The following is a 269,493-nucleotide window of genomic DNA, read 5'->3' as shown; positions in this document are numbered from 1 at the left end:
TGGAGGGAACCGTAGAAGATGAAGAGGGAAGAGAGAAGAGGAGTGGAAATGGGGACGGTTATGGGGCATCATTCGCTGAACCCTACAGAGGTCTGAAGTGCTTATGTCAGTGTCTCGGTGTTTCTGTGAGGCATAGCTGAACCACTTCACTGGAAGTCGCACATCTAGGAGCAAAAATGCAAGATGATTACAGCAACAGGGACTTTACTGCAAGACAGTAGCTCTGAAAAAGACTTGGGATCCTAATGGGTAGGTAGCGAAGCATGCACTCCCAGAGCACTGAAGAAGTCAAAAGGGATAATTTAATTAACAGCTGTATAACCTGAGGAATTTCAGGTAAGATTTCGGAGGTTGTATAATTTCCCTATTTGACACTGGTGTGACCACTAACAGCAGGTCATACCCAAGTGTGGTCTGTGTAGCACAGACGGTGTGCTGACAAACTGGATGGGTTTATGGCAAGAAATACGGGATTGCTTTCCAGAACTGCAGAAACCCTAATCGGATAGTCTTTGTGTTTAAACACAGTAACAGTGAGCAAATATTTTCATGGGAGACAAATCTCTTAATGTGGTCCTCAGTCTTGCAGAAAAAGGTATAACACACTTCAGCAGCTAGAGGTTTGGCATTCAGGAAACAATGTTAGATATCTCATTTACCTTTAGAAGTTACACTGTAGACACTGTTAAGCTGTGTTGGTCATCTAAAGCTCTTTTTAGAGCAAATAGAGAGAAAAAGGTGTGGTTTAGGGTGTGGTTTATGTGATTTATTTTAGTTTCCAATAAGATTAATCATTCTCTGGACACGAGTTCCCTTGGCTATGAAAGTGTAACAGGCTCAGGTGTAAATACTTGCATTAGAGGTATTACCTGATTAGCCAAATGAATTCCAGGTAATACTGGTTTTGAGAGAAAAAATGTTCATGGAGTTACTTCTTACTTCTCCAAAGGGAAGTGGTGCTAATAAGTGACAAAAGGTCTCTCTGCAGTGGATGAGGCTCTGGGATCCCTTCAGCCAGGTCTGTCATTGTTTTTTGGTAGTTTTTCCTTCGTAAGTGAACCTGAAGAACTCATTGTGTCTTTTAACGGGATTTATATGTGCAAATCTCCTAGAGGAGGGTGAAAAAAGAAAATCTCACAGCATGTGAAGGACGTACTTTAGCCATTGCAGGAGCAGAACCAAGACACAAAGGGGGATTTTATTTGGTAAAATTAAAAGTATTATTTTTCTTAGTTGTACCAGGGTAAGGTAGGAGGGCAAATAGTCCTGAATAAACCTCAATTCTGAAAAACATTATACTTTTGTAATCATGGAGCTATTTGTATGCCAACAGGTATGTATGTGTGTGAATATACCTAGAATCAGGGACTTAGGCTAGCTCATTTCTAGTTTACGTGAGGCCAACATTCTGCAAGTTACAGACGACTTCTAGCATTGTCCAGCTTAATGTCTTAAAGCATTAGCTGAGACTATAATACAGCCTCAAAAAAATTAGTTTTAAACGTTTATTCCTCACTATAGTGCAGGCATTTCTTAATCTTTTATCATGTTTCATATAGTTTATCACCAGACATGAATGTTATAAATATAAGCAAGTGCCATCTGGTTGTTCTAGCACCTCTCTTATCTCCCATGGAGATATTTTTAGTGCAGCAGAAATACAGAAATGTAACTACAGAAAACAGTTATTGCAAGTGATGCATGAAATAAGGTGTACTTACTATTTTTCACAAGCTTAGTTCTTTGGCAAAGCTGACTGGATGCATGAAACACCCTGAAGCATGGTGCTACATCCATTCTGTAACTAACATTTTTTCCCCATTTGGGCATCAAAGTACTCTAGTTGCTTAAATCAACTAAGCAGTTGATCCACTGACTAAAAAAGTCCATTTTTACTGTTTTATAGAACTCCACATCCTGTTGCAAACTGAGATTGTTTGGGTGACATAATCAAAATTGCTGTAAGATTCAAGTAAAGATAAAGTACAGCCCTCTAAGGTGTAACTATTAACCACACCACAGTTGGAAATGTCACATTTTATGGTAGAGAACTGACTTTCCAAGCCCCCAATCATACAAACCTAGAGCTTTTGAAAGAGTGAGCTAGCAATGAATAGTTAGCCCTCTTCTTGTAAGATCTTTTCTGCATCTGAGCCTTGTGTTGCACTTTGCCCCAGCTGCATGTAATTTGTAAAAGGACAAATAAAGATTGGAATCACATGTTGACTCAGTGAGACTCACCATCCAGTCATGTTTTCTATATCCCATTGCTACTATAGTATACTATGGGATATGCTCCTCTTGTCATTTAATTTGGTATATTCTCCTCTATTCTGTGCTATCTATATAATATAATCTTAACAAATGTGTGTGGGGTTTTTTTTCCAAACCTAGGTTATTATATTTCTTTAAGTAATAAGACAGAAATTCAAATAAGAAAATGGAAAACCATCAGGAGTGGGAGAAAGTAAACTAGAAATTGAAGTATTTTGGAAGCCCAGTGGTAGTGAGCTGTTTGTCAGTTGAAACAATAGGAATTATAGTTTTCCCTTTGGTATATTATTTTCTTAAGATTTGTGTGTGCTGTAATTCTATCCCCCATTTAGATGTATCTGTGAATTAGTTACTTCAGAAATTTACATAGTATCAGATATCCCAGAAACGACACTGAAGGCTTCTCATCTTCCGTGGACTGTAACATTATTATTATTAATTGATGGTTGAACTTTCACACGTTAAGATGTTTTTTAATCTTCCCATAACATGTCACTTGCCCTCTATTTCTCATCCACATGCGGAAGTACAAACATTTCATGCTGTGTTTTATGGACACAGTCACTGCCTGTTCAAGTTTCTGCTCAAAATTTGGAAATCGGGGAGGGAAATGATGCTACCCTTAAACTTCCTCCAGTCCCTTATATTAATATTTTTGGTCTTTTGTGTCCTCTCTGATCTATCTGCTGGTCTTTTATTTTTCTTGCCACACTGCTCCCAGTGTCTGGAACACCACTGCAGTTTATAAATGGCTTTTCAATCTTTAATCTGTTCTCAAATTTCTAAGCAAAATTGTCTGTCTAGTTTAATAGTGTTTAATTCTTCAGTTTGTGTTCTGCTGGTTTGTATTTATTTCTATAGTTAGATAATTTAGCTCTATAAGGCATGTAGTTTGTATTGTTTGTGTGACAGACCTGTAGATGAAAAGCCAGTGGAAGGTAGAGCATATTCTTTTGGGCATTAACATTATCAGCTGAAGGAGCCAATCCATACAGATTGGAAGAGACTCTAGAGAGTGTTATATTCCTACGAGCAAATTAGTGAGAGGCTAATGTAGGCCAATTCTAGTCATCATTTGAGGAAATTATGTTAATGTAAGGACTGCTTGGCCACTTGTGTCTGTGATAAACATGATTCCAGCTTAGTGATCTGCTGAAAACCTTTAGCCTATTGGCAACTTCAGAGATTTAGTTAATTAATGATTTGTTTCTGCTTTCATAAGCTGGAAAACACATGCTAGGATAGTGAAGCCACTGGCAGGACAGCCAGGTTTAGAATTAGAGGGCTCCAGGTTGGAGTGGTGCCAGCATCTCTGACCGTCAAGGTAGGACCAAAACTTCGCCAAATAGGAGTCAGCCTGTAATAGTGGCTTTCATGATGTTTAGTTAGCATTACTTTCCTATACTTCTGCGGACTTAAAATGAAACAGTTGTGAGCACAAGGGCTTGCCGGGATTCTTCTGCGTGCAGGATTGGTTTCACTTCTAGATATTGTCCAAAGTCCTGACTTTTAATGTTGCTGTCCAAGTGGAGGTTGATATACTCTTTTTGGCAATTCATGATCAGTGAGCTGTGCAATACTTCTCTTTCCTCTTGTCTGGTTGACACTGAACATTGTTGTTATTGTACTTTCTTCCACTATCCTACAATATTTCTCTCCCTTATTGTCATTATCGAACTCCTTGTATACTCTTGCAAACAGCACATGAAGTGCTCTTTCCTGTCAAATACTTGTCATTTGAATGGCAGGAATGGAGCATGTGGAGTGACCATCTATTTTTCATACCTGACATTTTGCATCAAAAGAGCTGTGTTAGTTAATCTGTTGTTTAGATGGAGTTGGCATTTGTGAAAAATCACCAGAGAATTAGCGAGGCGTTCAAGAACCAGGTTTATCCTTAATAGAGACAAGTAGACGGTAAGAAGATGAGAACTGGCATGGTGGCAATTTGCACTGATTTCCATCTGAGAACAATAACAATAATTTAAAAAAATCTCCTTTTTAAGTATTTACTTGAAAATATTAGTTTAAACACACACACACAACCTGCAGTCATCAGTTGTATTCTGAAATGCAGATATACTTGAATTGAGGTTATCTTCATCTACTGTGGACTTGGGTAAGCAATCCAGCCCCTGCAGTATGCTATGAATTTATTTTATTATAGCCTGCAACAGTATTATCGAATAATCCCAGCACAAACCCAAGCCCTGTAGTTTTGGCCACTATACATACATGTTGCAAATAGTAATTTCTTTCCCAAAGAGGCTTACAGTCTGAAAGAAAGTGCAAAATTGGGAGAGAGACAACAAGGATCATTGTTTCCACTTCGTAAATGAGAAATTGAGACACAAACAGATAAAATGATTTGCCAAGAAAAGCCTATGGCAGAGGTTCTTAGATTGATTTACCACTGCCTTTAACCATCCTATCTTCCTTCCAATGTTTTCAGAGGCTAGAAATTCATAAGATGTGCTTGCCTTTTCCACAAGGTTGAAGATGAGAAGGGAGCAGGGTACTAACAGAAACTATGTTTAATAAATAAAACTTCTTGGGAGAAGGTTGTATCAACAAAATAGTTCTTCATTGAATAGATTTGCATGGTGGTAATATGAACCAAATGGCACTTTTTCTATTAAGTACAATTCTTTAGAAGACAATAATGTAGTAACTACCGGCTGAAGCTCCTGGATGTTACCATGTTCTCTTTGATGCGTTCATGAGAGTTGTTCCATCTAAAAACTAAAATCTTGAAACAATTATATTATTAAAATGTACTTGCCCATTAAGAATATGAGTCACCTAATTTTTAAAGGTCTCCTGGAGATGTTTCGTATGTTAGGAGGATGAAAGTCTTAAAACAAAATCCAACAGCTGTTATGCTGTGAACTGTAGATACTGCTTATTCTCAGAAGTGTGAGAATAATTCTACTACATCAAAAAATAAATCTTGTAGCACATTAACTATTGCAAGCAACTACAGAGATTGATTTACTTTCAACCACTCATGTATCATATAAACACTTCTATATTAAAATGTATACTTACTGAATTTTCTGAAGGTATGATCCTTAATAGATATTTGTTACCAAGTAATACTATGACTTGGTATCTCAAGTTCCTACTGAGCACCCTCAACAATCCACACTGCAGATAATTTGAGATATTTGATTTTTTCCAAAACATGTTAATGTTCAATTTTGTAAAGTATTCTCATATTTGCTTGGAACTAAAATGAAGTCATTTTGCTTGATAAACCTTTGTAACATGTGCCAAAGAATTCTTAGAGATAAAATGGAAGTAAAACCAAGCATCACGGTTTAAATAATCTCTGAGATTTCTACAGGTTGAGTCAGATCCTCCAGTGCTGTATAATCTCTTTGCCCTCCAAGGCAGTCTGATCTGGCTGTCCCAAGATAACCACGCTGAGATAGAAGATACCTTTCAGTTCCTTATGACATAAGGACTTTATGTTATTTTTACAGTCTAATATAAAAAATGTGGCATTACTTGAAATTGAGGAACAGAACATTGGTGAAGTTTCATCTTCTAATATCCTGAGATCTTCTATCTGAGCGAAATATCTTTACCAATAATTTTCTTTTTTTTTTTTTTTTAGTTGCCCCAACAGGAGTTGTGGAGGCTGCTCTTCTGAAAATACTGCTTAGTCCAACTTCAGTACATCTTTGCATTTGAAAAACAAACCACTTAATTCCCTAAAGTGTAGGGCAGATTTTTTTTTGAAGTGATGGCAAACATCAATTATTATTGAAAATTCTATTTTCCAACCCTTTTCATACTATGCTTTTGAAAAGCACTTCACCTCACCATAGGAATATTATTGAGCTGAACTGAGAAAAAAATGTTGAAGTGTTCTTTTAAATAGAGAAAGTATTTGTTTGTCAAAATACTGCTGCATCTCTCATTCAGCAATGATTTTTTCCCCTCCTCTTTTGGGAACAGCATGGATCATTTGTCCCAAGAGACAAGCTGTACTCTCACAGAGATTCAATTTTTTCTGTTTGTGCTGTTCCTTTTTTCTATCACATATATGTATATTCCACATAACTAAGACAAGTAGGTTTCCTGCATGTTGCTCATGAGATTATCTTCAGTCTGATTCTATGAGAAGTGTTTTGCTATCCCCAGAACATTTAACAAAAGTGAAAATGTTGTGGACAATTAAACCATTTTGCTCACTAGGTTGATGTGCTGTAGCTCAGGTCATTCCTGCTGAAGAGAGATCAATGTTTACTTGGAATATACATTAAAAAAAATCTGGAGATTCAGCTTCTCTCCTAAAGCAGGGTTTGAAAAAGGCTCTTAAACTCCACAGCTACTGTTAGTAAGAAGACTTAAAATATCCATGTAATTTTGGAGAAACATTTTGTTTATTGTGAAAGCACAGTAGATTATTTGTCATTTTGAGTTATCAAAAACATGGATCATCTTCATACTTTTAGAGATAAAGCCTGCTAAAATTTGCTGTTTTCTCATGATCAGCTCAGTGATTTGTACCACAGTAGTTTACTGTTCTGAGCTGCTGCAGTGAAAGATCTGTCAGCTTTTCCATTATCACGTCCTTTTTGGAGAGGATCCTAATTCATTCATTTCAGTTCCCATCAGGATAAAACTTGGCTTATAATACATATTATTGGGAGTTTTAAATTCATTTGCATTTGGAAATGCAAAATATGTCATATTCTCACAGCTCTATTTCTAATCTGTTGCCTCTACAGCAAAAGAATTCATTAGACTGAATTTTGGAAAATAAAATATTCAGGGCTAGACTGTTCCTTTCAGCACAGCCTGGATCCATGAATGATGTGCAATCTGTGCAGCTCAAAGACATTGTGCCTTTGAGACACTCTCCTCTGGTATATTACGGTCTTGCTTCCCACTGGTCTATGCCAACAGCTCATTTTAACTCCCCCTATAAGAGGTGGTTCCTGTGCAATGTAAAGAAGAGAGAGCTCTGTCTATTCTCCTTCCCAATGAATCTGAGCGGTGAAAAATGTGATATTTACTGTTTCTGCATACTAGAATACAAGATCTAAGTAGCTGCTCGTTGGTACGAAGGCAAACCTTTTACACACCTAGCTGCTCTGATAGAGGAACACAACCCCAATGTTATCTTTCCTTTTTGAAAATGCAATTAAAAATTTTTCAGCTAGCTATATATTTTTTGTATTTGATGGTGTATGTTATAGGGATGAACAAGTAATAACACAGTGCGAAATTTCACTGAATGGATTCATTGTGGCTAAGTGAAAATTTAGAATTTGAGCCCCTTAAACATTGTTTTCAGGCACTACAGGTCTAATCCAAAGTCTCAGTGTCTTCAATGACTGCTGGTTCAAGCTTCTGTAGTCCTTCTTTTTATGTAATTTTAGCATCTCAGGCCCAGTGAGCTCAGTTCAGTCCTTCAGCAATGTTTTTTTCATGAGTTCCTTAAAATCGATATGAATGCAATGTAAATGATCTAAAACAAACGTTAATATTGTAACTCAGACTAAACCAAGATACATTATGATACCTATAACCTCATCTCTCAAGTAAACATTTCTCTTTTGAACCAGGAAAAACAATGCAGAACCAAATATTTGAGTAATGTTGAAGACATTGAGCTATTCAACCATACCAAACATGCACTACAAAATATGGCCAATTAAAAAAAAAAAAATCAATGAAAAACCTCCTCCCTTCCTATTGGTTTCATACCTACCTTTATAAAGCTTTTTCGAGAGCTGCAGAAGAACGTGTACAATCATAAGTATCTTTATTGATATTTGTTGGCAAGATCTGCTTGCAGGCCTCCCGAGTACCTATGCCTGCGGCAGAATCGCAGGGAGGGAAGTACTACTCATGGTAGAGAAAGGCTGGGTTAAGGACCACTTAGGCACGCTGAACATACACCAGTTCATTGGACAAGATGGGATGCTGGCTGGTGTCATGGAGAGGGTGCTATCTATCATCCTGGAGAGGCTGTGATGGCTGGAGGAGATTTCTGATGGCTGGAAAAATGCAAACATCACACCTGTGTTTAAAAAGGGCCATAAAGGTGATCAGGGAGGTGCAGCCTGCTCAGCCTGGCCTCAGTCTCTAGGATGATTGTGGAGCAAATCCTTCTAGAGGCCATTTCCAGGCACTTAAAGGAAAAGAATGTAATTAGGAACAACCAGCGTGGATTTGCCAGGGATAAATCATCTCTGAGCAATTTGATAGCTTTCTGTGATGAAATAGCCAGCCCTGTTAGGAACTAGGAGAGAACAATGGATGTTGTATGCATTTACTTTAATAAGCTTATGTCAAAGTCTGCCATAGCATCCTTATAGCCAAATTAGAGAGATGGATGGATTACAAGGTGGCTGGAAAACTGGCTTAATCATTAGGCTCAAAGAGTCAGTGGTTTAAAGTAGTTTAAAGTTCAGGTAGTCACTAGTGTAGCTCTTCTGAGGTTGATCCTGGGCTAACATTGTTTAATGTCTTCATTAATAGCCTGGATGATGGGGTGGAACATCCTCAGCAAGTTCATGGCTTCCACCGAACTGGGGAAACAGCTGATACACTTGAGGGCAAAGCTGCCATATAGGGGCATCTTGGAAGATTGGAGAAAGGGGCTGATGTGCTTCTTAACATACGTGTGTCTTAACTCGTAGGTGCATATACATAGACTTACCTCAGGACAGATATTATACAGGAAATGTCTACTATCTATTCTGCACTATGACTTAATTATGATGAAGTGCTTTAAGTGTAGGAACGTTATTCCTGTTTAATAGAACTATTAATCAGTGACATGGTTCAAATCTCTGAACCCCACTATGCCCTGCCTGGCACTCAAGATATGAAGCAGAACACCTACCACATAATGCATCCTAAAATGGCTGTGCTGCACCTAGGTATAGTCAGATTTGATAGACAGATTTCCAAAGAGCAGTAATGTAAATGTCTTTCCACCAACTTCAGTCATGCCAGGATTTTAATTCTAATCGTACAATCATGTCAACTGGGTACAGCCTTTGGAGAAAATAGCGCAAATTTACCTTATATCATGTTGCTCAAAAGCACAGAACAAACTTTTTCATAAAAATGCATATAATTCAGTGTTGTAGAAATGTGTAAACACTGCTACTTGCTCCCTCTTTCATCACATCAAAGCCGAATTCTTCTATTACATTGCTATAAATGTGAAATGAATGGACTTAATTGTTTCAGGTATATGTTTCTAACTGAAGCCAGAATTTGACCCATGAAGCTAGAATAATCAAACAACAAAACAGTCAGAAGACATTCAGTGATCCTTAATGTGTCAAGCAAGTGTGGCTGTTATGTGGAGAATCACAAAGAGGGCAGTAGGTCTTTCTTTTATAAAGCTTATACTCAAGTTCAGTAGGAATTGCTTGAAAGAAGTCCTGATATTGGGCATGGATGGGAGGCAAGTTTAGGTGCTCTGTTGTGGCGTTATAGCCAGCATATCCTTGTAACATGAATTTTCATTTGTTCCAAATTAACTTCTGTGACTGAAGAAGGAAACTCTGTAAGACCCTTGTTGCCAAGAAGAAATAATACTGTTTTGTGGTGAGGAAATGATTGCTTTGTATGGTTAGTTCTCTCCACCTCTTCTGAAAAAAATGGTTTATTTAATTGCAACATATAAAAGTGCTCCTTTCTATTTCAGCATACAAATATGAACTTACTATTCTGGCCTTGTTTAAACTAATCATCTTGTATACTTTTCCAGAAAGATATCTTTCTCTAACCCTATCACCAGAAAGCAATAGTGTATCAGTGTGAAAGAATTATTCCATTTTCTACATATTGAGTCTTTGAACAAAAGTAGGCTGAGTATTTTGCATTAACATAGACTTACATTATAGTAAACCTTTATCTGTAATGACAAACATCTCATCTTAGGTGTTTTCAACTAAGATTTAATCAGTTATAGCCATTTTTCCTGTGGTTGGTATTCATTAGTGGAGCTTATAATGTCTAAACTCCAGTCTGCTGAAAATAATGAAATTAGATCAATAGAGTTGCGTTTAATGGCTTGTGTTATGCAGCTCATCTGAAAGGGCTCTAAACGTACATTTTCATAAGGTCTGCATTACTCAACTCACTGACCAGAGTGTGGTGATGAGCTAATGCTGTTATTTTTAGTTCCTGCAGGTTTTATCCAAGGCATTTTGGAGATAAAGAGCTAGAAGAAATGACTGCACTGAATGGGGAAGCAGGATGCATTATGAATTACTTTTAAGTTCTGTTTTTCAGGAACGAAAGTTAGTCAGACTTGAGTAGTGTTTTAACCGCAATTTCCTCATTTTAATGACTCTTATTTATAGCCTTGGGAATATGCCTGTTTTCACATTTTCATAGACTGTGTCCATTGGCTAAAGGAGCAAAGAAATTGCACTACTGGATGAGACCTGTATGCTGTCTTGTGTCTAACCATGGCCAGCACTAAGGGAAGATGCAAAAAGCTCTACAGGAGCTAGTTGCAGGTCATATATAGATCTCAGCCTGATCCCCGATCCCTCAATTTAAGACCATAACCATGAACTTTTCTTACTTCTACCTGTTTGTTACTCATATTGACCATTATAACCCTGATATCACTGGTAGGTAGACATGGTTAGGATTACTAGGAGGTAGAACTGAAGTGCCTTTACTGTAACTCTTTTGTTCATTTCCTTTCTAAGAAAAGTAGTATCAGTATTTTCAGTCTCCCTTTGTAAAACTTCTCTCTTTTATTTCTTTCATTCTTCTCTGAATCCCCTGTAATTCTGCAGGGGTCTTCTTGAGACACTGTGTATGATCAGACGCACACCCAATGCAAAGAGAGGGCTATTTCTGTGGCTTATCTAACAGCCTTCTTACATGTTTGGTGATTTTCTCTAGCCCTTTTCTTGCACCACCTGCCAGTTTGTCTGTTTTTGTGAGAAGCGGGGTACGTGAAACGGAAGCTTACCTTTTTTCGCCTTACCATAAAAGTCACGTTTGCCTTTATTACCTTTATTAACATTGTGCTGTAAGAGTAGCCATTCATCTACTTCGGTCAGAATTCCTTAAACTTCCCCATCACCTTCTCTGGACTTCATTAATTGTAACTGTGTTTCCAAAATGTAAAACCTGTATAATTTTTAGATTGACTGCAGAGTCATAGAGCAATACCGAGTTTTGGTACAGTGCTTTGGATTCTCATATACAAGGTACCACATAGAGAAAATGGAAAATGATAATGTTATAAAAATAATTAGCTGTGTTCCATTTCTGGTTGGAGTTTTTTAATTCAGAGGAGATTGTGACTGGTCCAAAGGAAACCTGGTTTCCTAACATTGTCTTTGCTCTTGCCAGCCTTGTGTTTATAAAAACATTTGAAATTTACATGAAGAATCTGGTTGAGTGCCTCTTAATGAACCTTGTTGGCTCAGGTCCAAACTGTTTTAAATAATTAGAAAAGTAAATATGGGGCCCCACAGGATATTTTAAAAGGCACAAAGGACAGTTAGGTAACCAGCTCCCAGGACAAATCTAAGGCTCTCTGCAATTTGAGCCGTTAAAAGAGCCCCATACCTACATAACTTTACACAAGCTGAAAAATGTGGTCCATAGATACCGGCATATTTCTGCAAACTAAATCTCAAAAAACATCTAATTAAAAAAACAAAAGAGTGAAGAGAGAGCTGGATCAGTAGATTGTGTCAAGATGTAAGATTCATAATTACAGCACAGGAAATGGCAGCAGATTATGAAAGATCTTTGGCCTGAAAAGATAGAGCAAAAATCTCTAAGCAGCTGGTTAAAGAGGCCTATTAGCAAGTGCCTGAATTTCGCCAGACCTTCTGTGTTTACTTATGTCAAACATTTTCAGCTGACAAGAACAAGCGAGTGTAAGATGGCAAATTTGATTTTGCTTTTGATAAACAGTAGGAAGTGCTGGTAATTATCAGTTTGTATTTGTTAAGGTGGTACTCCGTAGCAACAGCCCAGCAAAACCAGTTTCTTTGGATATGTCTAGAAAGCAGAGCGGAGCTTACTAGAAAAGCCCGGTCTCGTGCTGGCTTGTGCTTGTGTGCAAACTCAGTATAGTGCACCAAGTTGAGAGATATTTGGTGATGTCTGACTGTGCTGTCACCCTGTAGGCACGGCCTTGCTTCCCAGCTAATAAAAGAAGACAAGTTAATACAGAGGCAGCATTTTGATAGCATCTTGATACTGCTCTGGTTCCCTTGCTACTTAGCTATGCTGCTGCCTCTGTGTTCACAGTCTTCAGACTGCATGGTGTAAATATGCCCAAAGAGTAGTTAGAATTTATACATTTATCCTCTGATTCATTAGTATGGTTGCCAACGTGATAGAAAAATATTTTATTTTCACCAGAATTGCCTATTTGATTTGATTCAATTTCTTCTATTCTGGTCTTATGTCATGTACAAATCCAAATTAAATTGCATGTGTTTGTAATAACCTGCATAGTAAGAAACCCACGTATGTTTTAGTGTCATTGAAATCAATGTCTTTCACTTCTAAGGTCCATAAATTTAGATGTGGTGAAACTGCATTGATGTTAAAATATGGCAATTAATTAACTCCTTTATTGCATTCTAATGTACAAACAGCAATTCCCTCCATGAAATCCCAATATGACTAGATTTTGAAATTATTTCTTTAAAAAGTAAACATATTTTTACCTGGTTCTTTGATTACATAAAGGGAACTGAAAAGGAAACTTGGACAAAAATTGTCTGATTTCAGGAAATGTTTAATGTAACATTGTAAAAAAAAATAATTAAAAGATCAATAAAGCATGACATGGATGGCCTTCCTTATATGACCAAAATTGTAAAGCTATTTTCAGTGAGTTGACATTTGCCATGGTATCTAAGATTTATTAATAAGGTTGTTGTAATTGTTAGCAGAATAACTGCATTGCTTGAGCACTCAGATATCCTGACAATATATGGTCTCTTCTGTGTAAACAACATGTAAATAAAATGGAAGGCAATCTCTGTCTCTAAATAATCTTAACAGGCAAGACAGAAAAAGGATAGCAGAAAATAAACAGAATTATAGTGAGAGAAAGTGACTTATTTGTGGTCCCATCATACATAAGTGAGAAGGCTGAAAATAGAAGGCAAATCTCTCGAGCCTCAGCCAGCTGAGTCTCAGTCCAGTGGCTTGTTTGTTAGTCTAATCTGTCTCTCACATACCTCTTGATCCCACCTAACTGCAATATCCACCGATCAAAATTTAACAGGTCAATTTTAAAGGCTATTTTTAATACTTGTGGTTGCACAGAAAACCTTCCAGATTCGCAGAACTGGGGTAATAAGGAGGCACTAATACACAGGCTCAAAGAAAAACACATTTTTCAGAGGTCATATGCTGACACTGATTTACTCATGACAGTATCAAGCTTCAAGTTGAGTATATGCTTACTATGTACATCTACTTTGACCATATCCTGTGTGACACGGGGTATTGCTCTGCTTGATGGTGGTGCTTGTTGGCTGACCTCAAAACTATTGTTGGGTGTGTATTGCTACATTACTTCTGCTTTATTCTAAATGAGGAAGCCGTTGAATTTCCCTCTTTTTAATGACAAACAAAGCAGTAGAAACTAGTGTTAGGCTGGACAAGGCCCAAGTAGATTTTTAGCTGGGCAGCCAAAGGGACTTGCCTCAAAATTGACCACAAATTCAGGGACTGATGCATCAATTTGGTGCAGTTGTCTGCCTAAAGATAAATAGGAATGGAAAATAAAAATAACTAGAGAACAAGGGAAACTGTGAATGTAGTCCTGGGTGGAAGTCCTATGAGAGGGAAGCTTATTTTGAGCAGATGATTAGGTGGAAATCCAGACTTGAAAATTTGTAAGCGGGAAACCCTTCATACCAGCTTCTGAGAAATTTGTGTATGTTCTTTGTATGCATTTGTTATAAAAAAGTGTGAGACCATGGAAATAATCTGAGTCATGTATTACATTTCTTTTTCAAATGGAAACGAGATGGCTTGGGTGCGTATTGACTAACATTTGAAGGTTTTTGTGGTTGAAGCAGATTAAAGGGTTTTAAAGTATGGGACCCAAAAGACACTTTCATATGAGGATAGGCCAAAAAATGATTTGGAGATCTCGGAAGAAATGACTACAATTCCCTAGATCAAATTATGGCATGACTTAAAGCAGATAAGAAAATGAAGAATCAGGAGTCTTCCATAGACACATTTTTGCTCTGTTCCTTACAGGTGCTTCCTGCGGGTTAGACTGTACTGGGGGGGTGGGGAGTGGGTTTGAAAGATCATCAGAAAAGAACATCAGAAGTAAACAGGGTTGGGTGCTGCACCCATCAGAGTGACTGACAGCATCCCTGGGAATTCAGAGTGCTGTGGAAATTGCAGCGTAGCAGGAGATAAGGAGCCTTTCAGAAACTAAATTGCACAAGGACTGGGCTTTTTTCACCCTTAGCATACAGAGTGTGTTACAGCACTTTGTCTTTATAAAGCTGTATCTTAAAAGTTATGTTCCATGCATTTTTAATAAAGGAAACACTATATTTTGTTTGCATGTTGTGACACAGCAGAGTGATCACTGGCATTACAAAGCACTACCTGTGTGATGTGGATATGCTGAATGAAAGCCTACACATCATTTCACCAGTTAGAATTAGGTATGAGGAAAATAAATGTGTTTCTCAGGTGAATGCCTTGAAAACAGGCATACATATAAACGTAAAGGAAGCATAAAGGTATTATGGACACCATTTCCCTTTTGGAGAAAAACGTCACATGTAAAATGTGACTGCCAACTCAGAGGAATTGCTGTTTAGCTTCTGCCTGCAAATACTGACATATTAATTGAATTTCTCATCAGGAAGTTGTTCCAGTCTCCTCATTCACCTAGTTATAATCCATCTGATGCAGCAGTTGCTATGGTAACAGCTGTTTCAACATTTTAACCTATATAAATATTGCTGGATATAGACTTCTTTGATAACACAGTTAACTTGTGTAACTGTTACTCCTCAGAAGAAAATTACTATTGATACTAATAATCAGATCAAACAAATTTGCAAGAATTTGCTTGCAAGCCAGGGAGAGGCTGGTTGTATAAAGCAAGGCTGACCCCTGCCGGCTCTTTCTCTCAGACACAAATGTATTTTCTGCATGCGGGACACGTCCAGCTTTATTTAAAATAGTCTTTTTAATTCTCTCTGCATCAGGAGAGTTTTGCTTTTCTAGCATCGTCCCCTATTTCTTATTTTATCCGTTTTTTCTGCAGGTTGTGAACAATTCTTCTATAGGGCTTATAGCTCATATTACAAAACATAAGCCTATCCTTAGTGAAAACACACTCAGAATTGGGGCTTCCAATTCTAACTTCCCAGGTTGCTCATTCACAAAGTTTGACATTTAGGACAAATTCAGTGGTGCAAATTGGCTAGTTAGGCATGCTGATGGACTGTCTGATTCAAGGGTGAATAAGGCTTTTTATATTCCTTTTAAAATACCCTTTGCAATTTTTTAGGCAGAGAATGAATGAATATGTAACGAATAATCTCTTCCAAGCAGAGCTTATGTCTCACTAAGTGTCATACATATGGCCAGTCCTTAAAAATACCATAAATAAATCCAGCAATAGGACACGCGTAAATCCTGTATGATGCCTATTCTCCCAACACTAGCAAGGGCACAGCAAAATCGTGGGGGAACTGCAGGTGCACTGCAGCGCTGGTAATTCCTGAAAGCATCGTGCCTGTCAGCTCTCAAGGGCAGACGGAAAGTCTCAGTGTCATGGAAAGGATTTCTCCAATGACAAGTAGTTTTGTACGTCTCCTTTGTGGGGGTATAGCATAAACTCCCTCTGTTTAGTTTGGTAGCTAATGTGAGAGAAAGAGAGCAGAGCTTTAACTGCCCTCCCTTCTGCTCCACTTTCCTTTGAAAAGTGTTCTGCTGCTGGCATTATTAACTCTGAAACTCCCTATACAGCTGTGGACTGCAAGGACTGGCTCTCCTATGCAACCGTGGAAGACGCACAAAGGTTTCCTTGTGACCACTCGTTCTTTTTGTGTCCCCACAAAAGGCCAGTCACAATGTAGTATGCTGTTAATAGCTGAAGCACAAGATGTGGTAATGTAAATGAAGCCTGAGCAGCTGAAGCTAAGGTTTGGGGGAAACTGGGGCCTAAATGACTGTGGTTTATCTTTCTTATTAAGTCACTGCCACATGACTCTTTTGGCTTAATGCCTTCATAGCATTTTATGCAGAGGCACTCCGTTCAGTTGTTTAAACACAAATTCATTATATGCCATGTATGCTCAATGTCCTTGCATGTGAATATGACTTTGTTATTATTCTGTCCTCAAGTATATATTTCACCTGCCCACGTGAATACTGAGGTATTTTGGCAAAGTGCTTCATTGTGGGGCTGTACTTCCTACTCCTTGAGCTAACATTATGCTCTTCTCGTTAGCATGTATGAAACTGCACCTTTTGGTTTAATAAGGGGTTATTAAGAATCTGCAAAATATCAATGTGGAAGCAAAGAAACTGAGCATCATTGAAGCCGTGCATGCAGTAGAAATGCAAAGAGCTCTGGCTTTTCAAAGAGAGGAGAGGCGCAGGGCCGGGGGGCAGGGAGGGGGGGGGACGGGCCTGAGAAGTGTGTGCATGCCATGAATGTCCCTTCTGTTTGTTAGCTCTGCAGTGGTGTCAAAGAAGCTCCTATCTGTGACAAGCAGACCTGACAGACAGCATTGTTCTCGCTGTTTTTATTCCTGCCTCATCTTCCATTTGAGGTTCATAGATGCCAGTGTCAGGATAAAGTAGGACTAAGTAAGTGGTCTCACGGGTCCTGCTCTTCTAGGGCTCAGGAGTCCAGGATGTGGGTACTACATGTAATTCACATTTTGCTGGCAGGGACCCTGAGATGAAAGTGAAAGGCAAGATTTTTTTGTTAGGAAGGAGGCAAGCCACTGTGAAGATTTGAACCTATTTGTAGATACAAAATATATGGCCCTCCATAGAGTTCCTAATTTGTGTACTTCTCTGTGACAGCTTGCCAAGGTGAGGGAACAGTAGTGGTACAGGCTGATGCTATGGAGGCTGTGCGAAAAGAAGGTAAGAAGAAAGTCAGTCTTGTTGGTGCTGTGCAAAAATCCCGATAAGTTCATCATCTGCCATTGCAGAACTGTACCATTTTAGGACACCTGACAACCTCACCATGTTGATTATTATTTTCTGGCAAAGAATTTCTGTTCCTTACCTGATACATACTGCTAGCCTGGATGTCTGTGACTCCTAAAGTGGAGAGCTACTGGACAGAAGCATCTGGGGTGAGGAGAACCACAGTAGGTTATTATTGTTACAAGAGTGTGAGCATGTGAGGCTAACATGCTCTTACATCACTGAAATTATAGTTCTCATTGCAAGGAATCAAATGCAGTAAGGAATAAATATGGTGGGAAGCATTTTCATCACCAGCTAAAGAAAAGGATGTCCCAATTCTCAATTTCTAGTGTAAATTGGTTTCCTAAATCCCTCAGATGCCCTTGAAAACCCCACCCCACAAGTCATCCCTGACCCCCGCCCCGCCCCCCGAGAAGAATGTCTCTTGAGGGCAATTTTCTTGAGAAAGCCTGTATATAACTAAGCGTAAAGCTGGAGGATCACTGAAGACACAGGAGCATATGGGAGTTCTCTAGTTCCAAGTTTCTGCAGCCTTTCTTCCAGTCAGGGACCCTTGAGAATTGGGCTAGAGCAGGCAGAAAGATTAACTTTGAAGAAATTCATCCAGAACTGTGTTCTGCATTAGCAGTCCATAATTAATAGTTTTGAATGCTGTATCCCAGAGCAGCTCATAGTTGCGTTTTTCCGTTTACGCCTCCATGTCAGCACACCCTGTGTTCCTTCAGAGAAGCAAATATTTTGAAGCAAGCATTACAGATGCTGATACCTTTCAGTTACTCGCAGTAAAGTAGCCATCAAGTTATTGTCTGGAGGGGTTCCTGAACTCACAGCATCACAGAGTGGCTGAGGTTGGGAGGAACCTCTGGACACTGTCTCGTCCAAGCCGCTGCTCAAAGCAGAGTCAGCTGGAGCAGGTTGCTCAGGCCGTGTCCGGTCGGTTTTAGGTATCTCCAAGGATGGAGACTTCACGACCTCTCTCTTCTAGTGTTTGACAACCCTCACCACAAAAAAAAAAAGTTTTCCTTGTGCTAAAAATGCAATTTCTTGTATTTCAGTTTGTGCCCCATTGGGGCCTTATCCTGCCACTGGGCACTACTGAGAAGAGTCTGGCTCTGTCTTCTTTACTTGCCCGTCAGGTATTTATGCATGTTGATAAGATCCCAATGAGCCATCTCTTCTCCAGGCTGAGCAGCCCCAGTTCTTGCAGTGTAAAGCAGGCAGACTGGGAATGCAGGACACCTGAAATCAGTTCTGGAACTGACAACTTTGAGCAAATCAGAGTGAAATTCTGTGTCCTGTCTCTAGAAGCACAGAAATCATGACCCAGAAGGAAGATAGGCTAAAGTAGCTTCAAGATACTTTTGTGCTCCTTGAACCTTGGATTGCCCTGGGGTCTGGTGAAAGCTCTGGCATAACCTGTTCAACTCAAACTGTGGTTCCTGTGCAGTGTCCTATGGGGATGTGAAATAGAATTGCATGAAATAGAACTGTCATGGCTGAAATAGCCGTAATGCTGTTCCTCTTGTCACCACTCCAAACTGTAGCGTGCTCCTTACACAAGAGCTTGAGAAAGGATGTTAGGCTTATTGCATCCTTTCCTAGTGCCTCTCCTAAAGAAACCTTACTCGGTGAGAGGGCTTTTTAGGGCCCCTTTAGGCCTCCACATTGCTTTTGCATGGATAAGAGTGAAGATGAGGCTTTTCTGTTTACTCCCTCTGAGTCTCAGGTGTAAGATGCCTGAGACTTGTCCCTAAATTGTGAGCTTTTTGGATTGAGTTTGGATTTTGGGTTGGGTTTGGACTTTATTCCATGCACTGGGCCTAGCAGAGAGGAGCCCAGTTTTTTCTGAGCATTCCTACCAGTGCTGTAGAGTAAATAACTAGGACAAATAATTCAAAACCACAACACCTGAATTTGTGTTAGGTTGTTTTACTTTTCGGGAGTAGAAAGGGCAGGGGGCCAGCAAATGACTCATTTTTGCTACGGTGACTTCGGGTTGTGAGGACACCTTCCAGAAATGTCACCACAGTGGCAATGTAAGTCCAGACTTCTGGAAACTTTCCCTTAAGAGCTCTCTGCTCTTGACGGGGTGGTAACGCTTCCCTCCCCACGCTCCCTGTGCCAAGCTGGAGTTGCATCTCATCGTCCTGGTAATTTTGATGCAGGTTGTCTTGACAGCTGCTGAGTTAAAGAAGTGATAAGAGAGTTACACAGTCTTTTAGCTTCTTCTCGTGGGGATACTCTTTGGTCTTTTTACCAAATGACTATTCCTTAAGTTGGTTTACTTTAAATGGAACAGCACAACACCAAAGGCCTTTAAAACTTTTGTAAAGTGGCACACTTCAGCACCTGGAGTTTGCTTGTATGAGAACAAATTAAAGAACAGTATACAGGTAGTGAGAAAGTCAGGATTTGTCCTTGACCTGGTGACAAGTCTGATCCCCTTCACTTTTTAACAATAATACAGCCACCATATTAAATGTTACACTTTCACACAGTTACTCAATATATGTCAATATTCCCATTGTTATTCAAATTGTATGTCCTACTCATGTATTCATGCAGCAGTTAAAATTGTGATAGCTGGATTATAGCAGCCTTTATCATCATAACTGAATTTTTTACCTTAATTTAACTCAAGAACTTTAATGCTCCTTAAATGTACGGTACATTGGATATAAGACAGATGATGGGATTTGAATGAGCTCGTATCTCTTGAGCTTTTCATCTCTATGCATATGCATGGGATAGAAATATGGTCTTGAGGGCAACAAAAGTTAGAAAGATAATGGAGAGTAAAAGAGTATTTGGGATTGATTTAAATATTGGGGAAGGAAAATATTTATAAATTAAAGTATCCTTGAAATCCAATGGTGTCGAAAAGACAATAAACACTAACAGCAAAAGAGAAATAATTGGTAATACAACAATTTTGGAGTTGAGATTGTGATCTTGCAGCAAATAATTTCATTCATTTGAAGTTTAATAAGAAGAAATCATTTTCTTAAGTGACACTGCAGATAGGTCTTAGTTCTCCATCTATGAAGGAATTCTCTGTCTGCCCTGAGGATGGAGGAAAAATTCAAGAGGTAAGTTAGTATCTATGTGAACTAAGACCACTTTGGATTTTTTTTTTCTTTTTTTTTAAGCCTAACAAATCCTGGACAGAATAGGAGAATCTGTAAATACTGGTAAAAATACTTCAGCTCTGCAAATCAGAGGTGACAAGTGCTGTCTCATCTCTCCATGATGATTATGAGCTACACTAAAAATGATCAAATTGTAATTATATTACCTGTCTGAAAAATTGTCAGAATTATCATACAGGAAAATAAGATTATTTTGCATCTTTCCTTGCTAAGATTTTTCACTAGCCTGTAACAATTTGGAAGGCCAACTTTACCCGTGTTCTTTCTCCTTTCTCAGATTTCATGTTTTAGCTTTTGTACCTTTAACTCTTGGGATGAAATCAAGTGACCCTCCTGCACTTTGACTAAGTCCTCGTCTCCAGTGGACAGTGACTAGACTGAGTTTAGTGACCAGATCACTTTTAATCCAAGGTAGCAATAAGAATACAGCAGTTAGAGAAAAAGGTTTTAAAACAAGTCACTTAGTCTCCCTGAAATAATGTTTCCTTTTCCTAAAGGCAGGCAGACCTACCTTCTTCAAGCCCCACCAGCCAATATCTGCTTAAAAATACCTACATATTTCTAGCTGCCTTTTCCTGGTAAAGAGATATTAACTTTTTATGTTTTCAGAATTGCTTTATCTCCTGTGTTCATGGGGGACAACTTGTGGGCTCACTGGTAGGCTGGGACAGTCCTGCCTAGGGCTGGTGAACCTCCTGTCACCCAAGTGTTTACCAAGAGGTGCCTTGTCTTACTGACTGACCGCCTTGCTTGTTGTCCAAACACCATGTTGTTTCAACCCCCCATAATCACAGTGGAAGTGTCTTGTGTTTAATGCCCATATTAAATGTGTACAAATCAGGGCAGTATTAACAGTTTTTTGCAGTGCATTGTCAATTTGGTCAATACAAGTCATTCACATAAACCAGATTTTTCTAAAAGATCAGGCTTACCCACCCCTGATTTTTTTCAAGCCATGCCCTAAGAGTCTATTTTAAAATTCAAGGAGTGAAGATGACTCCTCATTTAATTTGTCCTCTCCCAGTGAGCTAGTGTGTAGTACACAGCTGGCAGACCTATAAGCAATTGCTTCAGTGCTCTTGTTCTGATTTTTTTCAGGCTTTTCTCAGTGATATTAGGACAGTCTTGGTTTCCAGTTTATTCTTTGGGGGTTTTGTATTGAGCTCATGACCAAAGCACCAGAGTGACATGCAGTAGAGCACGGAGCAGCACAAGGAACAGCTGGTGTATGTTTGTTCTTTCACCCTCTCCTCGGGGGAAGAGTGTGCGCAGCCGAATGTTTTCCTTTGGAATTATTTTTAATACTGTGCTAATAAGAGAGAAGTGAGGGTAAAAGCAATGTGCTTGGTGTTCAGGGTATGAGTAGTGAGACTGGTTATTTTCTTGCTTACCCCAAGCATTGAACAAGCCTCCAGGAAATACCTGTCTACTTCACAGACAGGCTTTACTCTTTGTAGAGAATATGTTATGGATATTATCGCTTTGCTGCTCTAGGGAGAAAAAGCTGTCATTTGTTTTGGGTTTTTAGTAGAATAATCTGAAGGAAAGCTCAAAAAAATTTGAATTTCTCTGGGTCCAGATCCATAGATGGCTATTTTTCCAAGGAAAGTGGATATTCCTAAATACAGAGAAATGGCACTGCTATTTCAGTGAAGCCAATGACAATTAGGCTCATCTATAGTACAACCTCTGTGTCTGGAACAAGATGAAAATTGGACAGGAAGCAACTGTGAGAATTGTTCTTTTGGAAATGAACTTTGGAGCCGTTACCTATTGTCCATGGCATCCTGTTGGGCGCAGTAGAAATGAACCAGAATGAGATTACTGTCATTTTATTCTCAGATACTTCTTTCTATCAAAGGGTATTTTCTAAGCTAAACCTTGTCTTTAATCAGGCAAAATTTGATTCCATTTTCCATTTTGATTCCATATTTTATCGCTATGGCAACACAACATGAAATGGCGTTTTGGACTGTCTATCACCAACTGCTTCCCCCCTCATGTCCAGTGACCAGCCTCCGTTACGGACTCTGCACTCCCCTGAGTGCAGGGTCTGGTGTCTCCTGTTGCCTCTAGCAATACTAGCTTAGCTCTGTGAAGGAGTCTGTGATGGGTCAGAATACTACCACGGACATTTTGAAATGTTTATACTTCCACAGGTACTGGGGTACATCAAAGGACCTGTTAGTCTACAGTAACAGCACATAACACAGAGCAAATGGTCTCCAGGAACTGTGTCACTCCTCACACCATGAAGACTCCTGGCTCACAGGGTCCGGGATGTTACACTAGCTAGCTTGAGCATGAGGAACAGTCCCTCTACGGCAGCTGAGGCTTCACAGCTCAGCAGTTACCTACAGTTTTAGGCAAGACAGTGCAGTCTGAGAGAAGCCGCGCCACTGCAGACATGCTGCTGTCATTGCCAGTGATGGGCAGGTTATGCCTACCTGAGCTGTAGTCGTGCCTCTGTGTGCACTTACCCCTCAAGACTTCAGTTTTCCCAATGTCCCCTCTCGCCAGAGGAGGCTGGTGTGCACTCCGTGCGCAGCGCTGAGCCAACACAGCCTGGCCTGATTTTACTTACTTCTTAACGAATATGCTAGTAAACTGATGTTTCTATTCTAGAAGGGTAATAATGATTCTTTCGGGAGTGAAACTTTATCCGTAGCAGAATAATTACAGTGAATTATCTGGGGGTACCGTTCCAAGGCAGCAGTTCCCAGGCACTTGCTTTGAAGAATGTACCTCTGCAAATGTGAGAAGGACGATTTCTGACAATCCGCTATTGATTACAGAAAATTGTTGAGTTCTAGTTTCACCATCAAACATTTGTCTCTCTGCTGCCTTGTTTTGGAAGATGAAGCTTCACAGAAACCGAACAGTAGGTCTTATTGATATCGACTCTATTTTACCTAACAGCTCATTTACTCCCTTCCTTTCTGTCTGCCTCCTTCCCTTTCCCTTCCTTGCTGCTGCTGGCAAGCTGATTAGGCTGCTCCCTCAAGAAAAAATCATCCAAGGCCATAATAGCCATATCAGATGGAAGCTAGGATAAAACTCTCCACAGTATAGCCTTATAAGTGCCTCTCAGCTTGTCATAATGTTTCCCTGCCTGCTTTCTTTTTATTCCTCACTTTAGAGGGAGAATTCTCTCATCCTGTGTTCTATGCAAGTATTAAGTAAATTAATTAAAAGAAACTATAATGTGTGTTTCCTGAAACATGCTCTTTTATTTGCTTTTATCCCTCTTATTTATACGTTTTAGGTGCCGAATCTCAAGCTTTGTCCAAAAAACCCACATTGTATATTTCTATATCTTTCCTTTTGTAAATCCTTAACCTTCTGTTAGACTAATATATTAAAATTCTTCAGACACAGAGTAGCAATGTTCATAATCTCCAGTTCATTATCTTAATTAGATCTGTTTTATATTATCCCACAGTTTATTCTCATTACTTTAAAGGTGATCAGCCTTAGAAGGGAATGTGAGCAGAATTTAGTGAATTCTATTGTGGCAACATTTCTATGATCTGGCTTTGGATCTTTCAGGTGCAATAATGATAATGCTGCTGGTGCAGTTAATTAAAAATTGCATTTGAATGGTATGAATATTCATTTTGGAGAATGAACACAGGATTAACTCAAGGCGGGGTAAAATGTCTGCAATGGCCCAAGGATGTGAAGTGAACCTGGATCCCCATTAAAACACAAATGAATCATTAAAAATGATGGAAATTCAAAATCCTCCCACCCTGCAAACTATTAGCAAAATATTGTCTGGGTTGAGCCTGTCTCTTAAGGTGGCAACAGACATTAATGTTCATCCTTCAGTAACAAATTATACGATTTGTACTTGATGTACAGCTCTGCCCAGGAGCTAATACCTAGTGCTAAATCTTCATTAAATAATTAAGAAGGGCTACTGGCTTTTTAAAATTCTAGGGTTAAAGTACTATATCTGTAAGATCCAGGTTACTTTTAATAGCTTTCTGTGGAAGATCAAAATTGCTTTCCCAGAAAGTGATTGTGACATCCAGGTTGCTGTTGGGGAGGATACAGACAAGAAGAACTACTGAGACCTTTGATAATGAAGCTCTTTATACTGAAATCGTCTCTCTGGCAAAACCCAGGACTTTAATATTCTGGGCAAGAATGTTAAAAATGTATCTTTTCTTTGTCTTGTGAATAGCACCACTGAAAATATCAAAGTGGTGTCTGTTTTTTTCCCCAAAATTTAGTTGTTGTCATTTTTTCTGAACAAAGGAAACATGAAATAATGAACAGCTTTTTTAAAAGCTTATCTGGTACTGCAGGATGCTTAAAAAAAATGAGGCTACAAACTAGAGATAAAGCCTCTTTGGTGTAGGAACGTTATGTGAAGTTTAATGGGCATTTGCCAGAGAATATTTTGCTGGCTGTTAGCTAGTTGCCAAGGGGATTCACAGGATGCATGTTCTAGAATAAAATGCTCTGTGAATAAACTGGAGTCAGTTAAGGTAATTTACATGGTGCTTTTGACTGAAGCACTGGGGTCAGTGCTTGCTGTGCAGTCAGAGATAAGTGCACTGATGTGTGTCCTCTCCTTCCTCGCCCTGCATGTAAGTCCTTCTTATGCGAGACACTTCTAGTTTCAGGTCTGCACTAGACATCTGCCTGGGAAAGCCCAAATCCACTCATCGCTTATCCCATGCAACAGAGAATTTGGCCTTCCTTGTGCAAGAGAGAAACAGAAACGTGTCTTAGTGGTCCAAGCTGTGTCACCAAATAAAAGAAAGGAGGCTTTTCACAGTGAGAACCCCTTCCTCCTAAGTGAGGATAGATAAAAGTAGAAGGATTCTGCTGACTCCCATGTTTTCTTGCTTATGCTGAAGAGGAGATATGGTCAGCCTTTCTCTAGGGAGGATGTAGCAGGGACATGGATAGTCTTTGAGTCAGATTCTTTTTATAGTTGAGATCTCCCAGCTAAGCTGCTCCTCTCTGACCCAGTGGGGTAGGACAAGGGAGTTCTGTCCTTGGCCTTGCAGTTGTTTGCATTCAAGAGGGCATCTTTCTGCTAGTCCCATGTGGGTCATTTGGAACTGAGCTATAATTTGAAAACAGTATCATAAGAGTAAATAAAGGAAAGATTAAAAAGTAACAAAAAGCTATTATCAATATTTAACCTGATTTTTATTAGCAGCATTATTTTCTGTATATTAGGCTGAAGAAATATGATAAATAACTCAGGGTCATTGTGTCTGGATACAGCATACATAAAAGCCAAAAATCTCTTCGTTTGAATTATGGGGCACATTTAAGGTTCCTAACCATTGGTGTCTAGTGTCACTGAAGATGCTGTACGGTATGTGTGCCTGATAGGTCTAATATGGGGACCAGAGTGGATCTACCCCGTCTAGAGCTTCAACTAGTTGATTCACTCTGGATTGTCTTTGACACCTTAGTCTTCCTACAGAGAAACTATCTGGATGTCAGGACACTCAGCCCTTTCTGAAATCAGATTCCTCAAAATCTAAATACTACCAGAGAATCACTTAAGAAAATCTCTACCATAGCACATTAGTGCAAATGTATGCCACATGCAAACTCCACTGAACAGAGTAACATGAGGGCTTAATTTGGCCTGCTAATTAGACTTGAGAAGGAGATTGTGGCCAGACAGCAGCTGTGGGAGGAAAGAATGAACAAACTCAGACTTTTTGTTCATCTGGTCATGCTTTTCATCCTTGTTTAACTATCTGGCAATTATTGTGCATATGCTTGTGTTGTTCTTTAAAATTTATCCTGCAAGTGAATGCAGATAGTGAGGAACTGCTGTTTCTTTCCTCCCCCGTGGTTTCACCCCACTGTGAAGGCCAGGCTTAAGGTGATAGGGTACCTGGCCTTGCATTAGTGCCAACTGTTTTCCTTGGGCTTTCTTTGGAGGAGTAATCACATTAATTTATTCATGGAATGTCATGGTGCTCAGTTCTGAGGAGGAGCATGCGCTTGCCTTTTGTACCCTGCTTCTGTTTTGTATATTTTTGTGGAGTCCATACTCTACTGCCTGATAGTTAATCCCACTGATAGTGTGATTTAATAAGAGGAAAGAATGATACGGTTGCATCCTGCCCATTATGCCCTTAGGAAGGAGATTTTTATTTGCTGTTAGATGTCACCGATGGAGCATTTGGCTTCCTTTCATCAAGTGACAATTACAGTTTTAAGAGTACAGTACAGAGTGCCACTTTAAAGCCAAACATCTCAATTCACAAGTGAGGGAAGGATAAAGTTGTGCAGCTGGAGGATGCTATTTCTTCTCGGCAGCTGTCATTGAAAAGGCCTGTGAATGCACTAGATGTCAGGTGTCATAAATGCTCCATCCAGAGTTTGTCACATGCCTGGTAATATCATGTGAAGTGTTGGAAAGAAGTTTCTGTACACATTAAAAATCTTCTTTAGACAAACTTGCCCTGGAATTTGCTATACTGAAGTTTTAGGAAATGAGGAATTAATATAAGTGAGATCTGCAGCAAATTCTCCATGTTTTACCAGAGTCACAGAGCCTTTTTATGACACTCTGATCAAAATGTGTGACTTTGGTAGGAAAAATATCCATGACAAGTCCTCTGCCCTTGCCCCAACTCCCCAAATCCTTAGATGTACTACAAGGTGACACCTGCACCTTCTAAGGACAGATGCATGTATGCGGTGGTGGCCATGAATTCAAATGGGGAAAAAGCAGTATTCCAATATAAGACCAGACTTTACACTAGGAAGATGTTCTATTGTGTGCCCTCTGTATACTCTGCTAGGAGTTCTCAAAGTTTTCCTTATACACCTCTTTCCCTTTTCTCCCCCTTCTTCACTGGGAGCAGACTTCATCACTGGGATAGAAGAAAAGAAGAACAGCTGAAGCCACAAAGAGCATCCAGGTCTTTTCACTTGATTCGCACTCCTGTCTTCTACCAGGTGCTTGCTTGGAGGAGTGCAATGGTTGAGAGAGCTGATGTGTGGAGGTCGCTGGGAGCTCTGGCTATATGAAGGATCCCAAGTCTCAGGTGTGTGATTGGTACATTAGGTACCCCAGATTGCCTGTGCGTGGTTCCCAAGTTTGCATATAGTTTGGTCTTCAGAAAGTAGATGGGTGCTGAGCTGCACTCATTTTGCCCCTCTCTTTCTATAATGTATTCAATGTGATCTGTGCTTGACAGCCTCTGCACTATCCACATATAGGAGCACTTACTATGAGCCAGTGAAGAAAAACATTAACTTAGGAATTGTTTAGGTCTGATGCCTGGTGACAGCTGGGGCCAGGAAAGGGTGAGGTTTGAATCTTATTTAGTGATCTGTTTGGTCTTGGACTCTGGTGTTAACATGCAAGTTCTCTGTAATGTCCTGTTCCTTTTCTGTTGTCACCGGTTGGCTTTCTCTGCATATCAGTTCTGTCAACTGTTGAAATCGGAGCGTCTTTTCCTATTCCAGCTGGCAGTTGCCAAAGCTATGTGAAACAGAACTTGATATACAGAAGAACACTTTCATTTGTTGTTATGTCAAGTGAAGATGTAACACTAGAAACATAGGGGTGTTCATTGATGCAGGGGCCACCAGGCACTGAGTGCTGGAATTCTGCTCAAAGGAAGCAAGCCAGATGGGAAGAGAAGAGAAATCCCCACCTGTCAAGTGTCACATCGTTATCGGTGAGTCTAAAGAATAAGAAGTAGCATCTTCTTCGAGTCCATTAGTGCCTCTGCACAAGGAATACTTTGATAACACGTGCCTGTGGTTCATTTAATTGATTTTTAGATGAAGATAATGAAAAAGTTACATACAATGTGCCTCACTGCATCAAGTTCATACCAGATTTTATGAGGTGATGAGTACTGAGCCCCACTACACTGGTCTCCCTTCTGTGCTCATGATCATAGGAGATTTAAAGAGTTTAGAACAAGGCCAACAAGGAGAGTGAGCTATGGAAGTACCAGTAACTTCTTACTCATTTTGCATTGCAGATGGCAAGTCCGTGAATATTGTGGATGACTGGAGTAATCGTCTGCATGGAAGTTTTCTAAGGAGAACTTGTGATTTCACTTTGTATCTCAGTAGGATACAGCTGGTTCATGGTTGCACATAGAGACTTATTTTGGATATTTCCAAAGGCTGTTCTATACCTTATAAATCTTAATATAGTTGTAATGATTGATAAATACTGCATTTAGATTTGAGCATAAGATTTGTTTCGCAATTTGTATGAATGGTAAAGAAACACTGTGACCATTTGACCGCATATCTGGTCTTACAGTTTTCTGGGATACATTTGTATTGTATGTTGAGCAAAATGTGACTTTTAAGATGAAAGCATGGTTTGATTTTCGTACAAAAGTAACAATGACAGGAAGAAAGTGATACAGAAATGTCAATCTTTAGAATATAATAAGAACAGGCTACATCTGTATTATTTCCTGTGCTTAAGTTTCATTACAGTAATTTTCCCAATGAATACATTGCATAGTATGCTATTTCCTCTTCTCATTACCATCTTTGTCATGGAGAGGAGGTTATAGAATCTTAATGATTCAGTTATTTAAACCTTTTTGATAGTCTCTGAATTTTGAATGACCTCTCTGTTTCACCTCTTCCCTAAGGTTACTGAACTTGAGAATAGGAGTTGCTTTCAAATCAAATTACTCAACGAGGAAAAGGGCAAGGTAGTTCATATTGCTATTATCACAATTACAGAGATTATAGCAAGGATGAGAAAAAAAAGAAAGAAAAAGCAAAGTCTGAATCTTCACTAGCCTTCCACTACAAAGCAGAGCAAACAATGTTAATTATTGTATGTGAGTCTGATTCAAAGCTTACTGGAAATCACAGATCCCCACATACCAGTGCTAAGAGATTGTTCAGGCTTCAGACACTGTCAAATCAGGGGTAGTTCTGGATTTGGGGTAAAAAATCACAGTCCAAACCACTGATAATCACTGACACTGTGATCTTCAGAAGGTTTGCCATCTTGAAAAATGTACAAATGTGATTGGTCGTTTGCATTTGAAATATTTCAGGAATGGTAATTTATGAGACTTCTTTGTATTCAAATGAGAGGAGAAGAACAGATCCCTCTGCATTAGGATTCAAGGTGCTGGCTTGAAATGGGTTGAAATGGGCTGCAGACTGCTTGAGATCCATAGGCCCTGGGGGAAAATTGGTATGTGAAAAGTACTTAGTAAAAAACAAACATTTGTGTCAAGATGCCAAGTATGTTGCCACACGGTGTGACTGAATGGACTCTGCCAGCCAAATAACTCTCACCATTTAAAGGCATGACTGAGTAGTCTGTGATGCTTCACAGACATCTGAGATACTCAACCAAGAACATTAAATGATAAAAGCCGAGATTAAGGATTCAGTACTTTCCAGTATCATTAAGACCCTGAATGTGTTCACTGACCATTCTAAATGGTAAATACACTTCACAGGCATATGCCCTGTACGTTCTATAAAGCTTGTTTTCCTACAGTGGGCAGGGAGATTGCATGAGAGACTCATGGAAAGTGCACAAAGAACAAATATAGGCAAAGGATTTACCTGCAAAGAATTTTTAGAGTGCAGGGATACTGTATTTACTCACATTCTCCAATCTTCATCTGAATAAATAAAGTGGTGTCATGGGACATGCTGCAATACTGATAATGAGTTTTATACTCATTCACCCTGAGAAATTTCAACAGATACAGTTTGCCTATCAAATGGATTTAAAATTCTATTGTCACTGCCTTGCTTTCTGCACTGATTGCTTTTGTATTGCAGCTACATGCCTCAATAGACACTTTGATTGTCTGTATCTGCCACTTTGTTCACATGAGTCTCCCTATAATCTGTAATATGAAACCCTTCGTTTTAATACTAAAACTCAACATGTGCTCCTACAATGATTATTAACTTAGGGATATGGCAGCCAAAATGATATTTTGCTTTCTATTCTCTGGTTTTTTCTGTGTATATTGCATGGTAGGCAACAATGCACTTAGTTCAAGAGCTCAGCTTAGTGAAGGAAGCATTTCAGAAGGGGTGTTGTGGGTACAGCTGCAGACATTTTGATGGGTTTGATTACCGTGCTGCACACAGCTATAATAATAAACCTTGGCTACCCTTGGCTTAGCTATTATTTTAAGTTCATAAGATCTGAATCCTAACTTTCAGCACGAAGTATAACTGCAATTTAACAAGTCTTTTAAGCATGTAGTCTGTCTTAAACACATTACCTTAAGAATGAATGTTAAATGTTTTGCAGGACTGCAGTTTTAAGACTTGGTCTAATACACTATAGTGTGATTTTTATCAGAAGTGAATTAACCTCCCTACAAATCTGAATGTTTATTCTTTTTTTTCTTATACTATTTGAAGTTATTTCAAACAGGTTCAGCTCGGTTTCCTAAAGAAAGGAGACTAATGAAATAATTGCTGGATTAATATGTGTGCGGATACATGTGTGTTTTACTGTCCCCTTCTCTCATCTCTTTATGACCACTGAATTTCTTGGCCTATTCCAACCAGTCTGAGAGAAAAACAGTAATCTCAAAGATAAATTTCCAAACACTTTATGAAATATGTGGCTGGGTGGAGACAGAAAGAAACGTCTTCCTCTTGGCCTGAGGAGGGGCTGCAGTGTGAGCATAGTCCCGATACTCGAAAAGATACCAGAGAACCCAACTGTAGGACGCAAATCCATAGGAAATCATCTATACTGTTGCTTTTTTCTATTGTTTAATTGGATTCTAGGGATGACTACAGTTTCTTTTGGAAGGTGTTGGGGTGGTGATGGCAGGTGTTTTCCATTTAGAGACTCCTAATAAAAACAAGACTATTTGAAGTTATTTCAGTCCCGTATGAAGAAACATATCAGTAGACTGTGCCTATGATATTCTAATTTCTGGAAATAAATACTTTGCCAGGGATGAGAAGTGATAGGGACAAGGAATAAAAAGAGGCAAAGGTAAAATTGGGCTAGGAGAGTTAATTCACCGAATGAAGTCTTAGTTTTGTTTCTTGCTGTGTGGGTTTGTTACTTAGTTATTTTCATTTAAGAATTTCATAATACTTTATAAAGGTTAATTATACCTCATATCTTACACCCCAATTCTGACTTCCAACCTGTCTTCACTCTGTCAACAAGAAAACTAAAGTACAGGGAGATTAGGTAGATGACTGAAGGCTCTGCTGCAGGTCTCTGGTTATATCTCCAGAGCACAGTGCTCTGAACAAGCCTACTTGGGTACCAGAAACACCACAGTCGTTCTAATAAAATGGTCTTTCTAAGATTAAATTACCCTCAGCAAGTGACTTGAAACTGTAGCGTATATTATAGATATACCCTCAGTCAGGATGAAGATAACAATCTCTGATTCCAGTGTTTATACCTTAGGTGACATCCTGGAATGTTGCCATTTCTTTAAAAGAAGACCAAATTTCACTTTTAATCTTTCAGAGTACACTGGTTTATTGTGCTAGCCCGTGGATGTAGGCTTTTATGTACAGTATAAGAAACGTAACAGAACCCTAACTCTTTCTTTAAAGGAAGGTGATATGTAAAGAAAGAATCCCAGACACTGAATTGGAAACATAAAACAGAAACCATATATTTCACATTTTAATTCTTTTTAGGGTATGCTAGCACCACAATAACCTAATACAAATTTTAAAACTCATTAGAGCATATTGTTTATTTGTGGGCAGAAGAACCATTCACATTTCTCTTTGAGATCACTAGGTCTCCTGATTTCCATGTGCTTCTGAGCATCTAATGAAACACCAGAGAATTAAGTTTTAATATCAGACAAACATACTCATGTCCAGTAAAGCAAAATTGTACACACCAGTCCTCTTTATGGGTTCCTTTAAAGTAGGAGCTTTAAAAATTCCTAACAAGAAGACTAGAAAACAAGAAGGATATCAAAGAATCACTTAGAAGAAAGATTTTCTTTTCCAAATTCATGTAAGGAAGTGGCATTTATAATTGTTAATCCTTTATTTCCCCTCCCCCTAACTAAATTCAGTCATCTACTTAACTCACACTTCAGGATTTGCATTTGAGCTTGATGGCAATAATAAACAAGTGAGATAAATTAAATTAATATCCTTGCAGATACAATTAGTTTAATAACTTTGCCATTTCCATTCCCTTTTTATCTGCATTATCATGATTCGATAACATACTACAGTAAAACAATGCCTCAATGAACTTCTCTCTGTGCCCAGCATGGAGAGGTTAGGATTTCTAATTTTATTGCTCAGATTGTCGTATCTTGCCTTATGTAGCATCTTTTATTGCAAAAGGAAGCCAGACACTTTGATATAAAGAGGAATGACATTTCTCAGAGTTGATATGTATGTACTTCTAGGGTGGAACAGAGACCTTTTGCACAGCCACCAGCAATATCATACAACCATTAAAACAGAATGCCCAGAGAAAATGGATCGGGATGTTATAGTTTTGCTGGGATCTTGGGGCTTCCAGGACACACAGGACATGTACTCAAATGAAGATACATGAATACTCATGTATATTCAGGGGTTTTGATACTTGATACTTATACACCCTCACTGAGAGCTGCTCTGAGTATTTGGGCTTCAGGTGAATGGAATACAGATGGTCTGCAGAGGACAAATCTGCTTTTTAATGTAGGGCCACGGAGCAAGACCATGAAGCTCCTATTGCAACCATTGCCAACAAACTGCAGCCTCCATGCATCCTCTGTGCTGGAGTTACTGGATTCGAGCGAGGACAAGTCCCACACTCTTCAAGATGATCTTCTGTATTAGGTGTCACAAAGAGCTTTTCTGTGATATTTTTTATATTTCTCAGTGCAAACCAAACACTGATTATATACACATGTATATACAGAAACACTCCCTTGTTTTGGGTTTCTTTGTGGGTTTTTTTCCCCTGCATAACTGATTTCTGTCTTTCCCATCCAGTATCTGCAGGATGTGAGGACCCAACTAGGATGTCCTTCTCAGCAGAAAGGACAGGTATCTGTGGGAGTTGTGCAGTAGTAATTGTGTTGGGTCAGCAATCTATTAACGCTGGCAGTTTAAGCCACCGTGTCCATAATTGTCCTTTGTATGTTAACGGAAAAGATTAATATATACACATACAAACCTTTCAAGCCCATGTGTGGGCTGGTTAATAGTTTACCAAGTGTTATCAGCTAGCTTAGTCCTCCCACTTATCCTTGCTCCTGCTGCTGAGTGTGCCTGGAGCAATTTTTAGTGGAAGGGTTGTTCATTATATGAATAGCTAGTGCTTCAGTCCTCAGGGCCGTTCCAGGTGCAGTAGAAGGGAACAAGCCATTTGAGGGAAAGAATTTCAATCCCTCACTCCATCCCAGACTTCTACATGACCTTGGTCAAATCTTTTATACCTAGCTTTTCACGTATAATCAGGCTCAGATCTGAAACGGGACTGGCTCTGGGAGTAGAGTTGACAAATTTGAGTTAGGTGCCTAATGTATGGGGAAATCTAAGCCCCTCAAACAGGGATTCCTTTTGTTTATGCTTCCATGTCAACTGATTAGAACAGATAATTAAATCATTTTCCTCTTTGAAGGTACAGAGAAAGGATAGGGAGAGCAACAGTGCCCATCTTTTATAAAGTGGTTGAGAGATGAAAGCCTTCCATCAGGGCGTAAAAGACCTGGGTAAACAGATTTTGTAGGTGTTTATAACTTTTTGTCTTGATAAAGCATAGTAAAGGCCCAAAATAAGTGGGAAAGTAAAATTCGTATAGAAGGCTGAATACGCTGCCGTTTTCTTGTCATTAATTTCAGTAGTTTTTCCTATGAGCACAATGTCACAATTTATTACTTTTGGTGTAAATAGGCTTTTTTTATTCAGCAGTGAGAGGGAGGGGGCATACAAAACTTAGATACAAAAGCATTACTTTTTATACTAATATGATTCCAGAAACATTTGAATGTTGCCGTGCTTACACACTCTGCTGAAATAGTTCTGGTTTCATCAAGGCCCAGAAGCAGAGCTCTCCTGAGGTAGCTCTGACAGGCTATTTAACTCTGCAGAGCTCTGTGACAGCTAAAGCTAAACACATTCAGCCTTTGCAAAAGAGCTTAAGCATACCAATAATGAAAGAAACGGAAAACAAAGAAGATTTGTAGATCTAAAAAAAAATGCCATCCTTTAGGATTTTTTTAAAGGGTCATTAACATCGTGGTTAAGGTTTTTCAGGACTTCTGCATCTTTCTCTGCCAGACCCTCTTTCCTGTTTTAGGGGTTTTTTTGCTACTTTTATTACAGTGTTGCTTGTACAATCCAGTTTTAAATATCTCCTCCTCCTGTCCTTCCTCTGTGTTGTTTCTGTTCTCCATCCCTTCTTTAATTTGATGCTTGAAATTATTAAGAGTTAATGGCTCAGGCAGTGACTTCCATTATTTTGCTGAGGAGAAGCCATACAAGGCCCTGAGGACTCATTTCTGTCTCTCAGGCAGGGTGTCTTTTTGCATAAATTTATTCCATGTTGAAAATAACAGTCATAAACAGAGTTCATAAATTAATGAGAATTCATAAGTCTACTGAAAAATATTCTCCAGGCCATCACACAAGACCAAAAATTAGACTATGAAGAGTTTTCAAAACTCTCTGTAAATTAGTGATTGACCCTAGAATAAACCCCAGGAATCTCTATTACTGGCTCCCTTCAAAATCAAATACCACACTTATTTGCTAAAATAAATTCTATGAATGCATCTTGACTTTGCATGTGTTTCAAAACTTTAAGAAATAAAAATATTTGAGCTTGAGAGAAAAAATAATATAACAGAATTACATTGGACACTGAATTTCTCTTGTCCTAACAGTGTGTGGCTTAGACAAGTTACACTGTTCCCAAAAGGTAATAATTTAATATATATCCATTGCTTCACAATGTGTGATCATTCAAGGTAATACAAGTTCACAAAATGAGGAATGGCTTGATTGGTAGCTCAAATTTTTCCTGAAGAGGTTTAAAGCCATATGCTCCTCTCATTTGACCCCATGTGAACCTATTGATCTATATATAGCCTTCTTTGAGCCTCAGTGGCCTGAGAACATCAAGTGAGTCAATATGAAATTTATTTTGATTTGGATGACACTTTTTGGGGACTTAGCTAAATGAATTTCCTATGTATTTGACATGGCCTAAGAGGAAGGATATTTGGACACTCATTGTGGATCATCTAGTGCAAGGTAACTACTTACATGTTGTAACTTGATCATAGATCTGAGCTTTTTGATTTGGAAACAATCACAGACCTCACTGAAATTACTGGGAGTGACAATCACTGTCCCTTAAGGTAAATGAGAACAGCTAAGTGATAGTAGGTATTAAGCAGCAACTGACACAATGGGATTGCTACTATGAACACTGACAGCAGATCCCAGCAGCCCCAAATTTCTGGAAAGCAGTCTCAGAGCCTTAGGATCTAATGAATAGAGCAGAGAATCAGTGGCCATGAGAAAAACAAGCAGAAAGGACCAGAAAAACAGGAGACAGAGAAATATGTGTGGCATGACTGAAGGAAAGCCAAAGGGGAAAAAAGCAGCTTTTGGGGCAGAATGATTGTTAAAAAGACAGATTTAGAATGCTGAAAGAAAAAAAAAAAAAAAAGACATTCTATTGCTTGTTCCTGCTGTATCAGGGATTTATGCTTGTTCCTGGTAGAGAAAATGGGTTGTACCAGAGCAATCACAGACTGTCTCATCAATTTATTCCCCTAACGAAACAATTGAGAAAACCCCAAATATCTGGTTAACTACTTGGATAGGCAGAATAAGGATATAAAAGAGAGAACAATATTTCCAGCTGTGGAATTTGCTAGATAGGCAGTGAAGTGTGTTGTTCAGCTGAGTTTTGCATAAGAAATACATTTATGTTGCATTTCTAATGCAAATTGCCTGTATTTTACATGGACAGAATGAATCCTTGCTGGCTTGATCTTCAGCTTTTCAAATCAATAGAAAGACTCTAATGTATTTTCAATAGACTTTGGAGCAGGCCCTTCCTCCTATGCACTCAAAATGACTTACAATCAATTTATGGCAAGAATCCACTTCAGAAAGCCTGAAAACTACGAATATGCAGTTTCATGGGGAAGCTAGCATCAGTCGCCTAAAAATAGACTCAATTTCAATATACTGATCCAGATGCCCGCCTGTGAAGAATTTACTCCTTGTGCATATGCTATCTAGCTTTTAGTGGTTTGAACAAAAGAGGCAGAAGACTATGTTTAAGGAAGAGATGACAAGTGCCTCTTTCTATCAAATGTTCTCTGCACCAAAATGGAAATACTCAAGGAGTTCATTTTGATGACATGTTATTTCTTCCCCCCCCAGTAATTGTCAGGCAACTGATACCAGAATTGTTATAGAGAAATGGATCAGCCACTTACATTCATACGGATGGGTCTGTAAAGAACCTTTTTATATGGTCTATTCTAATGCAGTGGCTTCCCCCCCACCCCCCGGCTATATACCTTAGGATTTGGGAGTATTTTGCAGCTCCTGGCTGTGAAGGCACCCACCAGCAGTGTCCCAGCTCCTTGTTCAGCTAAAACTTGGAAGAAGTATCTCCCTCCTTTTGTGCCTCAGTGTCCACGCAAAAAAAATATTCACATGCCCTGGCTGGAAGGGGGGACACAGTTTACACCAAAAGGTCCGCCAGTCTGAACAATCAGGGGATGAGGAGAGAAGATGTTTTGCAGAGTTCATGTCCCCAGTAATACAGATATAGACTCCTAACACTAAATTGGGGAATAGAGCATGTATGCTAAAACCCTCAGCGTTTCTGGTATTTATAAAGAGGGGAGGACCTGAAAGAGTCAGTGAGCAGGGTGGACTGATAGAAAAAGATGGACTAGCAAATCCAAAAAGGCACAGAATATTTTGGAGTTCAAAAGTAGGATAAGAAAAGACGATTGGGAAAGGAGATGATGTATTGCTCTGAGGAGGCAGATGGGAGAGTAGAGGAAGTACAATGGGCAGTTCAGAGTAGAAAACTACCTGAAGCAGTTTGTGAATAGAAGAGGAGAAAATGGGTGAGCATGAAGGATTAGCATTCTGTCTTAGGAGCTGAAAACTTACTGTTGTGCATCTGACTCCCTGCAGTGTGAAATAAGGGACTTCGGGGAGTGCTGATTGGCATTGAGAGGGGTCATGGGAGTCTTATGTTCCAACAATGCTTTTCTTTGCTGTGTCAGTTAAAGCATGTCGTATCAAATCCTTACTATGAACAGCTGATAGGACAGCAGGAAAATTGGTAGAGATACTGATTAAAAGGTCCCTGGCAGATTTAACTATTCCATATTTAGCATTATAAGAAAATTGCAATCAACCTCATAATGCTTTGCAAAGATCCCAGCTCAGGGATGAACAGGCAAAAGGACAAAAGTCTTGGTGCACAACTAACAAGCTGTGTTAGTCCATTAATCCTTAAATAGTCATGAGACAGAGCAATGCTGGGAATCCTAACCCTGCCAAAGCAAACAGCAAAATTCTGGACAGAGTCACCCCCACCATGACTGTAAGAGAAAGCGATGAATTTCATTGTGAAGTGCTTGCCACAAGGACTTGGCACCACAAGTACTTGACCAGATTCCTTAGTATCAGTCCTCTAGGAGGAAACTCTGCCCAGCAAGGATGATGTCCAGAATGATGATGAGATTGCTGTGAAGGTACTATATACTCACTCGTATATACCTGACAGTGCAGCCAGCAAGAGAGCTGTACTCTGGAAGCTGATACAGAGACTGTTTTATCCCTTGCAAACGGTAGGAAGACGCTTCTCTCCTCCTTTTGTTTTGTTGATATAAACCCAAGATTTCCTAAAAGTATCAACCCAACAAAAATAAAGCTGAAATATACCCAGGCGTTTGTATACCACTGCAAAAACTGCCGGTGGCCTGCTGCTATAGACAGGGATTTCATTGAGTCAGTGGAGAACAGAGCCAGCACCTGGTGTGAATGCACCTGCTGGCAAGGGCTGCCTAGAATGACTTCCTTCCTTTTCTCTCCCTCTGTCTCTGTTTTTAAAACACACCCCACCATCTCCACCAACTGTTGATGAAGAATTTTCACTATTTACATCCTTGTCCCTCCAGACTGTGGGAGAGGTGCATAAGGAGATTGCTCCCAGCCCACAGACTGGGTGCTCCCTGGCATTTGCACACTCCTGCTGTAGAACTGCAACCTGCAAAGGACAGAAAATGTTGCACCAAGCTGGGGTTTTAGTGGGATTACATCAAAGTGGCAGCTTGGTCTGTGAAAGGAATAGAGACAGATAGGTAAAAAATAAGATGTTGAGGAAATAACTGTGCATTTATACAAAGTGAGGCTTATTCTGAGTATCCTTTCTTTCATCAGAATAGAAGAATTTTAACAGTGCTGTGTTTAAGTCAGCAAGAACATAACTCCTAGAAAAGAAATACATTGGAAAAAGAAGTTTTCTCCCTATTATTTTTACTCTTATTTTTACATCCTGTTTCATCCCTAAATCTGTTGCTTCTAGGCAGTGAATCCTGGCATATGCTGCCCCACAAATGCATGCTTTGATGCTGATAGTTCAGCTCTGGACTCCTCTTTTCTTCCAGACCAGATGTTCTACTTCTCCCTGGTAATGGTTAACATGGTGCTACCTCATTATACACCTCTCTCTGGAAATTATGCCAGTGCTACTTCAGCATCAGCCAAGTGCCATGTGGAATCAATGAGACAGCTGGCGCCCTCCCTGGGGATGGAGTGCTTTACCTTTTGGATTCAGGCAGTCACTGTGAGCTGAGATCCAGGATGCCGTGAATGATTTTTTGTAGACAGGTGAGAACAAAAGAGCTTTGAAAACCTACTTCAATAGAATCTGGAGACATGGGGCTCTATTGATTAAAAAAAAAATACACATACACAGTCCAGTTGCATTTTCATCTTAATTGATTTTTGTATGAGATGGAGGAGTGAATTGTGTTGAACAAAAGCGTTCATAGAAATCTTTTCTTTACATACCATTAAGTAAGTAGATTTTTGCATGCACAACAGCTGTGTTGTGTTTGCAAAAATCAAATAATTCCCTTATAAAGCTCACAAACTGTAAATTGATCTCTTTGATCTTGTCCACAACATATGCTAATCCTCAAATATCCAGGGAAGAAGGGGATGAGATAATGCAAACAAAGTAAACACCTGGTTAATAGAAAACATTTGTAAATTAGGGTTTGAGGCCAGTCCATAGTTAGTATATTTACTTTTGGAAAAACAAACAAACAAAAAAGAAAGTTAAGACTTTAGAAGGAGACTTTAAACAGGAATAATTTGGGTTTGTTCTGTGAAATCTCATTAAACTGCAAGTTGGAAAATTCTCCTGAAAATAAATGAGAATAGACTGCACTTAATTTTCTCCCTACAGTGTGTATACCTACTTTCACAGGAGGTACTTGACAAAACCCATCAAGAATAAAGCAGTCAGTTTCTACAAACACTGTATGACTAAAATAGACTGGAGGATTCTCAAGGTAATCCATAACCTTACTTATGAGATTGCCTGGCTGATTTACAGCATCTAGTTCAGACCATCCTAAGGAGCACTGTGTACATTGTACTACTTTCCTTTACCTCTGACACTGTATTTATTTAGGACTATAAGGTTAGGGACTGGTCTCTGTTGGTACTTGAAAGTCTCTCAGTCATGTTGGATGCTGCCAGAAACAAGGATTAATAATAACCATTATCCTTGCAAGGCAGATGATCCTCCAGTGTAGTAACTAGAGATGTTTCTGATGTCTCCCTCTGCCACGACTGCATGGAATAACATCTAACCGTGACCTGTCTTTGCTAAGTTTGTTGAAATCAGTGTTGACACCCAATTTTAAGCACATTCCCTTGTTTCACCTCAAGGGGTTAATTTTTCTCAGACAGCAAGTCTCCAGATCTGCAAAACTCAATGAAATAGGAATGAAAGTACAAGGTACCAATGAAAACTAGGCATCTGCCATCATTTTCATGAGGAATTGCACTGGCTGTGTGACTGCTGACAGAGATCTCTCTGTGTTTCTTTTTTTTTTTTCCCCCTTTCCTTTGGTATTCAAAGCAAGCACTAGTTTTGCTGAATAGAAAGAAATACAGCTGAGTCACATGTCTTCAAAGTGGCTGAAAATGCATTAATATGACAGCCATCCTTCACAATAGTTTTTATACATCCTGTAGAGATCATGCCTGGCAGAGAGAGCTATTTCCTTTAAAGAAAAGCACCGTGGTTGGTTTTTCTTTCCTGTCTGGATTATCTTTCAACTGCTTTTATTTTGCTTAATCAAACCCAACTTTCTCCTCTCAAAAAATGATGAAGGAAACTGAAGCCTCAAAAAATGATGATCTTAATTAATTGCATTCAAAATTTGTCAATTTCTTGTAAATACGCAGGTCATCTGTAGACCCATGGTGCTTTTTATCTCAATCCTCTTCAAAAAAAAAAATAAGGCTTAAACTTCACAACATTCCTGTGAGGCAGGTAAATCTTTTCATAAAAGGATTATTTCACCCTTTACTGAGATACAGGCACCTCCAGGGTGAAACACTGTGGTTGTTTAACTGCCTGTAGCCACACAACACAAGTGGTGAGGGGACAGGAAATGAAAACCATCCTATCCAATTTGCTTTTAAGGAGAAAACAGATAGGCAGAATGTAAGGTTCACAGCTGGGATTTCATCAGAGGCAATAATACACCTTAGAGTAAAATGGCACAGTATCTTTAGTGACTGCAAGTAGCAGGCTATTGGTTTTACACCTTATCTGGAAGACAGAACCCTCTGCAGGTCATTGCTCCTCACATCATCCTGCAATATCAACCTGAGAATTAGCGTTAGAGGGGGAAATGCAAGTTACCAAATTACCATTTTCCCTTCCTGAGAAATCTAGATATTCCTTAGAGGTTTGCTATGCAAATACCACCCGGGCATCACTGATGAGTTATGACGGTATCACAGTGCAAGGTGGCAGGATGCAGCAGATGATGTTTGAAAGTGCCATTGAGGAAAAACGCCAGAGAAAAGGTTATCTACCAAAAATGTTTATTCCTTTTCCCTGGAGTCTCAGAACCCATATCTGCCTGTTTATCTGTAGTTCTGTAGTGACTGGAAATGTTTAGATGTCTTAGGATCATTTGGATAATTCTCCACATCTGGGAATGGGCTTTTGCACTCGAGGTACCAGCTGAGGATGGAGAAATGAGAAATTACACTTTACAGCCCCGAAGAGGCCCGAAGGAGTAAGCAAAATAAAAGTAGCAGTGACGGGGACAAAAATGTATAGTTTGATCATGTGTGATTGAAATGGAAGAAACTGGAAGGAAGGAAGATGAGGACAAAGAGTAAACTCTTGCTGCATTCAGCCTGTGCTTGTCTTTTTTGAGAGTTACCGTGAAGGTGCAGCCACAGAGCAATTACTTGGTGCGGCTAAAGAGAGAAATAGCTGTGGCCATGAGCAGAGCCTGGCTCACGATGAGGGCCGGACTGGTGGTAATGGGGTGGGATGGGGCAGGACAGCAGAAACAACCAAAGAAACCCTGCCCCTATTACAGCCAAAGGTGTTTGATTTCAAGCAAATCAGGATTGCACTCAAGATGTGTTTCTGTGAAGGGAAAATGAGGAGGCAGGATATTTTATTCTTATTTGTATACTTGTATCCTTTTCTTCCACTGGATGTGTGTGTGGCTTCTTTAGCTTTGAAGTGGTTCACTTCAGCAAGTGGTTAAAGCAGTGTTTTGGACACATAAAAAGAACGATGAAACACATTTATGGAAACTATGCTTTGTATCTTTTCTTTATGAATAAGTTTGAAAGGAAACCAAGTGTCTTTTTCTGTAAACGATTCGTCGGGAACCACAACAGCTACATTCAGAGCTTGAACGACCTCTTTTTCTGCACACCTCTTCCATAAATCATGTATTTATTTCTGACTTCCCCGGACAAACCCAGGCAATCTGCTGTACTGTTTACGGGTGGCCTTCATGCCTCCCACGTCAAGTTACAGCTATTTCCAAACCTCCCCAGGACGTTCTTCTTAGGTTAGGAAGTCTGCGGGGCTGCGGGGGACCGTGGCGAGAAGATGTGTGTTGTGTCACACATGCGGCTTCTACGCATTCCCACTGAGAGGAAATGATTTTAAACAGCATAGTCTGCCTTGCTTTGTGTTGCTAGGGCATAAAGCTGTCAAATGTTCTGCAGTTTAAAGAGGACAACAGCACTGATAACTGTGGAGATTTCAAATAGATATTGATTTCTGAGTTACATAGAAAAGAGCCAGTGTTATTTATTTCCTGGTCAAAAGAAATGGGAACTGAAATACCCATTGGGTGATGAAAATAAAGACCCCTGAGGATCCAGGCACAGAGACGTTGACCAAGTCAGTCTCTGCGCTGTGGAGGAACATTCAGCGGGAAGCCATGGCAGCAGCGCCCACTGCAGCACTGTCAGCTGCCCTAACCTGGGGTCAGTCCTGCAGCAACAGAAAGTGGGGAGGGCTAGATCTGACCCCACTTCAGTGAAGCAAGCAGAGCTGGGAGAAGCGATGGCCAACTTGCCTTCCAGTGGTCAGCAGTGAAGGCCTTCACCTTGCCTACGAAGTGAGAAGCAGATGGCGATGTGCCAGGAGAAGGGGAAGAAAGGGAATGGTTCTGCTAATCTCTGCACAGGAATGAAAAGATATGTGGCCTTGAAGCAGAGACAATACCATGTTTAAAATGGTGGAGAGTCCAAGATATACAGTTTGCACAGGACTGCCAAGAGATGAAAGCTAAAGATGTGGAAAATTATGTGTGTTATCCGTCATTCAATTTCAGTATTATATACTGGAAATTAGTGATGATACAATAGGCATGGAAAGGTCTCCAGCAACTGGTAGTGTAAAAAAATTAATTTAGCTGTCTTTCCTTTTATTTCATAAATGCCAAGGTCTATCATACCATTCTCTAATAGACAGAGTACTTATTTTGGGTCCATGATCTAATGCTTGGAGGGGATACTCGAAATCCAGCAGCTGAGACAGTGAGAAAAGAGTCAGTTTGCATGAGAAACCTAAAGTGATTTCAATGGAATTTTGCAGAATAGACCAAGCTGGTGTCTCTTACAGATTAGTCAAGTGATGCCTGGACCCAGCGTGAATCAAATTTTCTCACCATTTCTTTGATGTATAGTCCCCTCTCTTTCTCTGCTTTCCTACTATGTGAGCTTCTTTATGTTCTGCTCTGTCTGGTACTTTGTTTGCTTTCTCTTTAGAGAGAGAGAGAGGAAAATGATCTGAGGACTCATTACTTTATCCCCAAGGCAACATTGGAATGAAGACAAGGGACATCATTGTTGAAAGACAGTAAAATGATGGGATGCAATGAGAAATACACTCAGGGAATGCCAGCTAATGCTCACAGCCCTCTCAAGATAGTTGTAGCACAGAGCATCTTGCATTTGTCACAACCAATCATCCTGAAATCATTATGGTACTTAACAAACAAAGAGTTTATAGCCATGCATATTTTATTATATGCTCAATGAAGAATGCAGAAAGAAGTACTGCAAAGACAAAAGAAATTTCTGATTAAGATCAATAAAAAATTTAAAAAGTTAAAATAGGACTGTGGATAACCTGAGATGTCGTTTCATATGAGTGTCACTTACTTGAGATAACTAGGACTCCCTTCTAAAATAGGTCTTTTGAAGCATGTTGACCAAATATTAGCTTATTTAGGAGTTTTATAGGTCACTTGTTGCTGCTTAGTTGTTCCCAGGTAATCACATACCTACTCAGGGAAGCCAAACAGGTGCCGTCATCAGAAGGTGTAATACGGAAGGATGCTGTGATGTGGTAGCCTGGACCCAAAGGGAGGAGACTCAGCAGGGACACACTCAGTGTGTTCAGGACAGAACATCTTACATCTATGCAAAGATAACCAAGCAGTATTTCAGATCATTTCTGAATTGGAAGCACCATGGAAAGCTAAGGGATGAAAAGAAAAGCTTAGAGGTTTCAGTCCTGTGAAGGACAGAGAGGGTCTCACCATCCTTTCAGTACAGCACAGAAATAGCTAGCTGACACAATTAATACATTCTCTAGAAGGTGCAAATACTAGTGACATTTCTGTGTTTTCTTCTTATTATTATTCAGAGCCACACTACCCAGCAGCTGCAGCTTCCAGAGAGTCCAGCTGAGGCTCAGCACTATGAACTAATCTCACTGTACCTTCAGGCATCGTTTTAGCTAGCATCTCTCATTCTTTTAGCTTAGCTAAGACAAAAGACTGTCTTCGGAGTGTGGCTCCCCTGTTTTATGTGGGCAGGAACATGCAGGCAAACTTAGACTCATGAAGAGCTACATGACTAAGTGACAGGATCTGCACACACTGAAGCACCTGCTGTTCTGGCAGCCCCTTCTGTGGGAGGAAAAAGGAGGGGGGTTGTTTTGGTCAGACTTTGCAGCTCTGTGGTATGAGTAGAGGGAGGCAAGAGAAGAGGGCAATCTGCAGGCTCTCCTAGACGGTCTGTGTATCCCCTCCCTCAGTCAACATTTCTCTTGCTGGCAGTTCCTCTCCCGTGTCCCTTCCCCACTCATCTGCCCACACAGCTGCTTGATTGAGCTTACCTACCAATGCCTCACGTTTTTACCACTGAGCTATCTAGGAGGCAATACTGCCATTTGCACAACTTTGCTTATTCCAAAGACATTTACAGTGTTTTTCTCTTACTACTTACTACTCTTTTTTACTCTTTTACTTTCTTACTCTTACTCTCTTACTGCTTACTACTCTTGCTTTTCTCTTTGATTAGAACTGAAGTGAAATTCAGGCAGACACCTCAGTAGCAGCCCCAAGATTTTGGACTACATCTGAACCCGTGCAGTCACCTGCCAGCTCCCTGAGACTTTCTTCAGTAGCCTGGCATACCTTCTTTCCATGGTTTCGCAGAATGACCGACTCCAAGCCAACATCTCTCCTCTCTGCCAGCATCATTGGAGACATACTGCACACCCAGCCACATCTTTTGCTAAACCACAAACACCCTCTCACAGGCTGGCCTACCAGTAGTAGTGGGTTGAATAACTTGTTTTCTTGGGAACATTGAACAAACTCTTGCCTGTTGATTTCTCGCAGCTCTTGATTTCTTGCAGCTCTTTCTCGATGGCTGCTTTTGCAGTGTGCTCGGATGAAAGGTAACATTTTTATAAGGGCATACAGTGGCAGACACATTCCTACTACTTACTAGTTCTTAAGAAGTTTGGTGGCAATTCCATACATGCTCTAGTCTCTTCATTCACTCTTTTTTCCCTGTTTCTCCTTGAGTAATGTCACTTTCATGCAGTCTTTCACTAGCAGCTCGTCTAGCATCAGCTGATACACAGTCGTACAGTATTTCCGTTTTCAAGAACCTGTTGCTGTACATAATAGGAATCCTTTCATCACACAGCATTCTCTTTCATCTTTGTCAGTCACTGATTCCAGTCCAGTGACCTTTTCACTTCCCTTTACAATGAGCCTGTTTACAATCGTAAACCATTGCTTGCTTTTATCTCACTTGCCTCGTCCATTTCCAATCTCTTCCCTTGCAAGGACAGTGTCACATCACATCTCATCGCTGTGTTGTTGCCTCTTTATTTGGAACTGGTCTTGTATCTCGGTTTTCTTTTCCTTTCACTCCTGCATAGTGGTACCTACAGTAGGATCACTGGGAAATTCAGAATTTTGGCACTTCTCCTCCCAGTGGAAGAAAGCACAAAGTTAGGACAAGTGAAGCTCAGCCAACATCATGCTACCGCTGCAGATTATTGTTACAGAGTTTGATCCAGTGAGATTCTTTCAAATTCTTTTGCAATGGTCTCTCAAACATGCAAGTTCAATTTTATGTAAGTGCTAAATACAGCTGTGACTTCTTACTTTTCCTTTCAGTCATAAGCTGTATGTCACACATTCTTGTGTGGCAAAAAGGAGATTTCTGATTGAAGAGCAGCTCAGCATGTTGTTCCTGTAATTAACACAGGAGAAAACTCAAATCTTGGTTCAGAAATGCTTGAATGCCTTCAAATACAGGGATGTTCTGACAGCTGGGTATCCAGTGGGAATTTTGGATTAGAAATAGATACAAATGGAGTCATTTTTCTTCAGGCCTTTGCTAATGAGGACAATGGATGAGTGAAGCAGGCAGCATATAACTCAGCCAAATGGTACACAGGTCTTTTATTTATAAGTTTGCTTATTGGCAGCAGTAAAACTTGGAGGGAACATTGCCAGCAGAGCTACACAGTGAATATTAATCTATTAATCTATTGATCTATTATTCCTCTTCTGGAAGAGGCCAAATACTACATAAATTTGAGTTGCTGCTCCACGACACTGATTTTTGCCATATTCAGACTGTTTGTCATGACATCCATTTATTTTGATGCCCACTAGGGCATCTCAGTCTGAGAGAGCAATGAAGGACCCAAGACAGAAATCCAGAAGTGGGGGACTTCCAGGTACTGGTTTGCTGCACAGTCAAAGGTGGCATCTAGAGTAGGTGTATGACTATACTACTCGTCCACTTAAATCTCTGTGTTAAACGCCGAATGGGAAATTGTTTTGCCTGAAATTAGAATGGGAGAGGTATCCCTGAAGTCTTTGTGCACGATATTATTCATTTATTTTTAACTGGGTGGCTGAGATGGGCCTCTCAGCAGGATAGATCACTATCCCAGGAGCTTATAAAAAAGCTGCTCGTTTACATAAAGCAGCATGTGAACAATTCCACTCCTGAAAGTACCTTGGCTGTGTTTGAAAATAACTGCTTCTCCCTGACAGTAAGTGTTCCTGGTTCATTCCATATATACATGTGGTGATATTATGTAGATGCCTGTATCTGAGCAAGAGCTTTACATTATCCCTTAGCTGGTGACTGCTTAACATTCGTATTGGAGAAAAAGCAAAAGGCTTTGAAGTTTGACTTTCAAAATGATTTCAGATTGGTATCTCAGGCCATTTATTTTTTTTACAAAACAACTTCTGATTTTGACCATTAAGTAATTTGGACTTTAAGGTTCGGATTTTAGTGTCTGGATGATGTATCTGGAAGCAAAGTCAGGCAAGGGGTTGCCTAGATATCATCATTTAAAATCCACAGTTAATGATTCTAGCAAGTTAGAGGACACAAGAAATGGGTTTCATTCTCTCTAACCTTAGTTGTCTGAAAAATAGGATCTAATCTATGTTGGCCCCCCTTCTTCAGCCAATGGAGGAAGATGGCATCTTCAAAATGCAATATGCTCTGACTAAAGTAGGTGCCTAATTGGTGCCAAGAAGCCAAATCAAATGTCAGAGTGCTCTAAAGTTTCATGTCTGAGTTAGGCGAGATGAATTGCCCTCTGGAGTTTCCTGCCCTGGTCCTTTGACTGTGAAGCCTAGACAGCTAGCTAAGTCTACCGGCCAAATTTTTGATGGTTACACTGAAGTGTGATGAATCCCTATCAGAAATGATAGCTATGAAAATACTGCCCAAACTAGATCTGTTTTGTGTGTTTGTCTCTCTGTACTGATAACACTATTTAAGAGCGAGGGATCAACTGAACAGTCCCTCTGAGAGTAAATGCTCCTGGTTGATGCCCGAAGTACACAGGTGGATGTGAAGAATATGAAGCATTTTGCTTTGTATTACAAGCTCAGCAAAACCTTTGGAAATTTCATCCATAACAGCATCTTTTGACATAATGATGCACCAGGTTAGTTGTTTTCAACAAGTACAAACCACAGTTTAACCTTAAGGCTGGAGCTAGTCAGAGCTTTATGTTGAATAAACTAGAGTTTGTTTTTCTCTTGAGGTTAGAGTATATTCAAGCCCTTACATTTTCCAACTTCCAATTCCCTTGCATAGCCAGACTTCTCTGCTTCAGTTATTGTTGTGAGAATGAGTTGTTTAATATTTGTGAATCTCTGTACATGCTGAATATTAAAACATATGAACACCTCACACCATTGAGAGTGAAGCACTGTGCATTATATAATTCTGTATTTAAGGTCTGTTAAAGCACTGTCATAGCACAGACATAAATACGCTGAAAACTCTGTCAGTTGTGGCTGCAGCTACATCCTGAAGGCTATATTTTTCAGGAAATTACTTCTGCAGAGTATTCCATGTTTTCCATAAATAGGTAAATAAATAAAAGCCAGATGAAACTATAGTTAGTCCAAAATGTAGATACAATTTTGTTCATAGCACATTTGCCCAGTCAGCAGGGTTCTAGAAGGATGCACAGCCTTCCTTTGGTGAGAAGACACGACAATCTGAGATATGAAAGATTCCATTTTGGGCTTACAGAGTGGTCCGTGCAGTGTCGTAAAGAGATGAAAATATTCACTACAGAAACTACAGCAGCTGGGTAGAGCAAATAGTGTGAAATCAATTTTGGTTGGGAATCTTATGTTTTACAGCACCTCAGGAAAAGATGATGTAATTTGTCCACACATGGGCTGTTTTGTAGTGAAGACTTATGCAGACACACGGTTTCAGTTATCAGCCATCTTACATAGTTGTACATGCCTATACCTGCCAGACACATCTGGTCACATACCTGCAGGGGTACAAGCTGTGACTCTGAAAACATTTAATTGTGTGCCTAATTTGAAGAGTGCTAATAGAACCATTAATGCATGATACTGCTTAAGTGAACAGAATTAAAGCAGGTGCTTAAAGGCCCTAGATTAAACAGGGATCTAAAAACTTATCTTTTCACACATAGTTGTACTAAAGAATTACATGTTCTGAGTGAGTCTGCAGAAACATTCTAGAACTGCCCACCAGCATTGCCCGCAGGGTCACAACAAACCCCACAGGGACAGCGAGCAACTTTTAGCTAGAAATCTTCAAAACCAAAGTGCTATTATCAGCCTGTCTCCTCAGATAGATTATCACTAATTTTAAAATAAATTATATTACTTTTCCAGCTCTCCGTAAATGGACTGATATGATTTTGGTTCTGGGGAGCTGAGCTGTGTGTCTGAAGACTAATCACTGCACAAAAAATTATAATACACAATTAAATTTTGAATGCAGTAATAAAATGATTAGGTTGGGTTTTGTTTGGGTTTTTTTTTTTTTCTATTTTGGAAAGCTGTTTTATTTTCATAGTGCTCTCCTCTGCTCATGTATTTCTTCTTTTTTTCTGTGCAACAGTGGCTTTTGGGATGAGGCCTGAATCTTGCTGTAGTGGATCTTCTCTTATACACTTTGCATTAGCAATTTCCTGCTTCACTGCTTCTCCCCTATGAGACAAGCTTTAAGATTTAGTGATCATATAGCAGAGTTGAATAACAGCACTTCCATTTCCTTTTACAAAAATTGGCATCTCTCTTGCCTTCAGAGAGCCTTAGTCACCCAGATACACCTAAACAACAATTGCAACAGAGAAGGGAAAAAGTGGCATCAGACTTTTAAAAAGTGGCTCTTAGGCATCTGTATTTTTAGGAATATAAGAACAAACAAGTTGATGCATTTGCATTGAAAGGGGTTTTTTCAGCCTCAGCAGTTCAGCAAAAATCACTGGGTTTTTTTACCCTCCTCTGTTGGGTAGGTGTCGTTGGTTTTTTGCAATTCTACTTTACGAGGGGAGGGACGTAGGAGAGTGGTGGTGCCCTTCATCTCTCCTGTTCTCTTCTGGTAATTCACTGCAGTTGTGTCTTTTTGCCTTTTACTTAGGTTTTAAGCATGGTGAAGCTTTTTAGGGCTCCTGGAGACTGCTGGTTCAACAGGTCTTTTCTGAGCCAGGCAGCTGCTCTTGGAGGCCTGTCCTTCTGAGGACTGGACTCGGTGATTCAAATGGTTTCTTCTAGTCATGTTTTGTGCACCTGTGATACTATAATATAAGGATGACTGGACAGATAAAAGATCTTTTTAGCCTGAAAGTCTGCCTCTGACAGTAAATACTGAAGGAAAGTATATAAGAACAAAGTTTCCCAGCTTCATGTAACCAGCAATTTAAACAGACTGACCTATAAGGGTGCAGCTGGGCTATTGTCACTATTTAGCAGCACCTGATGACTCTATCTTCCGTAAAGTTATCTCTTTTTCCGTCCTTTCAGATGTGCAACCTGCACGTCCTTTGGTCATGAGCTCCAGAATTCACTTACATCTTGACCTTCACTTGCCTTTAAAAACACTACCTTCTCAGTTCACTGGGTGAGCATTTCTTTTTGTATTGAGAGAAGGAGTGCAAAATCATTGCCTCCTTACCTTCTCCACATCATTTTGTTCCTTTGCCATTGGTTTTACTAGCAGAGGAGGTGGTTTGTAGAGGCTTTCCTTATGTGGAAGCTGTAACACAGTGGTGATCTTGTCTTTCTCTGCAGCTTTCCTACTTCTGTTAAAGCCATTTGCAGATAGAGTGAGCAGACCTGTGCACAGTCAACGATGGGGATGTAGTTACCACCTGTGAGTGATGTACTCACATTTTCTGACTTCTTTGCTCTTTATTTTTTAAAAAATGCTTAAGATCTATTTGTCTACATAATTTCCACTGACTGTTAAGCTGAACGTTCCACACACCTCTTTCCTGAGTGGAAATAGCTAGTTTAGAGCACATGTTTAAATAAGGGTCTGCCTTTTAATTTACTGACACTGAACTTCACTTTACATTTTATTACCACTTTATATGCAAGCTACTTTGTAGATTAGATCCCTTTGCGACTCTTCACTGCCATCTTCATTTTTTCCTATCCTGAATAATTCTGTATCATCATGGTGTGCAAATCTTGGCACATCACTATGATGATCCTTCCAGACCATTTGCAAATCTGTTGAGCACTGAAAATGCCTGCACGGATCCCTATGAGCCCCATGGTTAAATCCCTCCATTGTGAAAATTTTGAATTCATAGCAGGACCTCCACCATCCTCCAGGCAAGCTTAGTGTTTTTAAAGCTCTTACAGAGAGAGTTTGACAAAACTTTTTAAGAAATCCACATGCTCCTACTGCACTGCAGTATCCTTGTTTACATATTAATTGACTCTTCAAAGAAATGTAGTAGATTTATGAAGCATGACTTCCCACCACAAAAGTCAAACTGGCCCTTCTCCAACATATCATGTTTATTTCTGAGTCTATAGATTCTGTTCTTTAATATAGTTTCTAACAATTTGCCCATGATGGAAAACAGATTTCCTAAGTTCATGTTGACAACTATTTTAAAAAAATTGGCATCACACTTAACATCTCTGGCACTGAGACCAGTGTATGTTTTAAGTTACGAAATGGAGTTGGCTCTTAAGCAGTTTCATACATGAATTCCTTTAGGAGTCCCGAGTGAACGCTATTTAGTCCTGGAAACTGATTTGTTACAACTTATTTTATAATTTGTTCTGAAATCTTTTCTTCTAACATTTCAGTTTGAGACAGATGATGATATTCTTCCCCCATATAAAGCACTCTGGTGCCTGAGCCTCCCTCAGATCCTCCACCATGAACAGTAGTGGAAAAATTCATTAAACATTTTCAGCCTTATCTTCCATGAGCATTCCTTTTACATCTTGATCATATATCTGCCTGACTAACTAGCTGGCAGGCTTCCTACTTCTGAGGTGTTTAAAAAGAGTTTTTTATGAAACATTTTTATGCCTTCAGCAAATTGCTCCTAAAAATATTTTGGGCTTCCTTGTGGTTTTCTTTAAACTTGCCAGTTTTTATGGTCCTCTTCTCTTTTCCTCACTTGGATGAAACGTCTTTTTTTGTTCTTTTTACTTTTAAAATCTTTCTTCACCCTGTTGCTTACTATAACTAACTTGTGATTTTGTTCCTTTTACAGTTTTTTGATAGTTGTTGCCGGCTTACTAAGAGCCTCTAACATGACATCTTAAAACAATTTCCACACCATACAAAAATTTTTACCCTTTTGCCTGTTACATTTACATTCCTCTTCCCTAGCTTTCTCTTTTTTAGATAGTTCCCTTTTTGAAGTCAAACACAGTTCATGTTAATTCTTTCAACTCTTCTGCTCCTGTGGGCATAGTCACTGTGCATGTAATATAAGGCCCTTTTGCAAGTTGCTTTGAAGCAGGCCACTGCTTGGAGCTGAGTCAATAATGGCTTTTTCTCATGTGGGCTCCCCAAGCTGTTATGCTACGTAATCATAAGTGGGCAATGTCTACGCTGTTTTCTAAGGCAGTCCTGAGGACAGGACACAGCAGGTACCTCTGACACCCTTCTGCACAACAGCGGTTCCCCAAGACCTTTGAGCACCTCTAGGAAGGTTCTTCAAACTCTTAACAGCTCACTGACCTGGCTTTATCACACACATTATATGATCCCATCCTACCGCTGTACTGAAAGGGTCCTGCTTGATTTATCCACCAGTATCTTGCAGCAGAAGGAGGGAATGTCTGAAGTGAATGGAAATTCAGGAGCAGAAGTCTTTCCCCAGGGTATTTAGTCCAATGAGGAGAGAGTTGTCATCAAATGCCGCACATTTATTCTTTACGACTCCTTACTAAGAAGGAATCCTTGTTTTTTATTTCCCTAGCTATGGCCGTGAGCAAAGAACAGACCCTCCCAGTTAGTCCTCAAGAGCCCTGTGCTTTCAGGCCTTGTGTTTATCAAGAACGTCCCAAAGCTTTGGATGCTCCAGCTCCCAGCCCATCTCAGGATACTTTGAAACCAGGCGCTTGGCAGTTTGCTCTCAGCTGTTGGTTCTGGAGCTGGGCCTCATGTCATGGACAGGGGTATCTGCTGCCTGTGAAAGGACTGGGAAATTACAGGTACTCTGGGTGTTTGAATCACCTTGGCATGTCATCATGGAGGTGAGGCAGCTCTGCCTCCAGGGGTTGTCATGCATATAGTCCTTTCTTAACAAGAATTTATGAGTCCTCTGTGGGACAGAAGGGAGAGAGCATCCCTTCAAATAGCATGGCAGTCAGATACCCCACGCAGTGAGAGGCTCAGGTGGTGCCTTGCCAGAGCTGTGGACTTGGTGAAAAGGAATGCCATTTGTTTGGATAGAAAGAGAGAGAGGTATAACATTACAGAGGGTTGGAAAGAGTATGTGCTTTTTCACAAGCATTGACTTTCCTTCAGTTTTATTTTAAAAGTTCTCTATAGCTGTTTAGATGAATCAATGACTTCGTTCTATTTTGGTTTCGCTTTCCTTCTTACATAGATTTCAGATATTCCAAAGAGTTCCAAAAATTAACCTTTTTGCCTTTGCTGTTTTCTCAACCATGCTTTTAAGTGTATCTTTTCTCTGGCTCTGAACATGGTACTAGGGGTATTTCAGAGTACGCTTTAGTCCCCAGCCTAAAAGATTACATTTTCTCCCTTTGACATTGATACTGTCATGGTCCACAGCTACCATATCCTCTTTGATGTTGTGTAAGAAACTGTCTAGAAGCCTTCAGAGGTCCAACACTGTTACATGTGGCATACAAACCACTGGGCAGTTTTCCATGGCATCGGAAACTAGATTATCTGTGTGCCTGACAATTGAATCTTTCTGTGGTGTTATCTTCTTCACAATGTAAGCTAGATTCCTTGTCCTCTGACTGATATCTCCGTGCAAAAGAATATATGGACATCCTACGGTTCAGGGAATCCGTTTACTGGAGAAGTTCACTCCTCTTCCGATGGATGCTGCCCTGCCGTACTACTATTTAGTAGCACAGGTGCTGTTAGCCCACAGCTGAGACTGCGCTGTGATGTCTCCATGAGTATTGGTAGTGCTCTTCTGTCTCCCCAAGTTCCTTCAATTTGTCACATTTACCAGGGCCAGGAGCTTGGTTGCTGTGAGTGCACCCCATCTGCTCAGAGGGCAGATAATTGTACAGATGATACCTGTGCATTAAGTGAATCAAGTAGCTTCCGCTCTCCTTCTGATCTCATTAGATAGTTTGCTCCAAGCTTCTACAAAGGAGAGAGTTAATTAAGGGTAATTAATCTACCATTGCAGTGCCCAGCACTCAAATGGAAAACAAACAGCTACCTATTTATCATTCTCTCAGACTAGCTTTATACTGGATCCAGGTAAACATTGTTAAATCTGTGGATTTAATTCAAACCAGGAGTTTAAACTACCATGCTCAAGGATTTACTAACAAGTTCTAAAACTGTACGTCTGTTTTATCTAAGTACATTCTACCATGCTGGCAATGTTTTAAATTTAGCTGAACTTAAAAACATAATTGAACTACGCAATCCCTGCCCCACCTTAAATTTAAATGTAATGCCCCCTTAAGACATCCAAGTTCTGATGTGTACATAGATGCCTATTTAGTTAGCATGTGCTTGGCTAAGAAGAGTATTGTCATTCATCTTGAGAATGTCCTCCAGATCTGTAAAGACAAAATGAGATCTGCAAGCCTCAATTTACCTGGGGAGCTGGAGTCATCATGGCCACCTTCCTAGATTTAAACACCATTGCTGTTTAAATCAGGCTTCTGTCAGCATCTGATAGTCTCCTTAAATCTATGTGTGGATATAAAACCATGGACACATCTTATGTCCTCAAGAGGAAGATGAATCTTCTGAAAATGTGCTTCTTACAATTATGTTTTATGATCCTATTACCTTATGAGTGGTACACTACATAAGCTCAGCACCTTTGAAAACGGCATAATATATACTATCGACAGATGACACGAAACAACAGATTTGTCAGCACAGATCTGTAAGGAGTATAGGCTGAAAAGTAAAAGATGGATCTGTCAGTAGAGTAAATGGTTGATTCTCCAAAACAGGAATCCCAGTTTAAGGCCTGCTGTATAACGCTTGACTGGCACTGCATGATCATCTGAGACATAATTATCCAGGACTGATTTTGATCTTATTAGTAAATTCTGCCTTAGCAACCTGGAGATTATTTTCATACACGTGTTATTTGTGGGTTTCATGGATTTTCAGACTCACGGAAATCAAGCCACTTGATTCCCCTCGGTTTAATTTTTTATGTCCTCCAAATGTCTTTGCCATCACTGCAAGTCTTGTATAGCTGAGACTGGCAGTTTCAGAGTAGGATGTGGGGTGAGCCAGCGTGGGGAACTGGACTGTCTCATCCATGAATCACAGTTAACAGTACCAGTCTGAGTGTGAGCTGGTCTGCAGCTATTGCCAGTGTCACTGCCATTGCCGCTGACATCCCTTTGCCTCGCACGCTTTTCCTTCTCTAAGATATGCCTTTCCTGTTCAAAAAGGTTATGTCCTCTGGGACATGTGTCAACAAAATGGATCAATTTTATTTCTGGATGATGTATATCTCTTAACTTCCAGCTTCAAGAAGTCCAATTATCTGTTGGTGGAAAGTGCTTACCACCGAGGTACTGTGTATGTGTGCAAGGTGTTGTTCTTGTAGCAATATGGAAGGGCTCTGCTCAGGAACTGTGATCCCACTGCTGTGAGTGTGATGTGATAACATAGCCTCAGATTGCAGCAAGGAAAATCCTGGTAGGCTTAGGAAAACAGTCTTCACAGTGAGAGTGGTCAAGCACTGGAATAGGTGCCCACACGTGGTGATGCCTGCGTATGGTGATGCACTTGGTTACATTGTGAAATAAGAACAGTGGCTTAAACCAAAAAGTGTATCATTGGTGCTAAATTACATGGTATAGACATAGAGCAATGCTAAAGTACTTTGACCTTCCTGGGAGTCTTTCTGCATACTCCTTTGGGGCACATCCTTTGATTAACACCCAAATATTAGCACCAGGTGCCATGGGTGCAGCTTTGTACGAGCAAAAGCTGGCATTTTGTTGTGGCAGGGGCAGAAGGTTGTTCAATATATAAGATGAAAAACTGTCTTCCTGCTCTCAGTTTGTTATCTTAACTTTATGGACTGCTGCATGCATAATTGGCTGCATATGCTTGGTGAACGTGAAGTTTAATGTTGGATGTATTTTGCAGTATTATGCTAAGCCACAAGGTGGCACTGGAAGATTGTAATAATCCCGCGTAATTAAGTCTCCCCCCCCACCCCGTATCCCCCCCCCCCCGCAATCTTTGACAGAGAAAGCATGAATTTTTACATTAAATAATGTAATCCATGGCAATTGGTTATTTCTCTTTCTTCTGATTTTTGACTTCACTTCCCAGCAATTTTTAGTAAAGTTTTCTCAAGAGTAAAATGGAAATGCATCTGTGTGCAGTATAGCTATTGCAACGGCACAACAAAGTAACTCGACGAATTGACATCCCTTTGTTTTTAAACATGTATTCATTAATACTGGTGATCCTGACAGCTGTCGCTCTTTTTGCAGCCAAGTATTCATACCTCAGCAGCAACTGCATGCAAAAGTACAAATTTCATTTCCTCTGTAATTTCTTTGATATGTTGCCTGAAGCTTTCTCTTCCCTTGTAAAGTAAAGATGAAAACCTATTTCAGGTTTTCATCAAAGTTGAAAGTTCTTCCAAGATTTTTCCATTTCTAACAAAGATTTCACAATATTCCGGTCCAAAATATCTCACTTTGTTTTAATACGAAATGTAAGCTTGGGTAAGCAAAAGCAGTTAACTATTGTATTGCTGTTGCAGGTGAAATTTGACAGATTTTCACACGGTTTTACAAAGTATATAGCTCCTTCCCATATTCTCACATTTCTTTTTTATCCTCTAAATACTGAAGATATTGAAGCTGGTTCATAGTTGAGGAAAGTAACAAGATGCTGTCCATCGAGTGGGCTGATGTCTGACTGAAGATTGTCCTTTACACCTATGACTAAGACAATCCCCTCTAGATAATAAAAAAAATAAACTATTGGGGCCTTTTTAGCCCTGTAGCTAAAATTACTGTAGCTGCAATGTCAAATCCTGATCCTGAAGTGCAAGCAGCCTTGAATGGTTTTAAAGATATTCCTTGTTGGCCTTAACACCTGGCCACATGAAATCATTTACTAGATGAGGGACTTAGACAAAACCTGTCTTTAAAAATTCTTGTCATTGCAAGAGGTATCCAAACGAGACTTCTCACAAAGGCTCAACTCCACCTTGTTTGAAGGAAGTCTCAAAACTTTCATTTATCTGAAGAGGAACAGACTGGCCGCCCAAATGTATGGGTCTAAAACACGAAAGGCAGAGTTGTTTCTGAGTTGTTTCCCCATAGCTCATTTTGCCTTGTAGGAAAAATGATACTAAGTTATGTCATTATGAAAGGTAAAATATCTCCCTCACTCACGTTCTGCTACTCACTGAGCTCCTAGCAAAATCGGTGTGGTAGGTTGTTTACAAACCTGCCATGAAGTCAAAGGGATCTGAAAGGGTGCAGAGCTCCACATATCGCACTGAAGACTTGCCCAGGAGGCCATTTCTTCTTAGCTAGAGCCAGTGGCAACAGTATTTGGCATGAAGAGTCCAGTGTCTGAGCTCAGCTCTCAGGCTATTCTAACCGAGAGCATTTATCCCTTCATCAGCTGCTTTATTAAAAGAGAATAAGCTTCCTTTTGGACATCAGCAATTCCAGTCATTTACCACCTGTACTTCCCTTCCTGATGTCAGCAGAGCTCTGAGGTTCTTTATTGCAGTGCGTAAAAGCTGTAGCCCCAGCCCGGCTCCCCATGAACGGGTGAGCGTGTAGCAGAAGACCCAGCACCATTGCCTGTTGGCCTTGCTCTAACGTGCTTGGCACAAAACCCGAGGGATGGAGGGGTGTGTAGAAGAAGCTGCCCTCAGAGCCTTTGGTGTGACCACTCCAGCACCAAGGAGAGGCCAACCAGCAGTGCAGCCTGCGGTCCTGCCCTGCCTGGCTGCTACTGCAGCCGCTCTGTAGAGTGACAAGTAAATTCTGTCTTTGGGACTGTCAGCCCAGAACTGCTGTTGAGTGTATGCAACCAATACAGTATGAACGAGAAAAAATGGCAGAAGGAAAGACACTAGGAGATCTCCTTTCAGTGATAGTAACGCTGTGTCAGGGAGTTTATTCCTGCTTACAATACGGTGAATGGAGAACCGTTGACTATGCTGCTTCAGAAGGTGCAGCTACCTGGTGTCGTTTTGGCACATGTGATGTAGAGGCAGGATGTCCCACCCTGGCTGGCTTTCGGGAAGAAGTTTTGCAATTCTTCCTCATTCTTCGTGGAGTGGTCTTCTTCCCTGAACGCTCAGGGTTTGTGCAGCTTTCTGGCCCAAGCCTTGAAGAGCAATGTGCTCCCAGGGGCCCAAGAGCAGCTGCTTCGACGGTGCCCTGGGCTGTGAGCATCCTGCCTTCCTCCAGCTCTGCAGGCAGTGCAAGAAGCCTTCAGGGACTTCCCTGCTTTCTTCCTTGCCATCACACAGAAAGAAAAGACAACTGGCCTTGCAGACTCTCTCCCACATCGATTCCTACTTCAAGACAATTTAACTCTCATATTTTAGCTGTCTTGTCTAAAGCCTTCCCAGCTGACATTATATACATTGTGTTATTTTGCAATTAAAAATCAAACACATATACATAGAGATTTTAATAAAACTTTTGTTATCAAGTTTTATTATTTCAACAAGTGTTGCTGTCAGCTAATAATCCCTAGAGTGGCCATCATGAAGTATTCCAGTAATTGGATTTTAATTAAGAAATTCACTTAGTCCTACACTATTTTTGAAATCTAATTATGTCTTCAGGAAACTCACCCAAGTTGTGGTATTTTCTGGACACTGTACAGACTCAGTACAGACTCCTTCCTTTACTTTAAGTTATTTTTCTTTTCTTTTTCTCTTTTGTTTTGTTTTGTTTTGTTTTGTTTTCTCTTCTTTTCTTTTCTTTTCTTTTCTTTTCTTTTCTTTTCTTTTCTTTTCTTTTCTTTTCTTTTCTTTTCTTATCTTTTCTTTTCTTATCTTTTCTTTTCTTTTCTTTTCTTTTCTTTTCTTTTCTTTTCTTTTCTTTTCTTTTCTTTCTCTTCTCTTTTGTTTTGTTTTGTTTTGTTGTCTTGTCTTTTCTTTTCTTTTCTTTTCTTTTCTCTTTTCTTTTCTTTTCTTTTCTTTTCTTTTCTTTTCTTTTCTTTTCTTTTCTTTTCTTTTCTTTTCTTTTCTTTTCTTTTCGGTATTATTAAAACTCTTCTATTTCCTGTATTGCCACTGTAGAAAATTGTCAAGATCTAATGGATGAAATAAATGTGGAATGCAAATACGAATCTCTATTATACACATTATGTTAGAAAAGAAGCTCCCTATGCAAAGAAGGTTAGAAAGCTTTTTTACTTATTATATTTATGATCTTGAGATTTTTCCCCCGCTTGGATTTAAAGGCATTATTAATCAGAAAATTCTGTAGATAAACTTGGCTGTAAATTTTATTCATATAGACAATAATTTGTGTCTCACCTCATCTCAAGTATTTTGGGAAAAATCCTGAGTATATATGTGCACACTGAGTGTCACCTGGAATAAGTCTAGTGAAGCCTGTAGGCTTGCTCATATTTATACCACAGAAGCACTGAGTGACCCAGCCACTGCTGTTTGTACATTACCTTTTAGTTGTCTTTGATGCTGAATGTCACATCTCACTCCAACATTGTGTGAGTCCTCATGACATAGCGACATGAGAAATAATTAAGAACACCATGAATTCAAGGCATTTCTCTTGCAGTGGTTGGAATATTCCTGTATTTTTCCATATGGAATACAGAGTAACACCACTTCGTGGTATGTCTTTGACTGTAAGTAGGCAGAAATCAATGTAATAAAAATAAAAGTCTTGCAGAGATATTTTTATATTTAGAAATATGAATGGTACATACAGTCATATTCTGACCTTGAAAGAATGGAAATAAAATGTGACAAGGGACTGTAGTATTTATATTAACCATAAAAATACTCTGTTCAAACATGAAGATTTCCTTGAAACAAAAGAAATCTATTTAAAATGTGAAGAGGGGAAGGGATAAGAAGAGAAGGTCTGATGAATTAATGGTTGGCAATATGAAGAACATTTCAGTAAGATTATTTACATGAGTGATATGAGGCATCTGGCCTGTACACTCTATAGTACAAATATAGAAAAGCTGTGGAGGCCATAATCTGTCATTGTAGTGCATATGCAACTCCAGTTGAATTCAATAGTACTTCAACATGCATATAGATGAGATGGTATTTGCTTATAGCACAGGCTGATTTTTTGTTTCAAGACAGTCATTGTTAACATTTTAACATACCCTTTACAGAGATGGGGCAAAACTTCCATTGACTTTAACAGAGACAAAATTCCCAACCGAGTGTCGTGGTTTAACCCCAGCCAGCAGCTAAGCACCACGCAGCCGCTCGCTCACTCCTCCCTGGTGGGATGGGGGAGAGAATCGGAAGAGTAAAAGTGAGAAAATTCGTGGGCTGAGATAAAGACAGTTTAATAGGTAAAGCAAAAGCTGCGCGTGCAAGCAAAACAAAACAAGGAATTCATTCACCACTTCCCATCGGCAGGCAGGTGCTCAGCCATCTCCAGGAACACAGGGCTCCATCATGCGTAACGGTTACTTGGGAAGACAAACGCCATCACTCCGAATGTCCCCCCTTCCTTGTTCTTCCCCCAGCTTTATCTGCTGAGCATGAAGTCATATGGTATGGAATATCCCTTTGGTCAGTTGGGGTCAGCTGTCCCAGCTGTGTCCCCTGCCAGCTTCTTGTGCACCCCCAGCCTACTCGCTGGTGGGGTGGTGTGAGAAGCAGAAAAGGCCTTGACTCTGTGTAAGCACTGCTCAGCAACAACTAAAACATCCCTGTGTTATCAACACTGTTTTCAGCACAAATCCAAAACATAGCCCCATACTAGCTACTATGAAAAAATTAACTCTATCACAGCCAAAACCAGCACACGAAGACATTGGCTGTAACCCTGAAACACCGAGAAAAAAATCTGGTTAAGACCAGACCGAAAAATGGTGGTTAAGCTGCATTGGTTTTTCATCTTCTTAGACTGGCTTCAGCCCTTAGTACTCTGGCCCACCTTTGCTTCGTTGCTTTACTTTGTTTTTTGCAAGCAGTATTTCCAAAATAAGAAACATGGCCTGTATGAATAGTCCTGCATGGGATTCAGTTCTATTTGCTATTTTTAGTTCATACATAACTGTCCATGTTTAGGCAGGTTAGCTACATTGTGCAGTAAGTTTAGCACAGTCATTCGATATTTATCATTACAGCATTGTATTTTCTTCTAGTGCCTCAAGCAATTAAACCATGTGCCCATCTTCCATTGGAACCTGTAGCAATTATTAATCACTTGCCATTGTCTTTGAATTTTCTGCTTGTGACCCTTTCAGTTCTGCAAGCCAGGAAGCTATCTTTGCAGTAACAGGGAAGATGTCTAAAGGTTAGAACGTATTTCAAAGCTTTAAAAATTGTTCAATTGCATTTTAAAGTCTAATTGGTCTTTTTTAAAGTCCGTTAGTAAAACTGAATTTTGTGATTCTTTAAAACGCCGCTAGCTGACACTACCTTTCTGGGGACCTTATTGCTAAGATGACAAACAGCATCCAAATGGTTGAAATTAAAATTCACTTTAAAAAAATCTAATATTCCACTTAAGCTGCTGTACCAATATTGCAGAATCAGATAAAAGTCAAAAGACTGTGTCCAAAAATCCTAAATGTCAGATTTTCATAAGCATTGCATTCCCTTTGAAAAAGTATCACGTTCACTGCTGGAATACTTCGGAGCCTGCTTTTTAATTTTTTTTTTTAAGCAAAAAAGATCAATCCAGGCTCCCATATGCTTCTTGCTCCTTTCTTCTGGAGTGACAATGGAGGGAAGGAGCAGTCCAAACAGTATTTCTGGAGGAAAGCTCAGTTCCACTGTAGTTAAAGAGTTTGTCCCAGTGGCCTTTGGCTGATGACATCAGCTGAAGAGCGAAGAAACCCTCCGTGAAGCCAGTGAGACCTTGGATCAGTCCCAACCTGACAGAAAACAGGTTCATCCATCCTTAAGAACTTTGCCTCAGGAGCCTGCTGACAACTCAAGTAGATACCATACAGACTGGGCTGTTCATGGACGATCTTGCTGAATTCACAAGGGGAGGAAATTTTAGTGGGCTGAAGTAAAGAGGAGCCATGCTTGTGATTCCAACAGAGCCAGAAGTTCCTCCGCAGTGCTCCCCTAAATGAGATATAAGGATCTGAGTGAGAAAGACTGGGAGGACCTTCTTCTATTTGACCAGCTGAAGGAATAATTCTTCTCCAAGGACTACTTCCTTGTCGCCTCCAATATGAAGACATTAATGATCAGACCTTGGAGAAGCTGAATCAAGTTACACAGATCGTAGAGTTGAATTGTTCCTTCTTGAAGAGGGGATCGTTCCTTCTTGAAGAAATGATGTCTTCCTCAGGAACGTGACCCACTGAAATCTGGCAGACTTTGCGTTTGCTTTTCCTGCTCCATATTAACCTGGTAATCTCATATCTGAGGTAAGAGTAACCATGCTGGGTCTAAATATGTAACAGCTTATTGCAAAGATCAGCAGTACGCTCCGCACAGCTTACAGCAAGTTTGTTCTATGCGAAGAGAGCAACATCTGTCTATCTATCTGTCTGTCTGTCTCTAGATTAATTACTAAGTGTGGAAAAAACCCATCACTTAGGGGGAAGTAAGAGTGGAATAGATGGGAAGGAGGGAGTTGAAAGGGAAAAGTCAGCTGTGATTTTTTGTTTGTTACCCATTTGAAACAAGAAGTCCCTAGGCAGCTTTAGCCTGCACTGTAATGCAGAGGCTGTCTGGAGGGGCAGGATGACAGTATGATTCCTCACAGGCTGTATGCTTCTGTTCAAAGCTATGACGTGATCATCCCACATGTCTAGCAGAGTGATGGTGCTGGAGACATATGGAGGTGTCCATCTTCCAGGTGTTTGGAGCAGACATGGCCATGGGGGAGGCTCTGGTGCGGCTCTTTCAAAGAGTACTCATTACCTTCCCTCTCCTTTCCCCGCTCCCCTTTTACTACGGTGTTCCAAACTCAGACCCCCAAATTAAGGCAGCATTTTACAGCTTGGTACTGAAGCCTCAGATTGCAGATATTAATTACCAGGACGTGCTCTAAGGGAAGCAAGGATTTGGCAGGACAACTGAAGTCCTCTTTTTCTCTCTCATTTCCCGCTCTGTACAGCATGCTGGCATGCTTCTTGGTTCCCCTTTGGGAGGTGATAAATCTGAGTTTTGCTATCGAGGCTGGGCATCTGGTAAGGCTACCCTGTGCTGTTGGTATCCTCCCCTTTACCCTGTCCCAATGTCACACTGGTAATGATACGGTTTGGGGGATGGAAGAGGGCAGGAAAAAACGCCGTAGGACTCCTTGTAAAGAAGAAGGAAAACAAGGTCGATGAGACCTTGCCCTTTGCATGACAGCTGGCGGGATTAGCCACAGCACCGGCCAGGGATGAGCTTTCCAGCTTCACTCCGAGGGGCTGTCCAGCTACAGGTCCCTGCTTGCGGGGGAGAGGCAACCCTTTAATCCTAGAGCTTGGCTCCCGCAGCCGTCACCCAGCTCTGCTCCAAGATCCCGCCACCTCAGTGCCTGGTTGGCGGGCGCCCGCTGCCTTCACAGGCTAAGCAGCACTGTCGTTGCACGGGACACCCCTGAGGGAGGTGGAAAAACTAAAATGAAAGGAAAGAAAGAGGAAAAGGAGCTCTCCCAGGCTCCTTCCAGGCGCTGGGCAGACAGCCGGCTCCCGCGGGCTGGCGGAGAGGGAAAGCGACTGTGCCCCAGGCGGCAGCGCGGGCAGCAGGGCAGATAGCGCGGGCAGCGCCGGCACCCCGGCAGAGGCAGGCAGCAGCGCGGGCAGGGCAGGCAGCGCAGGCAGCGCAGGCAGCCCGGGCAGGGAGGCAGCGCATACAGGGCAGGCAACAAGGCAGGCAGCGCGGGCAGGGCAGGCAGGGCGGACAAGGCAGGCAGCGCGGGCAGCGCAAGGCAGCTCGCGCCGCCCGGGGAGGGCTCTGATTCATCACCCCATCTCCACCGTTCAGAGGAGAGGATGGGACGCCGCTAAACTCCCCTTTCTCCCTCCTCCCTTCCCCCCTCGCCAAGCAAGCCCCCCCCCTCCTCCCCCCTCCACTGCTCTTTCTCTCTCCCCAAGCAGTGAGGCTCGGACAGTGCTCGGCTCCAGCGCTTTATTTTAAGATGATCGGCCAAGGTCTTTGCAGATAGATTTTATCTGAAGTTAAATAGCGGGCGCTCGCCGCTCCCTCGCCAATAAGTCATTTTTAATAGAGACAAATCGCCCTGGACGCCCCGGAGCGCCGGTGCCGCCGCTCCTGCCCGCGCCCCCCGCCGAAGGCGAGCGGGCAGCCCGGGCAGCTCCCTCCTCCCGTAAGTGTCCTGCTCGGCGGAGCCGGAGCGCGGCCGTGTGCGGAGAAGGGGAGGCGAGGGGGGGGAGAGCCTGCCAGCCGCCCCGCCGCCCTGACAGTGCCTGCGCCGGATGCACAGCGGCCGCGGGACACCTCGGTGCGGAGCGCGGCGAGGAGATGCGCAGGGGCAGCGGGCTGCGCCGCGGCGCTCGGCCCCTCTAGGCTCGCCCATGGAGCGGCCCGCGGAGCCCCGGCCGCCGTCGGACCCCCCACGCCGTACGTATCCCCGCCGCGGCCCCCCCGCGGCGGCGGGGCTGTCCGCGGGGCGCGGGGGCGGAGGAGGGCTGGGGCCGGGGATGGGGGTCCGCGCCCGTCGGGGCGCCCCGGGGCGCGGTGCCGGCCTGGGGCAAGGCACGGCGCGCCTTAGGAGCGGCGGAGGGAGGTGGGCGCTTGTGGGGATACGCGGAGTCTGCTCGGGCGTCCCGGAGGCGAAGCTCTTCGCCTCGGCTTTAAGCGCCCAGGAGCATCCGGAGCCCCGATCCCAGCGTCTCCTGCCCCTTCGCCCCGCTCCGGCGCCGCTGCGCTCTCCGGCGCGCTGCCGGGGCTCCGCGGCCAACTGCCGGGCGGCTGCCGCCCGGTCCCCGCCGAGGGCGCGCAGGCAGGCAGGCAAGCAGGCAGGGCAGGGCTGGCGGTGGCACCCCCGGGCCGTCCCAGCCCACACCACGGGGCTCTCCCGCCCAGTAAAAGGACTGAGCGCCGGGGAGCGCTGCCTACAGGCGCTCTGCAGCCAGCCCGGACCGTGCGATCACTTCGCTCTGACGCTGGATTAACTCGATTTTAATCGTTTTTTGTTTCCCCCACCCCCATCCACACACCCCATCTCCTCCTTCTCTCCCGCCCCCCCCTCCCCCCCTTCCCTACACACCTCTCTTCCCCCCTTGTCTCAAGCCTAACCTTGTCTTGTGGTCATGGGGTCTATAATTTCATTTTTGTCTAGGCTGGTGAGAGCTCTGCTTGTTCTGTAAAGTGGATGTCAGGTGGATCTATGTTCTGGAAGGAACAAAGAGGCAGCGAAGGCAGCGCGGGGGAAGTTTGAGCGGCGAGGATGCAGGCTGTGTACTGGTACGCGGTCCTTCTGCTGCAGCCCACCCTCTACCTGGTGAGTGCCCCCGGCCCCTCGCACGGGTCGGGGAGGGGGGAGCTCGGCGGGGAGGAGGGCACCAGCCTGGCGGAGAACGAACAAACTCACGGCAACTACCGGCGCCCCGCAGCCAGCCCTGCCCCGTCCTCCCGGGGTCGGGCCGAGCCGAGGCGGGGAGGCGCGGGGCTCGGCCGGGAGCTCTCGGCGGGGCGCGGGGGGGCAGACCCATAACTTCTCCTCCGTGGGGAAGGGGCGCGCCGCCGGGCGAGAGCCGGGTCGGGGGCTCCCGGGCCGGGTCCCCCGGTGCCTGTGGGGGCACCGGAGCGCCGCCGCGGGGGCGGCCGCCCAGGCTGTGGGCTGGAGGCAACTTCTTGCCCTCTGCTCCCTCCTGAGGGTGGGAGCCCCTCCGGAAGGGAACCGCTCCCCCGTGTGCCGCCACGGGCGGCGCGGCACAGGCGTGCAGGCGCTCGGTGACGAGCACAGCTAGTATTTTCCGGGTGAAGTGTCATTGACTTTCGTAGCAAATCTCCTTTAAGATTACCGGTGGAACACGGGTAAACAGCGGCGTTATCTCCTTTAACACACACTTTGTTCCCTCTACGGTCGCAAGGAACAAAAACAAGGCAGGCTGCTCCTTTGCAGCCCGTACCCTCGCTGGCCTGCGATGCGTTAAGCAGGCGAACGCTTGGCGGGAGCTCGTCCCCGTGGCGGCGGGGGAGGGAAAAGCCCCTTTTCCAGGAGCGCTGCCGAGAGAAGCACCCCGGCTCCCGTGCCGGGGGAGGCGACGGCCCGGCTCCGGCTCCGGCTCCGGCTCCGGCTCCGGCTCCGGCTCCGGCTCCGGCTCCGCGGCCGCCGGGCGCTGCCTGAGCCGCCGCTCCCTGCGCTGGCGCGGCCGCGCCGCCTGGGGGCGCTGCGGGGCAGCGCGGCGCGGCTGAGCGCGGCGGAGCGCGGGGCAGCCAATCCCGAGCGGGCCCGGGCCGGGCCGGGGCCGGGGCGGGGGGGGACGGGGGGGGGGGCCGGGGCCGGGACGGGCGGGGGGGGGAGGGCAGGTCGGGCGGCGCGCTCCTCCCGCGGCCGCGCAGCGCCCAGCGCGGTCGCGCAGCGCCGGGGGTCGCGCCCGTCCCGGCCTGCGCCCGCCCGACGTGGCTCCCGCCTGGGGGCCCCTGCCCTCGCCGGGAGGTGCCACATCTGCCGCGGGCGTCTCTCCTCCCCGCGAATTTTTATGGCCGGGGGGGGGGGGGGGGGGGAAGCGGGGAGAAAAGTGCGTGGCAAATAATCTATCAAAAAGCCGGAGCGAGATCGATACGTCGTGTTAAATTTTAAATGTGTTTGCTGGCAGTTAAACTGCTCTCGACTCATTACAACAACAGTGCTGGATTTATTCTAATGCGCTGCAGTCTGAACAACAAGCGCATTAATTCTCCTTTAATTGTAAACTGGGAGCATTTGAAAACCATTCAGTGTGCAAATTATGCTGATTCAATTACCGTTTAGTTACAGACTTCATTACCTGAATGCTTTTTTTTTTTTTTTCCGAGGGCTTGGCATTGCAGAGTAAAGGAGACGATTTTCCAGTTTCCCTCGAAACAATGCGAAATATGATACAAAAAAAAAAAAAATCAGGAATAAAAGACAAGATAGGGGGAGGGGATGCGCTCTTCGGCTGGGCTGTGTCTTCTGCCGAAACACTCGGGGGGGATCCAAAGGATTTCCCTGTCTAACCCGATTCTTCTTTCTGAGTCGATACTTCCACGTTTATGCCAATCTCTCCCTATTCTCTGTATTTCGAGAGTGACTCTGAAAGTTTGCATTAGGCCATCGCGTGATAATAAACTGTTTATTAGCATCGAAGCATGAAGTTTTGATTAAAGCTTTAATGCGGTGCCACAAACCAGCAAAGTGCAGCACTTTGTTGTGCCTATCTGTGTGTGCGCGTCGCTCTGTGTGGACTAGAGCAGTTTCAATTAGGAATTAAATTTTTAGTACTCAATCTGTTAGGAAGGGTAAATGAAATGGCAGCACAACCACCTTCCTATCGAGTTTGTTAAAAAATCCTTTTTGAGAGGGGTTAATAATATAGGGGAGAGGGAAAATAGCATGTTTCCCCTCCGCCTAAACTAGGCGGTGTTCGGTGATAGTGAACAGCCGCAGCGAGGCTGGGCTGCCTCGAAGTTACTCATTTACAGACACTCGCTGGCTTGTAATTTCTCTTCACTCAGCAAACCACTGCTGGTTTGTTTTTGTTGTTTTTTTTTTTTTTTTTCCCCACCGTTAAACCTCTTCCTAATGAAATCTTGGAAAAAAAAGTGCTTCTGCTTTTCTCCCCCTTTTTAATAGAGCCATATGCCATCCAGCCTTATTGCCTGAAATTTATAGAGGTCACGGCCGACCAGAACGACTAGGAATTTTGCTGGGGTAGAGATGGTTCGCCGTATTATGTTTATTGATAAGAACATTAGTTAGCCTCTGCGAGATATGCATTTTCTCCTTGTTTTGAGCTGTGCAGTGTATTGAAAATGTTATATTTGATTTGCAGTGGAAGTACATTTCCTTCGGCCTAAACGGATAACTTCGTACTTATTTGGTAGAATTAGGAGTTAACCTTTAAAGGCTTGCAGTTATTTTCTTTCTTTACATTTAGAGAGCTGCAGAAAGTGTTCAAACAGCTGCACTCGGTCTTACTTACCACGAGACTCCACTTCACCGCTGTTCTTTCGAAAGAATCTTAGTCCTATTCTAAAGGATAATGTTTTCTTAACTAACAGTGCTGTGCTGAGCTCAAAATCGTCATTAAGGAAGCATGTAAATATTAAGAAAGAAAAAACCACGCGGAGATCGTAGAGTCTTCTAGGTTTGAGCTCTGTTTATAAGGACACCGGGGTTTTACACCATTCCCTTAATGGAAACCTTCTCGTTTAATTCCTGCCTAGTTGCCAGTGAATTTCCAGTCCGACACCACAGGACATTAAAACGCCAGGCTGTTTCTTTTCATTTCTTTCTTTTTTCCTGGGTGGAAGCAACATGCTGTAGAAGCGACTACAAAACGCGCGGGCTGCTGGCAAAGACGGCAAGGATCCTAACTAGCTATTTCTCACCGGGACAGGTCAAGCACGGCCCCAAAGGAGGAGGCAGAGCGTTTCCGTACCGGCTGCTAAGGAGACCTTTCGTGCCAGCGGGGACCGGCGGGCTGCCGGCCGGCAGCTCCCGACGGCGACGGGCGCTCGCCCCGTCCCGCCGCTCCCCGGCCGCCGGCCAGATCCTGCGCACCCCTCCGGCCAACCCAGGGCGCCGGGCGGCAAAATGCCTTGCAGATTGCAGGATTTTACCCCCAACATGTTCACAGGCTCTGCCTTCGCATGTTCTAGGGGGAACTTCCCGCAGGGTACAGGCACGGAATGATAACATGCACCCGTTTTGCTGGGATCACCCCGGCTTGAAGAGACTTCGGCTCACTACTTAGGTACTCCTTACCCGGAGTAGCGGGTACGGAACTAAAACCAGTCGGAGTTTTGCGCTGCATGCTGCTAGGGTAAGGATCCCTCCCCCTTCAGCCCCCCCCGGCTTGTCGTCTTTTCCCAGCAAAGTGTTTCTTCACCGGTGGGTTTGTAAGTTAGGATATACACCAGAGCTGACCGGCAGAGCGTTTTAACTCCGTGCAGAATTTAAGCAGCGCAAGAACAAATGGAGGGGTGATTTTTCACACACACCCACACCCACACCCACACCCCCACACCCCCACCCGACGAGGGCTGCGAGCCGGTTGTTTGGCGGGGGAGCTTCTCTGCGCGGCGCTTTGTCAGAGAAGTACAACTGCGGGGCTCCCGGGGCACCTCGTTTTACAGGGCGATGGGATTGGCAGAGGGTCTTGGAAGCAGCCTGCTAACCTCCTCCCCGGGCCGGGCTGGGATTTTAAGGTCTGTTCCACACGGTCACTGTAGTTTGGAGGCCTTCTGACAGCCAAGCGGAGCTTTCCTGCAAAAATGTTGTGAATAATAGAGGTTTGAAATTGTCCTCAGCGGTGGCACACTTGGTACGGTATTTGCTGAGGGGATAAACAGCGGGGTTAGTGGCTCCAGAGTTTGTGTACATTTAATTTCGCTCTGTGTCGCACTGTTTGCGGTCATTTCACCCCGGTTAATGAAAGCTGTGGAGAACGTGAAGAGATATCACGTGCCGGCGGAGATAAGTTGATTTCTTTTTCTTCTTTCTTTTTTTAAAGATAGTTGCTGATTGTGTCCTACTTTGTCGTGGGAGGGGAAAAAACCCTCTATAGGCAGCGAAGATAAAAGAAAACAAAAAACAAAAGAGAGAGAAAGCATTGTCCTATCATAATCACCACCCACAGTATTTCTCAGAGTCATTTGGTGCTGAAAGCATTCCGGTATTGGTTTTTTCCCCCCAAATAAGCGATTTCTTGCAATTTTCAATTTGACGTCGAAGGCGGGGGGGGGAGCGCTTGGCGCGGAGGGAGAGAAGGGGCTTTTTGTGCGAGAGAGTTTACGTAGCCTTGAGAGGATCCCGCTCCCTCTTTCTAAAGGATTTTGAGAGACGCTTTCGCGGTGGTGTAGGGGGGAATAATTACCCTTTCGGAAGGTAAGGCACGGGAATAGCAACCGGACTTGGATCTCGTGTAGGCGAAACAAACTTATCTGCCCCCTAGGTTTTTTTGTTAAGCGAAGGACGGTGCATTCTTTTCCGGGCTTCCTTCCTTCCTAACCACCAGGGACCTGTGCTAGGAGTTTAAGAAGGGGTTTCCCCGGACTGAAATTTCTTTTTCCTGGTGCTTAGTACACACTATTTTCATTTCTTAAATCGCTGGAGAAAGCAGCCTGGAACAGATTTCACCTTTTAGGGAGGCACCTGAATATAATCCAATATCCCCGCCTCTCTTTGACTAGCCAAATCTTCCAAGTCGGTACCTAGAGGTATCCATTTTAAGCTCTTTAATATTTCCCTGCATCTCTAAACCGCCATTTTAATTAACAAAAAGCCAATTTCCCAGTCGCCTTGCAAAGTGCGGTGAAGCAGGTTAAGAAACCAATTGCTCGGAATAGCCAGCACTTGGAGAAAATGAACGTGTGAGCCAGCCTTCCCTCCCTAGGACTGGCTTCCGGTCTTCCGATTGGGTTTGGGTGAAGTTATGCTGTGATTTATCAGATAGTTTAACACCCAGTTCGCTCTTCTTGTAAGTCAGCATTAAACCACCTCCTGGGTGCTTTGTAAATACAGCTTTAGCATTTTTTTCATGCAGCAGATTGACATGTTGACGATTCTGCTTTAAGGAATGTGACAATAAAGTGGAAAACCAAAGGCTGGCAAGCACTTCATCAAGGATAAAAAGGTTCTGCTATAAGGATGTCACTCAATTTATTGTGAAAGTCGAATGAATTACGTTTAATGAAAGTGCTCCCCAGATGAATATTACCAGCAATTTCCTGAGTTGGCTCTGTCAGATTGATATGAGGAAATGCCAACCCATATCAAAAAAGATCTCCAATCTCAATTACTATGCAAGCTTTCGAAGAGCTCCTTTTTATTGATATGATATATATTGGCGGGTTCTCAATGCTGTAGAAACTGCTCGCTGTTCAACAGGACAGCATATTTCCTAGTTTATTGTTTAACCCTACGTTTTTCTGGCTGTTGTTTAAACTTCTGCGCGTGCCCTTCTTTTGGAGGGGAAACCGCCTCTCATCCTCTTTCCCTTTCCGTGACCTAGAGTTGTGTGAGTTGACCAAAGTTGTGTGTCTTGGCAGAGAGCAGGGGCGATGCTCATTGCAGGAAGTTTGTTCAGCCTGGATGGACAAAGCCGAAGGTCAAGAGAAATAACTCGGCTGAGACAATGGCGTTGGATCCTCTTATTTTCAGTGTATTTCTAGGCGACAATCCACAGCACGGTAATATTTGTTACGAGTAGCAATCCTAATATTCCCGCCCTTTCTTCCTCATTCCTCTAGGGCTTCTTTGGGCAAATTAGAAATTCACTAAGCCCGCGAAGAGAGAGAAAAGCTCTTATGTCGCCTCATCTACATAAGAATTGACTTTGAGAGAGGTTTTTCTGTTCTATTTTAACTACTATGACACCGGTCGCTGCTTAGGAATACAGCTTTTTTTCCCAGAATCCATCTTGCTGGGCTTGTTTGTGATTAAAGGAGGGATTCAGTCAGCTTTCTTCTACCACTTCCCTGTTCTCTTTCACTTTCTAAATGGAAGAAGAGAGAGAGACAGTATTGAAGGACAACCGGGAGGTGCTCGGTACTCTGCAGCAGGACGGGCACATGGGCACCTTCACACGTGGAGCTGCGCTCCCTGCATGCAGCATTAAAGAGGAAGCAGAAGGAGCTTGTCCTTATCAGACGTTGGGTTAGTTTGAGTTCCCATTTTCCTGTTCGTTACTGGATCCGCGTCTAAAACTTTCTTCAGTGCACGATTAGTCCCCGTGAATTTTAATTTTTTTTTTTTTTTTTTTTTTTTAAGCGTGTTTTTTTCCCCCCTCTGTCGGAGATGCTGACCGTTTCGAGCCGCGGAAGGCTAGTGCAGGCGCTGCGGGGAGAGCGGACAAGGGCTTGCCGACGGACCGGGACAAGGCTGACTTTGAGGTGCCCTGCCCCGCGGCTGCCGCGCCGCGCCGCGCCCGGCCGCCCCGGCCCAGGGCTGGCGCTCCCCCTTCGGCCGCCCCCGGCAGCACCGGCCCCGCGCCAGCGCCGTGCAGCACCTCGGAGAGCTCCCGGGACGGACGGACGGACGGACGGGCGGGCAGGCGGGCGGGCAGCGGAGCCAGCACCGCGGACAGCGCCCGGCTCCGCACCGCCCCGCTCCCCGCCCCGGCGGGAAGCCCCGCCGGCGCCCTTCGCTGTGCGCTGCCGGGGACCACGCCGGCCCTTGGAAACTCCTCTTTCGTAGGCGCCCTGTCCCGGGCTGGTCAATGTTTCGGGCCACTGCTGCTCAGACCTCACCCGCAACCCGCTCCGGACTTGGGGTTTGGCTGCCGGCGTTAGTTTTCCTGAAGGAAGAAGTAGACGGGTGGACCAGCAGATCGATGTATTTACTGTTGCTGCTGACTGGCTTTCTTTTGATGGCGAAGCAGCTGCTGTATTTTCTGGGGAAAAACTGACCATATGTGAGTGTGGAGGGGAACAGGGAAGGCATCTTGGATTTAATAATCTAAGATCCCTGGCAGGATGGGTGTGGGGATCAGGAAGGCTGTTCTCAGGTGCTTGGATTTGTCTCATTCTATCCCAGGACCACAGCATCCTCTCCTTTTGGAGAGAGACCAGAGACACTCGAGAGCACTGGAGTCAAAATGGGCTGTGGGACATGGCTGACACCGAGACGTGAGAGCAGGGAGTGATTAATTAATAATGACACTTCCTATCCCCTGGGTCATGGCAGGAGTGGCTCTCAGACCCAGTTGATGTCATTTTTGGTGTAGTGGCACTCTGAGACACATGTAAGGGGCAGCCAGATCTTGCTCCCTCCACTTGCTTGTGTCCTGGCAGCCAGTGCTCAGGGTATCTCCCAGCTCCCTCCTTGCTTTCAAGAGGAGATAATCGCAGGCAAGTGCCTCCACCCCTGTAAATCCCTACTCACTATTGACAGAGCTGTCTTCTAGAGGTCTGCTGCCTGAAAAGCACTTGTCAATGAAACACTGACTTTTGACAAGGCAGGTGTAAGTGAATGACTGATGGAGAGTCCTTCAATAAAGGAATGTGATGGGAATTGACTGGGCTGAGAGGAAAAACAACCCACAATCCTCACCAACCCTCCAGACAAAACCATAAGCCATTTATTCCTGATCCGTATTGTCCCATGAATATCAGTAGCGATTGTGATGCTTTTGCTATACGTGAACATTTTCCAGTCCCTTTTGATTACACCATGTCCCCATGCGTGGTGCCTGGAAACTGTATTGTCTGCTTCAGAGATATTGCTTTTATCTTCCAAATGCCACCCTCATTAATGTCAGTGTCTTGCAGTCCAACTAGTGACAAATGTCTCAGAGACGTTCATCTGCCTTGCACACTGCATCCATCTCTCCAGGTGCCCTGTCTTTTCCTCTCCAAGGAGTGGTTTAGTAATATTTTCTTCCTTGCCCCCTGTGTCTGCTGCGAAATGATTTGTCCACTAGTTGGTCTCTGTCCTGTTTGTTCACGTGTTAGTTTTGCCAGTGCCCTCTGGAGTATCACCTCTCCTGTTAATCTGTTTCATCACTTTGATGACAGGTTGACCAGTGCATGGAAAGATCATCTGCTCTTTCCGCATCTGCAGATTGTTGAAGGGGGAGAAATTAGGCTTTTTTGCTTTCTGGGAGCCTACCAAATGATAGTGATACTAGTGCCCTATTTTCCTCAAATTTCATTTTCTAATCCAAACTTGATGCAAAAACTAAAGAATGAAGAACCTGGTTGTTTCTTTGTGTGTGTAGCCTGGTTGTTTCTTATTGTGGAAGCTTGTGATAGTTCTTTTTTTGCTAAATTTTTGAAAAACTGATAAGTAAAATATGCCTATGTTATTTCTTTGTATATTTCCTTAAACTTTTGTTGATAACTGGACAGGATCCCTAGGCTCAGCAGACTCCTTTTAGCAGCAGAGCTGACAGCCAAAATAATACCGGGAAAGAAGTGATCTAGTAGCCTCAGTTCTTGGAACCACCAGTAATTAAAATATTATATATGTATGTAAAAGATATATTAAAGTTCTATTATTTATTTAGAAAGAAAAGTAAAGAGTCACTTAAAATCTAACCAATACAGCATCCTCAGTTGAAAACCAGACAAGGCTACTTATGTCCCTAGTTAGAACATCTGATGCTTTGTTCCAGAAATCCCTGAACTCAGTGATGATTTCTAACAATTCCAGTAGTTTTGGATCTGGCCCTATGAGTAGAGTGCTTCTGCCTGATACTGCATACCTGTGTCAGAAATAACGTAAGTGACATTACAAATGATTAGTGACTAGCATGTCTTATGCCTTTCCCCCCCTCCTCCCCCCCCCGCCATGTCAGCCCTGCATTATGTGGGAGTTAATTTTCAGCTGGCACAGTATTACCTGCATTTGTCTTAGAGGTGCATATGAGCCACTGGGTAAAAGGAAAAAGAAAAAAAGAAGACACACTCTGGCCATATATTGAGACCACTATTGAAAACCAAAAGCTCCTATACAGCAGGTCCTATGGCCTGATCCTGCAGTGTTATATAAGATAGGATTCCTATGTAAATCAATGGTTTACTTGTGCGAGGAGGACAGATTCTGTCTCCTGTTGAAGATTAAGTAGACTATTTCTATCACCGAGAATTGCTTGTCATTATTCAGATGCCACTTCAAATTGAAAGTGTAATTGGGAGCTCTTAAAAAATTGTAACTAATGGAATTTCTGTTATGGATAGTTCAGACCACCTGTACCATAATATTTATCTGCACAGTCATTTTTATAAGCCATTCTTGATTGAACTTTAGAAAAACAATTCTTCTGCTAGGCTATTTTGTCAAGAAATGTTGTCATAGGCCTTCAGGTATATAAAACTGCTTATATAAAATTAATGGACTGCTTTTTGTATTTACAATCTCATCCATAGCATTTGAGGTCTTGCAAAAGAAGGTATGGACTTAAAATAGGAATAATATTAAAGCTGTGTCCTCATGGTTGTTGCACTGTCAATAGCAATATTGTAAAATATTGGTCTGTTTAAAATCAGAATGTTAGCTGTAATTTGACTCTAATTTAGAGTAATTTCTGTTGTCACTTTCTGCAGCTACTCTGTATTACATACAGAATTTTTTCTTAATGTTTATGTGGGGAATGTTTTGCACCTTGAGAAGATTTTGTAAGCAATATTGCTAGGTAAAACATAGCAATAATACAGTAGCTTTATGGAGGACAATTGCTGAGTGAACAGATCTTTAAAGAGCAGTGAAATAAGGAGTACAAATACAGAGATGTGATATAAAACATGTGCATTATAAATAGTACATCAAAATCTTCGCCATTAAAAAAGATGGGCTCCATCCTGCTGCCTTCATCTGTAATGGATATTACCTTAACAAGGCCCAAAATTTTATATTCCTGCTTATTTCTTCTCCCTGCTTCCAGAAACAATCCCACTTGCTTAATTGGCTTGCTTGTAGTAGATGGTAGTGTAGTAGTGTTGCAAACAGAGGTGCAAGAGTATGACTGTTTAGTAACACTACATTCTAATATCTGAATTATAAAACATTGGGATTTTGGGTAGTTACTTGCACAAAGGATATCCTTAACTTCAGGGGAGCCACTTCTGTGAGTGGTCACTTGGAGTGAGGAAGGAATGACATTGTCTGGCCCTTGATAAGACAGTGGTCTGTGTGAATCATCTCCTGTATCTTCACCTTCTTTCTACTGAATCAAATGGTGGTACCTCTTGCTGTGTACCTCCTTCCTCTGTGAGCAGCTCTGCTGGCTCTACTAGTCGTTGCAATAAGATACTATCCCACAGAATTATAAATATATCAGAAAGTAGTTTGTGTTTGCATCTTAAATGCACAGAATATTTGCTAGCTAGAGCAGAGTGTGAATCTTGGAAAAGTTATTGGGTGGATTAGCAGATTATAATGATATGTTTCAGTCTTTCAGTGTAATGCAATCCAAATTAATATGGAAATGTGTGACTAAGTACATTAGAGGAGGTGCGAGTGCTGCTTTTATTCTTCACAATTTATAGAATATTCTGAAATTGTGGGGTTGTAGCAGACACTTCAGAGTAGATGCCAATGGTTTGTAACTACTTTTTAGAAGCAAAACACAAGCTTAACTGAAGTCAGGAGACTCGCTCACATATGCTTCAGTGCTTTACTGAACTAGGACCATAAGAAAGTGGATGCAGTACCGTTTTTGCATTTCTGTTTTTAGGATATAAAATTTTCTTCTTCCATGCCAGAAAAGATCACACCTCTATACCTTTATAAATGTTACAAAGTAATATTTTTGGCAAGAACTTGCTGAATTTACCTCTGGGCTACTTAGGATCTATTACAGTATTATGCATATAACCAAGCATTACACTACCTGCCATCCCTTATCCTAAACATAATTTCTGTATTATTATTAGGTAATAATTAATTGGATAATACAATATTATAAAATATTTATTGGATAATAATGTGTAAATGTGTTTTTGAAGTATTCAGGCACCACCCCTTACTGTTTTCTAGAATTACAAAGAGATGCAAATGGTGGCGTATCTGAGAAAGCCATGTGTGGCCTGTATGCAGCATTATATCTGTGCTCTAGATTTGAAGTCTAACTGCTACTGATGTACATTTTTTGCAGACCACTGCAGACTTTTTTTCCTTTCAGAAGAAAAATGTACTTGAATGATGACCATGTAAGGCAAAAAATATACCCTTATTTATTCTTCCACAAGAAACTTGGATGTTGATTCAAGACCATTCAGACTCATGAGAACTTTGCCATTGATTTCTCTGGTTGTAAAATGGTGTCCTTAGCTTGATAAATATTTCCGTTTTTATAAGGTGGTTGGGAATGATATTTCGTTACATTTTAGCTTGAGTTGCTTTGTGTGAATTGGCTATTCAGAGCTAGCACAGGAAGGAAGAAGTAAGCATTTCTAATAAACGTGAAAGAATATGTATGTATGGCTATGTGGTATTCATAGCCTTTGGTCCGAGCAACTTAGTCTCCTGTGAAGTTAAAAAGAGCTGAGTGGGCTTTATACGCTTTCATTTCTAGAATTGTTTCTGTCATTGTGGTATGCTTTAGTAAATTTACCCCAAAGAATGTCGTCCTGTCTTTGGTCTGCCATGAGACCCTTCCTTTAGATCCAGGTCCTTTTGTTCTCTGACAGAATGGCTCAATGGCTACAATACTCCTTCACCTAGAGTAATGATTGCATGATTTGTCCCTAAATTTCTATGTTTTGTTTTATCCAAATGGCACAGTGTTAGCCATCTATGTCTGGCAAAAAAATGAATCTGTGCTGCCAGCCGTTAGAGGTGGATGATTTGCTTTAGCTCAACAGGTGGAGCTGTGACTTCGCTAGCCTGTTGATTCAGGCTAAAATTCAGCTAGCTGGACAGGTGCCTGACTCAATTTTGCTCACATATTTTACAGTCCCTAAATTTGCACCTACATTTCCATTGCTCATGGAAAGTTTTTAACCTCCTGTCCTGTAAAACACTTCAGGTAATGAGAGGCATATGTGTTCAGTATTTTCACTTAGCCCTCTTTGAGTATGGTCCATCTTGCATGATTGATTTAAGATTAATCCTGAATTCTAGGAATTTTCTGTGCCCTGCCTTCTTGTTAGGACCTCAAAGACTGTAGAAATGTTTGGAATAATCCTCTCTTCAGCATGTTTAGAGAAGGCTAGTTACAGTGGATTTATGTTACCAAATTACGTAAAAATAGCAAACCCATTGCTTGTACATCCTGTAATTCTCATTTCATAGACTGCTTGCAACTCCTATGGGCCATGGTCCACGTTGCCCTTTTTTCCTTCATTTAGCTGCAGCTGATCATGTAGTGGTTGGAGTAACGGATGAAGGATCATTCTGTGTTGGGAAAACATATCACAGAGAAACAGGGGAGTGACTTGAAATGAGTTGGGATAATAGCATAAGGATCCACCTATAAAAGTTCTTGCTCCTCAGAAGCTTTCAGTTCTCCTGTATTCTCATCCTTTTACATTCATTTTTCAACATACACCTGTGTAAACTTGTTTTGTCTGATGAATGCTTAGAGAAGGATTGTTTCCGTATGGATTTGTGCATCCCTTGGTAAGTCAGTGCTTCAAACATAATACTAGATGTTCCCTAATCACATCAGAACTGTTCCTGATACTACACTTACGGTGGCAAAGTCAATTAGGGGAACAGAGACACTACTAACTGAAGATTTCAAGTCACACCATCTCCAGTAAAGAAATAATCATTGTGATTAGATGAAGCAAAGAGCTCCCAAACAAACTCCAGACTAAAATATGCTGAAAACATTCACTGAATGCTTATGAATAAAAAAGCAGAAATCAAAATGGGAGAGGCTATTTCATGAACAGAAATATAGGGTAAATTAATCAAATAAATTGTTTGCTATTAATAATGTGACCAGCTACAGTCAGATTCCAATAAATATGCCCAGTGGGGATGGAAAATCTACCCAACTGAAATTACATTGATAAATTTATCTTAGTTTCCAATGCCTTCTGAGCATGTATTTAGGAAACAAAAGCTGTCATAAAGATAGCATGACAGAAAATGGACTCAACTATTTTTTTTAATTGAGATAGTTCTCTTTGACAATGGAAGTAATTTTCAGGTTAGTTAAGGATGTTAAATGTATCACCGCTTAGGTAAGAATTCTTAGCAGAAACGTCAGCATAAAAGTGACCTCCAATGGTTATAAAAATAAACTTGAGGTTATGCTCTTTTGTTTGTTTTCATGATAAGTAAACATGATATGGGAGCTACCTTTTTTAAAAATCACATGGTTTGACCTGTTTAGTACCTAAGGAATGTTTGCGATGGTCACCTCTACATTTGCTAAAGGACTCGTTGGGAATGGTAGGGAATGCATGTTATTAGCTCTCATGCCTGAAGAAACAGGAGGTTTATCTTTAATGAAATCTTATTGGTTCTAAAATATGAATGAGTCACTGAAGTTGCATAGAAATAAGTACAGTAATCAAAAGGCAATCCCAGTGCAAATTCCTTCTTAGAAATCAAAACAAAATCTCAAAGAAAACAGAATCTGAATAAAGATTAATCCTGTCGCAATTGCTTAGCTTTCACAGTCTTTTCTTCTTTGATGTCTATTTCTACAACAGTCTGTCTCCTCTAAGCCTGGACCTCTATTTCATTCTTAGCTACTTAAGAATCATTTACACAGCATCTGGCATTATTAGTGACTGAGTCAGTGTTACCCACAAACCTAAGAGTCTGACTTCAGTCACAGGCTTGGTTCAAGGCTGAACTCTTCACTTAGGGATTTTTTTGCTCATACAGTATTACTGCCATTGCGCACAGTAAAGAAACATTGCAAATGTCCAATGAAATGACTGTGCAGAACATTTCTCTTACATGCAATATTCTTTATTCTTCATCTTTGTTGTCTTCTATCACAGCTTCTAGCTTTAATTGGCTAACTACTTCATATTCAATTAATTCATAATTACTTCACATCAACCATGCACTGTGTTGGGTTTGTGTAGCGGGGGAGGGGCTACAGGGGTGGTTCCTGTGAGAAGCTGCTAGAAGCTTCCCCGGCTCCAAGTCAGACCCACCGCTGGCCAAGGCCAAGCCCATCAGCGACGGTGGTAGCACCTCTGTGATAGCATATTTAAGAAGGGGAAAAGACTGTGAGAGAGAGAAGGAGAGAGAAGAAGAAGGAGAGCTACAGTGAAGAGAGGAGTGGGATGTGAGAGAAACAACCACGCAGACACCGAGCTCAGTCAAGAAGGAGAGGGAGGAGGTGCGCTGGAGCAGAGATTCCCCTGCAGCATGTGGTGAGATGGCAGGCTGTCCCCCTGCAGCCCATGGAGGTTAATGGTGGAGCAGAGATTCCCCTGCAGCCCATGGAGGACGCCACGCCAGAGCAGGTGGCTGGGCCTGGAGAAGGCTGTGACTCTGTGGGAAAGCCCACACTGGAGCAGTTTGTGGAGGACTGCAGTGCGTGGAAAGGACTTGAGTTGGAGAAGCTCATGGAGGACTGGCCCTTGTGAGAGGGACCCCACACTGGAGCAGGGGAAGAGTGTGAGGAGTCCTCCCCCCACCCAAGGAGGAAGGAGCGGCAGAAACAGCGTGTCTCAAACTGACCGCAACCCCCATTCCCCGTCCCCCTGTGCCTCTGCGGGGGGAGGAGGTAGAGGAATCGGGAGCAAAGCTGAACCCAGGAAGAAGGGAGGGGTGTTTTCCCCCCAGGGGGGGAAGGTGTGTTTTTTAAGATATGGCTCTATTTCTCATCATCCTACTCTGATTTGATTGGTAACAAATTAAGTTGATTTATTTTTCCCCAAATCAAGTCTGTTTTGCCTGTGACCATAATTGGTGAGTGATCCCTCCCTGTCCTTGTCTTGACTCATGAGCCTTTTGTTGTATTTTCTCCTCCCCATCCTGCCGGGGGGGAGGAGTGATTGAGCGGCTGCGTGGTGCTTTATTGCCGGCTGGGCCTAAACCACGACATGCACTCAAGCTCTGGCCTTCTTTGGTGTGGTGATTTCAGTTCATGATAGTCTGAATATCGTCTTTGGACATTTTTCAGTGTGCATGTCGTCACTGTACAGTACCTTTTCCATGGCTGATATAAGTCAGACCATAGCAATCTTGTTTTGATCGTCCTGGGCTCAGCTGTCAGCTTCAGTCACACATTCAAGCATCCTCTTAGTCAGTTGTAAGAAGCTAACAACATGTAGCTAAGCTCTGCTCCCAGATAAATGACTGCACCTCACATTCAGCTATCACAACAGAATTAGTATCAGCTCTGATAGTTAGACTTCTGGGTTATTTTTGAGCTTAAATGCCACCACTGGAGCCTAAAATACCATAACTTTTCTAGTAATCATGCTCTTGACTCACAGAGGCACATGAAAGCAAAAAATATGGCAGTGCTGGCCATTGGGAAGTAGTTCCAGCTGGGTCTGTAACACCCTAGACTTACAAAAGATATGGTAGTGTCACAGGACTTTCCCCCTCTCCGTTTCCTTTGTCCCCCATCCATGTTTTTCTCATCAGCCCAGTGGCTGAAGCCCTTGAAATGCATTTAAGAGAATCAGTTTCTTCCTCTCCTTCAGGAAATGTGAACCCAAACCTCACAATTCTGAGGTAATTGCTTTAACCACTGCCCAGTGGAATAACCTGGGGAATTTTCTTGATTTTTGTTGTTCATTTTATTCTGCTTGGTTTAATACACTCAGGTACTCCTTCACTCAGGAAACAAGATCTCCTCGTAGGTAAGTTCTGAGACATTTGTGGTATTAAGTCTTTCTCTCTTGCTCTTTGGCCCTATGCATACGAGTTCATTCATAGTGGAAGCACTTCAGATTTTGAGAGCCCTATATCAGAAAAAAAGCTTTATTCTGATGTGAAAGAAATTCTTGAACCAGAAAGTTGAAATTATGTTGTCTTGCCAACTTTATCCATTGGGCATATTAGCAACAGTAAAATAAGGTGCCTAATTCTAGGAGCAGTTTATGCCTTGGAAATGTCAGAAAGTGTTTAAGTTAATTCCTTGTCTTCCTTTGGTTGCTTAGTTTGGACAGTTTAGTAGCTTCTGTGTATTATGCTTTCAGAAAACTTTTCCCAGCAGGGATATGTGGGTGTCTAATTCCAGGTTACGAACTCTAACAGGTCCTTGGGACACAGAGAGTGAGCACTTCATTGTAGTAATTATAGGTACCTTCTGGATCTAGCCTGAAGGATCTTCCAAAATTGCTAATACTAAGCATAAGCAGTCTTGTGCTTTCCTGTTTTCAATCTGCTTGCTGGACCTCCGTTATCTTCACAGCTACATCCAAGTCCAATTCTCGTCCTTAGATTTTAAAAAAACCCTGTCAGTCTGTCATAGCACAGTTAAATAATTACTTCTAGAAAGCTGTTTATGTGCCCAAGATCCTGAAGGCTTTTATTTTTCCCTAAGAGCGATACTCATGGTTAGCCGTGGGTGTATTTTGTTAGCTTGAAACAAGTTACCAATTTGCAGGCCGCTACCCTCACTCCCCATCCATTATTTTTAAGCTTATAATTGGCTTTGTTTAATGATTTGTATCTATCGCTCCCCATAAAAATCTATCAACAAACTACTGCATCCTCTCTTTATGTCTAGCCGCCGCTTCATCCTCTGTGTGCCAGCAGGAGCTGTCAGTAAAAGGATAGGAGAACTTGGCCCCAGCATTTTATTTTATTGGTCTAGGACATCAGGAGCAAGGATTGCAGGGGTGTTCTTGCTTGGTGCGTCTAGCTCTATGGGCTGAAGAAAGTGAACTCTGTTCTGCAGAGCTGAAACACGTATAGGTTATTCCACGCAAATAGCTCTGAGGGTTGAAGCACGTAAAAAATATTAGTGATTTTTAGCTGTAAAAGCTGAGGTGCTTCTGGGAAGAAGTAGTTAAGACTTGAGATTAAAAACACCCAACAAACTAGACTGGCTTTGAACGGGTATTTCAGGAATTGTAAAAATTATGTACCTGACAAAAAGGCCATGCCCTACCACATTTCGAAGGTTTTTCTTTCTCCAAAAAGGCAACATTAGGACTTCTCAAAGAAGAACTGTTTTTTTCAAAGTAAGGTATATTTTCCTGTAATCTTGTTCTCTAAACCATTTTGTGTTAAATTTTCCACAAAGACTAAACAAATATTGAGGCAGATACCTTGCAGGGAAAATTTTACTCCAAGTGGTTAGAGTTCAGCCAACTTACAAGCAACTGAAAAAAGCTCTTATTATGGGAAGTTTCAGGCAACCTTAATCATAGCCATTGCTACCAGAACCATCTATAATTTACAGACACATGTACCCTCCTAGGTGCTCTGTGTGAGAGTACTTTCCAAAATGGTGTTATCCTATAAATACCTTTTGCACTTTTTTTAACATTGTACTTTGGAGAAGCTCGAAGTGTTAAATAGAATGGTTAGAAGAATGCAGTTGTTGTTATTATTTATAATTTCTTTATAACTTATAAAGTATACTTTATATACACCTACGGTATAGTGGTTACAGACCAGAATTTTGGTAATAACTTTTTCATCATGAGGTGCTTAGAAAGGGCAAAGGAAATGCTGGGATGTAATGGATAGATTTTTTTTTTTCTTTTTAAATTAAGAGTGGCAGATAGCCACATTTGGTATGCATAGAATGAAAATTGCTGTTCTTTAAATACTTAAATGTGCAGATTGTATCAAACTATACATAGCTTTAATTATTTTCTAAATATACTGTTCTACAAGTATAGGTATTATAGTGTTGTTGGTCCAGAAGAATGTGATATATTTCTTTTCGAATAAGGCTTTTTCACCCTGCCATCTCTTTATGGGTAGACCTTTTTAATCTGTACAGCTGAAACATGTAGCTTGTTATAGCAGCTCAAACATAATTAGTGATCAGTTTGTGCAGAAACAGCTAAGGGACAAAAGAAACAGTCTCTCATTATTTCTTATTTCTCCATCTTAAAATAAGGAGATTTTTCAACTGGTAAATGAAAACAGATCACCAGTGCCACCAGATCTGGGTAAAATGTACTGGTAGCACGATTAAGAAAGTCTTGCTTCATTTCAGGCTACATGTGACCTTGGGAGAGCTCAGTTATGCCTTGGGACAAAAAAATTTAATGTTTCATTTTGTAGCGGTACCATCTTTCACCTTTATGTGGATTTAAAAATGTAAATAAAATTGCTTTCTGTCAATGGTATATGTGAAGGTCACAGTCATATTCACCATGAGAATTCAAACTGCCATTTGACCCGTCATTGGTTCAGTAGATAACAATGCATTCTATTCACTTCCAGTAATCTAATTTGTAAGCATTTTATAGCCCAATATTTTATGCCTAGTTGCTAAAAAGTAAGAAATAAACCTTTAAGCACTTCATTGCAGATTTATTTACAGAATAACTGTGTATCAAATACAGAAGTTTTTTAGAATGCCAGGACATCTTGTATTACAGTCTTACTTGCAAAAATGGCAAGACCGAGTACTCTAAAAGATAGGAGGAATGACTAGTAAAAGAGTTCAAGGGCTCTCTGATAGTTTTACTTTTAATTTCTATGTGCTTATCTCACGCAATTCTCTCACAGATCATCTTTGTGGCAGCTTTGGTATAAATTGTATTCTTGTAAAATTGAAAACAAACAAAAGCCACTGTGCCTGCTGTTTAGAGGTGAGGATGGATAAAATCAGTTTCAATTTAGATGGTATAGCATAAATGGGATTTTTCTAGTTTTGGCAATGCAAGACCTGGGAATAAGTGTGAGGATTGTTTGCCACAATGCAGACTACCCAAGTGCCTGTGGATTTCTCTCTGGATATCTGGAACATTTGTTGGCCAGAACTTCAGCTGGTATTAAGTCCGGATGGTTCCCTTGATCTGGCCATATGTGACTATACACACCTTCTGCTGTTGCTTCCTCTCCTGGCTAGCAGAGCAATTGTTCTGAAAGTGTGTAAGCTGTCATGCTTTGAGACAGAAACAAACCCTTAAATGTGAAATGCTAGCATGAGACTTTCCTACATGCAACTAGTCCTGTATTTGCTCAGTACAAAGAATAGATATTCCTTTCACTGGAATGTGAACATCTTATTCTTAAATATTTCTATGCTGCATTATTTAGAGCTTCCTTAGAAACACCTGATATTGGCCATAGGTAGAATCAGGACACTAGATTAGGTGAACTGATTTGGCCATTACTTTGTTTCTGTATCAAGTGGAACACACTGAATACATGTTACCATGAGATTATCTCCACCTATTTGAGAGTAACTGGTGAAAGCTAACCACTGTTAGACTTGACAAACACTTTATGGCAACAGAATTGTGATGGAAACCACTTCCCAAACTCCCCCTAGATATCCATGGGTCTCTAGCAAGGTCTGACTTGTAGTATTAAGCAAAGACACTGTGGACTAAATTTTTACAAAAATATTCTCAAGTCTTCTGTGGTGGCATTTCATATAGCTTCTTATATTAGGAACAGAAGGAGTTGTCTCTATGGCTGGTAGTGGGGAACTCAGCACCTCTCATAAAGTAGAAGAGATGTCTGTAAAGAGTTACTGTAGAGAACATGCTTGTGGCTCTTTCTTAAAATACAACTGCATAGCCAGATGCAGACAACTATGTGCTTGGTTAGCCTATCTTTTGAGCTAGGGGAACAGGAAGCATCCCTAATCCTTAACATATGTAGTTGAGTTAGGAATGACAGTATTTGAGCAAAGAAGTCCTGCCTCTTAGATGGACTATTAGTATGGGTGTAGCTGTGCACAAATGTAAATGGTTTTAGCTTGGAAATTGCTTACATACAGATAAAGAAATGCACTGTATTTAACCACACAGATACGTTCTTGGGGAGTTCTGCCCTGAACCTCAGCATAAATGAGCAAGATAAATATTGTATCTGAGACACAGGAGTAGAAGATCCATCTTCCTGAAGTTGTCTCATCCTTCCTCTTGTCAACTACTTTTCTTGATCTTTGCTTACAAAGGTATTTCTAGGTTCAATAAGGGATATGAGGGCAGTGTTTATTTGTAGTATTCACAGTAAGTCTCAGCTTGAAGGAAAATATGTGAAAGCAAGCCCATGAGTCTAAAGGAAATGGTTCTTGTGTTTATTAACCAAGAGGGAATATTTTTCAGAATGGATGTGTTAAAAAGGAGTGTCCTGTTAAGCTCAATGAGATCTAAGAATGTGTGCTGACTATAACCAAGATTACTACATGATTTGGAGAAGTAAAGCTTGTTTTGATTTTTTTTTTCTTTTGCCTTTTTATGTCAGCCCTTTGAGGAAAAGTACAAGCAGAAGAGAGCCCTAAGGGTTATAAACTGTACTCTCAACATATTATAAAAAGCAGTAAATGTGGGAAGAAAAGTATAGTAGTTGCCTATGCTAGACATAGTCTGATCTAAAGCCCATCAATGAAAGAACGGGGCATTTTTCCCACTGCCTCCAGACAAGTTTAACAAAGTCTTCCACCCAAAGATTTCAGAGCTTTGTAAAAGGTAAAAAACCACTCCCCTCTGCCCCCCCCACCCCCCCAAATCCACAAAAAACAAACAAACAAACAGATCGGAAGTGCAGGGGAGTAAAAGGTGCTACCCATTTTGGTCACCTCTAATTTTAGATGTTCAACTCCAAACACCTACATCACTTGCCTGACTGACTAACCACAAGGGCACTGGTGGTGAAGTTGGAGGTGGAAAGCAGTTCTCTGCAAGTCACACTAACCACAGTCACTCAACATAAACAGTAATGCTGGATACTGAGTGGGACATCATACTACAGCTACAGCGTCTCTGTTTGCGGCAATTGTCCTATCTGCCATAAACAAGGACATTCATATATAACTAGGAATACTTCACCAATTCAGAACAATTAATGGTGTGATAGGTCAACATGTTTAATCTTTAATTGAAGTTGCAGACCTTATGAAAAAATAAAACAGTAAGGCAGAAATAGCAGAAAAATATATTGATTTGTCAGTAATTGATTTTTTTTTTAAAAAACCAAACACCCCATGAATCCTGCTCTCATTATACCATCTCAGATTGATGTTTTGGGATATTATGTGCTTTTGCAACTAACTCATCTGTAATAAAAGCTCCAGAGCAGAGAAATATGACTCAGAAAAGGATTTAAAAGCACCAAACAAAACTGAACATCTCATGATGCCTTAGAAAGCTATTCATAGCTCATCATCATTGATAGAGGCCTAGCAGAATGGTGAACAGTCCCCCTTCTTAGTATTAGCAGAGCTGTACCATAATCTTTAGATGCCAAAAGGTTTTGCTGTGTCTGACCTAGCTTGAATAGCTGGGCTGAACTCTCTGCAAGTCTTTACACATTACTTATGTGCTTTATATATTATTTTGAAGATAATAGGAAATAAACCAAAGGCTCTTTGCACATGTGTCTATTGTATTGTTGCAAATAAATCCAGGCTGAGTTCTAGTGTTAATTATTAAATTGTTCACTACTATGATGAAGAGGAATTGCTTGATGTCACTTTTTTCTGATATGGAAACCTTGTTAGTACCAGTCAAGCAAAACACCAAAGCATGTGCTGAACTTTGAATATGCAACACAGGTTGCAGTGAGACTCTTCACATGTTTAAACATTTGCTTCCATCGTCTGCTGGATTGAGGCATCTGTCCTGCAAGAGTGTCTCTGAGTACTGTAAAAATGGACTTAAGCCTAAATTCTTGTACTACCAGTGAATTAATATTAAAATGAATTAAAATTTTCTATCTGAAAGTTTATATTGTAATACATTTCTTAATATAATACTGCATCATTTTTCTCTACTGTGAATTAAAAGATAAACGCCTGAGCAGTGCCAAAGTTCACATGACAAACCACTGCCTGAATTGCATACAACCCTTAAGGCAATAGCCTGAGGATTTAAACTAGAAAATAGAACTAACAAAGATAACTGTTTATTATTTTATATTGTGTCTTACATCTTTGTTACCTAGCTTACTAATATGTATTTGATCGATGAGGGATAACGATGATTTTGTATGGTACAGAAGCTGAGGATCTTTGTCCTTTAGCAAGGCCCACAGAAGATTTAGGTACTATCCAAAGCAAGGTTTAAGTAGGACAAACGAATGGTAAGGGGTGGGCTTTCTAGCTAGTCTTCACTTATAGTGGATACTGAGAAATAATTCAGCCCTCAGGTGCTTGGAAGTAAATAATTTATCTGGTATCAGTAAAACCACCTGTAGTACAGTTTTAATGCTAAGCCTATTGTAAATTTTAAGCTCTTGAAATAGCAGAGAAAATGGTGGAATGACCTTGTGTTACACATTGGTGAAAGCAGGAGTTCTATTTCACTTGCTTTTTGGTCAGAGTTCTGTTTGGCTATCGGTTTTCTAATGTAAACTCTGGTGCATATTATAAAATAACCCTGCTCAGTGCTGGAGAAAGCTGATTGTCCACTACTTGGTAGGAAATTATGAGGAGAGTCCTTGGTTACACCACCCAGAGTCTCATCTGAGACTCTATCTGCTGCAGGTAGAGCCTACCTCATCCCCGCAGTTGGACAAGATGTGTCTGGGGTTCTTGGTTTAGACAGAAAACATGTCTTTCTGCCTTACATGCTTTTGCTGATGACGCTGGCCAAGTATTGAGAAAATGTAGCCCAGATTTGCCTACCAGCTCTGTTGCAAGTCGTTGACATCAGACAGTTACAGTGGCTTTCGGTGGTCAGCACAACATGCGTAAGTGTGCATGGCATTACTTTGACTTCCCACAGTTACCACACAGGTTTGTGGCTGCTTCCGCTTGGTCCTGCCTCTGCTTACCTCACGTGTCAACCAGTGGAACCAGTCCTAGCTTTATTTATGCACGTACCAGTGTTGTCCATTGCCAGTCTGCACCCACACTTAAGCAAAAATCAATCATCAGGAGCTTGGCTGCACCTCCCTGCTGTGAAGCTTGCCCAGCTGCCTCCACATGGCTCCTCTTCACCTGTCCTAGGGCTCTCAGGAGTACATATACAGAGTGGTTTAATTTGGTACAATAGAGGACACTTGTGTAGGGAGTGAATACATTCCGTGTGTGCATATTTGTACAAATTCCCATATTAGTCTGTTTGCTTTAGCATAAATGCTCATGCAAAAGACAAAACGTGAGTGACACCTGGAAAGATACATGACCTACTTGATCTAGTAGTAATGGTTTCCCTTGTTATACAGAAAGTTCGTTGTGATGATGGCTGCCACATCTCTGCTTCTGTGATTATCCTGGTCTCAGTTACTCTTGCATGTTCTCTGAATCAGCATCCTGGACTATGGCTATGCATCTGGCAGCCAAAGGGACTAAAAAATCAAGATTGTAATCTGTGAAAGATTATCAAGTGTGCACATATTTGGTTTGGCCTCGCTCCTCCCCTCTTCCAGGTTCTGCTCTCTCACCCTCTCCCCTGCTTGCTCTTCTTGGATAACCATCTGTTGCTACTCTGTGTGTCCATCGCCCGTGCTTTGGGATGCCTTAGATTTATCCTCGCTTTCGTTCTTGTGTGGGGGAGGAAGAACCCTGCGCACCACTTAAGCCATCCAAATGAATCCTACCAAGGCAGGTGATTGCTGTCCTGGGAACAGGCATCTGAGAAAAGGACTGCCTGTGAAGGTGGCTCAAGCACAGGGCCAGACTTGAAATGGCTCAGGTCTTGAGTGTTGGAAGGATGTGGTGGGTGAGTGCAGAGGCTGGTAAGGAAGGCTGTATAGCTTAAAGAATGTGTTTTCATGTGCTGGTTTGTATTGGAGATTTTCCTGTTAGAAAGTGGGCTGCTTTTTTTTTTTTTTTTTATCCAGGTTAGTGTGCATGGTTGCTTGGTCAGATGGTAACCAGTTTTGATTCAGAGATCTGCCAGGGAGGACAGAGAGTAGCCTTCTATGAGTAAAGATCAATGTTTCTTTGGATCAAAATTAAGTATAAAGAGCACATACATGCACACATATAAATACATATAAATATATGTATGTGTATATGTGACAATTAAGTTGGCCTGCTTTTGTGAAAGTCCATACCAGGAGAGGATTCTTAGCATTGCCTGTCTTTGACAGAGCCTTCAGGTTAGGGCTCAGACAGCTGAGGGGTGGCTCCCCATGAAACTCGATGTTTCAAAATATTACAGGGTGCGCTAAGGACAGGGTCCTTTGTGACAAGTCCATACTTGCCTTCCAGATGAACCAAGAACACAGAAAAGCACTCAGGGTGCTGCTTCTTGAAGGAGGGCTGTCAGAATTCATTCTTTGTGAAGAGAGCAAAGTGTGGAGTGAGGTGAATGAAGGTCTTTTGTCTTGGACAACAATAAAGGTTTTTGGAGGAATAAAAATGGTGTGACTTGTTGACATGTAGCTCATCTGCTGCCTATACGACTTAGGAAAAGAACCTTGGCCTTGGTAGTATCTGTTCTCCTACTGCCTCCCTACCTCTTCATGTGGACCCAAGAAAGTTGCATCCAATGTTGTGTACTCCGTCCTGTGTGCTATATTTTTAAACCTTGGTGACCTCTGATGACTTGGGATCTTCTTAGTGGGGGAAGACTGCTCCGGTACATCGCAGCATGAAAATGATGTAAGCAGGTCATGGTGCCTGCTGGAGTGCTCTGGCCTGGGTCCTTGGGAAAACAGGTGCTTGTTTGTTACCTGGCCCTCTTGGGCTGCCAGCTACAATGTGCACATATGCCTGATGAAAGGCTGACAGCCAAGTCCAGTTGTTGGTCTCCTTTTCCTTTAGCTATAAGCTAATCAAGTGGTGAGACTCAGGCAGGGCCCGTTAAGTTGTGTGGTTGGTCCCATGATGCAGTTGTCAAAGGCAGGGAGCACTCTAGGCAGGGACTTGTGGGAGCTCGTACAGGGTGGACAGGAATGTGGATAGCTGCCTACAGGGCTGTAGTATGGGTTGCCCTTGGTGGGAGAAACTTAAGCGATTAATGTAAATGTCATTGCGATCTTTAGTTCCAAGGCTGTGGGCTACTAATTTTAGTGGATTTTGTACTGCACGACAGCCAGGGTGTCACTCCGGAATATGAAGGTAATTACGTAAAGGTAATTCATTTGCATGTGGTCCCATCGGTTGGAGGAGCTTAATGCCTATTGGAAAGCACATCTTATTATACTCCTTTTAACAGGAACCACATCGATATGCTAAACCTTATCTGTGAAATGTTTCTGTGTTTTTTGCTCAGGATTTGGCCTTTGGTTCATGGAAGCCCAATTCATTAGATAATAAATAACAACAACAACAAAAATCTCTATTTTTTAATAATCATCATCTCACAATACCTACACTTTAAGCAGAACTTGTATTTTACATTTCTACACTTTGAAAGGCTGAAAGGGCTCCATCTCACTCTTTTGAAAGTCAAAAGGAGATTGCCACTAGGCAGTAAGCATGATAGATGCATAATTTGCAGTTACATCCATTTTCTATCTATCTGATCTATTTTTCTCTCTGATATTTAAAAAGTACATGAATGGGGAGATCAGAACTACAGAGGAGTTAACACACCAGTCTAGGGTAAAGCTTTATCTGCCTACCAGGCTGCCATGGCTCACAATAAAGTGAAGCTTCTCTTCTTATGCAAACAATTTTAAAAATTTGGAAGCCTTTGTAGGCCAAGCTGTACAGGGATACAAGTATTGCCAGGCAGAAATCTTATTTTCAATCGTATGCAAGGCCTACAGTGTTAACATTCATAAGGAGTTTATGAATAGAAATCAAGAGGAAATTACCTACTCCTTATCAATAGTCACTATTTCCCCCTTCTGCCGAGAGGGTTGGGGGAGAATATTTGGTATCTTTATTATTAAAATGTCAAGTTATTTCTTTTGTAGACTCTTGGAGTGCATGTGTTGTGTTACAGCACAAGAAGTGCATGTCCTCTGTGCACAGGGAACACAATGTCTATAATACTTTTTAACGCTACCGTTATGTGGACCGTGGAACAGAAATAACCAGCATTCTCGGCTTTCTGCATATAGAAGGATTGCTCAGCTGTCCCTAGTCCTGTGGAGGAGGATCAGGAAATGAAGTACAAGGTTTGCAAAGGAGAGATTTGTAGGAACCCTATGACTGCCTACCCATAAACGCTGGCTACTCTATAATGGAAAAAGGAGAGGAAGGGCCCTGGACTCTTCCTGTCCCCTGCAGTGATCGCTGAGACAGCTTGGTAGCTAGGCCTGATTTGCCTTCAATAGTCATTTTAGAAGGGTGCAACATGCGTAGAGTAACTCATGATTTACACCAGTGGAAAGCAAAGGAGGTTTTGGCCCCTTATGCCTTCTTGAGATCATGTGTGTGCAGGATTTTCACACCACTTCTTGCCAAGGCTGGTGAATTTAGGACACCAATGAACCTATTCGTGATTTTTATGAAATAGATGTATCTGTTGGTTTTCTGTACCTTAAATTGCCTGAGGTGAGGCAATGGGCGCTGTCTTCCAGAAAAGTATGTTCTGTCTCGAGGAGATCTCTGAGCCACCAATGGTTAGATGCTGGAGGGATATTCTGGGGAAATGTCATTACAGACTTGTCTTGTTCTAATCTTCCCTAAGCACCTTTTGTTTGCTGGAGTTGAAAGTAGACCTTTTGTCTCCCCTATCTGCTTGTTCTTGTGTGCTTATGTGAGTGGTGGTGAATTTGCTTCACATAATATTAGTCTCCTCTGACTGGTGGAGGAAGGAAAATGGTTTTCTGTGCCACATCCTGAGACAGAGTACAGCTACTGAGTCTGAGTCTTCTGATGTCTGCATCCATCCCTTGAAGCAGTAACAAGTATCTGAGCTGCTGCAAGCTAAGTATAATCAACTCTTTGCAGACAATTCTCTTTTCTGCAGCTAAAATATGCTCGTGCAGGTGGATAATCTAATGCAATTTGACTATGTTTTCCAACTTAAAGGGAGCAGGTGTCTTATCTAAGAGACATCTGCCTCTACTCCTGAGATTAAATATTCTGGTTCAGCTGATAAAAAATAAAATTGGCAAGCTCTAAAAAATTAACATTTTTCTATGACAAACTTGAGCTTGAGATTGGCCACCTGAAAAATGAGAAGCTCATTGGGACTTAATTTTCATTTACCTTGTTCTTTTGCTGTTCAGTCAGCTTCCTTTCCTTAAAAATATTTAGAAAATGTGTATTACTGAATATTCACTGACTCACAAATTAAAATTAGGTACTTTATTTTCATACTGCTTCTAGTTCTGATATGATATGTTGCTCATGTAGCAGATCTGCATGGTATTTACAACCTCTGTGGGTTTCTAAAATCACTGTGGGAATTCTGAAATACACAAAGTTCCATTTAAAAAAAAATTCGTAAGATAGTATCTGTATTTCAAAGCTTGAATTGAAGTTTCAGCCTACTTTCTCTATAAAGAAGTTCCAGTGTGTAACTGTACTCATGACTCTTTCCCTGTTTTTATGTTCAGAGGATGACATATCACAGAGGAAATTCAACAAAATAGAAAATATACCTATCTAAAAAAATAATTCAAATTCATTTTTTCATACAGTGTATTACAGGTTTCTTTGAAATGTGTTTTTAAGTACATTAAAATAGATGGATCTGATTTTCTACTGTTTAACACCAACGTTGACTTATCCCTTTGTTGACCAGAACAATGATTAGAAAAACACCAGTGTATTACACTTACTTTGTATGAGCATAAATGACTATCTGAAGCCCAGAATGATAAATCAAGGTCAGTGCTTATCTTGCAAATAGAAGACTAAGGAACAGCTGGTCACCGTGATTGAGCCTAAAATGAGATTCCTCAGTCCGTGTTTAAACAGTTCAAGTTGTAAGGGGTAGTGAGAATCCAGTATCTCCCATTTTCTACAACAGATACTTATGGGTGTTTAGTGCTTTTGAAATGAAAATCATTTATCTAAGTACCTTTTAAAATCTAGGACTCTCTAGGGATGTCTAACTTTATACTCTATTTTGGTATTTTAGTACTCCTTGCAAATAAAAGATAGCCCTAGAGTCTATTTTTTTACTTTAAAAAAGAAAAAAAAAGCTTGCTTTTCATAGTATGGAATTCAAGTTGTTTCTGTATACTGTCATTTTTGAACACATCAAGAACACAAAGAATAAAAACTTTAGGTTTTGGGAATGATCTTGTCTGCATGTGGATATGGCACTTCTACATGCAGCATATATTTGCTGGAAATGATGTTGAAAATAATAAAGACAAGGAACACAACCACTGTAAAAGTGAACAGAATAAAATCTTTGGACATGATTATTTTTGCAGTATTCACAATTTATGAATATAAATATCAGTTGCAGCTATTTGATCCATTTTTACTTCCTTCACTTCTACTTATTAAAGGGAACTTTGGAAAAGTGAACAGTGTATCTGTAAAATGCTTAAGACTTGATATCAGGACATGCTGAGTGATCATAGCATTCATGTGCACAAGGGTATAGAGGTGAAAACAGAACTATACTAATGTGTATGGGAAACTGATGAAGTAAATTCACTTCCGCTTGAAGAATATCTGCATTTTCAGTGTTAGGTCCCTCAATGAATGTTGTTCCATTTTCATTGTCCCAGGTGAAGAAACTGAAGTGGAAAAGACTTTTCTCCTCTCTCTTCCTCTGTCTGTCTGTCTTTCTGTGTGTAAATGAAAAGTTATGAGAAGCAGAATATTGATTTTTACCATGTGTACAAATTATATTTTCACAAATTAAAGTAAAAACACTTCATGAAAATTATTGGAGATGTGACAAACCTATTTATACTCCATTAATTTAACTCTGTTGGGGTGAATCACAGATCGTGAGTAATAAAACACAGAATTAACTAGATTGTTCAATAGTGTAACTACATCTTTATCACCAGTGACAACAAATCGCAGTTCTGGTCTTTTCACAGGGTGTTGGAAACACAGCTGTGAATTTTGGGGCCAAATCTAGCCATTTCTTGTTGTTCACGATGAGAAGGAGACCAGTTCTCATTGCAGCAGTGGGAAGGGACAGGGAGAGGGAGTTGTAGTCTCGGGTGATCAATGGGTTTGTGAATGGGATTGTTTATAGTGAGGAAGAGCTCTAGAACGGAAGAGCAATTGATTTTTACTTGAATGTGTGGCATCCAGCTGTACATTCTAGACACCTACAGTGAAAGTGACAGACTGTTTTGAAGAGTATATTATGGTGGGCATTGCATCAGAGACCTTCTTTTCACATATCTTTGTGCTGACCTGATTGCTGAGTGAATCGATACAAGGATGTGTAAAGGAGGAGCAGAAAATATATGCGGCAAAGGACAAAACTATTTGCTGAACAAGGGCAAATGGTCGAAGGTGTTCATGGAAATAAATGTCATGATTTCCTACTTGTATAGGCTGTATCAGATCTGTGGAACCTAAGAATTACTCCCCAGCTTCTGGATTCGTGTGCATGACCTTGCCATTTCCTGAATTGTCTTGCACCAGTTTTATTCTTCCTCTTCCTCTCCATTCCTATGCTTTCACTTTCCTAGGAGAAAGAGCACATGAGCTTCAGCTGAACTTTAATCAGCTTTGGGTAGGTCCCCAACTGACTAATTGTGAACAGAGACTATATGCTGCATCCTGGAGTGCATTCATTGCAGTCTATGTATAGTCTTTGGGTGGAAGCCCTTGCTTTTCAGCTGTGTCACTAGGATGAACAACACAACTCAAGAGGAAAGGGAGGTTGTTTTAAAGCACTTCTAATCTCTTGTAGTTTTGGAAGTTGCATGTTCCCTTGACTTCCTTGTCCATCTCCACATGGTTCCCAAAAGCCATTGTTTAGTTTAGGGATGACCTTTTATCCTGGTCTTTATCCCATTCATTTCCTTTGCTGAGGCTATGAGGATAGGCTAGATGCTTTCCTTTGTGTTTCTGGAAGTTCCCCAGTTTGAGCAGTTGCCACAGGAGAAGACTGTGTTGTCTTTAGGCATGCTCTGCACTGATGGTGTGGCAAATCTGTTCAAGTACAACTAGGGATCGGGCCATATGCTAACTGTCAGACATGATTATTTTTCAGAACTATACTCACAGAAGTGAGTCCTTTGATCATATCCCAAAGGCAAGAGCAAGAGGTTCTCTCTGGTCATATTAATGTCATGCTGGTTTTCATTTATTTTTCAACCAAGTTTTTTCCTTACTATGGTGAAAATCCTCATAAATAAATCAGGGAGCATTTAACGACTCAGTATGTACTTGCTATTGAAAGTATTTGCCTTTTAATTTTAGAATGCTTTAAAACTTATTTTAGATCACTCTGTGCTGGTATTATATCAAGTGTTCCCTGTTCAACAGCTGTGGCATTTCTGCTGGTTGCTTGTCTCTGCTGAGGAGATGCCTGAAACAACACTTTCCTGGAGAATTAATTTCCATAAAGAAGATTGCTTACTCATTAATACCTTCTTCTAGGTCATGGTGTAACTCATCAGTAGATCAGAGGGGGACAACTTGTACTTTAGCTACCTGAAGTGCTGTTGACACAAAGATAGACGGTGTCTAATTTTGGGTGTTATACTGTAAGCCCCCCATGACTGAGAAGTTTCCACTTCAGAAGTTTCTCTTGTGGCAGATACAGAAGGAAAATACTTCTATCAGGGAAAACATGGTGCTGTATTTAACATTAACACATATCCTGTGATTGCCCCAAAGACATGTCACTAGCAATTTTGGATTAAAATGATCAAGTTATGAGTAATATATACCCAGTTAGTGTGCTTTCTTCATGTCAAATCTGGAAATATAGGAGAACTCTCCAACTACTTACATAAAGTCTTTTCTCTCCTTGGAAGAGAAAAGAGAAATATATAGTCTGAAGGTAGTAAAGAGTAAATAATATACCTGTACGGCTGCTGAGCAAAATAAACTCTTGGTATCTGTATTTTGAAATGGCTGCCAGCAAGTTAGTTGGAGCAAGTTCAAAATCTATACGCAGATGAAGTAGTGTGTTGTGACTGTCTAGCTAGCTTTGTTGGATAAATACAGCTGGATGAAATGTTTTCCATGTAACTCAGATGGGTGTGTGACCAAGAAGGCTTTCAGAAGATGATAAGACTCTGGGGTGGAGTGATGGATCACAGCAATATAGGCTGGATCACAGGTGTTGAGTTTTTTGGTTTTTGTGCTGGGTAAGAAAGGATTAGAACAATTACATCACCAGAAATGGCACTTCCACATGAATATGGCCCATCAAATACAGAGGGAGAATGAAACTTTAGTCTTTCAAATATCTATATGTACCTGCACATGCAGAAGTGCTATCAAAATCAATGGCATAGCATGTAGAAGGTGTATGTTCATGAATTTCTGTGAAATAAACCAACTGTAATGGGTAGCATGAGCCTCTTACAGATTAGAAATGAGTAAGACAACAATGTGTTACTGTTATGGATTTGCATTTATCTTTTTTTTCTTTTGTTTCACACATTTTCATTTGGAATTTGACTATTTTTTCCAAGGATTTTACCAGTGTTTTATATTCTGTTAGGCTAATTTATCTTATTTCTTTCTTCTCCAATTTAATTTTCTTCCTCTAAAACTCTTTCCCAAGACTTTTTCTCCTCATTTTATCTTTTTTTTGCTGCCATTTCTATCTTCGAGGTTTATTTTTTCTCTCTTTTTCCTAGTGTTCCTGTTTCACATCTATGTATTTGTCTTGGTTTTCTGCTACTGTTTAACCCTTTCCAGTCTATATCTTTTACTCCCACTTTCTCAGTCTTATGCCATTCTATTGTCTATGGCTTTTGTCCCAGGGTTCATTACAGGTGTATGGGAAATTGCAGAAAAGCAACGTACAGCAATCACTGAACACAATCAAACACACTTTTTATGAGAGTCCATATATTTCAAGAGTACAAGTAATAGATTTCTTATATTGCAGTGATGGGAAAAGGAATACAGATAGATATGGTTTGGAATTTTTATTCTGTTTAACAAAATAACTTTTTCATAATTTATAGCTGTTAGGCCATAGAAAGTGTAGTAATTGTGTACTAAAGCATCTGATAAATAGGATTAGCTTGAGCCAATTGTTCAGGTTTACAAATTGCATCAACATAAAGGAGAAAAAGACGTTTTTCAAGCTTAAGGAAGAATTGCTGATGAATCCCTTTAATGAGCTTTGAAATATACATTCTTCTGATTTGCTTTATTCTTGTGCATTTTTTGCAAGGCTGGTTAGGTGTGAACTACATCATTAGTCTTTAAGAAATGGTCAATTACTGGGAACTGCAAATTAGCTCTACCTGTCAGTGTCTCCAAAGGGAAAGCTTTGCTCATCTGCAATATGGGAAACAAGAGGGGAACCGAATGTCATGGGAATCTCTAAATCAGCTGTGACAACAAGCAAATCTGTCTTCAAAGAAGATCAAGCCAATAGCCCTTCCTGCCAGAGTGAGGAATTTAAAAGGAAAAATGGGCAAGTTCAGAAGCAGCACTGCAGGATAAGACTTCAATATTGTTAACAGGTCGAAGGAAATGAACTGGTAGGAAACAGATGAACTAGACAAACTAGAACAGCCTACCTCATAAACTTAAGCTGAACTACAGGTTGTATTCCTAAACTTTTCTCTGCCCTTTGGTTAGCCACTCTCCCAAACATCCTTCAAGGATCCATTGCCTTTGTCTTCCCTACACTGTTGCAGTGGCCCATGCAGTACAGTGGCTTTACCTCATGTTTGGTATCATCTGGAGGCAGAAACAGGAGGCACTAGGGTCTTAGCTCATTTTGGCAACCTAAAATATTCTAACAACAGAACATATCTGCATAGGGTAGGAAATATCAAGGTTTTGTCTTCTAGAGTTTTAGCTAAAGCAACTAGACTAACCCAAATAATTGTAGGTGTCTATTTCAGTTTGGGAAGAATTTCCTGAGGCTCCACTGATCCTATAGGCTAAATCTCCGTCAACCACAATGAAACTTTAGACACTTAGCTCACGTGCACAAACCTGCATGTAGCCACCTAAATTTAGCTCAATATCATCCTCATTCTGAAAGATTCTTGTGAACATTTCTTACATCACTTAATTTGGCCATTGCTGGTGTAGGAGGAATGCTTTTCTTGTTTTGTTACTGGTTCGTGATTTCCTCTAGGCTTTAAGGCAAGGTGAACAACTGGGGAGGTTTGTCTTGGGTGTGACCTCACACCACAAGAACAAGTGATGCAGTATTTCATGTCCACCTTGCTATTGCAGCTGGCAAAATCAGATAAAGCCAGTTTTCCAGCTGAAGTATACTGACTTAATTAGGTTGATTGAGCAATACCACTTCCCACTTGCTGAGGAACTGACACAGGAGAATAGCAAGATTTTCAGCAAGTCTCATCATTATTGTGGTTCCAAAATTTTTAAGAATTGGGACCTGGAGGATGTTCAGACCTTAGCCTGGAATAAATTTTCTCTTAGGAATCCTGAATTTCCTTGCTGGAAGGATGCTGGAGTAATAGAAGTTTGTTTATTTGTTTCCCCATTGAAACAAAGGCACTTTTTCATGACTGTGTCTAAGGAGATGCTGTTACTTTGAAAATCTTCTTGTATTAGTCAAATATTCAGCAAATATTCATGTTCCATACTTGGAAATTATGCTGAGGATTTTAATGAGGAGTTTGTCTTATATGACTGAAAACAGGATGTCGCTTTTGTAGGGCTGTGGAGAACGTCACGGATGAGTTTAAAAAATAACAAAATCCTGCTATTTGACACAATATGGTATGCTAGAAGAACAGCAGATTTGCACACCCCAAAAACATGAGAATGTTTCATTTCTGTACTGGATCTGATTGGGATGGAGTTAATTTTCTTCAAAGCAGCCTGTATGATGCTGTGTTTTAGATCTGTGATGAAAACAGTGTTGATAACACACCACTGTTTTAGCTATAGCTGAACAGTTCTTGCACAGTGTCAAGGCCATCTATGTTTCTCGCTCTGCACCTCAGTAAGTAGGCTGGAGGTGGGAAAAAGTTTTGGAGGAGACACAGCTGGGACAGTGGTCCCTAACTGACCAAAGGGATATTCCATACCATGTAGGAGAGACTCCATACCATATGAAGTCATGCTCAGCAATAAAACTGAAGGCTAGTGTTTCCAAAGTAGCCGTTGCTCAGAGACTAGCTGGACATTGGTCTGCTGGTGGGAGGTGGTGAGTGAATGCCTTTGCATCCCTTGATTTTTTTTTCCCCCTTCTTTTTTTTCTTCGATTAACAAACTGTCTTTATTGTGACCCATGAGGTTTTTCTTGCTTTTGCCCTTCTAATTCTGTCCTCCATCCTCTGGAGGGAGAGTGAATGACTGATTGGTTGGGGACTTAGCTACCGGATGGGGTCAACCCACCACAATTTCTCATCAGGTCATGATTGCTGATCAATATTGAATTGAATGTGAGCACTATTACCTTAATTTTCTTTTTTTTTTAAGTGCTGTTTTTTAGCTTGGTTATGCTGCAGCAGATCACTTCCTCAACCACAAGTAATGCTGAAGAGAGGGACTAGGAGCCTCAAATGCTGGAAAAACAAGATGCATCAGCTATAAGATTTGCATTTGCCTAAGAGAGGTGTCCAGCAGAGCCTCATTGTAGAATGGTCCAGGAAATGATCCACAGCATAAGCCTAGCAGCGTGCTGGAGAAATGCTGAAGTTGTATGCAGCAAACTGTGGGTGAAGTGTAGCTAATGGTATCTTTTATGAAAAAAACATGTTTCTGCCTTTTACTATTTTGATCACTAGAATTTGCGGAGATCACTGTTATTATGGTAATGGTAGTAGCCACTAATTTGTAGTCATTTCTAGAAGCTGGTTTGGCACCTCAGTAGGATTGAAAAGAGAAGGTATGTGAAGAGATGGTCTGTTTTTGCTGACAGCTTACAGAGTGAGGTGAGGCTTGGATTCAACAGGCAAACTTAAGTATCTGAAAAAACACAAGATGAGACAAAAAAGATTAATATACTCAATAATAGTCCTTTTCCTTAGGACAGAGAGGCTGGAAAGTTCCCTGAACAGTTCCTCCATGTGTGAACGAATGGTTTTATACAGGAATGCTGGGAAGTCGCTTCTTTATAGTAACCTGTCATTATGCATTTCTGAAGTGTTGGGTGTCTTTTAGCTCATCATTTTATAGCATCATGCTTACAGGCATCCCATGGCTGGTAACTTGCTGTAGGAATGAAGGGGTTAGACATCATCTTAGGGACCTTACATTTCCTAAAAGGGAAATTTGCACCACTTGTTTTGTCCTGTGACACCAATAATTTCTGTTGAATACACATGGAAAATGAGGCTAGAAAGCTAAATGTCACGGCCAAGGTCAAACAGAAAAGAATGGTAGAGCTGGGATTTAAACCCACTTCTCTCCCAGGTGTCTTAACCACAGATCTAATCTGCTATTCTTTGTCTTAAAGGTAATTTATTTTGTAAGTCAAATTCTCGGTATATTACTCCTAAGATGTAGCAGGGTAATAAAAATAATTAAGCAGATGTTCGAACCACTAAATGAGTGTAATTTTTTGTTTGAAGGCTATCCCAACATGAACTCAGATTTTAGTCTCTAGTGAAAATGTCTGATATAATGTTGGGTTTTAACATATTAACAGAGAGAAGAATATTTAGCTACCTTCAATGTATTCAGCTATTTGATTAATTGAAGGGCTCAGCAGTCAGCGGACATCTCATTAGCCAATTCACGTAGGCATGCTGTGACTATTTTGGATCATATATCCACAATTCAAATTGACGGTAAAAGTCCAATTATATATTTTCATACATTGTAGCAGTGGTGTTGTCATGTGGCTTGGGTTTTTCCTTTTATTTCATTCCCAATTACTCATTTTAATGATGTGCTCATGAATGTGAGAAACTGATGTTCTTATTTTGAGCTCTGCTTAGAGAAATTGTCAAGACAACCTTTCCCATACTGTTCTGCTCAGCTGCTGCAAAGTTGTGTACTTTGACTACATGTGCAGAGGTTATTGTGCCAGATGGTGTGGTTGTTTCTGGGATGTGAAGAACCACAGAGAGAACCCTGAAATATATCCCTTATGTCATAAAATATCACTTTAACTGGCTTTTCAGAGATGAGACTTATAGGTAAATTAAGGTGCAGAGAGCCAAATTATATCTAACACTGAATATCAAAAAGGTCGGCTGATGCATTTCCAAAGGCATTCAATTTATCTCTAGTGTTAGACTACTTTTTAGCAAAACATTCTTTACTGACATCAGTTTCTTGCTTTAGTCTATTGTTTAAAAGACAGAATGTTAATTTATCCATCAAAATAATAGTTTAAGGCTCTAAATGATGTATTTTGTTATTCATTATACATAAAGTAGAGATTATAAAATGTATTTGCTAGTACTTCAAAGTAGAGATTATAAAATGTATTTGCTAGTACTTCAAACTGGATAGAACTATACGGTTCTACTGAAGTAGTGCAAAGCTACCACAAATATAGGTTTAGTCTGAATTACATCAGGGCCAAAGCAAAGAATTAGGGAGCTGTGGCTGGTTTTCTATCTACGCTCCCTGCCCCCCCCCCAAGAAAACACATTAAAAATATAGTTGGCTTTATAATGGCTTAGCTCCTTAAACAGCCCTTGAGTTATATGAAGCAATATATGGTGCCGGAACAAAGGAGTGGGCAGGAGAGGGGACTCTTTCAAATGTAATTATCAGTTCTGTTGACTGAAATCTATTATGAATCTGACATCCTCCCACACCCCCAGTAAGAACATGCAGAGGAGGGTACAACATACTTCCATGGACAGTGAACTCTGCTAGCTGGTGTAGTTTGGAGAAATTTAGGATTCTGCAAGTCCCTTTCTGCCTAATCCGAGGGTAGCATCTGAGCTCGCTCACCTGCAGGTGAGTTCTTGGTCATCCTGAAGGGGCTTCGTGAGCCACGCACGAGATCCCTTTTCTCCATGGGTGCTTGTGTTTTACCAGGTAGCAGCTGAGCTTCAGGATACCAGTGAATTCAGTTTTGTGTAGGGACCATTCTTGCTCCAACTGACCACGAACAATGCCTGTGAATATGCAGATTCTACTTTTTTTTTTCATAGATATAAATCCCTTTTCCCAAAGGCTCTTGGAACAGCACTTAGCCATGCCTGCTTATTGGGCCCTGAGAATATCCACAACAGTTGAATGTCAGGGAGGTGGGCAATGAATCTGAGTAGGCTAAATCACAGCTCTGTGTGGCATATACATTCCTTAGATTTCAGTGAATAGCAGCTAACACCTGATGTAGACTGCAGTTCCCAGAAACTATTGTAGATCTTTGTTTAATCTACCCACTCAGTGTGTGAACTTGAGTGTTCACTTCAGCCTGTGTGTTATATGAGGAAAAAAAAGGAACAGAAAAGATTTGCCACTGACGGTAGACTTACGAGTGCAAGCTTTTTCCAATCTGTTCTGGAAATTAAAGCTTTTTTCTCCTGTGGCAGTTTGTAAGTGTGTGTAATTCAAGATCCTCACATTAGATGTTGGCAACATGGTTGCTCCTTCAATATTTTTGATGTTTCATGGTCAGCTTCTTTCATCTTCAGCGTACTTCAATTACCGACAAAACCAGCACATAAGTGCTCTGAGTAGTAAAGTTCCATTTGTAAATCCCCACACAATGAGGAGATGAACACGGGTACTGTGACCAGAGTTTAATGAGAAGCAGTAGACTGATCCCTTCACATTGATGCAGACTTTTGAAGTTCATCATTCAGTGTCTAAAACAAGCATTTTACTAACTAACTTGCTATATAGATTAAACTAAAAGGTTGTTTTGATTAACTTTTTGTCATTTGTCATTTTGTCAGGTGAGCTAAGAAAATATCATTTAAATTCTACAGATGTTTATCTTTATTAACATCTCAAAACTTACCAGAGGGTTACTTTATTTTTCTATGCCACATAATAATACCTTGCTGCTTTGAGGTGCACTGACTAGTCAGTCTTTTGTGTCTCCCCAGTATTCATTTAAGTATCATTTATTCATTGTGATTAGTAATCAGATCTGGGTAAGAGAGATAAAACAAATGTAAAAATATTCCACTGTGTCTGAATTATTTCTTGCTTTTAAGGCAGAGGAAAAGTAAAACAGGTCATCAAGAAATTAAATACATAAAGATCAGAGGTGAGATAATGAGCTCATTTGCATTGCATCAGGATTTGTTTTGAACTTCAAAACATAAGCTCATAAACCAGTCAACACTTAAATACTGCCAGCTATATGAAAGACTAAATCAAAATGGGCTGGTTTTTTCATCCTCTAACAATTATTCTCTCACTGGATGTTTTCAGTCTTTCATTTGGTGGTCTCTGAATATGAAGTTCTGTCATCTATTCTTTATTTCTTTTTTTTTTTTTTTTAAAAACCCCACAACCAGAAATAACCCCACAAGTCTACTGTAAATAGCAGTTAGCAGAGAGTGGAAGAATAGAAGAGATACTGGGCAGGAAACAGAATTGCAGTTGTTGTTCAAGAAGCTGATGCTTTAAAAATGTTTTTCTGCTGGTGCAGTTCAGGGCCTGACTTTGGGCAAATGAGACTTGTGCTACATCACAGAAAAACAGAGCTGAGGTAACTGACCCCAAATACAGTTTTCCTGCTTCTTAGAAGATATTGTGTAGGCCTTTCACAGTCATGTTTATATCTAGGCAGTTTACAGACATAATATACTATTCAGACTTCTGTGAGGGCTGAAGGAAAAGAACCTTATTTTTTCTAGATTGTGGCTTTACAGTCTGCCACAGAATGGTGGAAAATACACAGGACAGCTGTACTTGCTCTACTCCAAGAACAGACCAAAGGACAATCTGAGCCTGGGGTTAAGATAGTGGAGTGTATGTTGGCACGCATGTTAGGATGTTGACAGTAAGATTTCCATCTTTACCCTTCTATTCCTTCCCCATTTAATTTCTTTGTAGAGGATAAGATGCTTCACAATGTTTTACTGACCAGATTATTCCTCATATCCTCTGGTAAGGCTGTTGATGGGTTGTACATCTCTTAACTCGCCTTTCCCAATTACTTGGATGAAGCCTTCTTGCTCTTTTCACAACAGAGAAATTCGTATTCTGAGCAGAGCCAGGCAAGGATCTATGACTGTGTCAGGACTTTCCTTTCCTCTGTTTCCCTGAACAGCCGGCTAAGGCTGTGACAATTTTAGCCCGCTGTGATAAATGATAGCTCAGCCGGCTCATGACTATAGTGGAGGAGGGACCTTAAAGATGAAACAGGATAACCTTTCAGGGATGTACAAACTTGCTCAAATAAATAAAATCAGGAAAGGGCACCATATTTTTCCTTGTTTTTTGCAATGTCTGAATCTAACCCATGCCCTAGCTACCACATTACTGTAAAGTCATTTGATTTTCCATTATCTAGGTCATCGGTTCAAATTCGGTCCAAGATGTCACTTGGCCCAATCTTCCATAAATTAGACACGCTTGACTAGGGGTACTGTCAGATACTCAGTGACCATAAGTGGACATGCAAAATTACATCTTTGCTTTGCCAGTATAAAAATGGAGACAGAGACAAAAAATATAGAGTGATATGAGTAAAAAGCAGCTCAGGTGACTTTTTGCAGAAAGCCTAATGCAGTCTCCAGTCAGCCCCACTGATAAAGCTGCTATTCCTGCTTGTGATCTATTTTCCACTGAATATAATCAGCCAAACAAACACAAAATAATCTTGTTTGGTGCAGACTGCTGTGTTGGCACCTGAACAGCACCTAATGTGCCAGCTGCTGCTTTGTTTTGTTTTGTTTGTTTGTTTGTTTCTTGCTGTATTAATGGATTTTACATCACTTTATTATATTTTCACTGGATAATAAAAGACCATTCAGGATATGTGGGTGCCAAGGTGGTTTTGTGGAGAAATTTGGATGCATAGCATCTATTTTTGGAATAGGTGATCTTTGTATGTTTTCACTTGATTACACCTGTACAAAATGTGTGGCCTGTTTACTGCTTTGAGTGAACACTAGGGATCCACTATGGATTTTGTAAAGGTGCCTGTCCGCTATATACCACATCAGTTTACAGCAGGCACTCTGCCGAATTGCTGCCATCACTGAAGAATCATTCTATGCCTCTCTTTATCCTCTGTTCCTTTTCCCAAGAAAGCCCGATTTCAAACATGCTGAAGTTTTTAGTGATAAGGTGAAAGAATGAGGGAGGTTTGAGTTTTTAATTGTATCAGCATTTCAGATAATTTCTTTTTTTGTTTGCTTTCACCTTCTCAATGGGCTAGCTCAGGTATATCAGTACCTTCCATTCCTGGACAGTGAAAATAGTGTGAGAAAATCAAATATTACATTATTTTGACCCATAAGAGACTAATCAGAAAAAAATACTCATAAATATGAAAGCCAAGATATTTAGGGTTCTGTTAAATTTAGTTGGACAGGCTTGGTTAACAGATCATTTACTTTCCCAGGTGAAATTAGTGCTAATTTCTGAAGCAGGTAAGGGATGAATTTTAGGACTGGTAAGAATTTTTGAACAGTTGTGGAGGGAAATATCAGAGAAAATCTCAGATAGCTAAGCACTAGTTATGGCCTTTTGTGCACAAAATGACTATTATAAAATAATTCTCATAACTTTCACATATATAATAAGCATAGATCTTCACACATATTTTATCATTTACAATGTCTGTGGGGGTTTTAAAAATCATAGCATAGTAATTTAGATGGGAAAATTTGATTTATTTTGATTTTGTGTATTGCCCAGAGACCTTCCCTCAACTAATAATCAATTTCATATTTCTGATAAAAGCTTCATACAGTATTTATGGGCTTTAAAGAGTTTTAGACTGGAAGTGTTTATAAAATACTTTGGAAAAATCCTTGTTTAAAAATGTTGGAATAACAGCTGTCTATAAAAACAGTGACAGTGTTAAAACATCAGCATAACATTCAGACTATTTTTGTGTCTGGTAGCGTAAGCCATATAACTTAACCACAGCTACCCCAACCTCTCGTTCTTTACTTTTTTTTTTTTTTTAGTAAAATGCATTTCAGGAATAAAATAGACAAGTGGTTTATGGCATGTGATTAAACATGAGCAGCAATACAAATAAATATGTATAGAGCACAAAAATATAGACAAAGGTATGTCAACAGAGGCAAACAAATAGGCGTTTGAGTGCATACGCATACATGGCTTTTTGATATATCAGGATATGGAGCTTTTAAAATCATTATTACCAGTGTTTACCACTTGCTTGCTTTCCAGTCTGCATGGCTTATTGGATATTATAATTTGAAAAGATTATCTTACTAGGGTAATGAACAATAAAAAATTTGTAATTCATCCTAATAAGCTTGAATGGTAACCCACATGCCTTGGACATTTCTAGCCAGGCATAATTTATCCACATGTTTGGCTGTGAAACAGTGTGGATCTTCTTAACCGAGTCCCTGACAGATGGTTTAAGCTTTTTCAGGACTACATTTCCAATCATTTTGTCCATATTGCAAAATTGGCCTTGAAAAAGGGTAAAGAGTTGTTATGCTGCATTAACATCTCTTCTGAATTGCTTGCTGTGAAGGACATGAAAAAAGAAGGAAATCAGAAGAGGAATATTTTAAAAATACACTTTTGAAAGTTACAAATGTTAGATATGATGATGATCTTTAATTATATCCCTCATCTCAATTTGAATGTGAATGTGGTCACATTATGTGTGATAATGAAAACACAACTTGTTACCTTGTTTCATAAATGATTCAGATGGCATTCATGGTATAAGAAGTGTTAAAAGTGCTGTAATTAGAAAGACTTCCTATAGTCTTAAACCCTGCTGATGGACAGCACAATTGACTGCTATTAGATGGACAGGGATTTCTGTGGCACTTTTCAAGATTTTTGCTACTCTGAATGGAAAGGCTCAAATATCTGCACTCATTTCTGCATGAAACATGGATTGATCACACGTACTATGCCAAATTTTCATTTTCTTTTGCAGCTTCAGCTGACTGGCTTCTTCATATAAAGTGCTGTTCTTTTCTTCTTGCCACCTTTTAGTTTATGATAAAAATCAATGAAAGCTGAAGCCTTCCACAGTCATCTATAAAATGCAATTACTGTATACAACACACAGTAAAACTCCTGTGGTGTGTATGTTGAGACATAATTTATGCCACTTACCTCCAGAGAGGTATTGATCCTACTCTGTGAATATCTTACAAAAGGGCTGTTGAATGCAAGCTCAAGGAAATATGTGGTTATTGGGTCTGATCTATAATTTGATTAATAATGACCTATTTCTTGAACTCTGCTCCTTACTGCACTGTTTTCTGTGACTGAACCTTTTATCTTTGAATATTGTCCCTGCTGATCTCCTTCAGAGGCCCACCCCACCTTGCTGTCCCTCAGGCTCACTGTGGTCTCTGTGATCCACACCAAAGGAGGCGTAGGAGAAGGCTGAAATGACCTGGCAGATTTGGTTATTATTTTTTAAATGGCTGGCAATCTTTGCTAATCCTGAAAGTGGTGGTTGCCCAGCACAGCCGGCACCCATTCTGTGATGGGATCCAGTTCTTAGTTTCCTGCTGTGTATAGGAAGGAAAAGCAATTCTGAATAAATAGTCCAGCAAGGATTCTCCAAGATACAGGTCAAAAACTCCATCACGTAGTTTAGCTCATGGTTTTGAGAGCTGCAATCTAGCATATAAAATGCCAGGAAAAACCCTCAAGAATGATATAAACAGAAAATGTGTGGATTTTATGCAAAATCTTTCAGCGTTCTGGTGTTGGGTAATATCTGCACAGTGAAATCACAAGAATAAACCCCTTCTGCAGGAATAAACCTCTGTTACTCAGAGTCTCAGCACCTTGTCTCAGGTAAATTCCTCAAATAAAGAATTGTTGAATAGTGTCTCTGACCTGACAGTTTCCATTTCAAAGTTCACGTTCCTTGAGATGCTGCAAGAATGCTAGCAATTTGCTGCACTATGTGAAAAAAACATTGTGTATTCATAGAATGAGAGTTCAGGAGAGTTTAATTCGCTTTGGGCAGAGACCTGGGTAGCAGGGTAAGCTTCTCTATTATATGATTACAGTAAATAGTTCAACCTTGTTCTGACATAAATGCCCTGTTTTGGGATTTGACAGAAGTTAATTGCCTATTGTGATTGCATTGTGGTTGATGAATGCCATAGTGGGGCATGACAAAATAATATTTATTGAAAAGGAGAAAAATAGCCTGTTAAAGGAATAGTAGCAATATAATTTAGGCCCAAATTGGCCTAAACTAATTGAAAGTAGAAATACGCATAATAAGGGACACTTTCCTCTCCATCTATTCATTGGTGGGGTTTTCAACAAAGCATAAGCTTACTTCATCAGTTCTGGAAATCTAAAAGTGATGCTTGAGTAGAAACTGAATAAAAAGCAAACTAAACCGCAATAGCCTCATTACACATACAGAGGAAAGAAAAAACCTAAAAAGGCTAAGAAAATAAAACCAGAAACTGAATTTGATTTTAAAATACCTTTTGTTTTACTAATCATATTATTATGAAAACCTAGTCTCGGTGAAGTCAATACTGGTCTATTATTGCATTCCTCAGAGCAAGGATTACAGCCGTGATTTCTGCAGCCAGCACTGTTACCTGCTTGGGCTAAGTCTCATCATGGCTTCCTGTCTCAGTTTCCCCATCTATGAGATGCTTTATATCTTTGCTTGAAGATAAAAGTCAAAATTGCTTGAAAAAAATATCTGTTGAGACTATGAAGCTTGACTATGTATTTAATAAGAGATGAAAGAGTCACTGCAGTTGGAAGCAAACCAACTAGTCTAATTTCTTTGCTGATTTAATATTTTTTCTTGCAGTGTATTTTGTAAAGTTTTGTCCACTCTAGTAAGAAAAATAGCTTTTTAATATTGAGATGATGTCAATAAAAGAACTGAGTAAAGTTCCTGATACAGAGCGGTAGTCCTGTCCAAGTATGGAGTGGAAGTCCAATCTGTGCAGGGCTTTCTGGAAAGCTCTTACACCATGAGTGAGCTTGACTTTTCATTTGAAAAACAGAGAGGAAGGGTAGTGAAGTGAACATTTTTAGAACTCAGCCACTGCATTTAGGAACTAATAACAAGATTTTATCTTATAAGCTGAAGAAATCATATTTTGGAAATTGCTGAGGGAAAGGAAGCTTGGTTGAATCAAATGATCACAGATTGACCAACATCTGCCAATATGATTTAGCCATGAAAAAGGTCAAATGTTCCTGAGGCAAGTCAGGTGAGGTACTTCTAGTGAGATGGGAAATGATATTACTGGTACTTTATTTGGAAAATTATGTGCAATTCTAGTAATTCATATTCAAGGAAGAAATAAATGACTCTGGGAAATGCCAGGCTTTTTTTGGAGATGAGACTAAAAGATGGCTTGTTAAGCCTAGCAGAAAAGGGTTTTGTCTGCTCTGTATAAATACACCTGGGGTAAATACAAAGGAAGAAGGAGACAGTTTCTTGAGCTAAACAGCAACGTTGCCATAAGAATGAATGCCTTGCAATTACCCATGAGTAAATTCAGGCTAGAAGTCATCTAGCTATCAGAGAAGTGGAGTCTGGAGCATCTGGCCAGTTGGAAGAGCTGAATGAAGACCTTAATTAGTATTAAGGTGGATTTTGATCAGTTTCTGAAAGACATGATGGGATGTGGTGCCTGTAGTAGCTCATCAGGGTCCTTCTTTTTTAACTATGCCTTTTAACTCATATGAGCTAAATCTACCCACTGAAATTGATGTAATGCTGCCGACTTCAGTTTGACTGCATAGCCATATAGGCACAGCAGCACTTCATCTAAAAGGTAAATGATGCTTTGCAGAGAGAATAGGAGATTTTCAAAAAATCTTAATTACAACCGGGGCTAGTGGATTAATCTGAACTCACTCTGCTTGGTGAAGGCCTAAGAGAGGGTCAGGGAGCTATCTGTGATCTTTCTGACGCCAGAAATTCAGCTAGAATAGCCTGAAGCTAAAATCTCTCAAGAGAACATTAGATGAACCAGAGCTTGACAAAATGCAGCCATGTTCCTTCAACAATCTTTTTACTTACTATGCACACTGCTCAGGGAACGCAGGAGAGGGCATAGTGGAGACTATGCAACACTATCCTGTTTGGAGATTTCCTATTAATGGAAGAATTATCAGGCAGCTGGTTGCCTATGCCACCTTTTCAGCTTCTGGAATGAGACCAAACTAACTGTACGTGCCCAAGTATATTCTAGTTTGGTAAGCAAAAAGAAAAAGATTCTATTATTACACAGTAAATGCTGAACACCCTTTATTCACCTGACAAGTTTGCTCTGTAAGTTTTCATTCATTTGTATCTGAGTTCTGTGGTTATCAGCTGTGGCCAATGTTACCATGATAGCAAAGCATAGTTTGGTCTAGCTTGAGTGTCCCAGAAGGGATCAGACAACCCAAAGGGTGTTTATCCTCAATTTGATGGACAGCTTATCAGACTGTGCCTGGTCACTGGCACATTGTCTTGTCTGCCATTGAGATTTGATGTGTTTGATCTACAGGATCATGACACTGGGAGAATGAACCTTCACATTATTTGACCAGTGTCCAGCCAGCAAGGGGTCTTGAGCAGATAATTACAATTCCTGACTGGGAAACTAAATCTGATGGGAAGTAATGCTTTACCTACAGCATATCAAAACTTCACAGAGGCAGGGGATAGATAAATTATTGCTTTGGTCTGTCATTGTCCCTCTATTTTCCCATTGCCCGTTTCTTGACTATTATGTTGCATTCTGGCAAAAGATTTGGATGGTGGAGCTGGGAACTGCCATAGGAGACAGGGGAGCAGCCTCTGCCAGCCTGGTATCTGTCATGATTCCCCCCTGTGCAGAGGAAATCTGTAGGCAAAGGGGAATTCTTGGGGATCTTTGCATGCACTTTGCAGCTTGAAGGTACCTCAAAGAACATTAACGCTATATTTACATGCTAAATGTTACATACAGATGAAATACACAGAGAGTCTGTACTGCCCGTTTCACTGGTTGAAAGTCCTACCATGTTTCCCCATGCACGTTTTGGGAGTTAGGCTTAGGCTATAAAAGCATACTAAGGCTAATTCATTTGACATCTTGGTCTCAGACAGGACTTAGCTTTGTGACCTAGGAAGCACCTGGCACCTGCTTTGAGCATTTATTTTTTAAATTCCATAGGCTGCATATATGACGTGGAATTTAGTCCTTTACAAGATTTCTTAGTCTTTCATGATCTTTGTCTACCAAGTCCTTATTCATATTAATTTATGTCCTGTCAGTTTCCGTCTCCCATTTCAAGTGCAAAATCTGGACTTAGAGAGTTTTCTAGTGGTTTATAACAATGGGAGGTTGTGATTTTGGTCTGCATTCACATAATGGCGGTTTAGGCTAGGATGTTACTTTGATTCATCCAGGCTTAAGGTACTGACATAGTCTGTTAGTTGCTATGCATCTGCTGATGGGTGATAATTTGCCAGAATCTTAATTTTATTAGTTTGTGTGACTGTATACCAGAAATCTTCTGTGGAAACTGGATCAGAAAACAAGGCAGGTATAAAAACTCTGCCTTGTTTCTGAAGAAAAGGCTCAGCAGCACAAATACAAATTATTTGTACATCTTCCAGCCACCTTGTGGCATACAACAGTTTCCAGGTGTGTTTAGAAGAGCATTAAGCCTGTGCTTGCCTTGAGTACAAGATGCAGCCCATTGGGTTTGTTTGCAAGTGTAGCAGCTACTATGAAGCGTATTTTCTCTTATCAAGGTTGATTCAAAGGAAAGCAGCCACCAGGATGGAAAGGGAGTCCAGCAGCATACTGGTCCTGCAGTAGCCTGAAGGCTGTTGTGCCACTGGGAACAAAGCCAGGGCAGAGGCTAGAGAAAGGGCCGGTCACAGATGCAGATGCCAGTGCTCAAGAAGTATAATCTGGAACTTGACAGCTGCCAAACTAGCCCTCAGAGTGGCCAAGCTAGTTGGCTTTTTTTGGAGGAGATGACGGAAAGTGGCCAAAGGGACCAGTAATGGCAATTCTCCAACTACAGGACTAAAACCAAGCCAAGCGAGTATTGTGATTGTACTGGTGTTTTCGGAAGAAGAGGCACTGTCAGCAGAATCTTAATTCAGGCATTCCCTGTTGTTGCATCTGCAGATCTTGGAGGGCCTGAGATGAACAAAATGGAAGCTTCCCCCTGCTTTTCCTAATGCCATCCCATTCCGGGGCAATGGAAAAATAAAAAATAGACACCCCCCCTTCCCCAGATCTCATAATCCATGAAGGAAGATGGTCTTCAAATTAGCAACTGTGCCTTGACTGTTAGGCAGCTGGGCACTGGCCAGGTGGGTCACCCCCTTTAATGGAGTCCACTTGCTATTACACAGCATAAGGCAGGAGGTATTTAAAAACAAACTGCAACAGCTCAGCACCTCCCCGGAGTTTGTATTAAACACTGCTAATTCTCGCTGACCTCCCTTTGGTCTGCTGCTGTGTCCGATGCCCGCAGCTGACCTGGCAGCCTTCCATCCTGTGGCTGCAGACTGACCTCTCTCACCCACGCCGTGGGAGGTCGGGGGCAGAGGCCTCTGTCCTCAGCCTGAACACCTCTGGTAGCATGCTCAGCTAGTAAGGCTCCTGAATTATTGTGTTGCTGTCCCAAGGGGAAGGTTGACTCTGCCACCAAAACAAGCCAACCTTTCTCAAGTTCAGTCAGGTCTCTCTAAAAACCTTTGGCACAGTTAAGGGTGAGACCTCATGCTAGGAATGAGGGCAAAAAGAGATAGAAAGAGAGAGAGACAGTTTGAAGTTGAAGATATGATGTTTTTGAAGTAAGAAAAAAATCGACTGGGGAGCAGACCAGGAGAAAGATTTCATATTTGAGAAACAAATCTAGTGTGAAAGGAGATTGATTTCTCAGGGAAAGGCAATATGAAAGCTGTTACTAGAATTGACTTTTATTCTACTACGTCTGAAGAGATCCTTTCCACTTTATACACGCGGGATGGACCATGTGGCAAATTATAGAATCACATGAGAGCTGAACAGATCATATTGCTATGATCTTCATCTATCATACATCCTTTGTCAGGCAGTTCATTTTCTTACATTTCTTACAATTGAGCCATCATCTTAACATGTTAAAATCAGTGTAGAAGGGAAATGTTTCCTGTTTCTGCTCCTAAATATAGAATTTAGTCCATAGTAACCTCAACAAAGCACTGAGGATGGACAAGTTACAACCATACCTTTCTATATGCAAAAACGTCACTCCAGAGTACTTTATTTCAAATCTTGTTTTACAAAGTGAGCGGTCAGAAAGCTGAGATTCCTAATTGGTGGATCATCCACTCCCAGCCCAGGAGACAATGAAAGCTTATGTTTTTATACCTTAGCAAGCCAGGTGATTCACTGCCTAAACGTATCTGCTTCTCTCCATTGACTACAAAGGGAGTCCACTATGACGAGTTCAGTTATAGATGTTTACTTTGTAGACATCTGTAGGCAGATCAGGTAACTCGCACTCAATGGAGTCTGGGAGCCTGGAGTTGAGACCCCAAATTACTAGCATAGTCCTTTTCTTAGGGCTTGCCTACAGCTCAGTAAGTGGGAGACTCAACTACTTAGAGACTTTGTTCTCATTGCTTGAAAAAGTGGAGCGCAAATTTTCCCTGTCTGCATGTTTTACTTAGAGGGGAGCTGCACCCTGGGGTTCTTTGTTATAAAACACACGAGAGAAGCATAAGGTATTGTTAGTACAACTGTTATCACAGAATCTGATAAAACATGTCTGGAACCTATTCTTAAAAAATTCAATGGTATGGATTTTACAGTCTTTCCAGGCAATCTGTTCCGATTCTTTGCTCTCCTCATGTTAGAAAGTTTTTCTAATGCCTAATCTAAAGTTTCCACGTTCCATTATTTCTTGTTCTAATCCCTGTGGACACGGAGAGCAATTGATTCCGATTCCTCAGCAGGATACTATTGAAGTTTGTTATGACATTTCCTCTTAAGTGTTTCATTCTCCAGACTGAACAACTCTGATTTTGTTCAATCTTTACTTGCAGATCACTTTTTCCAGTCCTCTAACCCACCTTGTTGCTCTTCCTGGACTGCTGCAAGAAGTTTGCATCTCTCTTAAAGCACAGTGCCTAAAGGTGCATACAGTACGTTAGCTGCTTGCTAATTCTGGAGTATCTACAGACAAATCTTACACTTGATGCTGCCTATACAACCTGTGCAATAGTTTTTGCAGGGAGGTGAGATTGTTTATTTCTGTTCAGCTTGTGATCCCCCATAGGCCACAAACTGTCTCCTACTGACTCATTTTCCACCTTCTGTTTGTACAGTTGATTACTTCTACATAAATGTAGCACTTTCACTTGTCCTTACTGAATTGCATCCTATTGATTTCAGACCACTTCTTCAAATTGTCAGGTTCATTTTTAATAGTGAAAAATGAGGTCTCCTACCTCAGAGCCTGTCTGTGCATAGTTCAGTACAGTAACACAGGAGGCAGGGAAGAATCACAGACTTTCCTCCACTTGTATTCCTATGGGGTAGCAAGGCACAATGACTGCATCTCTGCTGGCATTAGTCCATGCTTTGGGATAAGAAGAAGTAATCATCTTTTGTTACAGTAGAGCCTGAAGGCAAGACAAGTTTATCCTACTGTTAGAAAGTGTTTTCTGATGCTTCACATCAAGTTCCTCATTCTATTACTTCTTGTCTTGGAAAAGGAGAGGGAGAAAAATTTACTCCCATTCCTCAGCAGGAGGACCCTTGTTTTAGGTACTGCATTCATACGAATCAGTAAATGATTCCTGCCCTGCTAAGTTTGTAACCTAAACAGAAGAAACCAGGTACGGAGGCAAGGGCCTTAACAGATAATGGGAAGGTGGCAAACGATAGGTTCATTTTTTGGCACTTTTTAGGGAAGGGCTTAGTCAGGTGTTGATGAGAGAAATTGAATACAAAAATGTGGGGGAAGGGTACACTGAAGTGAGGCGAAATGAAGGGGACTGAGCATGCTAAGGGTGACAGAGAGGGAATGAAGACGAAGGGAGGAGACTCTGGGAGGAGACTGTAGAAAAGAGTCAGACAAAGACAAGCCAAGGAAGTCCAACCTAATCTGTGTAACATTGTCTGTCTGTCAAGAGGTCCCCGTTTTGTCTCTGTCTAGCAACGCGTCTCTAACTGTACTCACTCTAGAATATGTCTTTAAGGCCACAAAGCAGGAGGGGAGCATGCAGAGAAATGGAAAGGAGAGATACTAGTTAGATGCGTTTTGTCAAGAGTCTCTGTGTGGAGATGAGGGTATGTGTCTCATGAGCACGGTTCGGGAAAGAGAAGAGAAGAGGTGGCACCTTTGAAGCTACATTCCACACTGAGTGACATGTCTGGCGTTGTACAGCAGACTCTTCACAAAAGAAATGCATCCTGTAGGTTGGAAGAGGATGATGACACAGCTGGATTTTTTTCCTGCTCCAGGGACACTGCCTTCAGGAACACTTGCTGTGGTGTTCTTCCACGCTACCTTTAAAGCATGCTCCTTCCAGGCACCTTTAAAACTCTCTAGCTCGGTGGCTAGAAAATTGCAGTCTATTTTCAGTTGCTGGCTAGTTCACTGTGAATTAAAATGGGATGCTCAGAAGAGTGAAATCAGAACCATTTATAATACAAGTTCTTTCTTTGTTTTTTCATTTCTTCTTCCTCCCCGCTCTCCTCCCCGACATAATTGGGGCACATTAGCTTCACTGTCTCAGTTCATTAGGTCATTTCTGAAAATCGAAAATCACAGTTTTGTGTTTATTGGTGTCTTTTTACTTGTAGGAAATCATTTGCAATGAAACTACTTCTAAATTTCCCACTGTGTAGAAGACTCCAGAGCTGCTTGCTTATACTTCATCAGAAGAACTGCTGGATATAATAGCTCTGAGTTAGGGAATGATGTTACCCAAGGACTCTAGCTTTGATAATTAAAAATGCCAGTCCCTCATGGTGTTGAAAACTCTCAGTTCTTGTGGACTGCAGAGGGTCCTCAGTTCTTTGCAACATCAGGACCTAATTGTGAAGTGATGGAGTAAGCTTTTCAGAACACGCACAAGGGCAAGTTTATTTCTGCTGCAGTATCAAAAAACAGTGCAAGAACAGATGAATGGCATCTATGGGATATCCAAGGGTAGTTTCTTTTAACTAGGTTGTACTGATGATGCTCTCTGCAGCCTATGATGTTTATAACAGCTAAGATCTGGTCTGTTTCTGTTTACATCTGACAGAAAATAAAAAGAACCGGAAAATGAAAATTTAAAATGATGACCTGTAAAGAAAAGAACTTACAGTTTGCCTGAGAGATGCTTTTATTGAATCTTTATATGGCCTTTACAGAGGAAGAAAAAATTCAGGATTATCTCTACAGGAGAAACAGTCCAGTGATTTATATGTTAGAAGATTACTGGTAAAGGGGAAATCTGTTCATTTTGCCTTTCACAACCTTTTTACCCCAGCTTCACTTCACTCTCTTCTTTCTTCTTCTCTCCCCCTCATCCCTTTTCCTGTCAATGGTATATCTTCCCTCATTTTTCCAAATTACAATTTAAAATGTCAGCCTAACCTGTGGGAATAGTAAGCCAACTTAGTCTATTTTTAATGGTGTCTTTGAGTCCAGAAGAACTTTTCTTGCGCATTTTACTGCTTGTTTAAAGATATTCCCAAACACTCACTGTGCATACGCATGAGAGGCTGTGAGATGTGATCTTGAGTAGCAAGCCTTTAGCTAGGGCTTGTAACTGGAGAAACTGAAGACTACTCTGAACTTTCAATGTGCAGAACACTTTTGCAGAATATTTGCTTTGTATTCTAAAGTCAGCCCTTGGCTTACTTCTAAGACTGACTACAGCCTGAGTAGGAACTCTGTTTGATTGCTAGATATGACTTTGAAAGTAAACACTTTCATTAGGACTTCTGTAATGGACTTGGAAATCCTTTAATCCAAAGTTTTGTTCCTGGAACGATTAGTTGCCTGTGCTCTAGCCTGAGGGAAACTGCCACAAGGGAAAATGATATGAAAAATGGATGTAAATGGAGAACTGTGCCCCTACCACTTAAAATTCAGTTCCTTGTCTGTGATGTTTTCAAAGAATACAAAATCATTTAAATATGCAAAAAAAATTTAAAATGTGCAATCAATATCAGTCATAATAAATTGGGACTTCCTAAAAGAAAGAATTTGGAAAGATAATTTGCACGTTTTGTTTGCACATTCATTGTAATTTGTTTCTTGTGGAAAATTTCAGTGTTCTCAGCAGTTCAGACTAGACCCTCTATAAGTGGTGAAATTTTTACTCCTCTAACACCAGGAGATGGAGTTGCCAGTGGGAAATGGTTGGGAAGGTGTGTGTGACAGGTATCAAGATGGTTTATTTCCTGAGATGTCAATAAAGTTCTGGCAAGACCTGGGAGACTCTTCTGGTCAGAGTCTGAACTTTTACATATGGATTTGGAAGTGGGAAGGGAAATGGGTCTTTTAGAAATTAAAATTAAATTACCAGGAAGAAGACGCACCTCTAAGCAACAGTTTCATGAAATGTATCCCAGTTTACCAACACATGCAGCACAGGGGAAGTATTCATAATCTCAGAACTGTGGTGGGACAACTGATGTAAAGACAAGGGATTTAAATCTACTCAGAACCGTAGAAAGTTTTGAAGAACAAAAAGCCTCTACAGAATGTGATGCTTCCTCTTTGCCTGACAGGGTTAAAGTGCTACCGCAGAGAACTGACAATGTTTAGGGAGATTATATAAAGCAGGAGCAGGAGCAGGCTGACAGGTGCTAAAGAGTATTCAGGTCAGACAAAGACATCTGCCAAAGACATCAGTTATACGAGATAAGGAAAATTACGGTTGAACTAGGGGAGGAACAGATGCTGCTCACAAAGGAGTATCCTGGTAAGTTAATGGTATGTCAGAACACAAAGTTAAATAAAAGAGCCAAAAAATTAAATAAAACCTATATATCTTTGTGCAGAGCTGAGAAGGCTAAGTAGGTGAACTTGATTGCTTGGCCATGTGGTAAGGAGGCTCCTGAAACATGGAGGAATGAAAGGTAAAAATAAAATATTTAAAAATCTGGCTTTGACTGTTCATAATGAGTAGATTAAGTCATCAAAAGGTTGAGTAGTGCTACACCTGAATTATTCTATATTCTCCAAGGAGGTACACTTTCTTAATACATGGAAACGCCTACAGAAATACCGGCTTTATCTCACAGATTATTACATTTATTACATTACCAGCATCCTGACCAAGCTATTTTGTATGAAAAAAAACAAAGGAGATGATAGATTGATAAGATATCAACCAGTTAAAGACCACAAAAGGGGTGACTTTGGGTATCTGGCTCTAAACTCCAAAGAATAAAGCATACTCTTTTGGTAACATATGAGACTTAGTCCAATTGGAAAGAGCTGAGATGCCAGATGTGACATTGATATAATTAAGCCTGATTTATTAAGTGACCGTGGAGTTGGGAGCACAGTATTGGAGGCTACTTTGGATAGCTCACTATAAATCTCCACAGTAATCAGCAAAGAGAAATAATATAACATGGAAGAAATAGAAAGATATAATACCATCACTTTATTAACTCTATACTCTAGCTGAAGCCATATACATATAAACGAGAAGAGGCCAATAGGTACACTGCAAAAATGGATAGAAGCATGAAGCAATTTTAATCTGAGGAAAGAGATGAAGTAATGAGTTTTAGAAAAGAAAAAAGACACAATGAAGGTATACAAGATAGTGAATATTAATAAGAAGCTAAATCTGAAGCTTCTATTTACTTTCAAAAGATTTCATCAAAAAGGGACTTTGGTTTGAAATTGAAAGCCTCTGCAATTAAAACTGATAAAAGGAAATACATTTAAAGATAATACTTAATTAATCTGTGGCATTTATGTAGACAATGCAAACATCCACAGTACATTAAATAGGAAACAACAAACAAAAAAATAATCAGAGACTTAAGCCCTCAGAAGTCAGTGTGTTTGCCAGCCTGGGGAAAAAAATCTCCTCTATGGGCAGGTTATTTTAAAAATTGCCACTTATGAATTTTGTTTTTTACTTTCTCTCATGCACTGGATGCTGTCTAGGTTATTGGAGTATCTGTGGGTCATTGGTTTTAGAAAAGAGGTGAAAAGTTAGATGCAAAAATACTCCCTGCAAAAGTTGCAGTAAGTACTTTGACTTGCCAGATGTTTTCTGAAATCTCACTTTCCAAATCTTATAGACAGAATATTTTTAAAGCGCTTCCAAACTCATATGGCAGAGCTGGCATATACTTTTTAGCATTTTCTTTACCTAAAAACAGAAAATAATTTGCTGTCCCAAAGTAAGGGACAGTAACAATAGGTACTAGTTCGTTCATATCTGTTTTCATCATTTGTATATGTGGGTGAGGGATGGAATGAAAAAAGAAAATCCTGTACGTATTTTGTGATTTCTTTGAGAAATGTGCCAACAAGAAAAAGAAAGGAAGTGATGGCTCTGAACCATCTTCCCTGAATCTGAGCATTGTTTCAGGTTTTGAGGTTGCGGTTCCTGTTAAGGATGGCTTGCTGGGCTGGCATGGTTGAAGCATACCAGTAAGAGGCAGGAAGGTGATGTGATTAGTATCTTATCTGTCTGTCCTTGAATTCCTCACTCCTGTGACCTCGTCTGCATTCACATAGACTGGCTGGGAAAGTGTGTGTTGAGGGAAAGGCAGGAGAGATTACAGCAGAAGTCCATAAGGAAGTCGATTCATTTCAAGCACAACACCAGAATGCTCTAACTACTTTGCTTTTGTGCCCCGTGATGAATTCCCTGGTAATGTCTTTTCAGATTACCTGCTGGCTATGGCTTATTTGCATATCTCTTAATGACTTTTATGGTTAAGAAAGCATTTTTAATGAGTTTTTTTTAAAGACCATGTTAATTTTCCACATCCAAAATGATATTGCCATTTTCATAGATAAAAACATATATTTTAACAACTGTTCTTTCAGATTTGGTTCACACCCTGCAAACTTACTTCAGAGAGCACACATAATGCACTTTAAAATCACATCACTGTAGGTCATCATTTGGCTCTGTGAGGATACTCAGAGGACCAGTGAAGTACAGGAGCCCATGCCCACCTCAGGTATAGCGGAGTGGCAAGGACCGGGGGCTGCTACCTGGGTGTGAACAATCTGGAGTTGGGGAAGCCTTAGTTCTTCCTCAGAGAGAATCAGTTTACAAAATGTAACTGACAGGAGATGTGTGTGGGGAGGGAGGAGAGGGGAGCAAGTAATCCACATCCTCTGAGAGCTGTCATCCCTGAGATGGAGGACGGATTAGAAAGGGAGCTGTGACTCAGGCAACACTATAGTGGAGATACAGCAGCTAAGATTTTCCCATCCACTGGGAATGAGAGGAAATTCTCAGTTAGTCCTTAGCAGAGTATTTTTCTTATGAATGCATTTTTTCAGTGCATTCTCTGAATACTTTCAATACCAATAATTACATGTCCCTGCTTGAAGAAGCTAATAATTTACTTTCACACAAGGTACTTTAAGAGGGACAACAAAACAGTGGGATGGGGAAGATCAGAGCACTAAGCTTAGGTAGATTATTCAGAGATAGCATGGACGCAGCATGGAGGAAGACTTTTTTTGCATTTACATCCATTTTATGACTGCTTTACACTGCTGAGGTAGCATAAAGAGGCCTCATGTAAATGAGTCAAACCTACATGGGTAAGTGATTAAATAGGTTTTAGCTGACACACATTCTTGTAGCAATCATGGCAGAGTAGTTTTAAAGAGTGGCTGAAATCAGTCATGATATTGGCATTGACAGCTTGGTTTGATATTGGCATGGGCAGCCTGGCTGTCAAAGGGATTTTCTCTGAACATGTTTGAGACTACCACAGCAATTCACAAAAAAACATCCTCCAAGATGGCTGATGGCTGCTCCAAAACGTTTAGCCTCATAAGGCTTCTGTTACCTTGGACGTTTTGTGGGAGAAAGTAGCAGAAGCCTGCTGAGTGTGGAAATGGGACATATTTCCAAAACATCTGTTGACATTATATATGCTGAGTAATTTAATTTCAAAATTGTCATGTTTTTCAACATAGGACATCTGTGCTGGTAGGCAGTGTCTGTGAAGTGCAAACAAAAATGGAATTAAATGTACAATAAATATGCTCAAACAAATAATACTTTTCAGTAGAGAAGCAAACATGCAGAGTAACTCCTTTATCAACTATTCCCTTTTCTCAGGGAATGCACTTTCTCTGTTCAACAGTCTAGCAACAGACCAATATATAGGTTACATGCCCCAAGCAATTCTGGGACTATAAAAGCTTTCTAGCCATGTAAAAGAAGTTTGTTATCCAAAGCCTTGCTTCTATACTCCTTGGTACTTGATCTTTGCTGAACAAGTTGAATTCATAACACCAAAATTCCCCACACATAGAGTGAGGCAGGTTTGGTACTTAGTCTGGGAGTCACGAAAGCTCATGTGCTAATCACTGGGCTAGTTAAGTTACTCAGTAGGTTATGCCAAAAAAGAGGAGTGTCACAAGCTACACTCCTCTATCAAGCCAGGAGTCAGAGCCTGGAATTGCTGTGTGCACTTCAGTATCTCTGTGACGCAAGATGTTGACCACTCATTTGCAGGATGGTACCTAATAAATAGTATAGTATTCCTATGCTGTTATGGAGACGTGAGAGCTCTCATTTGCATTATCTCTGTGGATTTTGCATACTAGGCAGTGCCTTCAACACCAGCTTTTTGGATGAAAGTACTCTGTGCGCTTTCTGTTGAAGCTGGGCTCCTGCTTTTGAGGCAAGTGCTTCAAACACTCAGCTGTTATGTAAGAAGTGAGTATCATCCACTGCCATGGCTTTTCACACAACTCAAAGCAATCTGAATGAGTTAAGTTTGGTCAGAGTATGGCCAGAAATCTAGGCTCCTCTGAGGTCTCAGACATTAGTGCATCTTTCTGAATTGTTAATAAGAGGTGACTTATCTAGGCAGCCAGCTCAGTAAAGAGAAAGGTGACTCTGGGTTTCCTCAGTAATACATCTATAATTACCAGAGAGGTTTTTCCCTGAAACCTAAGTGGGTTAGGTAGGGTTTTCCTCAATTGCTTTCCTGATTTTAGTAACTTAAATTTTACCTATGTTGTATTTTGGGTTTGAAGGAAGTCTGTCCATGTTCCATCAAAGGCCCACGTTCCATCAAAGGCCCATGTTCCAGCTATCACATAGTGCCTCAGGGAAGAGACAAGACCAGTGAGTGTGAATAGAAAGTTCTCAGAGGCCTAGGCAAAACAGACTTTTTTGCTTCAATGCTGGAGCTCTGGTTCTGCCCCATGGTTCTGCAGGAAGGAGAGGAACAGTGAATGGGGGAGAAGCGCCAGAGCATGAAGGAGGTTGAGCTACAGAGAGGATGTTGAGCTACAGAGAACTAGGTTTACTGGTCTTGCTGTCACAAGCAATTGCTGAGGTGGTGGAGCCTCTTCCACCAACGGAGAGTATTGCCCGATGTAGTCCCACTTGTCCTTCTGCAGCAGCAGCATGTAGCTTGGGTTTCCAGGGCTCTGCTGTCAATATAGTAGATAGAGAGGTAATGGCTGGTTTTGTTGGTCCTGCCAGTCTGTTGGCCTAAACAAATGCCTACTTGGCTTGTATCTAAAACAAGCCTGCCTTTGACATATAGTAAAACATTTACTGAGCTGAAAATGAAAATGCGTCCAAACTATGATTGTTTTGGAGATGAATGCTCACTCTTTACAAATATGCTTTGGAATTAGGGCCAGTTTGAAAAAAATGCTGAAGCACTTGCTTTATGACAGTTGCATTTGAGCAAAACCTTTCTTTTACCATGTGTGTGTAGTAATTCTGTTAAACTCTTACATGGAAAAAAATGGATACAATCCATTTCTTTGAAAATCTTCACAATTCCTGTTTTGACACATCTGAAACACAGGATTTCAACTTTTCACTTTGAAACAATAATTTTTGCTTAGAAATTTATCTTCACATATCAAATGTATTTAAAGTCCCATTGATGTCTATATTTAAACATTGATTCATGAAGACAATTGGAAAAAAAGTTCTGCTTGGGAAAAGATTTCAAAATTTTCCTTCCTTGTATCAATTCAGGACAACAGGAAGTTTGAAATATGTCAATATTTCCCAGGCTGGCAAATATAGCTTACTCTTCGCCTGATTTTATAGTGCAAAATTAAGCTAAAACCATTAAGTTTTGGTCCGGTAATTTAAATATTTAAGCCATTTGAAATGAAACCACAATTTAGTAAAGTGTACAGGCTACTGTGCTGGAGGAAATTGTTTGAAAAATATAAACCAAACATTTTTCACTTTCTTTCTCAATCGGCGTTGGAGATCTAAACATGGTCAAAGAACGAACCAAGCAAAAAGAGCAAGAAATCAGCCTTTAGGCTTGATCTTAACAAGTTGATTGATGCCTCATAGAGAATAAATCACATTAAATACTGAAAGTGAAGTTGATATTTTGGAACTGATTTAATCGTCTAACATTAGAAAGAGCAGGAAACATCTTTTACATTGCTTGTGCTTCATGATGTTTTAGTAATTTCTTTCCTGTCCTTTAAAGGGGTTGCATTTGAGTGGACATGCTTTTAGCTAAGCAGGATAGGTTTTGCATCCTGTTTCTTGTTGGATTTCTGTAGTTTTCACCTGCAGGTGAGTATCAAGTGACTTGGGGCTATCTCTTCTATGTCTTTTGTATCTCCTGAGTTTTGGGTGTCATTTGCCCATTTTTGTTCCAATTCAACAAGATTTAGCAGCAACAGCGATAGCCAGGTTAGTAACTTTTTAAATCGTTTTTTCCTGTTTCACCTGCTCTGACTTTATTGTAATAACTAGCAGATACTGTTTACATATATTTTTTTTCTCTTCAGTGGTTTACAATACCGCTATAATATTGCAAATAATTGGTGAGAACTTACTGGTAGTTGAACAAGACAGATGCTTGAAGTTCATTATCCTTGTACTCTTCTGCTTTTAAAACTTGATTTTATATCATAGAAATTGTCCATTTCTAATGGAATTTTCAGTGAATTTCATCACAGTCTTTATTTGGTCTCCTACAGTCATTTTGAAAATTGATACCCCTGTGTATTGAGAGATAGGGTTCACAACGTCACTTTTCTTGTCTCATGTCTTTGAAATCCTCTCTTCTCCTTCTTTCCCTTCCCTTCCCTCAGCTTTTCACTAAATCTGAGAGATGACACCTCCATCTCTAAGGCAATTAAAGCTGCTTTCGGACCTGCATGTTTGAGTCCTGATCCATATGAACACTAAATACCAAGCTCATACCTACAACTGAGGCCAATGGAAAAGGCATTAATTTGCCTGTCTTACCTGAAAGGCTCTGTCTGTTAGATAAGCTGTGAAAACTGAACATCACAGATACGTCTTCTTTCCTTCAAAACAGGGCTTCTTATAGATTCATTTACCATCTATGGAACTTACCCAGATCATGGGAATCTGGGGTTCAGACCTTTGCTTACTGTCCTTCCTCAAACATGCATCCTTCACCTCTTTATAAAGGGTCTGTTGCTGAAGTTTTGTCTTCAGTGTGTCCTGTGTTGTAGATTGGGATGCTGTTTTTATACATTGTGTTCTGAGGTGCCCAGTTTGCCTTTGCATTGTGCGGGGAGTCTGTGTTCCTTTGGACTGTGGTAGGACAGCCAAAAAAGTAGGCAGATGCTTAGACTCATGGTGGTTATTTCCTTTTGTAGACCTGAAATATTAGCAGAATATTAGCAGAAATACATGAAACAGAAGTTCTCAACTTGTGGCTTGGTCTACAGTCCCTGGGCATGGAGGCTTCCTTTCCTCCATGAAACAGCTTTTGTTTTCTGGTTTGTTTTTGGTTTTTTTTTTTTTTTTAAACTTGTCACTAGCTTATTGCTCTGTTGTAAATACAATTGCCCTCTGGAAGCAGTGGGAAACAGCTGACAAAATTTAACAGGACCTTATAACAGGGAGTATTTTACTACTTCTTAAGAGAGGGAGGCATGGTGATTTAGATACGATATGAATAGCTGAGATAAGTGATGTTTCTCATCTGAAGTATCTGCACAGCTACAAGTGTTTTGTTAACTTGTGCTATAAAGAAATCTTGCCACTAGTAGTCAGCGAAAGTTTGGCAAAAGTTATATTTACCTTGGACAGAGAGTATAAATGTCATAGAGCGTGCTTTAAGTTTGCTGTTGCCACTGCATAAAAACATTTACATTCAAGATCTGTTCTATTACCTGCAGTTAGGATCATCCTTGAAAATATATTTGTTAGCATAACTCTGTGGTGTGCTCTGTGTCAGGTTTATTGATGATGAAGAAAATGCCCTTGATATAGCATTTGTTCCAATTTGTTTAGGTATCAAATCAGTTTGGAACCTTATGTTCCAGATTTGACATAAATATATCTGCAGATATTATAGAAATGATCCTGAACTTATAGTTCCCAGGAGTTGTTTGTGATGCAGCCTATTCTACAAACAATATTTGGCTATGAAGCATAATTTATTGGGTATAGCAAAGACTTCCATGCATCTTTCATGGTGTTATGCTATTCATTGATAGTGTGAAACGTATTATTGATTGCTACAAGGTATTCTGGTAGAGTACTGTGCAAGGATTGAAGTTTACAGATTTATTATATTATCATGCAGTACATTTATTCTTGGCATAATATGTACTAATCGTATATTATTTAGAAGACAAACATTAGTTTATGACTGTGAAACAAGATATTGCTTTAGAAGAATGCATATAAATCTTTCTATGGAAGATACTAGCTATTGGTATAAAAGGGATTTCTTTTCATGCATTCTGGAGAAATGATGTTTATCAAGGATTATTAAGGTTGAAAAATCAACCCTTCGGACTGGTAGGAAATACCAGATCGTGTATATACTTCCAAAGACCTTCAGTCTTCGTAATATGTTTCAATAAACTGTGGTAGAATATGTTGATCCATTGTAGATAGTCTTCAGTTTGGAATTCCTTTATTGAGATGGCAAAATAAGACATGTTCAAAGAAAAATAATAATTCAAATTTTAAAATGGACTCACCACATATAAAAATGCTATTCAGATTGTACATATCCTGGAGTGACCTTCAGAGTTATCTCAGTGGTTACAAAAGCTGTCCATGGGTCTAGAGACCATGTCAAAATTAACAACATTCAATTTTAAAACTTTCATTGCTAACCATGTTTTCACACTTTCCCCTTACTCTTCAATAGAGAAAAAGTGAACTGTTCAGTGTAGGAAGAGGAAACTTGCTTTCTTAGATCTACTGGAAATCTACTGGAAGGAACAAGCCAATTTTGAAGACTGCTGTTGAGGAACTAAATTTACCAGCACTCTAGTCCAAAACTGCATTACACAGAGACTCTTTGCAAATTGAGTATCTTTACACCTGTGTTTTTTTACCTGTAATGCCACACTGAGACTTACTAATTTCTTTTCCAGTAATGGATGAATCAAATTTGAGTAAAAGAAAAGATCTTTGAAATGTAAAAAATATTAATGAGAAACAATTTTCAGACATATAAGTAACTGAAAAAAAGAACAGAGACCAGAACACCTTCTGTGCATGAGAATATGTGTATCTACCTATCTTCACTGCCCACCAGGATAATGAAGCAAATTAACTTCAAGTGCTGGAGGTCTTATAATATGCTCTCTAGAAATAGTGATTTATAGATAAAGTAGTAAACAAATTTCATATATACAGCAATGAGGCGCTTTCCTGTTGTGACATTTCATGGTAAGTTTGAAACTGACTTTTGCAATGATATGCTCATGAAGACCACAGCACTCTCATGCAAATATATACCCTTTATGTAACTAAAACAGTAAAACTTGCCATCTAGTATTTTAAGGATTTAGCATAAAGTGTTTTGAAGTTTCAGCATATTATTACTGGAAACTATTTTGGCTTCACAAGTTTTTCTTTAAAGCTTGTTAAAATGAAATCCTCTTTTCCTTCATGTCTAAAAATAATTATAGGTAAACTCTGATTTTCTGAAGGTTGTGACGGATGACTGAAATCCTCATAAAACCAGGGTTAGTTATAAGAAATTTCAGACTTGATTCAATTTTTGGGTACAAGGATTGCTATGAATTTTGAATACCAAAGACATTCAGGGTTTAGCTGCATTTCCTTCCTCTACATGAATAGTAGTGGTTATTCTTTATAAAGTGAAATTATTGTGGTTTGTCCAGTGGGCTTTGCTCTGACAATAACTATTATAAAGAAGACCCAGGCATTTCCATGCCCTCAGCAGGCATACAGTGCCTGAATAACAGCAAAATGTATGTGGCTTTGCTGCATGTAGTGGTTAGGCAATAGTCAACAGAAAGCTCATGCAGAGATGGAAGTGGGGGTCGTGTGTACTTAGAGCGGTACTCTTAAGGCCTCTGTTTATCATTGCAGAGGGAATGAGGGCTTTAGGGACTGGCAGAAAATGTGGTGAATGCAGATCTACCAGTTAATCTCCTGACAGTGAGTGAGTATATAGGGAGCAGTTGCTATGCAGGATTTAATCATAAGCCTCCAAAAGAGTGTAGCAGGCATGTTGAAAGCAGGCTGAAATTTTTGGAAGAATTCAGAGTCTAACAGAGGTGGTTAGAAACGATTATAAAAAGAACGACATCTGACATGTTTGCCTGACTTCTTCAGTGAATTACTGAATCAATAGATAAAGATGTGGCCATACAGGCTATTTAACTTCATTTCTGATAAGCATTTGGTGGCGTATCAGAAATAAGCTGATCTGTAATGTCACAATGTATAGCTTGCATGCTTGAGCCAAAATGAAACATCTTACATCAGAGAAGTCAGGATGAGAAAGTATAAGAAGCAAGAAATTTTGGCAAATCTGATGCAGATTATGGTAGAGTCTACATTATTATAAAGGTCATAAAGTGTACATCTATAAACACACTTTGAGAAAAATCTGATTTAAAAAATGTTTAAATATCTGGATTATCAATTTGATAGAATGAGTACGTGCAGGGTTCCAGTTATTAATGGAGTATATATGTAATGGTGATCAGGAAAAATCTGAAGTGAATACATTTTGGTGCATACATCCATGTTTAATCGATGTCTTTGATTAAGCATCAAATACTGGGTTGTGGGGAAAAACTGCAATCTTAATGAAATCAGTGGCTCCAATATTGAGCCTCGGACACAAAACTACCTGCCTGTACTGGCAAACTGTGACTGGGAAAGAATGTTGAAAACTTTTCTAAGTTTCTAAACAACTACTATATGGGCAAAACCTCTCCTTGGTCACTCAGGAACAAGGCTAACTGGTGCCCAGAGTGCAGATGAGATTTCTAGGAAGTGAAATTTTGAGTTGTAGGTTTCTCTGTGTTTGAACAGAAGCAGCAGAAATTAAAGATGACTGGAAGGTAACAAAACATGGGTCAAAAAGAATTAGGACATGACATGTAAGCTGTGCAAAAAGAAGATACAAGTAGCTTAAGCAATGCTAGGGAGGAAGGAATCAGCAATTCATGAAGAATGTTTTGAAGTCAGATATGAAAATCATCTGGTAGGGAATAAAAACTAGTCTGGAATACCAGATATGAACCATGTACTGGTCTGGAATGTTGTTCCCAATGTTGATACTGCTTTTCAGTACAGATCAAAGAGGTAAGTTAAAATCGGGTTAACACAGAGGAACTTAGAGGTTTCTTGAACATTCAGCATTTTCTGATTAAGCAAAGAAACTGGGAAAAAAAGACGACTGGGTAAGACACCATTTGGAAAATTTTCTCATGTTATTACATTTCAAGGGATTCAGCTATTGCTGCTTGAGAAATTCTGAAAGTTCTAGGAATCCCATAAAGCACATTTTGGTATCACAACTCAAATGATTTTTTGGGGACTTGATCAGTCAAGAGGAATTACAAGCTTCTGCTCAGTAGTGACATCTTTTATGCTGCTGCAGAATATAGTGCCAGAAAACATGAGTGGATTGCCTAGCTTTGTTTTTGACATGTATACCTGTTGTTTGGTGCCAGCTATTTGTGTTATCTAGGGCTCCTTGAAGTCCTGGAGAAGGAAGAGCAAGGGATTACATACATGTCCCATCAGAGAATCTAAAGCTGTTGGTGTATTAAGCATAGCCAGAAACAAACACAGATCCCCAGAGAAAACTGACCATTAATATTTATTTATACCTAAGTGTCTGTTTTTAAAATTAGCATCTGTGCATAGAAGATGAAGAAACATTTTCACAGTGGAATTTTTTTGAGCATTAGATTCTCTCTGTGCAGCAGAAAGAATACCTGTTCTTTATGTCCAAGATGTATCATGAGCCCTGTAGGTATAAATATGTCTTGTGTTCATGATGAGAGAATGGGATACTAAAGTGATGTATGAAATGCCTGAGATACTTGGAAATAAATTAAATTTAGTTCCCAGAACCAATAACCTGTGCAGTAATGCAAAAAGTAAAAGAAATCCATTTCACTAAATATTGGTACTGTGAAGATTGACTGTGAAGTGCTTTTTATAAACGTAATGCAAAATAGGAAGGCACATCAACAGCTCCTTCTGAAAGGTTGATTCCTGCTAAGGAATAAGCAGAAGCAGAATAAGTGGAAGAAGCAGAACAGAAACATTTCATTGCAGATACTTGGTTCAGTGTACGTGGACTGTGCAGATAATGCCCCAAATGGCAGAGCAAGATACTGTGCGGGAAGGAGGAGGAGTAGTGGAATTACCTCTTTGATGTTCAAGTCTTAATCTGGAATTGGGTTTGATTTGATGCTTGGAGTGGCAAGACTAAGCCTATGATTTGAGGAATTGTAAAATCTGTACTATTACTGGACTGTAATAGAAAAAGAAGCCGAACAGGTGGTTCTCCTCTCAGCTGTACATCAAAATAGTTTAATTTACATTTTGTGCGCCTTCTTATTTAAACTAGTGAGAGTTACAGGAAAACTGGGCCCTAGAAGAGGAATTTGCCATTGGTCCATTTTTGGATTTAGTTCCAGATCAGATACCTAAAAGTAAGTGTCTGCATGTCAGCTGGGAGTCTAAGTTCCCAGTATAATCAGCAGGGCTTGATTCAGTTGCTTAAACATAGTTATCTACTGCCATTTGAAACTCAGACTTCCCTGCTGCAAGTGGTTGGTCCAGAAGGGCTTGGATTTCCCATGTGTCTTATGTCACATTTACCACATTTGTGTATCTGGATAGCCAAAAGCACCAATTTTAGGCAACTGAATTGAGCCTGCAGTAAGTATGGTTACTGGACCCTAAAGATGCATCGAGCCGATTGGCGAGAAGACGCCTGGTCTCCACCACCTATTTTCACTAGCTCTCCGTTTACTACAACAGGAGCCTGGGCACCTAGTTTGCATGTAGACACTAAAAAAGTGCGTTTTAATCCCATGCTGAATCCTACCCTATGTGACTGGAACAGTACTTAGGGGCTCAGTTCAGTTGCCCACACCAAGATGCCTAGTGCCACTGGAGACACTGTAGGCATCTGTGATATCAGTGTGGCTTTGGCAGAGATGGCACAGGACCTACAGTACACCCATGCCCTTCTGGAGTGGCAGCTGGATGCAAGGCAGGCAATCCTAGGCTGTCCCAATGGCAGTAAATACCTGTTTCTAGGCAAATGAATATTGTTTTATCTGTGAAGATCAGAACAAGAGGTTAGTAAGTACCCTAAAAATGTTCTATGTTAGGGAGCTATACAATTCCCCCCTCTTTCACCTGTTCCAGAACAGAGCCAGGTTATTAGGATGCTCCAATTCTCCTTTTTAAAAGGATCAGTTTTGTTGAAAGTTTTAACTGACTTTCAGATCTATTTTTAAAGGAAGAAAATTAATATAATAATAAGAGTACTTTCTAAAGACACAGTGTTTAAGTCCATACAAAAAAGGACTCTGCAAACAATCACTATAACAGGAATCATCTCCAGATGAGGTCTGTATCCAGAACAGTGCAGGTTCAGTCAGTATCAGGGTTAAAGCTGGGTTTAGATCAGCAGCACCCACCCGCTGCAAGGGATCCAGAATCAGAATTTTTTTGGATGGTGGAGGCACTGAGAAAGCAGCTGTTCTTATGGGATTTTCTCTTCTCCTGTGCTTAAATCTTGGCAAAAACATGGTTTTACTTTAATGAGGTCCTAAACAGAAGGAGAAGTAATTCACCTCCAAGTTGGGACTTGGCTTAGGACCCTAGAGTGGGTTCAGATCTAGGCATTCAAAACTAGTCACCCTGCAATGCACTGGGATGCGGACACATTTAAAATTCTGGAGCTGGCCAGTTCCTAACTCTACATCATTTTATAACTGATTAGCATTTGTAAGTGTATTTTATAACAATAAAGGATAATGCTGAATTTTTTAAATTGATGTTGCTGATGCTGAGGTTGTAGCTTGTGATTATGACATCATTATATTCAGCAGTCAAACTTTGCTCTGTGTGTGATATAAATAGAGGAGAAGTTTGAAATTGTGTCTTAGTCAGTGCCTTAAACTGTGGTCTCATGATTATTTTGTACATGTGGTAAAATTTGCTGCCTTGCCCCAGATCATCAAAGCTCCAAGACATATGCTGAAATAAGCATTAATACTGTGTTACCTAGAATAATAAAAAAAATCAAAATTGGATCGTTATAACCTTGCATGTATTAAAAATCACAATTTTACATTTGCAATGAAGTTTCTACTGATGCCAAGATACAGTAATTTAATGCTATCAAGCTTAAGGAATGTGCAAAGTACATCCTCTTATCTCTCATTGCTAGGAGAAATGGCACTGTTCTAACATCTCAGAAGGTGATCGCAGGATATTAAGTACGCAAATTAAAAGGTGGGAGACAGGCCAAGTTGAAAAGTCTTCAGAGGTCCCTGCTGTCAGTATGCAACTTCCAGATAAAGTTGAGAGAAATGAAATCCAGTGTCTTCTGTGGATATAAATCCAAATTTCATCTGATGGCAAGTTTCTTTTATCAGGTGGCTTTAGCAGCTTTCAGACCTTGGTTCAAGGAGAACTGAAATGATCTGTAAATTATGCTGTAGCTATTATGGCTATTTATTCATATGGTAAAAAGGCAACATTATTCTGTCAGTAGATCACAGCATTCTAGAAGGAGTAGAGAAGACCTTGAAAAAGCGAATATATTTTCAGGAAGAATATTTCTCTCACTCTCCGCAATAATCAATAGGTTAATTAATGGCCTATTAAAAAAAGTACAAAGATTCTATAATATTGATTGTTTTCATAATTAAAACAAAGCAAATTCTAAATATCAACAATTTTAGTGCAAATGGCTTCATTAACATGCAGCAGAGAACATACGCCTACATTGTTGATACCATTTTTCTTGTTTAATCCATGGCAGCTACGCAAACTGGCAGCACTTAACATGATTATGTCAAGATTCACACAAGTTAGCTCACAGCCAAGGGCTGACATGTAAAGTCAATACGCCAGGGCTAATTACGTTGATGTCAAAAAGTTACCTTTCTTTGTGCATAAATGTTTCACATAGATTAAAGCATGTTTGTGTACTGTGAATTTTACCGGAAATATTGCACCGAAAGGTCAGCAATCTTTGATGCAATTTAATTACAATATTATTGATTATGCAAGCCTTGTAATCTGATACTCTGATCAAAGTCAAGTGTGGGATTTGAAAAAAAAGTATGTATTATGACTTTTAATCATCATTTCTGCTGAATGATTATGCCTGGGAGGACTAGTACAGTCGGCATGTTAACCTTTGAAATGAATGCTTCGACTACATCCATTGTACTTTGTTTTTAGTAGTTCACAAATTGAAGGCATTATCATATTCTTTTCTGTGAGATTTTGTGCGGTCCATGGCATGCACATGTAAGGAGGAACAGAGCGCCCAGAGATCCTCTTCCAGACTCCAGGTTCAAACTTTTAACATTTTGTTGTAGTAAAACAAACGTTCAGGGCTTCCAGCTCTCCCTTCTGATTTCATAATGTTCCCTTACTGCTAATGGAAGGCATATTGCTTATTTTGCAGTACTTAAACTCCTCTTTTTTATTCTCCTGTGCCACTTAATAATTTTAAAATGAGCACAGTTACTTGGTACTGCAAGTGTATGTCTTTTAGCTCCTGGGAAAAGCATGGACACAAGTGCACCAGAGGATAAACTCCTGCCTTCATTTGTCTGGTTTGCTTCAACCTTCCTCAAAATTGTACAGCTTTTTGGCTTACCTTCCCAGAGGGATCATCTCTGGGCAAGATAATCCATAACCTTTCCCTCCTTCTCTATTACCAGGATGTTTGTTAGTTTATGCAAATTATAATAGTAAGGAGAATTGATATGAAAATACATCGCATGTCCCACAAGTACCCTTCAACTTTTTCTTAATCGTATTTTCATTGTGAGGTGGAAATGCAGTTTCTGTAGGTTCATATAGTGCAAAACTGCTGATTTGTCCCCTTTTTCTTGCTGTCTGCTCCTAGTGCAGTCACAGTTCTAATTTCTTCTAGGAAAACATCTGTCAGAGGTTGGTGATATGCATACTGCCCATATCTTGTGCTTGTATTTTTTGTATACATGGTGGAAAGGGATGCATGTAACTGTCAATTGGCATGCACACCTTGAATGTATGCAAGATAACTGGTATTCTGGAAATAGAAACGGCTCTTTTTTCAGTGTAAGATTATTAAAACAGATTAATGAACTATTTTTTCTTTCCGTGACTGAGAAACCAACTTTTGATCCTGCTTTGATGGATAAATGTGTTGTGGCACAGCTGAATTCTTTAATCCCTCTTTCCTTTCCTCTCCCTCCAAATGCATTTCTTCAGTAATGACAGTTCACAGAAAAAGTCTCCAGAGGGGTATAAAATCTTGGCATCTGTATTTCTTTTTGGAAGCAAGTATTTGAAGAGCTATCCTTGTTGCCTAATGAACCAAAACCCCAAATCTTGGATTTCATTATGGTTATGATTCCTTAACCCACTAGAGTCTCTCATCAAAATGTGGTCTCATTAAGTGAAAGAGACACTGTGCGCCACTCCATTAAAATGTGCTAAGCTAACTTGTTGTCTGACGTGAGATGAAATGAAATATAATTATTTCAGATCTGTTCCTAGTGGACTGTAGCATACATCACAAGCTGGAAAAATATGTAAGCCAGTTTGGTATTCTTAGTTCTGAAGGCCCAAATCTGAATGCATATGTAAAATAATGAGTCCAGAGAGGCACGGTCTTCTTTTGGGTGAGGAAACTGAAAAGTCTGTGTCGCGGTCCAGATTCAGCCAGTGACTTCTCCTGTTGCTTTGAAAAAAAATCGCTGCAGCTTGCATTGTGCCTGGTGTTTGCACTTGAATCCAGGAGGTGAGGGAGCAAGGAACCTTTCTTCACATACGTGCCCCACTTTACAGACACTGGGCATGAGTGCAGGCTCTAATGTCTTCCACGTGAAGGGACTGTTCCTTGCTAGTGACAATTGGGAGATCTACAGAATGATTCTTGTGCTTTTGCAAATAGAAAGATCAGGTGAGCTGCAACATGCTTTGAGATAGTAAACAATGTATTTGCCCCAAGGAAGCTGTGATAAAAGTTAAAGATTGGGAAGGGGAAGAAAATACTTGCAATAGAGTGGCTGAGGTGCTTTGGGAATCTGTTATCGAGGGAAAATCCAATAAAGATCAGCTTTAAAAACAGAAAGTCAAGGCTTTGAGTATGCAATTAAGTACCTAATTTCAATGCAGAATTTCTGTAACTGTGGCATGTAAACTTAACTCATAAGTGGGCGTTCAGCTAGCTATCTACATATAAGCTCTATGAACGTATATTTGTAGTACCTGCATATGCAAATAAAACTTATTGTTCTAGACCTCTATTTCATACAAAGCAAATATGGCTTTGGATTTCTATAATGTGCTAAAACTTAAAATATTCTTCCACAATTTATTCGAACAGTTCTCTGAAAAGAAATCTTGCAAATTACTTTGTGGATTTCTAGATGCACTAACGATAATGATCGAAAGGGCATAATAGGGTGAGACTTTTATACTCAACTGCTTTCCTACCTCATCTGGGAAGGTGATATCTGAGCATCACACACAATTATTAAAATTTTCAATTGAAGTCCTCTGTAGCTGTGAAACAGTAAGTTGGTTCTATTGTCCTGTGTTATGTTGTGCATACTATCAGCATGGTAGGGAAGATCACAAGACAGCGTATGAGAAAAAATGAGAATTAGCGTGGTGTGTGGTATTAAACCATCTCCTTTGGACTGCTGCTTGTCAGAAGTCAGGAAAATAAGCTGGACCTCTTGTCAAGAGTGTTCATGTTGACCCACGCATCATATGGGTCACTGAATACTTGAATAATTCTTGAATATTTCAGCCGATTTAATTCCTCAAATGCCACTTTAAACATTGTGTACAAAGTTGATACAGCTGCATAGTGAGTTCTCTTCTTTTTTGCTCACTCCAAGAATTAATTTGACTCTTCCTGTGACTGAGAACAGTACTCCTGTTTGGCTTAAACTCAAAGATGTGCAGGAAAAAGGGCAAACTGGAGAAAGAGTAATGATTTGTAGAAAGCTACAGGAGGTCTAAATCCCAAATCCAAACGTGACATTGCTTACAATTACATAAATAGTGTTCCCATGCATTTATCCCAGCTATAACCAATAGCTAATAACAAATTATAGAGGCCCAATGTGATTTACACACAGAGGTTTCTATACAGGACTTTGTGTGAATAAAAATGACTATTATTTCTTTTTCTATCCAAAGAAAGGAATCAATCGAATTCTTGTGGAGAATATAATTTTCTTCCATTTAGTTTTAAATAGCATTAGCACAGCAATCAGATTTTGAGGTGAAAGATAAATACTTCTGGACCTGGGTCTGAAAATGTACAAAACATTAGACAATAAAGAGAACAACTCCCTTGCCTTTGTATTTCAAAGGGCATTAGCATTTTGCTGTATAGGCGGATAGCTTCTCAAACTGTTTTGCCTCTAAGTGACCTATTCCATTATTTTCAAACGGTGTTAAATGACCTCTGAATGTTTAAAAAAAAAAAGAACAGATTCAAACATTAAGATTTTATCATTATTTTAAAGACACTTTGATATCACAGTATAATAACACTACTAATTGATGATTGCTTCTGATGGCACTGTACCTTCCACAGTTGAAATTTCAGAGATTATTGTAAATGTGTAACAGGATGGAGAAAACAGTCTAGCTCTGTCAAAAGAAAAGGATATGTAATAGCATTAATCCTTAAACTACATTTGAAAATACACAGGGAGACCAGTGTCCTGTAATTATAAAAGGCAGCAGTAACGACGTGACAAAGACAACCCCATGCGGTCATCTCCAGTGCTTAGAAAAAAGGGAACCAAATAAATAAGGGCAACAATCCAATTCTCAGCGGTGGAGGAAACGTCTGCCTGTGTGTAGGTAGGCAGGGGAGGGGGCGGCGAGGGCAGGTGGGGAGAGAACCGAGGGGTGCCGCAGGTGCGTGGGTGGGGAGGATGGGTAACAAAGGGAGAGGATGGGTAAAAAAGGGAGAGGATAGGTAACAAAGGGAGAGGACGGGAAGGTCTGGGCAGGGGGGCTGACTGCAGTGGCCTCACACGCTGCGCCGCTGTAACTTTCGGGCTCTGAATGCTGCGTTGTAGACTTCATTCGTTTCATTTTGTAGACGGAAGAAAGATTTCCTTTTTAATCAGGGCATGCTGCAGAAGCCAAGATGAGATCATGGCTTCTGGTTCACGATTTTTATTTTCTAACAGAGAAGGCAATCTTGTTTCTTTCTCATACTAGGTCAGAGCACGTATACAGCACCTCACACGTCAAGTGGCTTTAATTATCCTTCTAAAAGAGAGTGATTAGAAATAAAGCAAGTAGGGTTAAATCTTTGGGCTGCTACTCAGGTTTCCCCAGTCTTTCCTTGGACAGATTCCTCTGACTGCAGTGAGAATTTGCCTGAGTAAAAAATGAATAAGAGCCTTTGGTTATAGCTTTAATTACAGAACAGAGCTACAGGAGAAATCAATGTCACATTCATTTAAATTTGCCATATTGGAGCATGCTATTGGCCTTGCTAAACCAGTGCCCCGCCTTTGTTAGTTGTGCAGATCTGAGACAATCTTGCTGATTTTTTCACTGTTTCCTTACAGGTGGATTGCTACAGTTCCAAGTAACTGCAAGATGTGGCAGCAGCTGCTGCTGTTATTGATAAATGGTGCAGCCAGTTCGACTAGGACACACTGAGGTGCCTTTGAGGTAGTGAAATAAGAGGATTTAAAGGCGAAGCCCTAGATAGACTGATGTATGAAGTACTCAGTCTGCCTGGTTGTGAATGGTTGTGTTAGGTTGATAGCTGTGCTATGATGCGTTCACAGTAATGTGTTACTGAAGGCAACACTGCAAACTTTCAAATGTGTGGGTAAACATTGTATAGCTGCATGCCTCCTCAAGCAGACCTTAGGGCAATATCTCACCTGCTTCCCTCCCATTTTGGGGAAAGAACGAGCTTTTTTCTGTTTCTCAGGGGACAGCTTGCTCCCAGTGATGTGCCTGCTTTGGTTTGTTCTCCCCTCCTTCCATCTGGCTCTTTGCTTACTGGGGAGACCTGGGTTTGCTGCTTTTGCTTTTCCTCCTACAAGTGGGGTTAAATACGAGGAAGGCTCTTTCTCCTCTGTATTGCCTCGCATACACAGAGCTGTATTGTACCATCTCACTGGAATCCTTCCTCCAACTTTCAGATTTTGTTATGGGGTCTTGCTGCCCTTTTCCTTTTCTATCACTTGCAAGTAGATGTTTTTTCCTCTGTTTTTATGGGTTTGGATCTGAGGGGAAAAAAAATCAATAAAACATTCAAATAAAAACACAGTGAAAAGGAAAGAGAGAACCACACACGGAGCCCAAGGATGTGCACTCTTTTGGTTGTAATATACTTGAAAGGCCTTTATATTTCTGTGCAAGAGGGAATGATTGCTTTTGAACGTATATGCAAGGATATTCACAAAAAATGCTTTGTGAATATCAGTGGATGAAGACTTACCTCTATAGGAGTCAATGACAGAAAAAAACTTGACAGAAAACTTTTCAGCCTACATGAGTTATGAAAATGCAGTGCAGTATAAAAACATAGTGTCACTGTCTGATTCAGAAGATAAGCAGGGAGGAAGCAACTAGCCACACTGAAAAGGCAAACATTAGGATTAACAATTAGAAAAGAAGACTGTGCCATTTTGCTAGAATACCCAACAAGCTAGTTTGTTTGCACTCGGTAAAACAAAACCTTTTGCTGATATTGTCACATTGTTTTTAGCTGACATTTTGAAGTATGCATCTATGATAAACATGTAGGGGAAATAACTTGTATTGAGATGACAGGAGATAAGATTAGATCATGAGAAATCCAGATCCCTCAGCAGAGAGACGATATTCAGAGCAGACTAAGATGCAACTAGACAGGTTGTGAAGAGATTAAGGTTTGCACGACACAAAGCTGTGAGCTGGTCGCACAGCATGATACGGGCTTATAAAGCAGGCTTTCCTCCCTCCTTCCAGGAACCTTCAAATCACTCACCCTGAAAGGAGATGACTGCTGAGAATTTAGGCAGTGTGCCTCGCATGCCTGTGAGGTGGCGGCTGACAAGTGGCGGAGTAGAGCACTGCTGTTGTAGCACACGGTGGTAGAGTGAGACCCGGTGGGCTGGAAAAAGGAAGTTACGGTAGGCTACCTAAAAACCATAAACACTCAGGATATTCTATTCTGCTGATAGAAATCCATCTGGCCTGCACACTGATTTACAGAGAGTTTGCCTTGGAGGCATGACAAAACATACTCGATCCTCCCCTTTTGCACACAGAACATAGATGTTCTGCTGAGTTGCTGGGACTGTAGCCTTCACCATGACCCATGACGCAAGGTACCAAAATGTTTGTTGTCAGTATTTCTCTATCATCCTGAATTTAAATGTCATCTAGTACTTCCCTGTTTTGTTTCTTTCAATTATGCTGCATGGACTGTTCATATAAGAGATTAAAAATAATCATCGATACTCTTTCTTTGCAGAAAAAAAGGAGTTCTACAGTCTGTACATCTGAGTTTTATACCCCATCTTTACTTGACTGAAATGTCAGATGGATGCAAAACTTGTGCAGAAGCAGTTTGATAGAGACCTGGATTTTTTATTTACTTGTTTCTCAGGTGGTAGAGATGTTTCCAACAAAAAAAAGTCCTGAGTTTCCATCACTATTTAAATCTTATTACTCAAATCCAAAATGTCTGCAAGAGAAAAGATATTGCATTCAGTTGAATTAAACATACTTCAGATAGTGAGAACCAGTAGATTATCAGATATATTTATAATCATACCAATCTCTTCTCTCTGAAATTATTAGGTTAAATTGCATTTTAAATTTAGGGTCCTTTGTTATATTTTGGTTGTCATGACTCTTCACTGCCTTCTCCAGATGTCTCAATAATTGGAAATAGAGTAGGGATTTCACATCATTCCTACAGGGGACACGGATGAAAGGATCAAGGCTGAAGGGATAACATATGAAAAAAAGCAGAAGGAATTATTATTGTCAAGTCCAACAAGCGTTCAGAGCAGGGTGTCAGAATGGATTGACTTCAATAAAAAAAAATTGCCCTAGTAGCAACTGAGTTAAATGTATGAGTAAGGACCTCAGGAATTGGACTATTGTTTGATATTTCCACGATCACTTTGCATGTCAGTCAGCATTAGTGACTGTCTGGGAAGCTGACACTGTCTGAAATAGTTTAGTTGTTAAATATTGGCAATGGTCTGATTAGCCTTGTTTTGAAGGAGCATTTGGGGTGTAGATTACTGTCTTTATCCTTGGCTTGTTGACTGCTGTGTTCTACTATTTCTCACACTTGTTGCAATACATTTGGAAGTCTGCTTTGAATATGAATACTTCGTGGTAATGTCGCCTTCCCTAACAGCTCTTCAGCATACTCCATCCTCGTTCATAACTTATTTAATGATGAATGGAAAGCATCAACAGTACTGGAGGTAGCCTGTGAATATATTTTTGTAGGTCTAACAGCGTGTTTGGGCTGCTACTGTAACTGAGAGAGTCTGAAATTATTGAAAACTCACTCTTGAAGATTGTGAGTTTCTTAACCCAAGTTAATTCTTTATGAGCTGCACACCAGGAGCGGGCAAGTCAGTAGGTGGCACAGAAAATTTTGGTTTTTATTAGTGTGAAAATGTAACTATAGGGTCTCTATGCTAGTGCAGTTGTATTCTAATAAGTGACAATGCAAAAATATTACTTTCATAAACATGCTCCCACTCTGCATGAGCTATAGATTTATTTATAATGATGACAGTAAAAGAAGGAAATCTTTCCTAATGGCAAAAGGGAGGGCTTGCAACAGGACAAGTGATATATAATTCCCTGGCACTGTGGTTTCCCTAAGCTTGAATCAGGTTTGCCAAAGTGTTAGCAGCTTACTAAGTTTCTGAACCTTGGCTGTGTATGATATCAATCCCTTTCTCTCCCCAGCACTGCAGCAATCTTTCCTTATATCAGAGGCCACATAGGACCTTGGCTTCCCAGCCTACTCTGGGTCAAGGGGTGGACCCAGGGTGCTGAGAGGTAACCGTGTCCCCCCACTAGCAGTCTTTGCAGCAGCATTTGTTGGCCTCTTCTGCCTTACACATGGCTGTTCTGTGGAGACAGCATCCACCCTTGCCTTTATTATTAGATGTAAATAATTGAATAATCTCTCTGGTTTGTAGGAGCTCTTGTGCCATCCCTCTGGCAAAGAGCTGTGTCTGGAGAGAAGGGATGTGACTGAAGCCCAGCTAACGGCTGGGTGCTACAACCGGTGCTTCAGTCTGGGGGCAATGAGGAGTGCTACAGCAAGACCAGACCTTTCACTTCAGGCTCACAGATCAAAGAACTGCAAAGGGAATTTAGCTGCACTTTTGTTGTCATATCACAATTTTTCATGGAGCTCACCATGATGGAGCACTTAAGATGCTGTCATGAAACAGAGTAGTGTGAGTAAATCCCAAATCAGTTCGTTAGCTGTGGAAACGAGAGACCTCTGCTGCCAAAGATCATTGCTGTTGAACTTTGAAGAAGCAACAGGCAATATAGTGCCCAGCCACCTAGTAACTTAACTCTGAATCATAGTACATCTGTCAGCAGCTGATTCCTATTACTGACAGGAATCAAGAAAAAATAAAAACACTGTCCATCATTAAAACACACTGTTCAGTAGACCTTCTTGTGAATCTAGCCATAAGCACCATTCCCTCCCTCGTAACAGACTTAATTACATGGGACAAAAGGTACAGTTGGATAATTAGGAGGACCATAAAATAAAGTGTTGTGTGTGCCCTCCTGTTCTTGTTTTCATGCCAGGTGGGTCAGTTCACAGATGTGAAATGTTTTTTTCAGAAGTTAGTTATAATCTGTTTCCTTTCCTTTTCTGGACATTGTCACATTCTTGTTTTAATTGATACTATTTGAACTACAGACAGGTGTTCATTAGGCAATGATACAAAACCTAAAGGGATTAGGTGCCCAAATACAAACCTGTGTCATAGAGAACGTCTCTCTTCTATGTGAGCTTAATATATCACAACTCATGTTTCACCACTGCATTGAAGAATATTTTCTGGGTAATTGATAGATGGGGAAAGAAGAGAAAGACAGCTGGAGTATTGGACAATATGTCCAAGGAGACATTTTTCTAGGGAAAGATTTAGGGAAAGAAGCATAAATCATACTTGCTATGAGTCAGATTATATAGGCACTCAGACATGCAAGTGTCCAGCTTTGACACATAACAGCAGGGTACACATATGTAAGTTGTAGTGTATTTTATAGAGGAATTTTATTTCAAAAATAAGTCTGATTTATTTTTTAAGAATCAAGCGCTTTGACAGGCTCCCTCACATCCTTTCTTTTACAGTAGTGCCATATTTTTCTGCTGATATTGCAACACTTGCACTGAATTTCTCAGCTCTTCAACACAGTTTGAAAAAGAGCTTGCAAAAAATACTGGAAGAAACAGAATAGCATGGACTCCTCTGGTTTTCCCCTTTCTCTGTATTTTTATATGTTTCTTCCATTAACACCTTTTAATCTTTTTTCTGGAGGAGGTGATGGGACTTGAATGTTCTACACAAGCCCTGGCTCAACTAAAAGGACTGTAGTGAAATAGGGACACCTATTGGGAGCCTCATGTCCTAGTCACGTTTTATATGTTGCATCCATACAGGTCAGAGCAGAAAGCCATTACCTTTTCAAATTGTGCTTTAAAGGTTCCTGTACTATTTCGAACATTGTCAGATACCACTTTGGTTTAGCTTACATAGGAGGTAGACTCTCAGTAAGGCTGCAACTTTGGATGTAATTGGTGGAGACAAAATTTCAACAGATTTCAATAGCTTTTTGGTAGTTTGTGTCTTTACCAGTTTTTTCTGCTTGTCTAGCAGGGTGACAAAACCTTCTGGATTCTGGCATGAGAAAAACATCCTTTCTTTGTCTTTGAAAGCTCAGACAAAATCTGAGGTGGGTGTCCTTGAGTAAAGCAGTATGAGAACTAAGAGGAAGCTTCGTGGGCAAATGGATTGGAATACGCTTTTCTAATTTTCTTGGCATTTCACAATACCCCAGAATGAGTGGGGATGGACCTAGGTTTCTTAGGTTAATTTTATGGAGATGCTTTAGCAAACAAAAGACACTAAAGCACCCAGCTTTCAGTTTATTATCTCCCTCCCTTCCCTGAGAAATCTGCCACTGTTATGAAAGTCACACACCTACATTTAAGATGTTATTCTGGTGTTACCTGTTTTCTCACAGCCGATGAATTCTTCTTTCATGTTTGCAACCTGCCGAATGTAGCTTAGAGATTTTAAAATGGAATCAAAAGTGACTGTTTTTTCATTGATATTTATGGTGCAGGTTTGGGGGGCAGAAAAGAAGGTAGAAAAAACATAGTGAAAAATAAGTATGCCTTTAATAGTAATTATTTTTTATAGTACAGGATGTGTTTAGCAAATAGTATATGTGAAGATGTGACTTTCATTTTTTAAAATCTAAAACTTGGATAATTTGCTACAGTTGTAGGTAGTGACTGAGAAATGCTGTCTGGAGCAGCACCAAGTGAACTGAGGTATTTAGAGAATGGAGTTGTTCTGAGGGCACTGCTGCAAGGCGAGCTTTACATACACGTATCACAGAAAATCACAATTCAGAATCTGTGATTGCTGGTTAAGTATGATGGGATAGTAAAATGGACAAAAAAAAAGAAAAAAAGGAAGAATATGTGATTGCCTGAAAGCACCATTCCTGGCTAATGGCTTGCAGTTGCTGAGGAAAGGGGAGCATGAGCATCCTACCCCAAGGGCCCTGCAAGCTGGGGCTGGAGGGAAAGACAGGGCAGAGCCCAGGTACTATGCGAGTCCTGCTCTCTACCCGAGCAAGCAGCCCAGGAGAAAGGATAGGGGTGACGAGGCACCCCTCAGTGAGCATCACAGGACACTGGGCAGCTGGCCTCTTCAGCGCGTCCCCTGGGCTGGGCCACCCTGTGTGAGAAACCTGACGGAAATGGCTGGAATGAGGTCAATCTCTCATTTTCCACATGCTCCAGTTCTATGTGGGAATTTACTTTGTTATTTTAGCTGCATCTCCAACAGAGAAGGAGGATACACTCTCACTGCTTGAACACGGGAGGTAGGAAAGGGGCTGAACACCTCTCCCCTCCATAACTCTCTGGGCACTTTTCTTAACCCCACAATGGCTGCTTTATTTCACGAACCTGTTTGCCACAGACCTATTTGTTAGTGGGGAGAGACAGCTCTCTCTTAATCTGCAAAAGCATTCACTGCTGCTCTGATAAACAGATTGCATTTCAAATGAACTTGAAACATGAGAAGATGACAGTTTGGGAAATGTAAAATTGAAATATGAATGGGTTATATGCTACTGTATGTGTGGGGGAGGGAAACGTGATAACTGAGCAGTTTAAATAGCAGGGTTCCCCTTCGTTTCTTTTTTTCCTAGTGCTTGTGGTAAATTACGGGCTTAGTACTCAGACTCCAGTGCATATTTTACCACCTTGTTTCATAAGTCTGAATACAGCATTTAGTGGGAGGACAGCCTGTAATTATGTTGTAAGTTATCAAACAAACTGCAGATGTATAAATGTGAGGGTAGGCTTAACTACTTTGTTTTGAAAGGGAACTTTAATATTAAACAAATGTGTACTTATTGGAAATGGCAGTGTTGAAAGCCTGCATTGTGAGTCTGACTTAATAAACCTAATCTTTCCCTAAAGCTCTGTATATTATGGAGAAGTAATAAGATATCTTGACTAACTTAAATATTTCCTTTCATCTTAGAAAAAGGACCCTACTCCTCAAAGTAATTAATTGTCTGATTTAAAGCATCTCATGTACATGACCAGATTTTTAATATTACCTGTACAGACACGATTGGTTGCAATAACGAGGCATGTGCATGCACAGTAGCTAGTTAGAACATGTAAATTAAATGTTTGTGTGCATTTAGAGAAAGGAAAAGTAATATTTTCTTGCATCTATTTTTAGAAATCCTCCCTGTAAGAATAAAGCTTTGACAAACAGAGCTGGATATGAACCAACCTCCACCAAAAAGTGCAACTGAACCTAGGGCAAATATTTAATATTTCTCATGAGCTGTGCTTTGTATTTCTTCACTTTTTACTGCCTTTTCTTTTCCTTTTTTCATCTAGGACAGAGCAGAAATGGGGAAATACCACATGAAATGCACAATTTTTAAAATAATTCTAATCTATCTTAAAGGATGATGTGCCCTGAACCTCATTTTTTAGTCCACTTTGGTAGACACAGAAGGTTTGGATCATTCATACACACACCAGTTGAGCACATGGATAATGGGCTCTTCTGTGAGCCAATATGAACTACTGTCAAACCTTTTCAAAGTTTTCCTGCTTTTTACTGCTAAATATGAATGGGGTGCTGGTATAGGTACTGTACAGAAAATGTGCTACGAGGATAAACGCTGTGTCAGTTGTCTCACAAAGTAGTTTAAGTGGATGAGAATGAACAGTTAGACAAAGCTGATCTCTTCTGATTACCTGAATAATGATAATAAAAAGTCCAGACATTTAAAACTTATTTGGTATGGAGAAATATGCAGTTATTGTCAGCAGGGACGAGCAAGAATCAGCATGAATTATACTGAGTTGGTGATTTGGCTTTGAAACCCAGGTCATTATTGTTCCAGTGGGTTTGTTTATTGTCAGCTATGCATATTTAAGGAGCAAGGAAGCAGAAGATAGTTGTGAAGAGAAGTTGTGAAGAGGCAGCGTATTGTTCACAGTCCTGAGGAACAGAAGAAAGGAATGAGAGAGGAGGGAGCAGGGAAATGGGATTCTTGTAATTCACGTGGCTCTCAGTGGGGAGACTGTCTAGAGACCAGGGCTGGTGGCAGATGGACACAGGGAGTCCATTCATAACTTGTACTTGAGGTATTTGCTTTCTGCTGCAGTTTGACCTTTCATCTGAATATGTCAACTCACCTGCTGTGGAACCAGGATCCAGAGCTTGCATGGTCCATAAGGCTACGGATATTTTTTGCTGGATCAGGCACTTTATACATTGTCTAGTACATAAGGCATGCCAATTGTCATTACAGCCATCTGCAATTTTTCGCAAAGGTTAATGCGTTTAAAGGAATTTTCTTTTTTTGATTAATCCATCCTACGGCAAATAATGTGACTACAATTTCTTGATGGAGCATTTCCAATGCTGTTAAAGGGCTGCGATAAACCAGGATAAAGTGCTCTCATATTTTCTTCTTTTTCTGTTAGATAATAGAGATTTACAAAGAACCCAGTTAAGCAGAGCACTAGTGCATGACTGTATTCATTGTTTACAAAAGCAAAGAGTTAAGGACTTGCCACAACAGCAACAAGTTATAGGGAGGAACAGTTGCATTGCTCAACACTTTGACTGAAAAGTAGCTCTATAAACTGACCTTTTCTCAAGAGATGAAACAACTGCTCTCAGGAGATCAGGTGACTACTTTATTCATGCTGAATTCAGCAAAAATGTATTTTAATAGACATACCTGATTGCTTTACTGATGAGACCAAGTTTCACCTTCAGTGCCTGCAGTTATGGGAGAACACTTAAGATTTGCCAACAACACCAGGAGAACTTTTCTATGAAGGTGTCAAACCTTCCCAAAAGCCTTCAAAAATTCCCTTTTCCAGTGTGTGAGAGTGATATCTCAGAGAACATACTTGAAGGCACGGTATAATGGAAAGGAAAGAGCACCTGGCCCTGTGCTGTGTGAATGTGCAGCAAGGCAAGATGTAGCAGGAATCTCAGCATGTAAGATATGATTCTGGTGTAATTTGTGAGTCAGATGCACACTATGAGTCTTTTAGGTCTCAGGCTGAATTTGCGGGGCTGAAAAGTTGGGAGAGAATAACCATTACATTCATGTTAATAAACCCAGCTGGTAGGCTTTTGATATAACAAAAGAACAAGACAGCAGAAATACTTCCATTTGAAAAACTACGTCATGTTCATTTTGTACTTAATTATGCTTATTCAGTTAGGTCCTATGTAAGTTAATAGCAAAGCTTCAACAGTTATCTACAGGCTTTGTATTGAGTCCTGGGGACCTGGTCCTGATGCTATGTGCTTTAGTGATCAAAAGTCATAAAGGTCATCTGATCAACAGGCACAGCTGGCGTGTATGTTCTTAATCTATCCCAATTGCAAGATAATGGGATTTACATTAAAACTCAAAGGAAAGTCTAAGCTAAGTGTCATTATGTTGGATTTGAGGCAGTCTTAGGGTGTGCATGTTCAGTGTTATGATGATTCAGGTGATAATTGTTAACTTTGTAAAGCTTTTGTAGCTTTTAGGTCTTAGGTCTGAGCCCTCTGCTTCAGTAAGTTTTTGTAATTGACTCAAAGGTAGATATCACACTTGTCTGGAGTCCTGTGTAAGAGTAGGTAGGTAAAGTCTGCTGCTTGTGAAAATGCGCTTGAAAACTGGAACATATGTCTAAATGTGTTACTGCTAAAAAGATCTGCTGTGCATTAATATTTGTATTCTGACAGAAAGTAGAAACCTCAGCCCTAGAAACCTTTGTGTTAAGTGCTGTTCATGAACATGGCATGAGCCAAATTTTGTTCCAATTTACCTTGTGATCAAAACACCTGGTTTAGTAGGAAAACTCTTCATTACTTTTAAAGAGAGGGCATAAAATCAGTTATACTACAAATTTTCACGATAGAGAACATTTTAATAACTTCCCTCTTTAGCACATGGAAAGTGAAAATGTCCCTTGAAATAGCTTTCCTCTTATTTTATTGGCAGCTGTGCAGTAATTTGGAAGAAGTTAAAAGTACTACTGTATCCTTTGTTTCACTAATAGCATGCATTTATTGTGCTTTTATGTTTTTATTTGAAAAATGAGGAGCAGGACTAAAGAAAGTAGGAATTAGTTTTTTGTCCAGAGTACAAATGGGGGACCAAAATGTATTGCAAACATGAATCCATCAGTGACAAACTAATTGGATCAGGATGTCTCTGAATGCATGAGACTGGCGACAGCTGCTCCATTAACATGTATTTCTAGCTATGTAGATACTGAGACACAAAAAAGGTCATTTACAATCCATGAATCCCTCAGTGGAGACAACGAAATTGCATTGATATCTTTAACCTCTTTCCCAGTAATCATGGAGATATTTCCCATATGGCCAACTTTCAGTATGAAACTTCTGGTAGTAAAAGTCATCCACGTATGCCAACAAACTCTGTAAGTAATAGGCCAATAACATGCAGATGCAATCACAGCCACCAACAGAGACAAGCTCCACTACTGCTAGTGTAATGAAGAAGAAAACTTGATGGACATATCAAATGTGTTCCTCAGAAGAACACATATTCCTTCCTGAGAGGAAGGGAAAAAGAGAGAAGGCTAATCGAATGAAGAGTTTTGGAGAGCTATTTGTACTACAGCATTAAAAGGCATTATTTATTATTACTCTATGCCACAATATCTGCAAGTAGCAGGGAAGAGAGCTGTAAGCATGAAAGTTCAATGGGGTCTGTGCTTTGTAGCATCCACCCCACTATTGTTCTGGAAAAGGCAGGGAGAGCCGATACTGCAGAAATAATTGGATAATCTGCCTCTATGGGCCAGGAGAGTCTAATTCCGCTCAGAGGTCTGCAGGGCACAGTAACCAGTGTATTGAAAAATGCTAGTGATGCACCAAATAAGCATTTTTTAAAGTCAAAAGTATATGGGGAAAGGAAAAAGATGTCAGTCACTGTGATGACTCGGCAGCTGCCCAACAACCAGTAACTAGAAATGTGTGGATCAGCATTTGAGAAAAGTTTGTGAAATGAAGTTTTATTGGCTCTTCAGAAAAATTCATCTTGCCAAAATAGTTTTCTTATTTACTTCTCTTGAGAAACTAAGTACTTCGCCTGTATCAGGTCCAAAAAAATTGAACCCATGATCTTCCACAGCTGAATGGCAATGGCTTTGAAAATTATAATGTCCCTCAGACACAGTCCTGCTCCTGTTATAACTGGTTGCTGGAAACAGCTTTCTAGTAAGAATGCTTTTCTTGCTTCTTGAACACACAATATCCTTCCACAGAGATAGATTAAATAGTCTACAGACCTCATTTTGTATTAATTCCACATAAAATTTAATTGGAATTGATAGGAAATTTGGTCTTGGTTCTACCTCTCGGAAGTCACTGAAAGCTTTGCTATCCTTTTAGTTCCTTCAGGTGCCAGAGATCTTCAAATTTAGTTCGATTTGTACATCTGTATGTACAAAATCTGAAAAGAGCTTCTGGCAGCTTTATGAAAATCCACTAGAAGGAACCTAAGATTCCCCTGAGTTTTGCAATTATGCAATACAAAGTTGTAGATTACAAAGGTCTTCTGGTACAAAGGAATTTAGGTGAAGATCTGGACAAGAAACTGGCAGAGGTGCTAAATGTTGGAAGATTGCCCAGCCTACTGATTTCTGTGTACAGTCTACGTCTTTTCTTCTCCAAGACTGCATTAAGTTCTGAAGTTTGTAAACGGTTCACAATTAGTAATCATTTGAACTCAGAGTGAACATCTTTTTCTATTTATGAAATGTTCAATAGAATGCTGTCCTGTGCTTATCTTTCCTTCATATCCTAGAATAATCAATTAAAAATGTAATCTTTACATTCTGAAAAATCCTCTGTAGGAGTTTGATATTGGTTGTGAGCCTGTTACATCTAACCGATTAGGCAATTGTAATTGATTTGGAAATTGGCATTCTGCACACATATTTGCCTGTACAACTTTGGCTCATGATGACTTACAGAAAAAAAGCATAAAAAACTAGAAGCAAAATGATTTAAAAAATCAAAAGGAAATGAATAATTTCATGTATGTCTGTCTGCATCCATCCAAACGGTTCTGCGAGACATGGGGCAAACCCAATTTCAACTTTTCAAAAATCTGAAGGGGGTCTTTGCAAAACCAGGGAGAATTGCGAACCATCTACTATTACTCAGATTGGGTGTGTCTCGAGTTTTGAATTTTCATTGGGTATAGGAAGGCCACAGCACTTAATACTTGATCAAAAACTTGATCAAATACTAATTCCCTATCTGTTTCTAGTTTTCTCCATGAACTTTTAGATGATTTGTATGATTTTCACTGAGATTTGCTTTTCTGACTCCTTTGGCTCTTTTTAAAATTCCACCTTGTACGTACCATTTTACATATCAACATGTGCTGTAGGTCCAGTTCTGTAGAGTGCTTTCAAACTGTACAAAACCCATATGATCCCCAGCACCATTCCTGAAGTCTTCAGCACCTTGTCATATTAGGGGCTTGTGGTCTGACAGGCAAGTTGTGTTTTAAAAGAAGAGAAAAGTGCCTCATAAAAACAAACACATTTGATCTTTTCGACTATTTTTAGTTTGTGTCAATCTGCTATGGCCCTGGGCAACACAGGCAAAATGCCAACTTTGGCAATCTTTTCAGACACTCTAATATGCCAAGTTCTGGCAGCAGCACATTTTTATCAGAATTGTTTTCCAGCCTCAGTAAAAGGCTTCAAATGCTGGTATGCCTGTTATGGATATGACATCCATGGAGACCACAATGATTGCAATCAAAAAGTAGCAGAGAAAATAGAAAGAGTTAGTGTCAGTTCTGATTCTCACTACCCCCTTCATCATGACAATAAATTAATATGGCTCAGCTTTTGCTCTGTTAAGCCTTTTCCATAAGAACAAGGTATTAGAATCCCAGTGCTTAACATTCACAGTGAAGTATTTCAGTGTTGCAAATGTAGTGACAGTGTAGTACGAAATGCAAAAAAGTATGTCTGTGCAATGTCATGATAAGAATATACATGCATAGAGGAGTCAAGGAATTCAAAGTGATGATTCTCACAGGAATTTTAACTTAGTCCCCTCTTACCTTGCAGAGAATTTTCTAACACTTCCTTTGGCAGCTATTTTCAGACCTACATGCAGTGTGGATGTTGCATTTGCCACAGGAATCATAACTTTGATTTGCTTGATGTTTTGGTGAGAATGAATTTCTTAACCTAATGTCACAAAATTATTATTTTAAAGGGTGCCTTTTTTTTTTTAGAGAGTGCTTTCCTTCCTTTAAAAATGTAAACACATAAAAAGCAAAAATAGTAACTTGTGATGTAGTATGATATTTTAAAGAAAATGGCATAGTGTTGGGTTTTTTTTAATAGCTAGTTGACTGTGTAATCAGTAACCTAACTACATCTGTGTTTGCATAATGGTAAGGTTTGATCAGAAGTGCTGAAAAGACAAGGAAATTGTTTTGATTATGTTACACACATTTCAGCACTTCCCAGGATGCCAGGATGCATTTTCTATGTGTTTAGTACCTAATGCAATACCCAGAGAGTTCTCGTTGACTTCACAGAACTGGATCAGTACCTGAAGCCTCGACTTTCTAGTACCTTAAGCATACTTGTAGTCCTTTTGCATTGGAGCATTAAATCAGGATTGTTATGAATGTCATGTTCCACATAGGCCCATAGATGTGGCCATGACTTCTGTTCTAGAATATGTTGTTTTTATGTGTTAATGAATTTGTTTCTTCTCTGCTACTTCCAAACTCTGTCAAGTATGAAATCTTCCCTTTTGACTATACACATACAGCATTTGAAGCTTGTCAAATAACTCTTTTTGGACTAAGCAGTATGCAAAATATGACAAGGACATTTTCTTTAAAGTACAAATGGCAGTTTTTCATGAAAAATAGCCACATTTTACGTTATTCATCATGAAAGGTGGTAAACCGTGGACTGAGAACAAAAATGAAAAAAAACCAACTCAGATGATATTTTTGCTTCAGAAAAACAAAAAAGAAGCACTCAAAATAGGATTTGGCACAAAATTGCCTCTATGCTTATATTTGCTCTTCAGTTTGCTATAAAAATATGACCTTTTCAATGTTTTCTCCTTGGGAGGAGGCTCTTATCTCCTGTTTCCTTTCCAAAGGAGATTAGCGCATTAGTACTAATGCATCCTTCCCCTAAAAGAAGCCAGCAGCAGGACCAAACATGACTTCTTCCTTCACTAATCAATATGGTGGTACCATGCTATCAGCTGGACTCAGAGAGAAACAAGTCTATTCTTTGCTCCCCAGGACAGTGGTCTCAATGAGGAAACTGAAAGATAAAAGTGGACTACAGAGCCCACACTAATACGCTGCAAGGCACAAACGCTGTCTAATTTCTCAGGTGAGGTTTGGCCACCAAATTTTTGGGAAGTGTTTCTCTAGGGCTTAGTAGACAAGAAATAACATTCTCTACTCTTAGTTCCAAGTATCAGTTGTTGTGGGACACTCTTGTTTGTCAGGGGACTTCAACAGTGAAAGATGAATGGGCCATCCGGTGATATTCTGCTTTAATGAGCTGGCTTCTCTTTCCCTGAAGGAGGATGTCTTGATCCTATACAATCATGCAAAGTGAAAGAACAGTACATCTGGAGCAACAGAATATAGGGCAAAACTATGCAGGTTTCCAACCTCCCCCCAGAATGAAGCCAAAAAGAGATAGTGAAATATTAATGCACTGGGATATACCTCTACTAAAGGTAGTGAATGTCGCAAGTAGGCGAGGCAGGTTGTTCTCATATGCTGTGCTGAGGGAGGGATAGAAAATTGTCTTTGTTAGTCTTTGCTAGTGATCTTTTGTACATTCTCAGATGTTGCGGACTGGTAGGTGACCTAATTTATGGAAACACAACACGTACGGCAATGTAGTTGAAACTGTTACACTCATTGTATACTCACTGTCTACCCTGGAAAATTAATACTTGAGTAAATTATAGAAAACAACTTAAATGTTCTGTGCAAAGATGTTTTCTCTTCGCTTTGCAGTTAGAACTGGAATCATTTGGCATTTCTCAAATCTGCTTTTAAGATGCAGATATGACTCTTGTAGTCATAATCCTTTGTCAGATATATCAACTTCAAAAATTCTGTTTGACCTTGAAGACAGAATTAGGGCATAATTAATATTCTGTGTATGCTTTTCTTTTCACATTTACAAAATTAGGTATGTAAGAAAATCTTGAAATAGGTTTTTCATAAGAAAATCTTGCAGCAAATAAAAACAGACCATAAAGGAAATAGATGCTTTGACTGTCAGAAACTTCTCATCTATAAAATACCTTTGAAGTCAACTAATGGTGAACAGAAATAAAAATAAGTTTCAGTTATCCCAGTGTAAAGCATAAGAAAGCAGGCTTTATGGAGAAATTTTCCGTAGTACTTCAGAGTGGGGACATGGGAAAGCCTTCCCCTTACAGACCAGTAAATTTTAACACAGCTTCTGCATAGCTGCCATTTTATCTCTGAAGATGCTGTTCCTGCAGTACTTCTCCATGGTTGTTTAGAGCAGACGATCTTTACTGCTCAGTCTCGCCATAGCTGACCTAACGTCTGTCCCTGCTAATCTACCTGGAGGTCTACACACATCTGTGAGCCTGAACTCTTCAATTCCTGCTTTTTACAAATTGCACTGTTGCCTCAGAGCTCTGCAACAGAAAGACAAACTAATCTGTAGTTTTCATAATTAAATATATTCCACTTCTGAAAGTAAAGCATTTTCAGTTGCTAGCATGCTGTAAATGTGGTGAGAAGAAAGTGGTGTAAGCTGAGAAACAACTTTGCCTAGAAATTTTTCAGCTTGTGGTAATGTCATACCTCAGTGAAAAAATTAAGATTAACTCTCGATGTGGCATTTGGGATAGGCTAAGGACATTAAATCTGTGTATCTCTACTGACAGTTACTACCACAGGTCGGCTGCTCTTGGGACCCTTACTAATTTTCTTCTACTACTGAAATAGCTCTGTTTGTGATCTTTGAGTTATGGTGCAGTGCAGGTTGCTGCAGAGGGCAGATATTAGTGTGAATCATAAGATGTTCTGCCTGTGTCATATTGTGTCAAATCTAAAGGTACATCTGGCTCTGTAGCATCTGCCCATATAGACAGTAACCAGATGCCTAGAAATACCTAAAACAAGCATACAGTGATGCCTTCCCAGAACACATCTTCACTCTCCAACAATTTGGAGCTCAAGGACTGCCTCTGTCAGAAGATAACAGAATGGTAGTTGTATGATACAGGGACAAAGCTAGGACAAGCGAGGTGACTGAATCTTCCTGATCGATGATGGAAATGATGATCAAATGACCAAAAGGTCTGACTCCAAAGCAAATAATTTCTTCTGCAATGAGATTTAATGTAATAAAAATCCTGAATTTCACGGTTGCTACTGTTATATATGATAAAGATAAATAGACTAACAACAGAGTCTACACAGACCTTCCTTAAGCATATTTAAAAAAATAAAGCAATCTGTTCATGAAAAAAAAAGCACAATCATTTTATGTTTAACCAATGAGTAAATTCAGTAAATGCAACACTCTAAAATTAATTGCTTATGTTTCTCTCCACTGGTTGTCTCTTAAATATATCAAGCCAACTCCCCTTTTGTATTCCATATTGACGATAGCACTACAGTTAGACTGTCATTCTGCCAACACACCGCACAGTTAGGAGAAATCTGGAATATGGAAATATCAGCTGCTGCCTTGGCTAGGAAAAAAACCTCCTCTCTGGTAAGTCCCAACTGTTGCAGACTGCTTTGTAGACTAAAATCAACACCTTCACTGTGTAATATTCCATTTAAATATTAATTAAGGTCCATCTTTACCAAAATTCTCATCTGAAGTGATATTGGCAAGTGTTATAATGCATGTTTATAAAGTTTCTGGGAAATGAGATTTTGAAAACCTTGGCACTTAAAAAGGTCTTTGCTGATGAGTACCTTTGAAGAATTAGCTTACATGCCCATGAAAAAGGAGCTGAACAAGTGAGAAGCAAGGAAATATTTGGGAATAGAGAAAGCACAAAATGTTCTCTGGTTAATTTCAATATTCTACCTTTTAATTGCTAAGATAATTAAAGGAAGGGAAACATTTTCATGTTCTTTTGCAAGGAGAAGAAGAGTTTGTTTTGGAAGATGCTGATGTTTTGCATAAATGACAAAATCCCAACACTGATGCACTGAAAGCTTTCTTGACACTGGCTTGGTGATGTTCAAGTGCGGATGTACAGGCATTCACTGATTTGAGGTGTTTTGTTTGACTTCCTTCCTGACTTAGTTCCAGCAATCTTTTCCATAGTCAAGACTTGGGATTTTGCCATCTTCAATGAAGCATGCAAAGATCTTATTGCTTGTCACACCTGTGATCCTCATTTTCCTTCAAGACCTGCAATTTTACCTGGAAAACCTGATTCCATAGCTGCGCAGAGGTTGAATGACTTACTGTGAGCCAGGGTACTTGTCCTCCCATTGCAAAGGTGATGTATGGCCCACAGGGACCTAGTAGCTTCCCCTGCTAGAAAAAGCAATAATCTCTAGCTTATAGAATACTCTTGATTGCTCTGAGTGTTGTTACTGCAGGCCGTCTAAGTTTTTCTATGAGGTGGCACTGACTGCTGAAACATCAACAAACCTTTACATGCAAACTGCTAGCATCTTCTGCCAGAAGTATTCAGAGATGGAAAATCGCTGATATTCCACAGCCTGCAGGAGCACTCAACTGCTGCCTCTTTCTGAGTCCTCATCCCTGGAAAGAAGAGCTGTTCTTATCTGATGGAATAACCCTTATTTGAAGATTTCTGAAGTTTTGAGACCATTTTGGTCTCCCCTGCACCTGTGTGATCTGGGCATTTGGCAGCAGCTCAGTTCCTCAAGGTTGGGGAATGACAATTCTAATCATTGGCTGATGTTGTAAATACGCACTTGGTCCTGGAGGATCTGCGCTTCTGCCAGAAATTACAAGCGTTAGTAGTCCCCTGGCTAGTGTAAACACTTGCAGCTACTAATTAACAGTAGCTTTTCACTTCCTTGCTCTGGGGAGAACTGAACTGCTGCTAAATAAAAGTGCTTCTTCTAAGGCAGTAGTACTATGTTCAGCTTACGCTAGTCTATGACCAGCATGAAGAAAAGGGTGGTCCTGCCCTTCCCTTCAGCCTTGCCTGCCTGTTGTGCTGGCACTAGTGAGCATGTGACTGTGTGATGGCTTGCACAGAAAACTAACCCTCCAAAAAATAGTTTTCCTTTTGGGTCAGTAAACTGATGTGACTCGTTGCATGGCTCCATTTAGTGTTAGAACTGATGAAAAGGAGGAAATCACAATCTGAGGCCATGGGAAAGGGGATCATTCTTTTTGACAGCAGGGCAATCTTGGATTGGCTTAAAACATCACAAAATGACCCCTTCAGACCTTGTGATCCCCTCTGAATCATTTCTTGTTTCTCAAGGGACACACAGCTCACAATTTTAGAGCACAGTCGGGGAAGAGAAAGGAGCAGATGTGACACGATGAAAAGGAACAATGCAAGAGTGGTTCAGCAGGCATGGGTGGTTTAATGTCTCTTTGAGAATCACTTGTAGAATTAGTGTGAACTTGAGACTACTTTAACTTCTGCAAACTTACTTCCAGCAACCTTTTAAATTAAGCTGGTGGATAAGTGACGCATGTTCCTCACTCTTTCCAGCCACTTCCAATAGTGCCATGGCTCTTGTGCTTGAATACATTCCTCTTTAACCAAAAAGTGACTTGTAGTAAGTAATTACTACAAGGTTTATTGGTGGAAAAAAGTAACTTCATTTATAGTCTATTTGTGGCAAGGCTGTGTGCTCAGAGCAGTTTGGCAGAGCAGACTGGCCCATTCTAACAGCAGGAGATTATTTTTCTAGAGGAATAATATTTCTATAATTATGGAATTTTGGCTTGGGTGTTTTTTCAGTCATTACTGGAAAGAGTTAAAGTGTCTTATCTCTTGCATTCCTCTGCAATGGCTGACTTTGTATAGAACACCTGTCATTTGCTCAGTCTTTATTGCCATTCGTATTGAAGGCAATGATGAATTGCTGTTTCAACGTCTTCATCAGATTGTGCAGATATTTTCTTTGAGCATCTACCCATTTATCCTCAAAGGACTATCTGGATGGTTTAACTGATCTAATATAGCAAAATGGCATGTGTCAATCTACTGGCCAGCCCTTTCTTAATATCTCACGCCTGTTCTCTTAATTTGGCTTTAAAGAATGCTACATCATAATGATTGAGTAATAACTACCATACCTCCTGATTGTATAGATGTATTGATTGATTCACTGTGTCTATTAGGGCCTCAAGATCTTTCACACAGTTAAGAATGCAACATGCTTCTCTATTTTTTTAAATAACTCTGTATTTACTAAGTAATTCAGGATAATTTTTGTGACTGCTGCTGCAGGCATGTCTGGTTTCATGTCACCTCTCATGGCCATTGAATTTGTGCTAATACAGTTTTCAAACTTTACCTGTCACATAGTCCTACTGTATGGCATATTTGTTGCATGCAGCTTATTTTATAGGCTTTTGCTTAACTTTTAACAGATGGGGGTCACAGTAATTCTTTTGATAGAAGCTTTGATTCTGTTTCAAGAAGTAGTAGTAAAGTCAGTATTTCATCTTTTTTATGTTTGCAAAACTGATTTTGGTGTGAAATGAAGAAGCATATATTTTAGTATCAGATCAGAATGAGGGTCTAGATGTCAATCAGGCTCAGTTAACAGGAGCTATTTTGTGGTCTTCAGAAAGTCTGTATCTGTAATAGGGGATTAATCTTATGGCTAGTAGCCAGCTGAAAGAGTTGAAACAAACGCTAAGCTGAATTTTGCATATATGTTTATGCAGTACTTCCGAAAACACGGAGTATGCACCTCTTCAGAGTAGCAGTACAAATAGCCTTTTTTTTTTTCCTCATGTATTCCCCAAACAGCCTTCCGTCTAGTTGGCTTCTGTTATCTTCTTTGTAGCTTCTATCACATTTCCCCTTCACCTAACATGCTCTCTGTACTTACTGCTGCGGCTGATATAGCCTAGTGTCCTTCCACATGAGATAAAGGCTTTTGTCTCCAGGTTATTCCTAGATGAATGGGGGAAATAGTGAACCGTAAATCAGCTTCAAAGTCTAATGAAACTATTAGACTTTTTGTCTAATCCAATACTTTGCATTTTGACTCCACAGATGGCTAAATAGTCTGGATTTATAATTTTCTGTAATTTGGTCCAATTTTGTATCCTTAGAAATCACAGCAGATTGCCCATTGCACATTTATGCGGCCATTTCTCCAATCTTTGTACTCCCATGTTCTAGTGGAGATCTCACTGAAGGTTCTCAATCCAGCTGTGCTTCTATCTTTGAAGATGGCCTGTAGCATTATTTTGCTTGGCAGCATTTTGAATTGTCCACGGCTTTGCATTTGAATATGAAGAAGTTGTGTGCAGAACGTTAGAATTTATTTTTACCCTATCCTATAATAGCAACTACAAAAAACCTGAGCAAGACAACCTTGACAAACATTACACTAAAATGCCTGTAGTTTAACAGAGTGACCTCTAATTCTTCATCCTCAATTTTGATTCAAGAAATAACTATAGCTGGAATTTTTCATCTGCAAATAATTGCAGCTACATTTTACAGCACTTAGCCTGATTACAGTTCCCACAGAGCTATGGTGAAGTGTGTGTTGCATGTAGCTCTGCTTCCATTACGGGGTCTGAGTTTATCCTGCATTTTTTCTGATCCAGCTGATTCTGAAGAATTACACTGCTCAGGCATATTTCGATGAAATGGTATGTCTTAAAAATCATATGAATTTATTGAAGCCAAAATTTTTCACAGTAATGAAAACATTTCAGTAAGCCTAATTGAGAAGATTTCTTTCCTCTAGGGTTGAACTTCTGATTAAAAACAGTGAGATAGATGGAGAGAGAGCTGAAACCCAAGAGAGCTACTATCTCATAGTGCATTAATGTGGGGAGAGTATGAAAAGGAAATGAAAATGAGTCTTCACCATATTGGTGGCTGACCACTTTACTCCTCAAGATATCAGCTCCTCTGGACGTTCTACGCTCACTTGTTTTCTTTTGTAATCTCCCCAACAGAGGAATCACCTCCCATATTTTGGAAAATCATGTGTTCCAAAAATGGTGGGGCTGAAAGAAGAAAGCTACTCTCTCCCATCTTCTACATTTTTCATCTATTTTAAAAATGAAAAACTTGGATAATGATAATAGGGAAAATACCAGTGAAATGTGCAGACATATTGGCAAGCCGAGAAGGAACTGGGAGGAAAATCAAAAGAAAATCCTGGCCATGGTTCCACACATGTTTTAATGCATCTTTCCTCTGCTGCTCAGTTTATGTAATTTAAGAACTCAAGGTTATAAAGATGACATGAGAGTCATCTAGAGTCTTGAATTAAGGAAACTGAATTAGATTTACAGAAGCTGATTTCTGTCGCTCTAAACCTCTTTTCTCTCTGAGCAGTCAATATGCTGCTAGATCAGCAGTCTCCAAAAACAGGGACAACAGTTACAGTTCATAGTACCTCCACTCTACAGCTGAAAACTGTAGCTCTATTTTGTTTCTGAAAGAACAATACTAAGTGTTTAATGGTTAAGAGTGTTTGCTGGACTACCATATTCTTTTGCTTTTTTGGAACTTCAAGTAATAATAAGTTCTTGATAAAGTTATGAATTCTAAGCTACTAAAGTTTTATTTTAATATAACACTAACAACTCTGATTAGTTGAGTATGGAACTGGAGGCGGTTTGTCAGGAAACATGAGGCTGCATTTTATGTCCTGTGGTCTGCCTGGAGGTTGTGGAATTGTGTTTGTTTTTCTTAGTATTGTTTGTGGTTGTAGGTGGTACTTTTTTTTGCTGTACATGTTCATGGCTCACATGACTTTTCAGAAGTGAGAAAGGAGAGCTTTTGCTATTAAAAATTTTGTAAGAACCTCCTTCACACTTGGCTGTGTTCATTCTTCAGTCAAATTCACTACTGTGACACCCTTACTTAAGATGGCTTCCTTGGCTGAAGATGATAGATTGAGACATTATCCTTCATTCAGCTTGTTTTTACGGACTGGAGAATGAAACCATAGTGTCACAACTTTTCCAAAATAATAACCTCTGAAAATAAATGTAATGCAGATGATACATTCCAGGCATAAAACTGTGCAGGAAACGATTAATATGAATATTCCCAAAGATCTTTTCATCCTCATATAACAATCTTTATCTCTTGCCTTCCCTTCCTAGTCAATCCAACACAGGCAATGAATACTCACAAGGTCTTTGGTGGTTGGTTTGTTATATCTAATAGAGTTCTTTTCCGCTGACTGAATTTCCTGTTGAAATTATTCAGTGCAGTGCTTTTTCTCGTCTTTTTTTTCAAACTGATGGTCACATACTGTCTTTGAAGGAGTCACCATTAAAACCTAGCATTTGCGAGCAAGTACCATGTGAATTTTACAAAATCGTCTTAATCATCTGTGATGTAGCAAGTGATAATGTGTAAGTGAGGATTTTGTTTAGAATGATGTCTTGCATGGCAGGTGCAGTGGGAATGTATACATTGCTATGGATGATACAGCCTGCTCCATCAGTCTTGTGACTGATGAGCTCTCTAAGCTCAGGGAATTTCTGATATCAGAATATTTTTATCCCTTTTTATCTTCAAAGGGACTTGAGTCTTCAGAAAATGAGAAATTTTTATGGTCTGAGGCCTGAGCAGTCATTTCTGGCATTCAGATACTGGGACACTTCTGATGCTTTGTTGTATATGAGGGCAAATATTGATATTTTATAAGGATAACTCTTTGAATACACTATTTAATTGTCCTGCAGGGTATTATGCTAGTACCCTACATTACCTTGCACCTAAGACTCTTTACAGATGTTGATTGCAAAGTAAAAAATCTGTTAGGATCTGGGTTTGAGACTACCAGATCTTAACATATGCTTAACACAGTTGCATTAGCTTTTCATGAGTGCATATCTTGGAATGGTGAATATCAACTGCAGTCCCCAGCTCTGCACTCCATAGTGTTTGAGTGTCAGTGCTTGAACTACATTTATTCTGTCTGACCTGTTTTCTTGGTGATTACTGGCTCTATTAACACTGTTTTGTGGAATTCCTTGGGATATGTGGAAACAAAAGAGCTATACAAATGTATACAAGTGTAGTATGGTGACACTGCTTATGTGTCGATTTTGGCACAACAGCATGCCAGTTGGGGGAAGGCAAAGGCTAATATTCAACAGATGGCAAAGTCCTAAACCCTATAATAATGGCTGCAGTTATTTTCATTACTGTCATTTGATGACACACACAATAGTTGGAAAAGACTTGAACTGGGTAATCACAGCAAATATACTCCAAAGGACCAGATGCACTTCAAACTATCAAAATGGTGATGGATGTTCAGGCTGAGTGCCCCTTCTGTCCATATTCCAGGTATATTTACTGCTGAGGACTAGAAGCCACATTGCTTGCTGTCATACACAGGGCTGGCATTTTTCCTTCTGTAGTAACCAGGAACAAAACATAAAAATTGGCATCTGTTGTACGCAGGGAAATTATTCTATACTGCTGGTATGTCTGTGTGCTGTTATCACATACGTAGTGACATATATTAGTTTGCAAATTTTTCAACATGAAGATCAAAACATTAAAAACCAGAAAAGGTTTGTTGTGGAAGCCTAAAGAATTTTAGAAATAGATCATAAGCTTCTCTGAATGGTCCTGATAAAAATCATACCAGTTTATGGAAAAAAAACATCAGATTATTATATCTCAAAGTTTTACAAGGTTAAAGGTATTTTTGTCCCTCTAGCTTAAGAAGCCTGTGAACTTTTTGTTATTATCCTTATAGGTGACTTCCATTTCATAATTTGAAGTTTTTTTTAATGATTTAGATTTTTATGATTTTTCTTTCTCAAATTTGAAGGATAAAATTATGATAATCTGTGCTCTGGCAGAAAAAGGCACTGCCTTTTAGGAAATTAATTAGATCATATTTGAATATTCATATTAATACTTTGCATCTGTGTAAAAATAATTCTTGTTGGTTGCCTGGAGATTTAGGAGTGACCTACTATGACCCAATTAAAAACAAAGTCCAACAAAGCAGGCCTTTTTCTGAGCTATTCATTACAGCATCTACCATCATGATACATTCACAGGCTTTGACTCAGTTTGTGTTAACAGGGGCATGCAGTGATCCCTTCACGTTTATTTTATTTTTCTAAAAAAAGAAAAATAAATTAAAATCACGTTGCTTTATTTAACAATTCTGTACAAACCTTCAAACACTGGAATATTTCGCATCTGCCATCAGTGATCTAACACAATATTAAGACAGCTCCTACTGTGACATGTTTTAAACTGTTTATTCCCTCTGCTGGGCTAACAACATAATAGGGATCAGGAAAACAGTTCTGAACATGACATTGCTAAAATCTCTGCAAAAAATTCTAGGTTAAGCCTTCTTTCTGACCCTACCTTCTGTAATTGGTGCAAAGCAGATTGAGAGAACCTGAAGAAAAAATCTTGTTAAATCAGACTGCTGTTTTGTCAGCTGATGTGGAGCTACTTATATGAGGTCCTTGGTGCAAATCCTGATGTATTCATGGCTTCTATAAAGTGGAGCATTAAAAAAAGCCATAAACAAGGGGGGAAATCCATAAATCAGCCTGAATGGGAAATTGAAATTATAACAAGACTTCTACAAATCTCCTAATAAAATGAGAGAGGTTGGTGGTTGGGGTTTTTTTTTGTTTGTTTGTTTGTTTTTGGTTTTTTTTTTTAACTCTACAGCCTTGAAAGGTATATGGAGCACATGCATATGGAAAGGATTTTCTTATTTTTGCAAGCAGGTTGTGTGTGCATACTTGCTTTGCAATATCAAGGCCACTGATATCTGTAGGAAATCACTCCCCAGTGTTTTCAGCATGTCTTAGATCGGGCTCCTTCAATTTTAAGCCCTCTGCAGAATTAAGCTGGACATCATCTGAGACCAGCCTTTCAAACTGATTTAGAGCCAATCAGGAAAGATGATATCACAGCCAAAGGTATAGGATCAGGACTCAGGAATTTAAGATTTGTTTCTGTGATTTCCCATGTACACTGGGGAAAGTAATTTTGCTTGAGATTATAGTTTTAAGTACCTGCATCAATCCAGGAGTAGCTCTGAGATGCTGTGCATTGGAAGCAGAGACCAGCTTCTCACAGTCCCTGTCCAACATCCTGCCTGCTCCTGGGGTGGACAGGGAAATTTTTTGCTGATGGGAAAATTAGGATACCTGTTGCAGAACTGAGGTACGAAGACTGAGCTAGCCCAGGTCTGAAAGGGTATTAGTGAGTGGGCTTTACCTGCTTATTTGAAGCAGTTTACTCGAGGTTATGAGGAAGGTTCTTTCTTCCTTTAAGACACTGTGGAACTCTACATTCCAAATTTCAATCTTAATAAATCTGGATGCAGTTCTACCACCTTTACGCAGTCTGGGTGGTCCCAGTGATGTTGCTCTGTGATTCTGCACTCAATGACAGAAACTAAATTGTAAGTCTGTACTGAACACAAGTCAGAGTCGAGTCATGTGTGTCTCCATCCTCCAGCTGTGCAGTAGGATAAATGACGCTCCCTTAATTTTAAAATATTCTGAAGACAAACAAATGATTGCAAACTGCTTGACTATCAAGGCACAGTGGTCTGTGTTAAATAAACAGCCAGCCAGCCAGCCAACCTGACACAGAGTAGCACAATCACAAAAACACCAGCCAACCATTTAAACAAGCCCTCCTTCCAACTTATCTGAATAGGTCTGAACCTCAGAAGTGTTGTGGGCAAAGGTTATGTGCAGATTCCATCTGAACTCTTTTTTTTCCTGGACTTAATGAGTACCTTTGAGCATTGCAGTCAAGAAAACATTCCATCTGGTGACAGCTTTTGTACAAATGAGAAAAAAGGACATTTTAAGCAAACTTCATGCTCAAATGGTAGGGTTTATTTTTGGTTTTTTTTGTTTGTTTCATACTCTGCTAGTCTTGCATCACTTTAGAAGCACAGTTTTTTATGGTACAGGTCCAATACAAATTAAAAATGGTCATTAGGCCATTAAGAATATATCTGCTACTATCAGTTATTGTCTTTGTTAAACTGAATGTTTCTGTACTACTTGGAAAGATACATAAGAATTCTGAATCTATACAAACTTTAATAATACTATTGTCATGGAAAACCTGCTGACCTTTGGTCCTAGTTTTTAATAGTTGACATAATTGCAGATTCACTTACTGTAATAGCAGACACAAAATTAAAAGCACAAGTAACTGTCATGCTGATACTGGAAACCAATGGCTGAAAGTGCAAATCTGTCTCTATCCTTTTAATTTGTGTTGTTGAATAGGATAAAAATCAGATTTATGAGCAGAGGGAGTGTGTGGGAACTACGCTAAACTGATCCAGAGGAATCAGCTTAGATTCTCAAAGGTAATTAGAAGCTCCAAGTCCTGTTTTGATGCTTGCAGACTCACTGCAATCAACAGGAGTTCAGGAGACTGGAGCACTGTTGTGGAACTGGTTAATTTGATGCAATTTGATTCTGAGCTTACTTCAAAAACTGATCAGCTGAAAACAAACTAATACTGAGGCTGTGCATAAGAACATCATCTCCCTAAGGCAAGATTAAAGTATAGAAGTCTGGGCCGTCAGACATCTTATGAAGCCAAAGGAAGTGTTGCATGAGCAGTATTATGGCCCTGCTATTTTGTGGTGGTGTTGCTTGAACTTGTTTACCAAGAACAATCCTGTACCACCCTTGCAGTGCCCATAGTCCTGGACGCTGAAAGACCTCCACTGACCTGTCTCTCCAGTCTCCATGTCCGTTTTCTTTCTTTTCCTATTTCCTTTTTTCTCCCTTTAAACTTCTTCATGTGGACATCAGTGGTGACAAAAAGTTGTGACTGAACCAAATGCTTCTTCCAGTGGCTGGATGGGGTTTCAGCACATTTATGGGGTTTCGTCTCCATATGAACTTGGGAAGTGAATGAGGTCCCCAGGTCTGTGTGTATGTAAACTGCCTCTGGAGGTATCATGAGTTGCTTTGATGGAGCTACTGGTTCTGTAGGTTTTTAGTTTTAGAACTACCCAGGGGCTTCGAATGAGATTGAGGCCACATTGTATTAGGAGCTGTGTACATAAAGAGTAAGAGGCAGTACCTGCCACACAGATCTTGAAGTCTAGACAGCATAAGGCCAAAAGGGAAAAGTCAGTTGTACAATGAAATGATGAAGGTTACACACTTCAAAGTAGCCAAGTTGGAATCAGTTTCCTAATCCCTGAAATTCAGTCCACTGCTCCACACTGCCTTGCACACCAAGAATACTCTTATATGGGATGAATGGATGTAGCTTTAGGGACCATCAGTTGCTTGATAGTCCAGGGACTGAAACAATCAGTGAAACCACATCTCTTATCCCCTGACCTGTGGTTATTGCCTGTGTGCTCACGCTTACCACAGTATATGCCAAGTAATGTGGGTTTTTAGTCCTCTGTCATTAGATTAGTATCCAATTATGGTCCCTGAGACTAATGATACCTGTGGAATAGGATAAATGAAGAACTACTTCAATTATCTTATCAATATTTTTCTCTTTTTAGCATCCTCCATAGGTTGATCTGGTTTACCATCTAAGACTATAATAGAGCTGTCTATAAAAGATAGATAACATTCTAAAATTCCAGCTAGAATTGCCATCAGTCTTTGTTACACCAAAGCCTTTTCCTTAAACCCTTATCCTAAATGAATTTTTAATTATGAAGATCAGCCAAAATTTTCATTACAGTTACAGCAGGTATACCATCATCTTAATATCAGAATAATATCTATTTCAAATTGTGGCATATAGATAGAACGGGATTTCAAACCTCCACAAAACAAATCAATAATGTGTCCTGGTTTCGGCTGGGACAGAGTTAACTCTCTTCTTAGTAGCTGGTACAGTGCTGTGTTTTGGATTTAGTGCGAGAATACTGTTGATAACACTCTGATGTTTTAGTTGTTGCTAAGTAGCGCTTCTCTTAAGCCAAGGACTTTTCAGTTTCCCATGCTCTGCCAGCAAGCAGCTGTGCAAGAAGCTGGGAGGGAGCAGAGCCAGGGCAGCTGACCCGAACTAGCCAAAGGGGTATTCCATACCATGGAACGTCATGCCCAGTATATTAACAGGGGGGAGTTGGCTGGGAGGCGCATATTGTGGCTCTGGCATCGGTCAGCGGGTGGTGAGCAATTGCATTGTGCATCACTGGATTTTTTCCTTCCCCCCTTCCTTCTTTTTTTTGTTGTATTCCTTTTCATTACTATTATTATTATTATTATGTTTCATTATTACTGTTATTAGTATTATATTTTACTTTAGTTATTAAACTGTTCTTATCTGAACCCACGAGTTTTACTTTTTTTTCCTTTCCTCCTCCCCACCCCACTGGGAGGGGAGAGGGGGAAGCGGCTGCGTGGTGCTGAGTTGCTGACTAGGGATAAACCACGACATAATGAAAGAATTTATTTATAGCATTTCCTTTTCAGTCACATTGCATGACATCATATTTGTAGAGCTGAAACTTAAGATTAATTTCTGTGTTTTTGTATTGATGCATCCCATGTTTGACATACGTAGACAAAAGATAAAACTTTTTTCCTTGTTTGCTTAGGCTATTATTTCTACTAGAAGGGAGAATTTCTACTTTTTAGCCATCTGTCTGTGGTGAGTACTGCTAAAATTCATGGGAATCTTTCCAGTGATAACTAGAGCAAGCCCTTCCTAACTAGCTGAAGTAAACAGTCTCTAGGTAAGCAAACCTCTCAAGCAGGGTGCTAAACTTCTGAAATTTCTGGCTCTTTCTTGAGAGTGGACTGTGAGGTCTCATTTAAATCTGGAAAACAAGTCATCGAATATCTGAATTTAGGCTCTCAAACTGATCCATTTGAAATAAGTGACTACTCAAAATGTGCATTTGCCTACCAAAAGTGTAGTTAAGCTATATGGTACACTACTAAAAGACAGATTAGGTAGAAATGGATGACATAGAATTACTGGAGTGTAATCACAAAGTTGTTAAATAGAAAAATGTTACTGTTAATATATCATTGTCAAATTAGGTGGTTATATAGTCATATCCTGCATAGTTCAGCTCTTATATTAATGACTTATGAGTGGAATGTAGACTTTGTATATACACAATGTCTTTAGAAATACAAAATATCTCTTTGCATCTTTATATTGTACAGAATCTGAACCTGCTCAATACTTGTTTAATTCACACTATTTAGAGAGTTTAGAGTTGTCCCACAAGGAAGCAAACAATTTGCATAAAGCGATAGGAGAGAAATAAGAACAAATTATTTCTCTGAATGGATAGATTTTAAATCCATTGTTTGAAAAGCTCTTTTATCATCAGCAGAGTGAAGGATTATTTCTTTAAGGGAAAATGGCAGTAATTAGTTATAATACCTGAGAGAACTCAATAAATATTTGCTAAATTAAGATTATTTATTATTTGTATTCTAGGACGATCTAGAAGACTCCCGTGAGATCAGAGCCCCATTGTTCTAGGAACTGTGTAAGAACAGCTGCTATCCTAAACAGCATACAGTGCAAAATAGATGGCAGGGAAGACAAGAAAGGAAACAGAATAGCAAAGAAACAAAATTAATTGCCTGAGGGCACAAAGTTAGCAGCAGAGCTAGGACTGTGATCAGGTAGGTCTCTTCAAAGCCACCCTGGAGCTTTACCTATTGGAGCAGGTACCTCCTCTTCTTATCCTGTCCCTTTTGACTTCCAACCCATCCCTCAGTGCAACAACCAACCTCTGATACCCGCAATCAAGACCTTACTCAGCTCCTCATCCTGCGGATACCTCAAGCCAAGTTTTTATAGAACATTTCTGTTTTCTGAGTATGATGTGAGGATAATCTTCATTTCCTTTGAGATGGTTCCTTTATCCACACTCACAGCTCATCCATTGTGCTTCGATAGGACACCAAGTTTGCTTTAGATTTCTTAATATTTCTCACTTCTTTTGATCACTCTTTTTACCTTCCCTCTTCTGCCAAGTTTGCCACTGTATCTTTCTGGCACCCTATTCTTCTGCAGACTGTTATCATTACCCATCTGCCCTGCTGTTCTTGATCCCGTATAAGTGCATGGTGAATTGTGAGTCAGGTGAGTTTGTTCTTTGCTGATGTTTTCCAGACAATACACTGCAGATCTTCCATTAGAAGAGTAAACTATATTGTCTGTCCTTTTTTGTCGCTGATCTTCTTCACCTTCTGAGTAGAAAATGACATGGAATAGCCAGCAAGTTAATATACCCAAGAAGGAGGCAAATCCATGTGGACACTCATGTCCTGGATAGTGTCCTCCCTGTTCTGTTTCTTATGTATGTCCCAAATCTAAAAGGAATTTCACAAATTACTGCTCCAGGCAGCTGAACTAATGAAGTGGTTTGGGGCAAAAGCAAGTGGGTGCAGAAAGCCTGCATGGGGAGCTCAGGTGAGCCTACCCAGGTGAGAGCAATGCTCTGCATGGAGTCCTTTCATCTGGTGCCGATGTCACTTAGGAGGCAGTAAAACAGGGTCGGGGGAGAAGAGTTCTGGGGACAGTGGCCCTGTCATAACATGAATCTTCTGCATTTCCTCCACCATTTCCTCTTAGTTCATACATCTATCTTTACTTCAACTATTGCTATGACAGTTGGCCTTCCTTTCTGCGTACGCTGCAATTCTAAATCCTGAGACCCTTTGATTCAGGTACCGCCTTTGTTCAGCAATGGTCTCCTGAGACCCAAGGTAGGCTGTGCTAGTGGGGAATTCTTTCTGGGAGCACCCATTGACCAAGATCTTCTCTAATCTAGATAGCAATTGAAATACCCTCTTGCCCTGTTTCGTAGAAGAGTATTCTTTCCCTTCATCTTGCCTTTAAGAATAGGTCTATGGGGGTTACTTACTTACTTAAAGCTATGCACTGATTGAGTTATGCAGCTGATACCGTCATGTTAGCCTTTTCTGTGCTGCTTCTTCAGGGTGAGTTAAAAAGCTAAGTGATGGTAGCATTAACCCTAAGGTTTGAGGGTTTTGTTTATGTTACAGTGGTGTACTGTCTCTGTAAAAAAAAAAATAGTAGTACAGATATTCCTAGACGCTGAAACAATTAAAAATTGTTTCTGTGATGAATGTTCCCTGCAACTGGCCTGTTGGGGAGTCTGGCTAGGAAAGGCATTCAGCATAAATTTCTAGGGTTTGTTCTACCAGGTAAACTGTGTATTTGCAAGTTGAAGTGTACACTGCTGTCTAGTGCCACAAACTGATAGGAATCTATTTACAATTGATTTACAATTGAGGCAGCATCCAGGAGATTATAAAATGAATTTCTCCAGCTGAAATAATGACATAAGCTGGCACTGAATGGATTTCCAAGATAAATTTCTCCTTTTTAGAGATCAAATTCTCAAGAAGAATCATAGTTTCTCTTTTGGCAAAAAACCCCGGCAACTTTAGAACTGTTGATTTGTTATGTATTAAATCTAAAGAACCATAAGTGTCATCTGTTCCTGACCCAAAATAACTTGTAACTGGTCCTGAGAGGACCAGGTCTATGACTGCATCCCTAGACCAGTGCAGAGCTGCTGCAATTCTTTGTAGGAATGGAAATACAGTCTGTCATAGTTAATTGCAAGATCAAGACCCAAATTAGGATAAACAGCATTTGAACAGACAAGAATCACAGGAAACAGGATGGGAAGTCTTATAAGCTCACAGTTATTTGTGATGATTTTCAAAATGTCTGTGTTTCAGCTGAAACTCACAGCCCAGGTAGCTTTAGTTAGATGAAGTGTATCAGCAGGACAGTGTGGGATAAATGGAGCTGCTTGTGCAAGTAGTCACCCTGAGAGAGATTCATGTATCTAAATTTAGTTGCATAGAGTCATTTTTGTTGCCTTAGGTTATCTGATATCTTGGATAGCTTAGGATATCTAAAATGACACTAGATGGCTATGTTTAAACACATAATGTATGTTGGACACTTTTGCAGTGTTTCAGATACATTTGGCAACCTTCAGTTAGCTCCATATTCCTAGTTACATAGTTCCTGAGTGAGCGTGCATTTGTATAGGCAAACTGTACATTTCAAACTCTGTGAGAGAAAGGCATCTCAGGAAAAGGACAACAACCAGGCATACAAGATATCCCATTTTCTGTCTTTTGTTTAGTGAGCATTTCCTTGAACAAGTGACTTTGTCTTGAACAAATGACTTTGAACTAAAAAGGCATAGGCTTTTATGTGCTTAAAGATATGGTTAAGTACAGTGGGATTATCAGATGTGTAGATGCTCATTTTCTTTTGCTTTCTGTATACACATCTTCTTCACACTTTAGTGCACAGATAGTTTCGAAAAATTAAAAAATTCTGGGAAGCTAGGAGCTACTTCTTTAGATGCCTCAATAGCTTGACAAACTTGGCCCATCATTCCCAGCTGTAAAAAACAAGTAAGAACACTTTGTATGTCGCAGAGGTGTTGTGAAATGAAATCCACTAAAGATTTTGGGTTCTTTACAACATGCAGCAGGGACATCCATGTTAGAATGGTAGAATATAGTTGCAATCAGTACTATATAATTATCCGTATGACCTCATCACACAGTTGTATTTGACATGCAACAAATTTAACCTCTATATCAGATTCAGGAGTAGAAAAGAGCTGTGCCCTGATAGAGTACTGCAGAGTGAAGTGCTAAATTTTATGTAGCTAACTTGAATGTGTTCCATTCCAGGATTTGAAAAGGTATTATAAATGATTAAGAATTGGGCCTTCAGCATTTTGTGGTTTCTCTTTCTTAGGATTCATGCAAGCATTTCCCTCGTGTGATAGCTTTGAAAACCTAAGCTGAATCTCACTGTCCAAACCCCTACCACTTCAGAGTGAAAACCCAGCTGAAATCTGTAAGGGGTGTGGAACTCAATCATATATGAGTTTTCCATTATTTTAGTGAAAGTCTAATAAGACCAGATTGTAAACAGTGCTCACTGGGGAATATGGAAATTATCTGGGTTTTTATTTTTTTACTCCTATGTCCTTTATGGCAGCCATAGCCATAAATTACAGCTTGTGCTCAGGGGAGTCCAGCCATTGCTCCCTTGACATACTAAACCAGTCCAAGAACCCCAGGACATCTAAATGCTGTAGTGGTCTGCAAAGCTGGCCAGGCTCATAGAGAACAGTGTGCTGTGTCATTCTCTTGTCAGTCAGAGGAGTCCTGCAAAAAGTTTGGAACTGGGAAGGAAGTTTCCTTTGAAGTTCAGCTGACACCGATGACAAGCTAAATCAAACAAAGTCTGGAGCCTTTCCAAAGCAGGTGAACCTTTCTCAATTTCTCAGTCTCCCTAAATGCAGAGCCTGTTATGTGTAGTTACCAGACCAATGATATTATTTCTTCTTGGGCGTATTTGTTTGACATCAGGTGCAATATTGCTTCAGAAACAATATTGTTTGTGCATTATACTTATTGCTTCTGGTTTACATATGCCTAGGTGTGTGTACACTGTTATGGAAGTATATTCATAAGGTATCTTCTGTTTCTGTCTCTCTGGGGAAGTCATAGCTCCAGGTGATCTGATCTTATGATGTGGAGATATGAGTAAAAAATAGGTATAAAGAAAGAATACAGAAGACAACTAAGAGGCAGTCAGAATCTAAATGTGAAGTATATAGGAGGATCTCAAAAATCAAAATGTGACAAACAGGTGGTTACTCTTCATAATTCAGCTACAATTGTCCTTAGGCACAACTAGAGTTACTACCCAAGCACAAATATTTGACAATATAGTGAAATTTCGTAGTTACGTCATAGAAACAATAGAAAGTAGTGTCATAAATATACACGTAAGAATTCTACATGTATTATAGTATCAGTTTTTTTTTTTTAAATTCAAGTGCTCAGTGTTGCCAGATGCTGTGAAAACTAGGTAGTCTTACCTAAAATTCAGATTAGACTAATAGTACAGTGATGGTGTTATTTGTTTAGGTGATCTAACAATACATCTGCATAATTTATATTGTGTTCATTTATAGACTTGGGTTACACCTTTGAATTTCTAGGCTTTGGGTAGAGGGTAACTTTTACTCTTTAAATCAAAACAAAACAAATCTTTGGATGAACATAGGGATTTTGTTTAAAGCATCAAAGTCCTTCTGTCTTAGCATCATCACTATACTCTGGCAGTTTGAACAGGTAATCTGTAAGTCACACTCCTTTTTTTGGCTTATTCAAGAATAGCTCATTTAAACAGTTTCCTGTTTCCGCTGACTTGATTCTCTCAAGAAAAACATTTAATCTTTGTTCATAAATGGCACTGTTCTTTTGCAGTTACGGTTGATTTTTGTCTATATAATACAATTTATGTTTTTAGATGTGCATTTAAAACAGTATTTCTGAAAATGTATAATTTTAAAGGAAGAGGTTTAATTGAGCAATTTCCAATTTGAATGCTGAAGGATTAGAAAAATCTTACTGCTACGCAATTGGGTTCTGATTTTTTCTTTTCCTCTTGACCCAACAAAGACTAGGTTTGTTGTACTTTATGGCATTCTGTAAGTTGATCTATACATTCAGTATTTGTTTTAAGAAAGGACTAGAAGGAGCTGAGTTTTATTCTGTTATTTCAAAAGACATCTCAATTCTTTCCTCAGCTGTAATATTCAGTTGTAATTTTCATAACACAGTAGCCAGACATTAAGGTAGGTAGAAATAGCAAATAAATAAAAGAACCGGCACAGAGATCTTTCAGTTATGACACTGTATTCAGGAAACATTTGTAAAGATCATTATGTAGCCCTAGATAAATGACACTATCTTCAGCTAATTTTTCTTGATTAAAAAGCTATTGATGATCTGTGAAAGGACATCAGGGGCAAACTTTGCCTCTTGAAGAAAATCTTGTAATAATGAAATGCTACATGATAGCCCTGATTTCTACATGTGATTGTTTTTCGAGGTCAATGACCTATTTACCCTTATTTGGCTCAGAGATGCCAGTTTGCAGCTTTCTTCCTATTAGAAGTTGTTTATTAAAAAGGAAAAAGAATAAGAAATTGTCTGTAGCAAGATATGCTAATCTCCAATAAGAGTATCAGGTGCCTCTTCTGCTGATTTTGAAATAGCAATATGACTCGTTAAATCAAAACTAGTAACAAAAGAACTCAATTTAACTGGATCTAACAACTGCCTAGAGCGATAATTACTAGATAAAGAAGAGGGGCATGAAATGGTCATTGAAAGCAAAAGGGAAGGCAAAAATGATTCAGGTAGGTAACTTTAATTAAATCAAAACAGAATAAAGACAAAGTACAGTTGCCTCTTGCATATGAATATTAAAATCAGCCATCAGCAAAGTTTTAATGTAATGAAGTACAGTATCAAGTCAAGTCTGACCATAATTCAGAAACATACCTCAAACAAGGTATGACTCCAAGGGCAGGCCATAAATAACAACCATAACAAAGGAAGCTCTAGCTCAATGAATAAACGCAACTCACTACTGAGTTTATACTCAGCCTGACTCACTATTGAAATTATACTCATGAAACTATCAATTTCAATGAAGGCCAACTGTTATAAAACTGGAATATCACTGTGATGAATCAAGCTCAGATTCTCATTTCTCCTCTTTCATCTCCTTCACATTAAAGATTCTTAGCAGTGCTTGCCATATTTTTGTACCTCCTCCTTGGTCAGCATTTTACGTGGTTATGTGATAGCAATGTAAGAATGGTTTTCCAAGAGATTTTGTGACTGGAATGTCTTCCCAGAATTATGACTGCATGCTTTGCTACTGAATTTCCTTGAGACCTAATTTTTTTTTTTTCTACCCTATATTCTCCATAAACTTCCTACGGGTTCCTACCAGACCTTTTCCACACATAGTTTTGCCTTTCATAATCTCATATTGCTGGCAAATTGCATAGGAATTTCCTATGCCATAGTCTACTTTTCAATCATATACACACTATTGTACCGCCCTAATAATTTTATTAGGCAGCTCTTTCACTGCAGTACAAAGACCGTGTTGGGAAATGCTATCACACAGTTCTTAAAAGCTATTTAAAATATGTATGCTGATCATACTACAATTTTTCTTTGTCACTGAAGCATTGAAAATGTCTGATACATAGAGATGAGATTTATGAAATATTATATATGCCTGGAAACACTTGCATTCTCCTATTGTTTGTTGCCTGGAAGGCCAAAATCTATATAAAAGTCTTAAAGCTAGGATTCTATGAATCATAACAAGTAGAGAAAGCAGACTGTCTCTTTACATTTTGTCTTCCTTTTTGAAATTAGAAATATGCCTGCTTTCTTCAGTTCCTTTAGCATTTTCACAGACCTCCATATCAAACAAATTATTGGATGAGGTCTCTAAGATTACAGCTTCTTGTTTTGAACATTTCAGCAGCAACACTGTCAACACCTGGTGCTTGTTATTCCTAAGAGTTCTGATTGCCTCTTGAATCTCTTCAAAATTTGGCTCAGCTGCCTGGAAAGTGGCCATTTGTTGTTAGCCTTTTCATTCTCTTTATGGAGCTTGTCTAAGTACTCCTACCATATTTCTGTAGTTGCATTCCTTGTAATAAAATGATTTCCATTTTTATCTTTTATCAGACTTTCTCATTATTGATATTCTTTCCTTCATGCATTGATACCCTTGTAAAATTCTTGCACAGTCTCAGCCTCCCTAAACTCAATCATCAGAAGTAAATTCTCTACAAACTATAATCCTCTGAATAGGCCCACTCTTGCCTGAGGAACAAACGTACAAATTGCCAATGCTTACCATCACACCATAGTAAGTATCTCCTCCAAAGGAACCATTGAAAGCCCTGAATCTTGTATTTGAGTTTCCCAGAATATAATACATTTCACCTAGCACACCAAATGCCCTTAGGGGAACTGGGGAGGGAAACTGGTAAAATTGAACAACAAATCTACACTTGAATGAACTCCTACAGAAAATCAATAATGGATATAAACACCCACTTTCCAGTGGGGGAATACGTCTCACAAAATAATCCTTCCCTCTCTGACCTTTCAGGCCTGATGCTCAAAGGAAAGGTATGAAATAGCTTCAAAAGAAAATTTTGGGAAGCAAAATTTCTAATGCCATTGGATACTAAAAAGCTAGTCCTTATAGCTACAGATTTCATGGAACAGTAATGGCCACCCTTTTTACACCAACTTCCCCATATTTCTTAGCTAATAGTCAGATAACAATTACCTCTGCCTCTCAGCTTATCACCTGAAGTCTTACTAAAATTCTCCTATTTCTCAGTATCAATTAACTTTTCTTTCTCAGATTTTGTAACTGGTTTTTAATATATCTGATTATTTTCAACCTGTATTTAACTTTGCAATTTGTTGCTCCTATTTCTGATCTGAAGGAGGGCTTGCATTAGCACAGTTTGGTCTTTTGTTTTTGACTTCCAGAGGCCATTTACCCCAACCTCTTTCTCATAGCAGAGCTAACTTTGAAGTTAATCAGGTTGATCAGGGCTGTGTTTAGTTCAGTGTTGTAAATGAAGATGTTACAGTCTCTCAAGCACTTGTCCCCTGTTTGGCTACTCTCATGGTGAAGAATTTTTTTTTCATGTTCAACAGGAGTTTCTCTGTGATTGTTGCTTCTTGTCTTTACACAAAATTTCCTAGAAAAGCCTGTCTCCATCCTCTCTATAGCTCCCTTTTAGGTAGTAGAAATCTGGCAATTAGGTCCTTCCTTAGACGTTTCTCCAGACTGAACCCAGTTTCTTCAGCCTCGTATGCCATATGTTTTAGCACCTTAGCCATCTTAATGGCACTCTACTGAATTGCCTCCAGTTTGCTGACATCTCTCCTGTACCAAGGGGTCCAAGAGTGGACATAGTATTCCACATGCAGTTAACTATGTATGTCCTGAAGTCATGAAGGCTACTCATATTTTTAGTAAATTTATTCTGATTCATTCTCTCCCTGAAGTTTTGTATTGTCTTTGTAGACTTGCAGCTTCTCCTTCAGCCTTTTCATATTCCTCAGTATCACACTCATTACACCGGCACACTGTCCATGTTGCATATTTGTTCGAAGTCACTCATTTACAGTCTTCAGTATGTGGATATATTTCTGGAAGCTGTACTTTTGTACTGCCCTTTATTTTTCTGATGTCTTTGCTTTTGGTATCAACACATCTGCAATTTAATATAGCAGACTCCAGAATTTTTTTCTGAATTAATACTTCACATTTGTGTGCACAATTTGGATTATCTAAAGACAATGTCTTATATGTGTACTCATATATTTTGTATTTTCTCTATTATGTCAATTTTTTTCTTACATTTCTCTTACAAGACAGTCATATGAGTTACAGTTGCCTCCCTCTAGGTTTTTGAAGTCAAGAGACAAAGATTTCTGTCTTGACTTAGTAAGTGCATGATCAGTCTAGCTGATAGTAACCCCATCTGTGCTATTCATGGAGGTTTGTGAGTAGTCATAGCAGAAAACACAATACTCTGTAAAGGCACTTTATAAAGTCTGTTCAAATTAATCTAGTTTCACTATCATGAAACATTTATATTCTTTCCCTTTCTTTTTTACTTCTTTATTTTCTGTGCTAAAACTGTAGAAATTGCAAGACGTCCTGCGGCTGTTGAAGATATTCAGAGCATTCATCATCTAATAAGCTTTATTTTTCTTCAGTGAAAGTCCATATATTGGTGAAGTCAGTACTGAGCTATCTCCTTTTAATCTTAATTGCATGTTTGTCCACTAATGGCTTCAAAGGTATTTCTGTTGGTAACATATTTAACTGTTCCCTTTTTATGTCTTGTAGTCTTTCTTCCATTGTGAATGTAGATTCCTCTGTATTTCTCTGTATCTTATCTCCAAGAAGGCTGTGACGTGTGCACAACTCTGCTTTGGTTGTGCTATAACAGTTTGGGGAACTTTTGGCTATGTAAGATCAGATGTTCCACATTTCTCATTCCTAGTCTTTTCCAAAGCTCATGGGTTTTATTCATATTATTATCTGTGTTTTTTCTGAAGCTTTTTGGGATTCTCCTTAAAATTGTGCTCTGCTGTAGATCAAAGAAGCCATTATTAAATTTCTGTTTCCCATATAAATTCTTTTAAGCCGTAGATCAAATCATTCCTAATCTTCTGTAAAAGTATTGAGCTCTTGGAGTATTGAGCTACGAACACATCTTTTGATCTGCTAAGCATGCTCAAGGCTCTTCTGTGAACTGAGTACAGTTTATCAACATTTCTCTTGAAATGTAGGCAGCAGATTGGGACAGTACGTTCTCGCAGTGCTTAGGCCATTGCCAAATATACAAGATAATATTACTAGGCTTTTCTTTGAAATTTCCTTTTCCTTGAAAATTCCTAAAGATGCCATGATGATGGGATCTTTCAGCTGATTCAGTCTCCTCTCTACCCAGTGATTCCAGGCACTGTAGTAGATGGGGTGATGTAAGATTCTGACAATTTTTTTCCATAAAATTTGTATTTTTACTTGGACTTTAGAAAATCTCTTCAGTTGCTTTTCCCCAGTTTATTAAACTGTGCCACTGGATTTGTATTGTCTAGTTATCTATAGGTTTGCTACCTATTACTTCCTTCAAAATCTGAGTAATAAAAAGCCTTTATTGGTGATGATTTATGTTACCTTGGAGGTCAGTGACAGATGTTTGTAAACAATGTGGGGCCACAAAACCTGCAAATTGCATGTATCAGGTTTAGCATAAATATCTTATCTTGGGCAATTTCTCTAAGTGGTTACATTTCTTTCTTCTCCACTTCATCCTTTATTTCTATTGCAGCAAAGCTCAGAATAAACCCTCAAAGGTAATGAGCATTTATTTTAAGTTAAGGCTACATCAGGCAGTTTGACATTTTATACCTATTTTACTTTTCCTCAACTAAATGAGCACTGGTAATGCATGTATTTTGTGTACTGGAACAGGTCATGTCCCTTTCTGTCACAGTCCACCTTGTTTTGTGATTGTGCACCCTTGGATGCATAATGGAGATATGGCCACTTGTGCATAAAGAAACATGGCTTAAATGAACTGTAAAGCTTTGTGCTTTATTGGACAGCACTTTTTGAACTTTTTTTCCCTGAGTGAATTATTCAAAAGATCTTCGTAAATGGTGCATAACTTTAAATTGGGTCCATAGACTGTAGATCAGGTCATTGATTCTCCTCCTTAACTTCATTTGTTACATGATCACATTATTGCTTTTCCTTTTTTGATGAAGTTTTTTTTTTATTCATATTATTACACAAATAATCTAAACCAAGGTCTAATATCTTAATCTGTTGTTACTTTACATTTCTTCAGATCATTTAAATTACCCTTCATGCTGTCTTGCAAAGTCATTTCTTGCTAAATCAGAACACAATTTCAGGTGAAGATATCTGCTTGAATTTGGAGAGAGATTGAAATTGATATGAGACACATTGAAAGAGATATTAGCAAAGTGATCAAAACCCACTGAAGAAAATCAGAAAAAGTTAAAGAGAAATTCTGGAAGATTATGGTTTGTTGTTGGTTTTTTTTCCTTTTTTCTTTCTTTTTTTTTTTTTTCTTTTGCTCGAGAGCAGTTGAGTTTCTTCTTAAGGTGGCTCAACATTTTAAGATGGAAGTGTTCGCTTTAGGTAGCTTTCTGAAACCACATGGACTAAGTCAAAAAGTTTGCTAGCAATATTTGTGTGAAAAGAAAATCCTTACACTGTAAGTTGTCAAAGCTGAGCTTGTGCTGTGTTTATAACACATGAATATTTTTGTATACATTGCTGGGAGTGAAAGTCCATTCTTTTATAACATGTGTCCATCAGAGTTGCATAGCTGCTAGTAAGGCACTAGCAGATGCTGACTGTAAGAAACAGAGCTTCCTGATAGGCTGAATTATTCATTATTATTTTTCTAATAGGTTTCTGATGTGAAAGTTGTAAAGAGTTGAATTTTTCCTGAGCTAATAATTTACAATTAAATGGAGACTGGTTGATCAGGCTTGACACAATGTTGTCAACATGAAATCAAAGAGGGGGCAGTATATTTGCATTTGCTGTCTTAGAAGAGTGAGATTATGCTGACAGCATGGAGCTGCCTCACTCCCCTAGGAGCACAAAGAAACTCCACAGTTGCAATTCTGAAATGCTTCTTGAAGAGGTGAAGATTACACCTGCTCCATGTTGTCTCCAGACTGCTTCTGTGCTAGAATAGCCTCTGGCTCTGCCTAGTGCTTGAGCTGCAGTTCCAGGTTTACCTCCCATGGATGTGCTATATGGGATTAATGAACTACTAAATCTCTATAACTGCTTAAATTCTCATAATTAAACCATTTTCCCATAACTCAGATATTGATTAAAAGTATTAAAAGGACGTAGAGTTTAGTCTTTCATGAACATAACTGATATAATTTGTTAGCTTGCATTATTACTGTTCTTTGTTTACAAAATGGAAACACAGAGGAGAAATTTAGTATCAAGGCTTCACAAAGTCCTATCATCTCACTTGAGCAACACAAAGTCCATGACTTCGTGTGTTTTTGTCTATATAGAACATATAGATGTCAAAACTGACTGCTTACATGCAAAAATGAGTAATTGCTGTATAATTTATTGATGTCTGTGGATAATTTGATAGGTGTATAAATTTATACATTTTTCTCACAGGTGTATCTCTTTTTAGAAAGGTGCTAAAGTTCTTCTCCAGGTGACAGACAATTATCAACTGAACACGTTAATGAATTGTACTTCTGTCTAAAGTAATTTCTACGTCTCTGTGTAGTATCCACAGAGATAATGCGTCAGACCGGAGAAATAACTACTTTCCTTGTGAACAGGGGTTGTTCCTTGAGCAATGCATGAGTGTTAGATTAATCTGGTAAAAAGGACAGAAAGAGACAAAGTGTAAAAGGAAAAATACAGTGGCTGAAGACGTATTATATATGTAGAGGACTTAAAAGCCAAACTGGGAACATCAACCCTCGCTGTCACTCTGAGATCCATGCAGAGGAGGTTCATTCATAGGAAGGGCTCCTCTTAGCGCAGGTGCAGAGCTGCTTTGGATGTGTGTTTCATGGAGGATTACAAATAACTTTAAGACCTGAGCATGGAAATAATGCTGAGCTGAGAGGCTGTGAAATGTGTGATGAGAAAAACTTTTGCTTTTAATTTTGTTCTCCATCATCAGTGGAAAAAAAATTTTTTCCCTTCCTGAAGGAAAATACTTCCCTTTCCATGGGAAGTTCCAGAGCAGGAGTGTGTGCCTTTAAAAGCAGCAGGACTTGGACTGTACCCAGCAAGCAGTGGCAGTCAGGGAAGGAAGAAAAGAAGTCGCTAATCCACAGGAAAGACCTCATCCTTTCCTTGAAGAGAATCCTATTTGTTCTGTCCTAAGGGGCAGGAATAGGATGGAGAGAAAATGAGGCTGAACTTCTCTGTCCTCTATGGAAAAAAATGTGCTGAAACATGAGCTTTTCCCTCTCACCCATAGTTGTCCTTTTCAAATATTTTTTCTGAATAGAGGATGAATTAGTCCTTCACTTGTGTGTTCCCTTCTGAAAAGGGAGAGAGGACTTTGAGATTATATTATAGTGCTTTCTATAATTACTTGCTAGAAACTAACACAAAAGGGAAGTGTGAACATGTTTTCAGGAGCTAGCAAAGTATAATGAGAAGGAAAAGCCTTTTCTTCTGATTATTATTTATATTATCAGCACCAAAGAACTCTAAGTCATAAACCAGGACCACATGGGGAGGCTATGATTCAAATATAAGATAAGAGACAACACATGGATCCAGACAGCTAAAGGAGCACAGGAAACAATGAGGCAATGTTGGTCAGTATGAGAGAAAGCGTCTCAGTGCATTATTAGCTTAAACATTTTCTCATGTTTTTTTGTAAGCATCACAGCAAGAGAGTTTTAATGAGGGATTTGAAGGAAGATAATGAGGTTGTGTGGCAGATGCTTGGAAAAAAATCACAGAGGATCTTGTTTAAAAATATCTGACAAATGGGTGATGGAAGCCAACATTATGGTCTAACTGGAGACAGAGCTCACTAGAGATGATAGGTAGGATAAAAATGAGAAGGAATTTGAAGATGAAGGCAAATAGCTTATATCTGATTCTTCAGAAAATCATAAACAGGCGTTGGTCAAAGAGTCTGACACTTTTGTTCCATTGGATTCTGTGTGAGGGGATCAGAGTTCACCAGAGGAACAGATGTTATGATGGTGGAGATTTGAGGTGGATTATGACAGACTGGACAAGACCTTTGGCTTTGTGGGTGAATATGAATGGGCATTCATTAAAGATGCTATGCAGAAACATTTACAAAATTTAGACTGAAGTGTATCACATAGGACATTGACTTGTTTACAACGGAGATTATGTGATCTCAATTTCTAGGGCAAGTGAAACAAGTTTTTATAGGTAAAAGGGAAGCACTAGCTGGTGTCGAGAGGAAGTTGTGCCAGTGGTCCAGTCTGTCCATCTTTTCTAGTGTGGAAAACTAAGAAACTTTTGTCTGAAAGAAAGCAATAAAAGAAGTTAAAAAATAACACACATGCATGCAAATGCATGCGCTTGCATACAAAAATACAGTGTGAGTAGTCATAGTGAAAGAAACTCACTTCTGTCCATTTTTGTTGAACAGATACTTATGCCATCCCATTACATTTTTTCAAAAGCTTTAGCTGGTTACTTTGAATTTTAAATAATCCTCACCATTAAAAGTTCTGTTGCAAGACTGGCTATATCAAAATGCTTGCAAAAAAAAGGTTAGGTTCCCTGAAAATCAGGGATTTAATACAGATGATCAAGGCAATTACTACATGCCACAGTTGAGACCCGGTAGTTAATGGGAGATTTGGGAAAAACTAGTGCACACAATAGATTTCTTTTTTAGCTTTTAGAGAAGCAGAAGGCAAATATGTGTTCTTTGTGGGAAACCTAAGCCTATAGAAAAAGTCAACATAGGAGAAGATATGCTGAGCTGTTTTATGAAGTAATTTTAAAGTACTTTGCATGAGAAGTCCATAAAGGTAGCATAATTAATGGACAGAACTTCTAGACATTAAATTAATGATTTGCTTTAACATTGACAAGAGAGTGGGTGACAGATGCTGGAAATGGATGTAAATTTCCTATGAGGGGAAGAAGAAATACTGAGGGAAATCAAGACCATACCTGAACAGATGATCAGGATATTAGAATGTCTAAAGACTAGCAAAGCTCCAGGGGCAGATGGAGTCTGTCCGGAGATGAGAAACACAAGAACCTGAACAGGTATAGGCAAAATCATATTATAATGGAGGATGTTGGTGGACTTAAAAGTGGTGACTAGAAAATGGGAGGCAGGAAATTACCGATATTTAAGCATCACTTCTGCTCTTGAGGATAGTGACAGCTAAACATTCACTTTCAGAAAGGTATTATTTGGTTACAGGCAGAACTCACTCAAGAAAGGAAGCCATTTAATTATTTTAAGTAGTGATCTACCTCAAATAGATTGAAAGTTAGCTAGGGAGACGGAGACAAGGATGTAAGTGCTGATGATTTTAAGAAGCTTTATCTATAGCACAGTGTAAAAGACAGACCAGATTTTTAAAAGCTTTTCTAGCCAGCCAGCATCTCTTTGCATCTGTATGCCCCTGGGACTTCCTTTTCAGAGCTGGTGATTCCTTGCAATATGTCCTGAGGGTTCAGTGGTACCAAGAAGGCTCTGCACTCATCAGATCCACGGTACAGTTGGTGCCAGTATGGGTTAAATATTGGTCAGTGTCAGCTGCACCAACCACTGAAAAGTTCAGCTTATTTGGATAAGGGAAGATGATTAGCTTCAGGACATGAAAGAGTCCTGGAGTTATCAGGTAATGGCAAACACAAATTAGGGCAAATGACTTCAGCCATTTTGCGAGGATCAGCATAATGATAATTTTCATTTACTAGAGCAACACAAAGAAGGAGAAGCATAAGTGAGTAAAATAATGAGAAGTAACAATTTGCAGCTGTGAAGAATTTGGCATTATAATACAAGTAAACAAAATAATTCACCCTTGCCTGGGATAGCTCAAGAATATAGTTCAGCGAACTGGTTTGTACATACCAGGTAGAAAAATGTAAGAGAATTTTAGGAGGGACAAGAGAAAAAATATAAAAATGAATAATCCCCCATAGTCATATGCAAATCAACATTAATCAGGAGGATGATCTAGATGAAAGAATGGTAGGTATATAACTAATTTTTCTATGTAATGTGTAATAACAGCAAACAAAGCAAGCAACATCAAGGATATATAAATACAACTATTGAATATAAATTATTTTAGCATGTTATAAAAAATCATGAAATCTGTGATGCAAAAATCTCCATTGTCTTTGTTATTTTAAATCTTCTAGTAATATCTTGATACATAGAGAATGTCCATATAAAAATACATGGGCTGACAATTCTGCAAAGGAAAACATATGGATCTGTGTTTATTGTAGTCACAGCATTTATTTCTAAATGAAAATAAAAATATGTGTTTGCCACCACTCAGGACAACAATCAGTCAAAAAACTTGGTGATGAACAAAATGCCATTAGTTCCATACTTCATTTGTCATCGACCTGCTCTATTTAAATATAAAACTAGTTATAATCTAGCAACTGTGGTATGGCTGTGAGTACAACCCCTGAGTTTTTCTTGTCTAGTGGAAATGTCAAGATGGTATTTTTTTGTCTCTGTTTTTCTAGTACAAAACCTCTCTACAAGACCCACAGTTCTTAACAGTGCTGATTAATGACTTAAGACCAAAGTCTATCAAAGTTAATGGAAAGACTTCATTGTCTTTTTGATCAATCCATCTGTCCTCTGGCATTTTGGACTTGTGGCTTTTCCATTCACTAAGAAATGATTTCAATTGTTTCCTCTTTACAGAACAAGGGAGATTTACTTTTAATCAGACTTCACCAGTGAAGAATTTGTTTCCCAGAAGACACAAACCCAGTTTTCAGAGTCAAAGAATATTTTGAGGAGTCTGGGGGAGAAGGAGGAAAGACCTTGCTAGATGCCTCAGAGAATTTGTGAGAGAGCAAGCTGAAAGATCTTGCTTCATTTTCTGTTTCATGGTTCTGGAATTTGAAGGACTAAACTGGGAGGCTATAGACTTTCCCAGGGAGGACTGATCATATATCACAAAACCTCAAAGCTACAGAATCAGTGGGAACCATTGGAGAGATATTACTTCGTATTATTTCTTAGTGATGAATAACAGGCTGGAAATGCTGTGGTAGGTTGGTAGCGAGAGTGCAGAAAGTCTCCCCATTCATGAAGAAGCACACTTTTCCCAGAGAAAAAGCTGGTAAAAGTCTGCTACCCTGCCATCCCTTAATGTTTCTGGCATAAACATTTCTGCTTCTGCTACTAAATAGTTGCAGTAGCTTCCAAGACTAAGCAGATACTATTTGCCATCCCATTGTCATTGCAAACATCAACTGATCACTGATGCCAGATCTGCACCCTCTAAATCTTCCAAGTCAGACCTGCTTAGTTTGCTGACAAAAAGAAATTTCCCCATTCAGTACTGTGGAGTCAATAAAAATGTAGCTGTGGCAGAGCAAGGTGCATTCTCTTCTCCCTGATGTACCATAATCATCAAATTGTAAGCTAAGATACAATTCTAGAAATAATGTTGCACATAATAGTTGGTGTTCGAAGGAGGAAGAACATAGTTAATTTGCAGATATGAATTTGAGCCTTCATGTCCATCTGACAGGAAAATCTGGTTTTGGCAGAACATTTTAAATGGAAGCTACTGATGGAAATATATATGGAATGCAAAAAAGTGTTTGTATGGTCAATTTTCTATCCAGATGAACCTTCTTATTTCTTCCTGTCAGCTTTACTGGGACTTTGTATTCATTTCCTTGCTGCTCTTCCTCGTACATTCCTCTGACTGTAAATTTTCTCATGGTTTCTTGTTTTTACAGACATATTCTATTTCTTGCTGTGCAAGAAATGGCACCTCTTTAGTGACTTAATATAGGGGTTACCATCCAAAAGACAAAAGTGTGTAACACTTTCTTTGTGATATTACTTTTCTAATTCTTTCTCTAGTCAGTGTTACTGTATGGGTCTCTCCTCATAGAAACAGCTATTCAGGACAACATTTAAATGCTAAATTTAGTCTTTGATTTTAAGATATCTTCAGGAACTGTACCTTAAGCTGCATCCCTGCTGGCCAGCTAGTGTTATTTTGGGATGTAGGAAGTTTATGGCAGTGGAAGTTAAGGTGTGATATTGAGTATTCTGTAATAAAAATCTATGCTCTTGCTTTTTCCTTGTGACAACTTTTTGTTGTTTTTTATGCACAAGTGGTCTTGACCTACCTTGAATTTACTACATGCCTAAGGACAGGCATGTGGGCTCTTACTATGGAGCGGCTGACATACAGTGTCTGAATCCTTTAGGACTACTTGTTTAAGTATCAGTGTGATCATGGTAGATACACAGCTGGGAGTGCACCTCGCATATGGCCACATTTCTTTGCCACTTAGATATTTGTACCAAGACGTGCCATAGTATCTTCAGCTGGTACTTTGCTCTTAGCAGATAGCAGGACTGAGCCCTGGCTAATTGGCTTTGCTACACTGATACCAACTTCCTTCACATTTTTCAGAAAAGGCTATTCTTGGAGGTTAAAGAGGATATTTTTAAATGTTGTTGTCCAGCAGCAGTAGATTTCAGAACGGAGTAGGCTGAGAATTTCTTGACAAAGCTCTTCTTTATCAAGACTGAGGGTATTCACAGGAATTGGCTTGGTGAGTTTGAGTTTAAAATCTTTTTAAACAGATTTGTTTGGTTCAGAAGGAGCTTCTTTATTGCAAACAAATAAAAGAGGAAACATTTTGGGTGCAGGGGCAGGTGATGGTAGTATGCCCATCTCCATTTACACATTTGGTTATTTTTTGTTCTTCCAGTACAAATCTACTTAAATGTTGGCCATAAACCTTGGCTGCATTTTAATATTGGCTGTGTACTTGTGATCTTTCTCTACTGATGCTTAAAAAGGGCATTGACTCTTCCTTTTATTTGATTTCTGTCTGCAGTTATAAAATTAATCTCCCAGCCTCATGCTGCAATGAGCTGTGTCAGTGGAAGAGATAAGTTTCTTTTTTTTTTTTTGCATTAAAACTTCTTCCAAAGTTACAAGGAGTTTAGCACATTTACTTTCTCTTTTCAATTTTAACAAAGGCCTTGTCTTTTTTCTGCATTTCTATTTTATCCATGTCATTTTGATTCTTTTGTTTTATACTTCACATTTTTTCCACACTCTTTTTTTTTTCCCTTCAAGCCTAGTTTATAGTCTCTGACAGGATTCTTTCTATGCTATCTGCCAAAACATCTGTTCCTTTTCTGAATAAAAAGCTTGCTTCTCCAGAAAGTGTCACACGGGTCCACACCAACTATAAACCTTCATTTCTTTCTGCGACTTTGCCAGTGATGGACCAGCACTGGGAAGCTTTGTATTCTTGTCCGGCTTGTCTCATTTTTCACTATGCCCAATTCAGGTAGTTTATTGGGGGAAAAAAAATTGCATCATTTGGATTTCAATGTACACATTTCCTTTCAAAATATGCTTTTAGTTATTTGTACTTGCTATTTTTAGTCTTGCAATTATTTCCTGAATTTCTGATCAAAACAGATATTTATTAGCTTAAAATTGATTCAACTTAAACAGATTCTATTGCTTGTTCTTTTCTGCTAGGATCACATTTGCATTAATACCCTCACCAAAAATGCAATGTAACTGTCCTTGATTCTTCTTGGATTGATTTTCGGTGATGCTACAATTTTGCAGTCAAAGCGGCACTCAGAGCAATTTTGGGTTCCCTTGAGGAAGTTGTGTAACTTTCAGTACTTTGGTTTTGCCAAAGTGTGGTAAATAATATGAGACAACAGTGGATAGAAACTTCCCCCTGGAGTAATTGTAGCTGTTTCACTATTTCAGTCCCCTGAAGTTTTAATTAATTTTCACAGAAATGAATGAGGAATTTTTTAAAATTTTTTTTTTTTAATCTGCCAGAAGTTTCTTCATCTTCTTCCCAGGAAAACTGTGTATTTCCATTGTAAGATTCGTAGAGGTTACTTAGGGGTTTCCAGTGTCAATCTGCTATGGGGATGGGGAAACACGCATTCTGCTCTATTGTTCCCTCTCTCCGCTAGACACAAAGAGAGTTTCTCCAGGTGGCAGAGATTTGATAAATTCTGGGAAGCCGTGTAAAGAGAATTGCTAAGGAAATTGAATTCAACTCCTCTTCATGGCTCGATCCCCTCCAGAACAGGTGGCCTGGCATACTGGCCACAAATTCCTGTTGACTGAGTCCATCCAATACCTCAGTCCCTTCGTGCAGGGGATTTGTTTGTGGAAGCTGGCAAGCTGCCTTCCTGGAGGAGCTGCAGCAACAGAAAGAGGGCTGGGTATGGTTCAAAAGTCCTGAGTCTTTTCATGGCTCTTGCTGTGTTTTACTGGTTCTTTGAAGTGCTTAAGAGACATCCGCGTGTGATTTGTTATATGAAAGTTTGAAAACTCCTAGTCAAGGAAATATTTCCAACACAACACAAAACATACTTCCTCAGTCAGCTTTCTGTGGGAACTCATGTGTCTCTTGCTGAGATCTTAGGGCAAGACTTGCAAGAGAGTTTTTTCCTATCTTGGCTTAAATTACCCAAAATATTTATTTAAAAATAATTTTTGTTACCTGTGTAGGCCTGCCTCAGTATGACCAAGACAGCAGGAAAGGGAAAATGTTCTCAGTCCTGACAAACATTAATTACTCATTTCACTAAGTTGATATTGACTGGGCTATTCAGTAACCATGTGGAGCAGATTAGAACTTCTGTCATGCTGGTGTAATTCTGGAGTAACTCCACTAAAGTGCAGTCAACTCATACTATAAATTGGTTTTATTTGTATATTAGAAAACCAGTGCTCTCTTTTTGTCCCTTGAGGTGCAACTTGAGTGGCTGGTAGCCCATCAAACTGGGAGGTACCTTTCACGTGTCCCTCTGTGTGAACCACCTAGTGCCTGCCAAAGTCATCATGCAACTGGATTCATGAAGCTTGAACTCAGTTCATACAGGAAATGACTCACTCCAGTGAACACATACAACTACTGTGATTTGTATTTACTTTGGAAGATTTACATTTTTCAATGGATAAAAATCAAGAAAATTAGGGCCCTGCCAATACTGTGCAACAAATACAGTGCAGACCTCTGAGCTAGAACTGCGCAAGCTATCTCCTGAACCAGAAAGCACAGAGCTGCATCAGCTCAACACAATGCCCAAGTTAATAAGCTCTGCTAATAGGTGGGTCTAATTAGCTTCTGCGCAGCATCATGTCCACACAGTTTGTCTGCTTTGAAGGACCTTACTAGTATTTCTGTCTGACATATTAATCAGTACAATCTCAGAGCAGTAGGCTCTGCGTTCCAGTTTGCAATGATGATGTGCTCTAAATATTACAGAAAAGTAAACATAACCCATATAGAGAAGTCTTCGACAGGCAGGTTTAAAGCAGAAATTTGGTTCTAAGCTTAGTCACAAATATGATCTTAAATCTTGTAAAAAAGCAATATATATTGACATACACACGTAAGAAGCATGAACTTATGTGACAAACTGCAACAATACTAGGCACTGGCATTTACAGGAAAATTAATATCAGTTTAATGCCATTTTAATTGGGCAGACAATGTGCAGGTAGAACCCCATATTCTTCCAGTTTCAAGCTTTGCAATAAGACCTGAGTGCATGGTAGACCATATTGCCTCTATGTTTCTTCTCTCTCAGTTAGTAAATGTTAGTCTGAAATATAATTGAATGTAAATTTGAAAATAACCAAGGAAAAAGATTAGATCTGGAGATAAGGAACTTAGAATAAGCTAATCATATTCAGAAAAAAAACCCAAAGAATATGCTCTTCATGCTGTAGCTTGAAATTTTAGGAGGGGAAAACCTTTTGTTTGTCTCTTTGCTGTATGATCCTTTTTTACAATGAAATTCAACACAAAGTGAATCTCAGATGGTTTGGAATTATATTACCATCTGGGGGAAGATTCTGAAACAAGCCAAAACTAACAGATTTTCACCCAGCCCCTTACGAATTCTAATTGCCAGGAGTTGGGCATTTCTTAGGAGCAAACTGACAGTGCAGTAATGTGAGTCTGCAAGATCTTCTTGGCTGGAAATACTTTTTGATTCATGTAGAATCACCTAGAGCTCGGCAGATATTTTTAATGTTTCTAGTTAGACAGTTTCATCTATACTTCATCTGGAAACTGTGGCCAAAGCTGTAATTAACATTGTCAAGTCTGAGCATATTCTTGATGATGTTGTTGGTTAAAACCAATGTTGAACAGAGGAGGTCAAGCTGCATGCCTCAGGGGCTCTATAGTGTACTTCAGAGTCCCTCAGACGGGATTAACAATTAAGTTACTAGTTCAAATCCAGGAAAGGTCAAGAGTGATTAACACTCTTTTGCTCCATTGGTTAGTGGGAAACAGATGTAAAATGAAGTGATGATCAAAATCCAATTCCTAGTAGATATTTTACATCATAGACACCAAACTCTTAATGATCCCTTGCTGGTGATCTGATTAGAATGGGCAGTAATTGAACAGGCACAGAGACTGCCGTGCAGCCCTTACTGCCATTGCCCGTAACGAAAAGTACTGCCATTTTCGGACTGAAGGACAAGCTGGAAAATTGCAGTCTTCTTGCCTGAGCTTTTTGTATTCTGTTGATTGTCGTGATTTAACCCCAGCCGGCAACTAAGCACCACGCAGCCGCTTGCTCACTTCCCCCACCCAGTGGGATGGGGGAGAGAATCGAAAAAAAAAAAGCCTCATGAGTTGGGATAAGGACAGTTTAATAGGAAGGAAAAATAATGATAAAGATGAAGATAATAATAATAATAATATGACAATAATAATACTAAAAAAATTAGAATATACAAAACAAGTGATGCACAATACAATTGCTCACCACTTGCCGACCGATGCCCACTTAGTTCCCGAGCAGCCGACTCCCCCCAGTTTATATACTGGGCACGATGTCATATGGTATGGAATATCCCTTTGGCCAGTTTGGGTCAGCTGTCCTGGCTGTGTCCCCTCCCAGCTTCTTGTGCCCCTCCAGCCTTCTTGCTGGCTGGGCATGAGAAGCTGAAAAATCCTTGACTTAGTATAAACACTACTTAGCAACAACTAAAAACATCAGTGTGTTATCAATATTATTTTCCTGCTAAATCCCAAACACAGCACTATACCAGCTACTAGGAAAAAAATTAACTCTATCCTAGCCAAAACCAGGACATTGATATATTTGGAAATCTTTCATTCTGAGCGATATCAAATCATATTTTGGACAACAAATATAGCTGAAGATTATTTTAAGTGCCCTGAGTGCAGAAGAACCTGCAATTTAAAACTGACAGTTTTTTGACAATTTTAAATATATGTGGTCGATCCTCAGCTGGATTAATCTGACATGGATCTGCTGAAAAATTAATTAAGTGGTAGTCAATGAAGCTGGCAAAGGATCTGATTCCGCATTACTCAAAGTACATGATCATACATGAAAATGCACGAGTAGTTTTAGAGAAAGTATATCATAGCTAAATTATGTGCATTATACATACCCCTGCCCTTCTTCTCCTTCTTGGGCAGCAAACAGGTTAGAGTTAGGGTTAGGTGAGAGGTTGAATGAGGAGTAGGGGGGGGGTTAGGTGAGAGGTTGAATGTTAGGGGCTTAGAATGAGGAGTCAGGGTTTTGGGTTGGGGCTTAGGCTACAGGCATTTGGTTAGGTTACTACCATGATTTAACAAAACTGTTAATTCCAAAGCTTGATGTTCTCATAGTATCCTGCAACTGGTGAGTGACAGAATGTCTTTCTTGTAAACATGATGTCTTTTAGACCAAATCTGTGTATATGCTGTTCTCCATGGAAAAACTGTTCTGAAATTACCAGAAAATCTATTCTATTAATTCATCCAGGATATTACTGGATTCCACTAGATGAAAATGCGTCAATATTTTAGCAACAAAATCCATAAGATGAACGCATAAAACATTTTCAGTGGGTGGATAAAATGCTTAAAGGATCTTGTAACAATTACCAACTGGACTTTTCTTGCTGCCCTACAGTCCCTTGTCTTAGTTATCTATACAGCAAACTAAGAAAGAAAAGACTCTAAAAAGCTAATAGCTTGAATACGGTGAGTTAAGATGTTGCTGGTTTCCAGTAAGTTTGTAAAAATTATATCATTAGAATTTTATTAAGTAAATTTAAAACAATGGAAAATATTCTTATTATTCCCTAGGTAGCTTATGGACTACCCAGAGCTGCTGTTGACTGCCAGCTGAAGGATAAAGGGGAAATTGGGGATTCACATTTTGGAACGCAGATTATATTTGTATGATTACTTTCACTATCGTTTTTATCAGAGGAACAAGTCAAACATTTCTCACTACTGAGGGCAAGTGTCCCTGCTCCTGGAGAAAACTGGGACCTCTTAATGCTCTACAAGTGGGTTTCAGGCTTCTTGATGACATGGACTTAGTGAGTTCAATAACACAACTCGCTTCTGAGCTGACTTTGTTTCCTTGAGCCTGCATCCTTTTTAAAACAGCTAGTGGCATTTTGTATCTATCATCTCAAGCATTTATTGGAATCAACTTTTTTTGGGACATCCTGGATATGACATTGGAAAGAAAAGTCCAGAGATTTGTACTAACTCTTAGCTCTGCAATTGAGTTACGACATCACCAATATTTCTTCCTTTAGCTTTGCCTTTGCCAAATCTGTTTCAGTGAGAAAGCTCTCTAGGCCAGTGACTATATATGTTTAGTTTCTAGTACACCCTAACCCTGACCACAGGGTGGTCTGTAAGCATTGCAGTAATAGTAATAATATATAACACTAACGTGGGTTTTGAAAGGATGTCTATTCTGCAAATACATTTAAAAGAAACACAAGCAAAAGTGTAATTTACTCCCTGAAAAATGGAACTAATTATTTATATTTAAATTAAATGTTTTTATGAGTTCATTGAATGTTATTTAGCAAATATATTATAGCGAAGGCATGTTACCTATTGTCTTAGAATGAGAATTCTATTGCTTTTTCATAGTTATCTTTTGTATCAACATTTGGCAGGTAACAAATGAAATATGCTTGCTAAGGTTAAATTGTTTTGTGCTGCTGCTCAGCCACACAGATACAGAGGATGAGACAATGGACAAAAGTTATTTGCTTTTTTGGGCAGATATAGGAATATATTAATATACAGTGATCTTGACCTGTCTTTGAAGAAATGTTTATTCTCTGAAAGGCAAAGAACTTAATTCCTGTCTGAATCACTCAATTGAAATCCTGTTCATGCAGGAGGCTGTACGAATGGAACTGCAGATAGAATTGGCCCAAATAATTCAGTGCGGTCAAGGTGGTGACTCGCAAAACAAGGTCTGAGGTCAAAGCAGAATGTACTCCAATTATCAGTCAGAAAAGATGAAGGCTCTCTGGAACTTAGTATGAAAAGTTCCTGTTTCCCTGTCCATTTTCAGTACCATTGCATTTCCTAACTCATGCAGATTTGGGACCAATAATGCCTGATTCTCCCTGAACCCTGAATTTGTTATACTTTAAGAACGTGAAAACATGCTGTTGAGTAAATACTAAAGCCCAAACTTGTAAGGATTCCAGGCTAATTTTTTGGACTCCAATTTTTTCGTTAAATTTCAAAAAACTTCTGGAAACTATGCTTTGCAGATTTCCCTTTAGTCTAAATCCATTTTGATAGGCCAGTTGAATTTTTTAACATACCTGAGAAGTCCTTGTGATACAAGGTCAGAATAATAAATTTTATGTTTTTATTCTTTATGTAGGAAAAGTAATATAATGCCATCACTACTTTATTACTCTGCAGTCATTCTGTTACTATGCAACTTAAAATATTTCAGCCATCAGCATTTGGAGAAAGTTCATAGGTATATGGCACTCCATTATAATTTGCCTTTAAAGACTACATTTCTTCTCATCACCCTGCCTAGAAATGCAGTTATGGATCAAGACACTGGAGCTAGTTCTGAGGTGAGCTGAAGAGATGGTAAACTGAGAATGCACTGTATTTGCACTAGTATAACCAGTGCTATAGGGCTCCAGTATTTCTAAGCTGAGTTAATATTTCTTGCTAATTGGAAACGTTTGGACCTTTTCTGAAGACTGGAAAAGTGTCTGAAGGGTTTATGAAACTGGTGCTCAAGTTTTGGTTAAAAAAAGAAAACTCTTCCTGTAATTTGAAGGTGCTCAGCAGAAGTCAGCAGGCATAAAATAATCCAAAAGATGTCAGTTTACTAGACCTTGAACTATCTTGTATTCAATTTGCTTCAGTACGTCTTAATATGAGTTTAAAACAATGTATCAGAACTCCTGTATGTCACAGGAGAGGACTCATGGTCCTCCACAGACAAGCTCACAGCCCTGCTCATTATCCTAGAAATCGGTGTGCTGAAGCAATGTTCATGTATTTTCTTCTTAAGTTTTTCATTTCAATGTGAAAAACTTAGCAATGAATAACCTCCTTCAACTTATGTGTCAATGCCCAAAGGACTCTTAACTCATCTCAATTTAAATTAATGACCTTAGTGATAGTACTAGCAATTGGACCATGGCTCTCATGAGCCAGATATTTGCATATGGAATTTGATTAATCCTGCTGGCTATTAATTTTCACTTTTAATTAGGTGTGATACTACTGCAGGAAGAAAATACAAGACTACTATCAGGCACAGACAATGTTGATTTTCTGTTGGGTATTCTATTCTGTTTTGTTTGGCTGTGCTAGGTTCCCTCACAATGTCTGTTTGGATCAACTCAGAAAGGTACCATAGACCGCAAAAACTGGTCTGTGCAAGTTCGGGATAATCACTACAAGGAAGTACCATACTGAATGAATATTACTAGTTTACAAGAGGTAGAGAAATTGGTGTACAGTATCCCCTTCTAGTACTTTGTAGCTGTATTCCTCTTAATGGCATAATAGGTCTTGTGATACCCGTGTCCAGAGTCACAGAAAGACCAGCTATGTAAGCAAACGGGGGTAGTACTTTTTCTGAGGCTACTTGGTCTCCCTGCATCCTGACTGAGCAAATGTACAGTGACGGTAGAGTCCTGTTCAGATTTGGATCAAGAATAAATTTTGCCTGGATCTTGTAAATATGTAACATGTGGTGTCTCCTAGTTTCCAATAGGACAATCCATATTTCTTTGACATCTCTGCACTTTGGGAGCATTGCAACATGTTTGTGTACGTCATAGCCAGGAAAACAGTGTGCAGCACTTGGCTTGCCCAGCAGAGCTCGTGCCCACGTGCTGCTTACTGCTGAGCAGACCCCTGTAAGAATTAGCAGACCTTAACAAAACCGCCAAGAAAATCTCAATAAAAATTAATTGAGTACCCTTGCAATAGAATAGCTGTTTAATCTTCCCCTTCCTTACCAGAACAACGTTAAAGAAACACACCTCTTTCCTCAGAGATGGATTTTAATAGATTTTGATATCCGTTGACCGAATGAATGAATGATCAAAGCCTATTAAACAAACACAGTTAGAAATGGAATGTATTGCTGCTTCTGACTGAAATTCAAAGAGAAGAAAACCTTCTTCTTTGTGATCATAGAAGACTTCTGAGAAGTCAGTACGCATATCTGGCAAGGGCATAAGGTGAAGATGAAGGCATAAAAGTTAGCAGGGATATGCCAAACTCCAACTGAACCTTGGAATGGCTTCCTCTGTGCTTTTAAAATGCCTTTCCTGAACTATTCAGCTGTTTGTAATAAATGAATAACTCACAGTGAACAACAGGCAGTTTAAGGAAAGGTATCTATACTTCTGCAATAGAGTTTCTTATACTTGTGCAAGCGCTTTTTTATATTTCATGAGCATCTCATACAGATATACAATTTCTTTGTGTGGAAATGTACACTCTGCCAACGTCAGTGGGAGTTAAATGTCCTCAAAAGACATCTTTGTTCAAATTCAGATTTCTAGAATGCACCCATGAATATCTATGTGGAAAGTGACTCAGCTATATCAACATTCTAAAGCTTTTCTTTGGAAAAATATGGTATCGGACACATGAGCAACAAACTATTTGGGTAAAATGCGGGAGTATTTTAATTTTATTAAACTTTTACATTAGCAGTGAATGACTGGAAACTGTATGTATGTCATGGTTTAACCCCAGCCAGCAACTAAGCTCCACGCAGCCGCTCCCCCCTCCCCACTCCCAGTGGGATCGGGAGGAGGATTGGGAAAAAAACCCATAAAAGTCATGGGTTGAGATAAAAGCAGTTTAATAACTAAAGTAAAATAAAATATAGTACTAACTAATAATAATAAATATGTAATAATTATAATAATTGTAATGAAAAGGAATATAACCAAAAAAAGAGAAATAAAACCCAAGAAAAGACAAGTGATACACAATGGAGTTGCTGACCACCCGCTGACCGATGCCCGAGCAGTGATCCGCTCCTCCTGGCCAACTCCCCTGTTTAGATACTGAGCATGACATTCTGTGGTATGGCATATCCCTTTGGCTCTGCTCCCTCCCAGCTTCTTGCGCACCTGTTTGCTGGCAGAGCATGGGAAACTGAAAAGTCCTTGGCTTAAGAGAAGCGCTACTTAGCAACAACTAAAACATCAGTGTGTTATCATCAACATTATTCTCACACTAAATCCAAAACACACTGTACCAGCTACTAAGAAGAAAATTAACTTTATCCCAGCTGAAACCAGGACAATGTAGAAAATGAGTAATACTAATAGAGCATGTTAATAGTGCACAGTGGCTTTGTCCATTATGTAGTACCGGGATATCACACATCATAGTCTTTTTCACCTTCTTCAGAAGATATGTCTACCCATATGAAAATGGACATTTTCTTCTGTGTGTTATATATAAAGCAAACTACAGTGCAAATTTTGATTAAAATGTTGCTCTGTGGCCTTTCATATAAAATCTAATTTTATTTAATATTACTTTCTACATGTATGCAGAAAATGGCAAGCTAATATTAATAAAAGAAGGCTTATAGGAATGTGGAACAAGAACAATAGATCCTTGACAAAATTTATTTACCTAGCTAGACTTTCATTTCAAAGTTAGCAGCACTCTGTGACACTGGCATAGTACAGGGGTCTTAAAACTCTGTTAGACATTTTTAGCCGACTTTAATTTATTCCATGGAAGTTTAATCCCCTGCTGAACAGAGACGGGGTGAATTTTCAAAAGTCATAATCCACTGAAGTAAAAAATCTTTAATGACAACATAGGCAGCAGGCTTCAAGAGTTTAGTTTAAATTCTTTCTAAAAATGTGAAATGTAGGGCAAGAGTTAATAGGATATTTCATACAGTTATATTTCAATCCTTTTCCAAATCTTTATAAATTCACTTGAATCTCCACCATTAGAAATATTCGGGCTGAATTCTTGCACTTCTAAGGCAAAAAGCAGAAAGCTGTAAAATTGTAATATGAAGATTTTCACAGTGTATTGTAACTCATTAGGTCCTTCAATTCACAGACTATTATACGGGATAGTATAATGTTTTCTAAATTGACAGACAAATGATGTTTTACAAACCAAACATCTTCCATTCTGCCTTAACTAGGCAAGAAAATGAAATCAAGCTACATAATATCACGCTATGTTCATCCTTCTGCTCCTCTAGGATTTTTACAATTGACTTTAGTGGTGGGTCAGGATTTGGCCCATAAGTTGAGCCGAGAGGGTCCATACATTTCCTATGTATTCCAAACCCACAATTTTATGCTTCCCCTTGACTACCACCTTTGGAGCTGCCTAGTTCTGGAATTACCTGTAACTCAGACAACACCTTGTTTTTTTGACCTGGAAGCTCCTCTAGTGCCAGCCGTAAACTTTTACAGCTTTACCTGGCCTGAGCATCCAAGCACCAAGCTTCTGCCTGAACCCCACAGGAAAAATGCTGCTGCCTTGCTAGATTTTGTTGTGGCCTGCTGCACAAGAATTTACGTGGCATCAAATGAAGCTAGGAGGTGACTTGTTCAAAACAAACAGGAGGAGAAGGTTCCTCAGACAGTCTGAAGTTAAGAGGTGGAACTACTGGTTGCAGGGTGTTTCAGATGCTGGAAGTTTCAGAGAGAAACAGGCAAGTTCTTGTTAAGTGATAATTCTTGGAAGTTATTAAATTCATAGCCGCAAATCCAGCTTAAGAAGTCCTTGATCTGCAAAGGCTTGAAGATGGGTAAGATTTTCTGGTGCAAGTAGTACATTCTTTCCCTGGTTTTGGATTCTTTGACAAAAACCAACTTTCAGCCATTGTTGGATACATGGTACAGGACTAGATGGACTTTTGTTTTGACTTGCTAATGTTCTCAAGCTCTTAAATTAAATCATCAATGGCAATCACTTCCTTTTTCTCTAGGAGCTACATCTTTGAAGAAAAAACAGTGTTCCTTCTTTGAAAGACAAGAGTGATGGCAGTGCCTGTCTTCACCCCTGCTTTCCAGAAAAAGGGTGGAACATTTCTTAGGGCAGCTTTTCATCGCTTCCTGCCGTGGATCTGTGGTTTTGGTTCCTGGTTCAAAGTTCCCAGTCTTCTCCAGGCACTTAGAGGAGCCTGGCTGTTTAATTCTGAGTCGGATTTCCACTCTGGAAGTTTGTGAAAGGAAAAAGAAAGTCACGGGTTCTTACAAAGAAAGAGCTGCACTGCCACAGCTGAGAGAGCAGCACTGGCAGAGTGAAGCAGAGAAAAAAAGGAGAAAGAGAAAAATATAAGTTAGGGCACTGCTACCAGAGGACATGTCTCCATAATTACAGTCTAAGTCTGACCGATTTTAAGTGCCTATCTATCTTTAGGTGACTAAACACTTTTTAAAAGCCTGCTTACTAAACATTTTTTTGTAGTCACTAGTGAACAAAACAGGCTCAAGAAGACTAGTTTTTCAGATTCTAAATACCTGTGAAAATTATTTGTATGATAGATAACAGAATAGTACAAAGCTACACTGTTTCTGAAAGGAAACCTCTAGATGGGAAATTTCCTGTATCTAAAAGGAGGAGCAATACTAGCAAGTCTGCACACCTTGTTGTATGAGTAACAGAGCACTAGCTTGAGTGTGCCTAGAGATGTATAGGGAGCAGTGGACTTGACCATGACAAGAGCATTTCAGAAAGTGTTTAGATAGAGCGATCATTGTCCTGCTTCCAGCCTGCAGCCTTTGTGTTCTCTCCATGGTGTTCTTTCCAGGGCAAACTATGCACTGTAGGTCAGATTTTTCTTGCTTCTTAGGCATCTAGATGAAGAACTTTTATTCAGTCCTTGAAGGTTCATCAATACCTCATGATGACAGAGGAGGTAGTTCATTCTGCTTCTCTCTTTTGATAATGGAATAAGCCTAGAAGAGTAGTTTAGACCTAAGACCTGAATTCCAGGTGAATGAGGTGATCAGTGAAGTGATTCCCACCCTAGATCATGGACTGGGCTGACACAGAACATATTTTGACTCTTTCCCAACATGTGGTGGCAGGCTGCCACTTTCTTTCGTCAGTCTGTTACCATTCACAGGACTTGTGGCAGTGTCACAGCTTAGCCCACAGTCAACATGAATGCAAGGGAGAGGAAATGAGACTCAAGGAAAATTTGACATGATAATTCTTAAGTATTCTCATTGGAAACCAACCATTGAAGGTGCTTTATCACCTTTACATTTCCTGAAAATTATTTGAGACTCACTAGTTTTCAGACTTATTTGTAACAGGCAACTTACATTGTGTAGAAGAGCACTGTAAAACTGTAACTTGTGCAGTTATTTTTATTTTGCAGAACAGCCCACTGCAATATCTTAATATTTTATGACCAACAACTGTTAAGAATTATAATGTCTCTAAACAAAGAAATGTCTCTACTGTTTTATTAGTGCCCTCATCTTTCCGTGGGTGCAAATTTTCTAATTAGTCTTTGATTCTTAGTCAGATCTCAAACAGATATCAACTGATATAGGCACTCTAATTTCAATGACGTTAAATTTCACTGAATTTATAGCAGCTGTTGTCAGCTGAATTTATATCAGCTTCTGGTCTTGCATAACCTCTGTTGTGTGAATGATGAAAAAAGCTCAGGTAGTCACATTTTCTTTCTAACAAGGGCCATTCGGAACAAGCACGATAGCTCATAGATTAAAACAAGAAAAATACAAAATTTAAAGCTGAGCTAAGCACAGTTGATAGAATTAGGCTGATTTTTATGAATCCTAACGTAGATCTACACAAAAATTGCATTAACAGTGTATATTAAGTTCAATTTTCTAACTTAAAGACAGCAAAAAAAATTTACCTTTCCTCTGGTTTTTGTGTGACAAAAAATTCTATTTTTTTGTGCTTAAGTGAATGATTCCAAATTATTACTTTACAAAATATTGTTGAAAACTTCAGATTTTTCTTTTTCTATGGTCAGTAATGGAAGAAGATCACCATATGGATTCTGCAGGGTTCTGTGCAAGGACATCTGCTGTTCAATATATTTGTAAATGACCTGGGAAAGGTGAGTGAGAAAGTTTGTTGATGAGAAAATATTTCAAAGGAGACAAGATAAGAGCCAACTGTGAGGAACGGCAGAAAGATCTTATCAGAATTAATAAATAGGCAGTAAATTAAGGAATGAAATTCTGTGGTAGTAAATGTAATGTGAAACACATGGGGAAAAAAAAAATCCCAGCTTCATATATAAATAGCTTTGAGCTTTTGGGGTTATGACATTTCCATGCAAGCGTCATTTCAGTGCTCATTAGTGATCAAAACCAAATAAAATATTATGAATTAGTAGAGAAAAAAGAGTGAACAAATAATAGAAGGCCATTTGCCACCATACAAGACCGTGGTTCTGCCACATCTTGAATACCGCGTGCCATTCTGTTCTCCTCATCTTAAAGATAGAACTGGGAGTAGAACTGAGGAGGCTTCACAGAAGGACAAAAAGGAAATTCAAAGGCATAGATATAGAATAGCTTCTGTGCAAGGGATTATTCATGTGATCCAGGAGGCTGGTACTCAAGGCTGGAAAAATTATCAGTATTTGTTTACTACTATGAATAGATATAGCTGAGGCATGTACTGGTGGGCTAGAAGTAGGCTTCTTTATGTAGCTCAAAATCATCAAATTTTCCACTCACTGATATTTGTAGAAAAAATATGTAAAATGTAGCAGCAAAGAAAAGTAAGGAGGAGCATGGGGAATTTGGATAGAGACTGAATTTTCCATCTGGAGAAAGAAGGGTTCTCCATAGAAGGCAGCAGGAGCCAGGTTCAAAACAAACAGTAAGAGGGAGTAGAGCTGTGGAACTCACTGCTGAAGGATGTTGTGGAGGTTAAAAGTTTACAAAGGGTCAGAGTGGACAAATGCACAGAAAAGCAGTCTACTGAGAGTTACTGAAACAGAAAACATATACAGAAACCATATCTAGCAGAGGAAACCAGAAATATTTGACAGCTGGGAAGAAATTAGGGGACTATCATATGCTTGCCATGTTCTTGCTCTTCTCCAGGCATCTCTTATAGCTGCTGTTGGAAACAGGACATTTTTCTAAATGAGTCTTTGGTTTGATCCTGCATAGCCACTTTTGTGTTCTCATTTGACACAGTAGATCAGGATTTACTCTTCCATTCGTCAGATTCATCTGAGTTTGCACTTTTTGATCGACCAATCCACATCCTTATTCTTTTCATGTCATGTAGCAAAAAGGCTTGTAAGTTAAAACCAGAGAGGTCTGTTTCTATGAAATATTAATGTGTGTGGTTTTCCGTGTTTGTTCTCCCTTTCTGAAGTGTCAGTTTGTAACAGGTACAAGTCCTTCACTGTGTTTTACTCCCCCCTCTTATAATCATATCTCCATTAACTTTCATTCTCAGTTGCTTTGTTTATAGTCAAATTTCTGTAGAATATTGGCTTTGACTTGTCTGGAAATTATTCACTGAATAAAATATTTCTATGCCACTAGTAACTTTGTACAGTGTGTAGACAAGTATAGGAAGAAAAATTGATCACAGTAAACTAGGTCCAGATTTTCCTCCAGCCATTGCATAAACAGGATTAATATGGGGAAACTGGATCCCTCTGAGTGCTGTCCTGCCTTGATAATGGTCCAGCTTATAGTTATGTCCATCACTAGTCTCCTACCCATGCTGTATCTGAGATATCTGACCAAGGAAAGAAAATTCTGACTTTTATACAGAGCATGTGCAAACACAGTGCTGCCAAATTCTTACAGTGCTATGCCAGCAAAAACGATCTTGGTTTTGATTAGTTATTTACCTGAAGAGAGAGATTTTCTACCTTGAGTATTAGATTGTTTGTTTACATTTTCATTTGCCCTCAAGTAGTCACACAGTCAGAGGAATAAATACATAATTTCTAAACCAATACTGTAATTATAGGTAATGAACTGTAATAGAGCTAGAATAAAAGGAAAAGAGTGAGAAATCAAGAGGCATTCTGTACCTCTTTGAAGGACTATTTTTTTAAATCTCAAATTGATCAGTCTTAAATTAATGTTAATATACCTATGGTTGATTTTACCCTGAGAAGAGGGCCTAAATCACCACTTGAGGCCTTCATGGCCTCCCAAGATCTCTTTCTAACTTTGCTTTCTCTGCTCCAAATGTTCAGGTTTGACCTGACAAAACATTCAGGGCTCAGTGTCTTGAAAGAAAACTCCAAAATTTCTGAGACAAATAAACTGCCTATCCTTTAGGAAGTCCTAAATGAACTACACATATTCATTAAAATACATTTAATGATGCTAAACGCCATCATAAAAAAATTCTTCACCCTCAAAAAGGAGGATACAGAATGAATGGACTATTCTATTTTAGTGGAGTAAAAACTGAATTACAGATCAATTCCTGTGTCTTTTTTAACGACGCTTTGGGATATTGTGCCCAGTGAAACCATTGTCTTTGCTCCTTTCTAGAAGCAGCAGAAGAAATGGAATAACAATTTGTCATTATTCATTGGAAAACAGTTACCAGGCAGTCAGCTCCTTGTACCTTTTTGATATCAGTAAACTTTACTAGGTAGTGGAAATTCATACTTTCCATTAAAAGTACAAGACCAGAACCAAAGGTCAGTCTGCCATGCTTACTGAGTGCTTTTCCACTGACATTTGTAGCATTGGATAAGTATTTCTAAATCTTTTTGCTCCTTACTATTGTTCTATATGGACACTTCTGACATCATAATCATTCAAACTACTTCTAGCTATGCAGTCACAGAGGAAAGCCCCCTCCTCAGCCCTTTTGGAACATTGATATATTGCACTGGAGTGGGGTTGTGGGCTAACCCCGGTGGGCAGCTAAGCACCACACAGCTGCTCGCTCTCTTCCCTCCCTTGCCCAGTGGGACAGGGGAAGAGGAAAGGAAGAATAAAAGCAAGAACACTTGGGGGTCAAGATAAAAAAAAGTTTAAGAAGTGAAGGATAAGTGGAAGAAGAGAAGAAAACAAAACAAGTGATGCAAAGGCAACACTCACCACCTCCCATGGGTAGAGTGATGCCCAGCCAGTTCCTGAACAAAAGATGGCTAACTCCCCCTAACCCCCCCTCTTTTCCTTTTAATTGCTAAGCATGATGTTACATGTTATGAAATATCTCTTTGGTTAGTTCAGGTCATCTGCTCAGTTGTGTCCTCTCCCAACCTATTGCGCACCCCCCCAATCTAGTCATTTGAGGGGCCAAGAGAGAAACAGAGAAGGCCTTGATGCTGTGCAAACACTGTTCAGCAAGAGCTAGCACACAAGTGGGTTACCAGTGTTTGGGTCAAAAATTTAAACCACAGAACCGTATGAGCTGCTATGAGGAAAACTAACTCTGTCCTAGCCAGGTCCAGTACAAGTGGGCCAAACCTTTCAATGTTTCATCTAGGAGAGGCACTTGGCTGTGGAAAAGAAGGCAACTCTGGTTATAGTGAACTAATTGATAAGGTAGAGTAAGCAAGTTTCTGAATTATATGCAAATATACTGAAGGAAGAGGACAAAAAAGCCACCATAGAATTTGGGCTGCTCAGTGTTTTAGCTCTCCATTAGCCATTTTAAATTGGCTCTTTTTTCATGCACCGCTAAAATAGGTCTATGTTTCAGTAAGCTGATTTTCACACTACTAAGTGAAAAATCTTATGGATTTGCATGATCTTTCCTGTATTATTGCAGCCTTGTGGTTGGAAAGAAGAGAGATGGAAGAAAATTGTGGATTAGTTCATGTGAAAATAACTGCTGCATTTGCAGAAATTCTATTACACAGCAATGCTCTGTATTATTGGGTATGCGAGTCTCTGAGGATACATATAGCTACTTTCTATAGCACATAGTATACTAACAGTATATGAAAAAGCAGTTGGCTGGAAAATGTTGGTGAAGAACAATGAATTCTAGAGCTTTTTTATTAACCCTTGTGGGCTGTTTTTTCTAGTGCTTACACAGACACTTGACTAGGGAGGGCGGCTTCAGGCCTTTAATCATGAATGCAGCCAGTTACCCACATTGAAAATCACAAACAGAGGTCTCGGGGCTAACCGCATAACCAGAAGTCTTTCAGGTATTACAAAATCGACGACAGTAACAATCAATTGTATTTGTTAGATCAGGTATGAAGCAGTATAGCATGCATGGAATCTGAATCATCCATTTCCATGAAATATACTGACTTTCAAAAAAATACGTGTATTGGATCTGTCAGCAACCATTTCAGAAAATGCCTCCTTCCTTTCCAGGGTGTTCAGTTTTATACATCTAGAAAAAAAGAGACCTTCTCTTTAAAAGGTTTTTATACCATTACATCTTGTTACGTGGAACTTGTAGTGTAATCCTATGAAATGTAAATCATTGGTTGCAGAAAGGAAAACAAAGGAAAAACAAGCTGTGAGCAAAGAAAAATATAGTGGTAAGCAATCTGTATCCTACCTACAGATTGCAGGTATACTAGCTGTGCTAGCTAACTGCTTAGATTCATAGCGGGTTGACAGATTCATGCTAGACAGGCACATTTTTCCTTTTAACCACATTTCTTTTCTTATTTTGCACTCCTTCCCCATATGCCACAGCAAAATTATATCCTGAGTCTCTTTCTCTCTCCCTGTGACATCTTCATTGCTGCTTCATTAACCAGTGCACCATCAGTGCATTTCATTACAGCTTCTCTCCTGGCTCGATGCTAAGATGCAGCTACAAACTGGCTATCAAAATGCTAGTCTGTGTTTTAGTCCTTCCTTCCATTCAAAAGAGGAGGAAGTCATCTATTTGGCAAAATCCTAAATAAAACCCGTATTTTATCTATTAACCTTACTGGCCCACCAACCTGAAATGCACTGGGGAGGTATAGCGTGGGAAGTGACAGATTTATTTACCTATTTGTTTACTGTAAAAGGCTGGGGGCATACCTCCTATCTGATCAGTGTATTAAGACAATTTAGACTGATTTTATGTATGTGCCTTCAACCGACCTTGAAAAAGTACTGAAGTTAATGAAAGCATGCTTCAATTCCATGATTGTTAGGAAATGAAAAGGCCATGCTGTGATAGATGTCCTCTGTGACATATACCTCCAGTTGTACCAGTAGGGAGGGGACATGATTTAAACACTAGCTGGTTTCCAATGGGTTGGGAATACACTCAATTCATTTTTAAGTGAAGAGAAAGTTATAACTGCAAGTATGATAGAAGCACATAAATCAGTGCCAGAACACAGAGGATTAAAACAGGCATATTCAGAATCTCCTATGTAGCCATGAAAAGGGAAATAAGAAACTTGATGACCTCCTCAGAGCAGTTCAAATGTTAAAAAATGTGGCAGTGTATCTAGTGCGAATTTTTAGGGGGAATAGGACTATGGGTGTTGTCGGTCCCTTTCCATCCACTCGCCATCCCCTGCCAATTCCAGCCCTCCCTGCTATGCTCTGTCAGAGCTCTCTACCAGTGCTGCATGTTAGACAGCTGCGAGGCTGCATCTGTTCTCTGTTTTCCACACAATTAAGGCAAAGAGAAAAAATATAAATGAGACAAATTGCTCTGACACTAAATTCTGTGAAAAACTATGTCTGAAGTTTATGATTTTGTAGGAACTTGGCACAAGATTTTGTCTTTTTTAAAACCATGATATTGCAGGATTTTTTTATTACTACTTTTAAATTGGTGGCCCTATTTTTCTTGTAAATACACAAATGGCTTTCTGTCTTGCACAGATCACTGTTTGGTGTGGGGAGGAAGGTGTGAAAAAAGAAGTGAAGTGAGGAAGGAGAAATGCATGTCATACTAGATACAGACAAGGCAAATCAGTAGGTAATCTGTAAGGGACTCTAAGAAAAGACTGTGACTCCTCTTGCATTAATTGAGGTACAGCACAGAGTACGTACAGCTGTCGACGCAAAACTCATTAAAATTTTCATTATTCTGTTATTTATATTGTAGTTGTGACTGAAGGTCCCAGTCAAGAACACGGACCAATGTGTACTCATAAAAGGAGCAGGGAAATTATATTAGTATTATTAGATTTATAATGACACGGACTCTGAGCATGGTCAGGCTGGCACCACCAAGACAGCACCCTGACAGTGGACTCCAGGGGCAGCAAAAATAAATGAATGTTACTCTGATGGTGGAAGACACAGTCACTTTGCAGAGAGAACATTAAAGCAAGAGTACTTCACTCTGAGATGAGAAATGGCCAGTGAAAGCCACATACAGACTGGAGGATGACATGACTGCATACCTTAGTTTTTGCAGTGCTTCATTACATACTCATCACTCGCAGGCATCATAACAGAAGTAGATTTCAGGCTGAAGAATAATGTGAATGGTTGGGATTAAATCTGAAGGCCTGTGTAAAATACTGGCAAAGGAGAATTAAGTAATCACTACTTGGAAAGAAGAGGAAAATAGACGTTTCTGTTTGTTTTACTGAGTACAGAGATATAATTTAATTTCTCAAACAAAAAATTCCCTATGATTTTGAAATCTGATCATTTTGGTCTCAGGTGGGAATGATGGGTTTTGTATTACTTATCTCAATATATCCCTTCTTTCTTCTTCCCTTCTTTCTTTTTCAGGTTACCTGTGCAAATTTAACAAATGGAGGAAAAACAGAACTTCTAAAATCAGGAAGCTCCAAATCCACACTAAAGCACATATGGACAGAAAGTAGCAAAGACTTGTCCATCAGCCGACTGCTGTCACAGACTTTTCGTGGAAAGGAAAACGATACAGACTTGGACCTGCGATACGATGCCCCAGAAACTTATTCTGAGCAAGATCTCTGGGACTGGCTGAGGAACTCCACAGACCTGCAAGAGCCTCGGCCCAGAGCAAAGAGACGGCCCATCGTCAAGACTGGGAAATTTAAGAAAATGTTTGGCTGGGGCGATTTTCATTCCAACATCAAGACTGTGAAGCTAAATCTGTTAATAACGGGGAAAATCGTTGACCATGGCAATGGGACGTTTAGTGTTTACTTCAGGCATAACTCCACTGGTCAAGGGAATGTATCTGTGAGCCTAGTGCCCCCTACAAAAATAGTGGAATTTGACTTGGCACAACAGACGGTGATTGATGCCAAAGATTCCAAGTCCTTTAACTGTCGAATCGAGTATGAAAAGGTTGACAAGGCTACCAAGAACACACTCTGCAACTATGACCCTTCAAAAACCTGTTATCAGGAGCAGACCCAGAGCCACGTGTCATGGCTCTGCTCCAAGCCCTTTAAAGTAATCTGTATTTACATTTCCTTTTATAGTACAGATTATAAACTAGTACAGAAGGTGTGTCCTGATTACAACTACCACAGTGACACACCCTACTTCCCATCAGGGTGAGGACCAACATGTGTCTGAGACTGAAGCCTGAGGAATAAAAGAGGTTGTATGACAGGGCTGTAACCTCAAGGAGGAAGGCCACATCTATTGCCTGGAATGTGTCTACCTGCTGCTGCTGATGTCAAATGGCTGCAAATATGTTAGTGGAAAACAATCTAATGTAATTTTTGCCCAGTCAGCTCCATGTGTCAATCTAGTTGTAAATCAGTATGGATTTGAAATAAAACCATACACATACACAGAGACACACACTCTTTTCAGCTCACATCTATTGAGATTCCTGTTAAGAGAGCTTTCATGGTCTGATATCTAAGGTTTCAGGATAACCTATCATCAAGCAAAATGGATTAACTAGACAGAGAATGGTTTCTAACGCAGACTGTTATGGAAATCTCTTTGAAAGTCCTTTGAGTACACGCCAATCAATAACCCCGACTCATGCATTCTACTGCTTGGAGTAGCTGTACTGGTAAATAATACTGTAGGAGTAAATACTTGTTAAAATGGGAAAAATGTGTGTCTAGAGTTCAGTATTCCTTATTATATGAACACAGCAAAGCATCGTGACTTTTTTCCAGCATACAGTAGGCACATTCGAGGTGGTGTTAGGTGGCTTTTTTTCCATGGAGCGAGCCTGTTACTAGTAAAGATGGGCAAACATTTGGAATTTACATGTGGGCAGACGTTCTGGTTTCATGTTTCTCTGACTCTTTAAGCTCTGATTCTTTAAACCTGGTTGAGTTTAGGCCAGCTAAGCTACTTAAAAACTCTCCAACTGATCTCTAAGAAGGAAAATGCCTGGCGGAGAACATGTAAGTTATAAGTGGCTGTCTTATCTTTATTACAAAATATTGTAACAAATTCAATATCCTAGTCTTCATTTGTATGAATGGTTTGTATTGTACATAATTTAACCAGTGTTATTTGAGCTGCTTATTAATATTAACTTGTAATTGTCTCTTTGCTTGTTATTGGTTAAAAACAATCAAGGAAATGAGGAATCCATTTTATCAATGTAGCTGTAAACTCCATTAAAAGACAGAACTATGTACAAAGCATTTATTCAGCTAAAGTATTGTTGAAAGCTATACATATACAACATTACAGTCTGTCTGTATTTAGATATTTTATTTCCAGAGAAAAAAAATGAACTGTACATAAAAATAAAAAATCTTAAAGTTGAGTTTCAATATGTGCTGTGTAGATAGTAGTTTAAATGATTCTGACAAGCGGGCAACACTCCAAGTCTGATATGGTTTTCAATCTTGACTCTTTGCATATGTACATATATATACATATATTTATAAATTTGTGTGTGTGCATGTTTGTGCGTGTATATGTACATGTGTGTGCGTGTGTGTGCAAATACATACAGACATATATGTAGAATATATAAAAATTACTTGGGCCCTATTTCTAGCAAGCAGATCTTACTACTGAAGGGTCTTGCTCACTTGAGTGGAAGCCCCCACTTGGATAAGAAATTACAGGAACAGGGCTTTGTTTAAAATGATTCATTACCATTTAGAAGTGGGGAAACACGGAGCTGCTCTCTGTGTACACAGGCCTGTCTTTGCCTTAATTCTAGCCTCCTCTGAGGCACTGATCTCTCTTTATGGAATGAAGAGATCCCTTTTTATGGTACAAGGGAATTTTCTTCCTATAAACAAAAAGCTCATAGCTTTTATATTTTTTTTTTGTGTATAGTGGCATACTTTACCCCCAGCATCCAGATAACTAGCAACTGTAAGAAGTCCATGCCTAAAAGAAGGCTGCCCAAAGAAGAACTCAGTATTTCATCTCATATCTTTCAGAATTATCATTCCTGGCAATGCTTTCTTCCCCCTTCCACCCTCACCCCCAGGTTCTGTGCTCTTCTGTCAAAGCTGTGAATGCAGAGATGGGTCAGCTTCCAAATAAACACAGCGTCATGAATAGCTTCTCCAAAGTCCCAATAAACACTCCACTAATGTTTCAAGAAGTGACAAGTTTGAAACAACTTGCAGTTGTGGACCTCTCTTGCTGAAATGTGCAGAACATAAATGAGAATGAAACAAAGCAAATGGATAACATTATTGACAAGTAAATATTTTCCCACTGATGTACAAGTAGGAGAGGAGACTTTCATATTATTATTGCTTTGGCTTCTTCGAACAGATATGTTTGTGGGAATTTCTTCATTGTATATGACATTTCCCAGGACAAACTTGTGACCCTGGACCTTGTGTAGATTTGGAGAAAGAAATTGTCCAAGCCATACAGTCCAGATTCTGATCTCATTCAGGAATATGCTGAGATACACTTTTTTTTTTTACTTTGACAGGAACAGTGATTACACAGGTAGTGTTTCCTCATTTGTGCTCTATGGAAAGTAACTGTTCTGAATATAAACCATAAAGTAATTTGTGCTATGACCAAGAGTAAAATCTTGGCTCTATTAAAGTCAATGGGAATTTCACTATTGAGTTCAATACAAATTTCCATTTAATAGTATGTAGAATTCCAGTGTTGACTATGATTAACAATCTTAACAATCTGTATTACGATTGAGCATTACATGCTTTGTGTTCTCATTTATATTTCAGAAAAATGGATGTGAAATACTATTATTGGTACAATTTCATTATTTTCTTTCTTTTTTAAAACTTCCCATAAATATATAAAGTATATACAATCTGTTCATATATATATATATATATATATACACTTATCCACTTTTCAAGTAACATCATTACGAAAAGAAATTATTCATCATGCAATGGTTCTGATCCTTTTAGTTGTGGTAGTTGGTACTTTGTCTGCCTTTGTCACAGTCAGTCATATTATTTTTTAGTCTTAAGCCTTTGAAGAACTTGCTATTCTTCATAAGCATTCTTGAGTTTGAACTTGGAAGAGTTCTTTTGGTGATCTGGTTGTGAAACAGTGATCTAATATCAAAATATATGATGTGTTACCTAGGTGCTAGTTCATTGCATTTTATTCAATCTCTGGGAAATATTTCGTGTTTGCTAATTATGTTAAAGAATGATTTTGGTTTTGCCATTTGACAAAGGAATTTAATGAACATGAATGTGTTAATTCAGTTAAACAATGTATGTATGGGTATCTGGGTCTCGCACATGAACAATGCCTTAATGGAGTGCTAGGCCAAGCAAATGTTGCCTCACTATAACTCACTAATTCTAGACATAATAAAGATGTATATCTCTAAAGGTATATTTTTAGGATTAAAGAAGGTTGAGTTATTTATTTTTAAGAAATGAAGAGACTGTTTTTGTTAACTTTTTTTTTTAAACATATAAAACATGCTTTTTATCTTATTTTCACTACATAGAGAAGTCACAAATAGGGATATTTTAATGAAACCAATTATTGCTGTTGCAAAAATACATGGGTCATGCACTTGAGCAAAGATCAATATATTAAACTTGCCTTGGATGGGTGAGCGATAGAATTTATGTGTCAGCTCCTGTGCTTTTGAGAAAAGGAATCCAGGAGATAGGAAACAGGTGGTTTTACATTGCAAAAATCACTGATCAAAGTTCTAACCAGTGATGGAAAGCTGGAAGACTTTCACTTGTTAGTTTTATTGAAATACTTCAGCATGGGACAGAAAATATATTTTCTTCCCTCCTTATGAAGTCACTTGTAAAGTTTTATCCCTTTCTCCCCTTTTCCCAAGTTTGCATGGATAATAAGCAAACTAATAAATTAATCTTTACAAAGACCTTGTCTTTCAAAGTTTCCCTTACTTAAAATGTATGATGTCAGAAACTGTTGAAATTTACTGTACTAATTTACAGTGAACTAAGAAATATTCAAACTTCATTTATAGGAGACCAGAATGGAAGTCTTGTAGTGTTCTGGTGCATGTTAACCTAGAGATTTAAGTAGTACTACTCCAGGGGTTTAGTCAGAGGGCAGTTTTACTATGATTAAATCATTACATCCTCATGCATTCTGAATCCTATGCTGTAACTTGGAATCCTGTGGGAATATCATAAACTACTCTGAAAACGATGTGTTAGAGAATTGTGGAGGAAAACAGGGATTACAAAATATCTGCTACTTTTACAGCAAAACCAACCTACAGCTTAGGCATCTGATCTGAAACATTTTTCTTCACCAGAAGACACTGAATCGCAGTCTTAGCATCTTATGGGTGCTCCATGTCCTTCTGTGACAAAGGTGGTCAAATTATATCTGAATGCATCTAGAAATGGAAGAGAATCTTGTCTCTAGTGATCTGTACTTAACTGTGTGTCTAACGTTTCCAGAGACTTCAAATGGCTGCATCAAGCATCTGTTGTGCTAGGAGCTGCATAATACAGAAACACATACAATACCTATTCAGAAATAGTTTCGATGCTAAGAACTCCCAATTTTCAAAACAGTGTACTGCAGAGTTCTTGTAAAACATGTATTTATAAATTTGGGGCATATTTTTTATGAAATTAGTTTTTTTAAAAAATATGCACAGTTCTCAAAAAAGTACTATTTTTGTACTCATATATACATCAATGAAATACAAGCATTCCTGACCCTTTGCAAAACTTCTGATTCCACTGTATCAGTCTGGAATTCATGAGAAGTGAAGCAACTGATTCATTTTGCACCTGTGTTAAAAAATGGAAACCTTGATTATCATTTATACTAAAGTCCTTTGATGAGTTACCCTGTTACCACTTTAATGTATGAGTATGAATACTATTTCCAAAAATATTTTGACAGTAGAAGCACATTGCTTCCACAATAGTGGAAGACTATTGCCTAGTAAAAAGTTTTTTTCTTTTTTTTTTCTTCTTCCTTTTTTTTTAAAGAATGGGCAATATCTTACTGAAATTATGCTAAAATCCACAGATTAATTAATTTTCTAGATAAATTTGAGAAAGTCAGTATCTATGGATAAGACTAACACTTTTTGCTGTTTGTGAAAGGAGCACTCATTAAAATTAAACTGTCATTTGTAAAGATACAATAAATTGCAGGACTGTGGGAATATTGTGTTTCCTTGGGTAGTACACACCTCACAACATGATCTAATACATGTAGCATGATCACTCCAAAAGGGTTGATGTATCCTATGGCTAAAAATAAAATCTTTTCATTGTTTTTTATATTCCCTGCTAATTAGTTAAAGTACTATCACTACCCAAACTAACAAGGAGATCACTTTGTTTTGTACAAGAGTTTATTTTCTCATTGGAATATGTCTATACAATTTTTTTATTCAGTTTGAAGGGCACAGCTGGTGGATCTCTGCTTCAGCTTGGGCTGATGTCCTGTGCATGGTATACATAATTTTAAATCCTTTATCTTAGTTTGCCTTTGGGATAAAGAAACAAATGTAGTTTTTTGTAGGTGCTTTAGATCAGGAGCAAACCAATGACTCACCTGAACTTTAATTCTAAAAGAGCTATAGTCCCATTGTCAAAGATAGGATTTGAGAAGATGGAGCATGTGTGAGATTTATTCCTAGTTCAAAGTGTACCTCAGCCATGTAGCAAGTAGAGATATCGCTGTGAGGGAAGGCTTTAGTGGTCTGTGAAATGAACTTCTGCCTGTTGTTAACAGGAGATTAGAGGGACCGAAAAAATTTTATAAAGTTGAAAGAGTTCATACACATCAGTGAAGATGTGGAAATTAGCCATTTCAAAAAGTAAATCAGATACTTTGTCCAATATTTTATTGGAAGGGCTACTGAGTTCCTGGGGAAAGCCCAGTGTACTTACAGATCTGTTTGTCATAGAAAATAAGTAAAACCAGAGTTAGCAGAGGCTTAAATAACATGAGACCTTCAGTTCCTTATCTAGGTCACAGCAAATCTAAAATGAGATGCAAAAGCCTACTTAGAAACAGGTAACCTGAGGAAAAATGAGGTCATTTATGGACTGTGAATAAAAAGTTATATTAACTCTTATAATATACAATAGCTATAGTTGTGGTGAAATTTATTATGCTATATTTATGAAGCATCTTTGAATTTCTTGGGTGGAAGTAGAGTATTTTGATTAGTCATAGAGTGAGGAGGTCTTGAGAATAAAGCTGATTTTTTTGGAAGGAAGTTTCAACAATTGCAACATACTCCCTCCAGTGGCAAATACTCTGGACTCCATTCTACCGGCTACATTTAGAATCCAGAACTGTTATTGCTGATGGTGAACAAAACAGAAATAATAGAGCTTGACTGGTAGGAACCATGATGATCGTCCGTTCATGAGAGTTTTATTTGGTTGGGGTTTTTTGTCTTTGTTTCTGTTTCTGTTTTTGCTTTTTGTTTAAATCTAGAGGTACAGGAAAGGCTTTTGCCAAGTGTGGAGTTTGCTCATAAACTGTATGAAACAAACTGATACATAGGCATGTGACATTAAGCGCACTAGTCTTTATTTTGCTAATGACCTGTAGGTCATGTCCAGTTAATAAAGTGGGCAGTCAGAAGCAGCACAGTTTGTGTGTCAATGAGACTTTAACAAGGAGATTCCCAAATGAATCTTCCGTGACTTAAGAACAATTAATGAAAACTTTTAGCTGATGACCTTCGGTAAGTTGGCTGTAGCCCTTCAGAAAACAGGAGTAGTAATCTCTATTGGATATTTGATGCAAAATTTGGACTGTGTTTTTCTCATAAGCTCAACAGTATTTTCCAATACCATCCCATATTATGGGATGATAATATCTCCTCTGCCTATCAGAGACTTACTTAATGGCCACCATTTCTATAATCAAAACTATTACAGTGAGAAACATTTTATTAAGTAATCTCTCCCTTTTCCAATGGAGTACTATTTTCTCAAACTTTTTCTACCATTGTTCTACAAGTGTCGAGCAAGTTTCTACTTTTTTTCCCTGCAGCCTATACTGTTACTGAATTTAGACCCCTGAAAGAAGGTTTTTCCTCCTATTGAGGTAAAAGCTTCCCTTTCATTTATTCATGGGAATCTTACAAATTTTCTCCTTTTAGATCATTTTGCTAATTTCACAAGTATTACCTGTACAGTTGCCTTTCATTAACCACTCCAGAAGAACTGTGTTTGTCTTTTCAGAACAACTCCCATTTCCTCAGTCTCTATTACAGTTAAAGACTACAAATGAATGCAATATTTTAGATGGAATCCCAATGATAAAGGGTCTCATCACCTTTCTCTAACGAAATTCCTCCACATTCATAGTTACAATGGTCTCTCTCAGGTCTCAAATTGCAAAAAATTTACTTCTAATGAGCTCTCCACTATTACTTCTAATAGAAATGGCAAGCCTTAATTATACAGCTTTCCAAGGTTCTTTCTCATTTACCATTTGAGTTTTGAACAAGCAGTCTTCAGATATCTTAGTAGCCGCTTTCCTACACCATTATTTTCTGCAGCTCTACCTCTTTAGGCCCATTTTTAATACGCTTCTAACCTCATAGATGTAAGAATCACCTGTGAACTTTATTAGCAAATTACTTAGACCTACTTCTAGATCACTGCTGTGATGTCATATATAAGAAATAGTTTATTGTTCTTTTCTGACTGATTTCTGGTGTGACTTCTTCCCTGTTTGATGTGTTTTTTCTTACTCTACTTTCTGTTTGAAGTAATTTTGTCTGTTTCAGATCACATGCGAGTAGTGCTCCACGCTAATGTGTTTTACACACAGGATTGGATGAGATATTTAATTACGTATTTTACTAAAATTGAGCTAATGAGATGATTGCATTAAGTCATTTAGAAATACTAAGTAACAAGTGGTAGTGGTACTTATAATTAATCCTCAGGTGAAGATTTAAGTATGCCATAAAAAAATAAGTACGTGCTTTATTAATAGGGCTGGGAACTAATGTAAAGAAAGTTGTTGCCTGTAAGTGCCTAAATATCACTAAAAGGCAAAAAGTGCTTTGCTTGGCGGTAGAACAAATCAATAACAGAATTTCACACCATTGCTAGTAAATACACACTATTTCCATTTAGTTTCCTGCTATTCCTTGTATGTTTCTAGGTAGCAGGCTAATATATGGTTGTAATTGCCAGCCCGTAGGCTTATTCCGTTCCTTCCACTTCCTCTCATTCTCCCCCACATATTATTAACATTATTTTTAGGAAGTCTTTACATTGTGTTCCCTTTGCTACTCTTACATGGCTTAGAACATCTGATGGCTAGTTGCCCAGAGAAGGCAATTAACTTTCTGTTATCATAATTTCCCCTTTCATGTTTTGAATTTGCAAATTTCCAGAACTTTTAGTTTATCCAGTTGGCATACTTTAAATTTACTGTCCACCCTTTCCCTAGCAGGTACTGATTTTTCATCTCCCAGTTTTATATCTTTTCCATCTGCTGTCTTTGTGGAAGAGAAATGTGGTCAACTCAAAGACTTCTTTTTTTTAGGTTAGCTGGGTTCTAATATAAGATGTGTTGAACCCGTTATAACATGCAAGCTGTAAATTCGGTATAGAACCTGTTCAATGATTTAAATTATGTATGGATAATCAGGATGTACATAGAAAACCAATTAAATAATCAAATGCAAATGAATAATAAAACAAAACATAAATATAAGCATAATTTTATGTATATTTGTAAACATCTTGTTTATTTATTACTCTTTTCAATGATAGGTGTGATATTATAATCTCTTTTTGCATATAGAAAAGATGAGGAAGATAAGTTAGATGAGAGACTGAAAACTGGGTGGTAAATGTTCAGACATAAAATTAGAGCCCCAGTAACTTGCTCTCAGACTTCAATCAGTAGATGTTGCTACCCTGCAGCTAATTGCAAAGAATATATTTGAGCCAAGTACAGGCCACTAAAAGGTCTACATCTTAGCATGACTGCTATAGATTTAAAGAGATAAACAAAAGAGAGTTGCAAAGCTATCTAATTCTGAGCTCCTGCCCAGAAAAAGGTTCAAGAATGCTTAGACCACACTTAAAGATGTTTGTCTAAACTATAAATTGTTTTTAAGACTCTCCAGTGTGCTTGATTCCTTGTTCTCTCAAGGTAATGTGCCCCCAAACTCAGCCAGTATTTCTCAAGCCATATATTCTTGTGCCCTTTCCCCAAGGAAAAGTGCTCTTGAAGTCTCTCTCTCTCCCCCTCCCCCTGCCCCAAACTGGCATGTCTTGATGTTAGAAATGAAAGTAATAAACCCATTTCTCCTTGCTCCCACTGTTGACCTGCTCTTGTACCCCTCAGGACGGTATACTTCAAAGCTTCCCAACTGCTTGTATTGAAAATCACTACTGCAAATGAAGCAATTATTTCCTTCCAAATCCACTTGGACTGAAAAAATAAACAGGAGATTCTTTTATAGCATTCTTTTATATCTTTGAAGGCTGTCACCAGACTCAACCGTCAGCCATAGTTTTTCTAGACTAAGCAGTCTCAGTTCTTATAGCATGTTTGACTGCATTCCTATGACTACTCTAAAACTTGCCTGTCCTTTCAAGTGTGGAATCCCAAAGAAAACACACTATTCTGGCTGATGCCTTACCAACAGTGAGCAAAGCAGAATATGAATAATACTCATCTGTTTCTTTCTATATGCTAGTAACAGTGTTGCATGTAATACCAACATCATAGTTATTTTTCATCGTTTATCACTGACTATGCTGGTTATGCTGACTACAACTTGCTTATGCAGTAATACGGTCTAACCTGTAATTCCACATTTTCTATTTGTGCATTTGATTTTTTCTGCCTAAGGGAGTATTTAAACTAGTAAATTGCAGTAAGATAGGGTACACATTTACAGCACACTAGCTTCTCTATGCCAGCTTCCCCTGTGGATACTTGTAGCCTGCACTAATGCCGGCTCTGTGCAACATGTGGAGTAGACAACATCACACAGAGCTATACTTACTGCTTAGCAAGAGTGTCAGCATGAAAAGTTAGTATGCAGCAGCAAGTGTACTGTAAATTCATGCTTTAGTTTGCTGTACTAATCTGCTTGTGTAGACAAGCCCCAAGTGTAGTACTCTGCACTTGTCTCTATTGAATTTCCTGTTATTGATTTCAGACCGTTCCCTCCATTTATCAAGATGATTTTGGTATTCAATAATGTATCTCTCTCCTCCCCTTTTCCCTTTCAAAGTTACAACATCAGCTCTTCATAGTCTTTAATGATATTATAAATCATTGCAAGATGACACAGGTGGGGTCTTAACATTGCCAGAATAACCAAGATGGCGTTTTTACAGTTACAGTTTTTAGACTACAATCACACAAGTTTAAAGAAATGATTAATTGGAGACTAAACAGAAGACTCACCAGATTATTTGCCAGAAGAGGTAACTTTCATGTGTAGAGAGAATGAGATAGTTTTATCATTTATCTGCTTTTGGGAGGGAGGAAGGAAGTTTGTAAACTTTAAATCTTGAGTAGATTTTTGTGTGTAAAGTCAAGGCAGAAAAGTGTTTCTCTTGGAACTAGCACCAATTAATAAAGGCCTAATTCTTTCTCATATTAATGAGTGAAATAATTCTCCAGAGGAGGATATCTGTAGTTTCTTTGGGATTTAAGCTGACAGTTCCTAACGGATTAGAAGTAGTCATTACCTCTGGCCTGTTACTATGTATGTGTTACAAATACAATCTTTGCCTGGATCAGAGGTTCCAGTTTGGGGAAACGGCTTTTGTATAACTCTAAGACAAACTCCTACATTTTAATGGGTACCACATGCCTAAGCTATACAAGGTTGTATTATATGCTAATACTACCTTCTCATCAAAACAAGGATTTTAACCTTTACAAATATTATTTTATTATGATCACCATTAAATTTTGGTCATTTAGTTTTAAAATGAATTTGATCCTTCTTTATAGAATTTTAACTGCAAATATTTGGAAGACAAAACTCACCTACAGCTACTCTTTACACTGTTTTACTATTAGCTGTCAGCTCTCTGTTTACCTCTAGTTCTAATGTGGCTATCATAACACGTGAAGTAGCTTCATGTGAAAACAAAGGTGCAGGTCTATTTGGTTACTTGCAGGCAGAGACAGACTTTGCCAGTGCTCTGATGGGAAGGGATATGAGGAGGAAGCCATATAGCTGCATTAACACACTCTCCTATGCTAATAAACCTCTGTAATGGGTTTAAATGTGAGAAAATCACTGAGGTGATACAGTTGCACAGCTTTCAGGCTGGAGGGAGGTAAGTTCACAGGATAAGTGAAGTCAGTTCAAGCCTGGCTGTAAAAAACCACATGAACAAATTTGTGGAGCCTGGACTGGAACTGAGGAAGTGATTTCATTTAACACCAGTCTTGTTTCTGCAGGTTGCTGGTAAAAGAAGTTTTCTGTTTCTTCTTCTCCTGGCCTGTTGTCTCCAAACACTCAGTCTTATCTTTTTCTCTGAATCAGATCTCATGACAGCTGCAGTATAAATTGAATCAGCCCTCAGTCCTTTCTTTCCTTCAAAGAACTGAACAAAGATTTCCCTTTTAAAATATATAGGGTTCATCCTCACCATTCCTATGAAAACCCTCTGGTTACAACACTTGCCTAGAACGTGGAAGACGTGAATTCAGTTCTACTCTGTCAACTTCCCCACTGTAGCTGCATTTTCTAAGGCTATGATTCCTCCTCTTTTCTGTTCTATGTGCTCTGGAAAAGCCTACCAGATCGAATTCCTCCAAGGATTCAAGAAGAGAAATGTCTCAGGCTTAGGCATATGTTAGGTATTCAAACGTTCATTGTGGTCCGTACTTAAGCAGAGTAGGGGCTTTCAAGTGTCCTGGAGTTTTACTGTTAAAAATTGTGAGAAGTGTAGATTTTACCTCCTTTCCTGATAGACAACAGCTGAATAGGGGCAATTTTGGCCTGAAGTCTTTTGGGGAAGGGGGTCTGGCTATTCTAGGTGACTGTTTGACCAGTCATCAGATAAGCAAGAATTTTGTGAAATTGGATTTAGTGTCATAAGGACATGCTTGATGGGCTTCAAGGTGCATTTGTCCTTCTGTGAATCTAACCTTTACAGCTTAATTAAACAGAAGAAAGACCATTTACATTGCAATGGAGGGCAGCGTTTCTCTCTCTGTTTACTTGTTCACTGATTAGTCAATATACTCAGAGTTTATTTGCAGTGTTGTTCACTATTAGAACTAAAACCCCAATTATTCTCAGTTGCCTCACAGCCTGACCAGCATAAATTGGCTCATTTCTGCAGAAATTCTGCCAGAGGTGGGTCTTTCCACTCTTCAATTATTTACATTTCTGTTGTTATTAGTCCTGTTAACCATCAGCTTAAGTAGAGGACAGTGTGGAATCTTGCCTTTCCAAGGACTGTGCCGCTGGGAGGAGACAACGACTGCTGAGCAGCTCTTCTGTGTGGCACCGCATCAGCTCTTGCATCCTTACAGTCTCTTCTCACTCATGCTGCTTCCTGCTGTTCAAGGAAGGAAGATAGATCTGCCTTCTTTTCCTACCCGTGGCCATTTCTGCATGCCCTGTGTGAAGATCCTCACACTTCCCTCTGTCCCCTTCACCACTACTCTAGACAATAATGTAAGGGCCTTTATTGCACATATTTCACTTGAAGAAAAGACATTCTGCTGAGAGATGGCAACATTTCTTCATCTACAATTACAGGTCATTGTTTTGAAGTTTCTGAAAAGAGCTATTGAAGAGCATCATTATTGCCAATCTTTTCTTTGTAAGTTTGAACTATCAAATGCCCTTGGTGTATTGAAAAAATCATGTATGGACAATCTGAATCACAAAGAGCAGTTTGGAAGGTCTGTGGGCTGAAAATAAATTGCTGGTTATAAGAGATTTGACTGTAAACTCTGTCTGTCTGCCAATCATTTGAAGTAACCTAACTGGACATCATCTGCAAATGGGTATGGTGTGTTTGATTTAAGAGTTGATATTTTCTTTTGTGTGTATTTTCAACTATGGAATGAGATATCGTGCTCTAGCATTTCACTGTTCAGGCAAGTCACATTGCATCATTTTCACAGAGGTCATAGTTACAAGGTCAAATTTACACTCCAGGGGATTCAAGTCTTCTAAGTATTCACTTTGGGTCAGGTTTTGGTCTGTATTTCCTGTCATTCTTTGCTTAAATAAAAACACTGACATGATTCGAAATACTCAGTTTTGGAGCAGTCTCAAATGCATATCTGACTGTTCCTGTGACATCTAAATTCAAGCCCACTGAAATCTGTGACAAGCTTCACATTGGAGTCACTGGATTTTCTGTCAGGATTTTAGTGAATACTGCCACAACCCAAAGACATCACAGGCTACATAAAGGTGTAACTGTCCCATAGACTAACATTACTGAATCTTCTCAGTGAGATGGACAAGATAGCTAAATCAGTCTTTCCTTTCTCTGTTTTTGAGAGGCAAGATCTAGTCAGTGGATATATTACTTCGTGGCTTGTCTTCCTCATCTTTAAAACTAAACATGTCTTCATCCCACTCCCAGGGAACATAAAGAGTGTGGTCTTGATACTGCAACAGGAACAGTCCTACAAAAGGTTCTGTCTCCCTTCAGACCATTGCAAAAAGAGGAATGGAACTATTGCTTTTTGACATTTGTCATATGGTTATTTATTTATTGCTTACTATTTATTAATTACTATTTGCATAATGGGATCTGTGACCTCAGCTGTTGTGCAGCCACAAATACAGACAGCCCCTCTCCCAAAAACTAGCTAAACTGAGATGGGAGCTTGAAGGTATGTATTATGGATGATAAAAAGGAAGGTTAGGGAGGAAGAGGAGGAAAAGGAGATATGGAGATACTGCCTAGTATCTCAAAACTATCTAAGTGCTGCTGCATCCTATTGCTAGGACAAAATGTGTATCTCATAAGTATGCTCTGAACTGGTCTCATCAAACACCTGATACCTTGTAGGCTTGTAAAATGAAAGCCTCAAGGACAAGCATTGGGGTATACCATAAAGCAACACTCAAGAGAAGAGCAATAGAATAATTGTGAAAAAGAAATCCAGCAAGAGAGCAACATAGAAAAATAGATAATAAAACCTGCCATCCTAGTCCAGTAGCCACAGGGGGGATTTCTGTACTGTGCTCCATTGTATAGTGTAGACAGATGCTTGGTTTTGAGCCTCTTTTGGTTTCCACATCTATTTTCTGGACCTTCACCTGACAAGTCTTCCTGTCCCAAGAGGAAGACACATCTTCCCTTTGTCACTTTTTTTTTTTTTCTGTGTCACCTAGTTACTAAATGGTCTGATCTCATCCTGACTGGAAGCTGTAGTTTTCTTGCAGTAAGGGACTCTGCAGAACACTACTGCCCATATTCCAGATTCAGCCTGATTCTCTCTACCACACTATATGGCAGTCTTCTGAAATCCTTTTCTGAGAGGCTTAACCATATCTTTGCACCTGGCTAACATGGGCTTCTTGCCACCAAAGACTCCTAAAGGCCGCCTTAAGGTTAGATATTTGCTTTGTTGAGCACAACAGTACCTCAGGAATTGTCTAAATGGTCAGAGGCTGCCACTTGTATATTACCCTTCCCAGTGCTCTGAACTGGTCAGACCAGCTCATACCAATAAATCCATTTGAGAAGTAAGGATTGTTAGCAGGGACACAGCGCATACAGACCTGTCTAAATGGCTCTAGACTCTCAGCTAGCTTTGACAAATCTGGCTTGGAGCTGGTGCATAACAGTCACCACCTGCCCATGGAGACTGGCCATAAATCTTAAAAAGTTAGCCCTAAGAATTTATGCACTTGAAGAACAGAACTTGCAACATTATCTTTCGGAGCACCTTCTATCAACTTCCAGCAATGTGTCATTACCCAGCTGAGATATTAAATGGTCTCATTGCCTTAAATTCCATCGAGTTGCATTTAGCCTATAGGTAGTAAAAAATGCTCTACTACATGAAAGGACTTATGGAATTTTTTTTTCCAGATCAGATATCTGCTACCAGACCTGCTCTCTTTATTGACAGACAGAAGCTACATGAATTGATAAGCAACTTCTGTATCTATGAACTGCTGGATATTGTGGTTCACTGACTACTTGAGTTATACCGGGGTAATTTGGCACATATCATGTAGAAAACACAGTAAACTGCTCACCCATGGTTTTGCTAGGGTTTTTTTTTTCCAAGCAATGTAATTTTCTTTTCTGAATTCATTCTACTTACTTGCACTAAACTTGCTGTCTATTATCCATTGCAGTCCTTGTCATTATCTGAATCTTTAGTACATTTTGTGGCAGAAACCATTACAAAGCCTGAAAACATTTCCATCATTTATGTATATCCAGACAACTTCAAGTGATTTTCTTCTAATGCAAGTTTTCTCTTTCAAAGCCCTAAACAATGTTTGATATGCTTTTGACAACATACTGATTTTAATGTGTAGTAGAAGAGCTGCTGTGAGTGAGCACACTGTCAGTTTTGTAAAAACATTCAGCACAGCCCACATTTGGATCTGTATTTTTGATACACAGAATCTAAATACTCCATTTCCATTGAAAATCATCTTTAGAAAACATATTTCAGTTCATTTCACACTGTGTTAATTGTGTAACACACTGTAACCATTACCTTTTACCAGCCACAGTTGCTCATCTAATGGGAAATTATGACTTTAACAAGGAATTATTAGATCTGTTTGATCTGAAAATGCACATGTGGACAATGGGGGCTGCTGGCTGGAACATGCACCATTTTCTCCCCCTATGAGTACATAATTGAATTACAAGTCTTATTTTAGGAGGAAAAAAAGTGTCAGCAAGCCTTATGTTTTGTAGCTAGTCCTGCTGAGCGGCAAATTTTATTTAACATTACTAAATAAATATGGGGCATTTAGTGTTACCTCAAGGCTAGTTTAAAATATGTCAGATTTTCTAAATGGAAAGCAGGTAGGCAAAACTGTTGTTATTGTAGGTTAGAAAAATTTTGGACTATTTGTTCATTAAATACTGCTACAACTTTAAAATTTGATACTGGGAGTCAGCATCTCAGAGTTTTACTCCAAACAGGAGGAACACATGCAAGTGTCAGAAGGCAATGTTCGACACTATCTAATGAGAAAACTGTTTTTTCAACAGTTAAATAAGATGTTTCTGGTTTCGTTGCTTGAGGAAGTGAGAGATTTACAGTCTTGCTGTGAGACAGATGTCTCAGGGGAACATAAGCCCTGAAAGTACCATGTTTAACTCCACCATTGCCATCTACTCTTTGCTGGTGGAATAGTCATTATTTTTGTTCTAGAAATTGAGAAAGAGAAGTGAAATGCCACTCTAAAATGACTTGGGAACCTGAAGTCCAGTTTTCATAAGTCACTGAGAGACAGAGGAGTTTTGGGATATCTACCCTGCACTGCTGTGAGCAGAAAAGATAGCTCTCTTTCCTAATTGAAGCTTCTCCCATTCAGCAGCTCTACCACCCTCAGCAGGGTTCTTAGTCCAAGCAAGCGTCCCATTCTGAGAGGGTAAATACACTTATTGGAGCGGACCTGAACTGATGTGACTACTCTACCTCAGGACCTGAGAGAGTACCTCTGTGAAACATCCCATCTCAAGCTATAGCTGTAGCCCTAAGTCTCCTTGACAGTCATTTGCTAGGGCTTTCAAAATAATTCAGACTCCCAAAATAACAGATTGGTGCTTAGATTCATCGTATTGGCACTGCTGCTGTTTTCACAGCTATAACTACAGCCTAACCTCCCAGGTGTCCAATTCAGTTATATGTATAGTTTCTTGCAACTGGCGGTTTCAAAGCAACCAAAGCACTGCTGCAACTTTCCCTACTGATTAGCTGCTCAGAGCACTAGCTCCAGCCTTGAGGCCTTGAAGATGGACTATTACAGAAGCTGGGAACATCTAGTTTGTGAATGATATATAATTCACATGAAATGCCTAACGCTTTCTATCCTGTAAACTCTGTAGCAGAAGGGCCAGATTAAAGTCCCTAACAGCTGGAACATCTGCATAAACAACAGCCAAGTGGCACCAGCTGTGTCTGAAAGAGGTACCGTAAATGGGAAGAGAGATTGAGAGGCCTAATTTCATGTAAGATCCACAGTGGGACAAGTTATCTGTCTTGGTACTATCAAATCCAGCTCCTTAGTCCTTCCACTCCCTGCTCCCCCTCTTCCCATGATGTCTATGTGGTGCTCAGCGGATGCAGACCTTGTAGCAGCATGAAGTCCCAAGAGGCCAAGTTACACCTGTGAGGTGGGATGTAGTTGAACTCTGGCATCGCAGGCCCACCAAAGGATGCCACTGCTGAACTGTGAGCCCGGTTCCTTGTGACTCCTGTTTTGTCATTCCTCCCACTCCCCTGGTTTCAAGAGCCCATATTTGCCAAAACTGGTCTTGAAACCCTTATATACTTCAGATTACTTTCCAAAATGAATGTGAGATACCTGAGTCACAGAATCAGAATCACCAAATGGTTGAGGTTGAAGGGATCTCCGGAAGTCATCTTGTCCAACTCTGTTTAAGCAGGGTCACCTAGAGCAGATTGTCCAGGACCAGGTCCAGATGGCTTTTGAATATCTCCAAGGATGCAGAGTATAGAACTTCTCTGGGCAACCTGTGCCAGTGCTCCATCACCCTCACAGTAGAAGTGTTTCCTGATGTTCAGACAGAACATTCTGTGTTTCAGTTTGTGCCCATTGCCTCTTGTTCTGTCTCTGGGCACCACTGAAAAGAGCCTCATTCTGTCTTCTCTACAGTCTCCATTCAGATATTTATGCACTTTGATGAGCTTCCCCCTGAGTCTTCTTCAGGCTCAATAGTCCCAGCTCTACTCATATGAGGGATGCTCCAGTTCCTTTATCATCTTTGTGGCCCTTCAGTGGACTGTGTCCAGCATGTCCATATATCTCCTGTACTGGGGAACCCAGAATTGGACCCGGTACTCCAGGTGTAGCCTCACCAGTGCTGAACAGAGTGGGAAGATCACATCCCTTCACCTGCTGGCAACTGTCCTCCTAATGAAGCCCAGGACACTTAGCCTTTTTTGCTGCAAGGTCAAAGTCACTTACATTCTTACAAAAATGTAACTAAAGGTACAGCAAATGCTATGTTTTTTCACTCCTTGCCTAATCTTCCAAACCCAAATAATTAAATATTGTTGTGTATAAGTTTATTTTTTAATTTCAAACCAGTTGAACTAGGTCTTGCAGTCAGTGAAGAACAAGCAGAAATCAAAAGTTGTGTTGAACCTCAGACAGTGCTACACTCTGATGCACCTTTACATGTCAGGGTGGTTCCATTTACTTCAGTGGGACCAGCCATGTATGGATAAGGCCTCCAGAGTACAAGAAATGACTTCATCCTATCTCAGCCTTCTTTATCTAGACCTATGTGCAAATAATGACTAGCAATGCATTTTGAAAGTTGCTAAATGATTATCTGAATCCTATTTAAACCCCAATATGTTAGTGTTTGCAGCAGAATTTGACTCATTTCAGCAGACCTGAAATGCCTACATCTGTTCAATAGCAAACACTTTGGACTTTCAGTGCCCCAAGACATGTATGCAAAATGAAAGCTTGCTAGAAATATAAACTATGTATCTCAACAGTTTATTTACAAAAGTCTCAAGTTAAGTTAGATATCTAAAATTATACATTCTGATATCAGGCCTGATTTTCAGTAAGGCAAGGGTCTAGCACCCACCTTGTAATCAGTGTTGGAGGTTACTGATATTAACCATTCATGAAATGCTGTTCAAAAAGAAAGTACCTGACATTTCCATATTCAGTGAAGGCAGCGGTTAGTGGAGTCAAGCTACCTCATTGTTCTCTTTCAAGGCTAATATGCTATCTTTTGAATATAAAGACAATATAAAGTCATGCTGAATCCAGTAAGATATTGTATTTTCCTCTGAAATTGGTATTATTTTGATTCCTCTCACTCTCTGCATCGGCTTTCAGATTCACTGCCTCTTAGAATATGCTATCAGAAATGTCATTGCATTTCTGTGCAGCTTAATGGAAATACTTTTTGTTGCTTTGATTTTTCTTCATTACACTGTTATTTATTTAGCTTATATGATGGAACACCGATAAATTGGACTTTGCTCATATTCCATATCACATTGGTTTGAATTACAATGCTCAAACCTCCCAGTAAGTGAAAGCAAAACTGGAGAGATTACATCTTTGATAAGATTACAATCCCCTCTTGTAAGTAATATTAAAATTGACTCTCTGAATATAATCAAGAATTTGTCCGGTTATCTTTAATTGATCTCCCTAGACAGATAGTACAGACTGCAAATGAAATTGCACTACATTACAAATCAAAGCAATAACATAAAATCAGAGAGTAAAACAAAATGGCAATTTGTGCCTATCTTGGACCTTAAAAGTTATACCTTGTCTCTAACTGACAGGAGAGGTCATCTCCTATTTATGGAAACAGAAAGTAAAGTGAGACATCTAGGACAAGACAAAATGACATATTCAATGTCAAGATGTTGAAAAATGTTTTCCTTCTTTGTGGGTGTGGTTAGGCTTAATAAACCCATGAAGAAAATCTGGAACAAAAGTAACATTTTCATAAATGTTGTCTTAGGCATTACCAATCACAGTGGATTCAAGATATTTAAATTTCATTGCCACCTTTATTTGAGATCATTCCAGTACTGTAATTTTAGCCTCCTGCTGCATTTTCTGCAAGGCAGTAAGCTGGAGCCCCAGGCTCCAGCTATTTAAAAAGTTTGAAATCTATTAGAGCAGTGGCTTCTAGGTAGATGCTTGGAAAGTCCCTCACAGTCCCTTCTTTTATGAGGTATGTGCACAGTCCTGTAGTCTTTGCAATCATCACCTTTCTGGATGTGGTTCAAGATACACAGGCCATTGTTGATTCCAGTGTGTGCTGGTGGCCTTGCACAGATTTGGCCAACTCTTGGCGTTCTCAGTTCATCATTTCTTATAGATTCAACAGGACCTCTGGTCACTGGAGCATACCATTTCTTGGGAGACTGTCACATGCTATGTCTGACCATGCCCTTTTAATCTCTTCAGCCTGCTGTTTTCCAGTTATTATTTCTTCATCTCTACCCATAGATACCGATATAAATTATTCACACACACAGAGAAGGGGTGATACTTTTTTCTTCACTAAAATTTGGCTACTTGGATAAGTGCATATGAGGAAGATGGTGAAGAGGTTTTCCTCTGCAGCCTGCCAAGAAGTGATAACCAGGTTTACGAAATAACTTTCAACAGTACTGACACTTTCTGCAGATGATGTTTATGCTAAATCTCTCCAGTGAAGTCACTGACAGGTTGAAATATATATTTATAAGTAGTTCTAGCTGTATGATTATGTTGATACTCGTGTGACTGCATCTTGGTAAGTCACTATTTTGTAGGTTATGAAATGGTTGCTTCAATTATTTTATGTCTTTGTCAGATGCTGTGTGTTGGTGTACATGTAGGTATATAAGAGCATAAGGAAATATGTGCAAATACATGGCAAAATTCTCTTTGATTAGTAGTACATTTACAATGATTAAATGTCCTGTCTTATTGCAAATAAGTCAAAATGCTTAAATACTTTGTGCGGTATGCTTCATATCATTATTCATGATCTGTGTTACTTGAGCACTTAAACTCCTCCAGCCCTGGTCCCCTACCGTATTAGCTATTGTGCAAACCATTAAATCAGCTGAATAAGAACTTTCTTCTTTTGCCCATATACTGTCAGTGATGTTTCTCTATGGATAAAAAGAGGAATATTGTGTTCAATGTATCTACATACAATTACAAGGGCAACACAACCACACAAATAGCTCAATATCAGATTCCATATTTCTGTTAGATATAGGATTAAAGGATCATTGGAAAATTCAGGATGGAAGGAGCCACCTGTTCATGGTTAACTATGAGCTCAGCCCAGGATACTCAGGGCTTTATCCAATCAGTTCTTGAAAAGCTCCAAGGACAGAGACTGCCCAGCCTCTCTGGGCAAACTGTTCCATTGCTTAGATGCCCTCATGGTGAAAAATTTTTTCCTTACATCTAGGCTGAACCTCTGTTATTTCAACTTATGTCTATGTCATCCTTCCACCATGCACCTCTGTGAAGAGCCCTTTTTGATGCACTCCTTCGTAGGTTCTGGCATTCAGGTTCCCCCCGAAGCCATCTCTTCTCCAGGCTGAACAATCCCAGTTCCTTCAGTGACAGTAAGCTGAATTTTCATTAATAGTCATGACATTCTTGTACAGAAATCTGTAGAAAATATATTTTTTATATTATTTGACCAAAAAGTCAGTTTTTGTTGAGCCTGTGTATGCCTGGTTGCTGTGAGGTTCATATTCACATTCAATGCAATGTGCTGAAAGGTGAAATACTGCTAAAATAAATATTTGTCTTAATTTCTTTGCAGTAAAAAGAGAGTTGAGGGAGAAGTTTAGAATGGTGAGAATGGAGAGTTCTTTGTTTTATTGCTTCTTATGGTTATGAAAACCATGAAATTACAGTGAGTAGCATAGCTGACAGCTATGATTACCATCCAGAAACAACAAAGGGACCTTTATAAGATTATTCTGAGTCACAGGAAAGAGGTGAAATCCATACCTGAATGGCTGACAGCCATTGCAGGTCTGTAAAGTCCTACAGTCTCCATGATGGACAAACTCTTCTTAGGTGCAAAAGACAGCATTTGCCACAGTTCCTCTATGAGACTCCTCCAGGAGAATTTCGAGACAAACTGCAAACTACTTGAGCTGGTCAGATTCCTTTCCAAATCTTTTCAGATTCTAATCTAAAATGATTATTCAGCAAATGTAGTTATTCCTTTCTGATTCACTAACAGACAAGCTAACACTGATTATCCAAATCAATTCATGGTTCTTTCAAATATTATTTGAAACAAATTACTTGATGTCCAAAACAATTTTCACTCTGTACAAAATACACAGAGAAAACAATCTCTGCCTTGAAGAGGTCAGGATCAAATCTAAGATGGGTCACAATGAATGCAATAAACAACAAGGCAGGGAGCAGCAAAAATTGAAAGAATAGGGGTGAAAAAGTTTAATAGTTTCATGGCTTGCCACACATACACACACAGAGCTTGGTAGTTACAAATCATGTAGAAGTTTTGCCTTGTTTTATGTGCCTGGCTAGAAGGTTCATTTCATGTCAGTATGTAAACAAGCTGATGCAGGTAAAAGTGCTACATGTCAATCCAGAGCTTCTGGATTTCAGCTGTGAGAAAGGTGTTTCCTCACATGCACTGTGCAGCTACAGTTGTTTTTCCATTTACTAGGTTGATAAAGCATCTGACTAAATGAAGCCCTACAAAGGTTCTGAGTGTTAACATCTGGTACAAATTATAGAATTTACTTAATGCTGTAAAAGTACTTGCATTTTTCTCTCTTTCCATCTGCATTATTCTAGTCATCTGTCACATTGGACAACTTTGTTTTTAACGTTGTCAATATCACACTGTACAAACCACAGCTCAATGCAGTTCTTGTGTTTGTCTCTGTTCTCATATCTAAAATTTGCCAGGGTTTATTCTTTAAGATCCATACAATGAATGAGGCTTTTCCATTCAAGATGTATTAAATTAATTTTGTATCTTTGGTCTGTCAATACATTTGAAAAGAACATTCCACTTTTGCTTTTACATTTCAACGAACTGTTTGTAGAATGACTGCTTGTGCTCAAAGAAACTTTGAAACCTGGTGATGACATTTTTGTTTTGCATGTTAATCTCACCCTTTATCAGAAAGCTGAAAGTGTACATTCGATTAGTGAAGATGAAAGACCCTACAGTGGACACTCCAAACTCCTAATGGCAGTTGCTATGTCCACAGTTTAACTCAAAAAAGTAACATAAAAGTCCTATTAAAACATGCTTGCCAAACTCTCTAGAGGATAAATGATACAAAAGGCGGGGGAGATGATAACATTCAAGGTTTTTGACAAATGGCTGGGGTCAAATTAGGCTGAAGGTAGAATCTTCAATGGCAACATTAGGAAACTTTAACTTCCTAGTTACAGATTAGAGAATAAGTACTGCTAAAGGTAGTAGGACCTGTATATTTTTGCATGTGATATTAAAAGACTTTTTAACTGAGTAATCATAAAAACAACAAAAGGGCATGCTATTTCCTTTTGATAAGTAATAAAGATCTTTTAGGAGAGTCAGTCAAAGAAGGTGACTCAATAATAATGGAAAGATAAAAAAAAGCAGGTTTATGATTTATAATTTTAAAGGAGAACATTGAAATCTGGAAGCAATCTGGACAGAAAAATCTCAGAGGAGCCTTAGCATCTGCAGGTCAAAGATACAAAAACTGTCTTGTATCAATAGCTTAAATGAGGAAAAAAAACTATACGGTCTATACGACTGAATATCATCTCCAAAATGGAGTAAATGCATATTGTATAAAAGAAAAAAATTTCATTTGCAAGCATAAAATAAATCCATAAAAATCAGCTGGAGAATACAAATATTTTACCACATGTAACACCATAGTTATGAAAAAAACCACTGACTTGCTGATATGATCTCAGTAGTATGCTGTATAAAAGATTTTGGGAATATTTTAAAGAAATAAAAAATTAAAGACATGAAGGAAAGCAGAAAAAGGGGTAATATATTGAAATGAACTTTGAAGTTGACTAAGTTGTGAATGCAGAGGAAGACTGGATAAACTTGAGAAGTCTTGACTTCTATAGATTGAACTTTGAGCAGTTAAGAATACTAGTTAGGGAAGTCACTGAAGACAGAAAACCTCATGGAAGAATCAGAATCTCTAAATCAAAGAATACCATTTAAGTTAATTGTGTTCATGAAAGGTAAAATTGTACTGGAAAAGGTACAGAGGAGACTATTAGGATGAGCAAATGAATCAGAAGTCTACCTTACTGCAGATTATCAGAGGCTGGCCTGTCTGGTATAGAAGATGAAGCCTGAGAGGCAAGTAAATATCTTCTTTATTTTGAGGGACTAAGAACCAGAGAGGGATTAAAATGGTTTAAACAAAAAGAAAACTTTGGCAACAAAACCCCCCAAATAAGCCCTTCCTGGAAAGGGTCGTTATAACAGGTGGCAGACAACACTAACAGCTGTATGGTTTCTATACCAGTGCTAGCTTGTTGAGTATGCAGTGTAGACAGATCACAGAAGAGATGAGGACAGGGATTATATTTCACTGCACCTGTAAGGCATTTGAATGGTAAGCAGCTATGCAAGAGTAACAGGAGACACAAAGGATTAGTGCAACATTTAGGACTGATTTCAGGTTTGACTTGAATACACGGCTATACCTAAGGATGCAATGGTACTCCAGATGGAGCTTGTACTGTGTCTTCCCTGAAAAGATCTGCCAGGCATTGGGGTACATTTGGATGGATAAAGAGGCTCTTCTGTTAATTGTGTTAGTTCGCTTGATTTTAGCTAACGTCATTGCAGAGTTGGGCTAACATATCTGAAGTCATGTTAATTGACCATGTTGTCATGTCCCTACCCCTGATGTTTTCTCCTGAGGCTAACTGAGCCTGAAATGCAGTAGCCTATTTTGTCAAGGGCTTTTTAATTGGGTTAAAGTCGCCTGAGCAAGCAGCACTGAGAGTTTCACTTATAGCCTGAACAGAGGGCATAAATAACGAGTGCAGAACTTTTGCAAACCTTTTGGTACTGGATGAATTTCCCCTTATGAAATCCCCTTCTCAGCTAAAAAATTAAACATAAAAATGGGTCTTCTGCTGATTAGTTGTATTTTAGAATAGCTAGTAAGATGTAAATTGGTTTCAAAAATTAGGCTTCTGAGGGGAAACTTTGATTAAATCCCTAGAAACAATAAATCAGCTGTAAAAATAAGCAAAGTCAGACAGGTTTTTTTTTTTTTCCTTATGGATGCCCTCTTGTGTGGGAAGTAACACAGATACAATATTGGTGTAAGACAGAGAAATAGCACTTACAAAATTAAGGCAGTACTTCATGAATGCATATTAAAATAAATCAGTTGTTCGTTGTGCTCAAAATGACAACATAAAGAAAAACTATTCCTTTAATTTCAAGCAGCATTATCTTTAGCAACAGTAGTTCAATGATTTTGTTGTTATTTTTAAACAGTCAAAGTACATGGAAAATGACTGATAATGCAGATAATGGAAAGATATTATAAAGTGATCTCTTTATTTTCTATGATAGAGCAGCTTAGAAGAAATGCACTTTTGGAAGGTATCTAATAGTTAGCAGCCATTTTCAGTTATATCTAAACTAAATCATGCGTCTTCATTCATTTCCCTGTTAACCATTCAAAATTAAACCTGTGTTTTCTGCAAGAACACCAAAATCTGAAGTCACCTGTGAATTATTATAATGCCATTCACATAAATTTTATTAAAATCAGAATAGCTTTCTGCTCTGATGACAGAGATGACAACTATGGATAAGGTAACTTATAAAAGGCATAAAAAATGTATAGTGCATATTTGGTTCCTTAAAATTACTTTTTATTCCCAGTGTTTATTAGGAAGTTAAATGTTCTTTACCTGCATTGGAAATATACAGAACGTTGGGTGAAATGAAGAAAATAGTTTATTTCAGGTGTCAGGCTCTGATTTTTTTGTCTGTGCTGGAACAAGAGGAGTACAACATGGTCGAGGTCATGAACAGAAATCTCAGGTACTCCTTTAGCACAGATTTTAGACAATAACAGTGATTATTTGTAAAATAAGTGATAGGGTCTGGGAAAAGTCCCGGTAAACCCATAGCAATCATTTCTAGATGGGGAATGATTTAAGACATATAAAGCACACTAAACTTTCTATCACATGATGCAATCAAGATAAATCTAAATAGCCATATTTAAGTAGGTATATTTTTTCATGCTTTTTGGTATTTGAGACTAGTTTTTTTGTTTGTACAAACAATTTTTTTTTTTTTTTCTGGAATCTTGCCTATACTTGCCTAAGGTGCTATTATTCTAGTCAAACAGATTTGTATCTAAGTAGTTTGGAATTTTCTGGAAAAAAACTTCCTGTCATCTCTGTGCCAAAGGTATTTGTATTACCTATAGCTAGGTCTGTCACATCAGCTGAAAATAGTAAGGGTACCGTAAAAAAATGATCTCACCAAAACTGACAGGCTCAGTGAAATTCATTTGCATAAGTGGAATTGAGGGAAAATTTTCATCTACTAAGAAATGGAGAACAAAGTTCTAGAGTGGACTGGAAACAAGGACAGAGTAGAGATAAAAGAATGAGATCATTAGGTCAAGTCCTTCAATCAGCTAGTCTATTTTTCAGACCCAGGCTAACTCACTGAAAAAAGTACATTATTACTTTTCAATCACACCTCAAGTCTGCAAGCCTCTTGATGTCTAGAAACTTTGAATTGTTTTGCATGATTTATGCAGTCACATTTCAACTTAAGAACTTTAGTCTGCTCAGCAGCCATTAGCTTACAGAAGAAGTAGATGCTAGGCTTAAAGCCAGACCAACGTCATCCTATTTTTCACATAGATTTTTATTTTAATTTCTGAAGTCTAATCTCTTTGTAAAAGAGGTAATATTAAAAATGCTATGTGAAAAAATTATGTAGACAGAACCAAATCTGCATAACCAAATTGAATTAATTAGAAAAAGCCTTTATACCTTACACTAGGATTTAATATGACTTTGAGGATATGTAATCTCTGAGAGATAACAGTTTTGAAAATAGGAGGATTATTTTCTAGTTTGAATGTATAAAAATGTTATAAATAACTCCTGCCACCCCCACAAAATGACAATCAACTAAATGGTGATATATCTGCACATGCATGAGGTAGAATGAGACAAAAAGTTTCATCTGCAGATCCATTGTCCACTCCCATTAGTCATCTCATTTGGCAAACTGAACGTGAATCATTTGTGTCTGGCAGCTCTTATGCAGAAAAGATCACAGCAATAATATGAGACGTTGAAATGCTAAAAAGTCATCCTCCCAGGAGGGTTTTGCCAATTAGGAGAGGACTGAGAAGCCTGTGTTACAAGAGGTAACTCAGTATGGTTCAGGATCAGAAATGGGAAAGAAAGGTGGGAGGAAGAACAAGAAAGAAAACAAGCAAAAATATATAAGAGGAATTTGAGACCAAAAAAATCTGAAAAGCTTTCAACACTGGTCTAGCTGATTGTATGAACCGAAGTGTGGAAGCTGGTTCTAAAGATCTTGATCGTTGGGTGGCTGCACTTTGTGCAGCTGTGTGGTGCAGGGATTCGCTTGTTGTAAATGAAAAGCTACGAGTAAAGACATTGAAGAGAGGAGCCCATAACAGGAGTATGGTGCTGAGCCTCTATTGAATGCTCTTTTGTAGACTAGTACTGGTAACCTTGTATCCAAAAGTTTCAGAGTCTTATGTGGATTATCTGTCAAATATTGTGAGACAAGGAAATAACATTATTAACCCTTCAGGGAAGACCAACACAGAAAAAAGAAAAGCTAATTGGTATGTCTAAGGACATAAACACAGTCAGTGGCAGAGCAAGGAATTGACTCCTAAGTCTCCTGCTTGCTTCTCCAGACATGGATCATTCTATTTTTCTGGATTTTCTGTCTTATATCTTTCAGTGATGTAAATCTTTCAGAAATCTGCATTTATGCTTGCTTTAGAGTGGAAGATGATAACCTGATCAGACAATAAAATTATTGCTATTGAATTTTAGATAGATTTTTAATAAATACTTTTTATTGTGTGGAGACATTTCAGTACCATAGCAAAAAATTCTCATGGATGAGACTGAATAAGGATTCAGATTAGATGTATGTAATTAGACCTCTGAGTATGCAGTCAATATGCTCTAAGATTTAGCCATTCACCAAAAGTGTGGCAATTTGGAATTCATTTCTGCGTTTATATGTAGTTAGAAGAATTTCCCTGAAGACGTTAGAATCTGGACAGACCATGGCAATGCAGACAACAAGTGAGTTGCATCTTCTTACAAATCAGAATAAGGGCAAGACCAGGGTAAAAGTCAGGCCTCTCTGAAGATCGTAAGCACATAGATCATGTTGCTTTCCTATTCAGTCTTAAAACATCTGCCCTACACTTGTAGTTGTGGAAAACGATAGCTACGCAAAGCTTCACTGTCTTCAAAATATGATTAAAATCAATGTCAGAACAGTGGCTGAGTCCCCAGCCTAGAATAAACCAGCTCCTGGCAGCTCTAGTCACCCAATATGAGTTTGTCATAGCACTGACATGTATGTGGGTATGGACATTAAATTTATTTAGCTACAGAATTTTTAACTAGTTGCAAATTTGATTAACCTCTCAAATGTTTGCTTTCAAAAACTGGAGCATTAAGGTCATGCCTCCTTCTAACACCCAGTGTTTCTTTCATAGTGTTCCAAAAAGAGAAAATTATTTCCTCAAGGACTCAGTTGTGCTTAAGTACAAAGTATACAGGTTGCTTACAACTGCTGGAAATACCCTGGATTCCCTTGTTTAATAACAGATACTATTCTCTGAATGATAAAAAAAAGCTGTGAAATAGAGCATTCCCTTTTTATGAAAAAATGGTTTGGAATATTTTTGTGAATGATTGTGGTAAGTCTGTTTCCCTTATTGTGTTTGTTATGTATTAGTATTTAAAAAGTTATTGTTTTCCCCATGAAAATATTGCTAAATCTGAAAGCTAAGGACAAATTTGAACAAGAATATTCCCTTTTATCTGAGGGGCATTAGTCTTTTGTCTTTCACTTATAAGTCCCCTGCTTAAACTCCCCTGTTGCCCATTCAAGGAGCAGGAACTACACCAGCAGTCCTGGATGAAAAATAATCACGTAGCAGAAAAGATGATACAGTTCAGACATTACAGTGGGTGACAGTACTACATGTAAAAGCATTTTTTGAAATGGTTTTGAATAGCAAGAACACGCTGTGAGACCAGGATAGGTTTATATGCAGTTCGCAAAACACTGTCTAGGCTACAGCCATGGCTGTGGATTATGTTACCTAAGCCTATTGCCATTCTTGCTGTAAGCTGCCCTCCTTATCTAGTAGTAAAAGCTGCAGCCTTTCTGTGGTGCTTAGGCAGTGTGTTAAGCAGGCAGGGAATTATTTGGGAAAGTGAGATGCCAGCATTTGCTTCAGTGCTGTAACACTGGGAGCTTACATGTGGCCAATACACAACTACAGTTCCCTTCTTCCTGTACTCAAAAGCACAACATGCACCACTCACTGCTTGTGTGATACAAGCTCACCCTGTTATGTGATGTGACACTAAGTTGTATGCCTGCCAAGTGATGTGACAAAACCATGTTCTCCCATTGTATGACCAAAATGGGAATACAGCTATATCCAATGGATGTGGAAAGGAAGGTTTTAACCCTTACGTTGACTCTACGTCTCTGCGCTTCTGCTGGACATAGAGATTTGAACCCTGTGATCGGCACTACCTTCCTGAAGGAAATCTGGCACAGCTTTGTATGTTATCCATGTAGTCCAGAGGCTTCTTTGCATGGCTCTTCTACAGACAGGAAGCCTGATCTGCCTTCTACAGAGCAGATGAAGCTCTGAGCTTGGCATGTCCAATCCTTGTTTTATTAATTTGAAATAAATCTGCCCCATCATTTTTTAACTTTTAAAAATAAAAATAAAATAGTTACGCATTTAAGATACATATTCGATCAAGCTAGTGATCTGTGAACTAAAAAATTCTCCTAGCAGTATTGTTCTGATGAATTCCAGTGGCTCCCAGGGGGCTCCCAGAGGATCAGCTCATAATACTGCGGACTTCCAGTTCTCCGAAAATGCTTTGCAAAAACTCACTGCTGTAGTCTCCAAAGAAACTAGAAAGTTGTTATTTCTCCTATCACAGATAAACAGAGGCGCATTGTCAAGCATGATCAATATTACATTTATTTGTATTGCATAACTTAACTGACATAACATGATACAAATTGTATATATTTAGTCCTGGTTCTGCTGTTTGAAAATGGAGGGTCTTGAAATCGTGCAGAATTGGATTTTAGGGAAAAACTCCTTGCCTTTTTATCTCAAAGGAAGTGAAATACAATATTTATAGAAAAATACTCAAATGAGCTACATTAAATATTTACACAAAGTTTAGATGTCTAAAAATGGGCTGTTTAAGCCAGAATTAAACACTTGAGACTCCCTCTGTAACAAATACAAACAAAAATAGGCACTCACAATTAATCTGATCCATCTATGCGCATTTTAGGGAGATAAATGATTGTCTAGAGGTGTCTTTTTTATCTCCACTGGCTATAGCAGGGTCTTGGGGTGACCAGCTCAGCCTCAGAAACTGAGGTTTGGGTTTCTTAGTAGGGTGAGAGAAATCCTCCCCATTGATGAGTCCTCTAGCTAATACTGTGAATAAGGAACAGCTTCATAGCCCTCTCCAGGCTCACTTGCTCCTACTAAATAGTAGAATTGAACTCAAGTGAAGTTGATTTGGCCCAATTCCATAATGCTGAAGCATTATATTTAATCCTACTCACTGGAAAGGAAGAAAAAAACCCCCAAACTTGTTGTGAGTTTTTTTTCTTTTTTTTTTCCTTTTTTGGCAACACTAAAATATTACTTTAAAAATAAAGTTATAGCAGGATAAATTTGTCATGTAGAGCTGATCTAATTAACTTCAAATGGCAGGGGCTTATTCTTTTAGAGCGGAAAATCTGATGTCCAATCCCTCTTTTACCAGAAAATAATGAGTACCCTAACTGTGCAGCATGGTGGCAGCTATGAAGATCTACTTTGTTTTTTAAAAATCCAGATTTCAATCTTTCTGAGGGGATAAATGCAGAAGGAGAGTAATCTCTAGTCTCTTACAGGAGTGTCACTAAAACTGGAGAAATACATTTGGCATGTGTCTTTTTCTTATCTATTACTGTTACTCAAAATTATCAGGAAATACCTCTCTAAATTAGGGAGCAAAAAAAAAAGAAAAACATGTAACCATCTTTAATATTCATCATTCTGTCATAAATTATCTTGCTTTTCCAATAGAATATGGCTATTTCTGATTAAATGGTTGCTGGCTACTGAATCTATAGCTACACTTTGCTTTTCAAGCAAAACTTAAAATGCAGCAATCCTTGTCATATTCAGGGAACTTAGAAGCTAGTTGGCCAGATCCTGCCATTTGGTCTTTGCTTTATTGTTCTTTAGGTGCCAGTTATGGTCAATCCATTGTGTTTAAATTGTTGGCCATCACTGTCTCCCTCTTTTTCAATTGACAGCACGCAGCAGGAGAGAATTTCAAAATGTCTGGCAAACTCATTACTCCTCATAACTACTGCTGTGCTCAGCTAAGTGGAGTTGTGGCAGCATAAGCCTTAAATGGCTGACAGCATACTAAACATCATATTCATTAGCTTTCTTTTTCTTCTTTTTTCACACTTTTTTTTTCCCCTATTAAAAACTGCTCTCAGAAGAAACTTTCAGTCACTTAAATGAACAGCAAATCAAAATGTAAGGTATTTTAAAAGGAAAATTAAGGTCACAGAATCTTCTTACATAAAAATTTCTCTACAGAACGTTACATACTGTAGAAATATATTCTTACACTGCCGATTTATTTCTTCCCAAATGCTACACAACACATAAGATTAACAAAACTGCCTATGCATCAGATTTTGCGACAATAGTAAAGAAGAGACACAGCCTCTCCCTATTGTGATTGCTTTATGAAGTTATTTACAGCTGATACACCTCCTACAGATAAATCCCAAGATCCAGGATGTATCAGGATTCCTGTCCTGCCCATACACCAAAACCCATTGCATTAGTTCATTAGTTAGATGCTTATTCTGTTGTTTGTTGGTTTTTTTTTTTTTTCCCCCAGAGAGGGGTGACTATACCAAGAAGACATTGGGAGTGCATTGTATGTGTTTTCTATGGAATGTTCTCTATGGAGTCCAAATGCAGAGACTTTTTGATCACTGGAGACTGCACCCTGACTCCCTGCCCCAGACTGTGAACAAGTGATGCAGACAATCTCAATCATCATCAGGAACTGCCAGTGTGATCATGGAAATTGAAGGTGGATTGGTGGGACTGAGGAATTTTCTGTCACAACCAGCTCTTGAAGACACTTGTCAGGGAGCCCTCTGAAAAGGAGTCCTTCAGTTAGCAGCAGAAAGATCTGAATGGACTAAAGCTGATGACCATGCCTTTATCACACCATCCTTCCTAAGAGATTTTCTGTTGCCTGCCTCATGCCTCAGACTTTTCATACTTGGTGGCTTTATGTGCAATTCTGTATGTCTGAATTTTCTTTTCTCCTCTCCAAGCTACATTGCTTCTTCCAGTACAGAAGGAACACGGAGGGGACTGGGTATCTCTAGTTTCTCTTCCACTGGGGGACCAGGATTTGGTAGTGCAGGTGATAGCACCATGTTAGGGTAAAGAGAGCAAAAACACATACCTTGTTTAAGTTCCTTTCGCTGGCTTTGCTGACTTGGTAGATTAGCTTAGCTTGAAGGATGCTTTCAGCCAGGGGGTTAAGGAGACACTTTTGAAGTGGTTTTCCTTTTTCCCCGTATTTCAGCAGACTTGCTGTGAGTTTGTACAGTGATGCCTAGGTGATTCTTTGGCATTTTGGAAATGGTTGGATGTTAAAATTTTAAAATTTTCATGTTAAAAAATGCTGATGGAGGAATTCAATAAAGTTTATTACAAGTGAAGATACTGACATGTAGATATAGATATAATTTAGGCAATTGGAGATTAATATGATGGGAATGCTTAGGTTACTGACAAAACAGAACAGTTCTGGGCTTTAAAACAAAACATTGCCAAATTCATTCATTAAAACCCTCACATTTTACGCCAATGGTTAGTTCTTACAAATTATTAGTTATTATCACTGCACCTACAGAACTGCTAGTCTTTAACAATTGTTTCATAAATTAGCTGTGAGTGTCCTTTTTGTGTATTTGGCATTATATCCTGCCTGTTTACAGTCTCTTGTGCTTATTTTGTTCTTACAATTTCTTGTTACCTGGATCTCTCCTACATTCAACCACACACATCTTTGCCCCTTTGGTGTTACATTGCTCACATACTTATGTAAAATGCATGTACAGAGTGTCTGCCTAAGACATTGCAGTTTTACAGCCACTGTTTTGGCTGCAAATTGAACGAAGGGGCCTTATTAATTTACCAACAAGATGAAGATGAATCAGATTTCTTCTGACACTTCTGTTTATGATTGATATGACCCTTTGTCACCTCGTCCATCTAATATCATTGCCTCAATTTTCATTAACAGCAAGAAGCTACTGCTTGCTATTGCATGTTTGTGCAAAACCATTATTGGAAGTAAATCTTAATGGAGATGCAAAAATATTTATCAATAAAATAATTCAAATTTATTTTTTGGGAATTTATGTTATTAAACTTTTTCTTGTGTACATACTGACTTGAAGAGACACTCAGTTTTACATACGATACTTAAAGAACATGAATATCATGGTATACAAATATGATTGTGCAGTCTTTGACTGCCAATTTATTGAGATCTGCAGCCTAAATAAAGGAATGCTAAAAGACTCATACTTCCTGTCATCCATGAAAAAAAGAAAATGCTACGGAAAATAGTACTTTGTTATTCAAGAAAGTTTTTACTAAACGTGCACATATTTCTACAGATTTTAAACACATGTGTTAGAAATCCTTTCCTGATTTACTTTTCTAAATAACTTAGCTCCGTTTTAGGAAAATGTATACGAACTTTGATTATTATGATTTTTACTTTGCATAAAATACTTATCAGAAGTATCTGATGGTGAGTGGTGTGGTTGCAGGGGTGGCCTCTGTGGGAGGAGGCCAGGGATTGCCCCATGCTGGACACAGTCAGTTCCAGCCAGCTTCTCCATGGATCTACCACAGGACACAGTCAAGCCCATCAACAAAGCTAGTGGAGCCTCTGTGAAAACATATTTAAAGGAAGGGCAAAAAAGCCAGACAAATAGGAGTGAGGAAAAACAGTGAGAAGCAGCAGTATGAACATGAGGGTCAGAGAAGGAGGGGGAGGAGATGCTCCAGGGCCAGAGTAGAGATTCCTCTGCAGCCTGTGGAAGAGACCATGGTCGAGCAGGTATTTTCCTGCAGCCCATGAGAGGACCATGCTGAAGCAGATATACAGACTGCATGAAGGACTCCACGCTGGAGCAAGTGGATATTTCCCGAAGGAAGTGTGGTCCATGGAAAGCCCATGCTGGAGTAGGTTTACCCTGAAGGACTGCAGCTCATGGAAAGGCCCCACACTGGGGCAGGGGAAAAGGAAGGAGCAGCAGAGAGGAACTGTTATGAACTGACTGTAACCCCTCTATTCCTCATCCCCCTGCACTGCTTGGGGCAGGGAGGAAGTAGAGAAGTCAGGAATGAAGGAGTGAAGTTGAGCATGGGAAAAAGGAGGGATGGAATGAAGGTGTTGTTTTAATTTCGTCTTTATTTCCCACCATCCAAATCTGCTTCAATTGCCAATAAAACTAATTTCCCAAAAGTCAAGTCTGTTTTGCCCATGGTAGTAATTGGTAAGTGATGTCACTATCTTTATGTCAACCTTCAAGCTTTTTTCATCTTTTTTTCTCCCCCAGCAGAGGGCATGTGAGAGGAGGGGGAATGAGAGAGTGGCTGGGTGGGTATCTGGCATCTGGCCAAGGTCAAACCACCATAGTTGGAAATGACAGGTTATAAATCTATTTACCACTTTGGTCAAAAGGCAAGCAAATCATAACCTCATACCAAAGGAAATAATTAATCTTTTAAGATACTAGTTAATCTCACACATAAGTATAGTCTTACCCACCCAACAAAATGAAAGTGACTCAACAGACCAAACAAGAAAAATTCCGTTACTTACAATAATTCAAGGGGGACATTCAGAATAAGTATTATTACTGGGTACTAAATCCAAGTCAGCTACCAGGATTTTTGTTTCTTACTTTTGTCTTTCTTTGATGATAAAACCTCATTTTACAGCATAATAAAATTCTTAGTTTAAGCAATTTTTATAAGAATGCCAAAGGATTTAAATTTTAGACAACATTGATTGTTGGGATATGTTTTACAGAAACTCATTACTTTTAACTTATTCATATTCTTTCTCTGATGGAAACTTTAATTGTTTCTCAACTATTTAAGATAAGGTTCTTTTGAAATTTGTAGTTAAAAATACCATATGTCTAAATGTAAACCATTGCATAATACCTTCCTGATTCCATTGCTGTGTGAATACTAAAAAAAATTGCCTACAATATAACAAGGCCATCATGCTATAACTGGATAACAAAGTAAAAATCCATTTAAATGTAAAAAACCCCAAACCCCAAAAATGAACCCCAAACAACACTATCATTTGGGGAATTAATTAGGAATCTGGCAATGCTCAAGCAACTTCCTTACCAAACTAAAAAAAAGACAAAATCCATCTTTCAAAGATGAAAGGTAAACGAGAAAAAAGAAAGCCTTCTCAATTGTCCATTTAAATGTAAAAAGGCCCCTTAGGAATAATTAAATTTAAAAAACCCCCACTATTTGGAGAACAGAGAAATAAGGTTGTTTGGATTTATTTGAAACAGAAATTCAACTCCTAACGAGCCCTGGGGAAAATAAAGGGAAATATCAGAAAATAGACTAAATAAAAGGGCAAGACCTCTAACTTTAAAAAGATTGTCAGAACTTACTGCCAGATAAGCAAAGGCAAAAAGACAGTGATGGTGAAACAAAACTGTAACCCTACTACATAGATCACCTCTTCATGAGCTTAAACTGCTAACAAGGCAACCTAAAAAAGTGCTAAATGAACGAAAGAAAGACTGCATTTAATTCTGAATATGGGGAAGACAGAAAGAGGCTTTCTTTCCTTCCCTGAAGTTTTGGAGAGAAAGGGATATAAAGCTCCCTGAATTGAATACAGAACATAGTCTGGTTCCATCTTTAGCTTCACAACGCTCAACACAACTACTTATTGCTGCTAAGTCTGACTCACAAAAAACCAAAAATGAGTTTATAACAAAGCATTGTTAAATACCATGAAAAGCTGGGATAACAATATGACTGTACTTATATGGTTTTGATGACATGTATTTTGGCTGGAAATACAGCTAAGACTTCAGCTTGAATTGGTAAAATTAATTTGAAAGACAAGTTCAGGGAATTAGGTTGAAATGCGCTTGAAATATTTTTCATTTCAAGTTGTTCACCCTAAATTCAGTAAGTGAAGTAATCTTTGTTTATTGTCATTCTAACTACATTTTGTTTTCATTTTCTACCCTTTCTTAAGCATAGACTTGTCAAACTGAAAATGTAGAAGTGCTACTATTCATCCTCCAGCTGGTATAAATGAAACTGTTTGTATAGCTATTTTGATGCTCTGAGAAATGCTGCTGTGACACACTATGTCAGCAAGTACATTTTGATCATTGGTCATAGCCAAGATTTGAATGTGATCATTGATCATAATCAGAACTGGTCATTGTCTTTAATGTGGTGTCCTCAACACCCAGTAAGTGACCTCTTTGTGACTGAAAAAACAGTAGTTTTTGAAAGGACATCAGAAAATTGAAACATAATTTCTTGTTTCTTTAGACTTCAATTTCTTTTTACAGAAAAGAACTTAGCACTCAGAGATCTGGAAACATGCTGATCACATGAAGGGTCCTTGTCTGATTATCTGCTCTAGGTGCTCACCAGAAACAAAATCCTTGGGGTTTCAAAAGGATGGGTGCTTTTTTTGAAGTGTCTTTCAAGGTAACTAGATTAGAATGTTAGCTATTGAGAGAAAATGCATTGTATTCTTTAAACTCAGAGTTTAAAATCCAGAATCCTGTATCAGGAGCTTAGGTTATATGGGAAGATGGTCAGCCACCTTCACATGAGATCTAAGGCAGTTAGCTTTCTCAGCTGCCAAGAACTGGTTGGGAGGAACACGGAATTCAGGGTACCTCCGTGACTTTTCAGGGAGCTTATGGATCAGGGCTGCTAAGAACTAAGAGTCCTTACTGATTTGATATACATACCCTGGAGCCCTCTCCTAAAGACAGGTGCTTATCTCTTACCCTTTTTTCATGCTTCCTATTATAACTCCTTCATCCCCTTCCTCCTTCTCTCCCGATGTACATAGAGACTGGAGTTGGATATGTAAATTGCCGTAAGTCCTGCTTAGGTGTTTACATCTTCTTTTGAACTTGGAATCTGCCAAAGTTCCTTAAGAAGCAACAGTTGAAATCCAGAAACTAAAGATGTCAGAGAAAACTCATCCTAAATTTCTGTGAAAGCCAGATTTCACCCAGGTGTATCCGTGCCTGAGTCCTGTGGTTCTGGAGTACGTTGATAGAATCTAGAATGTTTTAGAGCTGAAATAAACCCATTCTTTTTAAAATTTCAGGTAAAACATCACCAGTAACTTTAATTTTCTCTTCAGATTTCTTTGCAGAAGAAAAGAAGTGTCTGCTTGACATTTTTCTCTGTCTGTACAAACTACAGATTTTACCACTCCTATTTAAAAACAGGGGCCTGATATTGCTCCTGCCTTATACTTTTTTTCCCAGGACAATTTCATTGCTGTTAGATGGTTCACTTTCACTAGAGTAATGCGTTGGTGACTGAAGCCTCAAAGGTTAAAATGAAGCTATACAGATTATTATATTTTGAAGGACTATAAGATAGCTTTAGTACTGAAGACATGTTCTTTGGAATTATATTACACATTAAGAACGTCATACCACATCTTCTGAAGATCAAATGCAATGTCATGTCCTTAACTGATGTAGATCTTCATATCTTCAAGATATATCAGTAGTACTATTCTGCTTCACACCAGCTGAGAATCCAGCTGCTGTTTCCTCATGATCATATAAGATTTTCTTATCTGACCAAAACACTTGTCTAATTCCTATTCAAAAACAAATATGCAATACATCAGAGATTAACTGAGACAGGATTATACTTCAGGCACCTGGAGTTGCCTTTTCTTGCTACTAAAAATTCCTCTTACTCATGGACACTACAAACCGTGTGGATCTGTCATACTTTTTTACCTTGCTGCCACAAAGTTTTCATTGTAAAAGGTGATATTGCAGCAGCACAGATGTCACAGAGTATGCTAATCAGTAAAGAGCCATTTTGTGATTTTTTTTCCATGAATCTGTTTTATAGGACAACACTTAGGAATTATGTAATTCATGATGCTAGCAGCTATTGGTTCTGGGATTGATTTGATGTTTAAATGACAATTTCATTTCCTCAAAATTTTGATGTACTCAGTCACAGTACACTGCAACTTAAGCAAACTGAGATCTTGGTCCTCCTTACATTAATGTTTTGTCACTGCTTTCCATGGGAACAGGGTTAGACTTTTGATTCAGTCATTCTTTTTCAAAGGAAATCTGACTGCTGTGTTTGACAGAGACACAGAGTCCTGGAATTCGGTAGCCAGGGAAATTAAGATCTGTTGTGTTCTCACTTGATAATTTTGATCCTCAAGTTTCAGATTTTGTACAACAGAACAGAAGCAGAAGTCTTCGGCAGTGGAGACTTTGACTTCTGTGCTATACATGCCAACTATATCCTAACTTTATATTTACATCTGTATTACTTCAAAAAAGTATTAGTTTCTGTTCCTCCAAGGCCCATTTGTAGGTGTGTGCTATAAGATATACCTTATATTAGCAATTATTTCCTTGGCTAATCTCAAAAAGGGTAGAAAATTACTTAAAAATTAGTGACCTTAAATTTGCCCCTCCAATTGCATTCTTTATGACATTTTAGTCTAGTACTATATTTATATCCTCTTTTTGATTTTAAGTTTTTTTGCTATATAGTATTTTAAGTTTAATCAAAAGTCAACTTAGAAAGGCCATTCTGCCTAAGGGATATTTTTCCATTAAGTATTTGACATATTGGTGGCCTTGAGGGATTATTGGTTTTTGAAGAAATATTAACAGATGGAAATTTGCATTTTAATACAGTTCTCCTCAACTACTCAACCAATTTTATTTTTAAGACCTGTGACAGGCTTCAAAGTCTTAGTTCCAAAGCAATCTTGCCAAGTAGTAGCTAACATAATTTTACTACAAATGATTAAGTTTCCTAATAGGTTTTCCTTTTCAAAATCTTGTTTGAGGTGTCTGTGAAATCAATACCAAAACTTTGTGATTTGTACTAGACCTAGCATTGCTAATTTGGCTGAAGTAGAGGGAACTGGAAAAAGAACTCCCCTCAAAATGCTCAAACCCAAAGAAAAAGCAAAGTGAAAACTAAACCCAGACATCACAGTCGTACCATAATTATGTTCTCTAAATCTAAGGAGGATGAGAACAGCTGTAAATTGGTATCCTTGATGAATTTGTTAAAATTATGACTATACAAATAGGCTATCATAAACATTTATGTTGTTTACCGATATCTGAGGCTTTTAGGTGAATCAGATGCAGGAAGAGGCATTTACAGTAAAATTGGAACAAACTGCACACTATGGAACTGCTGATACCATCACTATGCATGCGGTGTCTGCCCCAGCTGCCATTCAAATGAAAATGCCCATTGATTTCATGCACTTTGTGTCAAACCAACAAAGAACTCATGAGTCACTGACAGTTTTGAAAATGGGTTGGACTGAGTTAATCTTTCCTGACATGTCAGTATTGCTGGTTGAAATTAAACAGACCCAGTTTGATCAAATAATCATACATTAGAGTATGACAGATTTGTTTTGAGAATGAAATAACAGGGAAAAATTTGGATAATATAGGAGTTTAGCTAAATCTTTAAATTTTAGAATATAGTTAAACCACAACTGGCTACAGTTGCAGAATGGAGAAAAAAGGCAGTAGCTGGGAAAAAACATTGCCAAAGTTTTCAGTACATCAATAAGTCTAGTGTAATTATTATCTTCAATGAACTCATTTCAGAGGAAAATATGATATAATTTCTCTTTCAGAAAAAAAAATGCATATAAACCTGATCAAAAGTCCACCCTAACTGTTGGGAGCTTTTCCATTGACCTTAGCAGATCTCAGATCAGATATGAAATTTATTACTAGAGCCCAAAGTATTTTAAACAGAGAAAGTAAACTTTCTGCTTACTTTACTGGTTTCCATAGTAAGAAAGGCTTTTATTCATAACTGTGGATAACACAGTCATGGCCTCATTGCAACTGAGAGTCTCATTGCAAGTGAGAGTCTATCAACCGATTGTTCTGTTATGTTCAGTAGTTCACGTATGAACACAGAAGAGCTTCACTGAATGTCACCATAGAAATTCTACTGGATATTTTGGAAAAAAACCCCAAAACAGACTAATATTTCCTAACCAGAGATTCATGAGTCAGTTATCTTTTGAGTTTAGTTCCAAAATAATGAGAGTTTTTGTTTTTAATGAATGCATTTTTTGTGTGTTTGGCTTTTGGTTTCTGAATTTTAACTTTCCATTCCTAGTATGAAATACTTAACATTGTTTACTCTCCACAACTTATTTAAGTGATTTCCCTTTTACCAATGATCCCCTTTCCACATTCTTTCCCAAAACTGCCAAATCAGTTCTGGACCCAAAGGGCCCACAGTAAGTCTGAATTCAACCCCTGTAGCTGCCCATACCCTCAAACCAGCATCCAGTCCCTTATTCTGCCCCAAACCTCCACTTTGATTTTTCCATTGTCTCTTCCATACTGAAAGGCCTGTGTGGCCTTCCACAAGGGATTGCAAACCTACAGATTAATGTTGCATTGAGTGTATCTTGCCAGCCTGCTGGTTGCCATCTTCTAATTCACATACAGACTGACTGTCTGCAGCGAGGTGAAGAAACAAATAAGGAAGTAATCCTTAGAAGGGTTAAAATGTTTTTAATCCTGTTGGTCCCATACAATGATATTCCTTGGTAGAAGCAAAGGGACATTTACTTTACAGCCTGTCTCAGATGGTGGCTGGAATTGGATGCCTCTGAAAGATGGGCGAGGAATACGGTAGAAATAATCTCGATTAACCTGCTCATCAAATCTTTTCTTTCAGATGTCCTAAAAAATTGTTTTATGTCTAAACAAAAAGGTTTCTGTTTCTTTTATACATATGTTTCTATGTCAATATCATTTTTTTCAAACTGTAACAGCTCAAACAGTGATGAAACTCATTTATTCTTAGGTTTCAATAATGCCTTTTGGATTCCATAGGCTAATTCAGAACTGTTAAATGATAGGAATTATAAGAAGTGTTTCTTTGCCTCAGCTTTAAGTGAATTTTCTCCTCTCACTTGCATTTTAATTTCAAATCCAATTGCACTATCATTATTCAGAGCAAGGTCAGAAAAAAACCCCTCTTAATTATACAGTCAAAATTTGTTCTGAAAACTATGTGGAGATGAGAAATTTTAGGATATTTGGCAAACTCTCATCAACTTAGAGAAAAAGAAAATCTAATTTAAATAGGTAGAGGTGAATCCATTTGATGTAATGACCTATAAAATACTGTTTAAAAAGAAATATGATTGTCTACACTGCCCTGGGCTCAGTAAAAAGTCCTCATTGATATAACGTGAGTTTGTATGTGGGGACTGCAGTTGTACTTTGAAAGTTACGTACATATTCCTTTGGTATATTTCCTAAAAATGAATAAGTTTCAATGTACCAGTAACTGAATACATCCCAAACCCCAAAAACTTCCTTTTAAACTGGTAATTATGTAACAAAATATGTATTTTATCAGACTTGATAAGACCAGTGTGTTGACTCAAACTCCTCAGGCAAATAAGACACACACATAAGAATATGATTACAGCTAGAGGCTGTAATTTTATTAACTTAATTAACATAATGATAACTGGGGAGATGCAAAACAGTTATTTCACCCAATATCACTACCTAACAGGAGTGCTCTAGAGTGCTTTTACCTAGGATATATCAATCAAGTTAATAATAAACCAGCAAACTTCATTTACATTCCTCAGCAGCTGACAGCCAAACCCTTTCCCGTTTTCTTCTTGTGTCAGAGATTAAGGTGAAGGGTGTCTCAGTTTATGTTTAAAACTTTCCCAGATACTGGGGCAGGTCGACCACTTGGAAAACACTTGAGACTGCCTGAAAATTTTTCCCTTGAATCACCTTGGACCTTGTACCATAAGGTCCTATATTTCAAATCGGCAAAAACCGCAAGAAAAACATATTCTAAAACAGTTACCACTATAAGCTCCTCTGAGCCTGCTAAGTTTCTTGGGTGTGTGAAACATGACAAAACTTACATTGCAGAAAATTAATTTCTAGATACAATAGAGGACAAACAATACACAGTACTACACTGTCACAAAACTCAGGAATCAAAGATTGGCTATAACCTAGAAATGCAGAAAGAACTAGAGATCAGACAGATTTGCTTAGTAAAAGCTAAAAGTTAATGGTAACATTGAGCCCATGTAATGGTTTAGTTTGCAGATGTAGAAAAACTGGAGTCATGACTAACTTTACTTTTATGTAATAAGCTATAGTTGAAGTATCTTTTATCACTAACTCTAGTCGTTTTTTGTGTTAAGGATATTCTTATTAAGGAAGACCTTTATAATGCACTATGACAAATTTTATTGGTCTGAAAACCCCAGGAACTAAGTAACAGAGCTTATAAAAATTATAGTAGAAAATGAGAGGGTTTTGGTAGAAAATGCTGAGGCATTGGAAGAGAACTTTCCACATGAAGGTAACCTGTTTTTTTTTTTAATCAGGAAAGATTTCTCTTATTCAGCATTTAATTTCTGTCAAAACTAGAAAAAAGCAATCCTGTGATTGCCAACCGATAACCATTCATTGGCAGTATGAAAAACAGACCTCAGATCTTTGCTTTGATTCATTTCGAAAGAAGGACTTAAACTTGCAACTCTCATATCCCAGGGGAGCGGCATTTAGCTACTGCCTCTTCTAAGGAGAGGCGCTCTATTTTTTCCATAAAAACCCTTCAGAAGTCTCAGTTTTTGCTTGATGCGGAGTCACCATAGGCTAAGATAATAATTTCCTACCCTGTTCTTCAGTGCTCGTGCCTTTGAGTGATATTTACCGGCACTTTTCCTTAAAAACTAGCTAATATTTACAAACTTCTTTCATAGCAAGTCTAAACTCCCAGAGTCAGTTGAAGTATTCTTGGATTTAAGACCCAATACCACAGGCCTAAGAGGTTAAGCAAGTCCTGAAATTTAAATGAGGATTTCTTTTTCCATACACAGGCAGATGAAGTGGTTTTCTCTAGGAGAGTTTAAGTCATTCTATTGCAATTCTCCATATTTCTATCCTCCTTGCCCATGGCCACTGCAGCCATGTTCTCATCTGCCTTGTTTGTGTTGGGTCTGATGCTCATATGATCCTGCTGAAGAATCTAAACAAGGTCAGTTAAGAAAATCAAACCAGCAGTGGAAAAAATTAATTGTTTAAATGTAACTGTTTGTCTCCTTTCTTTAAATAAAAAGATTTAAGAGGAAATCCTTGTATTGGGTTTGCGTGGCAAGGTTTTGGTAGCAGGGGGGGCTACAGGGGTGGCTTCTGTGAGAAGCTGCTAGAAGCTTCCCTGATGTCTGATAGAGCCAATGCCAGATGGCTCCAAGACGGACCCGCTGCTGGCCAAGGCTGAGTCCATCAGTGACAGTGGTAGCGCCTCTGGGATAACATATTTAAGAAGCAGGGAAAAAAGTTGCTGTGTAACAGCAACTGCAGCCACATGAAAGAGGAGTGAGAATATGTGAGTGAAACAACGCTGCAGATACCAAGGTCAGTGAAGAAGGAGGGGGAGGAGGTGCTCCAGGCACTGGAGCAGAGATTCCCCTGCAGCCCGTGGGGAAGACCATGGTGAGGCAGGCTGTCCCCCTGCAGCCCATGGACGTCCACGGTGGAGCAGATATCCACCTGCAGCCCGTGGAGGACCCCACGCTGGAGCAGGTAGATGCCCGAAGGAGGCTGTGACCCTGTGGGAAGCCCACGCTGGAGCAGGCTCCTGGCAGGACCTGTGGACCCGTGGACCCGTGGACCCGTGGAGAGAGGAGCCCACACTGCAGCAGGTTTGGTGGCAGGACTTGTGACCCCATGGAAGGGACCCACGCTGGAGCAGTCTGTTCCTGAAGGACTGCACCCTGTGGAAGGGACCGCCGCTGGAGCAGATCATGAAGAACTGCAGCCCATGGGAAAGACTCACGTTGGAGAAGTTCATGGAGGACTGTCTCCCATGGGAGGGACCCCACGCTGGAGCAGGGGAAGAGTGTGAGGAGTCCTCCCTCTGAGGAGGAAGGAGCGGCAGCAGAGACAATGTGTGATGAATTGTCTGCAATCCCCATTCCCCATCCCCCTGTTGTGCTGGGGGGGAGGAGGTAGAGAATTTGGGAGTAAAGTTAAGCCCGGGAAGAAGGGAGGGGTGGGGGGAAGGTGTTTTAAGATTTGGATTTTATTTTCTCATTACTCTACTCTGATTTTGATTGGTAATAAATTAAACTAATTTCCCCAGGTCAAGTCTGTTTTGCCCGTGACGGTAATTGCTGAGTGATCTCCCTGTCCTTATCTCGAAACACGAGCCTTTCATTTTATTTTCTCTCCCCTGTCCAGCTGAGGAGGGGGAGTGATAGAGGGGCTTTGGTGGGCACTTGCTGTCCAGCCAGGGTCAACTAACCACAATCCTACGCTGGAATCATCTAGCCAACCTACACAGTATGGTTATGGATTTTCTCCAAGGTTTGCTGAACAAGTTTAAAACCATTTTGCCTTCTAAAACGAGTCAGTTTCCTAAGCTACCTCCTTTGTCTTCTGTTGTCTTGTTCTGTATCCAGTATAATTTACTGGACTTGCTCTATGACTGAAATGAATCATTTGGTTCAGATAAGCTTTTGGATTTGTCCAGCCTTTTATGCCTTGCCATGAGTTTGAGGACAATACAAGCTTGTGAGTATGAGGTCAAAAGTGCATTTTTCCGTAAATGATACATTCTTTGATCATTTAAGGAAGTAAGGCATTTTCTTACTATAAGTTTTTATCACAGTTTTTAGAGTGTCACTCTGGACACTCATTGCCTTAGACATCACAGTCTACATCCACCAAAAATACCACTGTCTTCAGTCTTTTCATTGTCTCAGTGTATAAAATGCAGTTACTTTTTCATTGGATGCAAGTACCTGAATTTTTACAATTAATACCGTGAAAGTAAACTATAATTACAAATGTTGGAATTAATCCTGCTAAAGAACTTGACTATTCTTAAATCCTGGGCACTGCACAAATGATACTCTAGAGAAGTCAAACTCATTTCTCTATTTGTGAATTTGTTTTTCCAATGCTTTCTTAGTTTGAGAACACCAGACTTATTGGAAGCCATATCTGTGATTCATGCAAGACTTTTATTTTAAATTCTGATAATTTATAGTTCCTTTGGAACCTGCTTAAATTGATTCCATGTGTACATGATAACACTATTCTGTAAATAACTTTGCATTCTGTAAACTGAAGGATGTGAAGTTTCCCAGAAATTTTAGTAGAGGTTTATGATATCAGTAAGTCAGTTCTGACAAGCACAAGTGAGAGTGATTGAGCAAGTGACAATCTCTGATGCTCCACTCTATGACCAAGATGAACAACATAAAATTAGTCAGAGTTCTCTTTCCAGGGACTTTACTAGAATTATTCTCTATGAAAGGAATCCAATTCAAAAAATGAAAATTTATTCCAGTTTGATTTTCAACATCTCACAGTGCAGATTTTAAAAATACCCAAGGAAGTTAGAAGTACAAATTCTGAAAACTTATCACTCATTCTCCTAAATACTTCAGTTGCTTGCAAAATGTCCTTAATGCCCTTGGTGAGAAGGAAGAAGGAATGGACATTCTACCACTTCTACTGTGTCCATAAGCAATGATTAGACATTAGCAATCGTTATATGTGATTAGAAGCTGGCTACTTTACAGACTGTGCTTATAAGGAAATCATATATGTTGTGGATGTTAGCTTATAGAAAAAAAGTGAAGTATGTTATTTTTTCTTACGAACTCATTACTACTCTGTATTAAAAATATGAAGCATTACAGGAAAAAACACAGGTGGAAAAAGAGGTATCTTCAGTAGACATTTGTAAGACATTCTGTGAATAAAAGAAGATGCATAATTTACTGCAGCCTCAGGGTAGCTATAAATTATATTCAGACAAATCACTATTTGTTCTGTTATTGTAGTGAAAAATTCTCCTAGCAACTACCGTGCCTTACTGTAAGTTAGTTAATATACAGAACATGCTTTCTTAAAGGAATGTATACAAATGGATGACAAAGATCTTTATCTTTTCTACAAAAGCCCACAAGGTAAAAATGTTAATTTTCAGTTGAAAGTAAAAAGAAATCTTTTAGTTGCTCTAGACTATTTGGATGAAACAGTAGAAAAGTAAGATGTAACGTGTGTCAAGAAAAGAAAGGAAAGGGCAAGAAAAGTGCTAAAACAGCAATAGAGGAGAAAACATAAACCAATGTATTACTAGATGAGATTTAAAATATTAAAAAATGGAATGAAAAAAGTGATAATAAAGCCCAAAATAAATTATTTGCATCATTATATAGAAAAATAAGAAAACAACACAGTACCAGCTAGTGGTACTGTATGCCTTGGAAAAATAAACGGGTATGTTTATTAAATGGGTACAAACGGTTGTGTATATTTGTTACAGGTCATCTGACTTGGAATGGAAAATTCCTACATCAACTCTTGAAGTGTTAAAAACCAGAAGCTACTATATTCATGAGGGACTTAACAATAACCATTTTGAAACCCATTAGGTAATGAAGACAGTAAAATATGAAAGTAGTTCCTAGAATACAGAGAAGACAGCTTTATGATCCAGAAAGTAGAAAAGCCATCCAGAGGAGAAACTGTCCTGGATCTACTTCTTCAATAGGGGGGAACTAATTGAGAACGTGAGTATAATACAGAGCTACTTACATTACTCACCATATGTATCTGATTGTAAGAAAGTAAATCCTGTTCAATAAAGAAACTGAAGAAAGACGTCTCAGTAGAGAAAGAATGTGAGATAGACTAGAATTCGTCTGTGCCAAACTATTAACCCTGCCTTGCAGTCCTAGGGAAAACAAAGTGTACAAGCTCTAGAAACATGCAGAAAGTTGTGCTGCACAGCAATGATGCTTGCACATCACTGATGAACCAGTACTAGTGGTCACCAATTATCTACTGAGTTGTTTCTCTCCTGCAGTTTGCAGCATTGTGTTGCTATGGTAAAGTTAGCTGGCAGTGAGTTAAGTGGAAGAGTAGTCACAGCAGAATGGAGCATGATGCAAGCTAATTTGTCTGGTTTTGTAACTTAAGCTAACTTGTTTTAAAATAATACAAGATACATAAAGCTATACTACACAGAGTGCAACATAGAAATGTTTTCTGCTGTTGCTTGACCCTTAGGAGGATGAAGATGGGAACAGAATGACATAGAAGGATAGAGTCTGGAGCACTCAAGCTCCTTCGGAGTAGTGCCTTCTCCAAGAAGGTCTCTAGCACTGTTTCCAGTCTTCATTGGCTATTTGACTGAGTAGTCTCTATCCTACCCTGTTTTCATCTACACAAAACTCAGCGAGGACAGTCAGATAGGACAATGAAGTACTAGGGCCAGTTTATAACCTTGCAGTACCAATAACTAACATAATAACCATGACCTTTGATGGAGAGAAAATTCTCCAAATTAAGATGTAAACCAGTCTGTGTAATGTAGTTGTGGAGGATGACAGCCCAGCTATTCAAAGCGTCAAGAAGTAGTTTGGTAGTCTCTTCATTCATCCAGTGTAACTGTTGTGCTCTCACCAATAGCACAGTTAATTCTCATCTGTTGCTGAGCTATGGAGGTAATCAGTCCAGGCAGGATACAGACAGTGAATTCAGTGAACAGGACTCAAGAGGGAGTGAAGATCTGGTTGTAGACTCAAGAGATGAATTAAGTTCTCAATTTAATTTTTTAACTTATTCCTCATAGGAAAATTCGGTTTGGAAGGAACCTCAGGAAATCTCTAGTCCAACCTCCAGCTCAAAGTGGAGTCACCTATGAGGTCAGACCTGGTTGCTCAGGGTCAGGTCAGGTCTTGAAATCCTCCAGGGATGGTGACTGCACAGCCTTTCTGAAAAACCTGCTCCACTACCGGACTGACCTTATGGTCAGGAAGTTTATGAGTGTATCCTGGTTGAACTTTACCTGTTTCAAATTATTCCTGCTTTTCTTTCAGCCACCATGCACTGCTGCGAAAAGCATGTTTCTGCCTTCTTGGTTATTGCTTTGTAGGCCCTGACAGGCTGCTGTCAGGTCCCCTCAAGCTGTCTCTTCTCCAGGATGAACATGCGCAGCTTCTTCAGTTTCTCCTCATAGGGCAAGTGCTCCAGCCCTTGATCATCCTGGTGGCTGTCCTGTAAACTTGCTCCAGTTTATCAATGTCTTGTACTGCGGGAACAAAACTGGACACAGCATCCAGATGTGGTGTAACGAATGCTGAGGGGAATAATCATTCCCCTTGAGCTACCAGCTGTGCTCCTGTCCATACAACACAGAACACTGCTGGCCTGCCTTGCTGCAAGGGCTCACTGTCGGCTCATGCTCAGCTCACTCTCTGCCAACCCCTGCAGGCCCTTCAGCAGAGCTGCTCCCCAGCCCCTATCATTACAAGGTGGTCTCCCTTCCCATGTGTGGGACTCAGCATTTGTCCTTGCCGAATTTCATCAGGCCCCTGTAGCCCATTCCTCCAGCCTGTACAAGTCTCTTTGGATGGCAGCCCTGCCCTTGAGCCTGTTGACTGTCTCCTCCAATTTGGTGTCATCTGCAAACTTGGCATCATTTTTTCTCTTCCTCCAATCTACTTTCTTTTGAGTAAATTCATTTAGGGAAGGGCTGTCTCTTGCATAGCATTGCATGAGGTGCCTGGCTGAGGGATCTTAGAGGGCCATCTTCTCAGAAACCTCAGGGCTCTCCTGTTATATGAAGAATGACTGTATTTGTTGGAGCACGTGTCACCCACTTGTGTGCTTAAATCCCTGACTGAAAACTGTGTGGACAGATTATGGGAGACTTGTGCTGTGTTTCAGTTCGTAGCCCAAGCAGTGACACTAGACACTGTGAGAATGGACTGAGGAAACAATGTATATTCTGAGGAACTAGATACAGTGAAATATTAAGCACAGATATTATTTACTCCAGCTTTGCAATGGAAAACTTCTGTAGATTCTATCATAGTTTCTTATTTTAAAAAATCTTGAATAATTTACTAGGCGTTAAGGCCATGCTGCTTTCCTATTTAAATCATTTATTTGTTATTACCCCTAAACCATGATGTTTTAACCCTGTCAAAAATTTGACCTCATTATTCAGCTGGTTTGACTAGCTAATTTGGAAAAGCAAATCTGGCAGAAAAAAGTGAAAAAAAATCAGCCATTTTTCACTTTTTGCCTCAAGCATGTAACTATGAATGATTCATAGCACTTCTTGCTCTGTGACAGATTCATTATTAAAAGTTTATTTAATTATCAATACTGTGCTCTACTCTATTAAGAAAATCATATTTTATATTGACTATTACTTGTGAATGAAGTTATCAGTGTCATTCAATCCACTTGGAATCCTGAACATCTGTTTCATTAAGCTGATAGCGTTTGTTATTGACATGTTTAATGCAATATATTTTCCAAGGGCGTATTGGCAGTTTCTCCGTGTATTAAGAGAACTCTCTGGTGCAAGATAGTATATACGATACTGTGTGTCCTGTTTGTTATTATCTGGGTGTTTGGGGTATTTTTTAGGCTCAAAACCACTGAGAGATTGTACTGCAGTGCCCACTTCAGTAGTGCCAGATTAATTTATTTCATTGCTATCTTCATTGCAAATGTGTGACAAGAAACACAATGATCTCAGCATGTAAATTATATCTGGACGTACAAAATAAAGGGATTTATTATCTGCTGTTAATGTCAGTTGTTTCCAGTTTGCCTAAATACATTAAAAACGTATTATGATATTATGGATATTATGCAAACACTAACATTAACATATTTTAATGCATGCTTCTATTTTTTCTTCATTCCATTTCAGATTAATATCCATTACCATTATCAATGTTTTATCTCTTTTTTGTTGGAAATTGAATTCTGCATTAGAGAAGGTGGATAATGCTTAATAGGAAAATTAGAAATATTTCAAAATAGAAAAGATTTGCTTTTTTTCTATTTAAGATTATTTTCAGGCTCAAATGATATTTTCTGCTTGTTTTCATTATTCTCAATAGTTTTTATGTTGGAAAATACCTGCGTGAATAATTGCCTTTTTCTAAACAGAGGTTCCAAATTTAATCCAGAAGCTTTCTTTAAAAGCATGTGGTACAATTACAAAAGAATGTGTTTATTTATCTGTTTTAAATATACAAAGCACAGGGAGATCAATGAACTTTTTGCTCACTTCAGTGGACGTGTTACGTTATGAGGAATCAATATTCTGTCTATATTTAATGTTGCTTTCCATGCCAAGCCAAATTTTGTATCTTGCCATTAAGCATTTTTCTCTCTCAAAGTTTATACATATAATTGTGACTTAGCAAGTGCTGTCATAAAGTTGATGCCATTTTAGAGAGAGGAAAATGCATAAGAGAAAGTATGATTTTTTTAAATGTTTACATGCTTCAAGTCTTCTGAGGTTTTGTGTGTGGGTTTTTTTTTTTTTAAAGTTTATTTTTATTGTACCAGCTTTGTAAAAAAACCCTATTGCAATACAGACCAAATTAAAGACAGGAAAATGCAAGTCTTGATTTTTTTTTCTTTTTTTTAATTTTTTTTTGAGTAGTCTGGGAAGGATTAGTGTAGTAACTGGCAGAAACATAAGGATTTATTTTCCATGCATAAGTAAGTCTTATGATGCATCAAGTGACTGTCTTTAAAGTATAAAACAGTGTTTACAAATAGTGATAAATTAATATGCAGTTAGAAACACATACAACTTTCTGTCTTGATTAGTACAGCCTTACTCAGTAAAAATCAAGCAACAGTTCTTATAAAGAACTGTTAATATTAGTGACTGCTCCCTGAACTTTCATCTTCCTCTTGCTGGGTCTACTGAAGAAGGCAAATGTCACTAGAAGATACATTTTTTTTGTTAGAATCTTCAAAGATCTCCATTTTAAGATACCCGCCCAACCTCAGCGGATGAGACAACTCTTCCCCTTGATGACTGTTCACTATATCCCTGACCAGAGATGATAAGAAAAATTTCCCTTAGAAATGGACTGGTTTGTGGGACTGTACCAGTATGGGAGATAATTTCAGAAATGTGTAGAAAGATTCTTTGGATCTAAATATGATATTCAATCAAAACTAAAGAGATTCAAGCCACAATAATAAATAACATAGAAAAGTGGAAGAATAAGACTTGGGAACTTTATTCCAGGTCTTCTATAAGCTAAATGAATATTATAATTCATGTCTATACAGACAATCCTTGTTCTGGCATTGGGACAGTGATTGTTTAAAGGCCAGTCTAGCATCTCCCAACTAAAACTTTTGATGAATTCTTATTCTAGCTATTATTCAAACCAAAAGTTTTCAGTTTGGTATCCCCCTCCAGACAGACTTCTGTGAATACATGTGTTTGTGTACATGTAGTGAAAAAAGATCCCAAATTACCATATATTTTCAAAATAGTATGAGATTAAGCAATTAAGGACCTCATCATAAAACACAAAGCATCACACTAACTAGCAACTTTAATGTATGTATTTTCCAGTTTCTCCATACCTTAATACCATATACAAATTTAAAGCAGAAAATAGAAACCAAAGACATTCCAAACACCACAAACTCTGTAGTTCTACTTTTCACATGGTATAACATAAACTAGTCTATATGAAAATCATTGAATGATAGCAATTGATACTGGAATGCAGTATCTTAAAATACTTCCTGCATTTCTCCTTCTCAAAAAGAAAACTCTGTTATTTTTCACACCACCTTGAGCTTGCCAAACTCATCACAAGAGCCAAACATCCACCAAGCTAATAACATATGGAACCAGGCCTTATAGAGCAACAATTGGCAAACCTGTCCACTGAAGCCAGCGCAGTCAATCCCTTCCCCCACTATCCCAAAGGGAACATTAAAATTCATGAATACAACATATGCTTCCTTCCAGTGGTACTTCTGTGCCCAATTCCACATTGAAACTATGCAGGTGAAGCAAAGCAATCACCTTGTGTCAAAATGGATTCGCTTGGTCAACTAACACTGAGTGGGAGAAAATTTTTAACAAAATAGCTATTTCCTGATCTGTTAGTTCTGATGCTTAACAGAGAACTACAAAAAATTGCAAAGATAAGTCTTTAAATTAAAATTATAACTTTGACTTATACTGCAATTTATGGACTTAATTGTGATACTGGTTTTCAGACACATTCCAGTCTCTTCTCTTGTCTTTTCTGGTTCATACTTCATTATTTTTTCCCTGTGTGCTGGTTTTGGCTGGGATAGAGTTAGTTTTCTTCATAGTAGCTAGTATGGGGCTATGTTTTTGGATTTGTGCTGAAAACAGTGTTGATAACACAGGGATGTTTTCGTTATTGCTGAGCAGTGCTTACACAGAGTCAAGGCCTTTTCTGCTTCTCACACCACCCCAGCAGCGAGGCGGCTGGGGGTGCACAAGAAGATGGGAGGGGACACAGCTGGGACAACTGACCCCAACTGACCAAAGGGATATTCCATATCATAGGACGTCATGCTTAGCATATAAAGCTGAGGGAAGAAGAAGGAAGGGGGGGATGTTCGGAGTGATGGCGTTTGTCTTCCCAAGTCATTGTTATGTGTGATGGAGCCCTGCTTTCCTGGAGATGGCTGAACGCCTGCCTGCCGATGGGAAGTGGTGAATGAATTCCTTGTTTTGTTTTGCTTTGCTTGTGTGCATGGCTTTTGCTTTACCTATTAAACTGTCTTTATCTCAACCCACGAGTTTTCTCACTTTTACTCTTCCGATTCTCTCCCCTATCCTGTCATGAGAGGAGTGAGCGAGAGGCTGTGTGGTGCTTAGTTGCCTGCTGGGGTTAAACCACAACAACCTGTTAACTAGCTTGTCCTTGCAGATCATTCAGTATAATGGTTTAACTTAAATCTGTCGTTTTAAATTGTGATTTATTTTGAGTTTGCTGCTATTTTGTTAAACACTGGGAAATAATTGAGTTTTAAAGTCTGTCTGCTATTTCCAGCTACTTCATCTGACACACTAGATGATACTACGTTCTTCTAAAATTCTTATCTGCCATGTACCTATTATGTAGAGTTTTTACAGTACTGGAAGTTATTTTGTTCCACTAACAATTCAAAGCAGAGAAAGAGATATCGAGAAACATCTGTCGGAGATTAGTCAGTAGGCAACTTGTCAGAGTACTGTTTTGTAACATGAAGAAAGATATCCAAGTTCCTGGTCTGAATCCAGAAATGGCTTGAACTTAGGTCTCCCAGCGTTCAAATGTTTGTTCCAATAAGTAAGCTTTTGACTTTATTTACATCATTTGTCTTTGAAACATTTTGAAGATTTTCATATAAGCCTAGTGTGGAAGAGGAAGGGAGAAGAGAAAGAAACAAATTCTTCCTTTGTTCTATAACTACCTGAGTCAGTACATCTTTTTCCCCACACAGTTGCTGCCACTGGGAGAGGCAAAGTCCCTTTTCCAGTAGTTCGAAGTGCATGGGTAGATATGAGATGTGAATATTCGCTGTGCCAGAAGTTTCATCTCATAGCAGCAGCAGCCTCCACAACGATACCGTGCAACTGGTGGGATGCATGCATAGTTGCAAGTGGGAGGTGACCAAGGATTCACCTGAGGATTAGGTATTCTCACCTCACTGCAATACATTGTTTTGGGATGGTGTATGTTTAAAAGCTCTTCTGGTTGCTAGTTCAGAAGTCTAGAAGATGGAGAAACTGTGTCCCTTTCCTCCACAGCACACACTTCCTGCACAGCTCCTGGGTTCCTCAATTTTCTCTGGACAGAATAGTAACCCTCCGGACCCAATGTCCAGCCTCAGTAGGTTGTTTTATTTATTATCCATATTTCTGTGTCCTTCCAGATACTTTCATAATCTTAACCCTTATATTTATTCAATTATAGTTTTTTTAAGAAAACTTTCACAGATTTCAGGGCCTGGATTTGCTGTATGTAATGGCTCCTGACTGGTTCATAGTACATACAGACTGGACTGCATACAGACTTTATTGAGTTTATCTTAATATATTGAAGGAGCTATTCTTAAGGTTCAATTTATATTATCCATTTCTATCACAAGGGGAAAAAATCAACATTTTTTTCCATCATACCATATTTTTTCTTGATGATTTATATTGAAATTGAGTTTAAATATAACCAAAAATGAGGGAAAAAAAAAGCCCACTCAATGAAGTATGTGTTGAAGTAAAATACATTCCAAACTGACTTATTTTATAGAGGTTGATTTTTTTTCTTTCCTGTGTGAACTTTTTGTTCTCCTAGTTAGACTTTGCACAGTGGAACTCAGACACAGCCCACTGAGAGCATTAACTGTGTTTCAAAATAACTAGACCATTTAGAAATGTTCTCTAGAATTCTCCTGGAAAAAAAAGCACTGATAAGCCTGCACCAGTATAAAAATACTAATGAAAATATGGTGAAAAAAAAAATTAGTTAAATGTTTTTCACCCTTTTTGGCAACATTTACCTAGAATCTGCTTTTTAGTCAGATTTTAAGAAAAAATGTAAGATTTTCCTGAAACGATCTGAATTTATCCCTCAGGTAATATTATTTTCCATTGGACTTAGCATAAACAAGATACTTATTTTTATCCGCTGCAGATGAACTATAAATCTCCCTCTTTCTCTCTCTTCTTCCATACTAAAATTTTCTCTACAATGGAAATAAATAAATTGTTGGCAACACAGGAACTGATTTCTTCAATTACTTTATGATACAGATATGCATTACTGGAACAACCTACAGTATAGTCTGCTGATTCAGCAGAGCATGTAGGGTTAACTAAATGTTTTGCTTCAGTACATTTATACTTATTAAACCTTCACTTATTGCAGTGAGCCATTTTTGATTAATGTTGCTATTTCTGTTTGATGGCTTTGCCGCAAGGTTCTCACTATTTTATGAAATACATTGCTGCTTAAGTTTGTTTGATCGATCAACTCCCAAATCAGATAGTTATGACAATTTACAATTAACTTTTATTTTGGACTTTTAGATATAGTTGATATGTTCTTTACAATGGGTGCTTTAGCTGTGAATTTACTGTCATTTATTTTCTAAATATTGACTTGCTCATGTTATTTTGGTAGAAATTAGGAATACAGTATGGTACCAGGAAAATGATACAGTGGCCAGCCAGTTTAATTTTGGGAAACTTAATTAAAGTTTGTGCTGTACTTTGTACAGAGAAGTACCACATATTGCACTTGCAAATTATGATGATGAATTAATAATTAATCTTTGTGATGAACTGGTGATATGCAAATTCTAATACATATTTCTGGGGAAAGTAAATAACAGATGTAATCCAGCAAACAATAGAGAAATGATTTACTAATTTTACATGTAATGGAAACTTTGTTCAAAATTTCAAAGTGACTGCAAGGCAGGAGGTCAGGAGCTAATGGCTGCAGTGAGCTCTACTAGCCAACTCCCAGAGTAAAGTTAGCCTAATAACACGGTATGTCTAATATACTTGTGAATCTGATAATTTTAAGAGAGCTCATCAACATGTTAACAGAAGTAACTGAATCACTTTCACTTTTTTCAGCTTCTCTAACTGTATCATAAACAACAGAAACATTATAAAGCCTTCTTGCTGAGATGTTCAAAGCCTAGTTCAGCAGTATCCAAACTACAAATTGACAACCTGCAGAGTTAAAAATTCATTAACTCCCAGAAAGAAAAGATCGTCTCATTTTTAACTTTAAAAAATGGGGGAACTATTACTACTCCTTATGGAAGGAAATAATGATTTCATGAGCAAGAATTAAAAATGGTTTAAAAGTATTTGACAAAAAAAAAAAAGACATTAAGACATTAAGACACAAGTAAATCTGTGCCAATTTACTTCAGCAAGTCCCAGAGAAAACAGGAGATCCATTATACACAAATACAGCTGCTATCACAAATATCTTAGAAATAGATAGTGATAATCGGTATCATTAAGTCAAAATCTAAGATGACATGAATCATTTCTTCCCTCTTTTCCTCCTTCCCTCCCAAACTAAAATGTTAGCCACCTTTTTTTTGTTTCTTTCGAAGACAATACATTAAGCAAATGAGCTGATAAGAAATTGAAATGCTAATAATGGAGAACATAAAGGATTTGGTCAGGATCTCAGGAATCTGAAATAGTAAAAAATAAACCAACTTCTACATGTATTTCCCCAGATGGTTTTCATTTTTGCATTCAAGCCATGAATCTTACGGGCCTTTCATACCCTGCCCCTCAGCCTACATGATTTATAACATTGTCCTAACTTGGTTCTCAACCCTCTTAATGGCTGCTTTAATGGTTTCCTGTTTGCAGTTAGTCAAGTAAATTTCAACTAAGGTATCAACTGAGCAATGCTGATTTCCTGCATAGCCAGTTGGTTTTGGTTTTGTTTTTTTGTTTGTTTTTTTTTCTGTTTGTTTGTTTGTTTTGTTTTTCAGTTTGTTGAGTGTTTGCTAATACTGGTCAGAGGAAATATATCCAACATTGACACAGTTCTCTTCTTTTAGGATGATACAATGAGTCAGAGACTCTCTTACATTCTGTGGTGTTCATGCTCCTAAAGGGAAAAATGATTTTGGCTGGTAAATCTATTAGCAGACTAATGAGCACGTTTATGTTAATAGCGTGTATTGCCAAGGGTTGAATAATCTATTGATTTCCCTTAGTTGAACTACTTATTTTTCCACTTATATCTCTTACCAACTCCGTGTTCTAGTTTGTTACGCTGTTGTCCATGCTGAATCGCACCTAATTCAGAGGTTCCTTGGAATGACAATGAGGTTACTGGTAAGGCGAAGGATTACTCAGAGCGGGTAGCTGGGTTGCAGTGCAATCCCAGGTGAATTTTCAGTTTCCAATTCTGGCTTATCAAGTCTCTTTAAGCATCATATGTCTCATTTCTAGGTGATTCCTGTAGTGTGGGAAGTGTTTCGGGGGGTTGCACAGTTACCTCCCACCGCATAGGGAAGGGAGGCAAAATAGCCTTAGAAATTACCTTAGAGTTGCTCCTGGCCTCTTAGTTGTGGGAAATGCTGCCTGGATCTATGCTGCAGGACACAGGTCCCCTGAGGCAGGTCCCGAATTCCTGATGCCGTGAAGAGACAGACTGAATTCCTCAATGTCTCTGATTTGCTTTGTAAGGAAATTCGGATGCATATGCAGAGAGGAAAGAAGGATGCTCCATGGAAAGCCCCATGGAGGGATTGAGCAGAGCGTCCAGGGAAAGGAATTGCCTTGTAAAAAAGCCAAAATCAAAGTGAGTGCCACAGCTTGCCAGAGGGGATTATTCTTCCTAGAGATTTTTGTGAGACCAGTATTTTGTCAAGAAAGCATGCACATGTTGAGTAATGTGCAACTGCTGCTGCATTGGTTTATCTAAAATTATGACTCCCAAAGCCACCAATGTAGTAGATTTTAAAATATTGTCCTGAATTAGACATGTGACTCTTGCTTATGAGTAGAGTACCTGTAGCCATTATATTGGATAATTAAGTAGCATTCCAATTAGACAACCTTAATGAAGTATTTCAGAGACAACATACATACATCCTCATTTTCTCTGGTGTTTAGGAAGCACAAGCAAATAGCCAGTTGCACAATATTGTGTAATGTAAGTTGGTTATTGTAGGTATATGTTGTTGTGAATCCATATTTGTATATAAATACATAAGACTTAGTAAGGCTAAGAAAGTAATCAATACTTCATTGTCACATTACTTATCTAAGGTTATGCTTTATGGGATAGATTTAGTATTTTGAAACAGATCTACGAGAGAAAGCTCAGATAGTGAAAAGTTACTATTCAGGTGAGGCTTTGATATTTATTTTTCTGCCAATGAGGAGCATATGTATTCTGTTGATCACTCAGCAGCTGGGACATTACAACATCCTTAATCTTCTTTAATTTTTAAGGGTTAATAATAAAATGTTAATTTCCAATACAAAGCGAATGGAGGCTACTGCCAAGTTGGGATAAGATGTTAACATAGCAGAGATACAGTTTAGAAAACACAGATTCTGTTCTTGATGCCCTTATTTCTTGGGATGGCTGACAGAATAACACGTGACAATTGGTTTGAGTGATTTTTTGAGAGGGCAGGCTATTATTTTTCTTATGGCATCATGAAGGGTAAGTGATTTCTCTTGTAACTGCAGGGCAGGTTTTGTGGAGATACATGACCCAAACCATAATAAGACTCAGTGAAGGGCATCAGTGTAGGGAATAGGGGCCTTTATCTTCCAAGTTGCACTGGATTACAGATGGCTGGATTAGAAACTTTTTTCTGATGCAGTACTTACAGATGATGTGTTTTACTTGCTGTGCAATGCATGGAGTGAAAAGATAGATTTGTTTCTTAGTGTAGGACACTAAAAGTGATTACATCAGTCTCAACAGTTGTGAATTGCTTCAAACTCCTAAAGGAGAAGTCAATGCAAAGCTTACTGTTCCTGTATTTTCTGCAAGAAAGAATGACAAAGAGTCAAGATTGAAGAACTGTGGCAGATGACAGTAAAGTGTCTTTACTATTAATATGCTTCATTAATTTCTTTCTCTACAAAATTGTAATATTGCTAAATATGCTTTCCTGAAAGTATTTTGAGGTCTAGCAATTTGTCATTGTTTTTAGAGTGTTTTTAAATCCTCTGGTTAAATTCTAAATATACAAAATATTATTATTATTTATTACTCCTATTTTGCAAAACATCATTGTTTACCTTGCTAATTTTATTTTCAGTTTGGCCAAGCCACGTAATGCTTATTAGTGTATTAAAACCATAGCATTGAAGCAGTAAATAAGTCATCCCCCCCAAAAAAAGAACACAGATGAAAACAATATGATAAAGCTTGTAATCAAAATAAATTATGCCTTGGGAAAAAATGTAATTTGCACAATTAGGCGATACAATAGAATGTTCCATAATTAGGTGCAATACAAGTGTAACCATCCTCAGTATCAGTAGCATGCAAGCCTTTCAGACTTCATTAAAGGGTTCCGTTGGAACATGTGAATAATAGGATTAATATAGCCATGGGCACTGCTGGGTCAGCTGGCAATAGATCAATCCAAAACGTAGAGCATATTAAAAGGATTATAGATTAGCAATTAGATGGCTTTTTCATGAGTAAGGAATAGTTCCTCAAGCTTTGCCAAAGGTTAACAGAGATAGGATGTCGATTTTTCCAGTTTATAATCCAGTAAGAGCTTTAAGGTGAGAGAAGTTATGGCATTTTCAGGATGGTAAGAATGATAGGAACAAAGCATAACAAACCTTTCAGGATCAGTGGCTTGGCTTCACAGGTAAACTGTTCTTACACAAAATGTAGGATATAAATATATACTGTTAATAACTATATCTCTAAGAAAGAAGATTTCAAGTGAACTCTGAGAGGTCAGAGACAGTTTTTAAGCCCTTATCTATAGCATTCAGTTTGAAAACATTTGTTGCATTTCAGAGAACACATAAATAAGTTCTCTAATTCAAAGTCTACAAATCAATGTTGAGTATTACTAACACTATACACCACTGGAATTATAGTTTGACACTTACTTTTAGTTTGTCAATAACAGATATCTAAGAATTTTTTTATAGCTGCCTGATGAAATACTGGATGGCAATATTGGTATGTTTTCAACTGCATAAAGAGAATGTAGTATGTGGAATCAATATATATTGATCACAGTGGGAGCTGAGTCTCAACATTTCTAAAAATCAGGTCACTTATTTGGATGCCTCAGTGTGCTTTTACTTCAGACATCTAGCTCTGAAAATATGGGCTTTTGTACAAAAAGAGACAGTAAATGTATCAAAAAAGATGAAATGGACATTCAAATGGGAAACAAATCAAGGATACCTGGAAATAAAAGAATGATTAACAGTGAATAATTTATTCAACAAACTTAAACAATTATGTCTGCTCATGACTAAGTTTAACTCCCTCATTATTCAACTGCCTTGTTATCTTTCTGCAGAAATTTTGGGACAGAGGTCTGACTTAATATTTTGCTGTATCTATCTGTTACTCTGTAAGAAATGTGTTGGCGATTTTGTTGGGATTAGAGAGAAGCAAATTGCAATAAGTAATTGTCTGAATAATGTCTCTGCTGAAGAATAAAGTCTAAGTTTTAAGAAGATTTTTTTTAAGCAGAAATATTTGCAAAGTTTATGCAAAAAAATGTCTGGGAATTTCTTGAAAAATATTTTCTTTTGAAGGATTAAGTCTCACGGTTGTCCAGGTTACATGACAAGCCAGTCGCAGCTGCAAACCTTTTCATAAATTGTGTAATATTGCATGAAACTGCACTGCCTTCACTATAACAACAGCCCCTGTAGAGATTTGTGGGTTGGATGAAAAATTTAAAACTAATTCTCTCCCCTTATTCTGCCCAAACCAGCAGCTTTGTGGGGGCTGTAGCTGCATCAGGTAGTTTTCTGGATCATTCACTGTTTTTTAATAACAAGAACTTTCTGGTGGAATCTGTCTCTCTGAGGACCCGAAAACCTATGATGCAAACTCAGTCTCTGATTCTGAATGCCTCTTTAACATGCCTACTACATTTTATTGGTTCTATGGTAAATGCCTCAACTTCCTACATAGAAAAGACTTAAGGGACAGAGGTTTATATGTAATAAACACATGATTTAAAAAAAAAAACCCACAGTATTACTTTCTAATACTGGAGATATACAGTAATAGTTTAATCGCAGCTAACCTCCATTTTTCATAATCACACCCGGCATTCAGAAAAGCAGAAAAGGCAATATTTTCTATTAAAAAAGTCTGAAGACTGCATTGCTGACTGAAATCTGTATAATCACTACTTTGACTTTAGCTAAAGCATACTGGAAACTTTATAAAGTAGGGATTTCTAATTACAATTCTTTTCAATTTAGTTGAATTGTGACAGCTGCTCTGATTTTGACAGACAAGGAACGAAGTGTTTGCGATGCAATGACAGCAACATCCACGACACTAATTGCAACTTCTGCTGGAAAATGTCATGAATTACATTTCAAATAGGATCCAAACATAAGGATGGCTCTTCACTCATTTTACTTTGCAACAGAACTCTGGGACATTAACATTATTTTTGTCTTAGTTAGACTAATAATTCATTGCAGCAACTACAGACACTGATAAAGGTAGCAGCCATCAATGAACACTGAAACAGTCCAGTCAATTCACTGGCTTTATCAAATATTGTTTGGTAGCCACTGCTCCTGGGTGACCAGAAGAATGGTGTTATATGCCTAATTATTTTCTTTTTTAATACAGCAAAATAAATGGAAACAAGCAAAAACATCTGTGTGATCTTTTCTTTTTAAGACTGTTTAAATCATGAGATGAGGTTGTAATTATTTCTAGAACTGGAGCATTTACATTTTATGTCAAAATCAAAAAGTGGCAGTTGCTAAAGGTGGAATTTTCTTAAGCTCATAAATAACATAGGAACAGAAGGCCCACTGATTTTTCCATGTGGTGTGTGCTTCTAAATTCACTTTAGTTCAGACTTTTTAGACTGTTTAAATACCTTGAGAGTTTTATTTTCACAGTTTATGCTTTTCAG

General features: G+C 39.2%; 1 protein-coding gene across 1 annotated transcript; it reads left to right on the top strand.

Moving 5' to 3' along the window:
• The first annotated feature begins 65,852 nt into the window (after window positions 1-65,852).
• On the top strand, window positions 65,853-207,972 carry NXPH1 (neurexophilin 1). Its single transcript, XM_050892200.1, has 2 exons — window positions 65,853-65,992; window positions 207,014-207,972. Exons 1-2 carry the CDS (start codon window positions 65,939-65,941, stop codon window positions 207,773-207,775), a joined length of 816 nt encoding a protein of 271 aa, XP_050748157.1. The 5' UTR covers window positions 65,853-65,938; the 3' UTR covers window positions 207,776-207,972.
• The last annotated feature ends 61,521 nt before the right edge of the window (window positions 207,973-269,493 follow it).

This window comes from Gymnogyps californianus, chromosome 2 (genome assembly GCF_018139145.2).
Source record: "Gymnogyps californianus isolate 813 chromosome 2, ASM1813914v2, whole genome shotgun sequence".
NCBI classification, from domain to species: domain Eukaryota; kingdom Metazoa; phylum Chordata; class Aves; order Accipitriformes; family Cathartidae; genus Gymnogyps; species Gymnogyps californianus.
The sequence above is the reverse complement of the archived record's forward strand: the minus strand, read 5'-3'. Positions and strand labels throughout refer to the sequence as shown.

Bases quoted from the DNA above. Each gene is read 5' to 3' on its own strand.
- NXPH1 (XM_050892200.1), top strand. From the start codon at position 65,939: ATGCAGGCTGTGTACTGGTACGCGGTCCTTCTGCTGCAGCCCACCCTC. The intron at 65,993-207,013 runs GTGAGTGCCCCC...TTTCTTTTTCAG, and splicing joins TGCAGCCCACCCTCTACCTG to GTTACCTGTGCAAATTTAAC.